This window comes from Ochotona curzoniae, unplaced genomic scaffold (genome assembly GCF_017591425.1).
Source record: "Ochotona curzoniae isolate NIBS_2020 unplaced genomic scaffold, NIBS_Ocur_1.0 contig_4797, whole genome shotgun sequence".
In the NCBI taxonomy this organism is placed as follows: domain Eukaryota; kingdom Metazoa; phylum Chordata; class Mammalia; order Lagomorpha; family Ochotonidae; genus Ochotona; species Ochotona curzoniae.
Window position 1 is genome coordinate 17928 of NW_024466390.1, and position 288358 is coordinate 306285.

The 288358-nt window shown below is 43.3% G+C and overlaps 6 protein-coding genes, 1 long non-coding RNA gene and 1 pseudogene across 16 annotated transcripts in view; 4 read left to right on the forward strand and 4 right to left on the reverse strand.

Moving 5' to 3' along the window:
• Nucleotides 1–5037, forward strand: part of LOC121161596 — a 5668-nt gene extending 631 nt beyond the window's left edge. The window contains exons 2-3 of the long non-coding RNA XR_005884698.1: nucleotides 4586–4588; nucleotides 5008–5037. This is a non-coding gene — a long non-coding RNA (uncharacterized LOC121161596). The remainder of the gene's footprint in view (nucleotides 1–4585; nucleotides 4589–5007) is intronic.
• A 24519-nt stretch (nucleotides 5038–29556) lies between these two features.
• Nucleotides 29557–32285, reverse strand: ACTA1 (actin alpha 1, skeletal muscle). Its single transcript, XM_040988060.1, has 7 exons — nucleotides 32226–32285; nucleotides 31366–31506; nucleotides 30947–31271; nucleotides 30637–30798; nucleotides 30326–30517; nucleotides 30035–30216; nucleotides 29557–29950 (listed from the first exon to the last, which is right to left on the reverse strand). Exons 2-7 carry the CDS (start codon nucleotides 31492–31494, stop codon nucleotides 29807–29809), a joined length of 1134 nt encoding a protein of 377 aa, XP_040843994.1. The 5' UTR covers nucleotides 31495–31506; nucleotides 32226–32285; the 3' UTR covers nucleotides 29557–29806.
• An 8990-nt stretch (nucleotides 32286–41275) lies between these two features.
• On the reverse strand, nucleotides 41276–96196 carry NUP133 (nucleoporin 133). Of its 2 annotated transcripts, XM_040988061.1 has the most exons (26): nucleotides 95956–96196; nucleotides 93067–93185; nucleotides 89967–90070; nucleotides 88377–88484; nucleotides 87574–87708; nucleotides 86820–86990; nucleotides 85009–85164; nucleotides 84696–84766; nucleotides 80445–80592; nucleotides 77089–77236; nucleotides 75706–75863; nucleotides 75015–75106; nucleotides 69706–69869; nucleotides 68611–68705; nucleotides 66148–66372; nucleotides 62380–62502; nucleotides 61758–61857; nucleotides 61028–61279; nucleotides 60281–60414; nucleotides 58803–58961; nucleotides 56825–56960; nucleotides 52497–52615; nucleotides 51352–51432; nucleotides 50685–50749; nucleotides 47251–47339; nucleotides 41276–41773 (listed from the first exon to the last, which is right to left on the reverse strand). In XM_040988061.1, the coding sequence occupies exons 1-26, from the start codon at nucleotides 96138–96140 to the stop codon at nucleotides 41637–41639; spliced, it is 3474 nt and encodes a 1157-aa protein (XP_040843995.1). In that variant the 5' UTR covers nucleotides 96141–96196; the 3' UTR covers nucleotides 41276–41636. The 2 variants fall into 2 exon arrangements, with proteins under 2 accessions (XP_040843995.1, XP_040843996.1); XM_040988062.1 differs by lacking the exons at nucleotides 41276–41773; nucleotides 47251–47339; nucleotides 50685–50749; nucleotides 51352–51432; nucleotides 52497–52615 and adding an exon at nucleotides 52655–53091.
• On the forward strand, nucleotides 43059–47129 carry LOC121161585 (60S ribosomal protein L29-like). The gene is made up of 3 exons (XM_040988053.1): nucleotides 43059–43066; nucleotides 46606–47054; nucleotides 47110–47129. Exons 1-3 carry the CDS (start codon nucleotides 43059–43061, stop codon nucleotides 47127–47129), a joined length of 477 nt encoding a protein of 158 aa, XP_040843987.1.
• A 6444-nt stretch (nucleotides 96197–102640) lies between the features above and the next one.
• On the reverse strand, nucleotides 102641–138814 carry ABCB10 (ATP binding cassette subfamily B member 10). 9 transcript variants are annotated; one of them, XM_040988065.1, is made up of 13 exons: nucleotides 138247–138797; nucleotides 130533–130733; nucleotides 129544–129746; nucleotides 127046–127180; nucleotides 124850–124903; nucleotides 123747–123882; nucleotides 121373–121468; nucleotides 119701–119910; nucleotides 115264–115343; nucleotides 111814–111994; nucleotides 107450–107493; nucleotides 104865–104899; nucleotides 102641–104110 (listed from the first exon to the last, which is right to left on the reverse strand). In XM_040988065.1, the coding sequence occupies exons 1-13, from the start codon at nucleotides 138746–138748 to the stop codon at nucleotides 103879–103881; spliced, it is 2109 nt and encodes a 702-aa protein (XP_040843999.1). In that variant the 5' UTR covers nucleotides 138749–138797; the 3' UTR covers nucleotides 102641–103878. The 9 variants fall into 9 exon arrangements, 8 of the variants coding, with proteins under 8 accessions (XP_040843999.1, XP_040843997.1, XP_040843998.1 ...); XM_040988063.1 differs by having other exon boundaries at nucleotides 124757–124903; nucleotides 138247–138795; XM_040988064.1 differs by having other exon boundaries at nucleotides 119701–119838; nucleotides 124757–124903; nucleotides 138247–138794.
• Nucleotides 138815–141009: 2195 nt separating this feature from the next.
• On the reverse strand, nucleotides 141010–164098 carry LOC121161589 (annotated as a pseudogene).
• Nucleotides 164099–198047: 33949 nt separating this feature from the next.
• Nucleotides 198048–219110, forward strand: LOC121161590. The gene is made up of 14 exons (XM_040988055.1): nucleotides 198048–198053; nucleotides 198991–199027; nucleotides 199158–199222; nucleotides 199636–199765; nucleotides 200023–200081; nucleotides 204443–204524; nucleotides 204845–204903; nucleotides 206779–206905; nucleotides 207152–207210; nucleotides 210532–210658; nucleotides 210932–210990; nucleotides 213039–213123; nucleotides 214798–214985; nucleotides 219096–219110. The coding sequence occupies exons 1-14, from the start codon at nucleotides 198048–198050 to the stop codon at nucleotides 219108–219110; spliced, it is 1098 nt and encodes a 365-aa protein (XP_040843989.1).
• A 3042-nt stretch (nucleotides 219111–222152) lies between these two features.
• On the forward strand, nucleotides 222153–245257 carry LOC121161591 (ankyrin repeat domain-containing protein 26-like). Its single transcript, XM_040988056.1, has 9 exons — nucleotides 222153–222176; nucleotides 225150–225322; nucleotides 227183–227297; nucleotides 228477–228597; nucleotides 228877–228935; nucleotides 238182–238268; nucleotides 241492–241562; nucleotides 241870–241972; nucleotides 245039–245257. The coding sequence occupies exons 1-9, from the start codon at nucleotides 222153–222155 to the stop codon at nucleotides 245255–245257; spliced, it is 972 nt and encodes a 323-aa protein (XP_040843990.1).
• Nucleotides 245258–288358: the final 43101 nt, after the last annotated feature.

A 288358-nucleotide genomic window follows, 5' to 3' on the forward strand; every position in this document is an offset into this window, starting at 1 on the left:
GATAACAACGACAACGCTGAGTCTCGAGCCCAGGGGTCAGTTCCAGATTCATCCCTTGGGCCATGTGTTTCCAGGCCCAGCTCTCCCGGGGAACCTCATCCGGTAATGAGATAGAGACAGAGAGAGAGACAGAGAGAGAGAGAGAGACTGCCTCACAAAAATCAGAAACCCAGTTCAGTCCATCTCAATGCTCCCAACCGCGTTGGGACAGCACAGATTTCCCTATACACATAGCTAAAACCCAGTCAGCGCCTCACCCCAAGTCCGTTCTTAGTCTCTCGCGGGCCTTGGCCGCTAGGTGTCGCTGTTAACGTGTTTGCCCTGTGTCCTTGGTCTTCCTGACACCGCCCCCGCCCCCGCACTCCTGCTGTTCATCTCTGCACTCTCCCTCCCCCCTCCTGCCCATCTCTCTCTGCCACCGGTTCTCGCTCACCCGCCCGCCCGCCCCGTGTGGAGACAGTCAGTCAATAGTAACTGACTTTTTCGTCTCTTTTCTTTCTGCGTCGCCCGTTTCTCTTCTTGCCCCTCCTTGCCAGGTGTCCTCCACTTTCTCTTTCTTTCTTTTTTTCAGATATATGTATTTTTATCGATTTATTTCTTGTGAGTTTTTGAATGACGTGTTATGTTACAATTTCGCCGAGATCAGGATTTCCCCTCCCCCATGGCTCTCACCCTAACCCTTTCTTCTTCGAGGAAGGAGGTCGACCAGATGCTCGGTGGCAATTGCCGCGAAATATTTACCACCAGGTGTTGCTCTTTATGTATTTGTTTTCTGTGCCTTGGCCACTGGTCGACCAGGTGCCCCGTGGACCAGGTGCTCCCAGGCCCAAGGTCGCGCTCCATCCCAATCCCTTCCGCCGCCCAATGAGAGCGGCGGGTGGGCCTGCCTACCCAGGCTCCAGAGACCGCCCCCTCGGTTGGTGTACTCGCCCCGAAGGAAGCAGCCCTGGAACTCCGGCAGGCCCAAGCCCGGTTCACCATGTGCCCATGATGGCGGGCGTATGGGATCCCTCTTTTTTTTTCTAAGAGTTTTTTGTTTTTTTTTTTTAAGATTTATTTTATTTTTATTACAAAGTCAGATATATAGAGAAGAGGAGAGATAGAAGTGGAGCTGCTGGGATTAGAACCGGTAACCATATGGGATCCTGGCTTATTCAAGGCAAGGACTTTAGCTGCTAGGCCACAGCACTGGGCCCTCGCATATCTTTTGTCTCCTGTCCCTTAGCCATTCCGGAGCCCACCTGACTGTAGATGCAGCTTTGTGGGTTCTGCTTGAGACAAAGCTCAGGCTTGGAGTTGCATTTTCTTATTCCTTGAAGACTTTCTCTTCCTCCCTACAGCCACCCATCATATGAGATGTCCTCCTGGAGCAGCCTACCTGTCCTTCTACCCAACTGTGGCAGTAGGGTGGGACAGAGATTCTATGCTCTCTGGATGCTCTCTGGCCAGGTCAAGCTGTCCTCAGGAGGCAGGTTGCTCTAATAGTTAACAATCTGAAGTGAATAGCAGTCACTAGCACTCAGGAGTCATGACCTTCATCTCCCAAATACCTTGGGCACCGAAGCTGTATTGGCCCAAGGGCTGCCCCTTCCTGCCTGAGAAATAGAGATGGGGTGGAAGAAAGGCCCAGAAAGACAAAGGCTAAGGGAGCCATCCCTGGGCTGCCCCTCACTTCCAGGGCTGAGAATGAACCTCCTTTCCTCCCACTGTGAGGGAAACTGAACTCTTCTTACTGGTGAAGCAGTCAGACCCAAGGTCACACGTAGGTGGATGGCAGGTTCACGGCCAAGGCCTGGCAGGGCAGCTGACACTCTGATTTGGATTCTCTTCTTACGTTGGGGTAGGACTTGTGTCTACACAAGCTTAGGGGAGGGCTCGTGTCTGCCCTGAGCCAGCCGGAAGCAGCCGAGGCGTCCCCTTACCTAGCAGATGCTGTTCTCCATAGCGAGCTTTGATATTATGTGTGCCAACCCGGGGTGGTGCTCAAGCCATTGGTGTCAGTGTCCCCAGAGGTGCCGGTGCCAGTCAGAGCCTAGGAGAGGCCAGCTGAACTCTGCAACGTAACAGGGTCCCAGGTGCCTGTCCCAGGGACAGACACACCATCCGACAACCCTTCTCCAGGCTGCTGTAGCACTGGTTGGGGTCCATGCTGAGTTCTCCATCAGCATGTGGGGATGTGCTCAATGGCTTGGCTGCAGCAATAGCACTTCATGTCTCTTGTAGTAAGAAGTGCTGGAGGCCATGGCTGCCTAGAGGGAAAACAACCCAGAAAGACAAGGTGGCTGCATGGAAAGTCAGCATCTTGAGGAACACCCATTGCTCTGCCAGTACTCAAACAGGAGTCACCTTACAGAACGAGGCCAGGGTCTCCTATAAAGCTGGCAGGTAGGACCCTGGATTATTCATCCAGGATGCAATGCCATCAGTCTCCTTGGCAGTGTCAGTAGATGCTGCAGGTAGATCCACCTCTGCTCCTGCCTGGTCCCTGCAGGTCATTGTTGCTGTGCTACTTCCACGGTGTGTGCTAGGTCCTGTGCCTGACAAATGTAGGCAAGAGATTACATTCAGAAACCCAATTGCAGGCTGCATGGTGAATTATCAGGCTGGAGGAGTGGTCCCCCTGACATTCATACCTGGTACTTGTAGAAACCCAAGAAAGAAAGGTTATTAGAAGCAAACCACTCTGGCTTGGCACAGCCATTTCTGCTGACAAGTGAGACACGTCCCCTTGAAGGGCATCTTTTGTGCTGTGAGAGAGGTTTGTCAGCTCCTTTCAGCCCTAATAACCACATCAGCAACCACGATGCCTTCAGGCGTCCCTGACCTTTGTCTCACACAGCACTTTCCCATAACATATGGTCTAGAGACACGAAGTAATCCTTCCTTCTCCTCCTGTTGTCTTTCTTTATGCAATTTTGCACTGTGGGCATTCCAGAGAGAAGAGATGCAGCTTGGCATCACACTGGCATAGGCAATGAGCCAACACCTAGAACCGCCATGCTGCAGGCAGCGAAGCTGCTAGGTGTGAATGTGTGGCTGTATGGGAGGAGGGAGCAATGGCTCCCACGAGAGGGTGCCGGTGAGCCCTGGAGGAGGAGCAGCAGCTTCACCAGGAAATACATCACACAGGTGTTACCTTTCTTGCTCTGGGAACTGTCAGATGTGCAGCATTGCCAGGGCTTAGGGCAAGCAGCGGCAGGAGGGAGCTGGGCCTGCAGAGCCAGGCAAGACGCCATCAGGAAAGTCTTGCAGGTGGTGCCAATGGGTGTGGCTCTTACTGCCCGAGTTCTGTGCAGAGAAGGGCTTGAGGGATCAAGTGTGACTGCTGAGGATCTGAGCTGGAATAATGTGCAGCCAACCGCCTGCAAGGAGAGATCTGTTAAGTCAGGCATGGATTTGAAGAAGAGATTTCTGTAAACTAAGTGGCTGTCCTGGATTGGTTCTCCTACTGCCCCTTCATAGCCAGTCTGGAGAAAGATGTTGCTGCTGGGATAAATCTACACAATGAAGATACAGTGGTGGCAGGATCACTGGAATCTACTCGTGAAATTCACTTGATATTAACATATTCCTACCTAGGGAAAACATAAAACTGGCCTTTAAGTGACCTGCCATGCTTTGAATGTCGCTCCAAATATGTATGTTGATTGTATCAGGAGTGGGAGGTCATAGAGTGGAGCTCCCGTGATGGCACTGGTGGCCTTATGGGAAGAGCAAGGGAGGCCTGAGCTGCCATGTGCTTGCTCTGTCTTGCCATGTGATGCCTTCTGCCACATGGTATTACAGCAAGGCAGTCCTCACCAGAAGCTGCATAGATGCTGGAGCCTTGTTCCTGGTTCTCCCAGGCTCTCACAGCACTAGGACCATCTGACCCACAGGCCACATAAGGCCCATGAAATCATTTGATCTGACCTTGCTAAGGCATCTGCAGGCTGAGCTTGCAACTCTATAAATTTATTTAGTGGACTGTTTTCTAAGTGGAGGCTTTTGTATGGTCTGTGAATGATGTTATGAACATCCAACTGATACTTGGTAGACACAAGGTTCCCCATCCCTGCTGTAGAACCCTGATCCAAATAGCTTCCATTCTTTGGAAATTGTGTTTTGTTAGCAACAGAAAAGGACTAAGACAATATCCAAATAGAGAAGTAGAGCAAAGAACATGTATAAAGCTAAGTAACATATTGAAGCACAAGAAATACAAAATTAGAGCCAGAGCAGGTGTTTGGCACTGTGGTTAAGTTGCCCCTCAGGATGCCCATTTCACACATTGAAGTAACTGATCCGCATCCTGACTCAGCTTCCTGCCCATGGCACCCTGAGTGACAGCAGATGTTCACTCAAGCACTTTGCTTGCTTCCACCCACGTGGGAGACACAGATTGAGTTCTGGCTTTCTGGGTTTGGCCTAGGGGCGTACCATTGGGGGCAGGGTGGGTCCTTTTGGCCGCGACGGCAGCGGGGGTGGGGGCAGGGCCGCAACAGCAGGGAAGACGACACGTCCTCTTCATCCAACTCTTGTTCCCAGTGAGGTGCTCCCTCCCTCTTCATCCACCTAAGTGCAAAACAAAACAAAAACTGAGCAGTGAGTGCCAGCCAGAGTTGTTAGCTTCCGACTGATCATCGCGTCCATTCATCCCACGTGTGCCCAGTCGGCTACTGTTCCGTCCCAGCACCTCTATTATTTTTCCTGCGTGTGCGTGTGTGATAAAGCACAGGTCGCTGAATCATTCCTCTCCGGCCCCGCCGCGCTCCCGGTTTCGCCTGGATACCTTTTGTAGCCTGGGATGCGACGCGGCACACCTGAGCACCGTCTTGGTGGGTTAGTGTTGGGCTAATTAGCAAGCAGGTGGGGAAGCAGAGGCCGCTCATCCCTCAACGTTGAGCCCAGCTTCCCCTGGTAGAACGAGCGCTCCTTTCTTTCTGAAGCAATGGAAAAAAATAAGTGCATCAGTCAATGAAAAAATGAAATTTAAAGTTTAAACAGTTTTTGGAAAGACGCCCCAAGAACACAGAAAGAAAGAAAGAAAGAAAGAAAGAAAGAAAGAAAGAAAGAAAGAAAGAAAGAAAGAAGGAAGGAAGGAAGGAAGGAAGGAAGGAAGGAAGGAAGGAAGGAAGGAAGGAAGGAAAGAAAGAAAGAAAGAAAGAAAGAAAGAAAGAAAGAAAGAAAGAAAGAAAGAAAGAAAGAAAGAAAGAAAGAAGAAAAAGAGAAATTTTATAGCACTGTAGTAAAATGTGGAAAATCTGTCGGGGTCGGGGGAGAAAGAAGACATGGAAGTCAGTTAACATTGAACATCTGAACGGGAGGGGGGAGGGAGAAGGGAAGGTGTAGTTGGAGGAAGACTGAGAGGACACAGGAAACAAATACGTAAACAGCGACACCTGGTGGTGAATATTTCACGGCCATTGCCACCGAGCATCTGGTCGACCTCCTTCCTCGGAGAAGAAAGGGTTAGGGTGGGAGCTGTCTGAGAGGGGAGAGGGGGAATCCTGATCTCGGCGAAATTGTAACATAACACGTCATTGAAAAACTCACAAGAAATAAATCGATAAAAATACATATATATATCTGAAAAAAAGAAAGAGAAAGTGGAGGACACCTGGCAAGGAGGGGCAAGAAGAGAAACGGGCGACACAGAAAGAAAAGAGACGAAAAATTCAGTTACTATTGACTGTCTCCACAAGGGGTGGGCGGGCGGGTGAGCGAGAACCGGTGGCAGAGAGAGATGGGCAGGAGGGGGGAGGGAGAGTGCAGAGATGAAGAGCAGGAGTGCGGGGGCGGGGGCGGGGCAGTGTCAGGAAGACCAAGGACACAGGGCAAACAGGTTAACAGCGACACCTAGCGGCCAAGGCCCGCGAGAGACTAAGTGCCAGGGAGCAGCTGGTCGACCGGCGGCCAAGGCCCGCGAGAGACTAAGTACCAGGCGGCAGCTGGTCGACCGGCGGCCAAGAGCCCGCGAGAGACTAAGTGCCAGGCGGCACCTGGTCGACCGCCTCCTTCGAAAAAAAAGGAGGGTAGGGAGCAGACCGGCCATGGGGGGCCTCCAACCCACGCATGCGCCCCACCCCGGGAAAGGGACGCACATGGGGCCAGGGGCCCCGGCATCCTCCAACCCACCCGAGGCGATCGCGGGTGTGGCGTGGATGAAGCCCTCCTCTCCCCCTCCGCCCCGTGACGCCCCTCCCACCCGAGGCCACGTGCGCGACCCTCGGGGTCCGCCGGGAGGGGGCCGCCCTGCGAGGCAGCAGGTGGCTCCCGGGACAGGGCGTCTCATGCCCGGATCCCATACACCCGCCATCATGGGCACATGGTGAACCGGGCTTGGGCCTGCCGGGGCACCATTTGGTGCCAGGCTTTGCCTGCTGGCCGCCTGACAGGGGAGCTCTGTGATTTTGGTGGTTTGAATTGCTGCTTATGTGGCTCCACGTTGAACCCGATGTGTTTCTGCAAGGTGAATACATCCTAAAGTTTCCCAATGACAGTTACTCTTCCTTTAAAGAATGTGTTACCACTTAGCAATGCTGACCACCAAATACCAGTTCATGCTAAAGCTTTGGCATGCGTCTTGTCCAGTAGACACACTAACTGGATTAAGGCTACCGCCAAGGAGCACGTGGGCTGGAATGGGGGCTGCGTTCTGATCAGGTTACAGTGAAATCCCCCTTGGCACAAGTGTGGACTGGGACTGGACGCACCAGGCTGGACCAGACCCCAGCACTGTCTGGTGCTCCTGGAGGACCAGGATAGAAGTGGGATGGATTATGCTAGGTCGCAAACCCTACTGAACCATGTATGAGCCGTATGTGGGAATGGACTGGACGAGCCATGGCTGGGCTGAAATATCCAACAAGAATCATCTTGGGTCAAAAGCTAGTCAGGAACTGGGCTAGGGCTGGCTCATGGACCCACTGGCATGCGCAAAACCCGGCACTGGGAGAGGTTCTGATGGAGGAGCCTGGGCAACTCCTCTGGCAGGACACAGACCCCACGGGTAAGCGCAAGAAGCATGAATGGAAACAGCCCAGAGCAGGCCACAAGAAGTTTCCCACTGGCATACATTAGGCATGGATTGGGGGCCGACCAGGCTAATCAGTTAATGTCATCACTGGCAAATCCAAGCACCAGAACAGAGTAAGGGTCGAGCCAGGTTTGGTTGCGATAAAAACCAGTCCACACTACAGAATGCCACGAGGAGGTTGACTGTGCCGGATGTGACTGCAGTGCCCATCCAGCACACGTGAGAAACAGGAGGGGAAGGGACAGAGCCAGCGGGGGAATAAGGGGAGGTTCCCCTGCTGGACAGCTACTCCCACTGGAGAGCATGAACTGGGATGGGGGCAGACCAGACTAAGCAGGGCTACAACACCTGTGCGCCTCATGTGGACTAGACCAGGGAAAAGCCAGGATGGGTTGATTGTTCCTATGGGTGCAACCTACAATCAGAATGGGAGAGGGCTGTTTGGGCATAGCCATAGCATCAGCTGGCAGAAACTGGCACTGGGGGCTAATCCTGTCAAGTTAAACTGCAGAACCACCTGGAAAGTGCACAATCCGGGAGTGAGAGACCTGGGAGGGAAATAGTGGGTTCCCCCCTCTTGGGCTACCACTGCCACGGGAAGGCACGAGAACTAGGTCAGGGGCTGGGGTAGCTAGACAGAGAGGCACTCAACCACACCCGTGAAGGCTTGACTGTTGAGCTGGGTAGATGGGTCCAAGCTTCAATGCCATTTGCCATGTACGAGAACCAGGGGGGATGTGGGTCAGATTGGACTGGTCTGCCACACATACTGGCAAACCAGGGTAGGGGGTTGGCCTGGTGGGGGTTATTGTGGGCCACTCTCATCAGGATGCAGCTCCCACTGGTTTAGGTGAAGACCGAGTATGTGCTGTGCAGAACCAGGCTGGACTGCAACACCCATTGGTTCCAGTAGAAGATGGGGCTGAAAACAGAACCAACCCAGCAATTGCAACTACCAGCTGACTGGGTGATGGACTGTGCTGGGCCCTGTGCTTGCTGGTGCATATGAGTATCTGGCCTGGGAACACCTCAGACAAAGTTTCTTTGGTGATCTCCCCAATTGAAATGCCAGACTCAGAACCCTAACCATGAAGGGACAGAAGATGGAACGAATTAATCAACCACCTCAGCAACAAAATACCGGGCAAATAGAGACGCTATGATGGACAATGTCAATTAATGGATTTTTCAACAACCTCATGGTGTTTGGAGAGGCAAGATTGGCAGCAATTTCAAAGCTGGTGACTGCTGGACTTTATGCTAGGTATGTGTTTGCAAGGAACGAATCTCAACTGAACTTGAACTGTGGTTATGCAACAAGGTGGAGGAATCCACCATGAGGGGAGGGGTATGGGAGGGGTGGGGGGAACCCCCAGTGCCTATAAAACTGTATCACACAATACAATGTAAACAACAATAAATTAAAAAAAAAAACTGGTGACCTATTGAAACCACTTCAACGAGTATCTCGGAGCATGTCCCACATGCGGGACTTGGGGTGGGTGGGAAACTGGGTGGGGCTTCTCCCTCAATATCCCCCTCTACCTCAGATATATGAAGGAAACAATATGGAAATAACAGTCTTACCCACTTTCCTGTAGCCCTTGACCCTTTATGCACAAATTAACCATGTAAAGATTGTTAAAATTAAAAATATTAAAAAAAGAAGAATCTTTTAGGAAAAAAGGATATTTCAAAAGAAAAACATTTATTTACAAAAAGAAGTGAGAGCGCCAAACTTGGACAACACAAGTTCATCCAGTTGAAAAAATATCCAGCAGTGAAGAACGTGTTTAGATGTCATTTAAGGAACCAGGACTGTGACATGTTTGTGAATGGGCAGATAGGAGACATATCTCTGTGTCTCTCCTTTTTCTATAATCTGTGCCTTCAAATAAAAAAAACAATTTTTTTAGTCCTTAAAAAAAATATCAGTTAAGATGCTATAGTCTCAGGTCCCGGCACAATGGCTCAGTGGCTAAATTCTCACCTTGCAAGCTCCAGAATCCTATATGGGCACCAGTTAGTGTCCCAACTGCTCCACTTCCCATCCAACTTCCTGCTTGTGGCCTGGAAAAGCAATCGAGGATGGCCCAAAACCTTGGGATCCTGCACCCACATGGGAGACTGGGAAGAAACTCCTGGCTCCTGGCTTTGGATCAGTTCAGCACCAGCCTTCTTGTGGCCACGTGGGGAATAAATGAATGGATGGAATATCTTTGTCTCTCCTTCTCTCTGTAAATCTGAGTTTCCAATGTCTCATACTGGAATGCCTAAGTTTGAATCCAGCTTTCTGTCAGTGCAAATCCTGGGAGGCAGTGAGTGGGCCCCTGTCACCCACATGGGAGATGCAAATTGAGTCCTCAGCTTTCTATCTTCGGCCTGCCTGTTACAGGCTTTCAGGGAGTGAATAGCTGATGGCAGATCTGTCTTCCTGTGTTTCAGTTTTAAAAACAGCCAATTATATTTCATTAGAATAGACAAGATTATCACGCTGATACCTACCACTTCATGGTGGAAAGTCAGCGATTCCTCACATCATTGTCATTCACAACACTTGTCACTTCCTACGGGTGGCAGTCAGGGCTGGGGTCGTCCTTGCCACTCAAAATGCCATCCAGCGGCCACTCCCAGGCACAATGACTGCATTTTTATTTTATCCAAAGGAACAAAATGGGTTTTTTTCCTCGCTTGTGTGGAAAATCATCTACCACCACATCAATGATAGGGGTCGAGCCAAGCACTGGTTTCCTTGTGATCAATCAGCCACATACGTTTTTACCTGGTTCTCTCATTACAATTTCATTTAGAGACAGCAAAAACAATCAGCATCACCCTGATGGCACAGTCTTCTGCCTACAGACACCAGGAAGTTCATGGAGTCAGTGGGGAGTGTAGGGAAGGCTTGATGGAAATGACACATAATTTCATGTAAGAGAAGCAAGCAGAGAGCAGCGCCAAGGCTGCTGCATTCCTGCTCTTTCAGCTTCTTGCTTATTCCCCGGACACCCTCTGAGACACGTGCATCATCACTACATCTGTTCATCTTTGCAAAGCAGTAGAAGCTCTCAAAATATCATTATTTTTGTTACTTTCTTTCCATTCAGTGACTCTTCATTTAAAAGGCTGAGCTTTGACTGCTAGACAGGAGGATTTAACCCATAACAGGGACTGGGTGGTGGCTCAACAGGCCAATCCTCTACCAGCAAGTGCTGGCATCCCATACAGACACCATTTTGTGTCCTGGCTGCTTCACTTCTGATCCAGCTCCCAGTTTATGGCCTGGGAAAGCAGTGGAGGATGGCTCAAGAGTTTGGGATGCTGTACCCACATGGGATACCTGGAAGCAGCTCCTGACTCCTGGTTTCAGATAGGATTAGGTCTGATCATTGTGGCCACTTGGGGAATGGGCCAGCAGAAGGAAAATCTTGCTCTCTGTCTCTCCTTCTGTTTGTAAATGTGCCTTTTGAAAAAGAATAAATAAATCTAAAAAAAGAAAAAAACATGATAAAGACACTTGTAAAAATCAAGGCTTCTATTTTATTTGTAAATACTTGATGCTCTGAGAATAATAGTAGGGCATTTTGTTCTAAAGACTCAGAGCAGGGCCTGGCCTGATGACTCAATGGCTAGATCCTCACCTTGCATGAGCCAGGATACCATGTGGGTACCAGTTTGTGCTCCAGCTGCTCCACTTGCTATCCAGCTCCCTGCCTGTGGCCTGGGAAAGTAGTTGAGACTGCCCAAAGCCTTGGAACCCTGCACCCACCTTGGAGTCCCAGAAGAAGCTCCTGGCTCTTGGCTTCAGATCATCTCAGCTCCGGCCATTGCAGCCATCTGAGGAGCAAATTAGTGGATGGAAGATCTTCTGTCTGTCTCTCCTTCTCTTTGTAAATCTGATTTTCCAATTAAAAATAAATAAACCTTTTAAAAAAAAGCAAAAGGATCACACATGCATGCATGCACACAAGCATATGAACACACAGTTAGACTGTTCCCCGACCTTTCCAGGTGAAGACAAGTAGCTGATGGACCAAGGAGACCCCCACATTTGCCATCATCTCTGCCCTAGTCCTTCTGCAGCCTTTGTGAATCTCCTTGCCTGTGCCATGGATCCTTCATACCCATAACACAGTAAAGAGCAAAATCTGGGGCCAGGATGGTGATTCCACAGGTTAATCCTCTGCCTCTGACATCAGCATCCTATATGGCTGCTAGTTCAAGTCCTGGCCACTCTACTTCTGATCCAGCTCTCTGCTTATGGACTGGGAAAGCAGCAGAGGATGGCTCAAGTCTTTGGGTCCCTGCATCCTCATGGGAGACATGGAGAAGATCCTGGCTCCCAGGATAGGATCTGCCCAATTTTGACCATAGTAGTTGTTTGGGGAATGAATCAGTGGATGGAAGGTCTCTTCCTCTCTTTCTCTCTAGAATTCTGACTTTCAAGTAATATGTATTAATCTTTTTGGGTTCAACACAATGGCTCAACCCTCATCTTGCAAGCGCCAGGATTCCATATATGTGCCAGTTTGTGTCCCAGCTACTCCAGGCATAACCTAGCTCTATGGTGGCAGCCTGGGAAAGCCGTAAAGGATGGCCCAAGACCCTGGGATCCTGTGTCTGCATGAGAGACCTGGAAGAATCTGCTGGCTCCTGCCATCAGGCTGGCTCAGCTCCAGCCATTGCAGTCCTTTGGGAAGAGAACCAACCAGCAGATGGAAGACCTTTCTGTGTCTCTCCTTCTTTGCATAATTCTGATCTGCCTTTCCAATAAAAATAGATCCTTTAAAATTAATCTTTTTTTTAAAATAGTCTGTGTGATCCCTGTAGATGCTTGTTTCCACACCAGAAAAGGAAAATCGGCCAGAAGGATCATTTCCCATAAGATAGTTGTATCAGTTTCCTGTGACTGCTACAAGTGACCACACACTTATCCACTTAAATAACACAAATTTGGAACTGGGTATTGTGGCACAGCAGGTTAAGTCATTGCCCAAGACATCAGTCGCCCGTATGAACACCAACTTGAGCCCTTGCTGCTCTACTTCCTTGTGATTGCATTGGACTCATCTGGGTAACCCAGAATACTCTCCCATCTTCAGAATCCCCTACCCTACTCAGATCAGGACTTTTGTTCCTTTATTTGTCATACAGGGCTCTCACATGAACATTTTGAGGGGCCATTATTCTAGCTACCAAACATGGCAGCCTTTTGTACTCCCAAGGGGAGGCTCCCAAGTAAGGAGCCTAACTTGCCTGGCCTTCTCTGACTTGAGGCCAGAGAGGAAGGCACAGGGTCACACTTGTGTTTTATGGGAGCTGGAATTTCCTGTCCAACCTGGGCTGGGCAGCAGCTATAGGCATGCATGCATCCCAGTAAGTAAGGCCCTATATCATGAAAGATGAAAGGAAAATGTGTGTGTGTGTGGTGGGGGGTCTGGGATGGTGACAGCAGTTAGAGCAGGGGCATTGGACTTGGAAGAAGCCACTGCCTTACTTCTTGCCATACTCTTGCAAATATCTTCCTCATTTTAATAATAGAAGAAAGTGAAGGCTTAGTGGAACAAAGAGGACCCTCAAGCTGGGGTTGGCGCTAAGATTCGATGATCCATCAGACTCTGGTCACGCACCACTTGCTCACCACTCTCCTTCCCTGGACTCTGGGAAGCCTCTGCCATGATATACCAGCCAGGGGTCTCATAGGCCCTAACACAATGTATTTGGCTATGGGAACCTCTCTCAGGGCAAACGTGACATCACCCCTTTCCATGCTGCCTTCCCCAGGGGGCAGCAAAGTGCAGCGTACTGTGGAAGCCCAGTAAGTTTCTCTTCTTTTAACTTAGCTGCCTGGGATTGAGGTTCCAGAATGGAGTTCGCATTAAGTGCTATGCCTCGGTGCTTTCATAGAGTCACATCTGTGAAAGGTCTGGATGTTCGTGCACCTGAGCGCCTTAGTAACTTCAGTGTCAGTACCAGCACCTTTTGCCAGACAGTGCTCTTACCTTGCAGCCTGGGGCTGCCCCTGCTGACTTGTCAGAGCCTAAGGGGGTTCTTTTTCCTGAGTAGGGTAGTGCCCACGAGTGTTGCCTTGGCTACAGGAGAGTGAGTCTGGCCTTGGCTCCTACAAGAAAAGACCGTTCTGGTGCTCCTCAAATGTAGCACTGTCCTCCCACTGGCAGGTGATATTGGCTTCCTGCACTCACCTTCAGATGGGAGAAAACAGAAAGCCAACTCACATGACCTAATGAGACCAGAGTGAGACAGGCTTGGGCCTGTAGCCACAGGAAATCCAACATCCTCACCTCCAAACGCAAAAAATAAATAAATGTGTGTGCGCGTGCGCACATGTTTTATGTATATCTGAAAGGCAGGGTTACAGAGAAATATTCTAGCTGCTGCCTCATTCCCCAGTCGGCCACAAAGGCTAGAGCTGGACCTGGCTGAAGCCCAGAGCCAGAAGCTTTATTTGGGTCTCCCACATGGATACAGGGTGCAAGCACTTGGGCCATTGTCAATTGCTTTCACAGGTACATCACCAGCGAGTTGAACTGGAAGTAAGCAGTATCAATTCATATTAGCACCCAAGGGAATCCAGCACTGTGCCAATGGCACAACCCCAGGGCTGAGAATCTCGTTTCCATGTTCACATTTACCCTGAGTTAGCACAACCAGTTGCATTTGCTTCGTGTTCACAAGTCCATTCAAAAAAGTATGGGAAGGGGCCCAGCACGGTAGGATAGTGGCTAAGGTCCTTGCCTTGAATGCCTGGGTTCCCAAATAGGCACTGGTTCATATCCCAGCTGCTCCATTTCCCTTCCTCCTTCATGCTGGTGGCCTAGGAAAGCAGTAGAGGACAGTCCAAGGCCTTGGGCCTCTGCATCCACATAGGAGACCCAGAAGAAGCTCCTGGTTCCTGGCTTTGGATCAGTGTAGCACTGGCCGTTGTGGCTACTTGTAGAATAAGCCAGCAGGTGGAAGGGCCTTCTCTCTGTCTCTCCTCTTCTCTGTAAATCTGACTTTCTAATAAAAGTAAACAACTCTTTTTAAAAATGTATGGGTGGGGATGAGGAAGGCCAGTGTGGCGGCAAACAGGTTAATCCTCCAGCAGGGGTGCTGTCATCCCATATGGTCTCTGGATGTCCTGGCTGCTCCATTTCGGATGTAGTGCCATGCTAATGGCCTGCAAAAGTGGCTGAGGATGGCCCAAGCCCTGGGGTCCCTGAACCCATGTGGGAGACCCTGAAGAAGCCCCAGATCCCAGCTTCAGACCAGCCCAGCTCTGGCCATGGTGGTCATTTGGAGACTGGACCAATGGGTGCTCTCTCGCTCTCTCTCTCTCTCTCCCCCCAGCTCTCCCAGTAATTCTAACTTTCAAGTAAGAGAAACAAGTTTTTAAAATATTTTTATAAATAAATTTTTGAAATATATTTTTAAAACGTATCTGGGGCTTGTGTCATGCAGTAGTAGGTTAAGCCGCTGCCTTTGATGCTCACATCCCATAGCGGTGCCGGTTCTTAACACAGCAGATGCATTTCTGATCCAGTCCCAGGTACCAAATACTTGGCCCGTGCCACTCATGTGGGAGACCTCAGTAGAGCTCGGGCCCCTTAGCCTGACCTAGCCCGGCTGTTGCACCATTTGAGGAGTGGTCCTGCAGATAAAAGATATCTCTGTCTCCATTCTGCCTAATTTTTTAAGTTCTCCCCTTGCGTTTCATATACATATAAATGAACCATTCAACTCACACACTTAGTGCTTCCTCCCGCCGAGGTGTTACCCTAGGGGCAGCACATACACCAAGTTCCCCTTTTCACATTGATGTTATTCGACCATCTCAACCTGCCAGGCTCTCAGGAAGGCATGACCCCTGGTCAGGACCCTCCTCTCAGCTCAGCCTCACTATCCCACTGCATCCTACATTAACCAAACTTTGTCTCAGCACCTTCCACCCTAGAGGTGGAAATGAGCACCCCAACAGCCCAGAACCCAAATCCATAGAGGGAGAATCAGGTGTGCCCGGGGCACCTCGGCTGGGCTCAGCTGGCTTAGGGGCCTCTCTGCCTGTCTGCTCCCCCACCCTCCTCAGTGCAGAGTCGGGCCTCAGCTGAAGTGAGCAGCTGTTACTTTCCTCCTTCTCCTCCTTCTTTTAAAGATTTACTTATTTTTATTCGAAAGGCAGAGTTACAAAAAAAGGAGAGAAAATCTTCCATCCATTGGTTCACTCTCCAAATAACTGTAATGGCTAGAACTGGGCCAAGCTGAAGCCAGGAGCTTCTTTCGGGTCTCCCACGTGGAGACAGGGGCCCAAGGACATGAGCTATCCTCAGCTGTTTTTCCGAGTCACAAGAAGGGGGCCCTGTTGGAAGGGGAGCAGCAAGGACACAACAGGCAACCATATGCACGCAGGTGGAGGTTTATTGTGCTACGCAACAGCACCAGCCCCACTCACCTCTTCTACCCAAGTCATGAGAAGGGGGAAACATTTTTCACAATTTTTTGTCTTGCAGAGATTGGGTCTGAAACTGGCAAAGCGCGATGGGCACAGCTCCGGCCACAGTGAAGGCACCCCCACAGGAGTCCTTGCATGCTGAGTTCCCACAGGGTGATTCTGTCAGCGCCTCCGCTCAGGTGTCAGGAGCTCGGAGCAGAGAGACCCTGGACTTAACTGCTACGCCCACTTGCTTTGCAGCCCCGGAGCCAGCCACGGAGTCACAGAGCCCTTGCCCTAGCCACGCAAGGATCAGAGGTACACCGAGGGCGTGAGGGGATGCGCATGAGCTTGGCCAGTGGGGTGCTTGCTTTAAGGGGAGCTTGCTTTGAGGAGATTGCAGCAGTGCGCTGGGGTCTGCCCAGCTGTGGTGCTGTGGGACAGGCGTCCTGCGCCAAATCTGCCGAGATCTTCAAGGCTCCATGTCCTTAAGCGCACACAGCTTTGTAGGAATTCACCGGTGGCTTAGTTCGCAGCCATATTCAAATCAGAGTGAGAGGCGTGAAATCCAGCCAATTCCAGCCGTCCACTTGGAAACGAGGGCAGGTGGGTCGACCCTTGGCAGCAGCCCCACCCACCCAGGAGGGCCAGCTCTGGTCCCCAGTTCCAGGGGTGGAACCAGGGTTGCTCTAGTTCCCCTCTTCTCCCTTCAGGAAAGCCTTCATCCTTATCAAACAGAGAGGAGGGAGACAGTTCAGAACCAGGACCCTGTGTGTGCCTGACAAGGTAGCCAGAGAGCCCTGGCTGCAGCTCCCACAGTACTGCCTTGGAGTTGCAGTATTAACCACCTGGGTGAAAAGTCCCGCTATGTTGGCCAGGGGAGAAAGCAATTAAACCCTTGTCAGTTACAAATTAGGTTCAGATACAGCAGGCTCCTGTATGGAACCTACTTCACTTGCCTGGAGGCAGCACCGCGTCTGCGGTTTGGAAGGCCCCTGGCAAAGCTCTGGCTCAGGCTGGGGTACACCTCTGACCCACCCTCTGAGGTTCACCCAGGCAACAGGAGTCCCTGGAGCCTAATAATACACGCAAATCAGAAGGCAGGCTGCAGGCTCTGGCCATGCAAGGAGAGAAGCAAGCTGACGCCTGTCCCAGCTCGTCCCTGCTGGCCTTGCCCTAAAGCAGCAGGGCAGCGGGAGGCCTCACTGCTTGCACATGCCAGCAGCATCCTATATTGAGAAGATGAGCCTGCTGGGGGGAATGGCAGGCATGTGGCCCAGCTGTCACAGCCAGCCCAGCCCAGGCTGGCCCGGCAAAGATTGCCATCTCCTTACAGCCTCCTTTCTGCCTCAGGAAATGGAGCCAGCAGAGGAGCTTCAGACAGTGCCAGCTGTGGGCCTGTGGGCCTGAATAGAAGGTTTGTGGGGGCAGAGTAGGGGTTGGCGGGAGGGCACGTGCATACCCGGACAGGGAGGACCCATGTGAAATAGAACGCACCTGCTTAAGGAACATGTCTGGCATTGTCCTCAGCTGACTCTGAGCGCGACTGGTACAGAGTACCCAAGAACTCCGAGTTCCCAGGGCTACACCAGACTTGCCCATCTTCCGTCCCTCTCCACTCCCTGACCCCCAAAAGAAACAGCGTAGAATTGCAGGCTTCTTGATTCCACAATAGCTGTTCACTTCATCACCAACACTTAGCCCTGGTTTGCACATCAGCTCAACAGGCCTGTTTGTGGTTTTCCTCCAGAGTTAACAGCCGTTCAAGTCCTCGGCCAGAGAGGAACGTTCCCCTCACAATGTGAAGGGAAGCCGTGAACTTGTTGCACAGCCGTAGGCCCACGGGGGACACAGCCCTGGATGTTGGAATTGTGTGGATACCTGAGAAACGCACTGTGAGGGAAACTTGGTCACAAGATCCAAGTCAGGAGAGAGAGTGTTCCGGCAGCTCAGGGCGAGTCTCCCATCTCCCCACGGCAGGCATGCTGTCATCTGTCCAGGGACAGGTTCACCAGAGGCCAGTGTTTGGGACGGGAGAGGGGAGGAGCACCATGAGGAGGGAGCCTGAACCTGCTGCAGCCAGCACCCGAGGCACTGAGAGGCAATGTCCAGGCTAAGGGACCAGGGACTGCTACTGTGGATCCGAGGAGAGGTGTGGGGAATTGGAGGTGGGTGCTGAGAGAGGGTAGCCTGTGCTTTGAGTGCTGCTAGCCCTGCAGGCCTCCAGAGGAGCTCTGGGTACTCTGGTGTTCTACCACGGGAGGGACTTCCAGCTTCCAAGTTGGAGTTTAAAGCGGTGTTTACTCATCCAAGGAGAGCAGGGGAGAAAAGAACTAACGCCATTTGTGAGTGTCCCTCTACTTCCTTCTAGGGTCACATGGAACATGTGATGGACAGCTGCCACCTAGGAGTCTCCAGAGAGCAGCGATCTGTACCAGCAGTGATGCCCACTCCTGCAGGTGTGGCCTTGGATGCCATCAGAGCTGTGCCAGGGGAGGTGGTTCCTGCATGCTGGCTCAGCATGCAGGCAGACCCTGGGGTAGCCTTGTTCTGAACATGAGGCAGTCTTCCTGAGAATAGATGGACTAACATCCATCCCAGGACTCCAGGGGTGCCCATTAGCCCTGGCGGTCCATCTCCTCAGAGTGTGACAGAAAGGGTAGTTCATGGCTCCCCACTGCTCACCCTCAGCACCTCCCACTAAAGGAAGCTACAGGAGAAAGTCCAAGACCATAGAATTCACGCTTGCATATCTGCCTTGGGATTTGATCCAAGCAAGTTAACATCAGGAAGGAGCCAGGTCCTTCCCCATATCCCAATATCCTACTTGCTTAACTGCTGGTCCTGGCAGGAGGGATGAATGCCATCTTGGAGATGCCCCCAAGGCCCTTAATCAAGTAGAGACACTGAACCCCAGAGAGGCACCCTAAAATTTTCCCTAAGAGACACAGCAGAGCATCCCTTGGCTTCTGTCCGTGACCTTGGAGAGATTTCTGTCTCCATCACAGACCACTGCAAGCACTAACTCCTAGAAGACATGTCAGGATCCCTTCCAACACAGCTGCAGGGACACTGGGTACCCTCTGGCCCCTTGGCTGTGAGCCCCCAAACCTCCCCAAGCTGCAAAGCTGGGTGTATTACCCCCTTGCCATCAAGAAAACCAGAGCTCAAAGGCCACTTGCAAAATGGCAGACCTGTGGCATCTGACTACCACTGCACTCCAACTAACAAAGGCACCACGCACAGCCCCAAGTCCCACTGTTGAGCCCTGTTACACAGGTGAGCCATCTAAGCACCTATTAGCACAGCCTGCCTGGCCCCCCAGCCCTGCCGCCTCTGGTGCTGGAGCCTTGGCTGCTCTTCTGGTTGATTCTCTGCTTTCCTTTTCCCACTGACGATGGTTGCCAACGCCTCTTAAGCCCCGCAGCAGCAGCTTAACAGAAAGGCAACGAGCTCCTGAGAAGAGGGGTCGCTGTTATAATTCCTATATAGGCTTCTAAATTAGCCCCTGGATCCTCGTCCCCTGCCATCAGACTCCCCTCTGCCAGTTGGAAACTTATTTAACGAGTCAGATAGGAGCAGGCGCTGATATAAAAATAGAGGCAGGCAGTGGGAGCTGGCACGGTGACTCACCGTGTGGCAGGCGGCAGGCTCTGCAGACAGCTGCAGGCTCCCTCTCTCCCCCTCCCTCCCTTCCGCCCCCTTCCCTTCCTCTCAGCTCTCAGTCCGCTGGGCACCTGGCTTCCCAAGCACTGGCGGATAAAGCTGGCCGATATTCCCTTTGTTATTTCCCCTTGTCCCGCCGAGTGCCTGAGCTAGGAGCAAACACCCACAGCCACCATATCCAGCCCAGCTCTGCTGCGGGCTTGGAGGTCTCTACTCAAAAAGCCATACAGGTCTCAGGATGCTCCCTGCAGTCCCTAGATGCGGAGGAACTGAAAATCCCAGGGCTGAGACCGGGACACGCCCTGTCGTCTAGGGCCTGGCCTGCCTCCTCCCCTTCCCCCTAGCCGCACCTTCTTCAGCACGACCGGTCCGCCTGCTTCTCCCCGTTACCAGCCGTCCACGGGAAGGCTGGCCCCTGCAAACCTGCAAGGCAGACCTGAGAGGTGTCGCTGAGTACTCTTACTGGAAACTCTCGAAAACATTTTAGTGACTATGCATGGCTCTCGGAATGCAGAGAAACTAGTTGTGGAGCGTTGAGATGTCGGCGGAAGGCGCTGGGTCTCCCCACACAGCCTTCTCGCGCCTCGCTTTCCAGCCACAGCCACGCTGCTGACACCCCTTCCAGGGCTCAGAGATCCACCTCCAAGCTCTGCCGGAGCCTTCCCGAGCTGCCGCCATTCTCCTCCTGCTGTCTCCCACCCAGCTCGCAGCCTGTGCATCCCTGCCCTTTGCAGCCTGTGTCAGCTCACGGATGTTTAACATTTGTCTCCCAGCAGCAGACTGTGGGCTCCCTTTCCTAGCAAGAGTCTGACACATAGAAAGGGTTTATTTTTTTGGGTTCAGAGTCAGGAAAAGAGGGAGAGAGAGAAGCTTTCAATTCAGACAAAGAGTTTTGTTAGTCAAGGGAGAGAGGCTGAAGGACAGCTCCCTGGCAGGAGACAGCACGGGGCCACTTCCCCATGGCGGGATGATATCCCGTTGTCTTTAGATGGCAGTTCGCCTCTTGTCTGCTCTAACTACTACTCTAACCTGAGCTGCCAAATCACCTGGACTAGCTTGTGAAGAAAGCTTTCACTGTTGCTGACTCCAAGTGTGACAACAGTCAGATTAACAGTGGCCTGCCACCTGTTACAGGTGATGGGCAAGTGCAGCCTGTCTGTGTGGCGCTCTCTTTACGCTTTGGCTCTCAAGCTTTGCCCTCTACAAAAGTCCCTGGGACCAGGCGGAGGGACTCCGAGGAGCCTTACTGCTTGCAGGCCCTGGACTGCAGTGGGTGGTTCCCTCAAAACCATGCCCCCTCAGCCTGCTCTCCCTCCCTTCACGCAGGACAGTGGAGAGGTCCCTTGCTCTCCCCAACCCTTCTGAGGTTATGCAAATCTGCATCACTCTGAGCTCTGGCGGTTCCAGCCAGCCAAGAGAGTTCAAGCTCCCTAGAGACTCGCCACTTGGGTGCCTCCTTAAACAACAACATCATCAACAACAACAACAAAACTCTCAAAAATCCTACGGCTCTCAGACCTCTGACCACGCCAACTAATTTTCTTCTGCAACACAGCTTACACTCAATCTATTTTTTTGTTTGTTTGTTTTTCTGCAACGTAGTTTGGGCTTGACACAAATTACACAAAAGCTTGGGTTGGCCAAAAAAAAAAAAAAAGATGGAACATTTGACCTCCTTTATCCCAACTGTTTACGACGCTGTTATGTGTCAAATCACACGGACAGTTGCACGGACAATTCCCTCAATCACCCATCATGTGAGAGTGGTCCTGGGTTGTTCACTGCCAGGAAACAGTCAACTCCTCTGACTAATAAAGCTCTTTGCCCGAACTAAAGAGCTTTTTTTTTTTTTTCACTCCCAATTGCCCCTGAATCTAGCACAGTCAATGTTAAACTGTGAATTGATTGCACACTGGAGGGTATGTCAATAAGCAGGGCGGTAGAGGAGAGACAGGGTTCTGGGTCCATTAGGAAAATGAACTAAAGGATTCTCAAGACTCCAGTGCTGACTTCTCAGGCCAAGGAGGACTGTAGCTCCCACCCTGTACTGGAACAACCAGGAAGCTGCATGAAAGAAAAGGGAGAGAGACCCTTTCCCCCCCCCGCCCCCCCCCCGAGCCATGGCACCTGTGTCCTGTGGGCGGGCATGAATCCAGGAAAAGATAAGGGCTAGAGCCCAGTGCAGTATGTAGGGTGCAGCCTCTAGGCTGGTGATGGAAGCACAGGGAGGACCTCCTCTCTCGTCTCAGCCTTACCTGGACCCAACCTTGCAAGAGACCCCATACCATTTCAGAGGTCACGTAGTCCCCCTGAGGAGGATGTTCTCCATCTGAGCATCTGTCTGCTTGGGCCTCCATGTCCTTGTGGGCTTGCCTTCCATCTGCCTGTCCTGCACAGAGCACCAAAGATTGAAACCGAAGTTAGAGGAAAATGCACATCCCAGAGACACATGCAATGGGCACAGGTTACCCTTTTAAAGCATTTTTCTTGGGTAAAAGTTCAAGTCCGATCAAGTTAGTCCATGTACCATCTCTTGGCAGCAACATTCCTACCTGTTGGGATGGGAGGAGGGAAGAATTTTGAGTGCTCTGGCTTGGAAAGGGGAAGCAGCCCTCTATGGGACTTCTGTGGGATCTTGACATGAGTCTCCCTCTCTCCCAGGTCACTCTCCTGAACAGGCTCTCCTCCCAGGCCCATAGGACCCTTCTGGTTCAGAGAGCAAGGGTAGATGTGTAAAAGATGACAGAACTGGGTGTGGAGACTGGAGCCCAACTCTTGAACCCAAAGTAGCCTCCCATTGCTGTCAGCCAAGGCACCAGGATGCTCCACAGGGAGTCCAGAACAGGGACATGAAAGCAGCAGGTGTCACTTGAGTCATCCATGACCCACTGTCCTTGATCACTGCCTAGCTCAGTCCCTAAGCTCTGGCTTCTGTACCAGGAACCAGCAGGTGAATAATCTGCCCAAAGTTGCCCCTACTACTGCAAGTCAAATTCAGGGTCACTGGGCTAGTGGAGCTTCTTCTTTCCTGTTTATTTACTCTTTTTTTTTTCTAAACTTAAACATTTTGATATTAATGTAAGCATAGTTATTGGCTACATCAAGTTGGAAGAAATGATGAATAAAAAAGATAGGAAAACTCATTGTTTTATTCCCTGATGCAAGTGGGCATGGTGATACATCACTCTGGCCTATTTCCTGTCCCTTTGCCCTTCATTCATTTTTTTTTTTTCTTTTCATGATTGAGCTGATCTGTGTCAACACATGGTACATTAGCTTCAGGCTACAAGGACTCCAGGCGCCTCAGCCTCCCAGCTGGCGCCCTAACGTTCTGGGGAGCTTTCCAAACTCAGTTCATTTTTAGGCCCAGGGAAATAACAACAGTTTTCAAATAAAGAAGCAGCATTTAGAAGACAATTCCTTAAGTCTACCCATGAGATCTGAGCTTTCCTTCAGGGGTACATAAAGATAAACCTGAGAAGCAAGGCATGTTGAGCTCTGCAGCAGCTTCTATCCACCAAAAAGTAGCAGTACTGTGGGTGGTGTTTTAAAAATCTTCTCACAAGATTTGAAAAAGGGTAGTTCACTAGACCGCAGTCCAAGGGACATGGCAAGTGCAGAGGTCCTGGAGACAGCTCTGGCCCTGTGGGGCTTGGCCTCTCCCAACAACCTTGCACTTGGAGGTTAACACCTTCCAAAGCTTGGGCCTCCCTACAGGAAGTGAGGCCTTGGAAGGGCAGCAGCAGGCCACACTGACACTCAAGGCCTGTGGGAAGGCAGTGATGTTAATTAAGAGAAGACCTTGGAGAAATTGTGAGCACAGCTTGGTCCTTGTGTGTATTTGCAACCCAAATCATATCTGTGTGACTCTATTGTGGTCTCAGCTTAGAAGTGAGCATTCAGGGCCTGGCGGCGTGGCCTAGCAGCTAAAGTCCTCACCTTGAACCCGCTGGGATCCCATATGGGCGCCGGTTCTAATCCCGGCAGCTCCACTTCCCATCCAGCTCCTTGCTTGTGGCCTGGGAAAGCAGTCGAGGACGGCCCAATGCTTTAGGCCCCTGCACCCGTGTGGGAGACCTGGAAGAAGTTCTTGGCTCCTGGCTTTGGATCGGCACAGCCACAGCTCTTGTGCTCACTTTGGGAGTGAATCATCAGGCGGAAGATCTGTCTCTCCTCCTCTCTGTATATCTGACTTTGCAATAAAAATAAATAAATCTTAAAAAAAAAAAAGAAAAGAAAAAGAAGAAGATGGCATTCAGGGAGATCTTTGGCAGAAGCAAATGCAAATCCTCTCCAGAGAGTCACCTTTATTTTGGAGGAAAACACAAGTAATTGTTCCAGGACAGGGAATGTGACGCTACCAAATACACCAAGAAATAAGACAGTGTGAATAGAATCCTAGGCAGATGATAGAAGCAAGCCCTGCATATTGCAAAGCCATGTAAATTCACTGTCACAGCTGTGTGAGTCTTTTGTTGAGCACTCTTTGAGATCTGTACAAGTCATGGTGTGTATTCATGGTGTGTTCTTTCTTATGCTGAGTACTATCCCTTATGTGGCCATTCGTAGTCTATCAATCCCTTTTCCTACTGAAGAATACTTAAGCTATTGCCTTTTTATATTTTTATGAGTAAAGTTGCTCTTAGTATCCTGTCTCATGTAGTTGGGTCCCTGACACCTGAGTGTGAGCCCTTGACTGCATTTCTAGCTCCTGGTCTTGGTCTCCCTAGCCACTGCAGGGAGCTGAGGAGTGCTTCAGAGACTGGACGCCCTCCCTCTCTGTCTCATAAATAAATACATATCATATTTAAATGGTCAAGTGTTTATCCACAATGGAATGTACTATTTTATATTTCCACTCACACAGTGTGAGAGCTCTGCTTGCTCCACATGCTTGCCAACATCTGATTTCATAGTCCTTTTCTGTCAGCCATAGTAGCATACTCTGGGTGGTAGGTGATTAACCTTCTATTTTGCATCTCTATGGGGACAAATCATTGAGCATCCCAAATGGGTGCCAGTTCGAATCCCAGTGGCTCCACTTTCTTTTTTTGTTTGTTTGTTGATTGAACTTTTTAATTGTATTTTTTAACATTGTAAACATAATTGAGAGGGGTACACGCCCATGTGGCTCTATGGTTAAGGAGGGGAGGGTTGAGGTATGGCAGAAGGTGAATGAAGCAAATGTTTCCATTTTTTTCTCCTGTACCCCCAGGAAGGAAAGAGGAGGGGGCCACTCCTTGCTGTCAAACTACATCAGCACCCAAGGATGGGGGACAATCCCTTGATGACGCTATACAGACCCCAATGTGGGATGTGGGGAAGTGTGTTCTGAGAGTGCTACATGAGTGGTTTTGCTAGTTCTGAGACATTGTCTACTTTGCTGCACCAGGGCTAAGAAAATCTTTCCAAAGTTCTTCGGTTGTTCAAGTCCACCTTAGCACATGCACTGGGTACAGGGACATGTTACAAAGCTTGGCCAGTTGAATTGTCCAACCTGGTCTGTTTTTCACCCTCTGGCAAGGCACTCAACATCCTCTGCTAACCTAGATGAGCCATCTGTCTAGTCACCCATGTGCATCATGACATAGGCATCTGCAGCTGAGGAGACCCCGTCCTGAAACGTGCACTCCAAGGTCTGACTACATATATTGTGATTTTCCCTATGTCAAGAAACCTCACCTGGGGTGTCCTTAGACTTGACTCTGCGTGCACCAGCTAATGTAAGGCCAGAAACTAGTGGATGCAGCTGCCCAGTCAGTTCTGCTCCCAGCCCCATCACTCACTGTGAACTGATGGGTATTGCAGTCCAGCTCAGCCCAGCCTACCACAGGCCCAATTTTTCACACACACCAGCAGGAACTGTAGCCCAGTTGGGGTAACCCCAATACTCCCCAGTAGATCTACTCCTAACCCCAGTTTTTCATGTGCTAGCATGTGTTGCAGCCTAGCCCAGTCCATCCCACACCCCATCTGGCTCTCCTGCACAGCTGTGGGCATTGCAGCTTAGTCAAGCTTAATCTGCCCCAGACCCAGCCCACATGCATGCTGACAGGTGCTGCTGCCATGCCCAGCCCAGTCTGCCACCAGCCCTGGCTCTTGTGCTTCCCAGAAGGAGCTGCAGCCTAGCAGAGAAGTGCCCATAGTTTCCGTACCAAGCCTGCGCTCAGCCCTGAATCTTGAGCCTGCCGCAGTGTACTGTGGTTCAGACTGACGTAGCTACACTCAGTCCTGGCACTTGCCAATGGGTGTTGCAGCATAGCCTGGCTGGCCCACATCCATTCTGGTTCACACTCATGCCGGCATGTGGGTGAGTTAACCTAACTCAGCCAGGCCTGTCCTCAGATTGGCTGGCTCTCCCCCATCCCAGCTCCTGAACAATGATGGAAGCAGTGGCCAACCAGGGGAGTCCCAAAGTTTCCCTACCAGGCCTGCTCTTAGCTGTGACTCTTGTGCATGCCAGTGGGTACTCCAGCCCTGTCTGAAATGCCCCATCCCCCAGTCTCAGCATAAATCAACAGGTACTGCAGCTTGGCTCAGCCTAGTCAGCTCCCAATCCCAGTTCTCACTGTTGGATGAAACATCCCAACCCAGCATGGCCCAACCCCAACTGTCATGTGAACTGGTGGGTATTGCAGCCCAACCCTGGCCTGCCTGCACCCCATCCTGGCTCTTTGTCATGCCAGTGTGTGCTACAGACCGGCCGGCCGGCCTGCCCCCAGACGCAGGCAACAGACACACCAACGAGAACTGCAGCCTATCTCACATCTATCTATCCCTGTCTGTCTGTCTGTCTCTCTACCTTTCCATCTCTCTATAGTTAGATAGATAGATAGATAGATAGATAGACCTTGCTCAGCTTTTAAATCAAAGAAGAGAAACAGAAACGATAGAGAAGGGAGACGTTCTGGCAGCAGGTGAGCAGGTGTTCCACGTGGGCAGCTCAGGCCTTTGACATGTTTCCATTTCCCTCTAGTCCTGGAGCAGAGGCGACATGGGGTGAAGTTGTACAACTCCCTCCCTGTGTCTCCGAGGACAGGGGCTCAGTCAGGCCTCCTGGGCACAGAGTGGAGCTGCTGTCATTCCTAGGAGCCCATCCCCGCCTTTCATCAGCCTTACGGGAAAGCACCGCGGCACAGAAGGCCAGCCGGCCTTGTGGCAGTCACACCACAGGATCTGAATGGCTCCTTGTCCGGCATATGTCCTTGCTTCCTGCGCAGCCAGTTTCCTACAGGTTCTATGGTATCACAGCAGTGAACTAAGCATAGCTCACTTAATATTCTCTGTACCGTAGCTCATGCTTGCAGTAGGCAGATACAGTTCACTGATCCATTCCAGGTTCTCCACACCTGAGAGGTGTGTACCCCGTTTCTGTAATACTCCATTCTTCCCACTCAGCTCTAATTCTTCCTTTTAATCCTGATACACTCTATTCCATTTTTCTCTCTGTTCCTGTTTTCTTCCCCCTGGATACTGGTGATGTAGAAGTAGGTGTGGGGGCAGTGCAGTGGCAATGTAATGAGCTTTTGTGAAAAGGAAATAACTCCCCAGTAAAGGTCATTACCTTCCCAGTAAGCCCAGTGGCTGGGGACAGATTTGTATTGCGGCTTTAACAGTTCTAAATATGGTCTCACTCTGTGTATCCATGGCTTTCTATATTCAGATTCAACCAACAGTGGACACAAAATGTAGTGAGCTACCATGGCTACGTCTGCACTTTCCTGTACAGTTCCTTTTCTTCTTGATGTTATTACTTGAGCAGTACACTATAACAACTATTGGCATAGTGATTACATTGCATTAGGAATTATCATCCAGAGATGCAGGAAGATGTGTGCAGGATTTGAGTATTTGAGCATTCTGGTATTCCTGCGTTGGGGGTGATTGGCTGGGAATGATCACTGGCAGAGAACAACCATACTGATTGTCTGAAACAGCTTTCAAGGGAGAGTCTGCCGTCCCATTATTTTTCCTGAGGTGCCCAGCCTGCTGTGCAGGGACTTCTGTGTCTCACTACTACAAACATTCACATGCCTGCTAGAATCCTCATGTAGCAGAAATATTTGTGCATGTTCTAGAATGTCTTTTTTTTTTAAAAAAAAGCTCATTCTTTTTCAAGTAATATGACACCAAAAAATTTCACTCACTTGTAATACAGGAAACAGTTTACCAAGTACCTGTAATTGTAGCCCAATGCAAAAGCAGGGCAGATAGACAACATGTCACAAAATGCATGATGCTCATTCTTTTTAGAGAAATATTGGAAAAGAAAAGTTTTTACATTGTGTACATTTTCAGGGAACCAAATAAGTCAGTATTTTTTTTCCAGTGGAAGGGTACTGAAAAGGTAGGTTGGTTGTTTTTTTTTTTTTTTTTTTTTTAAGATTTACTTATTTTTATTGGAAAGTCAGATAAACAGAGAGGAGGAGAGAAAGGAAGATCTGATGATTCATTCCCCCAAGCAGCTGCGGTGGCTGGAACTGTGCCAATTCAAAGCCAGGAGCCTGGAGCTCTTCTGGGTCTCTCACGCGGGTGCAGGGTCCCAAGGCTTTGGGCTGTCCTTAACTGCTTTCCCAGTCCACAAGCAGGGAGCTGAATGGGAAGCAGGGACACTGGGGTTAGAATCTAGAACGAGTGCCCATATGGGATCGCGGGGTTTGCAAGGCAAGGATCTTAGCCCTAGGTTACCGTGCTGGGCCCCAAAGGTAGGTTTTTAAAAACAGATTGGTATCCATGAAACATAGATCGGTGATCCAAGAAATAATACCAGATTATATTAAAAAATGGTCATTTCTGAAATATCAGAGTTATTTACTGATTATGATCACAGGAGAAATGGATCATTACCTCCTCTCATTTCTTTCCATGAAGTGATGGGATTTGGTAAATAAGTGTTTCACAGGACAGTTAGCCAACATGAGTAATGCTGATGTCCGTCCAGACTGCTTGCTCCCTGAGCTATAGAGGCTGTGTACATGTGTGCGCTGTGTTTGTGTAGACAAACCTACTATCAACGCTTAGCAGGATTACTGTGCTTGCATACTGTCCTATCAGATACCTGTTCATGTTTGAAAATATCAGTAAAAGACTCCTCTGGAAGACCAAAAGTTATCCGTCCTGGGTGGGACCATATCCAGGATCCCACAAACAAGGCATTACACATGCACTCCTTTTATTTAAACCTTAGACTTTGAATGATTGAATATCTTGATACTTGGGTTTGATAGTGTCACTACTTTGGAGTAATCAAAGATTTCAAAAAGCCGGAAAAGGAGGGAATGGACAGAGGCCGGTGTGGCCTATAATGGTGCTTCCTATCAGCTTTACTTATCAGCTTTCAAACAAATTTGTTTGTTGAGTCTCAGTTAAGGAACGCTTCTCTTGAGAGCTTTGACTAGGACACAATAAGCTGCTTGCCAAAGTAGATGATGTTCTTCCGCAGGGATGTAAAGCATGCAAACTCTTGCTCTTTTAAGCCTCTGGGTCCCTGGCGTTGGGGCCATGTTCCCCAGCCCCCCACCACCCAGTTCTCAAGTAACCCTGTAGTTACTTGGCCGGCCTCCTTCAGTGTCTGAACCCTGCCAAACTCTGTTCTCAGTGCAAGGCTACCTGGGACCTCCTGCCTTTTCTTTTCTTTCCTTTTCTTTCCTTTTCTTTTCTTTCCCTTTCTTTTCTTTTAAAATAATGTCTTTTTTAAAAAAAGAGATTTATTTATTTTTATAAATAAATCAGATATGCAGAGAGAAGGAGAGACTGGGAGGAAGATCTTCCGTCCGATGACTCACTTCCCAAGTGAGCACAACGGCCAATGCTGATCCAAAGCCAGGAGCTCTTCTGGGTCTACCACGTGGGTGCAGGGTCCCAAGGCTTTGGGCCGTCCTCTACTGCTTTCCCAGGCCACAAGCAGAGAGCAGGATGAGAAACGGGGCTGCCGGGATTAGAATCATATGGGATTCCCTGCGTGTTCAAGGCGAGGACTTTAGCCGGGCCCCTCCTGCCCCTCTTGCCGCCTCCGGGGCAGGGGGCTCTTGAGGACACCGCTAGAGACTGGCACTACGCCAAGAACTTCCCAGTTTGGAAGAGCCGGTGTCTGCGTTTCCCTACAAATGAAAGCTGGCACGAGGGAATGCAGAATACAATCTTTTTTCGTTAGCTCTGGAAATTCAACTCGGAAGGCTTAGGTGGAGCGGGAGGGAAGCGCGCTCTGAGGTGCGCTCTGGGGCCAGCACCCTGGTCAGCGCCCGCTGCCTGCCCGCGCCAGGGAAATAACCTGGTAGAGCAAAGCTGAGACGCCTGGCAGACGGGGGATGGACCTGAGCCCGAGCGGACACCCGCGAGGGAGTGCGGGAAGACAGCGTTTGTCTTCAAAGCAGCACGCTCCTTTGAAGGAGACCCTGCTCCCCGTCCCCTGCCCCGGAAATTAACACAACAAACAACTTTATGCAGCATGACAGAATGCCTGAGTTTAATGCTTCTTCAAGTTTTCCATTTCCTTCCACAGGGCTTTGTTCCAAAAATAACAAAATGAGGTAAGGTGAGTGAATGTGTGTACCCGACACGAACAGTGTGTCAGTTTGCCGTGGCAGCAATGGAAGTTGTTACAGAGAAAGTTACTGCGCGGCGCCCTAGGTCAGCCACCGGTGCGTGAGTGGTCTGTCGTCCTGAGGAGAATTCGCGCGGCAGGTGTAGCGCGTTTAGAAGCATTTGCGGTGCACGATGGAGGGCCCGGCCTCGTCGTACTCCTGCTTGGTGATCCACATCTGCTGGAAGGTGGACAGCGAGGCCAGGATGGAGCCGCCGATCCACACGGAGTACTTGCGCTCAGGGGGGGCGATGATCTGCAAGACAACGGGTCAGGTGGGTGGAGGCCCCAGCCCCGAGCCCGCCCAGCCCCGCGGGCACCGGCGCAGGCCACTGCCCACCTTAATCTTCATGGTGCTGGGGGCCAGCGCGGTGATTTCCTTCTGCATCCGGTCAGCGATCCCAGGGTACATGGTGGTGCCCCCAGACATGACGTTGTTAGCGTACAGATCCTTCCTGATGTCGATGTCACACTTCATGATGCTGTTGTAGGTGGTCTCATGGATGCCTGCCGACTCCATGCCTGGGGGACGCGGAACGGAACAGCTGTGAGCAGGCTTGCAGAGTCGGGGGTCGTGGGCCCTGGCGTGGGGGAAGGAGGGGGACGAGGCAGACCCCGGGCCAGCGCTCACCGATGAAGGAGGGCTGGAAGAGGGTCTCCGGGCAGCGGAAACGCTCGTTGCCAATGGTGATGACCTGCCCATCAGGCAGCTCATAGCTCTTCTCCAGGGAGGAGGAGGAGGCGGCCGTGGCCATCTCATTCTCGAAGTCCAAGGCCACATAGCACAGCTTCTCCTTGATGTCGCGCACGATCTCGCGCTCAGCTGCGGGGGGCAGGGGCAGGAGGAAGAGAATCCTTAGCGCAAAGAGAATCTTTAACGCAGGGTCCTAGGGGCAGGCGCCCGCTGCCCCTCCCGCCCCGGGTTCCTGGGGCGCCGCGCACCTGTGGTCACGAAGGAGTAGCCACGCTCGGTGAGGATCTTCATCAGGTAGTCAGTGAGGTCGCGACCAGCCAGGTCCAGGCGCATGATGGCGTGAGGCAGCGCGTAGCCCTCATAGATGGGCACGTTGTGGGTGACGCCATCCCCGGAGTCCAACACGATACCTGCGCGTGGAGTCGGAGAGGCTAAGTGGGCAGCCACGGCGGCCCACGGGAGCTAGTGGCTGGGGACGCGGGGGTCCAGGCGGGGCACCGGGGAGCGGGGAGAGGCCTCAACCGCGCCCAGACCCTGCGCGGCTGGGCTGGCACTCACCAGTTGTCCGGCCGGAGGCGTACAGGGACAGCACGGCCTGGATGGCCACGTACATAGCCGGCACGTTGAAGGTCTCAAACATGATCTGGGTCATCTTCTCGCGGTTGGCCTTAGGGTTAAGGGGTGCCTCGGTGAGCAGGGTGGGGTGCTCCTCGGGGGCCACGCGGAGCTCGTTGTAAAAGGTGTGGTGCCAGATCTTCTCCATGTCGTCCCAGTTGGTGATGATGCCGTGCTCGATGGGGTATTTCAGGGTCAGGATACCTCTCTTGCTCTGAGCCTCGTCTCCCACGTAGGAATCTTTCTGACCCATACCCACCATGACGCCCTGGGAACCGGAGGAGACATCACACACACGTTAGTGCGGTGCCGCGGGGCGCTGGGATTCCGGCCCGGCTCCCTCCCGGAAGGGACAGCCTGACCTGGTGACGGGGGCGGCCCACGATGGATGGGAACACGGCCCTAGGGGCGTCGTCGCCGGCGAAGCCGGCTTTCACCAGGCCAGAGCCATTGTCGCACACAAGAGCGGTGGTCTCGTCTTCGTCGCACATGCTGTTTGGTTTCTGCAATCACGGATAAAGTGGGGACGCAGGCGCGTCGGTGAAGGTGCCCAGCCAGCGGCGGCCCCGGCGGGACCCTGACGCCGTCCCCCTCAGTGCCCTAGTCACTTTTCCAGTTGCTTGCATCCCGCTAGGGCAGCGGTTACAGGGCTTTGCCCAACCTTGGCCGGGGCTCAAGGCTGTGGTGCCTAGCTCAGAGGAGCTTAGGGTCTCAAGCCCTTACTGAGACCACGACCGGTGGTACCCGGAGACTTTGCCCTGCACGCTTTAAGAGTAGGTTCTAGTTTCCACCCCCTGTATGCTTCAGTGCCTCATCTGTTAAGGAGAGGGCTGAGGCTGGGAAACTGCCCACTGGCCAGGAGCTGCCCATGGAAAGGACTTGGGCGCCCCAATCTAAGGTGGGACTCTTGCACCTGTTATGGTCCAGTGAGCAGTGGCTCTTGCTCACTCTCCTCCCTAGGGAAGAGAATCAATCTAGGAGAACTAACACACAGCCACACCTCAGTAAACGTAATCTTCCTAGGCACACCCGCAGTGCCAGACACAACAGTGCAAAGAGGCTGGAAATAAATTCAGACAGGTTTCCAGAGGCCAGTTGTCTCCTTGACTCCCCTTTAAAGTGCTTTGCCTCTGGGGACCGAACCACCTGCTCAGCGCACGTGCTTCAGGCTGCTCTAGGTCCTCTCGGGTCCCCTCGCCCCACTCCCCAACTCCTGCCCTACCTGAGTGAGCGGCTACACCTGCTGTGCTCCGGCTCAGACTTCACTCAGCGCTGTCCGCTGCAGTGGCCGAGTGTCCCCCTGCCCAGGTTTTATATAACCCACGGGCACTCCCTCCGCGCCGCCCCGCAGGAATGTCGCTGCCCTTCTCGAGCCATATTTGGGTGTTGGGCACTAGAGCCCCCTCCCTAGGCGGGTTAGTGCCCCATGCCCCCGCCCGGGTGTCCTGTGCTGACCATAGAAGGAAAGGGCTGGCCTGAGCCCAGGTAACGCAGGCCGAGCCGTATATGGAGTGTCTCACCAGCGCCTCTGCCCCTCCTGACCCGGTTCAGTTGTCAGCCAGAGGGGTGGGGTGGGGCAAGGGTCACCGCGTGTGCCTCTGGGTGCATTGTATGAGCCTGCTCTCCCAGAGCTGCACCTGTCCCAAAGGATTCTCCATCCCGACCCACTCTGTGCACAGGGCATTTGGAAAGGTGCCTGACCCATGGTCTCTCATACTAGTATTTTATCCCACTTGGGGTTCTTTATTCAGACTGGGAGACAGAGCAGTCTGCAGTGGTGGGCTTGGGACGACTGGAAAAGTCACTTCTGGCACCAAAGGCTTTAAGAAAGCTAGGCAAGCTTGGAGTAGCCAGTCCATTCCATTTCCCCCTCCCTGGTATTCAGATGGCTGACCAAAGTGGGTCCCCTCCCCCACCACGGAGAGAGCCCCGGCTGGCCCTAGGGGTGCAGCTGTCGCAGGGCAGACAACTGGCAGCCCGACGCTGAGGTAGGCGGTGTGGGCAGGCGGTGTGGGCAGGCGGTGTGGGGGCTCCCGAGGACAGGCCAGCCAGCCGCTCAGACAGGCTCAGGAGCTGTCCGCCTCAACGGGGCAGTCAGCTCTCCAGGCTTTCCAAAGCCCGTGAGGGTGAGATGGGTCTCTTTCTCCAGGACGGACAGGGCCACTATAGGATGTGCTGAGTCCTCTTCCTGCCTGACCCCACCCCCAGTCCCTGGTGGCACTGACAACCTGAGTTCCTCAAGGGTGACTGGCAGGACTAGTTGGAGGTGGAGGCAGGTGAAGGGCTGCTCCTTTCTCCCAACAGAGAGGACAGGGGCGATACCCTCAAGAAAGGTAATCGCTTTTCCTTATGCAAAAGCTGAACAAACTCATCTTTATATTTAGAGGATGATGTCGGCCAAGGCCGATCTGCTTCCCAGTCCACCTGGGGGAGTCACCACCTACCACAGCCTGCAGCATATTCTATTTATATCATTGGGAAATGGGGATATGGCTTTCAGATTTTCTAGAAGAATCTGGATCTCCTTATGGTAAGGTGGAGTGGAAGGGGAGGGTCAATAGAGATTACTCGGCTGGTATCTGTCTCAATTTGGTGAGGGTGTTGGCGGCGGGGTTGGGGGTGCTGGGGGTGGAGGGGATGCAGAGCTGTAAGGACAGCTCCAAGCTTGTCAAGGAAACTGCAACTATAGACGGGCTTCTGTGAGGAATTCCGCAACATGCTTTAAGTGGGATATCAGTGATAGCGTACAAGCCAGGATGGGCTCATTCATTTTCCTGACGTGCTTAAGAATTCCCCAAAATAGCTGCGATTTTAATTTGGCAGTGAACTTGGCAACTGGGACAGGTGTGGATTCTCTACAAGGGGGAAACAGACACCCCAGTGACTCTCCTCAAGGCTGGCATCAGGGCCGCTCCCCCCGGCCCGTCCGGCCCCCAAGTGATCAGAGCGTTAATGAGGAGTTTGTAACGAGGCCTAGGTGGTGAGTATAAAGCCCCAGTTAGTTAAAAGCTCCTCTAGCTTGGGTGTGGGAGGCTGGGTATGGCCTCTCCCCTTATCTCCTGATTTCCCCCAGATATAGGAAAAAGAAATAGAAAATTTGGAAACAACGATCACACCCACCCGTCCCTAACCCTCGTTCCTTCCCACCCTGATCAACTATGCAAACATCATCTAAAATAAAAAGTTTAAAAAGACCTTAAAAATTAAAAAAAATTTTTTAAAAAGCTCCTGTAGTTTTATACTTAGTTTTTCCAATTATTTGGAGGATGAATGAATAATTGATAGAACTACATTCCAATTACAATATCCTATGCCCGGGCCCGGTGCTGTAGTCTAGTGGCTGAAGTCCTCACCTTGCACACTCTGGGATTCCATATGGGCACTGGTTCTAATCCCGGCAGTCCCACTTCCCATCCAACTCCCTTTTTGTTGCCTGGGAAAGCAGTGGGACCCTACGCCTGCTTGGCAGAACCCAGAAGAAGCTCCTGGCTTTGGATCGACTCAGCTCCAGCTGTTGTGGCCACTTGGAGAGTTAACCAGCAGACAAAAGATCTTTCTCCCTATCTCTTCTTCTCTCTGTAAATCTGACTTTCCAATAAAAATAACAAATCTTTAAAAAGTATCCTATGCCTTCCTGTTATTAGAGGCACTTGATAAAGCTGGCAAATGCACTGTACATAGGACAATTGAAGAGGAAAAATTTAAGTTCTGAGAGTTAGAAGAAATGGGATTCACTAAATATCATGAAACGTATCGGCATTATTCCTGCTCCTGTTCTTTTTCTGATCCATTTTTCTCAGTCTGTCACATTCCAACATAAATTACAAGCTGATTGTGAAAAAGCATCCACAGGCTGAGATTCGCTGCAACAGCAAACCGTGGGCAGATGGGCAACATGCAGGCCAGACCAGACATCTGCTGTGTTACCACATGACAGCAGCTGGTTTAAATAGTCCCTGCGGGGTCACCACAGGCCACTGCCAGCCCCTTTCTGCTTTTATTCAACCTCTGTTGGCTTAGGGATCGGATAGAGTAAGTGGGAGAGCCATGTCTCCCTACAGATGCCCTTTTGGGAGCATCGTAGCACCCTGCTCCCGCCTGCAGAGCCTTTTGCGGACTGACACTGTGCAAAGGTCAGCCATGTAGGGTATGTCTGACAGGGCTCCGGCTTCTAAGTTATCAAGTGCAGCCTCAGCTCTTCCTGTCCCAGCAGGCCCTGCTGCTCCCTGAGTGCGCTGTTGCCATTTCCCTCCCTCTGCACACACCTTCAGTCCCCCATCGGGCAGTCTCAGCTTTCTGTGTATCGCTCTCTTCAATTTGAACATGAGTTTGTAAAAATAGTTTGTGCTTCCATATCTCAGTAATCCTCTTAACATTCCTTACAAATAATACAGATCCTACTCACTCCACTTATTAATTTTTTTCTTGAAGAGTTATTCTTATTTGAAACTCAGATATACAGAGAGGAAGAGAAACAGAGAGATCTGTTTGCTGGTTGACTCCCCAAGTGACTGCAACAGTTGGGGCTGAGCTGATCTGAAGCCAGGAGCCAGGAGCCTCCCAGGTGGGTGCAGGGTCCCAAGGCTTTGGGCCGTCCTCGACTGCTTTCCCAGGCCACAAGCAGGGAGCTGGGTGGGAAGTGTGGCTGCCGGAGTTAAAACCAGCTCCATTACGGGATCCTGGTGCAAGCAAGGCGAGGACTTCAGCCACTAGGCTACTGTGCTGGGGTTACACACATTTTAAAATTAGATGTCTTAATGCTACATGGGGGATATAGGAATGGGTACAAAACTGTGCATACATATATAGTTAATGAGATTTAACTAGTTTCTCTCTTTTTTTAAAGATTTATTTTTATTGGAAAGGCAGATATACAGAAAGGAGAGAGAGAGAGGAAGATCTTCCATCCAATGATTCGCTCCCCAAGTGAGCGCAACGGCCGATGCTATGCCGATCCCAAGCCAGGAGACTCTTCCGGGTCTCCCACGTGGGTGCAGGGTCCCAAAGCTTTGGGCTGTCCTTGACTGCTTTCCCAGGACACAGGCAGGGAACTGGATGGGAAGCAGGGCTGCTGGGATTAGAACCGGCGCCCATATGGGATCCCGGGCGTGCAAGGCGAGGACCTTAACCACTGCGCCACCGCGTCGGGCCCAACTAGTTTCTCTTAATACACCTAATATTCTTTCCACATATACACTGAGCTGTAGGCTGCTCGCGACTGGCTAACACCATCACACCGCTAACAAGAGGAAAGTTAGAAGTTACATAAAAACACAAGGACAAGGGTCAGCTTTTCTCTTTGGACATTGGGCAGGCTCCTACCACACTCAAGCCAATCAAAGGAAAAAGCCTCTCTCTTCACAAGTCACACATCTGAAACTGCCAAGGTGACATGGGCAGTGCAGAGGGCTTGCGTTTCCCACTCGGCCTTCTTTGGAAGCAGGTGGTTTTCTCATGGTGGCCATCTCTAAGAGGCAACAACTGAAATGGGAGAGCGCCCTCTCCTCCCCTGGCTAGGTTAGCCTTTGGATCAAGCCGATCTGGATTTATCTGGTAGCCCATGTGGCCCTGCGGAAGTCACTTTCAGATTCAGCATTCACATCATGTCATAGACTTCTGTTCCCCCCCACCAGCCCTGGATTTGAGGAGTAAAACTAGTTCTTTGGGCGTAACAGACATTTAGGACATGGTACGATGTCTTTCTCCCATTGACTGTGGGTATGAAGAAGGTATGCAGAGTGAAGTCACACGAGAGGAGTAGAGTTTAGGGTGAACAGCACAGCGGTTACTGCTTGAAGCTCATGTTGAAGTAGCTGAATTCAAGCCCTTACTTTATTAAAAAAAAAATTTTTATTTTTATTGAAAAGGCAGATCTACAAAGAGGAGAGACAGAAGAATCCTACCGCCATGGCCAGAGCCGAGCTGATCCAAAGCCTTCTCTTGGTCTCCCATGCAGGCAACAAGGTCCCAAGGCTTTGGACCATCTACTGCTTCCCCAGGCCATAAGCAGGGAGTGGAGGGAAGGGGAGCAGTGGGGACACGAAGCAGCGCCCATACGGGATCTCAGTACCCATATGGGATCCTGGGGCATACAAAGGGAGGACTTCAGCCACTAGGCTACAACACCAGACCCCAGCTTCATTCTCGATCCTAGGTTCCTATGAATGTATTTCCTGGGTGGCTGCAGACGATGGCTCCAACAGTTAGCTCCCACCAGTAACGGAGGAGACCTGAACTGAGTGCTGGGTTCCTGGGTTTGGCTTCACTTAGCCGGGTTCACACGTGGTAAGCATTTGGGTCTGAGTCAGTGGACAGGGGGACACCTCTGCTCTACAAATTAAAAATAGTTACTGGAACTGCCCACTATACTTACACCAACATTACAACTGGACAGGGCAAGTTAATGTAGGTTTGAATGTACCTGGAGTACCTAAAGATTTATTCTAGCTCTATTTCTTTATTTTACTTAACTAAATTTATTTGATCCTTTTCTAAACTTTGATTCATATCCCTCCCAAAGAAGTTAAGGAAATCCATCTATCAGTGCTTGCTGAAAACACGGACTACACTCTGTGGTGTTAGGCATGATTTCCTGCGTGCAATACCTACACATGGAGGATTCCAGTCACATGCTGCAAGCACAGGCCACATATTTCAGATTTTAAAAAGTTTTTAAGGATTATTGGGAAGGTTAGGTATTTCTAAGTTTGTTTCATTTCTATTACTGCCTTGAGTGTTCATCCAGAACTCATGTTTGCTCCTTTGTTCGTGCCTTTACATCCCATAGAAAGCCTCCCAGTACACTGCAGGGTAATTGAACACTATTTAACATAGAAGCTTTACAGAAGGCTGCAGGAGGAGCTGAATCGGGCATTCGAGGGAAGCAAAAGACATCTACTTAACCACTGTGGTCTCTAGGCCGTGCGCAGATTCACTGTCACAGACAATGCAGTTCTAGTTCTATTTAAAACGAGAAATTCAACAAGCCATGTTTTAATTCTTCAAAAGATGTCTTTATTTAAAAGGCGAAGTAACAGGGCATGGGGGAAGAGGGAGGGAGAGAGCGAGCGAGCGAGCGAGCGCAAGACAGATATATCCCATCCACTCCCCAAACAGATGTACCAGTTGGGGCTGGGTGAAACTAGCCAGGAGCCAGAATCTCCTTTAGGGTCTCCCACATGGCCCATACTCTGCTACTTTTCCAGGCACCTCAGTAGTGAGTTGGATCAGAAATGAAACAACAGCAACCCGAACTGGTGTTCATTTGGAATGCAACTGTTGCGGGCAGAAGCTTAATCCACTGCACTACAATGACAGCACCTACCCTGCCATGTTTTAATTTTTGACACAAAGACAGTGAAATAAATGTTGGAACAGCCATAAAGTATCATGCAGTTATTTTAAAAATCATAACTTGCACATAGAAAGATATACAGTAAATCAGTAGTATTAAGCTTTAATTGGGACGGGAGGTGATTAAAACTTGAAAAATCCTAAGGAGCAGTGAGGAAAGAAAGCATGAGAAACATGGATATGGAAAATGCACACACACACACACACACACACACACACACACACACACACACACACACAGTATGTACAGTCTGAAATAGTGTAAGATAGGTTTTGAACAGCAACTGAAATTATTTCTATAAGGAAGAGTAATTGGGTATAATTTTCTTCTAATGATTTTTTATAGGCTTCAACAGTATTTTGAAGACAAATTTAGAATTACACAATCTTTATTTTGGTATTATTTAATGAACGGCTATTTGAGAGTTCATGGGTAATGGAACTGCATGTATACTTTAGTGCAAAACAATTGGAACTACTGAATAGCTTTTTTCCTAACACACATTTTCTAAGAATTTCTGAAGCAACCCTGTGTAAAGTTATTACTATTATTTTAAGGCTTTCTCAGTACACAGTGTATAGGAACATGTGGCTGCAGTCACATGTTTGCAGGTAGCCCCGACATGTCCAGGGGTGCTGGATCACAGCAGTGAAGAAGTGATAGCACGACCTGAGTCAGAGGAGAATGGGCCCACACACAGGCCTAGCTCCCTGGTATGCAGCACATGATGTGTTGGGAAAACAAGGATTCTGCTTTAAAAATGTTTTAAAGTTATCTATAAAGGAAAGGCAAGCCTCCCTAACAGAGGTATAAGCAGCCTTGCTGTTCCCGTTGAAGACCCAGCAAGTCCATTACTTGTCGTTTCCAGGGCGACCAGCATTCCGGACATTTTCACAAACGCTCAAGACCCAAGTCCACAGGCTGCTGCATATGCCCTCTCTGAGCAGGACTCAAGAGACAGCGAGGACACCAATATTTCCCAAGTCCGTAGGATGTCCCTTCTGTAGAAAGTATGTCATGGGGCCAGAGGAGCAGGAAAGACTGCCACCTACGACACGGGCCTCACACATGAACACTAGTTTGTGTCCCAGCTAACCCACTTCCCACCCGGCTCCCTGCTGGTGACCTGGGAGCAGCAGAGACACATGGCCCAAGTACTTGGGCTCCTGCCACCCATGTGGGAGACCTGAGGAGGCTCTTGATTTAGGCCTGCTGTTGTGTGGCCACCTGGAGAGTGAGACAGTGGATGGAAGATTTCTCTCCATCTCTTTATGTAGTTTTGACTTTTAAATAAATCTTTTATTTTATATCTATCTGTATATCTATTTATACAAAGAATCGGTTGGGATCAGTATAGTAGCCTAGTGGCCAAAGTCCTTTCCATGCACTGGGATCTCATATGGGTGCCTGTTTGTATCCCGGCTGCTCCTCTTCCCATCCAGCTCCCTGCTTGTAGCCTGGGAAAGCAGTAAAGGACGGCTCAAAGCCTTGGGACCCTGCACTCAGGTAGGAGACCCGGAGAAAGCTCTTGGTTTCAGATCAGTTCAGCTTTGGCTCAGCTCTGGACATTGTGGTCACTTGAGGAGTGAACCAGCAGATGGAAGATCTTCCCCTCTGTCTCTCCTCCTTTCTGTATATCTGACTTTCTAATTAAAAAAAAAAAAATTCTTACAAACAAAAAAATAATTGATCACAGAACACTTATGAAGTCATTATCAATTACTTATTTTATACAAAAACTGAACAATTCTTTAATGAACATAGAAATTTAAAAATATATTCAAAATTACAGCTCTGATTTTCATTTTCACTACTAGTTTTTAAAATTCAGCTACTGTATTCACTGATTTACATGAGGTAGAGCTAGAAGACCAACACGGAACCAGCACAATCCACAGCGCAAGAGCTGACCTTCCACACCCAGGAAATCACCCACTGGCTCCTCTGTAGCATTCTGTTGAAGCAGGGATAACTGGGCTTTAATTAATTCCACCCATCAAATAATGCCAAAGTACTTCCGTGGCAACAGGAAAGTGGCAGGAGTCTGTGTCCCCAAAGCACATTACTACCTCCTACGGTCATCAAGTATCAAAGTGAATATCTATAGTTAGGGTCTATGTAAAACCAAGTACATGGTGGTAGTTTTGGCAGTTTCCTATTGGTCGCCTGACAAGATGTTCTTCCTTAAATACCCTTTTTAGTACCTTTGAATATATTCCTAACCTGAACCCTGATGCTTGCTGTCCTAACCTGCAAACAGGAAAATGCCAGGCTGCTAATTTCTTCCCTTGGATTACCATAAACAGCTCATTAGCTCCACTCAGCTGAGTCCAGCCTGCAGGGAGAGGCGGCAACGCTGGACTCTGGACTCTGTCCACCATGTTTAACTTCTGACCTTTTCAGCTGTTGCAGCAATCCGGTAGTGAGCAATCAACTGAGCCAAAACGCTCGTCCAGTCCCTGATCTTTATTTAAGCCAGATAAACAGGGTGGTGACATCGGTCGAGAAAGCTTGGGGGCTGAGTCACCTCAGGACCATATTAGGTAAAATCATAATGGCTTTCAACATCACAGATGCTTCTTGACAAGACGGGCAGACTGTTGGAGCTGGAACTCACTGAAAAACGTTCTGCCCACATGGAAGCCTGGTAATCCCCACACTGAAAGATTATAACTAACATTAATATTAGGAACTTACTGTCAATGAGAGCTTATATACAAGTTACTTTTCCCATTAAAACACTTATTAATACTCATTACTTTCGCAGAAAAGTTCAAACTATTCCCAATCAATTAATTGGGCATCAAATTCACATGAATTCCGGTACACTCTGCTTTATTTTCAGTTGGCAATATTTGCGATTTATCTTACTAATACTTCCCATTCACTTTAAACAAGACGGATAGCAAGCACCCCGGTTTCTCCTCAGGGCATCAGATGCAGTCACAGCCCCTGCAGACGACCTAACGAACCAGAGAGAACTGAGACCCAGAAGTCACATGCAGACACATGGAGCCTCTGGACCAAGTCAGGTGAAAAAGAAAGGGGAAGGACAGAGACAACAACAGATACATCTCAGGTGAAAAGGGAGGGAAAAATTATGTAATTGAAACCAAAACTTGTAGTTATAAAATTTTTTTATATTAAACTTCCAAATAAAGCACAAAAAAATTCCAGGCATATATATATAAAATAGTAAAAACATCTACTTGCTTAGTACCTGAACTTCTATGTTACACACTTACATAAATTTTAGAAACAGTGACCAGTCTAAAAAAATTATCCTTGTCCCTGCACATAATATTCATAATTTGCTTTCAAAACAAACTCAAAGTAAGGATTGGACTTGAGGCTTCCGAGCTGGTCTGCCTGCAGGAGATCCTTCACCTCCGGTAAGTATTCACGCAGCTGAATGCCTAGCAACAAAAAGAAGAAAGTCAGTTTTTATTTTTGTATAACTCTCAGATGAGTTAAGATGATTGATGACAAAAACACCTGTGCTTCTATTTAAACTATAATGTCACTTTGCTCTTGAGAAATGCTCCCTACTAAATTCCTTCCATCTGTCAAACATACTTTTAGTTCTAACAATATGACATTCTTCAAAGACTACTTGAGGGATTTCCCTCCCCCATGGGGTCAAAATAGCCATTCTATTTAAAGTCTCTAATGAGATCTGAAAGATTTTGGTTTTCTCACAGCTTAAGACACATCTTCAATCGGGAAGTTTAAAACTAATTATCACTCGACAGTAAGTTTTTCAGATAGTTACATGGTCCCCCTTTTGGGAAATCATCTAGGAACACTGTGATGAAAACTGGTGACAGGATCCCAGAATGCAGTACAGTTTAAAATTAGATTGGCAAACGCAGCCTTTCCTCGTTAAGTCATATTCCGAGCTGGAAAGTTATTGAACACTGATCAAATGGAAGCTGAGATATGTACACAACAAAAAGTATACATAGCTTTCCTACTTGACAAATGAAGGAAATTGGAGGAACTTTCAAATCACAACAGTATTTTATAATTGGTTACATTACTCCAGGATTCTCAAAATCAGATATTATTTAAAAAAAAAAATCTGGGCTTAGCATGTGGTAGCCTAGTGACTAAAGTCCTCACCTTGCACAGACAGGGCTGCCAAGGCCTGTGAAATCTAACACAAGGCTCTCTGCTCAGATTTCGTCTTTTAACACACTGTACATGTGATCTAATAAAAGCTTCCAAAGTAATCTTTGGCCTATTGTTACAATATGCATTATTCACATACTTTCTTCATTTATTAAAAATATCTAATACTTTTTTTTTGTCAAATTGTGACTTTTCATTTCTGTTTCTCATCTGTTAGTTACCTATTAAGAGTAGCCAAAACTGTAAGGGCATTAGAAGTACCAGTGCCAGACACTTAATTAGACACAATTCACTTCTACAGTACTTTTACAAGAATTCACTTTATGAAAAGCATCAGATTTGGGTCCAAATGCTTTCTAATAATTTATCTGGCTCAACTGGAGAACAATAGATTCAGACAGGCTAATCATATCCAGTGATTTAAAATTCTAAAAACAGAAAGAGGTCAGGACAATTGACTGGATCTGCAGGAAGCTGAGTGTTTAACAGAGGACACTGGGAAGCCTCGCCAGTGTGGAGCCATGGCTGCCACAATCCTGTCAGAACGTTCCAGGAGTGGTTGATACGGAAATGCACAGGTCAGGAACTCCCCAATCCTCAGGTTTACATAACAGATCAAGGCAGAGGTGCTGGAACTCCTATAGCCTCAAGTCAACTCCTTCTTGCTGCTGATTGGTAAATTCCTCAAACCCTCCCTGCTTATGCTTATGCAACCCTCAGTCTTTAAAAGTCTGATGTTGCTACTGAGCATCAGTCCACGTGTACGAATACTGGCTTTGTGCACCAAGTCCACCAGTGTCGGACAGTGAAGAAAGAACAAAGTGTTGTATAATATATTTTTGTTCTAAATGTCAAGTATTTCCAAAAAAGATTATTCTTTTTGCTATATTTATTTATTCCTTTAATTATACATTTCTATTTTTCAAGATTTATCTATTTGAAAAGCTGAGTGAGACCGACAAAAAGGGATGAAGAATAGACAAAGTTTCCATCTGCTGACTCACACTCCAAAATCACACAAAGGTCAGAGCTGGGCTGAGCCACCCAGGAGCTCAGAATTCTGTCAGGGTGTCTCACATAGGTGGTAAGGACCCAAGTATTGGAGCCACCATCTGCTGCTTCCCAATGGGCATTATCAGAAAGCTGGATTGAATTCAATCCTGGCCACCAATACAGGGTGTGGACATCTTCAAGTGATGGCTTAATTTGACAAAACTTCCATCGATATTTATTTTTTGACAGTCAAAATGTCTATCTTTGCTGTTACATACTCAGCTTGAAAGCAGAAGTGCTCATGCAATACCCTGACACTGTGGGATGAACAAGAACGCCTTTTCACAAATCAAAGTACAGACCAACTGTGAGCAAGTTGCAATCAGCTGTAGAATTACATTTACATTTTATCAGGTATAAAATAGGAGGCCAGGGGCTGGCATGCTGGAACAGCATGCTAATCTTGTGCCTTCAAGTACAGGCATTCAATATGGGTGGTTGCTTCAGGTCCTGGCTGCTCAACTTCCCATCCAGCTCCCTGCTTGTGGCCTGGGAAAGCAGTCAAGGGTGTCCCAAAGCCTTGGGACCCTGCACCTATATGGAAGACTCGGAGGAAGCTTTTGGCTCCTGGCTTTGGGCTGGTTCAGCTCCAGCCGTTGTGGCCATTTGGAGAGTGAACCAGTGAAAGGAAGACCTCTCTCTCCTCTCTCTGTAAAATTTGCCTTTCAAATAAAAATAAGTAAACACACACACACACACACACACACACATATATTTTTTTTTTTCTAAAGGAGGCTAAATATCAGAAAAGCAGGGACAGCAGGTCCAGGTGGCCTGGCTCTGAGAGCTTCTGGAGAAGAGAATCAAGCACTTGCGCTCTTCATGTCAGAACACTGGTTGGTGTGGTCAGCCGTACGACATTTCTGAGTCCTCCTCACCTCACCTGGTGAAGTCAGGGACTCTCAGTACTGCCATGGCAGGGCCGAGCTGGGGGCAGAAGCTGGTCAGCAGAAGGGCGCTGTGGATGTGCAAATAATTCTGTATACTCAAGAACAAATGTTTGCCACACAACTGACTGCTATGCTATGCCAGGCACCCGGCTTGGTATACTTCATGAAGATTAAATATGTCTTGCAGATATATGTATAGAAAATGTATAGAACATGTTCAGATGCACATAACTGTCAAAACTATGAGTAAAATTCACATTCACTTAGAAGGATTACCGAAATTATAACCACTTTTTTCACTATGTTTCTTTCAATTGATATTAAACATCGTGTTGCTGGGCCAGCCATTGTGCCTGCATGCTCGTTAAGATGTTCGTATCACAGGCCCAGTGTTGTAGCCTAGTGGCTAAAGTCCTCGCCTTGCACATGCTGGGATTTCTTTTGCACTGGTTCGTGGGGTTCGTGTCCTGACGGCCCCGCTTGCCATCCAGCTCCCTGCCTGTGGCCTGGGAAAGTAGTGGAGGACGGCCCAAAGCCTCGGGACCCTGTACCTGCATGGGAGACTTGGAGGATGCACCAGGCTCCTGGCTTCAGATTAGCTCAGCTCTGGCCGTTGTGGACACTTGGGGAGTGAATCAGCGGACAGACGATTTCCCATCTGTCTTCTCCTCTCTATATTTGACTTTCCAATAAAAATAAATAAATCTTTTTTTTTTTAATATTTACTTATTTATTGGAAAGTCAGATATACAGAGTAGGAGAGACAGAGAGGAAGATCTTCCGTCCAATGATTCACTCCCCAAGTGAGTGCAACGGCCAATGCTATGCCAATATGAAGCCAGGAGCCAGGAACTTTTTCCGGGTATCCCACACGGGTGCAGGGTCCCAAGGTTTTGGGCCGTCCTTGACTGCTTTCCCAGGCCACAAGCAGGGAGCTGGATGGGACGTGGAGCTGCCGGGATTAGAACCGGCGCCCATATGGGATCCTGGCGCATTCAAGGTGAGGACTTTAGCCACTAGGCCACGCCGCCGGGCCCAAAATAAATAAATCTTAAAAACAAACAAACAAACAAAAAAACCAAACTTAAATCAAAAAGCTCCCACATCAGTATCAGAGTGCCTGGTCTCACAGCCACCTCCAGCTCCTGATCCCAGCTCTGTACTATTATAGACTCTGAGGAGCAACTCGGATGGGTTCCTGCCACATGGCAAACCTGGACTAACTTCCTGGGTTCTGGTGTCAGCCTCATGCGGGCAGTAGCTGAGCATGCTTGCTCAGGCTCCGTGCACTCTACCTCACGCCCCCAACCCCCACCTCAGGAAGACAAAGGGACTGACGCTGAGATTCCGCGGACTTATGAAAGATGAGCGAACTTTAGGTTAGCCTATTTTGCACTGTCTGAATTTTGGAATAAAATATTTTGGTCTAATAATTCTATAACAAATATGAATGCTATTTTACATAAAACTAAACTCATCACTTGTCTACCGCTCTCCGTATTTTAAGCTCCCATTAACATCAAAGGAAGTCTTTCACATTCCTATCTGTCTTAAGAACAAGGACTCTATTTACTTAAAAAAAAAATCACTTCTTAAGAGACAGGAAGCCTCAGCCAGGGTTAAGCCAATGAAGCCAGGGACTCAATCCAGGTCTGCCACATGGGTGGCAGGGACCTAAGTAACGGAGTCATCACCAGTTGCTTCCCAGGGTCTGCAATGGTGGGAAGCTGGGACAGGAAACAAACAAACCCAGGCTTTCCACTAACCGACAGGTGCATCTTAACCACTGGCCAAGCCTCTGCCCCAGGGACAAGAACTTGTCTGTAAAAGTCTCTTTACCTACCTGTGTCTTTATCATCAGATGGATTCTAACAATGTCTGTCCCAGGTGTCCTGGGTGTCATTCCTTACTCATGCTGACTCAGCAAGGCAATCTGCCTGCTTCAGTCACCCAGCGAACTAGCAGGAGAAAGACCCCGCTTCTACATGTGCAGAGGTGGCAAAGGGATTCCTCTCTGTTACAAACACATCTCTTTGACTGTTTAATCTTAAATCTCTTCGTCATTTCAAGTCTTAGCAAATCCCTTTTACTCTAGGAGTTTTAAAACGAAAAGTGTCCCTTTTCCGATCCTGGAGGCTTCAGCAGCCACGCGTTTCGGTGAAGATATGGCCTAGTCCAAGAACCACAAGTCCCAAAAAGTGGCACAAAAATGGCATCATGAAGCCCCGATCACAAAGATATGAATCTCTTAAAGGGGTGGTCCCTAAGTTCCTGAGGAACATGCACTTTGCCAAGAAGCACAGCAAGAAGGGCCTGAAGAAGATGCAAGCCAACAACGCCAAGGCCATGATTGCACAGGCCGAGGCCATCAAGGCCATCGTCAAACCCAAGGACGTGAAGCCCACCATCTCCAAGGCAGTCAGCCACAAGCACGATCGACTTGCTTACATCGCCCACCCCAAGCTCGGGAAGCGTGCTCGTGCCCCCATGGCCAACAGTGTCAGGCTGGCCCGGGCAAAGGCCAAGGCTGAAGTCAAGGGCAAGGCCAAGGCCCAGATCAAGCCCAAAGCCCCAGCCCAGGCTGCACCCGCAGCAGCCACTCCAGCTCAACCATCTCCCAAAGGTGGGGGGCTTCCCCACGAAGGCTCAGTAGTGACAGCCTCTGCTGGCCAATGCAGGGACAGAAGGCCTGGTGTGACCCCGGGGCTGCTGTCCTCCTGTGCTGTTTGTACAAATAAACCTGAGACAGGAAAAAAAAAAAGAAAATGAAAAAGAAAAGTGTCACTGTAATCTGTAATTTCCAGTAACAAACCACTTACCATCTTTTAGAAGCTTCTGTAAAATTTTCACAAAAATACTTTCTTTGGATACTTCAATTGGATCATCTTTACCATCGGAACTGGACCAGCTAGAACACAAAATCACCATGAGGTAAAAATGAAATCATTGCCATAGTTGAAATAAATGACTTTATGGTTTTGTTTCAGTGGCTGTGAGGAGAGAGTCAATTCTGTGAATCTGTTTAAAATCATAAGGCTAAAGGAGGCTCCGAATGCTGCAGACACAGTTTTTATAACAGGCACAAATCACTGACATAGCTGAAAAAAATGACCAGCCAAAACAGCGAGGTTTTTGTACATGACAAATCCAGCATGGGTCCTCAAGTGTTCTTCTGCACAGCACAGGCAATGGTTAGAATGTGATGCGAAATATTCCGCTTCAAATAAAAGTAAAATGCAAGCTATTGTCTAGCATAAAAAGAGGAGCTTTAATTCATCTATGTTGTCCTATTTTCTACTGAAAGACCAATGCGTAAAACCACCGCCGAATCTACGTAAATATCCATTATACACCTTCTTGATTTGTCATTGATACTGTCTCAACACAGATGTTTTGAAGAATTGAACTTGTATTATTTTTAACATATTGTTTACTCAATACTATGTCAATTAATTCCATAACGTTGTATATTGATGCTGATGTTTTGTTGGGGCTTTTAACTGACCGGAACTTTACTTTGTTAGCTCTACCTTCAGAAGAGAAGGTCTCCCCAAGAGGCCACTGAACTTATCTGGACAATAAGATGCTGGACTTTATGCTAGGTATATGCTTGCAATGAAGAAATCTCAACTGAACTTGAATTGTGGTTATGCAGCAAGGTGGAGGAATCCACTATGGGGGGAGGGATGAGGGGAATCCCCAGTGCCTATAAAACTGTATCACAATGTTAATAAGAATTAAAAAAAAAAAGACTTAATCATTTTTATAGCAAAGGCAGATATACAGAGAGGAGGAGAGACAGAGAAGAAGATCTTCCATTTGATGGTTCACTCCCCAAGTGACTACAACGGCTGGAGCTGAGCCAATCCGAAAGCAGGAGCCAGGAGCTCTTCCGGGTGTCCCACGCAGGTGCAGGGTCCCAAAGCTTTGGGCCATCCTCGACTGCTTTCCCAGGCCACAGGCAGGGAGCTGGATGGGAAGCAGGGCTGTCGGGATTAAAACTGGTGCCCATATGGGATCCTGGCGCGTTCAAGGCCAAGACCTTAATTGCTATGGTATCACGCCGGGCCCACCTTCACGAAGTTTAAACAAGAAGCCAGGACAGGGAATTTGTAGGCAAAGGGAAACATTTTTCTGATTAAATGAGAAAGAATCAAGCAGGCACACAGATCTGCGAAAGAGGACCTCTGTGATCAAATTAAACAACCTTTTTTTTTAAACTGTCTGGGAGTGACCAGAGGAAGGAAGAAAGAAATGCTTTAGTAAAAACAGCTCCGCCCTAAATTCTCACCATCATGGCAAAGAGGAAAGTATGTCAGGGGGTGGGGTGGTGAGGAGGAGGCTGCTTTTAGCTTTCTCTTTAAAATTCTTTTCCTGGAAAGAATCCATTCCTACAACTGATTATTCTTAGTGTCTCTGCCACTGAATCTTTTTTTTTTTTTTTAAACATTTATTTTTATTATTTTTTCATTGGAAAGGCGGATATACAGAGAGGAGAGACAGAGAGGAAGATCTTCCATCCGATGATTCACTCCCCAAGTGAGCGCAACGGGCCGATACTATGCCGATCCGAAGCCAGGAGCCTCTTCCGGGTCTCCCACGCGGGTGCAGGGTCCCAAAGCTTTGGGCAGTCCTCGACTGCTTTCCCAGGCCACAAGCAGGGAGCTGGAAGGGAAGCGGGGCTGCCAGGATTAGAACCGGCGCCCATATGGGATCCCGGGCGTGCAAGGCGAGGACCTTTTAACCACTTGCGCCACTGCGCCGGGCCCATCTGCCACTGAATCTTAACACAATCATTTCCCTAGATGGAAATCCTCCTCTGCAGAGGGGAAATGAGTCTAACAAAGAAGCTGAGACTTGACAACTAGAAAAAGAATGCAACTGGGCCCGGCGGCGTGGCCTAGCAGCTAAAGTCCTCACCTTGAATGCGCCTGGGATCCCATATGGGCGCCGGTTCTAATCCCGGCAGCTCCACGTCCCACCCAGCTCCCTGCCTGTGGCCTGGGAAAGCAGTGGAGGACAGCCCAAAGCCTTGGGACCCTGCACCCATGTGGGAGACCCGGAAGAGGCTCCTGGCTTCGGATTGGCACAGCATCGGCCGTTGCGCTCACTTGGGGAGTGAATCATTGGACAGAAGATCTTCCTCTGTCTCTCCTCCTCTCTGTGTATCTGGCTTTCCAATAAATAAACAAATCTTAAAAAATAAATAAATAAAAAATAAAAAGAATGCAATGGCCCTTAAATGATATAACAACCTTTTGTTTAGAAAGAAAGTGTCTTTTGGGCCCGGCGCGGTGGCGCAGTGGTTAAAGTCCTCGCCTTGCTCACCCTGGGATCCCATATGGGCGCCGGTTCTATTCCCGGCAGCCCCGCTTCCCTTCCAGCTCCCTGCCTGTGGCCCGGGAAAGCAGTGGAGGACAGCCCAAAGCTTTGGGACCCTGCACCCACGTGGGAGACCCAGAAGAGGCTCCTGGCTTCGGATCGGCATAGCATCGGCCGTTGCGCTCACTTGGGGAGTGAATCATTGGACGGAAGCCCTTCCTCTCTGTATATCTGCCTTTCCAATAAAAATAAAATAAATCTTAAAAAAAAAAAGAAAGAAAGAAAGAAAGTGTCTTTCAGTAATGTAAGTTATAATGGGCCTGACATCTGTGAAAAAAGGAACATGTGGGCCCAGCACGGTAGTGTGACAGCTAAAGCCCTGGCCTTCGCTGATTCTAATCCTGACAGCTGCACTTCCCATTCAGCTCCCTGCTTGTGGCCTGAGAAAACAGTTGAGCATAGGCCAAAGCTTTGGGATCCTGTACTTGTGTGGGAGACCCAGAAGAAGCTCCCCATCTCCTAGCTTCAGATTGGTTCAGCTCCAGCCCTTATGGCCACTTGCGGAGTGAATCACTGGACAGAAGATCTTCCTCTCTGTATATCTGACTTTCCAATAAAAAAATTTTTTTTTACAAAGAAAAAGGGAACATGTGCATTTCTGTGCAAGCTGACAGTCTAACTTTTAAAACTGAAAATTGTGATTGAATATTATATTAGTTCCAAAATTATCACTGAATAATATACCAGTGGTTCCAAGTCTTTAAGTTACTTCTTTAACTACTGAAAATGTTTTTTAATTACTAAGAGAATCAAGTGACATTTCATAATGTATGTTGCAATACAATTAGAAGCTTATAAAACCATTTAAAATATCTTCTTTAAGAGGAATGTCTTCTTGAAACTGCCACGGGTCCATGCTGTGAGAACTTACTTATCTCTCTGAAGAGCTTTGCAAAGGATTTCCAGTTTTAGATCGTTTATATTTACATCTTCCTCCTTTATAGCAAAATAAATAGAAAAAATTTCAACTCTAAATAACAGAGGCATGATTAAATTTTAGCTACATGAACTTCTGATCACACAAATTACTCTTACTCACAAATCAAAAATTTCTCTTTAAGATAGCATTACTTATAAGATAAACTACCAGCATCTGCATGAGTCAGTTTCAGATCTGTGATAAGAGTTAAGTTTTTAAATCCACACATTATGTTTCTACAAACTATTGAAATACTCGCAACTGCATGGCCAGTTCAACGCAGCTCTCCTACAGAATATTCACAGCAGGCTTTGGAAAGCCGAGAGCACCTTCTCTTAAGGTTCTATGCTATGAAGACTAACCTGATGAAAAACGCAACACATCAGATTCAAAGCTAATGATTATAAATGAAACAGGAAAAAATACATCAAAACTTTAAAAAGCAATATTTGGGCACAGAAAAAGTCATGTGGGAATTCTCAGGAAGCAACAGCTCTCCAGAACTTTTCTGTTGCCTCTAAAAGGTTGCTGGTGCTCAGGGCAGACAGAGGTAAACCGGACTGACTGCAGTCCTTTGTGCATTCAGTTGCCTGAGATCCTGTCACACGATGCTACTCACCTCATCAATGTATTCCAGCAAGTCCAAAGCTTTCTTGAAATCGTATTCATTAGCTCTTCTGTTTTCTTCACAGATATACAGCTACAACAAACAAAAAAATAAAGCACTTTAAACAATCAAATAACTAACACTGGAGAAGTTCTTGACGAAGTAATGTCTCTTAAATAAACTGCAGGCATTTTGATAGGATAGCATAGTGCTACATTTGGAAACTATACCTCATTTATCTCAATAAATTGTCTTTAGATGGAAGATCTGTTTATTTCTTTCAGGAAAAATAAAAACACATTAAAGAAAAACAAAAAAAGCCAGTCCATTAGTTCACTGTTTGTGAACATCCTTTTTTTCTGCAAGATCTCTGAAATTGGAAATTCTCTCCAATCTCTGAAACTGGAATATAACATTAAAATGGATGGTCTTTCAGAGTAAAACCGACACTATTTTTTTTCCTCTCTTAGTGATATGTAAAATAGTGGCTTATAACCCAAAGTATATTACCTCACTAAATTAGATGTGCTTCATTAGCATAAGCTGTTGTGAGCTTAGTGTAGTAAAACTATTACCAATAAAACCTGAAATATTTGAACTTTCAACTGTTTGCTTTCTTTTTATTTAAGTAGAACAATTCTAGATGATTCTATACCACTTTTACATTTGAAACGCCTTCTAAATGGTAGGGTGAAGGTTACATGCGGACACAACACCGCATCTGTGCGAAGCTGCAGTCTACACCCTAGGTATGCCCTCGGGAATATGCTACACTGCAGACGAAAGAAGCAGGCACAGCACTTACAGGCCATGCAGATCCACTTCCTTTCAACATTTTTGTTACAGAGAGCCTGAAAGACACTTTTCTGAAGAAATAGATTTAAAGGTATAGATATATATGTCTGATAATTTGAAAAAAAAAGTTTCCCTTGATCACGCAGATGAACACATTTAGGAATAGGCGGAGAGGCAGAGGTGTCCCACTGCTTCCTACAATTTGCTTCCTAATCCCAAGCAGCTTCCAACAACTTTTCCTAGGGGAAAGCTTTCAGGAGTAGGGTTGAAGGATGACTCCCAGGAACTGCACTACACAGGACAACAAACACTGACACACTCTGCTGTCGAAGCACTGCTGGTAAGGATCTAAGCGCACTTACACCTATGAGCTGTGGCGCAGTCAGCACGGGCATGGCACTGAGGCTCAGCTGTTTCTCTGCCAGCAGCTGCTCAGGCAGGGTCTCCTGGTGCAGTAGAAAGCGCTCCTGCTCAGCCATTTCTAGTGTTTAAGATGAGAGAACGGAATGAAAGATTTAACTTCTATTTTTATATTATCATAAAACAAATCTGAATAAAAATAAAATTAGCTGTACAGCTAATCTCATTCTAGTCATTGATCTAAAAATGTTATTCTACTTATCACTGATTGCTGAGTATATTAACATATTCATTATCTGTTCTAAATCATATGAACTATTGCATTAACCCAAAGTGGGTAAAGAAAGGATACAGATTCTTCTGAAGACGTTATAGAACATCTGGTTACTGTGTAAAGGATACGTCTCCTAGCTGTGGGATGTCTCAGTCTCATTTTATTTAATTCAGTGATGCTATTCTCATTACATTAAACCCTACAATATGCGCCAGATCCACCAACTAGTTAGGGTTCCTTCCATTAGAGGTAATGAGCTTTGGTTTGCTGTGACTTCTGTAGGCCGCAGTCCATTTCCATTAGCAGTAGCCGATAAGGCACTACTAACACAGAAAAATGAACAGCTTAAATAAAGATTCTCAAACAATAAAAACGATTTTAATAATAAAAGGGAAATGCAGGTATCTGATTTACTGAGTCCTTGATATATAAAAGCCACTTTTCCCAAGGATTACACTGTATTTTCAATTCTTTTAAATACTCATTTTACAAACAAAAAAAATCCAGGCTCATGATAGCAAATCACAAGGCCACAAAGGCATTTAAGTTCTGGAGAAAACATCTGAAACCCTGTCTGTCCAGATTCTTTCTGCTACACCCATTCCCTCACAACAACAAAAATGGCAGCAGTTAAATCTGAACACTGACTTCAGAGCCTAAACTCCTTGTAACACGCAACCAAATATCCACATTTATATTTACTTCACTACACATCTGCATACACACACACACTTTTTGCCCTTTAGGTTGCAGAATTTTAACACTTCATTTTAAAATAGCTTATTTTTAAATAAATAAATGAATTTCTTAAAAACAAGGACATTCAACCACAATACATTATCAAACCTATCAAAATACAACATAAACCTAATCATAAACACAATCAAATTTTCCCAGTTATCCCCCAAATAGTCATCATTGTTCCCTTGGTAATTCGGGGATGATCCAGGACCCAGTCAAGAATCTTGCACTGCATTTGGTTGTCCCGGCTCTTAGATCTCCTTAACCTAAAGTTGGCCTTACACGTTAGCACAGGCTGACTGTGCAGTCCATTGTCCCAGGTGATGGAAGTAGGACCTGCATGTCTGTCTTCTCAGTGCCTGTGGGTGTTTGTTAGATCTAAGTCCCACTACAAGCACTGACACTCTACATGTGGCATGGGGTGCAGCCGGTTAAGCCACTGCAGCATCCCATACCTAGGACTGTGATCCAACTTCCTGCGGGTGTGCCTTGAAAGGTAGCAGAGGGTGACCTTAGTGCTTGGGTTCCTAGCTTTGGACTGGTCCAGCCCTGGCCGGAATGGCCATCAGGGCATGAACGAGTGGATGGAGGTCATTCTCTGGCACTGTCAAATACAGAGATCTTTAAAATGTTGCCTTTCCTTCCCTTCTCCCTATCTTCCCCTGCTCTCTCCCCTCACCATCCCCTTCCTTGGCCCTTTTTCTCCTCTATGTGAAAGGCAGAAAGAGATCTTCCATTCACTGATTCACTCCCCAAACGCCAGCAGCAATTAGTACTAGGACAGGTACACCAGGAGCCTGGAATTCAGTCTGGGTCTCCCACATGGATTTCAGAAACCAAACCTATTTTTTTTTTTTTTTTTTTGCTCAACTTATCCCTGAACTGGGTAATGACGGCTATTCAAAAATTTGATATTGTCACTGCCTCCCGCCTTTTCTTAAAAAAAAAAAAGGCACAATAGTAGCTTAAAGTATGGAATTAGCTATATGCTATTGGGGCATCACTGCTTTCAGGCCCTTTCAGTGGAGAGAAATACACTTAAAATAATCAAGGGCAGGTCTAGCACAGTGGCTCAATGGGCTAATCCAACAAGCACTGGCATCCCATAAGGACACCAGATCATGTCCTGGCTGCTCCACTTCCCAGCCAGCTCCCTGTTCACGGCCTAGGAAAGCAGCAGAAGATGGCTCTAGTCCTTTAGGACTCTGCACCCATGTGGGAGACCCAGAGGAGGCTCCTGGCTTTGGATCAGCTCAGCTACAGTGGTTGTATCACTTTGGGGAGTAAACTAGTAGATGGAAGATCTTTCTCGCTCTGTCCTCTCTGTAAATCTGCCTTTCCAATAAAAACAAAATAAATAAATAAATAAATAAAAAATCAGGGACACAGAAATCAAACTGTTATCTGGATGACTGACATGTGGTATAGCAACCTAATCTTTCACCAGTGTTGCTGGCATGTAGGAGGACATTGTGACCCTGGAAGGTCAGCGAGCACAGGATTGCAGTTCATTGGACAGTATATGCACGAGAACAACCAAATGGCTACCTCTGTATAAACAGCATGTAAATGAGAACACCTGGTGCAATATACAAAAGGAATTCCAATCAAGAGTAGGGAAACAGTTGATGGGTTTGTTGATGAGCTCAATACTTCCTCCCTTATCCCATATGGACTCTCAGTGTATAAAGTCTGATGCCACTAATAAACTTCAGCTTTGACCATCAGTCAGGGTCCATACGTGTTATCATCGGCTCTGTGCACCAAGTCCATCGCTGCGGGACAGAGACACTGGCATCCCTTATGGGCACCAATTTGTGTCCTGGTTGCTCTGCTTCAGATCAAGCTCCCTGCTTATGGCCAGAGAAAGCAGTGGAGAATGATGTAAATCCTTAGGCCTCTGCACCCATAGGGATGACAATGAAGAAGCTGCTGGCTCCCAGCTTCAGCCAGGCTCAACTCTGGCCATGAAGGACATTTGGGGAGTGCAGGAGTGGATGGGAGATCTCTTTCTCTATTTTCCTCTTTTTCTCTGTAATTCTGACTTGAGTAAGAATAAATCTCTCTCTCTCTCTCTTTTTTTTTTTTTTTTGCTATGTTTTGTTTTTTTCAAAAAAAATTGCTGCTTGGGATGCCTATAATCTCATATCTGAAGGCTGTTTGGAGTCTTAGTTTTTGGCTTCAAATCGAACTTCCTCATAATGGGTAGCCTGGGAAGTACTATAGCTCAAGTACTTGGGGCCCTGCCAATCTCATGGGAGCCTGGTCTGAATTCCAGGCTCCTGCCTTCAGCCTACCCAAGCAGTGCCTGCGGGAAGGGAAGCAGCAGACAGCAGCTCTCTTCAACTCTGCCCCTCTATCTCCACCGTTCAAATAAAATGAAAATTAGGCTTGGGCCATCCTCCATTGCTTTCCCAGACACATCAGTAGGGAGCTGGATCAGAAGTAGAGGACCAGGATGCAAACCAGCATCATATGGGATGCTGGCACTCTAGATGGAGGCTATCCCTGCTACACCACAGTGACAGCCGTCAAACAAACTCAAGTCATTCTATCCCACAAGGTTCTTCCTCACCTTCCTTCTATACTAGTATTAAAAAAAATTGTTTTTTAATTTATTATTTTTATTGGAAAGGCAGATATAAAGAGAGAAGGAGATAGAGAGGGAGATCTTCTGTCTGCTGATTCACTCCCCAAGAGGCCATAATGGCCCGGGCTGCACTGATCTGAAGCCAGGAGCCAGGAGCCTCTTCCAGGTCTCCCACGTGGGTGCAGGATCCCAAGGCTTTGGGCCATCCTCGACTGCTTTTCCAGGCCACAAGCAGGGAGCTGGATGGGAAGCGGGGCTGTTGGGATTAGAACCGGCACCCATAAAGGATCCTGGAGCGTTCAAGGACTTTAGCTGCTAGGCTACTGCTCCAGGTCCTATACTAGTATTTGTATCTCCATTTAATCTTTTTTTTTTTTTTTTTAAATCTACAGGGTATAGAGAAAGGTACATAGAACAGCTTCAGAATTATTGCAATATACTACTCTACAACAAATTCACTATACAAAGGTCAGGATATTCTTGCAGATCTTTCCCCCCATACACTATGTATTACTAAAAGTACAAACTCAGAGGTAAAATCAAATCATTTTAATGTATTCTTTGTCATAATTTAGACCCTGAAAAAAGATTTCTTACTAAAGCAGAGATGGAAAAGTCCTGGTTTAACGGGTCCTCCTAAATGTTAATAGGAAAACATCTCAAAGAGTTCACTGAAGAATGACCAATATTAACTAACATAAGCCTTTTTGCTCAAATTCTTTTACCTTCAATTTTTTCTTGTAGTACATCCTCTGAAAAGTCAGAAGCTAGTGCAGCCAATTTACTCAAGCCAAGAAGAGTTTTTTTCTTTGCAAAGTAACGAGTTTCCATATTTGCCAAACCCAGAAGTGTTGTATGAGCCTACAATAAAAAAACAAAAAACAAACAAAAACCATGAAAACCATGGTAAGATCCTGGCTAACAATCTAACCTTGAAATAAAGGCTGTGTATAGGCCAAACTCCTTTTTTATTCAGCTTTATCAATGATAGGCAAGTTGACTATTAGCAGACCTAAAACGTGATCAGTGACATACTGAGAGTAATTACACAATACTCATAAAATATCTACCAACCATACCAATTATTAAATACACACCAAACATGTTATATAACAATTATATATTCACTTGAATAGCATGTTTAGATCAAATTTTAAAAATTAACTTGTGTGTGGCTCATGCTGTGGTGTGCCAGTTAAGTCTTAACCTATGGGGCCAGCACCCCATATAAGCACCAGTGCATCTGATCTAGCTCCCTACTTATGTGCCTTGGAAAGCAAATGGAGGACGGCCCAAGTCTGTGGGTCTGTGTACCCCCATGGAAGACGGGCAAGAAGCTCCTGGATCCTGGCTTTGGACTGGTCCAGTTCTGGATGCTGTGGCCATTTGGGGAGGATGGAAGATCAACCTCTCTGTAACTCTGCCTTTCAAGTAGATAAAAAAACCTTTAAAAACAATTCATGTATAGGTTGTTCTTATTCTAAATACAACTTTATTAGAAGCACATGTCATTATAGTAAAGGGTCCAATGACCATTATATACATTTTTTGTGCTTTGTTTTGCTGTAACAGACAAAGCATTACCTACTACATGTATTTGAGATATTAGGGATAATGCCAACATCACCTTAAGTCAAGAAGAGTCCTTTGTTAAAATTACATCAAAGAATAGGAAAGGATACACATTTAAAAAACTGAAAGTAGAATTTCCATTTTTTAAAAGTACATTTATTTCTATTGGAAAGACAGATATACAAAGAGAAAGATCTTTCGTCCACTGCTTTAGTCCCCAAGTGGCCACAATAGCCAGAGCCAAGCCCATCCGAAGCAGGAGCCACTTCCAGGTCTCCCACATGGGTACAGGGTCCCAAGGCTTTGTGCTGTCCTCTACTGCTATCCCAGACCACAAGCAGGGAGCTGGATAGGAAGTGGAGCAGCTGGGATACAAATCAGCACCCTATGGGATCCTGGCATATGAATGGCAAGAGTTTAGCCACTAAGCTATTTGACTGGGCCCAGGAATGAGATTATAATTGTATATAATTATGGAGTAAAAGTGATGTTATGATATCTATATAAAATGTGAAATGATTAAATCAAGCATATTAACCATCATTTCAAATGCTTATCATCTTTCTGCTAAGAACATCTGGTATTTACTCTCAGCAATGTTGAAATATACAACACCACAGTATGTAACACGTATCGCTCTTCTTCCATTAGTTGTATCCTTGTAGCCTTTGACACACTTCTCCCCAGTTCCCCCATCCCTCAGCCTTTAATGCTCACCATTCCACGCTTTCTGAATGTCCAGATATCTTACACTGCACATACAAGTAAGACAATGTAGTATTTATCTTTCTGTGCCTGGATTATTTCACTTAAAATATTATTCTCCAGGTTTGTCCATGTCATTGTAATGACACGATTTCCCTCTTTTTAAAGGGTGAATATTACTTTATTATGTACATTCATACCACACATCTTCCTTAGTCATGAACTTGCTAATGGACTCTATACCTTGACTACTGTCAACAATGCTGCGATGAACACGAGAATGCAGGAACCTCTGCAAACACTGACTTGAAATCTTTTACGTGCGGGCCAACACTGTGGTGTGCTGGTTAAGCTGCAGCCTGTGACGCCAGCAACTGGCTGGCATCAAGTGCTGCTTTATGTCCCACATAATTAATCTCTTTTTACCTTTTCTAATTCTTGACTATTAATTTCATGTAGCCAGCTGAGATGTTCATGAGCTTGCAAAAAATTCGCCAACTGTCCATGCTGAGAAACGGGCTGAGACAGCAACTTGCCTCGTTTGCCTTTCTCCAGATACCAGCGGAAGAGGAAATCTGAAAAATTCTACAAATGACAAAGGCGATGTTTAGTAACACAATTCAATAAACTGTTATTTCTGATGTCAAAAGGCTAAGTTTCTTCCAAAAGTGAAATCAATACATTCATACATCAGAGAATCACGAACACAGTCACCTCTTCTTAACAAATACAGAATCATGCATCTTGTTAACATCACCAATGCAGTTTATCCCCAGGTGGAGGCTGGCCAATCAGCAGCCGCTGACTACATGCTATTGTGTCATCTGAATTGAAATTAGACATTAAGTTCCTCAGGTCCACCAGCCACACTCCCGTTGTTCGACAGCCACACATGGCCAGGGCTCCTCACTGACAGCTGTACTGGACAGAACTCGGGCTATACTATCCCCAAACAGGAGAATTATGGCAGAATTCCGTGCCAGATGGCCACACGGCTTGCCATGATAATCTGAATCTCGGGAGGTACAAAGCCCCACTCAGTTTCTCCCCACAAGCTACTGGCTATACGCTGGGGTGGTGTGGAGGCTGTGGTGGAAGGAGACTAAAATGCCTAACTGTGTTTAAGAGACACTGCCCCTACAGTTGTGGACCCTGTACCCATATGGGAGACCCGAAAGAAGCTGCTGGTTTCAGATTAGCTCAGCTCCAGCCACGGCAGCCACTTGGGGAGTGAATTAACACATGAAAAATCTCTCTCTGTCCCTCCTCCTCTCTGTAAATCTGACTTTGTAATACAAACAAATAAATCTTTAAAAAAAATTAAATAAAAGCTGCTGACAAAACATGCTTGCTTTGTGAGCCCGGCGTGGTAGCCTAGCAGCTGAAGACCTCGCCTTGCACATGCCGGGATCTCACATAGGTGCCGGGTCATATCCCGGCTGCCCCACTTCACATCCAGCTCCCTGCTTGTGGCCTGAGAAAGCAATCAAGGATGGCCCAAAGCTCTGGACCCTGCATCTACATGGGAGACCCAGAAAAAGCTCCAGGCTCCTGGCTTCAGATTGGCTCAGCTTCAGCCATCATGGCCACTTGGGGAGTGAATCAGTAGACAGAAGATCTTCCTTTCTGTCTCTCCTCTCTGTATATCTGCCTTACCAGTAGAAAAACTGAAAAAACATCAAGTCATATTTAAAAGGTTTTTTTTGAAGATAGGGAAATTACTAATTTTTACCCGTTTTTGTTTATAGAGGCTTTTTAGTTACCGCAAGAAACAACACATGAACTAGTATCTTCCTATCCAGCTTAACCACAAAAACAGCATGCTCTATTCCGAAGTCCCCATGAGAGTTTGGAAGCAGAGCCTTACTCCAGGACCCGTTCCCCACGCAGCCCACAGCCCGCACCTGATCAGCAAACTGGGTCATGTAGCGCTGGAGTCTGGCCTGGTTGTCAGTCTGCTCGCACATCTGCACCAAGATATCAAAGTCACAGTACTTCTCTGCAAGAGAAGCAGCCCACGGGTACTGGCCTAGTGCAACTGCGGAAATGAGAACAGATGCAAAAACATCCTGGCATGAGAAATTTCAGATACAGAATAAAATGATTTCTTGAAACTTTTCTAAAATTCTTATTGCATGCTAAGAATAATTAGTGGAGTGGGAAACCTTGCCAGTTATTGTCATTCGGTTTCACAACCAACAGCAACTTGAAGATACAAATTCAATCCAGTACTTCGTCACTGCTTCCCTAAATGCTAACTCCGTCCTTCACGCAGCGGTAAGACAAGTCGCTCCGAACCTTACAGAGGACATGTTGTTTGCTCACCCTCTATCAGCCCTTTATGAGGCACTACTTTGTAATGTCACTACTACGTTAAGTCTTCACGGATACTCTCTACATGTTAACTCGTTCATCTTTAGGTTGTTTCCACGATCATTTACGGTACATACTTGGTTAAGTACAAAAAAAAAAAAAAAAAGAGTTTGAATAATTGAACACAGAATGATGTATATGTTTGTAACTGCGTCACTTACGTTCTTGGTTACAGCTTTAGTGTTACTACACTGAAGGGATCGCTTTAACTACATGACCCCTTCACGCATTCTGCAAGTTCAAAGACCCACAGCACTGTCTAAATAGTATACACTTACGAAGAGGTGATAGGAGATCTGATCTTTTCTGCAGATATTCCATTTCCAGATTAGAATATCTTTCTTGATCACTAGACTTCTCCAGAGACTTGAGCTGAGAAACGTAGCCATCTAGGAAGCAATCAATCAGCGCCACCAGCTGCTCCGTCACCACGTTTCGGAGGTTGCTGTCCGCCTGGGGATACACCATCTTGAGGACGATCCCATGTTGGCGCATTATGACTGTCCGGATGCCAGTGGGGCCACTGGTTGCTGTGAAGTCACACAACATTACTGGGTAAGTAGGAGCTCTAGAATGGGGAGGGGGAGTCCAGCCGCCTGACACGTGTCCCTTTATCACTGCTAGAAAATAAAACAAATGAGTTCCAAGTGGTATTTCTCTATGTCCTGCTTGATTTCCAGATTTTCAATGGGAATTTCCTCAGCAAAGCCAGGTAAAACACATTCCTCCCTCTCTACTCCACAGAGTTTCATGTCTTAAACCAACATACAGTATTATCTATATTTCCAGGGCCAGCTCTTGATTATAAATGCTAAAACTGAGTAGACACATAATAAGTGCCAGTTAAATAAATCACTGTGGGTTTTTCTGGACAAGAACTGCTAATTTTGGAGATGGCACTTTTTTTTATGTGGAACACCTGCAGTACAGCAGTAACAGAGCTCCTGAGAATGGTGGATAATTGCAAACATATTTTAAATGACTGTTATTATTAAATCGGTGTATTACCTGTCCAAGGAACATATTCGGGTTCTTTTTCTAGCGTTCCTTCTTTCTTATACAAGGAATTTCTATTTTGACGATAATGATTAGCAGCTTGTAGCATATCCTGGCAGAGAAACGAAATGTGATAGCACATGTGCAAAGTGATGGATCACACATTTCCGAAAATAATTTACAACACACAAGGCTGGGCAGCTACTTTTGCAATTTCTTTACTTTTGAAATGCTTTACTCTAAAACTTAAATTTTGGAAAGCTATGCTAATTTGAGAAAATAATTAATATAAAGTCTGTTAGCTGAAATAACATGGAATATTTTGATAATATAAGCAAGCTGCCGAGTGATGAGAAAATAGAAATGAGAACTATTTAGATAGTTACATTAATATTAATACATGTACAAGGATAAAAGTTCATTCTACCAAAGAGAAACTCACGTTTTGTAAAAAGGCATGAATATACACAGGCAAAGATTCAAAATACGTGAAGTGATTGATATTTTTTTCCTTGAAAGGTAAATGGCTAAAGCCTCAGATATGATTGATAACGCAGATTAGGAATATGGAAATCACTTTGTACATCTGTCCTCTTAGCTTTGATCTGCTAGAACATTCACTATACTTCTCTACCTTGAGGATATTGTTCACATTGATCACCACTTCAGCCCATTCAACAGATTCCAATGACGAGTCCTTCAAGACTTGCTCCTCGTGCTCCAGTAAACACTCACAGATAGTATCCACCTGGGACACCTGAGGAAAGAACACAAGTCAATCACTTCCACCAGCTACAGCTACTTCTGGGTTGCACTCTTCTCATCCTTTACTGAGTTATTGGTGCAAATACATTTCAAGATCAAATCAAATTACAATCTCCCAACTTTTAAAAGAGTGCTCAAATAACCAAGTCAAACAAGCAGATTCTGCATTGCTTCTGAGTAGATTAGAAAAACTATTCTTTTTTAAACTTGAGGCAGACACAGACACACATGCTCCTCCCATCCACTGTTCCACTCCCCAATGCTTGCAGATGCCACGAAGACTGAAGCTCAAAGCCAGAACTCCAGCCATGCAGGTGGCAGGAACTCAATTATCTGAGCCATCCCTTTGTCTCCCAGGGTCAGGATGGGCAGGAAGCTGGAATTGGGGCCCAGAGCTGGAAACTGAACCCAAGGACCCCAAGCCTCCTTCTTTCCTATTCTTTCCTTTCTTCCTCTTCTTTCCTTTCTTCCTCCCATTTCTTTTCTTTCTTTTTTTAAATAGCAGATTTACTTATTTGGATTTGAAAGGTAGATTTTACAAGGAGGACAGAGAGGTCTCCCTGAATGGCATCAATGGCTGTAGCTGAGCGGATCTGAAACCAGGAGCCTCCTCTGGGTCTTCTACCTGGCTGAAGGGACCAAGGACGTGAGTCACCTTCTGCTATTTTCCCAGAGAGTGGTATGGAAAGTAAAATAATGGGGACACACACTGGCACCCAAATGGAATGCCAGTGCTGCGGGTAGAGGATTGGTCCACTAGGTTGTTGTGCCGGCCCCACCCTAAGACTTCTTAACCAGCGCCTTAATCACCAAGCAAACTTTAAAATTTAAATTCTAAGTAACTGAAATATCTGTTTATGACAGCTGTTAGTGCTCAGTGTAATCTTCTATCACTTTACTGAAATGACATTTTATTAGGTGAGACCCCAAACAAATTAATGAATTACAATAATGACCTAAATTAAAACTTGCCAATTTTTCTTCAAAGTATTCTCTGGCTTTTTTGTATTACAGAAATATGTTGGGGCCAGTACAGTGACAGTCGGGGAAGCTGCTGTCTGCAGCACCAGCATTCCAACAGGATGAATGCCAACAGGAGTCCTTGTTGCTCCACTTGAATCTAACTCCCTGCTAATGTGTCTGAGAAAGCACCAGATGTGAAAAATGCTTTGACCCCTGGAAGAAGCTCTCGGCTTCAAAACAGCTCAGCTCTGGTTGCTGTGGCCATTTGGGGAGTGAACCAGAGGCTGCAACATCAGTCTCTCCCTCCCTCTATAAGTTTATCTTCAAATACACAAATAAGTATTTTTTTTTTTTTAAAAAATCAATCTAAAAATACTAAGCAAATCATAAATCACTATATTTTCTAGCTCTTCTATTTTTTGTCATTAACACACAAAAATGTTAAGAAAACTCTCATTTCTAGTTTCAGCCCACAGTTAAATAGCATTGGGTACAGACGGGAGGAAAACTAAAGGTGAGTTAAGCTGCTGCCTATAGTGCCAGCATCCCATGTGAGCACTGGTTTTAGTCCCTGCTTTTTCACTTATGTGCTTCTCCTTCCTAATGTACTTGGAAAGCAGTGGAAGACGACCCTCTGCGCTCATTCTGGGCCCCTGGATGGAGTTCCAGGCTCTTGGCCTTGGGTTGCCTGGGCCCTGGTAGTTAGGCTCTTGGGGAGTGAACCAGCGGGTGGAAGAGCTCACTCTGTGACTCTGCCTTTCAAGTAAACAAAGTAAGTCTTAAAAAATCATTCTCTTCCAAGCATCGTTCTTCTTTTTGTATTTTTTATTATAGCTCAGATCATTCTAATAGAAGATAAAAACCTCCAGCACATGTAGTTTCTAAAGATGAGGTGTAAGAACTCTTTATATTGTTAAAATCAAAAATATAATGAAAGCAATATGGGATGATAAAGGCAAAAAAAATATCAGAACAAAAATATCACAACATTTGCTGTTTCAACATGTTCTATCCCTTAAGCAGTTAGCCCTGCTTTCATAAAGCCTTGGGAAGCACCAATCTCCTTCCCAAACCAGACAGAGTGGAGAGCAGACACTGAAGCTGATTCTGTATTGCTTTACAGCTGTGTGCCACATGGTTTAACCACCGGCAAATCACATTTATGATGGTGCTTCCACAAGCTCACTCTGTCCAGCGAGACTGCAGTTGTTGAACACAGTATAATGTCTTTATAACAGTGAAATTATCTAACAACAACTTTATTAAAATATTATCAGGTGATGTGCAACTATTTTTTTTTATCAGGGCTGCCAAATAAAAACTATCTCCTTATAAGATTCACCAATTATAAGCTGATTTGAGTTAAACAGTTCTTTTTTTTTAAATTTGAAGTAATTTTTATTATTTTGGTTGCTTTTTATTATTATTTCATTTTTAATTTACGGTACAATACCACAGGTTCTGGGATTTCTCTCTCCTGCCCAGTTCCCTCTCCCCAACTGATATCCCCTGTATTATTACAACAGTATAGTCCTTCATAAGCAGTCATAAGTTACTTTTCTGCTATTTAGGTGCGTTGTGACATTGCTGCTACAGACAATGGCAGGAAGTCCAGCATCCTATTATTAAGATATATCTAACAGTTTATTAACCAGTTCTTTCTAAAATGCTAGCACACTTTAGAAATATAATTTGCTAGGGCCAGAGCTGTGGTGTAGCAAGCAAAGCCGCAGCATGTGACACCGGCATTTACATCAGCCCTACAGCCTGGCAAGCCTCACTTGAGCACTGCCCAAGTGGACTTCTGTGGAAATCCAAAATCTAGTTGCCACACACGGACTAGCGCCTTCACGCTCTCTGACTCACAAGTTTACAGTGGATTTTTTTCTCCTCCTAATTCGAATCATACATTTTCTAAGGAATGTGTATGTACCAGGATCATAAGAGGTAGCTAAGGACAGAGTTCAGTGAAGGGACAGTTCACAAAGATGCTGGCAAAATCAAGCAGTAATGAGACAGCAATGCTGGGAGGGCCATTACCCGTCCTACACTGAGGCCCAAGGGGGCAGTTGATGCAGATGCAGAAAGAGCAAGCAGACAGAAGTCAGCATAACATAGCACTTCTCAGCCAACTATGATAAAGTTGCTTGCATAGGATAAGCAATAGGCAAGTGGTATCTGAGTAACACTTTATTCAGAAAATATGATAAAGTTTAATTAAAAATTTCACTGAGATTTTTTTTTTGTAAAGGCAACACGGAGCCCAGCGTGGTAAAGGCAAAGACCCAAAGGCAGAGTCAGAGAAAGAGAGATCTCCCATCTGCTGGTTTACTCCCTATATACCTGCAAAAGCCAGTATGGGGCCAGGGCCAAGTCAGCAGCCAGTAACTGCAGTTGGCTCTCCCACCTGAGCGGCAGGGCCCCCAGCCCTTGAGGCACCATCTGTTGCCTTCCTGGGTGCCTATGCAACAAGCTGGCAGCCTCTGCGGAGACAGGAGTCAGAGCAGCACTCCGATACGGGATGCCAGTGTCCCAAACGGCAGCTTCACCAGCTGCACCAAAGCCCATCCTCAGTGAGATCTCTTGGTGAGTTGATTTGTCCTTACTCTTTGAACTGCTTTAAATGTGAACTGCACATCTCTGAAGCCTGTAAAGGGGAAGAGAGCCACCTTACCTCTCTAAAAAAGATGTCTGCAGGAGTCAGGCTGGGTGGGATTTCCTGTTCCCTTTTGTTCAAAGCAATGGAAATGGCTGTGTTCACAAGGTCGGAAAGCCGAGAGTGGTGGTTCTTGAGCACAATGGCGGCTGACAGCTTCTCTGCGTGCTCACAAAGTAACAGTCGCGTTGCCATCGGCATCCCTCTGACTGGAAAAGTGCCTAAACGTTCAAATAAACCAACCTGGTGAAACACAAACACATCTTCTTAGAAAGCATTATAGAAACACATACAATCTTGCAGTCCTATTCCCACCAGAAGCACTCTGGCCTGCAAATGTCACCAGACAGCGCGCACACACTCTCTCTCTGTTCAGTCAGGGCCACTAACATAAATAAAATAAGTACAGCTATTCCTGCTGGAAGATTAGGGCTACTTCAAAGTTTCTGTCTGAGGCTGTTGTCTCTACTTATGGCATACACTAAATTACTATTCATGATTATCAAAATGGTCAATTTACTCTTATCCATCTATTTTAATAAACTTTTCCAAACTTTTCAGAGTCAGAAACTCCGCATTCCAGGTGAGCACCGGTTTGAATCCTGGATGCTCTACTCCCAACCCAGCTCCCTGTAATTATGCCTGAGAAAGCAGTGGTGGAAGACAGCTCTAGTGCTTGGGCCCTTGCCACCAACATGGGAGGCTCATCTGAGCTCCAGGCTCCTGGCAATAGCCTGGTCCAGGCCTGGCCATTTAGGAAGTAAGCCAGCAGAAGGAAGACTTCTCTCAGTAACTGTGCCTTTCAAAAAAAAAAAAAAATGCTGCCAGCATCCTGCATGGGTATCAACTGAAGCCCTAACTAATTCTTTGATTTAGCTGACAGTGTGCCTGGGAAAGCTGCCACCAACGTGGGAGACCTGGAAGAAGCTATTGGCTTCTGCCTTTGGATTGCTCAGTTCTAGCTGCTGCAATTATCTGGGGAGAGAATCAGTGGATGGAAGATCTCTCTTTGTCTTTATAAACTCTGCCTCTCAAATAAATAAATAAAAAATTTTAAAAGGTAGCCATTATTTATACCAGTTATTTATCAGAAACTCTATGCCCAGCACCCAGCTGTGGCTGGTAGCTACCATACCAGACTACACAGATTCAGGGTAGTCCAGGCATCTCCAGGATTTCTTTAACACTGAGGCACTGATGAGCTTGAAAAAAATGCCAAAACAGGAATAAAGGGGTGAGAATTTGGTGCAAAGACTTTTCTTGGGACACCCACATTCTGTATCAGAATGCCTGGGTCAAATCCTAGCCCTGCTCCTGATTCTAGTACTGATTCTAGCAGTGTGTTAGCTCAGATGGTTGGCCCCTGTGAACCACAGATGACCCAGCTGAAGTTCCAGGTTCTCAACTTTGGCCTGGATTAGCTCCAGATGTTCCAGGTCTGGTTCCCTTTTCTTTTTAAATAAACAAATAATACAAACTCTTAAAAGGTAGAAATTTCTTCATTTGGATTTTAAATATGCTTAGAAACCACTGTTTACTGAAAAAGAAAAGATGGACAACAGTGGGGATACTTCTCTTCAAATAAGCAGCTTTCAATGAGGATTTGATCCTGACAAAAATTTTAAATCCATGAGTCCAGTACTATGTCACCAGTTAAGCTGCTACCAGCAGTGCCAGCATCCCAATATGGGCACCATTCATATCCCAGCTGCTCCACTTTTGATTTAGCTCCCTGGCAATGTGCCTGGGAAAGCAGTGGAGGCTGAGCCAAATCCCTGGGCCTTTGCACCTCTTTGGGAGACCCATAACCTCCTGACTCCAGGTGTGAGACCAGTTCAGACCCAGCCACTGTGGCCATCCGATAAGTGAAACAATGGATGTTAAGATATCTCTCTTCACTTCCACCTCCTCTAAATTGGCCTTTCAAATAAGTAACATAAACCTTCTAAAACTTTAAATCCACATATAATAATCTATCATGGTCTTAACAATTCTTCATGATCTAACAATACAAAATCAACTTATAAAAATTCAAGCTTTTAAATAAAGCCATATAGAAATTGAGTGAAATCTTGTTAAAAGATCTGGACTCAAAATACTGTGTTACAAAAAACAAAAACAAAAACACAACATTTCTTTCTCCTTAAATCTACAACTACTTCTTTCAAATTGAATTTTCAATACAGTAAATCTACCATTTCTTTTTTTCTTGAATTTCCAGTGCAGCTTTTATTCTTGGAGTAATAGGTCTCCACAGTTCTGGAATTATTTACTTTTCAGTCAGTACAGAAAGTAGAAAACACCAGTCTCTCTACATATCTGTCTTTCCAATAAAAATAAGTAAATCTTAAACAACAACAAAAGCTTTCTTCATGCAGACAGAAGGACTTCCTGTTACTCTGGAGCAGGAGACAGCTGACAAAGGCAGAGCAGCCACACTAGCAGTCCCGTATCCCCGTGCTCGGCCACCCCGCTCCTTACGTGGTGAATAAAGTCCATGAGGAAAGAGTGGGCTTTCATCTTATCTTCCAGTTGGTGGAGAATAATCAGTGACGTATTGCTGAACCCAGGTGCTTCTGTAAAAATCACAGTAACAAAGCTGAAACATTCAGTTATTGATCCTGCAACAATTCCTGCTAGAAAACAAAACGTAAAAAGAGACAGACGATTGCCACAGTGGTGAAGAGGCTTGGGAGGCCTGCACCTCATACTTGACCCCTAGCTCCGCTTCTAACTCTAACTTCCTGCTAGTGCACAACTTGGAAGGCAGCAAGTGATGCCTCCAGCACGTGGTCCGTCACCCACGGAGGAGACCCAGACTGAATTCCTGGCTTCAGCCTGGTCAAGTCCAGGTTCTTGCAGCCAATGTGGCGAGTTATTCAGAGTGAGAACTCTGTGCCTGGCTCTCCACCTTCCACATAAATAAGGGTATTTAAAAAGAAAATCTAAAGAAAGGAAGGCAACAACTCTTCAACTAAATTATTTTGCAAGGTAATCCAAGATTTTGAAAAATTTGGAGGAAAATTTGGGGGAATATAATTCACATGTACCAATTCCCAAGGAAGAACACGCTATTACTGGCTTAATCATTTATGTTATCTCCAAGGTACTCCAAGGAAATAAATGGAGGAGAACACTGATGTTTTATTCCTCAGTCTCCAAACAAGGCTGAGAAAACTAAGAAGTAGGATATTGGGAATGTATGACAGAGTCCTGTTCTTGGGAACTGCCAGAGTGAATGCACAAGTGCATGGGTAGTCATCTGGGAGACCGGTCTAACTTGCTACGCTACAATGTCATACACTTCAATTTCCTTTTAGAAATAAAAACCTCGAAAAAGTCTAGTGATCTGCCTCAGACAGAATATAAGGATATGCTCCAATGTTCCCTCATTTTCCATTACCTAGATCTGATCTGAGGCCTTTTCAAAATCTCTTATAAGTGGTACTTAAAAAAACATTTAATTAAGAAATTTAGAAACATCCTCAGATGTTTTTAATACCAATATTACTATATACTATAAAACTGCTTTTTACATAAGTAGGATATCCTTTTCATTAAACTTAAAAATCTTACCTTCGGGGACAGACTCAGCCCAGCGTGGGTCAGAAGCTGGATAGTCATCCACCAGGTCTACACTGATTTGGGTAACAGCCCTGTCTAGTTCACAATCAGATTCCAGATCAGAGTGGGAGGAAAACAGTTCATCAACCATCATCTGAGCGTGACCTACATCCTTCCTGAAATCAAATTGATAAACAAAAACATTCAGGGAGGTAAAACATTTTCAAAATTCACCATGAGAGGCAGGCACTGGGGTACACCCGGTTAAGCTGCTGCCCAGAATGCCTGCACCCCAAGTTGGGGGTGCCAGTTTGAGTCTTGCCTACTCTGCTTCCCATCCAGGTCCCTGCTAATGCTCCTGGGAAACAGCAGATCACAGCTGGAGTACTTGAGCTCCTGTCACTCCAGTGGGAGACTTGCATGGAGGCTCTTGTGCCTTCTGCCTGGCTTGGCCTGGCTATTGCAGACAGTGAATTTTGGGAATGAACCAGTAGCTAGATGATCTTTCATTCACTGTCACCTTTGTTTCAAATAAATAAGCAAATCTCTGAAGAAAAAAACTCATGAACCACACACAAAAAAATTAGCTGTGAAATTAAAGTCCTATGCATACATTTTAGCCTGAAGAGCTTCTATTACAAGTTTTTAAATAAAAGGGAAAAACATTATGCATAAATTGGTTCAACATATACTGAAATCTTACAACATGCTAAACATTAAACACAGAGTGATAAACCTGACATTAAAAACAGTCCCAAATGCTGGAATGTATGCATGAGTCACAAAGCTAAACAAACAAGTAGATACACAGTAAGACAAACACTGCGATGGGGGAAAAAACAACAAGCGGACAATAGACCACTTGCTGGAGGAAGAGATGGTGCATCCCAGCCCTGATAGAAAAGGAAGAGGCTACACAACTAGGAGGGAATACAGTGAGGACTACAGAGTTGCACACACACCATATGGCCATGTCTATCCACAAATAAGCTTGAATCTCTGCAGAGACCTGACACGATGGGAGAGGTCAAGATCCTGCAGGGAGGGCCCGGCGCGGTGGCGCAAGTGGTTAAAGGTCCTCGCCTTGCACCCCCGGGATCCCATATGGGCGCCGGTTCTAATCCCGGCAGCCCCGCTTCCCTTCCAGCTCCCTGCCTGTGGCCTGGGAAGGCAGTCGAGGACAGCCCAAAGATTTGGGAACCTGCACCCGTGTGGGAGACCCGGAAGAGGCTCCTGGCTTCGGATCGGCATAGTATCGGCCCGTTGCGCTCACTTGGGGAGTGAATCATCGGACGGAAGATCTTCCTCTCTGTCTCTCCTCTCTGTATATCCGCCTTTCCAATGAAAAAATAATAAAAATAAATCTTTAATAAAAAAAAAAAAAAAAAAAAAAAAAGATCCTGCAGGGAGAAAAGTATCTAGAAAAACAGGTTCCGGAGCAACCAATGAATGGACAGCTGCGACCTTATGAGAAGCCAAATCTTCTCTATTAGTTGGACATATCAGAGGACAACCAGATGTCCAAGAATCCAAGCAGGATTAAACAGTCTCCATGAAGGAATGAGAGAAACTCACAAGGATGAACGATAAAATCAAAGGACACAAAGCCCTGTCCACCATATTAAGGAATTTGAACTTAACCCTACAATGAAGAGTGTCATGATCTGTTCCAGTTTTCTAGATTATGTTAATTGTGATACACACAGGCTGATCATACAAAAGTGCTCCTGTTTCAAAACAAGGCCCCTGTAAATGTCATTACTTAAGATAAGGTCTAGGATGGGTCCTAATTTCAACATCAGGTACCCTTCTAAGAGGTCACATGAATGCTGCTACACTGGGCAGAGGCCACAGGACAATGGAGACAGAAACTGCAAAGAGTCCTCTCCAACCCAAGGACAGAAAAGAGTGACAGCAAGCAGCAGCAGCTGGAAGAGGGCATGAAACAGTCCTTCCTCAGATCCTGGGAGGAACACTGCCCCACTCAAGTCTCCATTTTGAACTTCTGACCTACACATTGTGACAGACATTCTGTTGTTTGAAGCTACCCTTTTTGGGGTGGTTTGTTAGAATAGCTATTTATTTACACTGTCATTAACATTCTGAGATGTCACAAATCTGACAGAATTGTAATGAAAGAATAAACATGTAAAATAAAGTAAAATAAAATAATTTCAAATCTGAATTAAGACCGAACCATGCAACACAACAAGACTGTTACTTAACAGGTGTATTCTGGGCCTGGTGCGATGGCTCAGTGGCTAAACCCTTGCCTTGCATGCACTGGGATCCCATTTGGGTGAGGGTTCGTCTTCTGGATGCTCCACTTCCCATCCAGCTCCCTGCTTGTGGCCTAAGAAAGCAGGTGAGGATGGCCCAAAGCCTTGGGACCCTGCACTCACGTGAGAGACCTGAAGAAGCTCCTGGCTTTGGGTCTGCTTATCTCTGGCCATTGTGGCCATTTGGGGAATGAATCAGCGGATGGACAATCTTTCCTTTTCTCCTTCTTTCTATAAGTTTCTTTCCGATAAAAATAAATACATCCTTTTTAAAAAAGATTTTTTTGAAGATGTATTTAATTTTTGAAGATGTATGTATGTATTTATTCATTTTTTTGGAAAAGCAGATTTTATAGAGAGAGAGAGAGAGGGAGTGAGAGAGGTCTTCTATCTGCTGGTCCATTCCCAAAATGACTCTAACGGTCAGAGTTGAACTGACCTGAAGCCAGGAACCATGAGCTCCCTCTGAGACCCTCACGTGGTACAGTGACCCAAGACTTGGGCCATTCTCTGTTGCCTATTCTGGATATTCAGGATGCTAGTGCCACAGCATTAGCCTGGAGGATTAGCCTGTTATCCCACCAGCCTGGCTCCAACAAAACCAGATTATATAATACTAAGTAAGATGAAACAAAAACCCCATTAGCAGTGTCCTCTCCAGAAAAGAGATAAAACTATCCTCAGAGGATTGCAATTTTTTAAAAATGTTTATTTCATGCATACATATTCCATTTGTTGCTTCACTACTCAAATGGTTGTAATGGCCATGAGCAGGCCAAGAAAAGCCAATAGACTGGAGCTCAGAATTCCACATGGGTCTCTCAAGTAGCTGGCAGGCATCCAAGCCATTTTCCAATGCCTCCTAGGACACATCACCAGACAGCTGCTAGGGCTCGAACCAGTTGGGGGGGGGGGGGGGGGGGGGGGGGGGGGGGGGGGGGGGGGGGGGGGGGCGGGGGGGGGGGGGGGGGGGGGGGGGCCCAGTACTGCAATAAAGGATGCATCTGTCTCAAATAGAGGCTTAATGCTCCTGTGGCACAGTTCTCACTATTTAAAAAGCACTTTATGTTTAACTGTTGCCCCTGCTAAAAGAGCCATGGGGCATCTGACATCACAGAATGAGATGCTGAAATCAAGAGCTGAGAACTTGTGAAACAGAGGAAGCAAAGAGAATAGTCTTCAAACCAAGTACTTGTCAGATTCACTAAGGATTTTTCAACTGTTCCAACTGCTGCCTCACTCAGCACCGAGCAAAGGAAGAAACAGAATGCCAGCAATATTCAGCAAATTGTTCAAAGTCTTATTCAGTTCAGAAGCAGGGGCTAACAAGAGCTGGATTCAATTTTCCCAAGTGTTCATTCAAATATGAATTTATTACATCTTGTAGAAACTATTTCAGAAACAGTAATATATACAATATATGCTAGGATAAACAAATGTGAATCAATCCCATTCAATTCTCCCCCTGACCCTGGTGGGCTCAGCTTTTCAACTTGCTCTGGCCAACTGCATACTAACAAATATTACCCAAGCAGAGACCTGAAGTGTGCCTGGGGGCTGAGGCTTGCCTCCATGCCTCGTCTGAAATCTGCATCTCTAAACAAGTCCAAGACAGATGGCTAAATGATGGAATATGTTTCTAGATGGTACAAGTTCAGGAACTCTCACCTAACTTGTCTAAACTCTGAGATACAGGAAACTAAGTTATTTGCTAACTGTGAGGGAGGTAGAAAAAAAACCAGAAACTGGAAAAGATTAGAAAAGGGCTGAAATGATTTTTCGGAAGAACAGGAGTTAGTGCTGACTAGAGAAATGCAGAAAAAGTGCCTGAAGTGAAAGACTTGGCTATTCTATAGATTTTTGGGAACACAAGAGTGACTATGGCGAAGATCTAATAAGTAATTACAGATGCAGTTTCCAAGCACTAGTATTTTTTGAGCTAAATAAAGTGAAAAGTCAATAAAAAATAACTTAGAAACAATTGTATGGTAAAAATTCTCTGGTAAAATCAATTTAGTAGGAAAAAAAATGAACAGCAAAATTATGTTCCAATGCTGACTCTGGCAATGTGTGAGGATAACTCTGGCTGTCCCAAGTGAAGAGGAAGGGTGCTGCTGGCATCTAGTTGTTAGGAGCTAGGCATGCTACTAGACCAGCAATAGGACAGTAGCTACAACTTAAAGCTACCTGTTATCAAGTAGCAATATGCTGAGGAGAGGCCACATAAAGCAGGCAGAGTGGCCAGGACAGGCTCCAGCTATGTGAGTAGGCATAACCACGAGCAGCCAGCCTGGACACTGAATACAATGAGTGAGCCCAGCTGGGACCAGTCAAATTGCCACCTGTCCCCACTCCTAATAGTTCCACTGTAGAATCATAAGCTATTATCAAATAAGCATTCAGTTTTGTGGTGAGATTCCGGGAAGCAAAGCCTAACTGACAGGCCAGGTTTAACCCTTTTACAATTCCAGTAAAATTATGTATGTAACTTTTTTGCATTAAAATTACATATAAAATACTACTGTACGCTATCATTAAGAATGTACATTTTGGGCCACTGGGCATGATGTGACCATCCTACATGTAAGTTAGTAAACTGGCTGCTCCATTTCTGTCTAATGGCTGGGAAAAGCAGAATATGGTTTAAGTATTTGGCTCCTTTCCACTCAAAGGAGAAACCTCAACGAAGCTCCTGGTTGACGGCTGCAGCCAAATGGGGAGTGAACCAGGAAGATCTCTCTGACTCTGCCTCTCCCTCTATAACCCTTTCAAAATAAATAAATACACCTTAAAAAAAAAGAAAGAAAGATTGCACATTTTTTAGCGGTACCGTTTCCCTTAAATAAAGAGGTTATATGGGACCAGACTCTCTTTATTAGCACTGCTTTATCTTGTAGCAACAAGACTGTGCTAAAGTACCACAACTCAGGAAAACACTTTTCTTCCTGACTGCATCATTTCCACAACTTGCTTTCACCAGTAGCAACTGTTACTAAAACATGCTCAAGGACACAAAGACATAGTTTTAAAAGCATGTTATACCTGCAATACTGCAGAAAAGCAGCTTTCAGCAACTTGGTTTTGTCTTCCTGTGCTATGGTTTCATTCTTTGTAGTGTTGTCAAAAACCATGCTCTAATAAAACAACAAATGTTACAGGTGTGAGATGAAGGTATTAGAACACTCTTAACTGCTAACTAACGACTGGACCCATTCTATGACAGAAAGCACACACACATGCGCACATTTGTTGTTTAAAGATGCGGCAAATCATTGTCCGAAGTTCTATAGAAAAGGTAGATAATTCAGGCATTATATTATGAACAAAATCTAGGAATTTCATAATAATCAATGTAAGTTTTTAACAGATTTGTTTATATAACTCATCACAGTGTATTCTACTAAAGATAAGTAGAGTAAGCTACTGAGTAAGCAACTACTCAGAAAAATTATTAAAGAAATGGAGTATTTCATGATAGTTTCAGAAATATGACAGCACCATAATGATTATAAAGTATCAAAATAAAGTATTATCATTGTTTGAAACTCTGCCAAGTCACTTTAATTTTGAATTATAGAAATACTCTACGCTTTCATATACTATTCAAATGAACAACACCCCAACAGTATTATTTTTTTTGCTTCCTATAAAATAAATGATACAAATCTTTTTCATGTGTATAATCTGCATGAAATATTTTGGTAAAAATAAAATTTAACAATTCTAACACGACCTCATTGCTTGGTGCAGCAACTGAAGAAGCCAAGGAGTCTTCCAGATCTTCTGCCAACATGGACACATTTTCCCTTGAAGTAATAGACACCAGACCACTGTTTCTAGAAAAAATGATAGGAACTCCACCACAGGAACCAGCACCTAAAATATTATCTCCTGAAATACAAAATGCATGTAACAATGACAAAAATGCTCTCCAACATCTACTGCCCTCCGCAGAAAATCATCTTGATGATATATTAAGAATATTATTCCTTTACAACTTTACTCCTGTGAATTTGGCTTTTTCATATCAGAATCACATGTCAAGAACTTGCTACTAATTTGCAGCAGGTTCTGTATTAACAGCAGTAAAAACTAGCCTTGCAAGAGAGCAGTAAATAGATAGAAAGTCCTTCTGCAAACTCACAGTTCTTCGATCCCATGACATCCTCTTGCCCTAATCTGTCTTGACATAGTGGGTCAGCCAATGGATAGAAGACTTGGTTCCTTAATACAGGCCACCGACTATTACCAAGGCTATCATATTCGGATTAGAAGGCCCCCATGCCACTCTGTGGTTTCGTTTGTTTCTGTCAACTGCCCAGAGGTTTCAGGTAAGTATCCTGGTTAGAAAATCTATTTGGCCTTTTCCCACTCCTGGCCAGCCCCTGCCCAACTCCTGCACTTCATTCTAGTCTTGTTGCCAGAACTAGCCATCTGGGATTCTTCCTACCCAGGGATCGAGGCACACCAATTTACAGACATCAACTCAGAATTAGTCACTCTTACAAAGAAGTAAAAAGCAATACGCCTCTTAGCATCAGTTCCTTTTTTTCTTGATCTCTATCACTGAGGAAAAAAATGTTTACTTTTTTTCTTTTTCTAAGATTTATTCTATTCTTATTGGAAAGTCAGACATATAGAGGAGGAGAGACAGAGAAGAATAATTTCTGTCTGATGATTCACTCCCCAAGTGGCCGCAATGGCCCGGGCTGCACTGATCTGAAGCCAGGAGCCAGGAGCCTCTTCTGGGTCTCCCATGTGGGTTCAGGGTTCCAAGGCTTTGGGCTCCTGGCTCCTGGACTGTTTTCCCAGACCACAAGTGGGGAGCTGATGTGAAGCGGAGCCACTGGGATTAGAACCAGCACCCACAAGTTAGAACCAGCGCCCACAAGAGTTCCCAGCACATGCAAAGCAAGGACTTTAGCTGCTAGGCTACCACGATGGGCCCAAAATGCCAACTTTCTTCAGTAGGGTGCTGACCTGTGCTGCAACAGATGTGGTATAATGTCTCAGCAGCACTTAGAAGTACCATGTTTGAAGCAACACTTAGAAAACAGAAACCACTAAGAGTGACTAATAAGCTCACAGATCATGCTTTCTTCAACTGTTACTATACCTTGTGCATTAAAGGCAATTTTCTCCCGAGGAAGAGAGAATTTCCCAGTTCCTGTGGAGCACACATAGACAGCGTTTTCAGTGTACAGATACGCAGTCTGGTTTGAAAAGTTTGGAACTACCAATCGACACATAATCAGGTCTTCAGACTGAAAGTCAAATTTAAAGATTAGATTGAATGAGAATGGAAACAAAAAATACTTGCAAGATTTACAACTGCATTTTACATGACATTATCTCATAAAAATAAAATGCCTCATCACTGATTCTCCTTATAAAACCTTAAGTACTATCCATAAATTTACAAAATGTAGCAGAATACCAGAGTAAATTTATAAACATTTGTATGGCTTGAAATTTCTGTTGTTTAAAAATTACCCAGTTTAAATCACTTAGCATTAGCAGCCCAGACAAATAGCAATTTGAGAAATCATTTGAGTTGAAAATAACAACTAGAACTCTATGTGTTTTATTAAAAAATAAATAAAAAAATAAATAAATAAAAGAACTCTATGTAACAAATATCAAGAGAGAAAATAAACGCATTAATCCATCACGCTATGTTACATTAATTCATTATATATATTTACTTTAAAACTGGAAAATCTGGCGTCAGTGCAGTGGTATGGCAGCCTAGTATCCACCTGCAGTGCTGGCATGCCACATGGGCACCATTTCGAGTCCAGCCAGGCTACTGGACCTCTGATCCAGCTCCCTCATGCATCTGGGAAAGCAGAAGAGGAGGCCCAAGTCCTTGGGCCTCTGTATACATCTGTTGAGTCTGGAAGAAGCTTCTGCCTCCCAGCACTGGACCAGCCAAACTCTGATTATCGTGGCACTGGCTCAGGTCCCAGCTGTTTCACTTTCAATCCAGCTCTCTGCTATTGAGTGGCTTCAAAGCAGTGGAAGGTGGCTCCAGTTGCTGGAGCTCTGTAATTATATGGGAAACCCAGAGAAGCTCCTGGCTTCAGATGGGCTCGGCTCCAGTCACTGAGGCAGTAAGGGAGGTGAACCAACAGATGGAAGATTTCTTGCTCTGTGTAACTACCTTTCAAATAAATTAAAAAAAAAAAATTAAAGGATAGATTTTAAAAATTTTTAAGGCTTATTTTATTTTTAATGGAAAGGCAGATACACAGAGAGGAGGCAAGACAAAGACCTTCCATCCACTGACTCACTCCCCCAGTGGCTCCAACAGCTGGAGCTAAGCCAATCCAAAGCCAGGAGCCAGGAGCTCCCTCTGGGTCTCCCACATAGATGCAGAGTCCCAAGGCTTTGGACCATCCCCGACAGCTTTCCCAGGCTACAAGTATACAGCTGGATACAAACTGGCACCCATATGCAATCCTGGCACATGCAAGGTGAGAACTTTAGCTGCTAGACTACCAAGCTGGGCCCTTAAATAAATAAAATATCTTAAGAAAAAATAGAAACTGGCTTAGTTTGCTTACAGAAACAGAATTATGAAAGATTCAACTGAATAGGAACAATGCTTAAAATGATAAACCATTTGTTATGAAGCAAATAATTTTTAAATGAAAGCATGACAAGGTTTACTCCCATCCGAAGTGAAAGAAAAAATTAGGACACTTTTCAACAGGACATAGTTTAAAAAAAAAGTCCTATTAAGACTGGCATGATAACTTTTAAAGAAAAAGTCCTAATAAGAATTTGAAAAGATTAGATAATACTTTATGGCTATAGGCCTTTTCTCATCAACTTAACAGTATATTTACAGTACAGTTATCAAACAGTATTTCACTGTTACTGCTAAGTTTAAATTAGAAAGTCTGTCTTCTCACACGGGGTAGAGAACGTCTGGGCTGTACAAGTCCTGGAAACCATTGGGTCTAGCCCTGCTAAGATACCTGCAAGCAGGACTCAAGACTCAAGCTATAGCAGGCTTGTCTTTAAGCTAGTAACTTTGTCTTAAAAAGACTATTTATTTTAAAAGTTTTTAAATTTTTATTGGAGAGTCAGACATACAGTGAGGAGGAGAGACAGAGAGGAAGATCTTCCATCTGCTGATTCATTCCCCAAGTGGCAGCAAAGGCCAGAAATGAGCAAATCTGAAGCCAGGAGCTTCTTCAAGGTCTCCTAAGGTTTTGGGTCATTCCCCAGGCCACAAGCAAGGAGTGGATGGGAAATGGAACAGCCAGGACACAAACCAGCATCCACAAGGGATCCTTGTGCGTGCAAAGTGAGGATTTAGCAACTAAACCATCATGCTAGGCCAAGACTTACTTATTTGAAAGGCAGAGTTATAGAGAGAGAGCCAGATCTCCAATCTGCCCGTTCACTCTCCAAATGGATACAACGATCTATTTGATTTAATTGTGGGCTGGGCTGGGCCTGGTCAAAGTCAGGAAGCAAGGAATTCCATTAGGGTCTCCACATGGGTGGCAGGGTCTCCACATGGGTGGCGGGGTCCCAAGAACTCAGGGCATCTTTCCTTGCTATGCCAGGGGTGTCAGTAGGGAACTAGACTGTAAGAGCAGCAGTTAGGACTCAATTGGCACATACATGAGATGCTGGCACTACAGGTGGCAGCTGAAGTTGGTAGCTATGTCCCTGAAATTGAAAATTTTGTATGGTCCACAAATGATGCTATAAATAACCAAACGACCCATGGCAGAAAAATAAGTTCTGCACTCTTGGACAACTATACAATACCTTCACCTGAAAATATAATCGTTTTCTGGGCACAACATATTCTGTTGTTTGGTTTTTGTATTACAAAGGTATTTCAAAAGTTTGTGGAAAATGAAATTAAAAATGACATTTTATTGTGCTGGAAAAATGTTTTGAAATGTATGCACACTCACAGGCCCCCAAACTGAACTCCAATTCTAACCAGGTTCCTCTCTTTCACCTTGTAATCTACCATCAGTTTTCTTTCCACTGAATTATAAAGAAATGGGACCAGTTGTGTGGCACAGGATCCTAAGCTGCTGCTGGGGAACTCGGTTTAACCACTTAGGCTCCTGTCACTCACATGGGAGATTCAGATCTAGTTCTGGGTTTCTCACTTTGGTTTAGCCAATCCTGGTTATCTGACTGTACGCTTATTTTCCAAATTTTCACAAACACACATACACAGACACATTTTAAAATAAGGAAACGAGAACCCCCGGAGATTTGGGGTACAAGACAAACTATCTGCTGCTGATTTCTTCCATCCTCATTTCTCTACAGCTAAGGCTGAGCAAAGAAGATAGGAAAAAAAGTCTAAAATTAAAGTATTTCAAAATTTTTCCAACCCGTATAAATAAATCTTTTAAAGACTGTGATTTGTAATGGTTAGAAAAACACTCATTGTGTTATGGCTACTGCATGACTTAACCGACAGCCTCTTACCTCGAAAGGTGGATTGTACTGAGTGACTTCCACGTTAACCACATCTGACATGTGGTAGCCATTATCTTCTATGGTTACGAGAGAGTAATAAATGAGACATGGGCTGTCTGATGGGTGCCACGCTGCTGCCAAAATCACGAGCCCGTCACTAATTCACAGAAAAAAAAAAATTATAGACACTTTGAAAAACAGCTTTCTCTATTGTTTCTTACAAAGCCAAACCATACACACACAGGCCAGCCTCACTTCTAGCTATCGGCCAGGAGAAAAGCACATATTCACACAAAACCCACTGTGTAATGTTTATAGTGGATGTATCTGCAATTTCTAAAACTAACAAGAGTCCAGGATCTTTCCAATGCTGAAAAAATAAACAAACTGGAATTTCATTCGCTGGAATACTATGCAGGTGTAGTGAAAATGAAGAAATTACTTGAATCAATGTAACATGCCTACACGAAGAGGAAGCAGCCGGACTCCTTTCATACGGTATCCTGAAAAGGGTAAAGCTATCAGGACAGAAAACAGACCAAATGTTACTAAGTGCACAAGGCAATTTCTGAGGGTAATGCAATTACTCAGTATTTTATTTTTATATTTATTTTTATATGAAAGATTCACAAAAAGGAGAGACAGAAAGTAAGTTCTTCCATTGTTAGTTCATACCCCAAGTGGCCACAAGGGCTGGAACTGGGCCAGTCCGAATCCAGGAGCTTCTTCCAGAGCTTCCACACGGGTGCAGGACCCCAAGGCTGTGAGCCATCCTCTACAGCTTTCCCAGGCCACAGGCAGGGAGATGGATGGGAAGTGGAGCAGCCAGGACATGAACCAGTGCCCATATAGGATCTGAGCTGATGTAAGGTGAGGATTTAGCCATTAGGGTATTGTATCAGGCTCCAATCTGTGTGTGTGTGTGTATGTGTGTGTGTGTTTTAATTTTCCTACTTGGAAGAATTATAGTTCACTTCCCAAATGGCTGCAACGGCTAGAGCTGGGCTGATCTGCAGTCAGGAACTGGAAGCTTCTTCTGGGTCTCCTATGTGGGTGCAGAGTCCTAAGCCTTTGCACCACTCTGCTGCTTTCCCAGGCCACAAGCAGGGAGCTGGAGCAGAAGTGGAACAGCTTGAAGACTAGTTGGTGCCCACATGGGATGCTGGTACCACTGGCAGAGAATCAGCCAGCTAAGCCAGCTTGCCAGCCCCTATTCTCTATCATGGTTGTAGTGAAACAACTGGATGCACTTGTGAAAACTCCGATAATTTTACGCTAAAGTGAATAAAGATTACTGTATGTAAATCATGACTCAATGACGACTAAAATATCTGGGCCACTGTTACCCACATGGTTTAGACAGAGGCAGATAGAGTACCTGGCCCTCGGTTTTGCAGGGCCCAGCCCTGGCTGTTATAGTTACCTGGGGAGTGAGTCAGTAGATCTAGCTCTGTTGTTATGCCTTTCAAATAAGTAAAATTCAAATAAATAAATCTTTAAAAAAGCTTTTATCATACAATCGTCAAAATATAGCCCTCAAGTCAAATCAAACGCAGGCCAGCTTTTGTCAATGAAGCCCGGTGCTGGAAGGCAGCCAGGGCAACTCCTCATGTAAGATACAGGCTGCTTCTTGCTACCCTGGAAGACTACACAGCCTCCCAAAGCTGAATTACTCACTTTCGAAGCCTTCTCAGGAAAGATTTGCCAACCCAAGTTACATAATCAACGTCTTAAAGTTTCCCTCATTTCAGGGTATAAACATTTGGTTTTGACTTTAACTGTTAAGTTACAGAAACTTTAAGCTGTTGTACCTATGAAAACAAACCTTTCTTCACTTTAAAGCCTGTATATTCCTGAAGGTTGTTGCCCTGAACAAATAATTAAATCTCCAATCTCTATTGTTCCAAACATCTAGTTGCTTCATTAGACAACTTTCTTTCATGTTTCAGAAACACTAAAGGGGCAGCCAGCACCCTCTACTGACAAAACTAAGAAACAGCGTAAGTTACTAAATGATAGGACATTTCAAACCTACAGCCCTAACACGGCTCATCTTCTTTCTGAATGGGCCTCGTCCCTCAGCTGTCCATCCCTATCACTTCCACTTACTTTTCAAAGGAATTCAAAAATTTTTGGCTCAAACTTCTTGTCATGTACTGACAATGTTCTGCAGAGCTTACAGATGACATATAAAACTTTATATACGAAAAAGGCTTGAGTGAGGTCTCAAGGAAATGTAGTCTTGTCAGTTCTGTCTCCATACCAAGTAGGGTTGTTACATATGAGACGTAACAACCTTCTAGAAGCTTCTGGATCCCTGGTTCAGATCAGTTCAGCTCTGGCTTTTGCAGCCATTTGGGGAGTGAAACAGTAGAAAGAAGACATTCTCTATCTCTCCCTCTCTCTGTAAATCTGCCTTTCAAATAAAAATAAGTACACCTTAAAAAAATAAACAAGTTGGGTGGTGAACAGTTAGTTCTATCTACAGTGAAGCTCCACACTGAAGTTACTCCAAAGAATCTAATACTGCATCACTATGCTACTTTGCAGGGATATGCGTTTATCACATAAGATTATTTAGGGAGTGCTGCTAAGGCCTGGTTACTTCACAAGCTGTTTAAAATTAAGGAAAAATAAACCTTATATTTGAGAAAACACAAAACTATTTTATATGGTACATAGAACAGAAAGATAATCGGCATATTTACTGAAGATGTAAACCCAGGTTGTAGTTCTAGACAAAAACAGCAACAGTGGCCCAGTTTGCTAATCCTCCCCTGCAAGGGCCAGGTTCCCACATGGATGCTGGTTCACGACTCAGCTGCTCCACTTCCCTGGGAAAAGCAGCAGAGGATGGGCCAAAGCCTTGGGATCCTGCAGCCATGCGGGGACCTGGAAGAAACTCCTGGCTTTCAATCAGTTCAGCTCTAACTATTGCAACTACTTGGGCAGTGAATCTGAGGATGGAAGATCTTTCTCTCAGTCTCTCCTTCTCTCTGTGAATCTGCCTTTCCAATAAAAATTAAAAATATACAAATAAATAAATACATCTTCTAATAATAACTTAAATGCTATCACTTTAACTTCTATTATGTCTTTTAAAAGATATTCTGAGCTTGTAAGGAAGAAACTAACATAGAGAGAAGTCTGAGAGAGAAATTATGCAGTATTTTAGCAGCTGCAGTATCTTTCCAAGGAAGCAGAATTTGTTATACTAAACCAAAACAGGTAAAAAAGAACATAGTAAGAAACTACACTAAAATATATGTACATAATTCTTATTTCTGAAACCTCAGGTTTCTAAGGATTACTATGCATATAATTGGACTCATGGGTTTTCTTAGAGAAGCTATGCCACAGTTTCTAGGTTTTTCCATGAATATTAAACTCAGCAACATAGGAACAGCTTTAGCAGACTAACTTGGGGATTTAGCTGTCCATTTGAGCACTGTTTTTTTTTTTTAAAGATTTGTTTATTTTTTATTGGAAAGATAGATATACAGAGAGGAGGAGAGACAGGAAGATCTTTCGTTCAATGATGGTACACTCCCCAAGTGTCCACAATGGCTGGAGCTGAGCCAATCCGAAGCCAGGAGCCAGGAGCTCTTCCAAGTCTCCCATGCAGGTGTAGGGTCCCAAATCTTTGGGCTGTCCTCAACTGCTTTTCCAGGCCACAAGCAGGCAGCTGGATGGAAAGCAGGGTTGCCGGAATTAGAACCGGAACCCATATGGGATCCTGAGCATGCAAGGCGAGGACTTTAACCACTACACTATCACGCTGGGCCCTGAGCACTGTTTCTAAAAAGAAATTCACTCTGAAAATAAACCATGACAGAGTTCAAACTTGTACTCTGAGACAAACCCTTACAGCATCCTTCCTGTACTCGGAGGAGCCACCAATGGCTCTTGAGCAACAGAAAAGAGGGCTGGGAGAAGTGTACAGCTACCACCAGTGAGAGAAGATCCCTGCATGAGTTGACCATGAAAGCCACAGCCAAGACTGAGAAGCTCCAGGTGTGACAGCAGAAAGACTGCATGTCTAAGGAGACAAGTAAGATATGAACATGCCATCAAAGGTGGAAGAATGCTTCATTTTCCCAAAGTAACCTGCACTACTACACAGAGAACAGCAAGACCACTTTGGAAGGCTTAACAGCAAAACATGGGCTTTAGTGTAGCCAGCAAGACTGCCCATCAGTTTGCAATAAATACCAACTTCTTTCCCCAAACTGTTACCTATATTATCTATTATTTGCTTACCAGTTTTGCTTCAAGTCCAAGTACTGAATGTTGACCCCTTCTTTAATAGCTTCATAGTTACTTTCAGAGCCCTAAATGAAAATATCAAGAACTTAAGTTTCTTGAGTATAGGAGTCATTTTTCCCCTTTGTATTCCCAGCACCTAATAAAGTGTTGCATCCAGGGTAAAGATGTTGAATGAATAATGAGAACATTTTAAAAAGTACTAAGCAAGTCAATCAGGGGGTTCTAATATGTCTAGAGATTATATAGGACACATCATTATTATACAACCATAAATGTCAGTACAGAGATGAATATTATCGTTCCTTACCCAAATAGCATCAGTTATATTCTCCTTCAGGGTTCTATTTATATCCCAGCTGTGTGCTTGTTTTTCTGAAAAATCATCTAATTCCCACTTACAGATATTTGAACTTGTCAGGCTATAAAGGCTTGATCTTTCTTTATCCCAAAGAACACTTGAAAGCTGTATGGAGAGAAGAAAGAATTTTCAATGGTAAATTCTAAAATCAATGAACAATTGTTCTGAAAATGCAAATTTCCTATATACTATACTATTTGTTTAATAACCCAGCAGAACAAGTATCCAAAGGAAGAAGTAACGCTAAATTAGACCTTGAAAGCAAGGGAGAATTAAAAAGTATAAAGGCAAAAAAAGGCCCAGGGAAGAGCAGAGGTGGGAGATGGGTCAGTAATACTCCTCAGGGGAGAAGCAGCAGTTCTGCTGAACTGGAACGCAGATTATCAATAGAAAAAAAAATGGGACTGGTGCAGTGACAGACCAGGTAAAGCTGCAGCCTGTGGTCCCTCCACCCCATTTGGACTCTGGTTTGAGAGTAACTTGGGGCCAGGAGCTATTCTGGGTGTGCCAAGTGGTACAGGGTCCTAAGGCTTTGGGCCATCCTTGACTATTTTCCCAGGCCATAGGCAGGAAACTAGAAGGGAAGTGGAGCAGCCAGAACACAAACCAGTGCCCACAGAGGATCCTGGTGCACGCAAGGCAAGAACTTTAGCCACTACACCATTGAGCTGCGTTCTAAGGTATATAATTTGCCTTCTAATTATGTAGTTATGAAGTTCAAAATGTGTGTGTGTGTGTGCATTTTAAGCATAGAATGCATGATTTTTAGTTAAACTCCCAACTGTCTCCTATCACCATGATCCATGACTACAGCCACTGATGGGTGAGGAAAGCTAACAGTGAGAAACCTGGACTGGACTCAAGACTAGGTGAAATTTACCAAGAGTATTAATTAGGGCCTTAACAGGATCAGAAAAAGAAGGGTATTAATAAGGCCAAGTTAGATTTAAATTTAAGTTTACAGTATTTGGTAAAAATAGAGGGAAGCATAAAAACAATCAAGGTCTTATATCCGTGTCATGGAAAAAGTGATGGTGCCATAGGTCCAAGGAGTGTTTTGTAGGTGGGATGTGTGGTCAACAGAAGAGAAGAAAACAATGATACACATTAAGTTTTAGGTGCAAAGAACATTCAATTAAGCAGGCAACCATAAGCTACTTAAATAAATAAAAGCATACTCATTCAATTCAGGCAGGGTAATTACAGCTGCCAGCAGCTCTGCCACTCAACAGCTGCACAACCATAGCTTTACCAAAGCTGTCTGACCTCTCCTGCGCTGGAAAGAGCACTATACTTGATCATCATGATTACATAGCAGATACAGAGTGGCTAGCAGTAAGCAGATACTCCATCAGTGTTACTCCCATCATCCTCCCCTCACTGTACTGGAAGATGAGGCAGAAGTCCAGCCCACAGGGCTAGCCTGAAGTCACACTAGGAATCTGGAAGCAGAGACACACTTCTGGTTTAAGAGGTCAAATTTATCCTTAAGAAACATGAAAAATTTACAGTCATTTTAATTAAACAGTTATTTAGAAGATGATCTAGGGCACTAATGTTCCAGGGTATGAGAAGGATTAGTGTGACCTCACTTGTCCATCACTATAAAAAATGGTTCACTGAAAAAAAAAAATCGTTAAGTTTTTGTGTGCCAATACCAACTTAACAAGAATCTTACAATAGTAACTTACCATGATTCTTTCAAGTTAACCAGTTACATGAAAAAGGAAGTATGCAATGCAGTTACTTTGTAAACTTACTATGAGATCACTGGAGGGAGACAAAATTCCAAAGAGAGAAGAGACCCTCCGACCAATGCCGGAGAGCATGCCTTGTCCCTGAGGCAGAACACGCTGATGAATCTTGCCGGAGCTCTCTGGGGTCAACCGAATCAGCTGGCCTCCCAAAGAGGACAAAATAAAACTCCCTCCCTGTGAACAACATCACGAGATTAGTTCCCTTAAGCCTCCTCTAATGGGAAAGAGTAGCAAAAAGGCTTCAATACAGAGAAAAGCACTTTTACCTCAAATAAATACAAAACGGAATGGTATTTTAATTAATTCTACTCAGGGGAGTTCAGTCATTAAAAATGAAAGTTTCTGTAGCAGAAAAAAAGGTCACATTTAAAAATTTCACCTTTTTTATTATGGGCTCACAATATTATAGGTTCAATTCATTAAGTGTGAATTTTATTTCTTTGGTAAACCTACAGAGCAAATATAGAAAACCATTGATCATAGCTTCTGAGTTTTAAAAACTATTCTCAAAGTTTTAAAAACTACTCTCAAAGAATTGAACTCCACGAACTACCATCCAATCCTGGTAACTTAGTCCTGCGAGAAGAACCCCTGTGGTTTCGGTGTTAATATCCTTATGTTCTTTTTGAGTAGCGTTTTTTGCTGCTCTATGGTATGGTCAGTTCAAAACCCTCTACTTGTACTCATTCACGCTTCACTTTCAAATCAAACTATAATATGGTTTGGAGTATAAATATAAACAATATCCACCATCTACCTGCACGGCTGTTAGGAAATTGTATGTCTTATCACTTCCCAAGTCTACAAAGGTCTCTGTGTAGGTGTCTTCCCCAGCAAGGCTTGGCCAATAGCGGACGGTTCCTTCTCTGCTGGCAACCATGACAGCAACAGCCTCAAAACAAGATTGGAACACAGTCAGTGATCTTACTCAGACTCAAGACCAGGTGTACAATGACTCTCACAGAAAGAAATCAGGATAATTTACTATTTGATTAAAAAAAAAACTATTTAGAAGGTTTGCTTTTACAGTTAGCAGACTAAATTTGTATAAAGAAAACTCATAATGTGACCACTGGCGATGGCTTATCTCAATCATTTCTGAAATGCATCCTGGGTGTTGAATCAAGGAGCAGTACATTTTATTTCACTATTTAGTGGTATTCTATTAGATGATGAATGAACCACAATTTTAATTATCTAGTCATTTGCTCAAGGACATGTCAATTCTTGCCAGCTTTGGCTGACATGAAAAAGCTGCTACAATATACCTTTTTGTGTATATGTGTACACATAAATTTTTATTTCCCTAAATTAAATATCAGAGACTGGAATGACTGAGTTGTACTGAAAGTTAGTGTTGCGCCTTTGTCAAGGAGCAAACAGCCACCTTTGTATGGGTTTGTAACTGTATTCTCTTTCTGTTTATTCTCTGCCAATACCAGAGTCAACATTTCTGCAGCTTTTTGCCTCTGCTTTAAAGTCATGCTGGATGATTCCTCCACCTTTAGAATGTCATTATTTTAAGGCATTTTTTATTTCAGTACGCTTTCAGTCACCTACCTGGGTAGAATGTGTTTCACCTGGGGCAGCAGAGTAAGAGAGAGCCACCAAGTCAGCATTCCAGTGGAAATCACTAGGCGGCAGCTGAAGTTCTTTGCAAATAGATAACTGCGGAAAAAAAAGAGAGAGAGAGAAACCCACATCAACCTAAACTTTAAAATATCTAAGGAAGATCCCAAAGACCAATTTTAAAAATATTTATTTATTTAAGAAACAGAGGCAGAGAGATAGTTCCCGTCCGCCAGTTCATATCCCAAATCCCACCAACAGCAGGAGCTGGGCCAGGCCAGGCCAGGCCAAAGTGAACTCCACCCAGCTCTCCCTCCTGGACAGGACAACCACCTGCTTCATCATTTGCTACCTGCCAGGAAGCTGGAGCCGTGGGCCTGCCTGGCACGCAGACCTCGCTATGGTGACATGGGCTGTGAGCATCCCACCTACCGTGTACAATTCCCAGCCCAAATAAAATTTATCTGAACATGTATTTGACTTCTCTATATCCTTTCTTGGTCTACTATATACATTCTCACTCGTTGGAAACGAGTTATTTTTATTTACTTATTTATTAAGATTCATTTTTATTTGAAAGGCAGATTTCACAGCAAGGAGACAGAAAGGTCTTCCACCTGTTGGTTCACGCTCAAAACCATCAAAACACCATTTCATATTCTATCTCCTCACATCTCTATTTGATCAGGCTTACATTAATTTCACAACAAAACATCTAAGATATAGAATGAGGAGCTACAACAGAACTTGAATGTCAGTTAGCCCAATCTGCTCCTGAGCTAAAATGTCAACAGGTTAAGAGAAGTATTAAGGCTTCTTATGGAATTTTCCTGGCCTACTCTAGATTTGTCTGATATTTAAAATCAGCGTGACCGGGGACTACCCGTATTAAGCTGTCAGGAAATTATCTTAGATTCTCAGTCACATATCAGGACACTCCTGCTAACACAGCATGTCTTCCAGGGTATTGCTGTCACTTGCTGCTCCTAACTACAAATCCCATTTCGTAGGCAGTGGGAGCACCAAGGCCAGCTCATGAGTTTAGGTAAGCAGGAATCCCAAGTCCCAAAGCAAAAACACCCCAGCAAGTAATGGTGCTACAAGAGAACATGCCCAGGCTGTGACAAAAAGAAATGAGGCTCCCCCCAGCCAAAAAAACCACACAAATGATAATCCTGCTTGAAGTTTACAACTATAAATTAAGCTTACAATTGATATAAATTTTCCCAGTTTGTTTAAGTATTATTCAGTACAACTGACAAAACAGTTTTTTCTTCCCCAAAAGCAAGCAAACTTGTGGCTTATATTTAGTCTATGATTCCATTCAGCAGACTGCTCAGTATTAGGCTAATTAAAATGTCAATGTCTCCAATTCTATTCAATGTAAACAATGTGGATCATGTTTAAAAATTACCAAAGGGAAGAATTTTTTTCCCTTAACACACAAGCACGTATGCATGCCCAGCATTTCACACTATGAAATGTCAATCCATGACTATCGTCATGAGCAGACAATGAAGGCAAAGCAGCAGCTGATAGCCCTGTCTTCCATCTCCTTGAAGCACTTTCCAGAGTCATTACCTTGGTAATAGGTAACAGAGAAATCTTCCAAATAATCAGTTTGTCCTTGCAGACCAGACATGCCCATCCACCTTCATCTATATGAACACTCAGCTGATCATCAACTAAAGAAAAACAAGAGGTGTTTAAAGTGGGAATGGAACAAGCTGTTAAAACTTTTACATCAAAAAAAAAAAAAACTATTTATTTATTTGAAAGGCATAATTACAGGGAGAGATTTTTCCATCTGATGACTCATTCTCAAAATGGCTACAATAATCAGGGCTGGGCCAGAGCCAAGAACCCAGAGTTTCTTTTGGGTCTTCTATGCGGTTGGCAAGGGCCTAGGGACTTGAGTCACCTGCCATTGCTTTCGCAGGTGCATAAGCAAGGAGTCAGATTAAAAATGGAGCAGCCAGGGGCCCGGCAGGGTGGCGCAAGTGGTTAAGGTCCTCGCCTTGCACACCCGGGATCCCATATGGGTGCCGGTTCTATCCCCGGCAGCCCCACTTCCCTTCCAGCTCCCCGCCTGTGGCCCGGGAAAGCAGTCGAGGACGGCCCAAAGCTTTGGGACCCTGCACCCACGTGGGAGACCCGGAAGAGTCTCCTGGCTTCGGATCGGCATAGCATCAGCCATTGAGCTCACTTGGGGAGTGAATCATCAGACAGAAGATCTTCCTCTCTGTCTCTCCTCTCTGTATATCCACCTTTCCAATAAAAAAATAATAATAAAAATAAATCTTTAAAAAAAAAAATGGAGCAGCCAGGACTTAACCAAGATGCCTAGGCTGCAGGCCACAGCTTAAAGCCAGAGTGCCGATCCCATAGGCTGAAATCTATTATTATCACATGCTTCACCAAAATGTAAATGTCAGATACAAGAAATGTTAATATACAAAAAAACCTACTTTGGAATATCTAAGAATTATCAACATCCCAAACAGATAACAGTTATCTATTTAACTTCAATAATTACTTTAGACACACATCTGAAGGCAAAAAGGTTTATCTTGGGTTTAGGTTGAATAGTCATTAATTTGACATAAACACAGCCTCTGTGCAGGATCACATGATAAGGCCTAGCCTCTTTCTTTTACATGCGAGCTCTACCACACTTTTCGTTTAACTTATTTTCCCTCTTAGTAAGTACTCAGGAGCTTGACAGGAAACCAGGAACTCTAGATCCTTGTCAGGTGAGTCCTTGGGGTCTGACTGTACACAGCACTTGGTAGTTTTCCATGCAGCAAAGAATTCTTCCGCTTGACACCTATTCTGTTCACAGATCCTAATACTGTTGTTTTTTTTTTTTTGTATTTATTTTATTTTTATTGGAAAATCAGATATACAGAGAGGAGGAGAACACAGAGAAAGATTTTCTGTCCGTCGATTCACTCCTCAAGCGGCCACAATGGCTGGAGCTGCTGCCAATCCGAAGCCAGGAGCCCAGTGCCTCTTCCAGGTCTCCCATGCGGGTGCAGGGTCCCAAGGTTTTGGGCTGTCCTTCACCACTTTCCCAGGCCTCAAATGGGGAGCTGGATGGGAAGTGGGACCATCGGGATTAGAACTGGTGCCCACATGGGATCCTGTCGCATGCAAGGTAAGGGCCCAGATCCTAATGCTTTTAAGCTTTTACATATATATAATTTTTCTATAATATATGTGTATATATATATTTTCCCATTTGAAAGGCAGAGTTACAGAGAAATCTGCCTTTTAAATGGGAATACAGAGAGGATACAATAATAACACAGAGGGAATGACAGGATCAAGAGGAAAAAGACTGATTTCCATCCTCTGGTTTCTCCCCAGATGGCTGCAACAGGGCTGGTCCAGGCTGAAGCCAGGAGCTCAGAGCTTCGCCCTGGTATCCCACGTGGGTGCAGAGGCACAAGCACTTGTGCCGTTCTCAACTGCTTTCCCAGGTCACAGCAGGGAGCTAGATGGGAACTGGAGCAACCAGTACACAAACCAGCAGCCACATGGGATCCTGGCACATGCAAGGTGAGGATTTAGCCTTTGGGCCATCACGCCAGATCCCTTTCTTCCTTTCTTTTCCTTTTTCTCTTCCTTTCCTCCTTCATCCCTTTTTTGCAGTGTCAGAGCAAAATGAAAACACAGAGAAATATTCCATCTACAGGTTCACTCCCCAAATGGCTACAATAGTGAGTCAGCTGAGTCTTCCACACGTATAGCAGGGATCCAAGCACTTGGGTCCTCTTTCATGCAGCTGGGGTACATTAATAGGAAGTGGGATAGCCAGGACTTACTCTGATATGAGATGTCAGTGGCTCAAGTGGTAGCTAAACACAGTGTGTTACTCCTCGCTCCTTAAAGTTGCTTTTTAATTCAATTTAATTTGATTTTTTTAATTAGAAAGGCAGATTTACAGAGAAGAGACAGAAATATTTTCTATCAATTGGTTCACTGTACAAATGGCTGCAACAAATGGAGCTGGGCCGATCTGAAGTCAGGAGCCTCGTCTGGGTCTCCCATGTCATTGCAGGGTTCCAAGGTTTTGGGCCATCCTCTGCTGCTTCCCTAGGGCTAAGCAGGGAGCTAAATAGGAAGTGGAGCAGCTGGGACACGCACTGGCGCCCATAAAGAATACTGACACTTGACGTGGGTTAGCCTGTAAAGCCATGGCACCAGCCCCTTAATGCTGCCTTTCTAAACTTATATTCTTACATCTCCTAGCTGCTACATTCTCTGCCAACAGAATCTTTAAAGGCACAGCAGACTGGTCACATCATGAAAATGTGCAGAGAGCCCTTGGGGTAGACACAGCACCATAGGACCAGAAATGGAGGTACGCATCAATTTTACTGCCAAATAATGCACGATACTACTTTTTTTTTCTAAGTTAAACTTCATATATTTGACCCATTTTCGATATTTGGCTGACTACTGCATATACAAAACTTCTAAAGACCTAATTTGTCTGTGTTGGAGAAGGGACTCGCACTGCTTCCTTCTTGAATGATATATCTCAATCACACGTGAATGCCTAGACAGGCTGCTGGTCTCTATCTACAGAAGTACAAGTATACCAGGAGGACAGGAACGTCCATCTCCATGCCAGACCCTGCTTGCTGATGCAGACAAGCACACAGATGCCGCCTACCTTCAGCCACGGTGAGTGCTTCCATGACTTTAACAGGCAGTGAGGATCCAAACGCCTTCACATCATAGTTCACGGTCTCAGAGATGGAATGGTGGGACAATATTCGGGTAGGTGTTCCTCTAGAGAAAAAAAAACCACAATATTCCACTTATATCAAATTCCGCATTTAAAAAAATTCCAATTTTAGTATATACACAACCAGCTGTTATAAACTTTTTTTTCCCAAGCTAACATGTTTTTTAATTTAACCTAAATCAGAGTGGCACAGGAACAGTGGAAGGATCAACATTAACATTCATCATATATAACACCTGAGTACAAACTTAACATCAAAGTTTCTATGCAGGGCCCGGCGCGATAGTGTAGTGGCTAAGGTCCTCACCTTGCATGCCCAGGATCCCATATGGGCACCAGTTCTAATCCCAACAGCCCTACTTCCCATCCAGCTCCCTGCTTGTGGCCTGGGAAAGTGGTGAAGGACAGCCCAAAACCTTGGGACCCTGCACCCGCATGGGAGACCCGAAAGAAGCTTCTGGCTCCTGGCTTCGGATTGGCTCAGTCCCAACCGTTGTGGTCACTTGGGGGAGTGTACCATCAGACGAAAGATCTTCCTCTCTGTATATCTGACTTTCCAATAAAAATAAATAAATCTTTAAAAAATAAATAAATAAAATTTATTTAAAAAGTTTCTATGTAGTTACACCTTATTTAGCATTAACAGCCATTAACTGATACAGCATTTTGGAGGGAAAACTAAGCCACAATTTAAACTTTGCAGTATATACTGGTTAAGCATGCTGTTAATTTCGATGTTTCTTCCTATTGCTGAAGTTGTGTAGTGACATCTCATTGGAGGAGGTGATATTCTACCAGCTCTACTTTCACATCAAGGATGAAAGTAGGTCTCCCAATGAAACTGTTGAATTTATCTGGACAGTAAGATGCTGGACTCTGCATGGTCCATACCCGCAATGAAGGAATCATGACTGGTTATGAACTGTACTACTTAACAATATGGAGGAATTCAATATGGGGGGAGGGTTTGGGGAGGAGGTGGGGAAATCCCAGAGCCTATGAAACTGTGTCATAAAATGATATAAAATTTTTTTTAAAAAGAGAAGAAAAAAATTATTTTTTAAAAATGCCAATTTTAATGTGTATATTTACACAATAAAGAGATGTGTGGTAAACAGTATGAGGTGCAAAAAAGAAAAAAAAAACTGGCTTATGGTGTGGTGGGTAAAGCCACCACCAGTATCCCACATGTGTGGTTGGGCCTCTGCATCCTAATGAAGCCCCGACAGAAACTCCTGGCTCCCAGCTTTGGACTGGTTCAGCTATGGCTGTTGAAATCTGAGGAGTGAACCAGTGGGTAGAAGATCCCTGTCTCCCTCTCTGTAACTACAACTTAAAAAATGTACTGTATCCTTGAGTTGCATTCTTTAAAAATGCTTATCTGGAACTGGTGCGGTAGCCTAGCGGCTGAAGTCCTCCCCTTCCATGCTCTAGGATCCTGTATTAGCACCAGTATGTATCCCAGAGGCCCCACTTCCCATCCAGCTCCCTGCTTGTGGCCTGGGAAAGCTGTAGAGGACAGCCCAAAGCCTTGGGACCCTGCACTCGCATGGGAAACTCAGAAGAAGCCCCAGGTTCCCAGCTTCAGATCAGCATCAGCTCCAGTCGTTGGAGCTGCTTGGGGAATGAATCAATGGACAGAAGAACAACTTCTCTGTCTCTCTTCCTTCCTCTTTGTATATCTGACTTTCCAATAAAAAGTTTTAATGCTTTTCTAAGTGCTTATCTTGATGGGAATGCAAAGGAAGATGGTGCAAGCGCTTAGGCCTTTGCACCTTAGTGAGGAATGCACAAGGAGCTCCTGATTCCTGGCTTCAGCTCGGGCCATCGCAGTTATTTGGCACGTGAACCAAGGATGGAAAACCTCTTCCTTTGTCTCGCCCGAACTCTGCTTTTAAAGTAGATAAAATCTTAAAAAAAAAAAAAAAAACCACAAAAAACAAAAAAAACACCAAGAAACCTAACTCCTGTGGACAGCTGTGGGCAACTTTCCCGGAGATTCTAGAAGACTCCACACTGTGACTCTGGCGTCTCCCGATGTTTGAGTTTTCCTTGCCTATGCCTGTATCTTCTCTGCTTGGCAGGAAAATGCTGTTTTTAGCGTCAGCAGCTTCTGTGGATAACTCGAAGGATCCCTGGCAACCCTAGCAACATCCCTATTTCTACTACTGTTCCTGTTAGGATGAGACCGCTGGGCTGGGGTCACAGGGACCCTGCCTGAGGGGCAAACCCCAAATTCTGTGTTTTTATCCTCTGCAAGTCACAACGCTCATAGCAGTCTTGCAGCCTCGCTGCATTCTCTCCAAAATTTCATATGCTTACATGCATGCAGTCATCCAGAAATGTCAGACGGAATGACAGAAACAATTTTTTTGGTAAAGTGTACTTTTGAGAATATTGAAACTTAAAAGCCCTCATGATGTATTAAGACTGGAAAGCCTCATTTAGACTAACTGGGAGTCTTACTAACCCTAAATTGTAAGAGACTAATGCTTTGGACGTACCTGCTGCGCTGGCCCTCAACACAGAGACCCTTCCGAAACGGAATTATTCCTGGTAAATGTCATCTAATCAAACGGAAACTTTTATGGAACCGAACAAGCCCCAGTTTCTCCTGAACGTATAAGTTAATCACGGGGAGCTGAAACAACCAACAGTACGGAAGCTCTGTTCCCCGCTACTCCGCGTCTCCCCTCCACTCCCCCGGACCCCTGGCTGCTCCCAGTCCCCAGGTTTCCAGAAACCCGACCGCAGGGGGCCTCCTGCCACCCCGAGAACCCAGCAGCCCAGCAGCCCAGCAGGGCGATCACTCACCGCGAGCTGAGCGAGCTCCGCCGGCCGACGGGGGAGAAGAGCGCGGGCGAGCTGACGGCGGAGCCCAGCGCTGCCAGGCCCCGCCGGCTGGCCGCCCGCGGCGTGGAGCCCAGCCCAGCTGCAGGCAACGGGCCCCTTCGGGACCCCGCAGCCGGGGTCCGCGGAGAAGCACCGGCCGAGAACATGGCACGAGTTAGTGCCAGCCGCGAAACACTAGTGCAACTACCGCCCGAATCTTGAACACCCAAGAGGCGGGAGGAGTCGCCTGGTGATGGCGTCAACACACCGCGCCGCGGCGCGCGCCGATGACGTCAGGCACAAGTCCGGGGCTTTCGGGCGGCCTTGTTCCGCTGTCCCGAGAGAGTCGCCGTTGGGCTATGGAGACCTCGATTCCAAGCGTGTGGGGTTTCGAGCTTCACAGGAGCGTGGAGGTGGACGGCCAAGCGCCTTCCTGACTGCTCTCGGTGGCACTGACCTTCGTGCACCTTGAACGAGGTGGTTCCTGAGCGTCTTGGGAAACGGAACGCGTTAAGCAGTCCAGGAGAAATTCCGCGACTCTGGTTTCACATTCAGGGTTATATCGTTCTCCAGATTTGCCATTTCTCAAATCCAGATCCAAATTCTAGTCCCCCGTGATCTCCCTCGTGGCCATCCCCTATCGCCCTGCCTATGTCTGCGAGCTCTTCACAATCCTCTTTATAAAGGCTAAATTCATGATTTCCTTTCCCCTAACCCACTACCGCCTGTCCGGTTTGGATAAGGTTGGTCAAACTGCCGAGAGTGAAAAGTAGCCCGGCCCTAGCTAGAGTTGTGCCCTGTGACCCTGTGGCTCCTGTACATTAAAGGTCTGCCCTCCTTCCTTACTGGGTCAACTGTATAACCCCTTTGGGGTGGAGGTGGGGAGACAGCGTTTTGCGGTGTCAACACAGTGAAGCCAGGCCGACTTGCTCGTAGCCATGTACATTGATCACAGGTTATATGCTAAATTCCTTTTTAAAAAATTTATTCACAGAGAGAAAAAGATTCGGAGAGAAAGATCTTCCATCTGTTGATTCACTCCCAAAGTGGCTCCAACAGCCGGAACTGAGCTGATCCAAAGCCAGGATCCAGGAGCCTCTTCCAGGTTTCCCACGCAAGTGCAGGGTCCTAAGGCCTTGGGCTGACCTCCACTGCTTTCCCAGGCCACAAGCAGGGAGCTAGATGGAAAGTGGGGCCCCTGGGACACAAACTGGCACCCCTGTGGGATCCTGCCACACGCAAAGCGAGGATTTAGTCACTAGGCTATCAGGCTGGGCCCTAAATTTCCTTTTCCAAATAGGTGGTTATTTAATCCTGGATGGCTAGGGCATGTGCAGTGGATTAATCCTCCAGGTTGCAACACTGGCATCCCATAGGGGAGTGACAGTTAAGGCCCAGCTACTCCTGATCTAGCTCCCTGCCAATGTTCGTGGTAAGGCAATAGGAGATGGCCCAAGTACTCAGGCCTCTGTCACTCATGTGGGAGACCAGGAAGGAGTTCCTGGCTCCTGATCTCCCTGGTGTGTGTGTGTTGGGGGTGGGGGATAGGTGCCTGCCCTAGCTATTGGAGAGTAAACTAGCAAACGGAAGATTGCCAGAGTCCAGCTCCAGCTGAGTTCGGAACTCGCGAAGGGTGCGTGCATGAGGCGCAAAGAGGAAAGAAAGAGATGGACCACTAGGACTTGATGATCATAATGGACGATGCACAAAAGCTGTCCGCTTTATTTATACAAAATCAGTCAAACTCTGGCTCAGACTTTTTACGTCATGAACAAATGGATATTTCTAAGGATAATTCTGCCATTAGTTTTACTTAGAAACAATAGAAGTTCCTGCTAGGATTCTTATCCTACAACTCAATCTTGTATCACAAAGAAAAGGAGAACTTAAAGGTCAAGGAAAGAATAAAAGCCTAAATACAGGTCCCTTGATTAGCATAGGTTCAATGGAGACAGTTAAGATAATAGGAATGACAAAAGGGCCCCATTTGCAAGACATTGACCTCCAAGTTCAGGCTGAGTGAAAGGTTAACCTCGCAGTAGCAAATGCCAGGATGGATTAGAATTCTTCCGCAGGGTGGTCCAGTGTCCATGCAAAAGAAGGTGGAGTTGCATTCAGGTGGTTGTAGAGACATCCGCCGGGTGGGCCCTGCGGGAAATTCCTTGCGGCCCTGCCTGCAATGGAACACTCTTCACCTCCTCATGTCCCCCACAACTACTGCACGGACCCCAGCAGAAGATTCTTCTATCTTTCCTCTATTTCGCTTTCCCTTTGAAATATGTGAGTAAATCTTTAGCTTTTCTGGACTTGTATTGTTCCCAGCAGTACACTGAACATTGGAAGTATTATAAAACCCCACTCTAGTACCCTTGCACAAATCACCTAAAGTACCCTTTCTTCCCCCTTGGCCCTCACACATCCAGTTCTAGTTCATTGCTGCCTTCTCAGTGAAAAGCTTCTATAGGAGTAGATATCCCATTATCCTTTTGTGCCCCTAGTCTTTTATCGTTGGGGTCCGTGCAGTGGATGTGGGGGACACGAAGGTGTGAAGAGTATTGTTCCATTGCAGGCAGGGCCCCAGGGAACTTCCCGCTGTTTGGCAGGGCCCCACGGACGTCTCTACAACCACCTGAATGCAGCTCCACCTTCTTTTGCATGGACACCGGACCACCCTGCGGAAGAATTCTAATCCATCCAGGCATTGTTTGCTACTGTGAGGCTGGCCTTTTACTCAAAGTGAGCTTGGAGGTTAGTGTCAATAATAATGTCTTACAAAAGGGCCTTCTAGGGGTCCCGGCACAGTGGCGCAAGTGGTTAAGGTTCTCGCCTTGCACGCCCTGTATCCCATATGGCAGAATTATCTTTAGAAATACCTACTTGACCATGACGTAAAGTAAAAAGTCTGAGCCAGAGTTTGACTGATTTTGTGTAAATAAAGCGGACAGCTTTCGTGCATTGTCCATTATGATCATGAAATCCTAGTGGTCTGTCTTTCTTTCCTCTTTGCGCCTCATGCACGCACCCTTCGCAAGTTCCGAACCCAGCTGGAGCTGGACTCTGGCATTTTATTTTAAAGCTTTTTTATTTGAAAGGCAGATTTTTTTTTTTTTTTAACAGAAGTAGAGAGAGAAGGTCTCCTGTTGGAATACACCCAGTGGAGGAGCTGGGACAGCAGAGGCCTGTGGGATCCTGTTGAAAAGAGGCTCCAGGAAAGAGGAGGCAAGCTGGGGTCCGTGCAGTAGGTGTGGATGACACGAAGGTGTGAAGAGAACAGCTCCCCTGTTGGCAGGGCCTAGAGGAGCTTCCAGCTATATGGCAAGGCCCAGCGGATGTCTCTCCACTCACGTCAATGCAGTCTTATCCCCTTTTGTATGGACACTAAAGCACACCGCTAAGAATCCTATAATCTATTGAGGCATTGTTATTTGCCCCCTGTGAGATGGTTTTTGCAATTGATGTGAGTTTGGGAGTTGATGTTACTGATAATGTTTTGGCGAGTGGGTCTTTATACACAAGAGTACAATTAAGCCCATGCTCTTTCTGGACACCTTATTGTGTGCCTACCCATTGCCCTGGAATCTGGCCCAGACATGTAGCATGTCTTCTGGGAAATGGCTTGATAAGAATCTTACAAATTAATGGATGTGATGGGAGTATAAACTGAAACTGCTATGACAAAAAATATAGTTATTGTGACCCTAAAGGTCAGTCTGTCCTTGCAACTCTTTAGAGCATGGAAAATATAGCTGTTTTGGTCACTTTTATAATTTTGTGAATAGAGGAGTTATAGGGTAATTTTATTAATATTAGTGATACGCTTTTAATTATTATTTGTTTATGAGGTTGCAGAGACTGTGGTTGTAGGGGATTTAATGTTTGAAACTTTTTGTTTTGCATCTTTGTTTTTTCCCTTTTGAAATGTGCTCATCATGCCCTGGGAGGCAGCAGGTGCTGGCTCACGTGCTTGGGTCCCTGCCTCCCATGTGGGAGATCTGCATGGAGTTCCTGCTTTTGGCCTGGCCAGCCCCAGCTGTTGTGAGCATTTGGGGAGTGAACCAACAGAAGATAGTGCTCTTGCTCTCTCAAGGAAACCTAAGTAAATAAATAAAATGCCTTACCCATGTGGGAGACCCAGAAGGGGCTCCTGATTGGCTCATTACTAGCCATTGTGGCCGCTTAGGGAATGAACCATTGGGTGGAAGATCTTCCTCTCTTTCTCTCCTCCTTTCTGTATATCTGCCTTTCCAATAAAAATCAATATAAATCTTAAAAAAAAAATAAAATGCCTTGACCTCACAAATGGTGATGTTTTACTTTTATGCTGCCATAACATTGGCACATATGTGAAAGCTCAATCCCCCAGTTATAGCCAACTGCCTAGGTTGCCTTTTACTTAGGCAAGTATTACACTCCTGGGACAAAAGCAGCCAATAGTTGGTGGGCGTGCCTGGTTAATGCCAGATTTGTGTTAACTATACCAGTGTGTCAACATGGTTGCCTGTTTTTTTAGATACATGGGAAGGGGCTGATGTGCTCTGCTGGAAGACAACCCTGGGAGTATGTGCTAGAGGGGGAGTGGGGTAGATGGGGCTCTGGATTACCCAAGGAAAGGGTATATGGGGGTTGACAGAATATTTTCCAGGTGAGGAATAACTAACGGGGGCTTCCTTGGGCAGGGCCTCTGCACTCTCAGGTAAAGCTTCCCGAATTATTCCTTGCAGATGTAGCATTGTTTGAATCCCATTCTCAGCAAGGTGATGATTAAGATATTAGGGTGGAAAAGCAGAAAATGAAGAACAGCATGGAAATTATCCACAACCATGTATTTTCAGGGTATTCTTCTAATCCTCATTTAATTGACAATGAAGCTTTTTGAAAAGGCTATAAATATGTGGTTTAGAAGCCCTTCAATCTTTACAAACTGCACTTTTCATTTATTTGCTTTTTTAGTAGCTCTTGGTTCACCAAACTTTGTCAGATGCCTCAGTTTGAAGGTCAGATGATCTGTCATAACCTCCTCTCCTTGAACTGGTTAGGGCAAGAGCAGCCATTGACAATTCCTAGTTTACTTGTGGACACTGAAATTTAAACTTCATAGTTTTCTTAAATATATTGTGAAACATTCTGTACATTTTCCCCTCCAACCATTAGTTTAGCTTGCAGGCTACACAGAAATGGGCAGCAGGTGGTAGCTTACTGACTCTGCACTAGCTTTCTGGAGAAGGTTCAGCTAGCACCTAACATAGGCTCTAACTCAACAAGGGCTCAGTAACTGTTGAATGAACTCAATGGACAGAAATGGACAGACACAGCCGGGAAAACTCCATGATGCCTCATGCAGAAAAACACTGACAACGTAGTTTTGATAAATGTTTTTCATTTGTAGCACTTAATGTTTTGGAAGGTTTATATGTTTCGTTTATTTTTCAATTGACTATTCCCCCCCCCCCCCCTTTTTTAAAGTTTCCCAAAATGGAGCCCTACTTTATAAAAGTCTACTGACAGGGGTTTGACCTACAATGGTTTCAACATGGGTTTATTTCTTGGAAACCTGCCAGATCCAAGATCAGGGAGACTTTGCATACAAACATGAACCTGTGAGGCATACTGCAAAGTGGCGCCTTGCAAAGTGGAACTTTACTCTCACACATAGCATGGCACAGATGTACATGTCCCCTTGTGCTTATTTCCTAAATGCTTACAAGAACACACATTTTCTCCAGTGACTCCCCATGCATGTCTGATACAAGCTGAGATGATCAACCCAGTACTGAAGGCTTGCCCCTTTCTATTTCTAACATCTCCTTTTCCTACTCCTTGCCTGAAATTGTGTATGTCATCAATGCTGAAGTAACTTCAACCTTGCCTAAATGTATTTCTTCACTGGAGTAATGATGATGGCAGGTATTTGCATAATTTATAGGATTGCCCAAGTATCAAATGTGGTCACATGAACAAATACTCTGGAAATGAATACAATACCAGAATACAGTGTTAGCAGCAATATTCTGTATAATACTTAGATGCTTTCTTGTTATTAATTTTACCTGTTTTGCTGCTGCTTCTGAAGTAGAAGCTCCTTGAGGGCAGACAACTATCTTACTCATTCATTATCAGCTTCATAACACAGTTCCTGGGCCATGATAGGGGCCGGGATACTTATTTCTTGTTCTAAAGTAATTAACAATGTTTATTTGTAAATAAGAAAAGACATTAATAAGAAGGTAAGAAGTGAAATTTATGCAATTACTACTAGGTTTCTATATTCACACTGTTAGTTTTTTCTTTATTACCGATTCTCTATAGCCACAATCTAGTAAGACACTGAATGTAATAAAAAGTTTTACAAGAAATGACAGATAATGTGTACTACAAATTTTAAGGCACAGTTACACATATTAAAAATGCAATATAATCAGATTCAATTTTGCAAATATTTCTAGGGAATAGAGCTTTTTCTCAGATTCACCCTTGGACTTGTGCTTTGCTTGCTTTTTGACAACCACAATGTAATGGCAAACTCTACCAAAAAGTGCATGGAAAGCTTGTTCAAATCGTTGTGACAGGTGTGCTGCAAGCCAAAGGACACTACATTTAGCAGAGTCCATGTCATTCATTCATACGCTCCATGTGCAGAATAAAATGCAACTCCATGCTTTTCATGAAGTAGGTTTAAGCCAATTTATTCAGGGAACTAGTGAATACTCCACACATGGAAAAGCTTCAACATAATTGCTTTATAGTTTGGGTATCATCAATGTAGAAACAGCACTTTTTTTCCCCCTAATTGAGGCAACAGCAAATTAACAATCTGAAGAATGGCAAATTCAATGGTTGTCATATTGCCTTAAGAGTCTCAAGACACTTAAGTGACCAAAATTCTAACCATAAGTCAAAGAAAAACAGTTCCTAATGTCTTCTTTTCAGGAAGACATTTAAGACACATTCTTAAATTCTTAAGACTTATTATTTCATGGAGTAACAAGAACTTCTAAGATTTCTTCAAATGTTTGATGATGAAAAATATTACTACCATCAACAAAGTTGCAGAAGTTTTACCAAAATATCTATACATTTTAGTTTGAGAAGTTGAAATTTTCAAGATAACTGTCAAAATACATGCTTTCAAACTAAAATGTAAAATTAATTTTGGCTATTTTTCTTGATAATACAAGGCACTTCAAGCCTTGTTTCCCAAAAGCACTCACAGAAACAAACATGTGAAAATAGAAATTTTCCTGTGCGTGGCAACATACATCCTTCTGCTTATAAAACTCATCAGGCTTTCATATCCCAAAATGCTGAGGCTTTCAAATCTTGTCACATCCCTTTGGAACACATATTCCTAAACAATCACACATCTGAGGACGTGGAGTACAGGCAACATAAACATTGTCCTTTCTCCAAATGAAAATGATGACTTCTGTCTATGTGTGAGGAGAACATCAGCATAACACATCAGGATAAAAGGTCTTCATTTCCTTTTACTGTACCAACCCCAAGCAGTGGGTCACAGTGAATGGTAAAATGGCCTAAAAGAAGTAGGCTTTTTATTGATAATTCCCTTTCAAGTTGTCATTTGACAGTAGCTTTAACACATAACAGCAGGGAAAAGGAAGTAGGGTGCCATGCTATATTAATTATGATATCCAAGATAAAAGAAAGTACCAAACCTGAAAATAACTTCAGTGCTATAGACATTTAGAAAATTATGATTAAAACTCTGAACAAAAAGGTCTTGAGAACAAAATACATTTGAAAATATTTTACATACTTTGGAAAAAATATTTCAAATAATTTGAAGTACAATTCACAGATTACTTAGTTTCTAAGTATTTTCTTTCCACAATACTGTTTTACTCTTACATTCAGTCTCTTACATTCAGTTTACCAGTAATGGCTTCTTTATGTAGAAATAAAGCTTTGTTTGTTCATTAGTTTTTTGTATATCCCATCTGGTTTTAAAAGCAGTTCCTCATGTTTCCCATATTCAATGATCTTCCCTTGGTCAAGAACAGCAACCATGTTAGCGTTCTTAATGGTAGACAGACGGTGGGCAATAATCAACACTGTCCTCCCTTCCATCAGTCGGTCTAGAGCTTCTTGAACAAGGTGTTCATTTTCAGCATCCAGGGCACTGGGGCAGACACACAAGGAAGGAAGCGAAGATGTCAGTGCCCTGCAGACCATGGATTCCTATGCTTCTTGGAATAGGCATGATGGCCCTTCATCAGCAGTGAACTTTGGCTGTGATCACAGCACAGTGAGCTCAGCTGCCCGCCTTGCAGGCATACCAAATCCCATGAATGACTGGAGCCCTGGCTGCTCTGCTGCTGATTCAGCTTCCTGCTAACACACCTAGGAGAGCAGTGGCTCCAGTGCTGGTCCTGCACCAAATGGGAGACCCAAAGGGAATCCCAGGCTGAAGCCTGACCCAGCGCTAGCCGCTATAGCCATCTGGGCAGTGAACCAGGGGATGGAAAATACATTTCTGTCTGTCTTTCTCTCTGTAATTCTCTTTTCAAACAAACCAACCTAAAACAAATTTCCACTGTTTGGGCTAAAAGATACTATAAGAAAGACACCTGGCACTTAATCAATATAAAATTCAGTGATGTAGATGAACAGGCATTCTACCCAGCAGCTGCTAACAGGGTGATTAGGGACTGGGATCCTGGACCCACAACTCACTCTGCACATGTCACTATTTATTCAGTCTCCACCACTTAAAGCACAACAGGGAAAAGCATTTTGTATTACCTTGAAGTGATACAAACAGAGTAAAACTTTTTTAAAGATTTATTTTTTTTATTGGAAAGATAAAGAGAAGAGAAACAGAGAGGAAGATCTTCTGTCTACAGAATAAAACATTTTAATTAAGATATTCTCACCTGGTTGCTTCATCTAGTAGAAGGATCTTGGGGTTCTGAAAGAAGAAAAGAAGAATAAATTTATTAGAAAACATAAAATTTCAGTAAAAAGGAATGAAATTCTACAGATGCTACAATGCGCATGAACATTGGAATTAAGCTAAGTGAAAAAAGGCAGATCCAGGGAACCACATATTACTTGATTTCATTGTACATGAAATGTCTGCAATAGGCAAGACAGTATGTGTGGCTGCTGAGGGCAGAGGATCTCTAAGGGCAATTAAAATATATTAAAATGTTGCCTGGCACAGTAGCCTAGTGGCTAAAGTCCTTGCCTTGCACACGCTGGGATCCCATATGGGTGCAGGTTGTAATCCCTGTGGCCCCGCTTCCCATCCAGCTCCCTGTTTGTGACGTGGAAAGCAGTCAAGGATAGTCCAAGGGTTTGGGACCCTGTACCTATGTGGGAGACCTGGAAGAGCTCCTGGCTCCAGAACAGCTCAGCTCCAGTCGTTGCGGTCACTTTGGGAGTGAACCATCAGATGGAAGATCTTCCTCTCTGTCTCCCTTCCTCTCTGTCTCCCTTTCTCTCTGTATAGCTAACTTTCCAATAAAAATAAATAAATCTTAAAAAAAAAGAGGGGGCAGACATTGTGGCACAGCCAGTTAGGGTGCTGCTCAGAAAGCCAGCTGAAACTCAGCTACTCTGCTTCCAACCCAGCTCCTCGCTAATGTGCTGGGGAATCGGTAGACGATGGCGCAAATACTTCAGTTCCCGCCACCCATGTGGGAGGTCAGGGTGGATCTGATCCTGGCCCAATCCTGACTGTTGTAGTCATTTGGGGAGTGAGCCATGGGATGGGAGAGTTAAAAGTAAACTGGTATATGTAATACCTTAAATTCTCATTTTGCCTAGCCTAGCCATGTGCCCACAAGAAATTAAAATACACATCTCCCCACAAAGGTAATTTCTATATTATTCCTAAGATCCTAAAGCTGGAAACAACCCAAATGGTAAGGACACATTTAATCAGAGAATCATTAGCCATGGTGAAGAAGAGAGGGAATATTAAAAACAGGAAAGGGCAGCCGATGGCAGAGGGACACCTGGAGACTGACAGACACGGAAAAGCAGTGGAGACAACAGTGTGGTGTTGCAGTGACCAGATACGCAAGTGTCGGTCGGTGAGCGGAGAACTGAGCTCCACCAGCAGCCAGGTAGGAAAGGGAGTTCACCGAACTTAGGAGGTGAATCCAAAGAACTGCGCATTCTGCTCATTTGTTTCATTCAACCAGGAGTAGAGACAGAGCAGCAGATCCCAAACAGGCAGTGCAGGAATAAGGTGAATCTCACAGCTGAGACAATCACCAGAGCTGCATTGGGTGCCATTTTGTGTAGGGAGGCAAAGCTTGTGGGGACAGGACTGCACATGCACGAAGCTTGGAGCAAATTCATTTCTGTCTCAGCGCATTGTTCTGACATGGCAGCCTACAGGTTCCACATCTGGATGTGAGTCTCTATTACACAGTTACTATACATCCCCTTAAATGAAAAGCCATGAAACAAAATCAACCTTAGGAAAAACATAGAAAACTATCATGAAGTTAAATAACATGCTACTGAATGACCAATGTGTTGCTGAAGAAATGAAAAAAAATTTAAAATGTTCTTGAAGCAAATGATGCTACTGTGTGATGTATGAGTCAGGGAGGAAATTAATAAGGAAAAAAAGACACTTTGACCAAGAGAGACCAGGGAAAGCTAGGGTGGCTAGTTTCAGGGGAAGATTGGGCACACCTTGAAATTAATAAGGGAAAAAAATGAATAAAAATAAAAGCAAAAATTTCAAAACCCATGAGATGTAGCACAAACAGCATTTAAAGGGCTACTGATTTTGTATTTGCACGAATGTTGCCTTATATCAGAAGGAACAAATGGTGTTTGTCCTTTTGGGATTAAGTTATTTCACTGAGCATAATGGTCTCTAGTTAGGACCATCTGGTTGCAAATGGCAGAATTTCATTCTTGGTAATGGCTGAGTAGTATTCTATGGAATAGCTATACCACTGTTTCTTTATCCACTCCTCTTTTTATGGACATCTGGGTTGTTTCTATGTCTTTGCTTTGGTAGACTGTGCTGCTGTACATATAGGATTACAGTTTCCTTCCTCATATGCAGATGTCTGAACCTCTTTGTAAATCCTGTATATTAGTCCCCTATCCATTGTGTAATGGGCTGGTGTAAGCTTGGGAACCCAGATCTTCTTCTGGGTCTCCTACGTGAGTCCAGTGTGCAAGGACTTCGGCCATTCTCATTGCTTTCCCAGGCCATTAGATGGGGCTGGATTGGAAGTGGAGCAACTGGGATCAGAACGAGTGCCTATACGGGATGCTGGCACCACAATAAGTTTTTACTATGCTACAGTGCTGGCTCCCCAATTTGTTTTATCACAACTGCCAATCATATCTTTACTCTCCCTGTCCAAAGAAAGAGAGAAACTAGCAATTTACAAATTACAAGGCTCCTAATTTAACACAACACAGAAAAACATGCATACCCACACACAAAAAAACACAAAAGCCCATCTACATGGCTTAGGCTTACCTTCAGCAGAGCACGGGCAATTGCAATCCGCTGCTTCTGCCCACCTGATAAAGACAAAAGGGAAAAAAAGGCCTTAATAGAAATGATTGATAATAGACCACGTGGTAACTTAGCGGGAATGGTAAAACAGAAGCCTAGATTCTAAGCCCTTTCCTAGGACACCCCCACTTGGTCAATCAAATGTATCTCACTCAGTTTTTTCCAGAGATACCTGCCTGGCCGATCAGGTGCACTTTGTATTGGTTACATTTGGCTAACCTGGTGATCACTACTCTGCCTCAGGTCTGAATTCTTTCTTACCTGAAAACAAGATCATATTCCAATGGTCTCTGCGAATATGTTTTGTAGAACTATCTAGGAGAAAATAGGCCCAGAACTGAGTTCTGAGCAACCTCGCCCTGAGGAATGCTCCATGTCCCTTTTACTTCCACCTTCTCTCTTGCCTTGTCTGGCTCAGCGGAAGCCACACTCAGGCAGGTACAGGTTGAGCAGTTAAAGCCGCTAGGGTACTGCTCACTGCTGTATAACACCCACGGCGGGAAGAGCTGCTGTTGTACAGGACTCTGCCAGTCCAAAACAAATCCACAGTCCAGGAACGTGGTGAAAGGGCGTGTTCAGTCCTTGCAGCCCTCCTCTTGGGAGAAATACTTCATGGAAACTGAGGTGTGCCTCTCTTCCCCTGAAACTAGACACCCTGGCTTTCCCTGGTCTCTCTTGGCCAAAGTGTCTTTTTGTGCACCCAATGAATCTATGCAGGAACTGTTAGGAACAACTGGCAAGAAATGGGGACTCTCCCTTTTTCTTGTTACTCTCTGATTAAAATTCAGGACAGGAAATGGGTGTGGGCTACAGCTGGCCCGACTGGTTTCTTAACAAAGGAGAGGCCTTAATCCATTAACCCTTTCCAACTCTCTCCCTTCTCTACAATTTATGATGATTTTTTTTCCTTTATCCATTGACAACAGAAATATGTGATTTCATGATTTTTAACTAAGTAATGGGTTCATATTGATGTCATGTCCTAATCCTTTTCAATCAAAGTTTTTCTGTGTTGTTGTATCTGACTTAGGCAATGCGAATTTTAGGCATCTGGGGAAGTTTTATATGTTCTCTGTTGTGGTTATGAACTTTAATTACTTAGAGCTTAGTAGTCTTAAAGTAGTCAATATAAAAATATTCATTTGATAGGCAGAATTATAGAGAGGATGAAGAAGGGAGGGAAAGAGGAGGGGAGGGAGAGAAAAAAAAAGGAAGGGAGGAGGATGGAGAGAGGGAGAAAGAATGATTGATTTTCTATCTGCTGGTTCAATTCTCCCATGGATGAATAGCCAGGATGGGCAGGCCAGAGTCAGGAGCCAGGAATTCCTTTCAGGTCTCCCATGTGCCGAAAACACTTCAGCCATCTTCTGCTGTTTTCCAGGCACATTAGCAGCGAGTTGGATTCAAAGTGGAATAGCCAGGACTTGAACCAGTGTCCACACTGAAAGTCTGCAATGCAGGCAGCAGCTTAACCAGCTGTGTCACAGTGCCAGACCCTCTGCCTACTTTTAATAACGGAAAGATTACAGTGACTTTGATTAGATCTGGTCTACAGCTTTGGTTAAAATACTCATTTTAATAAAATACTTATTAATCTTGCAATGATCTAAGATACTATTTATAGCTGTCTTAGTTAATTTGGATTCTGTGAAACGCATTGCAAGGTTATCAAATGAGGTCTCCGGCTTTGGAAAAACCATGGAGAATGATGGAAACCTTTTCCTGGTCTTTGTTCACACAGTGACTTGCAGCTTGTTGATTCCCACCCATCTGCCTGGTGGGAGGAGGGAGGAGCAAAACCAGTTATCTCCCAGCCCAAGGCAGGGCCCTTATCTCAAACACAAGTCTCAGCAGTTCCCTCCCCAGGTCTCTAAAGTCTGGATGTAAGTTCTTATGCAACATTTGATGACTCTTAAATTCTATAAAGAGGAGTATCTGGGTTTGTTAACATTTTTTTTTTCATCTTTGTTCCTGTATGACAAATAATCCAAGACTGCCTGAAAACTAACTAAAGTAATTTACAAAAAATAGGTCACAGAGGTTTGAAAGGAATAAATCTTGGGCCCAGCACAGTGAGCCTTGAATGCGCTCGGATATGGGCCCTGGTTCAAATCCCGGTGGCCCTGCTTCCCATCCAGCTCCCTGCTTGTGGCCTGGGAAAGCAGTCAAGGATGCCCCAAAGCCTTGGTACTCTGTACCCACGTGGGCAACCTGGAAGAACTCCTGGCTCCTGGCTTCAGATTGGCACAGCTCCAGCCGTTGCGATCACTTGGAGAATGAATCATCAGATGGAAGCACTTCCTCTCTGTCTCTCTTCCTCTCTATATATCTGACTTTGCAATAAAAATAAATAAATAAAAATTAATAAAAAAATATATATATAAAAAAGAAAGGAATAAATCTTGAAAGAAAAATCTATGTATGATAAAACTTACTATCACTTTTAAAAATATTGCTTACCGTGTTTTCTAAAAAGTAACACTAACATAAGATTAAAATCTGATTTGCTAAAGCAACAAGGTTTTTGAAATATATCATTAGTAAGTATTTAGAAATAGTCTTTTTAAAAAGATGTATTTATTGCTATTGGAAAGTCAGATTTACAAAGAGGAGAGAGAGAGAGAGAGAAATATCTTCCATCTGCTGGCTCACTCATGGTCCCAAGGATGGCTTTGGACCATGCTCCACTGTTTTCCCCAGGCCACAAGCAGGGAGCTGGAAGGGAAGTAGAGTAGCTGGAACAGGAACTGGCACACATGTGGGATCCTGGTGAATGCAAGGTAAGGACTTTAGCCACTAAGCTACCACGTCAGGCCCTGGAAATAGACTTGATCTTGAATTTTAAAATGCCTTTGCAAAAAATCCTCACCTTACAATATTTCCTTTTAATAGTTTCTGTTTAATTGGTTACTTCCTGTCAATTTTCTAACCAGGTCTGATAAGCTCTTTTTTTTTTTTCGTTCTGTTAAATTGTTCCAAATTATGGAATGATTTCATGTATTAACTCTTCTATTTAAGGCTTTTAGTTCTCATTTCGGTTGAGACAACTGAATGGGCCATGTGGTGGATGTGAGGATAGCTGGGTTCTAGGAGTTGAAGAAAACTAGTATCCACAGCCACCTAGTGACAATCTGGAAGCCCAAGGAATTTAATAGGTAAACCCAAAAACATAATTTTGAGCTACATGGTATAAATGTATGGGTGATGCAGTGGCACAGTCCACTGGCTACACAGTGACAGATCAGAGGTACAGGATGAGCAGGAGTTCCTACCTCTGGATGGCAGGGATGTCTGCAACTACGTCTCCTCCGTTCAGGAGAAGGAAGGGGAAGGAGAACTGGCAGCAGAAACAGGACCCCATTCCTTAATAAGACCCAGTTTTGTTTTTGCTTTTTTTAAAACAAGTTGTTACTTCTAGCAAATATAGGAAAATCAGTAGGGGTTAACAACAGAATGAACAAATACTGGGCAAATTACAGCATCGCAAAAGAAATAAAAAAGCACTAGGGAGTCTTTTTCCTGGTCAACATTGTTACATCTAGAGCTTGGCTTGCCTTCTCCTGTCCCCTTCCCTGTGTTCTGTGGTGTGGTTTACTGGGATGCCCTGCCCAGTCCTGTCTGTGTGGGGTGATGGCCCAGGCTGCTACATTAGCACGCGGTAGATTCAAGTGGCACCACTGATGAGTCTGAATACCAGGATGCCCCAGTATGCTTTGCATTTGCCCTTCAGCCGTAACCTGGGTGAGAAGGCACTTTCCTGTCTGGCCTGTGATGTTTCTCCTTTTGGCTTCAGTATAAGCCCCCGTTTGAACACGCACTGCACTGTCAGTCTTTCCTGAGAGGCTCGCCTGGCCTGTCAGGTGTACTGAACTATGTAACCATGCTTACCCCAGCCTGAACGGCTGGGTCCTTTTTCTCAGATTCTGTCTGAGATGCCTTACCTTGCTTACCACTGCTCCTGTATCTCACGCCTTAAGTCTTTCTTGCAATTAGACAAGAAACTCTGTTCCACCCATCTTGGTTAACAGAGGTACGTTCATATTTCTCCCTCTCCACTTATTAAATATATAAACTAATATTTTGAATAAAGGAAAGGAGAAAAGGGATGGGTGACGTTGAGTACTATTCAGTGGGATTTTTGGGAATACCTTCAAAGTAGGAAATAAAAAGTGAAATTAGCCACATGTGAGATTTTTTGGAAAGTAGTGAGGCTGTTTCCATAAAATTATATGGACAAATCCTAATTAGAAAATATTAATGCAATCTGGAAAATTGTGGCGGGTTCCTTGGAGCACTCTTTGCTACAGGACAGTAAGAAAACCTACCTGAGAGGAGAACACCCTTTTCTCCGACCACAGTGTCAAAGCCTTGGGGGAAGTTCTGAATGAAAGAAGCCGCGTTGGCCACTGCAGCCACTCTCTCCACCTGGGCAGCAGTCACTGAGGCTGGGTTGTCGGCACCATAAGCAATGTTCTCCGCGATAGAACAAGAAAACAAAATCGGCTCCTGCAAATTGGAAAAAATCACATTTATCACAAATTTCAGGGTTGAGCGTTTGGCCTACAGTAACACCACTTGGGATGAGACCCAAATCCCATGTCAGAGTGCCTTGGTTTCAAGATCCGGCTCTGCTCTCAATCTAAGGGTCCTGCTCACACACTTCACAGACAGGAGCAGGTGACTGCCCCAAGTACTTGGATCCCCGACACCCACGTGTACTGTGTTCCTAGGTCCCGGCTTTGGCCTTGACCAGCCCTAGCTGTTGTAGGAATTTGAGGGAGTGAAATAGCATAAGGGATCTTTCTATGTTTCCAATAAATAAAAATTAAAACAAAACAGACTTTAGGTGTGCCTAGTAGGGGCTAGCCTTGTGGCACAGCACACTTAGCTACCAACACCAACACTTGCAACACCAACATGTTACTTGAAACATCCCATGTCATGGTGCTGGTTTGAGTCCTGGAAACTTCACTTCTAGGCCAGCTTTCTGCTATTGTTCCTGGAAGACAGAGGATGATGGTCCAAGTGCTTGGGCCCCTGCTACCCATATGCACCACCCAGATGGGAGCTTCTGGCTTTGGCCTGGCATGGATCAAGTATTGTGGGCAGTTGCAGAACAAACAGTGGAAGAACCATTGGACGGAATATCTGTTTCTCTGTGTCTCTTTGTTGCTTTGCTTTGTTTGTTAAACAAACAAAAAAATCAAACATGCCTAGTAAAATGTGAGACTTAATCTGTGAAATTACTGAAGAGCTCTCAGACACTCTTTTCCTTATCATAAATTCACCCAATATACTCTAAAAAATTAATTTTGAAAGGCAAAGTTATACAGACAGGAGGAGAGGCAGAGAGGTAGAGCATCTTCCATCTTCTGGTTCACTTTGCAAATGGCTGCACTGGCCAGGGTTGGGCCATGCCAAAGCAAGGAACTCGGTATTCTTCTTGGTTCCCCACATGGTTGCAGGGGCCTGCACACTTGACTTATCTTTTGCTGCTTTCTCATAAGCATTAGAAAGGATATGGATTAGAACTAAACTGGCCAGTACTTGAGCCAGCAATCATATGGGATGCCAGCTTTTTAGGCAGAGGCTTACCGTACTATACCATAATGCTGGCCCCTAGAATGATTTATTTTTGTTTGAAAGACTGATTTTAAACAGAGAGAAGAACTGAGAGAGGTTTTCATCCACTGGCTCACTCCCTAAATGGCTACAGGGCTTGAGCTATCTTTTGCTGTTCTCTCAGGCCATAAGTGGAAAGCACGATTGGAAGAAGAGCAGCCAGTACTTGAACTGGCATTCATATGATTTGCTGGTGCTAGCAGGCAGAGGATTAATCAGATATGCCACCATGCCAGCTCCTAGAATATTTTTTTTTCAAAGCCCTATCTATTGCTCCTGGAAAGTTAGAACCACAGGGAGAAGGAGAGACAGAAAGATCTTCCATCTGTTGGCTCACTCCCCAAGTAGCTGCAATAGGTGAAGCTGAGCTGATCCAAAAACAGGAGCCAGGAGCCTCCTCTGGGTCTCCCACAAAGGTGCAGGGTCCCAAGGCTTTGGGCCATCCTCCACTGCTGTCCTAGGCCACAAGCAGGGAGCTGGAAGGAAAGAGGTGGATGAACTGGGGCCCATATGGGATCCTGGTGCATGCAAGGCAAGGACCTCAGTCACTAGGCTATCATACTAGGCCCACCTAAATTTTTTTTTTTAATTTATTTACTTTTATTGGAAAGTCTTATTTACAGAGAGAAGGAGAGACAGAGAGAAAGATCTTCCATGCATTGGTTCACTCCTCAGGTGGCCACAACAGCTGTAGCTGAGCCCATCCGAATCCAGGAGCCAGGAGCTTCTTCTGAGTCTCCCATGCAGATGCAGGGTCCCAAAGCTTTCGGCCATCCTCAACTGCTTTCCCAGTCCACAAGTGGGAAGTGGAGCAGCTGGGACATGAACTGAGGCCTAAATGGGATCCCGGTGCAGGCAAGGGGAGGGTCCTAGAATACTCTTGAAAAACTCAAGTTGGGGGCCAGATTTGTGATACAGCAAATTAAGCCACCACTGTGACACTAGCATTAGCATATGTGCACAGGTCCTGGTCACTCCACTTCTAATTCAGTTCCCTGCTAATGTGCTTGGGCAAGCAGCAGCAGGTGACTTAAGTACCCAGGGTCCTGCCAGCCATGTGGGAGGCCTGGATGGAGTTTTGGAGTTCTGGGTTCCTGGCTTCAGCCTGGCTCCACCCTATCCATATGATCATTTGTGGAGGAAACTATCAAATGGAAAATCTCTCTCTCTTCCTCTAATTATACCTTTCAAATAAATAATAAATATTTTAGGAAAAAAAAAATCCTCAATTTTTACCATAAACAGAATTAATTTTTTATCATCTGTAGTGCTCACCATATTGTCAAAAATAAGACCCTGTGCCAGGGACCCCCACACATGGTACATGACACACAGACATCACCATAAATCTGAGTCTTGTCTTCCACTAAGGACACAGGAAGAATGCCTATTTATCCATTATTTTTGAAACACACAAACCAGATAAGAGTACTATTTTTTTTAGGTCCCTGTGGAGTAGTTCTCAAACAAAGGCAAACTGCCACTTCTTTTCCCCATCCATTAAAGTGCAACATGCAGATTTCCTTAGAAGGCTAAGTACCCTATCACCACCTGACCTGCCCCTGATCCAGTGGCCTGAGGGGCAGGGGAGGGTATGGAATGGGACATTAGTGGTGGGCTGTGCTCATTACAGGAAAGGCTTGTGATGGAGGCAGGGTCTGCTGTGCTTGGTGATAACAAAAGAGACACAGTGAAGGTCATGCTCCAAATATTCTTATGAAAACAGTGCATCAGTGAGACCACATGACCTCCATATTCTACTTTGAAATCTGCAACTTCTTTGAAGGCAGACTCTGACTCTGGTTTCAGCCACAGACTTTGCTACCATTACGCAGAATGGTACAGTGGGTTTGGTGATAAAAATGAGAACTGAGGAGGAGTCAATCAAAGCTTCTGTCATTTTCTCTGCATCACAAGGTACCGTCAATCCCAGGCTTTAGACACAAAGGCAATGCTTCAGCTGGTTAAAGTGCTTCAGGTTTTCAGGAAACCACACCATTACAAGCCCAAGCAACCTGCCATGTGCAACTAAAGCAATACATCTGAAACGTTTCTGCTGCTTTTTTCTGAAGAAGTTCAAGGCCAAGAAAATAGAAAATGACAAAAGTAATTTCTTAAAAATGTAAAGCAAAAATAAAAGCCCCTATTGTTACCTGACTCACGGTCCCAATCTTGGATCTCAGCCATGCTGGGTTTAGCTGTCGGATGTCTTGGCCATCAAGATTGATAGTTCCTTGTAGAAAGGAAGAGTCATTGAGTGTCAGACAGTTGGTGATTGATGTGAACACAGAAATAATCCAGTGGGGGAAACTCTGGACTCGGCTTTTAAAGATCAAACAAAAACATACTCAAAATCTCCAAATGGAGATCTGACACCACTGGACTGACCAAGCCTGTTGCCTCACTGTCATGGTTAGATGATTATCCCACCTAGTTCATTCATCCAGCTCATCTCCTTGTATGCCAAGAGGTTGGAGAATGCGTCTCAAGAACCTCCAGAGTAACTTAACATTTCACAAATCAGATGCACTTGGTTAATCCTCAATTCAGAAGAGTATCACATGGGAGAGAAGCAAGCCATGTGGTGCTTGCTGCTGGCATGAATGCCTGCAGTTAGCAATTGTGATGCTGGCACTCATGACCGTGGTTGCCAAATTCTGCAGCTTCCTGACCATGCCAATGTTAGCAGCTACCCTGAAGGTTTTGTTTAGTGATGAATTTCTGAGATGTGTCCTAGAAGCTCAACCCTCAACCAATTTTTATCAGCCCTGTTAGTGATTTTTAAAGCTTCTTGTTATTCCTTATAATATCTCTGTGGGGTCAGCATAGTGGCATAGCAAGCTAGTCCTCCACCTGCAGCACAGGCATCCCATATGGGAGCCAGTTTATATCCTGGCTGCTCCATTTCTCATCCAGCTCCCTGCTTATTGCCTTGGGAGAGCAGCAGAGGACAACCCAAAGCCTTGGGACCCTGCACCCCTGTGGGAGACGCAGAGGAGGCTCCTGCTCCTGGTTTCAGGCTGACCTAACTTTGCCCTTTGTGGCCCTTTGGGCAGTGAACAAGCAGATGCAGGACCTCTCTGTCTCTCTTTCTGTGTCTGTAAAATCTGCCTTTCAAATAAAAATAAGTCTTTTGAAGAGACTCTGTTATTTGGTACTAACAGTCTGACTGATACCATGCAGAGCTTCTAAATAGGCAAGTGCTAATTCTATGAGCTTCATTAACAGAAATAGTCCTATATATTGAAGTTATTCAACAATACTTGGTGATGACAGCAACAGTGGCAATGTTAAGAAATGCCATTTCTTCACAGTTGCTGTTGTGGCATTCTACAAGCCAGCTGGACATTTTTGTCAACTGGCAAAAATGTGAAGTCCTTGACTAAAAAGTACAAGTGCTCTACAGACCATATATAGCAGAAATACAAGTATAATTTTCATTTTTGATTTATTTAACATAATGAATGAACTAAAGATTAAATATTTTGATTTTATTTGCATCCACCTGACTAGGATATATATTTTTTTATATATATACTATATCTAGGATATATATATATAAGAGAGTGATTCCAGAGGCAAATATTATAGTAAATTTTATTTTAAGATAGGAGATGATTTCATGGGTATGGATTTGCAAGTCAAATATTAACTTGACACTTAAGCAGCCCTCACACGGTTTTAATCGAGTACAAACACAGAAGATGTCTTTTTAAATTCAAAGTTTGACTTTAAAAAAAAAATACTAATTTCTTTGAAAGGTGGAGTTGTAGAGAGAAGCAAAGACAGCAACAAAGAGATCTTGCATCTATTAGTTCAGTCCCTAATGGCCCCAGGGCTAGGGCTGAGACAGGGTGAGCAGGAGCTTCTGGGTCTCCACACAGGTAGCAGAGGCCCAACCAGTTCCCAGGCACACTAGCAATGAGCTGGATCAGAAAATCACATGGCACATGCTGGCTTAACTCTATGCCACAAAACTGGCTCCCATGATTTGATTTTTAACTCTTATTTGATTTCTGGTAAACTCTGTTATTTTTTCAATCCAAAGACAAATTGATATATATCTATTGATTATAAACTTCAGGTAGACTATGAGCTAAAAGTACTCTTAAAGATGCCTTTAAGGCAGCTAAATATAAAGCGAGATTGAAAAAATAACAGAGTTTACACTGCTGAGAGAAAAAACAGCCAATAGCTGGTGGGCATTCTGGATCCGGTTAATGCCAAACCTGTGCTGACTATACCAGTGTGCCAGCATAGAAGCCCTGGGGTCGTGCTGGTGGCAAGGTTGTGGATTGCTCAGAGAAGGGGATCTGGGGACACATTGGAGTGGGGACCACCAAGGGAGTACTTTATAAGTATGGAATGACTTCTGGGGGCTTCTGTGGACTGAGTCACTGTACTTGCGGGTAAATGAGGGAGTTGAGACTGGGTGTCTTAAAAGATGGGAAAACAGAGGGCATGTCTGGATCAGATCAATGCCACTACACACATGGGCAACCTGGGCTGGCTAGTTGGCAATACCCACTGCCCGCACACAAAAGCTAAAGCTTGGGGGTCTACCTGGCAGGCCACAATACCCGTCAGTGAGTGTCAGAATAGGGATGGCCATGCAATTCTGGGCATTGACACCAACTGGCACACAAATGAACCAGGCCAAGGGACAGATTCTGTAGGAGATATGCAGTACCTACTGGTTTGTGTGAGTTGGGGGTGGTGACGGGGCAAACTAGGCATGACCACAGAACTCACCAACACTCATGGGAATTACCACAAGTCCTGGCCTTGGCATGTGCTGGTGAATGCTGCAGCACCAGTAGATCTACCCAAGGATCAGGTCTTAGGGTGAGCCAGGCTACAGCATTCACCAGCACACGCCAAGGCCAGGACTTGTGGTAGACCATGCCAGGCAGGGGCCTAGCAGCCACCATCACAAGTGAGACAGGGTGACAACATCCATCAGCATATGTTTGTGCTGGGCCTAGGGGTAGGTTGGGCTGAGCTAAGCCACAGCACCCATGGGTGTATACAAGAGCTGGATGGATTGTGGGATGTGCCAGATTAGACTGTTGCACAGTACAAATGCCAGGGCTGGGAATGGGTATGGTGGGAATTATTCAGGGTTGCTCCAACTGGGCTGCAGTTCCTGTTGGTGTGTGCTAGGGCTGGGTGTGTGGCAGGCTGAATTGGATTAAACCACAGCATGCATCGGTTTGTGTGGGAGATGGGGTTGGGGGCAGAATTGACCAAGCAACTACATTCACCAGTATGTATGTGTAGGCCGATGCGGGCGATGGGCCGAACTGGACCCCGTACTAGCTGGTGCATATGACAGCCAGGTCTGGGGTCACCTCAGGCAAAGTTTCTTAGGTAACTCCCCAACCAGACTGCTGGACACACTCAGGCCACAGGGAAAAGGACAGGATATGTGGTTAGACCTTGGAGTACGTGTACTGGGACTGGGCCTCCTCAGTTGCTGATGCCTGTTCAGTGGACAGCATGCCCGATGCACATGGGGGACACAACAGCCAGCTCATCTAGGCCAGCAGAGAACATCAAGTGCCTTGTCAGAGGACAGAAAGCAGAACAAGTTGGACAACTTTCTTGGCCAAGCTTTGTAGGAAGTATCTGGGTGTGTAAATGCACTAAAGTGGACTTTGTCAACCAACAGACCTTGGGAAGATTTTCTTAACCCTAGAGTAATGAAAGCAACAACACCTCAGAATGATAAAAACCACTGAATTAACACCCCAGAGCTTTCTTCCCCACATCGGGGTCTCTAAGATGACATCAAATGACCTAGCCTGAACCTTGAAGTGCTGATGTAGTTTGGCAGCAAGGAGCAGCTCTTTTCCCCAAACCCTCTCTGCCAAAAGATACAGGAGAAAAAGAAAACAAAAGGGAAACATTTGTCCCAGCCTCCTGTCTTCATACCTTGACTCTTCTCACTATAATCAGGGGCCCGCATGGGCATACATCCTTCTCAACTATGTAAACAAAGTTAAAAATAAAATTATATATATGCAAATTTAAAAAATGAAAATCCCTACTAGTTCTCAATGTCTTCAGTGGAGCTGTCATAGAAGCGAATCACTGTTTTCCAAGTAAACTGTCTACATAATCATCACTGAATGTCACAGGCAGAAGGTATCACAGTTCCCCTGGAACACTTCTCAGGTCAGGGCTCCTGTTCCCAGCACATGACAGACATACAGTGTGGCTCCACAGTTTCGCAGGGCGGGTAGGGACGCTCTGCAACCACCAGGTCCCTTCTCTGGGCTGCTGAGTGTGCCTCACCTCCCTGCTCCCAGGGAGGGAGGAGGCACCAGCATGAGCAATGAAGAGGTGCAATTCAGGAAGTCACAACCGACTTGCAGAGGTAGGTCATGAAACGTACGGTTCCCTAGCAGATGCCTGTGGGAGCTGTCATCACTACCAATGAGATCCTCCGGCTAAGGGATTTTGTCTCTAGGCACTTAGAACTCTCACACTGGAGGGTCTCTGCATAATCTGAGTGTACCCCAAGGACACAGGGGTAAGAGACATGCTCAGGAGAGTGCCTCTGCACCACAGCAGGGGAGACCACTTACCAGAAACAGGATCATACAACCGCAGGAGGAGGGAGACCACTGTAGATTTGCCAGAGCCACTCGGGCCAACCAGTGCTGTGACAGATCCTGCTGGAATGGACAGGCTGAAATCCTGAAAGATGAGTGCCTCTGGCCGAGCTGGATAGGCAAAATGTACATTCTTAAACTCCAAAGCACCTTGGAAGCTCCTTTCATTTAAAATGATGCCCTCTGAAACACAAGACAGAATATCAATTACCTAAAGCAAAAATCAAACTCAGTGGAACTCGGTTCTCCCATGCATCTGAAAAGATGAAGGACCCACCAGAGTGAGTCTCAGCATTGAAGCACTCAGTGGGTATGCCAGGCAGCAGGCCCATTCCTGAGTGCTGTGTGTCTCTTTGCAGCTGCTGTGTATGAGACACCACACACACCTTGTCTCTCTTGATGCTTGCAGCCCTGAGAGGTGGAAATCATGACTCCATTTTACTGAGGAGGACACCAAGGGTCACAGACAACTCACCCCCAGTTCCCATGTGGTGGAGTTAAGATCCACCCTTGGAGCAAAGCAAACCCAAAAGTCTCATTTCCATCATAATACCTCTGCCTCTACATAGTTCACTTTGTCTGGAATTTATCTTTTCTATGCTAAGTGTTTTGGAAGAATGTGATGAATAGGAAAGTGTTTCACAACAGAGATGGGACCAGATGGGCAGCACAGAGCTGTTATGCTGATATTAACTTGTAGCTGATTTGGGGGATGCTGCCTACCCTCTCTCCGCTGGGCTTATTCGCTATGATCCATTGGGCTCTCACTGACTTAGGGGGGAGTCAAGGAGTGATTGGGAGGGATTGGTACTCAAGAGTCACTTCTAAGTTTGTTAGTTTGTTAGATGGGCCCATCACTCAGGGAAGTTGTTGATAAGAAAGAATATGGCTCTAGTCATTTACCGTCACCATCCTTCACCTTCTCCCAAATTGCCAAGAAGGTTGGAGACTTTACATTTTTTTAAATGATTTATTTATTCTCATTGGAAAGGCAGATACACAGAGCAGAGCAGAGACAGAGAGGAAAATCTTCCATCCATTGATTCTCTGTCCAAGCAGCTGCAACAGCCAGAGCTGTGCCGATCCAAAGCCACGGGCGGGGAGTCTCTTCTGGGTCTCCCACATGGGTGAGACCACGGGTCTTAACGCTTTGTGCCCTCTGCTGCTTTCCAAGGCCACAAGCAGAGAGCTGGATGGGAAGCAGGGCTGCTGGGTTAGGAACCAGCGACCATATGGGATCCTGGTGCATGCCAGGCGAGGACTTTAACCCCTAGGCTACAGCACCAGGCCTAAGACTACTTTTGTATGCATGATTTTCTCCTTCCTTCTTTCCATCCTGGCACCTCAAGTGAGTGTGAGATGCTAAAGAATCACTCTGGAGGATTGGCCAAGGCTCCTGGCTATACTTGTTGCTATCATACTATTGGTAGAAGTCAACTTTGAAGATATGCCCAACTGACAGCATACAACATGGTCTGCCTCCATGCTCCCATGGACATCCCCAGCCTGTAGTACAACCCTGGACACTGTCCTGTTTTCCCTCACTGCTTTCCCATAGTCAGCCTGACACAAGTAGTTGGTCTTGCTATGCACAGAGCCAGAGTTACTTGGTCCTCATCAAGAATAGCATTCCCATCAGACTCACCATTAAAAGGCAACTTGGGCTCTCTCTCTATGAGCTGCCAGAGGCGTCCCCCTGCGCCCAATCCTTTCATCAGCTCCGAGTAGAAAGAGCTCAGACCTGAGGAGGAGAAGCAGAGTCACACACAGACCCACCTGCTCCAGGGAACAGCTGCCAGCCCCTCCCACTTCTCCCGGAACAGTGACAATAATATCAATGTAATGGAAAATCTGTTACCGCCAAAAAGCATTTTAGACAGCACTGGGAATTTATTTTCACAAGTTCTTCTAGTACCCTATTTTCTTTTGGCACTTTCTATTCCAAATCATTTGACTGCTAATGATTGGATACCTGATCAAGGAGTTTACAAATATATACTCATACTAATTAGTCACTGAATGAAAATTACAATGCTAGAGAAAATCTTCCTAGTAAGAAAAAAAAAGCAGTATTATTGAAATATAATGCTTATCCCATAATTAAAAGGAACAGAAAATACATCAGTTTTATTTAAAAGGGAAACCTACAAATTTCAATCTTCCTTTTAGGCACTCAGTAAATACAATCCTCACATAGGCTAAAAACTAAAAAGGAATTTGCTTTAATGCTAATTATTCTAGCAGAATCATTTTTTCTTTAAAGATTTATTAATTTTCATTGGAAAGGTGATTTACAGAGAGGAGACACAGAAAGAAAGATCTTCCATCTGCTAGTTCACTCGCCAAATGGCTGCAACAAGTAGGGTTGGACCAGGCCAGGAGGTAGGGACTTCATCTAGGTCTCTCCTAAATGGGTGAAGGAACTTAACGACATGAGCCATCATCCTTTCCTCTCAGAGTCTGCGTTATCAGGAAGCCGGAGTCGGGAGAAGAGCCAGGTACAGAACCTAGACACTCCATCATAGCACAAAGGCCTGAACCAGCATCTCAGACACAGGGAAAATGCTTGTGTTATAAATCGCTGTTTAAAAATAAAATATGTGCAAGGTAGAGCTAGAGGGGGATGGGAGGGAGAGGGCTTCCATCTGCTGGTTCACCCACCAGATGGCTAATGGCCAAATGGCAGGGGCTGTGACAGGAGCCTGGAGCCTTCTGTGTGGGTGGAAGCCCAAGCACTTGGGTCATCCTCTGCTGCCTTCCCAGATGCATTAGCAGGGAGCTGAACTGCAAGTGGAGCAGCTAGGTCTTAAACCCAAGAACTGGCACCCATGTGGGATGCTAGTACCACAAAGCCAGCCCTATCATGACTCACTTTTAAACTTTGACTTAATTAACAACTGAAACTCCAAGTATGATAGTCCATGTCAATAGGAGAATCAATATTTGTAGCATTTATTCCAATTAAGGTGGCTGAAAGAATGTGATTCAAATAATCTCCCTATGGTATATGGATAGTTATGTAAGATATACCAGGCTAAAATCTCAGCTTTGAATTAAATATTGGGCAACAATAGGCCTACATCAATATAGTTAATGATATTTGACAAAGAAGCAAAGACAAGGCAAAGAAGATTCAATGACAACACACTGGCTATCTTTTCAACAAACGTTTCTGGAATAACCAATATCCACAGGCAAAAAAAAATAAATGTAGACATAGACTTTATACCTTTCACAAGAACTAACTGCCCTGATTCAGACCTAAATGGAAAATGGAAAACTAAGAAATGTGAAAAGGTGCTCAATATCATGTGTCATGAGAGAAATACAAGCTAATGTAACACGAGGTGCCTCTGCACACACAGCCATTAGGCTGCAAGGCTGGGCAGCAACAGAAACTGCCACTCATTGCTGGTGCGAATGCATAACGACACAGCCAGTGTGGAAGACAGTTTGGCAGTTTCTTACAAAATCAAACCATACTGTTGCCATCTGATCCAACAACTGTACTTTCAACAACTAAGCTGAAAGTTTATGTCCAGATAAAAGTTTGCACATGTCTCTGATAGCTTTATTCATACTTGCCCACAGTTTGAAGTATTCAGAATGTTCTTAGTAGGAGGCGAACTATAGTTATAACCATATAACAAAATATTACTCAATATTAAAAAGAAATCATTTATCCAGCCATGAAAAGATATGGAGGGCCTTTCATGTGTGTTACTAGACACACTAGGGCAACAGGAAAGGCTACATACAAAACACACCCTGGAAGGTAGCAGGTGACGGTTAGCTGGATTCCTGCTACCCACGTGGGAGACCTGGACTGAATTCCCAGCTCCTGGCTTCAGCCTGGTCCAGTCCCAGATGCCAGCAGGCATTCAAGGAGGGAGCCAATAGATGACAGCTCTTTGGCTATCTGTCTCTTTCTTTGTCTCAAGTAAATACATTCTTTAAAAATAGAAAAACAAAAGCCTAGCTGTAGTAGTAATCCCCCAAAGCCTTTTAAAATCATATACCTCCAATGCTTAATCCAACCCAGAAAGCATACATTAGGAAGGAAGAGAGTTCACCCACTGTCATGTGGGCACTGCCCATCAGCAGCCCTCCTTTGTACAGGACGGAAAGTACAATCAGGTTCCCAGAGAGCCCAGTCTGTAGAAGGAAGGACACACAGGGATCAGGTGAGAACAAAAGACCCGCAATGCAAAACACATTAGCATGACCTAGGTTTTTCTTGCTGCACGTAACCATCACCGCTAGACTTTTTTTTTTTTCCAAATGTTAAGTATCGAATAAAGCAGGTGTTTGGAATATTTTCAATGCTGAAAATAATTTCTCTACCATGAAAATCTAGACGTTAAGTCACTCATCATATTCCTATTCTATTCAATTTACTTGCTTTGCAAATGAGAAAGAAAGAAATATCATTCTATGTGTTTGAATATGCTAAGGAGGTGCTCCTGGCCAGGACACTGCATTTACGGGATGGCACCCAGCATCTGTGCCCTGCTTGGACCTCTGTGGGGAATGTGGTCTTTGGGAAGGGCAGCTCACCTTCTGTTTTATGCCTCCAGCAGAGTGACACCTAAAGTTCTCGCCACTTTGAACAGAGCAGGAATTTGTCTTTGGGATAACTACGTATTTTATGCCCTTGCTTCAGTTCATGATGATCAATTTTTGACCCTTCTTTCTTGCAACCCACTGGACTTATTCAGTCTCCAACTTTCCTGGCTTTAGGATGACTGCAATGGCCGGTTAGGATTGCTGCTCCTACCTCCTTATACTCTAACATGGTGGGGCTGAGAATGGCAGGGCTAAGCAGCTCTGTTCTGACCTCACCACGCACAGCTTTTCTCTCATAACATTTACTTGTCCCCTCTTTCTGTCACAACCCATCTTAATGATGAACTCAGTCTTTGAACTAAACCAGGATTATTTTCTGCTGATGGCAAGACCCACAGCTTAAAAAAAATCTCTCCCAACCCTCACATCTGCCCTGTTGACTCCTTTACAGTGATCTGCTTACTGCGCCAAAGAAGCCAGCCCGAGCAAACGCCTCCTTTCTTGACAACTGCATCAGGTGGTCCATTTGGCCAGCATATTTCTCCATTTCAGTCACCTCTTTTCCAAAAGCCCGAACAGTTCTTATATTTCCAATACGTTCCTCAGCTAGCTGGGAAAATAATAAGACACATTTTAAGAGTTTCTGGAAGAAAAATTAAAATGTGATTCTCATTTAAGCTACTACCAAGGGAAAGCCGACTGTGGCACATAACTGAAGAACATTTTTTTAAAAGGTTACATAGCTGAGTATAGAGAATAAATTTATCATTGGAAAAATAAACCAATACCTATACAAAATAGACAGACAGACTTGGTAGATTTGAGAGAAAAGAGCAAAGTAGTAGGTACTTTTGTCTCTATGCAGACAAAAATATGAATGGAAAAGCCACACTCCAAAATGCTTATGTTATTAATTCTGAGACTATGTGTGCTTTGTTTTTATATTTTTCAAAGTTTTCAATGATAACATTATATGTCTTATAACAAGGAAATATATTTTAGTGTTCTTAAAAAATGCTGCACATTACAGAAAAGTTAGTTTTATTAAATTAACAAAGGATGCAACATTATCCAGAAACTGTTTTCTTAAGATTTATTTATTTCAGGCCCAGCGGCATGGCCTAGTGGCTAAAGTCTTCGCCTTGTACATGCCAGGATCCTATATGGGTGCCGGTTGTAATCCCTTCCGTTCCACTTCCCATCCAGCTCCCTGCTTATGGCCTGGGAAAGCAGTAGAGGATGGCCCAAAGCTTTGAGACCATGCACCCACATGGGCGACCCAGAAGAGTTCCTGGCTCCTGGCTTTGGATCAGCATAGCACCGGCCGTTGCAGTCACTTGGGGAGTGAATCATCGGACAGAAGATCTTTCTCTCTGTCTCTCCTCTTTTCTGCATATCTGACTTTCCAATAAAAATAAAATAAATCTTTTGAAAAGATTTATTTACTTATCTGTTTAAAAAGGCAGAATGAGAAGTATGAGAGGGAAAAAAAGAGATTTCTTCCACCCAGTGTTTCACTGTTTAAATGGTCACCACAACCAGGTCTGAACCAGGCTGAAACCATGAGCCAGGCACTCCATCAGGGTCTCCCACATGGTGGCAGAGGCCCAAACACTTGGGCCATCATCTGTTGCCTTACCAGGTGTATCAGCAGGTTCATAGTATTAACAGCATATTAGCCCTGCCAGGTGAATCAGCAAGGTGCCATATCCAAAGAAGAGGAGCCAGGATTTGAACTGGTTGCCAATGTCACAAGCAGTAGCTTAAGCCACTTTGCCACAACACTATCCCCAGAAGCTATTTTTATAAAATGATAGGCTTTTTTTAAAAAAAAGATTTATTTTTATTATTTTTTTTTATTGGAAAGGTGGATATACAGAGAGGAGAGACAGAGAGGAAGATCTTCCGTCCGGTGATGCACTCCCCAAATGAGCACAACGGTTGGGACTGAGCCAATCCGAAGCCAGGAGCCTCTTCCGGGTCTCCCACGCGGGTGCAGGGTCCCAAAGCTTTGGGCTGTCCTCGACTGCTTTCCCGGGCCACAGGCAGGGAGCTGGAAGGGAAGTGGGGATGCCAGGATAGAACCGGCGCCCATATGGGATCCCGGGCGTGCAAGGCAAGGACCTTAATCACTGCGCCACCGCGCCGGGCCCCAAAATGATAGGCTTTTGTGTTGTTGATATTGTTGTCACAAGAAGTACTAAGAAATTACAAGTTCAAGACTGGCATGGTGTCACAGCAAGGCAATTCTCTGCCTTGTGGGGACTTAGATCCCATATAGGTGCCAGCTTATGTTCTGGCTGCTTCACTTCTGATCTAGCTCTCTGCTTATGGCCTGGGAAAACAGCAGAGTACATATGGTTCTGCAACCACGTGGGAAACCCTGAAGAAGCTCCTGGCTCACAACTTCAGGTCAGTTCAGCTTTGGCTGTTGAGCAGCCATCTGGGGATGGAAGACATTCTCTCCTTCTCCCTTTGTAAAATCTGCTTTTTCAAGTAAAATAAATAGATACTTTAAAAAGTTAGAAGTTTATAAGGTTTAGTCAGATTGGAGACCATCTGAGACATGGGTAGAGATCTACTCTAGAAGCCAGAGTCCTCTAGATTTCAAATCTTAGGCTTGAAAGTAGTGAAAGCAAAATATATTTTTTTAAAAAACATAAGCACATCCCATTGGGCCTGCCTTTGAACTTGAGAGCCATGGCTCTGAGCTCACCCTACTGGACATACAGGGGTGAGAAGGGGCCTTTACCTGAGTGGCTTGTGCCAGTGAATCCTGCCTGACTTTGGTCAGTTTCCGCAGATATCGTCCATAAATCACTGCAAGAATAGATATTGGAGGCACCACACTCAAAACAAAGGTGGCCAGACTGGGTGAGATGAAAAACTGCCAAAACAGAAGTCGAGAGGTACTCATTACACAGGACAGCGAGACATTCTCCTTTCCTTTCAAGAAATAGGCATGTCTGCTTCAGGAACAGCCAGTTTGAAGGCGCTACCTCCAAATTGTTATTTCTTGTTTCAGCGGAATTCTCCACATCACTTTAGTCTTCAAAAAGCCCCGTGAGTATTCAGTTTACCATACAGAAGTAATGTGACAGGAAGCTGCTAATGAAAGATTGTAAATATTTTATCTTCACACTGATACTATTATATTAGAGCATGTCTTTCAACAGGGAGGAAAGAGTAGATGGGAGTCCAGGGGGGCAGACTCTTTCTGCTTAACACTGAGTAAGCCTCACAGGAGTTTGGTGTTCAAGTCTGGATCACCTCAAGGCACTCAACAAATAAAATAACGTGCTAGTGAAATGATCAAGGTGGCAAAGGCACTAAAAACACACAAAAATAAAACCAACCCTCTATCTTCCGAGCAAGGAGTCAGAGAAGACCTAGGAGACACAGCTAACAAGTGGAGTTAAGACTTGGAGCTATTTCTGCAGTCAGTGACCTGAAACCACCTGGAAGTGCTGAAATAACCAACTTCTAGAAGTAGTAAGTTTTCTTGTCAACCCTATAATATGGTGGTAATTATAAATGATACATCATTAAAACCTACTAAACCTCATTTGTACAGAAAATAGAATAACCAGTACAAAGATCTCAACACACCGAGGAAACAACGCAGACTGGAATATAAAGCAATGGTCACGTCTACTCATTCAGTAAATTACCTCTGTCTACTATTGCAGGCACTCGGTAGATAATTGACTCTCACAGGGAAGACAGCAAGTTGGGAGCTACAAAACAACCAAGTAAGCGAGGCATATGGGATTTAAATCCAGGTGCTAACACGAATGAGCACTCTGAGCAGCCAAGGCCATGAGGACACTCGGGCCGAGCCTCAGGGAGCACAGCCACGCCTCTGATGCCAAGACTTGTGAAGGAACTGGGGTGGAGTCAGGAACAAAGTTCTGGACCCTGAATGCAACTGATCTCAAGCGAACTGTTCAAATGTGTATCAGCTCTCCGTGGTGGTGTAGGTACAATCCATCAGGATTCTCCGTGACCCAAGGTAACTAATCCCACATCCTCCTCCATGTGTGATGGTATCACGGCACCTGCAAGGGAACTTTGAATAGAAGAACTATGTGGCTGGTGATGGAAGACTGGTGATGGCAACTAATAATCTGGCAGTGTGGTACAGACAATATCAGATTCTTGTTGCTTAGCTCATCTTAAGTCAGGTTCAGGGAGCTTGTGTGGAAGAAATACAGTCCCAGATCCCGGGTGGTGGAGGCCCTAGATGGATTCAGTGTTTGTCTCCCTCAGATTCACGCAGCCCTAACCCCTGGGACAGCTGTATTTGCACAAGTATCTGGTGTCTCTCCGAAGGTAACTAAGATGAAATGAGTTCATAAGGATGTAAGTGTAGGATTAGTGTTCCTGTAGGGCAACCAGATCGCTCATTCTCTGTCCACCATTTGCACATAGAACAAGATTACTGCCTCCAAGTCAAGAGAAGAGGCCTCAGAATGAACCTCTTTCTTCCACTTTGAGCTTAGACTTCAGCCTCCAGAACTGTGAAAAATACATTCCTATTGCTCAACTGCCCCAGTCTGTGGTATCTGGCTACATATGGCATTCCAAACAAAGATTAAGATGGGCCTGTCTGAATTGGCCAAGTGACTTATACTGAATTCACAGTATATGGCAGAGAGAGAGGTTCCCCAGGTGGTTCTGCCAACCCCCGCCCACCGTTTGAACTCTTCCTGAACTACAGGACCATTTATATTTGGAAAATGGCACTAGGCTGCTGACACGTAAGGCTTCTTCATTAAAGTTACACACACGGCTTCCGCTGCAGTTCTGTGGCCAACAGTGCCGGCCTGAATAGAAATACTGTTTGAAGAAGTAAAGCAAGCAGAAGCGACCGTCTCTAGCTGCCTGGCTAAGGGAGGAAAATCCTTCACAAGAAATGCGGGAGGCTCTCTTGAGAGGAGCACAGATACACATGGGCATGCAGAGGAATGGCGACCTCTCTCCTCTCAGCATCCACAGGGCTCCTTCTGCCTCACGTTCATTTCTGCCCTTTACACCCTTGGTTCACCTGCTTTCAGAAACACCCAGCAACACTCCCCACAGTCCGTGCTCCAGATGAGCCTTCATCTGAAGAAGAGGTGATCCCTAAAACCTGCAGCCTCCGGGAGGGTGCTCCCATCCCCACACTCCCTGAGCTCAAGGTCATCTTGCATCTAAAATGCTAGGTCCAGCCCTAACTAGAGGGCACTAAAAGGAGCCGGGCCAACATACCATCATGCCAATGCCGAAAGAAGCCTGGGCCACGGCCCTCAGCCCGTCTGAGAGGTTCTCGGTAACCGAGTGCCCCAGGAGCGCCGTGTCTGAGGAGAGGCGGTTAATCAGCTCTCCGGTGCGAGTCTTGTCGAAGAAGGCCACCTCCTGCTTCAGAATGGAGGAAAACAGCGAAGTTCTCAGCCTGTTCACAATGCGCTGGCCTGCAAAAGCAAGCATCGGGTACGGCCACCGCTCCCTCGAAGGCGCAGCCCCCCAGCAGACAGCAGTCCTCCGAGTGCCGCGGCCGCTGAGCAGGCCTGCTGCGCTGCATCTCAGAGCCGGCCAGCCCCTGGAGAAGTGACAGTCACGCATTCACAGTGCACACGCATGTTCTCTGCACACCTACAGACTGGGCACTCGGGGGAGGATACAGCGATCAAATAAACATTGTGTGACTGGTGAGTGTTTAAAGGCTAATTTACAACAAAGTTTTATCATGTTCATATGCCTATGCTAATTCGGTTTCTTTCTGGAAACCAACTTTAGTTATGAGCCTCCAAATGGCAAGAACTGGTTACCTACTGCAGGGTATTTTAATTAGCTGAGAGGCAACCAACGGATTCTGACTCTCTGCCCTTGAGTCGCTCAGTAACAACTAAATCTCTTGGAAAATACCCAAAACAATGTTATTATCAAGGCTGCTACCAAATAAAAATACGCAGGCATGTGACACATACAGGTTTCTGCAGCCCCTCAAAGGAGACCCAGAACTCCCACTTCACAGCTGAGGGCCTTCATCTCAAACCTCCCAGGCGGTAAGTGTGGCTACTTCGCACACTGCTCAACTCCAGCACGTCAGAGAAGAGTTGAGAGAACTCGGCCTCCAGCCACCTGCTACTTCCACACAAGCCCTGACATGAGGGTCTGCCCTCATGAATCAAGCCCCAGACCAACCTGCAGATGGCCCTGCGTCTTCCTTAGGGTGACCTGCAGAGGGCGACACCTACCTGAGGTCTGCATGAGGTAGACGCGAATGGCATTGGCAGTAGCACCGCACAGAAACACACAGCCGAGCCCGAGGCAGAGGCGGGTCAGATTGTCGCCGTAGTCCACAGTGGGATTGGTGTAGATGATATCAATGATCTTCCCCAGGAAGAACGGGGCAGACATGGTGATGACACTGGACACAGCCAGAAAGCCAACTGCAGCTGGAAAACACAAGGGCGCGCTTCAGCAAAAAGGGGTGGGCTGCAGAGTTCAAGGGGCTTCCCTCCCGGACACAGTCTCCAGAGCAGGGCTGGCTGTCAATGCCAGCAGTTTCTTCCCTTTCCTCCTTGAAGGTCTGACTGAAGGAAGAACCACATGCTTCCAGAGTGAGAATCAATGTGACTGTCAGGAGGTGTGTGGTCAGCCCCAAGCCAGGAACAGACAACTTTCTGGCTCAGCCATCCCTTCCTCACCAGGAATAATCAAAAGCCAATCTAGGCTGGACTCCTTCACTGCCTAATTTTTTTTTTTTAAGATTCATTTATTTTTATTGGAAAGTCAGATATACAGAGAGGGGGAGAGAGATTGAGAGGAAGATCCTCTGTCTGATGATTCACTCCCCAAGCAGCCGCAGTGGCTGGAGCTGAGGAGATCTGAAGCCAGGAGCCATGAGTCCCTTCCGGGTCTTCCATGTGTATCCCAAGGTTTTGGGCCATCTTCGACTGCTTTTCCAGCCACAGGAAGGGAGCTGGATGGGAAGTGGAGCCTCCAGGATTAGAACTGGTACTCATATGGGATTCTGGCATGTGCAAGGCGAGGAGTTTAGCTGTTAGGCTACTGCAGCGGGCCCTCTTCACTACCTCTCAACCTTTATATTCACTTCAGATCATGTTTTCCCTACATATATTGTTATTCCTGGGTATAAGTGCACATAAAGGTCAAAATACTCAGGTGAAACTTCTGATTATGTCTGATATTTCAAAACACTACATTTGGGGCAGGCTTTTGTCTCCATGGAGAACACGCCCCATTCCCCATCTGAGTGCCTGACTCAGCGCTGGCTCTGGACTGCAGTTTTCTGCTGAGGTAGACCCTGGAAGGTAGTGGTGGTGGCGGCCCAAGTACTTGTGTCCCCACTTGCCCATGTGGCAGATCCTGACCGAGTACCTAACTCAGCTTCAGCCCTAGTCCAGCACCCGTGTTATATTTGGGGCAGTGAGCCTGTGAATGGGAGCAAGCCTGCAAATGAAGCGCTCTCTTTCTAACAAAACTAAACAGCCGGACAGACAGACAGACAGACAGACAGACAGACACACACACACACACACACACACACACACACTTTGATGCACTAAACAATCTTCCAAAAGCAGTTGCAGGGATCCATAACAAACATGATACATTCTTTCTTAAGAACTTGGGTGAATGAAATTCTAGAGACTGTGACACACAAATAAGTAAAAAACAAAATTGTTCATTATTTGAAAAACAGAGCCTGATCAGAAAATATGAACAAAATTCATTAAGAATCACATGTCACAAATGGGCGTACTTGCAACAAGAGCAATGTACAGTTAAACTACAAAGACATTTTTTTTAAGGTATCGGTTAGCAGATGATTTCCGCTACCAGTTCAATTGCCCACTCCGTTGCAGATGTCAGCAAGGAGGGACTTAACACTGCTACTGGAAGTACACACTGGCATAGTCTTGTTGAAGAGATTTGATCATAAATAAGTCACAATGTAAATCCTTATTTCCTTAGTTGTAGCAATTGCTCTCTGAGATTTTACCTGAGAGATTCCCCCATAGGTGTACGAGGAAAAACGTAGATTCAAGAAAGCTCATTACAGCAATGCTTATACCAGAAAAAAGAATCAAAATGCCTAAAACACCCACCGATAGGAGACAAATCAAATATGAAGCATTTTTTTGCAAACATGTAATCACTGAAAGCAGAGGGTGATACAGAATAATCTTACAAGACACACAATGTCACTGGAAAAAGCAAAAAGGCAAACACCCAGGATGCAAAAATACTAATGTGTGGCACTTTTTTGCTTGCCAGTTTTTAAAGTTTAGACACACAGACAACATTCTACAGGATAAATCATGAGCACGTAGAATACTTATATGAATAGAATACTTCTATGGGGTGACTAGGGTCTTCTTTTTTCCTTGCGTCACTTTTGAGTGTGGTACTCTGTGCATCCCTTACCCTCAGAAGCCCACAACGAGCCTGCCTGGTGCGGCTCTCAGAGGGACATTCCACAGACTGAACCCCAGCAGACAGGCATCCCCAACGCTCTTCACTTGGGTTATGGTTAATGTCTATGTTCCCGCTGGCTTTTATTATACAATGTTTCAGTCACTTTACATAACCTTAATACAGGCTGTAGAGAAAACTCAGGGTCAACTGGTTATTTAGTTGGCAAACAGCTCTGGAGAAACGTGAGCCTATTAAGCAGTGAACATTTTGTACACATTACCTCACCCCTCCTTGAGGTCATTCTTCTAATATCCCCTCTCCAAAGCAGCTGCTCTGACAGTCTTGTTTGAAAGACACCTGCCACCGTGTGTCTCTCTCCTGCTTCACGTGTTTCCTAGCAATTCCTACCTTCTGGAATTCTAGATGTTTCACTTAATAAAATCTATCTCTTCACTAGAACATAAAGGGTTTTATCTGCTTCATTCACTGCCTACAGTGGCAGGCACACAAGAAAAGCTCAATCAGCATTTGTTGAATGAATATATCAGTGCAACTTTGGCAAAGCATGCAATACAATCTATTAGGCCAAAGTACTGTAATAGCCTAGGGTAGAAAGATAAAGTCTGGCAGGTCACAGTGCCCACAAGCCTAGTTTAAAAGTCCACAATCCAACTGATTAATGTGAACCTGGACTAGGGCCGTTTCAGTTTGCTGGTCCAGATTCTTGTTTCAAAGTATTCCAGTCCTGGAGACAGTCCCCAAGAGGAACCTGCAGTGCAAAGGGCAGGAGCCTCTAACTCAGGCTCTGTACAACTCAGTCCCGGTGAGGCAAACCGGCAGCTCAGGAAGCAGGCATCCTGCTGAGAGAGGGTTCAGTGCAAAATTCCTTGCTTGTTTTATACCAGCAATTAATCCTTCCGATCATTCCACAGCGGCAAATACTCCCCAAAGTACAAGGGATTTCCTGGGGATTCAGGAAGGCAGGCAGGATGGAGCTGCGGCAAAGACCTCATGCGGACACAGGAAGCAGTACTGAGAAATGAAGGTGGGCTCTAGATTATAAAACAGGATATGGATTCTGTGGCAATACAGGTCAATAGGGGCTTTATGTTGGGAAGGGGTTCCAGTTTTAAATGATCCACTCTATCTATGGAATGAAAGGAGAGGCTGGTACAAGGAGACGGTTAGAACCCTGCTCTGGTACCCTAGGCAAAGGCAAGCAGGGATGAGCCAGAGGGGAGCAGAGTAATAAAGGACAGTGAGACAGAGCGAGGATATTTTAAGAACTGGATGCTTCCGAACATAATGACTGGTGGGATATGGGCAGCAGGTCAGAACAGTCAGTTCTGGTGGGCTGGCACTGTGGTGCACTGCATTAAACTGCCATGTGTAATGCCAGCATCCCCTACAGTGCTGGTTCCAGTCCTGGCTGCTTCACTTCAGTCCAGATCCCTGCTAATGTTCCTGGGAAAGCAGCAGAGGATGGCACACGTACTTGTGGTCCTGTCACACATATGGCAACCTGGATGAAGCTCTTGACTCTGGACTTAAGCCTTGTCCAAGCCCAGTCGTTGCAGCCGTTTAGGGGAATGGATGGAAGATCTCCCTCTAATTCCTAACTGTATCTTAAAAACAAATAAGCTTTTAAAGGGCCAGTTTTTAAAAATTTTATTTTGAGAGGCAAAGTTAGAGGAAGAGATCTTCCATTCACTGGTTCACCGCCCCCACCATGGCTACAACAGTAGGGGCTGTCAGACTGAAAGCAGACATCAGAAGCTTCATCTGGGCCTCGTCCATGAGCAGAGGGGTCCAAGCACTGGGGGGTGATCATCCACTGCTTTCCCAGACATATTAGCAGGGAACTCAACAGTAAGTACAACAGCCAGGAACTGAACCAGCACCTATATGGGATGTTGGCATTGGAGGCAGCAAATTAAGCTGCCATGCCACAGTAAGTTCTGTCTAACAGATAAATAAGTAAGTAACAGGGCCAGTTGTCAAGGTGAAACAGACAGGTTCAGAACCAGAGCTCTGCCATGTAGCAGTGTAACTTGGCATGAGTCACTCAACTTCTCTATGCTTCAGACTCCTTATCTATAAGAGGAAATAAAAATAACTGTTCCCTCATGGAAGTGTTGTGAGAGATAAATGAGATTTATACCTAAATCATCTGGCACACAGCCCGCTCACTAGTAAATAAGAAACAAAAGCTATTGCCTCATTACTACTGTTGCCATGACAGTAACCACCCACATCTTTGGCTGAGGCCCAGGGATTCCCACAGCAGTCCACACCCAGACAAGGGGCTGCTTGGGAGCGAGAAGGTAACTGTGGTCTTTAGATATGCTGGGTCTTCAGGAGTCTAGAAGACACTTCCCCCAGATGCAGGGCATCTTAAGTGAAGGCATCCGCCTTCTCTAGCTGTGTCGGGATCTGGGCTCTATGAGACGAACTGAAGTATAAAATACATGTCAGGTTCTAAAAGCGGAGTGGCAAAAAGCATCTTATTAAGTTTTTTTATGTTGGTATGATTGGAAGCAAGGAAAGCGAGCAAAGCCAGGAAGCACTGACAGATGGGAAGGAAGCAGAGGGCTTGGAGATTCCTTGGTACATTTCATAAAGTGACCCACAGTCAGGGATCTGAGCCCCAGTGTGTCCTCCAAAGCTGAGGACATCTTCCCACCTTCACAGGAGCACCTGCCCACTAACACAGGGGGCTCACCTTGGACCAACACCCTCCAACAGACACAAGATGTAAACCACCTATGTAACTTTTTTCTAGTTGCTACATTACAAAATACAGGCAAGATTTAATTTTAATACTTTATAGGACCCAGTATATCCCAAATATTATTTACATATAACCAACATAATATTTAAGAAGATAATTTTACATTCTTTTTCCTTCTGTGCTTTTAGCAGCTCACATGTATTGACACCTCAGCCAATCCCAGTCAGCCACAGGTCACAACACAGCTACAGCAGGTTTTCCTTGAAGCAAGGTGTTTCGGTGTACAGCAATACCTGCTACTTCTGCAACAGCTCCATTGTCAAAGGCTTGTCCTCCCCACCCACACTGCCCTGTTCTTGGCAGGACACTGTCCAGACTGTGTTCAGAGGGCAGTCACTCTGAGCATTCCTCAGCCCCATGGCTGTGACCTGCATGGACAACTTCACGAGCCATCTCCATCAACTAAAACTACAAACCCCCAAAGCTGCCAGCAGGTGCTAGCTTTCAGGAATGGCTCTAATCTCCAACCACAGCCTCTCTATCCATAATTGGAGGGGCAGGCAGGGAAGAAGTGTGCAGTCCCTGGTCGTCTGCCTTGCTGACCGAGGCCCACCACACACACACAAGCTCCCAAGGACACCTGAGGGCCAGAGCCTCAGGCCCCACCACGCTGGGGAGGCTCTGAGTCCTCAGCATGGCCTCTATCTGCCCAGCTCAGCAAGCAGGCTCTGACAAAACACTTCTTATCTCACCAGACCAAATGCTGTTCCTGGCAACTTTGAGGACTCCTTCTGATCATTGATAAGATGAAGAATTATCCCTCTCAAAGGACTTGGGCACAAGGTCAGGAAAATAGCTAGACATTCCTACACAGAGTGAGGGGGGCAGCGGGACTAAGGAGCAGGTTAGAGAAGAGGCACGGAAGCCATGCTGCGGAGCCACGGGAAGCATGTCCACTGGGACGATCCTCCAAAGCTTCTGATACAAATCGCTTCCCATCCAAGTTCTCTTACTGCACTTCATACACTGCTCAAGACACATCAAAGTATCAGGATGCAAACCTAAAGCTGAACTTTTGCTTTTGAACTTTTGAATTGATTTTTGTGTTTGTTTTCCTAAATATTAACATTAAGATAACTTCTCTTCAATGCAGTATTTTTTTTTTTTTGGTCTTTTGATCTTAAAAAGTACACTTTTAAGAAACTTTAATCTCCAGCATTACGAAGACATGTTCCCTACTTCCTCTTATTTCTATAAATACCAGCATCCAGATAGACTTTAATATATATAAGAGCCTCTGAAGGAAAATCCTAACAAGGATTTTTCAGTAGAAATGTTTATAATAAAAAAATCTGTATTATTTATTTTGAAAATAAAAATAACTGGGGCAGATGTTGTGACACAGTGGCCTAAGCCATTTAGATCTGGTGTCAAGTTCTGCTTTTGCTTCAGATCTAGCTTCCTGCTAATGCACACCCCAGATGGCCAGCAGATGATGTCTTAAACTCCGGGGTAACTGCCACCCTCAGGGAAGACTCAGATAGAATTCCTGAGCTCCTGGTTCCTAGTTGACCCAGGTCCTGCTGTTACAAGCAAGTGGAGAGAGTGAACCAGGGATTTTATCCACGTCTCCCATGTGAGGCCCAGAAACTCGGGCCTCCTTTGCTGCTTTCCCAGGCACGTTAGCAGGGAGCCGGGCAAAAGAGGAAGAGCTGGGACTCCAGGTGGCAGCTAATCTCATTGCACAACCAGGGTTGGTCGTTTCAATTTATCAAAACAAAACAGAAAACCCAGACTGTAACCTGAGCTTGAGCTGTTGCCTGCAATGAACACAGGTTTGAGCCTTGGCTGCTCCACTTCCGGCACTGCAGCCATCCGAGGAGTGAAGCAAGCGCCTCTCCTTCTCTGTGTGGAACTCTACCTTTGAAACACATCAATAAATGCTTAAACATTTTAAATTTGGGGGCTGGCATTGTACATAGCAGGTTAAACCGCCAGCTGCAATGCTGGCATCTCATGGGCGCTGGTTCGTATCCCAGCTGCTGCACTTACCCAGCTCCCTGCTAATGGTCTGGGAAAGCATTGGAGCTCAGCACTTAGGTGGGCTACCTGGAAGAAGCTCCTGGCTGCAACGGCTATTTGTAGATGGAAGCTCTCTCTCTTCCTCTCTCTGTAACTCTCCCTTTCAAACAAGTAAATCATTATTTAAAACATAAATTAATAATCTAGCTGTGTTATCATCTACAATACTGTGGCCAAGGTTTATTATTCTGAACACAGCGCAGTAATCTTCCCTGTCCCGCTCAGGGAGGCGAAAGCCCAAAGCTCTTGAGAGTTCATACCGATTTCTTCACATTGTACAAACAGCGTCGACTGGCTTGATTAATGGGTCTAACACAACTGACTTAAAAAAAAAAAAAAAACAGCATAATACAAAATAAGCATTCTTAGCTCCTTGCTAATCTAGCTGGGAAAGCAGGAAAAGAGGTCCAAGTGTCAGGGCCCATGCACTCACATGGAGATGTAACAGATCCAAAGCCTCCCCCCACGCGAGCCACTAGCCAGTTTGCGTAACGTGCACCAAGAAACTAAACAACATTCTGGGAAGAAGTCCTCAGCATCCGAAATCTTCACAAGGCCATTCAGAGGTGTGCTGGCCGGCCAGAACTTGGCGGCACCAGCCGTAGGTGAAACCTCCGCCTCCCTCCAGCAAGGGCAGCGGAGAGGAGCTCTCTGACGCCCTGGGATCTGCGCGAGGAGCAATAGCTGCGCGGCGGGTTGGGGGCACCCCCTACCTGCCAGTCTCCCGCGTTCGGGATACGCCAGCCCCAGGAGCTTCCGGGCATCGGATCGCTGGACCTCTGCCGGCCGCAGGCGCGAGTCGTCCCCAGCAGTGGCCGCCGACCCGCGCCGCCAGGCCTCGCCTCCCGCCCGGGCAGCGGCTGCGGGGCCGCCAGGGGGCCCGGCGCTCAGGAGCCGGCGAGTCCCCGGCCCGAGGAGCGCTCCGCACCTGCAGGCGTCCCGAGGCCGAGCCCACAGCCCCAAGAGCCGCACGACGGTCGCACCGCGCCCGGGGCCCTCGGGACCCCCAGCCAGGCAGCGCGCGCCTCCAGTACCCACGACGAGCCCCGGCCCTGCGCCCCAGGGCCGCGCCGCTCTCAGGCCCGTGAGCAGGGGCAGAGACCCTGGGGCGCGAGTGACCGGGGTCCACAGGCAGGCAGCCGGCAGGAGACGCCCCGGTACCGCCGGGCAGTGCCGCGCGAGCAGCAGAAGCGGCCAGGCGCCGGAGCCGCGCATGGCGCCGCCAGTGAGCCGTGCGCCTCAGCCGGCTGGCGCGGCACCCGCCAAGCCCAGGACCCTCCTGGCCCGGCCCCGAGCGTAAGGCGTGGACGCGGCACTGCCCGCCCCTCCGGGCCCCGCTGTCACCCGCCTTATCGGGTCCGCGCCCCGGGGTAGCGCCCCGAGCCGCGGCCGCCCTATCCCCATCCCGCTCCGGGGCACTCCCAGGCCAGCACAGGCCCCACCTCTGCGGCGGCCACCCGGCCCGCACTCCCCTCTCGGGAGCAGCCCACCCAACACCTTCCCGTGGCGCTCTCCCGCAGCGCCCCCCATCGGGGACCAGAGCACCAACAGGGCCGCGCCGGGGCAGGGACAAGCGCCCTGGCGCGCCTGCGTACTGCTACCGCGCCGGAGGCTTTTTCCTGGTTTTCTGTCAGAGGTCGCCTCCTCCAGCGAGCAGTGCCAGCTCTTTCTCACGCCAGCCCATAGGGCGGAGTGCGCAGACCTGGGTCCGGGGCTGGGGGGTGGGAGCACGGTACCTTGGCCTGATGGGGTGCAGCTTGGCAGGGGTGACCCTGTTACCCCACATCCGGCTGTAGAGCGCTGGGCTGAGATGCGGAAGGGCCGCGAAGGTCCTCGGCTGCGGGTCTGCACAGCTCTGGAAGGCGTTGCGGAGAGGGTCTTAGGTGAACGGTGAAACGGAATCACCTCGAGAAGGCGAAGGTGGACGTGGTGGAGGCTCCGAGGCAGCTCGGCGTGGAGCAGGCCAGTGAGCACGCAATGGTTTGTAACGCACGTGCAAAAAGGACAGCGGGACTGGAAGCCCGCAAGACGCTTCTGCGGGAGAGGGAGTAACTCGGACGCAACACTTGGGACTGAACTAGCCCATTGGGGTTAGTCTAGTTGACTTTAGTTTTGTCTTCTACTGAGTGAGGCAGGTGGGACAGTTGCTCCTGGGGCAGAATTCATGAACTCACCCAACAGAAACAAGAGCCGCAAATCAGGTAAATAAGGGCAGAATTGTTGCAAGTCGGAATTGGGGCAAAAAAAAAAAATTAAACTTCTTGTTATAGCTTTGAACTACATAAAACCTATGCTCTTTATGTTAAAAAAAAAGAAAGTCCCTGACCATCTGGGGTTCTTAATGTAAGAATCAGGCCCAGCAATACAAGTGCCTGGGGTATAAATCCTGGTTTTGAACTGTGACCCTGTACTGATGCATGCCTCAGTTCGCTCATTTAAAAATGGGTTCCACAGTAGTATCTGCCTCATAGGGTAGTTCCAAGGCTTCAATGTGTTATCAACTGCAACGTGCATCAGTCGTGTTTGGCACATTTTGTTTTTCGAAAAAGCACGTTGAAATGTATTAGAACCTGTACAATATATATATCCTGAAACTGTTCAAGTTCAGCAAGTCTGGTCCAGTCCTGTTCTCTTGCCAGGAGAGTGCCATCATCAGGGGCTCAGGGTCACCGGCCAGGGACGGGTGGAAAGGAAGAAACAGACAGCCCAGGCCTTCACCAAAGGGCCCAGCTGCAACCCCGCTGCAGCGCAGCCCAGAGGCGGCAGCAGAGCCTGGAGGGCCGGAGGAGCAGCCGGCCAGCAGGAGGAGCGTCCAGTGAAAGCCCCAGGCTGGGAGAACCTTCTGCCCTCATCCCCCACAGCTCCTCTGCATGTGCTCGGATTCCATCACTCCCAGCGAGTGGAAACCAGACCTGGGTTTAGAGCGCTGAAAACCCACAGGTTTAGTAAACACAGCACAGTGTCACATCCCTCCGTGGCCTGAACTGGGAGCCGCCAACAGGGAAAGGCAGGGAGGAAAGAGACTTGGGGCCTGCCTCCGGACGGCCTGCACCACAGTGGGAGCCATAGGGTTATGGCTGCAGGTGGTGTGCCTTCCCCATGCGGAGGGGCCTCCTCCGCAGCCATCCTGTGGGCGGGTTAAAACCGTAGCCAGCCTGACAAAACAACAGGAGCAAAAGAAAAGTTGCAGAGATCAGAACCTCCTGCAGGGAGTCAGGAACCCCTTAATCGGAGGGAAGAGGCAGGCACAGGAGTCCCCCGGTTTTTCTGGAACAGTAACGACGGGGTGGGGAGGGGCTGGTGAGGACCTGCACACACACACACACACACACACACACACACACACACACACACACACACACACACACACACACACACACACTGGGACTCACTGCAGGTAGGGAGGGGAGGAGCAGACCCTCAGTGTCCCAGCCCGCCTGACCAGGCCTGGTGAGTGCCAGCTGCCCCAGCCAGCCCTAGTGGCAGCTGGAGACCAGGCCTTTCACGTTGGACATCTTCTTGGTGGGCTGCTTCTGCTCGGCATGAGGAGGACTCTCCCGCTCGGGCAGCTGCTGCTCTGTCTCCTGGGCCGAGAAGGGTGCAGTGGCTTTTAGAGTCTTCTTGATGTTGGTAACCATTCGTGTAAGGTCTTAACAATGTTATTGATGTCCTTTCGGTGTCACGCCCAATGCAGAAATCCACTTCTAGCAGCGGGTTTCGCTGGTCCAGCTTGCCCTGGATGATGTCACTGTAGACAGCATCTCCAGGTCTTTCAGCAGCACAGAGTAGGGAATACAGTTTATACAGTATATATTTTCTGTATACCAAGACATTTTGAAATGTTTGTAGAAAAGTGGGACAGTCGGTGTTGAGGTCTTGGGATGCCTGGGCCTGAGTCCCAGTTCTTCTGACTTCAGTTTCCTGCCAAGGCACACCCAGGGAGGCAGCAGGGGACAGCCTCAGTAATGATGTCCCTGTGCCTCATGGGAGAGCCCTGGAGTTCCTGGCTGCTCCTGCCTTTGCTCGAGGCCTGCCCTAGCCACTGAGAACATTGGAGGAGTCATGAGAGATTGTGTGTGTGTGTGTGTGTGTGTGTGTGTTGCCTCCCTTCCCTGTGCCTCTCTCATTTTCAAACAAATTCATTTCCATTGCAGTGCCCAATCCTGAACCTGTAACAATCCTGCCTGTCCCCCTGCCTTTTTTTTTTTTTTAAAGCACTGTGCCTTACAATAAGTTTTCCAGTATTGATCCTGATTCTTAAGACATTTTGTCACCTTCTTAATTCTTGCCACGAGGACAATGCTTGACATTGCTGGTCTGACTGAGGTCCTGCACGTAATTTATGTGCGGGATGCAAACATCACGTGGGTGCAGTGCTGCCTTTGCTGTGTCTGTGAAGTGAGCAGCAAACACCTTGGCCTCTAAAATCCAACCTTTTGGCCTCAGGGTGACCTGGAGTACCCCGCAGATAGCCACAGTTAAGGGCAGCCTCTCACAGGTGCAGACGTTCTAGAATTCAGGATTTAGTGTGGCGTCAACTCCACTAATTTACTAGGAGGTGTGTTTCTTTTGGGGGCAAATTTTGTGAAATGACTCATGAAAAAAAGTGCTATAGTTCTTCATACAGCATGCTACCTCCCCTCTGAATCCAACTGGAGCAGCCAAAGAATGAACTCCTGCTAGTTGGCGAAAGAAGGGGATGGTTTCCACCCACACCTATCCTTCCCTTTATTTCTTCTAACCCACCTTCCAGAAAACACTTGCTGCTCGAAGAGGCAGGAATTCCAGACTGACTTTGCTTCCTGCCTTCCGCGGCTTGGAGCCTGCTCAGCTTTTCCAGATAGCACTCTGACCCAGAGTCAGCAGAAAAATAACTGAAGTGTTGTTGATTAAAAAACCAAATCTCTATATTGTTTACATTTCTAAAACTTGGGGAAATAATCTGATAATAGTGATCACCAACAAAAAATGTTTGGCTTGGGCCTGGCGCGGTAGCCTAGTGGCTGAAGTCCTCGCCTTGAATGTGCAGGGATCCCCTTTGAGCACCGGTTCTAATCCTGGTGGCCCCACTTCCCATCCAGCTCCCTGCTTGTGGCCTGGGAAAGCAGTCAAGGACGGCCCAAAGCTTTGGGACCCTGCACCCGCGTGGGAGACCCGCAGGAAGATCCTGGCTCCTGGCTTCTGATTGGCACAGCACCAGCCATTGCAATCAGTTGGAGAGTGAATCATCGGATGGAAGTTCTTCCTCTCTGTCTCCTCCTCTCTGCATATTTGACTTTGCAATAAAAATAAATAAATCTTTTTTAAAAATGTTAGGTTTAAAATGAATGCCAAGATGGGGCCCGGCGCGGTGGCGCAAGTGGTTAAGTCCTCGCCTTGCACGCCCGGGATCCCATATGGGCGCCGGTTCTAATCCCGGCAGCCCCGCTTCCCTTCCAGCTCCCTGCCTGTGGCCTGGGAAAGCAGTCGAGGACGGCCCAGAGCTTTGGGACCCTGCACCCGCGTGGGAGACCCGGAAGAGGCTCCTGGCTTCGGATCGGCATAGTATCGGCCCGTTGCGGCTCACTTGGGGAGTGAATCATCGGATGGAAGATCTTCCTCTCTGTCTCTCCTCTCTGTATATCCGCCTTTCCAATAAAAAATAATAAAAATAAATCTTTAAAAAAAAAAAAAAATGAATGCCAAGAGGAATTCTTCAGCAGTGTGAAATCTGAAGCTGTTCAGCAGCCACTGTTGCACAGGTTAAATTGAAACAATACCAGTCTGAGTCCTGGCTGTATGATTTCCCGTTCACCTCCCTGCTACTGCATCTGCACGCTGCTGCCTTGTGGGGAGCTTTTTCATGCTTCTCTGCCCTGGGTAATCTCCCTTTGAGCAATGTGAGTCCTTTTTTACGCCAGCTGTCTGGACAGAATGTGTAGATGCTAACGCACAGTTCCTGGATGATGGCCCAAGTGCTTGGGTCCCTGCCTGGTTCGAGTTACTGGCTCTTAGAATTAATGGCTCCTGGTTTTGGCCTGACCAACCTTGGTAATTACAAGCATTAGGGAAGTGAGCCAGCAGATGAAAGATTTTTCTGACTCCTTTCTCCCTGTCACCACTCCTCCCCTGCCCACCAGCACCACTTCTCTGTCACTCTGTCTTTGGAATAAGTAAATACATACTTTTTCCATTTATTATTATTTTATGATATAGTTACATATGCTATGAGATGTCCCTTACCCCCTCCCCAAACACTCTCCGTCTACACACTGATTTCCCTTACATTAGTATAATAGTATAGTTCTTCACTGACTGTGGGAAATCGCCCCTGGATCTCCACCTGCCTGGCCCATATGGGAAGCCATAGGCACAAGGCATGCTGTAACCTTGACTTATAGACCCCAACATGGCCTATTCACTGGGCATGCAACAAGAGTGATGGGTTGCACCCCAGTCTCTCTTCCCTACCCTGCTAGGACTTCCTTTGCAAACACCTCTAGGAAGTCAAATGTTGCATTCATCCTGCTTTTCCTGCCCCCTTCTCCTATATAAGCTTGTGACTTTTCTCAGACAAATGGACATGCTTCACAACCAGTTTGTCTCCAGTGTATCTGCTGAAGAAGAGCACTGTCGCCTCTCCCCTTGGTGGTCTTGAGACCCTGAAGAATTAGCAGTCATAAATCCATCGTTGTGGACATGGACAGTGACAGAGAGTCCAGCATCCTGTTTTCAAGATACATTTAACAATTTAGTTGGAAGTCCATCTTTGATCTGGAAGTAGAGATGCATACTGTATTTTATCCTCACATATGGACATGATAGTCTCCATTACACAGTTACTATACATCCCCTTAGATGAAAAGCCACAAAACAAAATCAACAACAGGAAGAAAGAAATTTATAATGCCATGAAGTTAAATAACGTGCTACTGAAAGACTAATGTGTTGCTGAATAAATGAAAAAGAAAATCAAGAACCTTCTTAAAGAAAATGATGTTATTGTATGACCTGTGAGTCAATGAAGAATTTAATGAGAAAAAAATGTTTTAAAAAAATGAAAATAAGAACCAAAACATCAAAATACATGATTTGGTTTCTGCTTATCTTTGTTGATGAGAAGTGTCTCCTATAGGCAACAAATAGATTTTTTAAAATCCAGTCTACTAACCTATGACATTTGACTGATGGGTTTAAGCCATTTACATTCAGGGTTAATATGAGTAAGTGGTGATTTGGTCCTGTCATTTTAACAATGGGTTGCTCATTGTATGTTTTAACTTCCGTTGGCCTTTTACTGGGATGGTCTTCGCATTTACTTTTGGGTTTGGTAGGTGTTACTACTTTTCTCTGTCAAGAAAACATCTTCATGTATGAGTTGTAGGGCATGTTTGGAAGAGGTGTATTTGAGCTTTTCTTTACTGTGGAAGAATTTTAATTCATTTTCAAAGAGAAAAGAAAGCTTTGAGTTTCCTCTGGTAGATCAGCTGTGAGTCTGACTGGGGTTCCTATATAGGTCAATTGATTTTTTTTTTTTATGTGCGAATTTAAGCATCGTTTCCTTATGTTAGATTGAAAAGAGCTTGATTATCATGGATTATCATGTGTCCTGGTGAAGATCGCTTTTGATCAACTCTGTTGGGGGTTTTGTGCCCCTCCTGGATGTTGTCTCCCAATTGTTTCTCCAGACTTTTTTTTTTCCCTTTAGTATTTCATTGAATTCATTTTAAAACCCAGCTTCTCTTTCTGCACTTTCTGGAACTCCCATAACTCTTGTATTTGGCCTCTTAATAGTGTCTTTTAATTTTTGAATATTTTTTTTGTTTGACCAGCTCTGCTTCCAGCTTTTTGATTATTTCCTCTTTGTGACAAGAAGTATCTTGCAATTCTGAGATTCTTTCTTCTTCCTCCATTCTATTATTGAGACTTTTAAAAAATGGTTTATTTATTTTTATTGGAAAGTCAGATATACAAACAGGAGACGAGACAGAGAGGACGATCTCCCATCTGTTGATTCACTCCCCAAGTGACCGTGATGGCTGCAGCTGAGCCAATCCAAAGCCAGGAACCCGAATCCTCCTTTGGGTATTCCACATGACCCAAGGCTTTGAGTCATGTTCAACTGCTTTCCCAGGCCACAAACAGGGAGCTGGATGGGAAGTGGGGCCACCAGGGTTAGATTTGGTGCTCTTATGGGATCTCAGCGCATCTAAGGTGAAGACTTTAGCCACTAGGCTGCTGTGTTGGGCCCAACTGACTTTTTAGGTTGCTATATTGTGTCCTTCGTTTTCAATAGTTCTGCTTGATTTTGTTTCAGTGTTGCTATTTCCTGTGTGATATATTTCTTAAATGCTTTGAACTCCTGTATGTGCTTCTTGCTATTGATAAGAAACTTTATAACGAGTTTTCTGAATTCTGCATCCCTCATTTTCTTGATGTGTTCCCCAGTTCACTCTGAGGTTGGCAAAGGCTTTTGCTTCTTTGCAGGGGAGTCTTCAGTAATATTCATTGTACCTCTGTCTCTTCTTTTGCTCTTGATCATTGTACTTCTGATTAGCAGAATCTTCTCCTTCGGGCAGGTTTCTAAGCTGTGTCACCCACAGATCTACAGCTGAGTTTTGCTTATTGCAGTTGGTACCCGGTTCTTTGCAGTCACTTGTGCCACTCCCTCCAGCAAGTTTCAGATCTGGGCTCTTGCGTTAGATTTCCAGCATGGTCTCTGTGGCCCCAGCTCCTGGCTCACCACTCTCTACCTCCTGTGATTCTGTGCTGAGGCTGCACCATTGTCTGTGCAGCCTTTCTCCCACTTCCGGATGAGCAGTTCCCAGGATTAGGGAGACACCAGGTGTCCTAAATAAGTAGGTTGTTGTTGGTGCTGATCTTGCTGGAACCTGCTGGCTGTTTGCTCCCAGCTCAATGCTTGCGCAGCTCACTGTTGTCCTACAGTCTTTGCCACACTGTACAAAATGGCACCTGATGTGCCACTCACGGAGTTCTGGATCTCTTGCCCATTAGATCTGGGGGCTACCCAGATTTATTTTGGGTGGAACCTGTAGGCTTCCACATCAGTGCAATGTATTGAGCCAGAAATGAGTTCGCTTCCAGCTTAGTGTATGCACAGTCCTGTCCCGTTGCCTCCCTATACAAAATGGTACTTAATGTGGTTCTAATAGAGATCTGGGCTAAGGAGAGGTTTCTTGGAGGATTTCCCAATTAGTCTGCCAGATTCAAACTTGGGCCACAGGGAAAATGACAGGACAAGTGGTCATACCTTGGAGTGCATGTGTTGGGACTGGACCTCCTCAGTTGCTGATGCCTGTTCATTAGACAGCATGCCCAGATGCACATGGGGGACATGATAGGTAGCTCATCTAGGCTAGTAGATGACATTGAATGCCTCATTAGAAGATGGAAAGCAGAACAGGTTGGACAATTCTTCCAGCCAAGCTTTGCAGCATGTGCCTGTGCCTGTGGATGCACTAAGGTGGACTTAGATTTTCTCAATCCTGGTGCAGTGATGCCGGTGGTGTCTCAGAACTATCAACACCACTGAAGTAACACTCTTGGAACACCTTCTTCCCCACATCGGGGTCTCTAAGGTGTCATCAAACAACTGTCCCTCATCCCCGGGTGCTGATGTAATTTGACAGCGAGCTGTGGTTCCCTGTCGTTCTCTCTCTGAGGACACAGGGGGAAAAATGGAAATATTTTCCTCACCCTTCTTCCTCCACACCTCGACACTCCCCACCTTAACTGGAGACCGACATGGATGTGCATCCCTCTTATATGTAAGCAATGTTAAAAATTAAAAAATAGGAGAAAAAATTGGCTTAGTGGCCAACAGATACTGAAATGAAAAGGTGCTTCTTCAGGTGACACTTGAGAATAATTGGGATTTCTTAAAGGATGGTTCTTCTTTAAGGTGTTTTTCCCTTTCAGAAGTCAGCAAGGGAGGAACCTCATGTGGACATTAGGGGTGCACTTGTGGAGCATAGCAGCAGAGAGGCAAGGTAAGGTGTTAGTTGATCTTTTATATATATTTCCCTTACCTCAAGCGTACAGCTTGTGGCAGTGGCAGGACTGTGGCTGATATACGAGGCTGGCATGGCAGGCAACACCCTAATCCCCTGCACTGCAATGTGGGCTCCTGCTCCCAAGTTCTGGTACTTTTGAGTAAAGTTATTGTAAACATCCTCTTCAAGTTGTTGCTAGGGGCCCTTCAAACTTGAACTGAGGTCAAGTACCACTTGAACAGGGCTTGGGCAGAGCAGCAGGCCTATCATGAGAATCCAGCCCCACAGAAGGTCACCTGGTCCCAGGTCATGGGAAAGCACTGCGACCAGGGTCATTCACATGGAATGTTTACAGAGGGTGCCCACTTAGGTGTGGCTTCATGCATCTTGGCAAGGCTGTTTCTGGGAAGTAAATAAGTGGGTACAGTACAAACAGAACTTGTAGTAACACAAGCATGCACAGAAATACAGCATGGGTTGCTGCCACAAGAAAGTACACTTTGGGGATTGGTGTGATCACTCAACTGGCTAATCCTCCTCCTCCAAGCACCAGCATCCTATATGGGTTCTGCTTTGAGTCATGGATGCTCTACTTCTGATACAGCTCCCTGCATGCGACTTGGGAAAGCAGTGGAGGATGACCCAGGTGTTTGGACTTCTGCACCCATATAGGAGATCCTGGCTTTGAATCAGCTCAGCTCTTGCTGTTGTAGCCATTTAGAGAATGAACCAACAGATGGAAAATCCCTCTCTCTTTCTCTCTGTCCCTACTTCTGTCTGTAAATCTGCCTTTCCAATTAAAATGAATGGAGAAAGGAAGGAAGGAAGGAAGGAAGGAAGGAAGGAAGGAAGGAAGGAAGGAAGGAAGGAAGGAAGGAAGGAAAGAAAAAAGAAAGAAGGGAGGAAGAAAGAGAAAGAAATGAAAAGTTGAACTGACAACTTTGAGATAACTATCAAGAAGCCCCTTTGCCTTGGTGGACAAGATAACAAACTTAAGAATCACTGCATGTGTCAGCGCCTGTGGCCACATAGGAGGTTGAGACCTGTGTGGCATACCAGCAGACTCCCTAAGATGTAAGCAGGGCCTAAGTAGTAGATAATTACAAGCATCTGGATGATTGGGTACCAGGGCCTTGACTAGGCACATTGTTGCCAATAGCTGGAGACAAGTGATGGCTGTGGGCAGCTGAGCTCTTCCTGGATGTGGATGACTGGGATGCCTGGGGGCTTCTGCACATGCCTGTCTCCTGGGGACAGATGCAGATGGCAGGGCAATTGAGGGTCTCTTGAAGCCAGTCCATGGGTGAGATGCCAGGTCTTGCTGCTGGAGATCTACCGCAATGTGATCATGAGTCACAGCTGAGGCAGAGATAATCTTTGAAAACAGTGTCTTACATGGAGAAGGTAGTGCTTCAAGCCAGCCTGTAGACAGGCCCAATCTATCTGGAGGGAGCGTGAGGGAGAAGCTGTACTGTCAGTTGCAGCACACAACTGAGGTTCAGCAGCCTTTGACCTGAAGTGGGACTGGAGGGTATCATGGTGCCTAGAGGATGAGTGTCTGAATCCCAGGCTATAGAACACTATGCTGATCTCCAAATTTTATGTCAATATCTCCTAGGGTAAATTGTATAGATGTGTTGAAAATGGCTTTTAGGTGCTGGTTAGCATCTCTTAGTATGCACTATGCAACAGGAATGTCTGGAAGATTCATTAGGTTGCTGGATATAGCACAGTGCATGAATGCCCTGGCATGGATGATGTCACCCCACCTGGAATGTCTACGATGAGAAGAGCTCCCAGATTCTCTAGGAGCTAAAGTGGCAGCAGGTGGCAGGCATACTGCTTAGTCACCCTGCCTGAACAGGGTGTTTACCTGTGCAATGGCATGGCCAGTACAGGGAGAATATCTGCAAAAGCAAAGCCTGCTTCATCAGAGGCAGAACTTCACAGAGAGGTGATGGGGCCTGTCATCAGGTGAGTTAATTTCTGAAAACGTCAGGAAAACAGTAACAGAACCTTGGCTGACCTTTGTGAATAGTGAGGCTTTCAGTTTGGCCCATCTCATCCAGCCTTCTTCAGGCTGAGCTATCCCAAAGTGCCTTCAGGGGTCACCCGTGCCACACCTTTCCTACCTTTCATAAGTCATATGCACAGGGTGAATGCTTGATAACTCAGGTGCTTCTTTGATTTTTCTAGATGCTTGGCGAGACAAGTCTGTCAGTTGTCTGCACTTCTTGCCTAACCCAGAATTCCAGCTTGCTCGTGCCAGAATGGTGAGGCCCTTTTTATATTCTGATATATATTAATAAAAGTGTTTCAGTACAGGCTGGGGTAGGTCTTAGCATCTACTGACCACATGCGAGAGCTGTGTCCAGGCATGGGCCAGGTGTGGCTGGACTGTAGCACCCAACAGTAAGAACCAGAATGGATGTAGGCTGGTTGAGCAAGACCCCCATACCTGCCAGGTATGTACCCGCCAGAGATCCACTGGTGTGGGCAAGATCTGCGATTGAGGGGTGACCTGATGGAGGAGATTGAGGAACTTCTCTGTTGGGATGTAGTTCCTGCAAATGAGTGCAAGAACCAAGACAGACAGCAGCAGTTAACCAGGCCAGGCATACATGTAGATCAAGTCTGGGGGTTGGCCAGACACTGGCAATTTGAGAACCAGGGTGGGGTGCAGGACAGGCCAGGTTGCACCACAACACTAACCAGTTCACATTAGGGCTGGACTAGGGGCTGTCTAGGTTGAGCTGAGCTGAGCTGCAGTACTTACCAGCATGAGCTAGGACTAGGGGCAGACCAGGCCAAGCCAGACTGTAGCACCCACTGGGAAATGCCAAGGTGAGGCAGGCCTTGCCAGACTGGGCTGCAGCTTTCATCAGCACATTTGGAACTCTGGGAGGGTGGTGCAAGCCCAGTAGGGGATTGCAGGGACTCCCCTAGAAACGGGAAGAATAGAAAGGAAGATTGGAAGAAATTGTCTCATCCACTTTCCCCCATTCCTAGATCCTTTCCGTCCTAATCACTGGTTCATATGGGCATGTGCTGGGGTCCATGAGGTGGATGTGGATGACAGGAAGGTGTGAAGAGAATCGCTCCCCTGCTGGCAAGGTTGGGAGGAACTTCCTGCTGCAAGGCAAGACCTGGGGATGTCTCTCCCACCACCTCAAAGGCAGTTTCACACCCCTTGACAGGGATACCCGACCACTCACCCAGCTGAGAATTCTGTAATCTATTGAGGCATTAATGTTTCTTAATGTTTTTCTTAATGTTTGCTCCTGCGGAGTTGGTTTTTAGGACCAGTGTGAGCTTAGGAGTTGATGTTGCTAATAATGTCTTGGTAAATGGGCCTTTAGCAATTCATTCTGCCTCGGCCACCTGCCCCCCTCCCGACCATTTGGCTGGAAGAGCTCAATAATGTTTGCACTAATATTGTAAAACACGCTTTTGGACTAATCTTGAGTTGTTAAGCCCATTGGCCTCAAGTAGGGAGCTGGATGGGAAGTGGAACAGTCGGAACATGAAACAGTGCCTGTATGGGTTCCCCGTGTGTGTGAAGTGAGGCTTTAGCCACTGAACCATTGCCCCGGGCTGTCCTGAGACATCTTTCTGGTCACTGTATGAGAGGAGAGAGTTCTAGAACTAAAGTGACAAACAGAGAAAGTTGCTCTCTTGCGTCCTGAAGGAATTTCTAAGCTTGCCTTCCACTATGATAGCCACAGGAGGACTATCAGGTGCTGCTAGGATTCTTCACCAGAGCCTATAAGCAGAACCCTAGACCCCTTCAGTACCATGGTTTAAAACACATAATCACAGAGTTCTCGACCTCTGGGGTAGTCAAATAGCCAGTTACCTCTGCAGATAGGACATGGTTCTGCGGTTATTTCTGATAATCCTTGGTGCAGTGTCCAATGCCTGTGTGGCAGAAGTGCTTGGCAGTTCCTGGGGTAGTCTCACTGGCACTGAGACACCACCAGGAGTGTATTCCTCTTATCATTTTGCTCTGCTGTTGGGGCCCCTCCTGATTTTTGTTATAAAAAACCATGGTTTCCACCTTGAATAGGTTGTCCAGGATGTTCTCAGATGCTACTACACATCTTTGGAACTTTTTCTTAATGTTTTGAAATTACCTTTCTAGAGAGTCAGAATCCAGTGGAATATATTTATGTCTGCCTCAAATGTAAGAAGGTGGGGAATTTCCCCATGACCCCTGATCTACCAGGGATAGTTAAGCACCAATAAAATCTGGACATAAAGGACCTCATGCCCTCAGGCTTTCTCCATCTTTTTGTTTGTAACCAAGGCATGTGGCAATGCAGAAAACAATCAGGTATTTTTCTTTAAGTTCTAGAGTCAAAGAGACCTAGGATATGTATTTGTCAGCGCAGCATGTTCAAGGAATAATTTGTTTCCTTTACTGACAACATGGTAGAAATCAACTTTTGCCTGGTCAAATATGTGCTATTGCTTTGCTCCCTACATAATCACCAGGTATAAGGGTGTATCGTCGGAGAATGCCCATCGTACACCTGTCTGGAATGAGAGGATAAAACAGAAGCAGCCCCCGGTTTTCTCTAGAGTTTGAGACATTTCTCAATTTCAAATCCTCTCACTGCCTGTGGTATCCAGATACATAGTGAAGTCCACAGGGTAGGTGAGAGTCAGATTAGCACAGATAACCCCTGTTTGCTCAGTCGTCTTTGCCTGTAACCTAGAATATATATTTGTTTAAACAGCAAACAAAAGCAGTGATCAGTTTTCTTGTGAGCTATTATGCTAGAACTAAGCCTCTGTCTGGTGAAACATAACACCATCACTTTGCTGCCTTGTAGCAAGAGAAATAGTTGTATAGATATAACCTTGAGCCCTGATGTTGGCAATGAACTTTCATGGCAAGAGTCTTAGCAAAGATGAATTGAGCTAGTTTGGAGGGAGAGTCCTGGCCACTGCTTAATTTAGTGAAGGAATTAAGAAGCAAGGTGAGACAATACAAATTCCTCCCAGTAAGCTTCCTCTGAGACATGGGCTGCATAGAAAGGACTTGACAGAGAGGACCCCAAAAAGGGACACCTAAGGAAGGAAAGAAAGGGGTACCAAGAAATATGCTGGAGGACCTGTCTCCACCATCTAGGTAACACAGGGCTCTTTAGCTAATGAGTCTAGGTAGAAAAGCTGCCTGCCTCTGAAAATATTATCAAAGTTCCGACCCAGACCTAGCAAGGAAAATGTTGGTTTTTGGGATCAGGAGAGGCACAACTGAGATGTAGCAAGGTAAGAAGAACATCTGCAGTGGTGACGCAACCAGGAAAAGATGGAGATTGTGGGTCTGGGTTAAATAAAGGAGAAGCATGCAGTATGGACTTCATGACTTGCCCCAAACTGTGGCCAGATTCATTGACAAACAGATCACCAAGAGAAGAAGAAGGGAATGCAGTTTTCAGCCCAATACCCTAATGGGGTTGATGTTTGGTTAAGGAACATTTTGGCCCCAGGAATTTGGCTCAGTACTTGGGTGTGTATGCTGCTTCTGGGCACGTGGTGGCTTTGGCCAGAGAGTGACTGGCAGCATGGGTGAGTTACGCATGTTGAAGAACTGAAGCTGTTAAAAAGTGAAGTCGTGAGACTCAAAAGTGACTGAATAATGGATAGCCACACAATATTAGGATGCTCTGAGATATGAGAATAATGAAGGAAGGACTGCATTTCCAGAAGCCTGACAGAATTTTTATGGTAAAAAAGCAAAAGAAAATAGTGGAATCTCTAGGACAAGAGGCCTGAGCCCACAACTGCTGCTTGCAGGCAGGTATGGGGACAGCCAGGAGTCTGTAGTTATTGCCAGCTCAGTACTACCTCAAGTAAGAGACATTGAGCTGGGGATTGAGAGCAAATCATGGTGTTCAGAGCCACAGGAACCATGATCTGGCACCACACTGAACCACACTGACTCAAGATCCACATCAGAGGCAGAGTAGGGGAAGGGTTCTTTCTGGTGGGTCATGATGCGAGAGGAGTACAGTCCTTTCTCCCATTATCCAAAAAAGTACCTGGAACAGCAGGGAGAAATCACCATTTTTAAGGTGACCTGGACTTGCCAGGAATGACCGCTGGCATGAGATAAACAAAGGTGATATGGTTGTGGTGGCTGTGGTGTGTGCATGGCTCTACACAGGTACATGTGATTAGGTGATTCTGTTGAAAGAATAAATCTGTGTTTCCCATTTAAATTGGGACTGGTAGTCCTGCAGTGGACAAACAAGCATCTGGGACTGTGAAGTAGGTAAACAACTCACACTTCTGTAAGCCCTGAGGGGAGCTGCAGCAGTGCAAGCAGCTCAAGTGGAGCACTCAGAGGCAGCTGGTGTTGGGAATGCCTCTGGTGTCAGAGGTTGTTGCAGACTACCTGGGCCGAGGGGAAATCCAGCACCCTGTGATTGAGGGAATCTTCTGCACAAAGACTGCACTGTGATCATTCTGTGACATCAAAATTGTGTGGTGTGTAGCTGGGTCTATGCACACACAGATCTGTACCAATCTTTTTTTTTTTTAGGATTTATTTTTATTATTATTATTTTTTTTTACTGGAAAGGCGGATATACAGAGAGGAGAGACAGAGAGGAAGATCTTCTGTCTGATGATTCACTCCCCAAGTGAGCGCAACGGCCGATGCTATGCCGATCCGAAGCCAGGAGCCTCTTCCGGGTCTCCCACACGGGTGCAGGTTCCCAAAGCTTTGGGCCGTCCTCGACTGCTTTCCCAGGCCACAAGCAGGGAGCTGGAAGGGAAGCGGGGCTGTTGGGATAGAACCGGCGCCCACATGGGATCCCAGGCGTGCAAGGCGAGGACCTTAACCACTGCGCCTCTGCGCCGGGCCGATCTGTACCAATCTTTAGTCCAGTACGTGTTGTGATGTGGGTGGGGATTGCCGTTGTCTTGGGCTAACCTCAGGTTAGAAAGAGAGGAGGTGAAGCTGTGATTCTACAATAGTGATCATCGCTTCTCCTATGCTTACAAAGAAAATGGGTGATATAGAATTCAAAACACTTGTTATAAAGCTTCTTATCAACAATGAGAAGCACCTGCATGAATTTAAGGAATATGTCACAGGAAATAGTAATACTGAAACAATTGTTGGAAATGAAGGACACAATGGAGCAAATTAAAATTCAGTGAAAGTTTCAGTAATAGACTGAATGAAGCAGAAGAATCTCAGAACTGGAAGATATTTCTTGTCACAATGGGGAAACAACCAAAAATCTGGAAGCAGAGTTGAGTCAAGCAAAAAAAAAAAAAAAAGGACTTAAGAATTAAATGACATGATTAAAAGACCAATATAAGAGTTACGGGAGTCCCAGAAGGTGCAGAAAGAGAAGCTGAGTTTAAAAATGTATCCAATGAAATAATAAAGCTTCCCTAATCTGGAGAAAGAATTGGGAAACAATATGCAGGAAGGGCACAGAACTCCCAACAGGGTTGACCAAAAGCGATCTTCACCAGGACACATGATAATCAAGCTCTTTTCAATCAAACATAAGGAAAAGATCCTTAAATGTGCACATGAAAAAAATAAAGTGACCTATAGAGGAACCCTAATCAAACTCACAGCTGACCCCTCAGAGGTAACCCTACATGCTACAAGAGAATGGAGTGATATATTCCAGATTCTAAAAGAAAATAATTTTCATCCCAGAATAACATATCCAGCAAAGCTCTTCTTTGTCTTTGAAAATGAAATGAAATTCTTCCACAGCAAAGAAAAACTCCAAGAATCCATCTCTTTCAAACCTGCCCTACAAATGATACTCAAAGATGTTCTTTTGACAGAGAAAAGGAAAAGCAACTAACAAAACCGAAGGCAAACGTGGAGAGCATGCCAGTAAAAGGCCAACAGAAGACTCAGTCAAAGAATAACAAATTGTTTAAATGACAGGACCAAACTGCCACCTGTCTATATTAACCCTCGATGTAAATGTCTTAAACTCATCAATCAAATAGATTAGTAGAACGGATTGAAAAATAAAGCCCATTCATCTGCTGTCTTCAGGAGACACATCTTACCATTAAGGATCAGGGGAAACTGAAAGGATGGAAAAAGATATCCCAACAGTAAAGAAAAACTTTAGCCATTCTTATATCAGATGATATAAACTTTGACGCGAAAAACATTAAAAAGGATGAAGAAGTATACCACATAATGATCAAAGGATCCATTCAGCAAGAAGAGATCACCAAATAACTGTATATGCACCAAATGACAAGCCACCTTGTTACATAAAACAAATATTAATGGATTTAAAGGGAGAAATAGATTCCAATACTAGGGGACCTTAATACCCTATTAACATCAATGGCAGGTCGGTGAGACAGAAACTCAGCAAAGAAACAACAGAGCTCATCCAGACACTAGAGCAAATGCACTTAGTAGATATCTACAGAACCATTCAGCCTATGCACAAAGAATATACTTTTCAAATTAAAAAAAAATTAAAATCATACGACACATCTTCTCAGTCCATCAAGGAGTGAAACTAGAGACCAATCAGTCAAAACCATCCAGAAAGACATGCAGATACAGTGAAACTGAATAATATGCTACTAAATGAGCAATGCATTAGAGAGAAAATCAAAAGGGAAATTAAAAATTGCTTGAAATAAGTGAAGGCATCAACACAACATAGCAAAACTTATGCAACATGATCAAGGCAGTAATAAGAGGAAAGTTCATCTCAATCAATGTTTATGTTAAGAAATTAGGGGCCCAGCATGGTAGCCAAGTGGCTAAGGTCCTTGCCTTGAATGTGCCAGGATTCCGTATGGGCGCTGGTTCTAATACCAGCAAGGCCGCTTCCCATCCAGCTCCTTGCTTGTAGCCTGGGAAAGCAGTCAAGGACAGCCCAGATCCTTGGGACCCTACACTCACATGCAAGACCTGGAAAGAAGCTCATGGCTCCTGGCTTCTGATAGGCTCAGCTGTGACTTTTGTGGCCACTTGAAGAGTGAATCATTGGATGGAGATCTTTTACTATCTCTCTTCCTCTCTGTATATCTGACTTTCCAATAAAAATGAATAAATCTTAAAAAAAAAAGAAATTAGAAAAGCACCAAGTAAATGAGCGAAACACAATTGAAGGAGCTATAAAAATAACAGCAAAGCAATCCCAAGACTAGTAGGAAAAAAGAAATAGCCAAGATAAGGGAGGAAATAAACCAAATAGAGACCAAAAGAACCATACATACGACCAATAAATTGAAGATCTGGTTCTTTAAGAAAATCAACAAAATTGATTCCACACTATCCCAGCTAATCAAAAAAAAGGAGGGAGAAGATATGCATCAATAGCATCAGAGATGAAAAACGAAATATAACAACAGGGCCCGGCGCGGTGGCGCAGTGGTTAAGGTCCTCGCCTTGCACGCCTGGGATCCCATATGGGCGCCCGTTCTAATCCCAGCAGCCCCGCTTCCCTTCCAGCTCCCTGCCTGTGGCCTGGGAAAGCAGTCGAGGACAGTCCAAAGCTTTGGGACCCTGCACCCACGTGGGAGACCCGGAAGAGGCTCCTGGCTTTGGATCGGCATAGCATCAGCCCGTTGCGCTCACTTGGGGAGTGAATCATCGGACGGAAGATCTTCCTCTCTGTCTCTCCTCTCTGTATATCTGCCTTTCCAATGAAAAAATAATAAAAATAAATCTTTAAAAAAAATATAACAACAGATGCCTCACACATACAGAGAATCACTAGGAACTATTACAAGCAACTACATGTGAACAAATGGGAAGACCTAGAAGAAATGATAGAATTTTGGGCACATGTAATCCACCAAAATTCAATCACGAGACAATCAATAATCTGAACAGATCTTTAACATGGACTGAGATTGAATCAGTAATTAAAGTCCTCCCAACCAAGAAAAGCCCTGGACCAGATGGCTTCACTGCTGAATTCTATCAAACATTTCAAGAACTTACCAGAATTTTCCACAAGTTTTTCCAAACAACAGAAAGAGAGGTAATCCTTTCAAACTTTCTGTGAAGCCAGTATCACCTTAATACCAAAGCCAAAATAGAGACACAACAGAAAAAAGAAAACTACAGACCAATATCCGTAATGAATGTAGATGCAAAGATTCTCAATAAAATACCAACCAACAAAATCCAACAGTACATCAGGTAGATCATTCACCTGAACCAGGTGGGATTCACCCCAGGCATGCAGGTTTGGTCCAACATGTGCAAATCAATTAATGTGATGTAATCATCAACAAGTTGAAAAATAAAAAAACATATGATCCTATCAATAGATGCAGAGAAGCCATTTGATAAAATCCAACACCACTTCATGCTAAAAGCCCTAAGCGAGATAGGCATAGAAGGAACATTCTACAACACAATCAAAGTGACATATGAAAAATGCAACGCCAGTATCATATTAAATGGGGAAAGCCTGGGAGCTTTTCTACTCAGATCTGGAATGCCATTAACAGAGTGAACCAGAGGATGGAAGATCCATCTTTACCTCTGTAACTCTGATTTTCTAGTAATTGAAAAATGAATGTAGTTTGATGAAAATTACTGGAATGAGTTTTTACTTTCTACTATTACGTATAGTCTTCTCCAAACAAGAGTTTGAAAAGGTCCCACAGTGGATCATATACCAGAAGCTCTTCAGCACGGTGGTGTCAGAGGTGCTGTAACTCTTAACAGGCAGAACCCACTGGCTGCAGATTCATCCTTGTGATATACTGTAGCTAAAATAATTCAAACATTAGCTGTTAAGTCATTTTATATACCAGAAAGCTATAGTAAGGTAGAGTCATGGAAAGTGTCTCTATGACATTTTTTTATTTTCTAAAGTATTATAAATAAAACTATGGTTAGCTTTCTATGATATCTCAGTAAAAATAGTTTTTAAAAGTATATATATTTGTTTGAAAGGTGGTTACAGAGAGGGAGACATTGAGAGAACCTCTATCTGCTGGTTCACTTCCCAGTTGAGTACAATGACCAGAGTAGAGCCAGGCCAAAGCCGGAGCCAGGAGCTTCTCTCAGGTCTCCCATTTAGGTGTGCATGAGTCCAGGCACGTATGTCATTTCCCACTGCTTTACAAGGCACATTGTCAGGGAGCTGAATCAGAAGTGCAATAACTGGGGTTTGAACCAACATCTGCATGAGATTCTGACACTGTAGGTGACAGCTTTACCTAACATACCACATTGCCAACCTCATAAATTTTACATAAAAAATTCACCATATTAAAATTTCTAACTTGCTGATTTTTAGTGAATTTACAAGATTGTATCTGTGTCATCATTGTTTAATTTCAGAATATTTCTATCATTTCTTATAGGCAAATAATAATGGGCATTTTTACTGATTAGCTATTATGCTAATAAATTTATGAATTCTTATATAATATTAAGAGAAGTACATAGGCAAAATAGTGTATCTTTTCTTGTAAATGAAGAGACTAAAATTAAGTGAAGCTGATAGTTTGCATATTTTTGGAAATGCTTGATTATCATTCTTACCTTTCAGATATGCCTTCAATATAACTGCATTTCTTTTCTTTTTCCAAAGTCAAAAATCGACTTAAAGTGTTGTCTTCTTTATATAGACAAAAAGAGGGGTAGTAGAGATAGAGAGGTCTTCCATCCAGTGATGCATTCCTCAAATGGCCAAATCTGCCAGGTCTGGGCTGGGATGAAGTTAAGAACCAATAATTCTATTGAAACTTCCCACATGGATGACTGGGACCCAAACTGTTGCTCTTTTACAAAGTTCATCGGCAGGAAGCTGTATCAGAAATGAAGCAACTAGGATCCTACCAGACACTCCAATATGAGATATCCATGCTTAAAGTGGTGACTTAACATGGTAGGCCACTGTGGCCCCCATTTTTCAGTTTCTAGCAATAAATGATTTCAAAATATTGAGTATAACAAGCATTGTATCATAATTTGTTTTATTTTGCTTGGAAATGTTTACATCATAGTAATTCAGTGGTCATCAAAACGTAGTACTGTGGCCTAAGTTTGAACACTTTTGCAGGTCAAAGATCACAGTCTTAGTATTCCTTAAAGTGGGAATTGTTGTAAGCTTTTATGCATATTAACTCATTTAATCCCTTAACCAGAGTCATTTTGTAGATGGGTGCATTTGTGCATAAAATTCCACTTAAACTGAATAGTAGAGCAGAGACTTGAAATCAGATAAAGTAAAATTTCATTATCACAGGGAAAATTGTAATAAATTGTGTTTCTATTTTTATTTATAATTACTGATACACAACAAAGAACAGTATTTAAAGCGCTTTCAATGTGTACAAGTGACTTGTTCAACATAGTTTGCATAGTTGGCAGACTCCTGTATGCTTAATGCATTTTACATTCACCCTCACAGTCATCAAGGACTTCTACACTTACCTAAATAAGTAAATAAAGATCACAGCATTAGTAGTGGTGTTTAAGCTCATAACAGAAGGAAAGGAACAGATACTTGGAGCTAGGAATGTATCCTAACTGAAATGGATTAATTTCTTACTTCATGCTATAGTTTGAGCCACCACAGTAAATACTGATCTGAAGGGTAATCAAATTTTTCTCTTAGGAATGATTAGAATGGCTGACAAGAGATGCTGCTTGGCTTGTACCACTTTGGACAAATTCTGAGAAACTGTGGAAGAGTAATCTCTTACATGCTTATAGAATTGATGTTAGCTCAGCCATATTCTGTTATTGTATTGAGACCGCATGTGTCTAATAAAGCATAGAATCTTTTTATACAAATGATGTACAAGCATTAGGGCTTTTTCAGACTTGCCACCATGATATGCATCCCCCTTTCAAATTGTTAAGTGCATCCAATAAGTTAAATAATCTATTACAGGTTTTTAGATAACATAAATTTTTTTCTGCTATGTTTCCAATTGTTTTGTAAATATTGAATTGAATTTGTCATATAGAAATCAAACTAGATGAATGCTGACTGCTTCATATGTAGGATTTTCCTCTTCTCTTCCTGTTTAGTATCACCTCATATTAGGTGTTAATTCATCATGTTGTTCTGAAATGTCTTTGAAAAGCATTAATGATTACTGATGGCCAATGGCTTCAGTCCATTTTTTCCCATTTAAGGAGTAATTTCTGAGTAAATGGCAGGACTCTGTGTGTTTTTGGCATTAGAGAGTTTTGTGTTATATGGGAGTAAAATGAGTTGGGTCAAAGGAGAGAAATCAGTTTATGGCTGCAATAAAGCAGATTATATTATACAACTTGATGGTTTAGATACTGATCAACAAAACCGAGAATGATCAGACGAGAGAGTTACTATATCAGATGAAACACAGAAGCAGGGTGCAATGGCATTCTTAATCACCTGACATGGGTATGGTGTCTCAGCAGTCTTGACCAATGCACATCTGGTCACTTGACAAGGAAAAGTAGATGTCCATGCTACCAGCTAGCTTTCTGGCTCCAGTGCCAGGAAGCAAATCATGGCCACAGACACTGAGAACTTAGCTAAGCAAAGTCCTTATCTGAAGAACCACAGAAAAGACACAGCCCATTGGAGTGCTCTGGGACACTTTGTGTTCCCTCTTTCCCCCTGCCCCCTTCACTTTCAAATTCCAAGTTCTTGTTCCATAGCTTTGTCTCCAATGACCTGTGTTGAGAACTCCCATTCTGATCTCTTCCATTCTTCACACTGGTGAAATGAGTATTTTTGGTCTCACATTTGTGCAGAGATGTTTTAAACATATCAAATGCATCTTCCTTTCTTTTTCATATTATGATGAACAAGCTAGTTACTGGAACCATGACTAATCAGAGTGCCTGTTCAAACAGATAAATAATGCTTGCTAATGAATTACAGAAACAGATCTTGGATAAAAACAGCTCGAGTTGCAAAATAACATGTCCCTCCCTGGGCATCTTGACCAAAAGCTTGAATGTGTATTGACACCATGTAAATGGGTACAGCAACTAAGGGCATAACAAAGATAGGTGCTGAGTGGACTTTGTCTGGGTTGATACCATCTTGGACTTTCATCATTTAATATCTCATGCTAACGACTTTCTATCTTCTTGTACAGAACAACCTGCTATGCCTTCTTTTTGTAAAGTCAAGGCAATGATCCTGTTTCTCAAGAAACTGCACTGATTCTGATAGTGATGAATATTGACTAAGGTTTCTCTTCCCTTTATCCTCACACTTTGGCCTTATTGTTCTGACTTGGCCCCAATTTGAGGACTTATTTTCAACAATAATATGAATTATTAGGAAGGGCCTTGAGTAATGTAGAGTGCAGCCCTCACTTCATCCCACAGTTTCTAATCAAGTCCTCTCTCCTGAGCTTCAGCCCTGTGTCCATGCTATTTCACCACGCATTGACTGAGTGATGAAAATGTCTCTCATCCAAGGGAAAGGTCCACGATTATAGAAACATTCTCGATCCTCTTTCCTACAATCACTCTAGAAGCTACACCAATTTTTTTTTTTCTGACAGGTGATGCATACTCAGTGTCCAGAGTGAGAGGGATATCTATGCATTATAATGAATGTTACATCATGAAGTGGTATGTGATATAAAAGCTGCAGTAGGTCTGGGAACATGCTAAGTACTAATTTTGACAAAAGAACTCAAATGGCAGGTAAGCCATGTAATTTTCACTTTTGTCTGCATCTTCTCCTTTCTTACTCTTTACCATAATCTATTTCACTTCCCTTCTAATCTTCCACCCAGATCCCAATCTTCTTCCGATTTTCCTTTTAAGCCTCACAGTCATCCTGGTCCTTCACCCCATTGTTGTCCTTCTTCTGGTTCTTCAAACCAACCTCAAATTCCTTCTGACCCTACATTATGAGTCTCCCCGTTTTGTTCATCTCAGACTCGTCCTCATCCTGGTCTTCACTCTTTTTTCCCATACACTCACCCTCCCTCTAGTTCTAAACAGCAGAAATCTCTGCCCTCGTTGTGGCCTTTGGCACCAACCGTATTAAACCTCAGCCTTATTCCTCACCCCCAAATTGGTGCTAAACAAAAGTCTCACATCTCTTTATTCCCAAACAAGTTTCACCCCCTTAGTCTCCACTCTGTCTCAACTTCACTTAGCATTTCATTTTTTCTTTTTCTACACGAATCTCATCCTATTGTTGTTTCTCTATCCAAACACCCCCCTCCTTTTGGTCCTCTATTTTGGAGTCTATTTTTCCATTTCATTTATCAATCTTATCATCCTTCTGCCTCCCTCCCCCCCCCCAACTCAGAGGTACTGTCTGGTCATGTACAGTAGACATCCTCATCCTGGTCCTTTACCGAAATCTCAGCCTTCTTATGCTTCATATTGGCATACTTCTTCTGGTCCTCAATTCTAGCCTCACCTTACTTATAATCATTCTTCTCTTGATCCTGTATCTCAGCCTAACCTTCCTTATAGTTTTCTATCAGCAGGACCACACTCCTCTTGGTTATACACCCCCCGCCCCCCATCTTATCCACTGGAACTTCAAACTCCTCCTGGTCCTCCAGCCCAGTTTCAGCATTCTGATCCTACAGGAAAGCTCAAACTCCTCATGGTCCTATATGACCATTCTCACTCAATCTCACATTCTTCTTGGTTCTCCACCCTAGCCTCAGACTCTATTTGATCTTCCACTCCGGCCATCACCCTCACTCAGGTCCTCCATACTCAATCTCCAGGTCCTTCATCCTGACCTCTTGCTTTCAATCTCTACACTGATCTCATTTTACTTCAGACTATCTATGTCAGCTTCACCCACTTAGGCCTACATACATGCTGGCCTTGCCTTCTGTTTCTCAACTCCAGCCTCACTTTTTTTGTGGTCTCCCATTACATGTCATACTTTCCTGTACTATGATATCACTGACCTTCCTTTGACCCTCTCTTAAGCCTCATCCTCCATCTCTTCCTCCAAACAATCCTTGCCCTCCTCCTGGTCTTCCTCTGTCTTGTTATCCTCTACATTTGGTATCCACTCACACTGCTTCTGATGTTCTGTGTCAACTCCATCAACTTCATCCTTCATGCCAGTCTGCAGTTGACCCCCTAATTCAGCCTCATCCCTTTTTTGTGTGTCCTCTCCGAGATGACCAACATATTCCTCGATACTGACTTGATCATCCTCAGATGCTGCACATACTAGCCTAATGCTTCAAATATTGCACACTGGCCTCACCTTCCTTCTGACCATCAATGTCAACCTCATCCTCTTCATTTTCTTTGCCAGCCTCATGCTCTGTGACACTGTCCTCACTCTTCTTATGGTGCTGTCTCCCCACCTAACCTTGCTTGTGATCTACCATCCAAAAGAAGCTTAATAACTTCTATCTGGTCCTCTAATCCAGCCTCCCCCTCACTTTCAATTACCCATGGTTCTCCACCCTAGCCTCATTTTCCTTCTGTTTTTCTACTGCAACTTCACCCTTTTTCTAGTTGCTTACAAGCACCTCATTCTCCCAAACTTTGCCATTACCTCTCAACCTCTCCACTACTAACTTATTTAAGCTTCAACCTACTTGTGGGCTTATATCCTTTTTCTCATACCTTGTACTCCATGTTTCCTCACATTCACCTAGCCCACCACATTTGACTCACTTCCCTTCCTACCTCCAGTCCCAGGCTCACCATCTAGGTTGGTCCTGTACACTCCCTCTTGTCAATGTCAACCTCTTCCTCTCCATTTTTTGTGAAACTCTTAACTGTTCCTTAATATAATGCTGTCATCACTTTTTTTTTTCTGGTGCTCCTCTCTCACCTAATACTTTTTGTGGCTTGCTACAAAAGATTCACACTGTGTCTGGTCCTCCAACCCATCCTCATTCTCCTTTTGATCCTTCATCCCAGTCTCAGTCTCCAACTGGTCTTTAACACAGCCTCCCCCAGCCTCTCAGCCTCAACAACCTCACCTTATCCATGGGCCTCCACCCAAGTCTAATTCTCCTTGTTTTTTCCACAGTAGCTTTATCCTGCTTCTAGTCATCTACTGGAACTTCACTGACACAAATGTCCATACATTGCCTCACAATCCCTACACTACTCTATATCAGCTTCAACCTACATGTAGGCCCTACATCCTGGTAAGTCAAACCTTGTATTTCATATTTCCTCATAGTCATCTGTTCCATCACAGCACATTGGCCTCATTTTCTTGCCTAGCTCCAGGTCAACTGCACTATCTAAGTTGGTACTGCATAGCCTTTATGTCCTTGTGGTATTTTACACCAGCTCCAACCTTTCTGTGGACTTATATCCTGGCTTCCAGCTACTTAACCCTCTTCTGGGACTTCAAATTTCTTATCCTCAGTGACAACCTTAAACTCCTTATTTTCCATGCCAACCTCACCTTTGTTCTATTCCTTACTATTGCCCTCATCCTCCTTACGATGCTCACCCCCAGAAAAATTCAGAGGCTAACTTTATCTCTGGAACTTCCTCCAGTTTCCGCCCTCCCTGTGGTCATACACCCAAGCCTAACCTTTTCTCTGGCTCTCAGCACCATGATACCCTCCCTCTAGGCCTCAGTAATAACCTCATGTTCCTTCCCAGGATCCCAATCCCAGTCTCGCCCTCCTTCTGTTCCTCTGTTGCAGTCTTACCCTACATCCAGCCCTTGTGCCTGTTCTGACATTCCTTATACTCCATATTGACATAATCTTCATTGTGGCACACTACATTAGACTTACATTCCTTTTGACCCTCCAGCCCACCTCTCTCTTCTGTTCTAGAACCATCGATTCATGCTCTGTGTTCTTAACACCCAGTCAGATCCTACACACCAGGGTCATTCTCCTGTTTGTCCACTGCAGCCTCACCTTGGGCCTCTGCCTCCTGATCTTCCATCACGGGTTCACCCTTCCTGTAGTGCTCCACACCAGCCTCAACCTCCTTGTGGCTCCACAGCCTGTCATCCCCATCATTGTACTCTATATTGGCATAACTTTCCATCTGAGTACATTAACTCATTCATTTTTATGGTGGCACACCATTTGTACGGGAGCCTCCCCTTTCTCCTACTCCTCAATATATGCCTCACCTGCCATTAGGTCCTCAACATTACCTCATGACATCACCCCAGTGTCATTTGCCTCCTGTTTCTCCCTTGCAATGTTACTCTTCTCATCCTCCATTGGAGCCTCATCTAGACAATCTACCATGGTCTCACTTGCCTGTGACAACCTACCTGGGCCTCACAACCTTGCATACCTATCTCTTGGCCTCCCACTTCTGATAGTCACCCTAACTTTTTGTCATTGTATTCCTTTTAGTCCTCTGGTCCAGTCTCATGCTCTTGCTGCTACACACCAGACTCAACACCAGCCTCCCTTTCCCCTGATCTGTCATCCCAAACTCATTCCATTTCTCCATTGCAGAATTACTTCTCCTCATTGGCTTCATATAACCCAGTCTTAGACCATGCCGACTTTATTCTCATGCCACATTTCTTTCTGTGCCTTTACACTCTTCCTCTAATAGAACCTCACCCCTTTGTGGTACTTTATGGAAGCCTGACTCACTTGTCATTTTGTACCACAGTCTCATGATGCTTTAAGTTTTCCACCATTGTCTTACTGATGTCTGTTATCTTCTAATACAGTCTCACAAACTCCAGCATTTCCTATACACCAGCTTCATCCGCATCCTCTTCTATTATCCTAGCTTCACCCTCTGCCTCCTCTACCCGTGTTTAATTTTGCCCCTGGTCCTGCATACTAACCTTCACCCCATTATTTCTTCTTATCCTTGTATTCAACTCTGAGTTCTCCACACTCATATTACTCTCCATCTGGTATTCTAGCACCTGATTTAAGTGACTTTCAATACTTCACAACAGCCTCAAACTACCCTTAGTCCTGTACTCAAGTCACTCTCTGTCTTCTTCTCCTAAGCTCATTCTCCTTTTGACCTAATCAATCCAGCTTCATCATTCCTCTGGTGCTCCACACCAACCTCACTATTCTTCTGACCCTCCGGTTCATCTTCAAGTTAATTTTATATCATGGCCTTACCCTTTCTGCTTTTTTATCACGTGCATCACCCCCTATTTAGTCTTCCACACCAGAATTAATCTTCCTGGTTATACTAAATGCCTCACCCTTGAATTCCTCCTTTCTGGCTTTATTCTCACTCTGGTCCTTACTCTCAACCTTGCCTTTTTCTCCGCCCACTTTCTTTTGTTGCTTCATCTGAACATCACCATTCTGGCTCTACAGCTAAGTGACCCCCTAATTAGGGCCCTGAATCTAAGCTGCATCCTTTCTTCCTTTAACAGGATCCTATGTACCAGCAGCAGCCTCCTTCTCTGACCACATTCTGGCATCTACGTCTTGCCCTCCACATCAGTCTGAACCTTCACACTGTCCTCAATGCTCCTTTTTGATTCGTTCACCCAGCCTGGCCCTTTTCAAAGGCTATTTTTGCATTGAGGTTACTCCCCAGTGCAAACAAATTCTTCGAGATTTTCTTGTTGCACCTTTGCCTGATTCTAATAAAATTCCTTTGCATCTGTTGATCTTTATATAGTTAATATCCTAAAGTCCAGCAGTTCACTGTGCTGTGTTATCTTACCATTTTCTTATCATTTCAAATTCCTCCTCTTTCTTATCCCAACCTCCTAATTAACAGTTGCTTTTACTCCAACCCAAATGTACTCATTTATATTCCAGTCACCCCCTCCATACCTCAAAGTTCACAAATCTCAGAAAGAAGTTTCTCTCTTCCTGGGACAGTTCTTGTGCAGGTCATTATTAATAGGACTTTGGATTGCTGGTGACATGACCTTTTAGCTATATTGAATGGGGACAATGGCAAATCAGCTCTTAGCCTAAAATGTTACATCATTACAGTACCCCTTTCCTTGAACATATCTTGGTTACGTGATTATTGTCTGCATTTGCCTTCAGCTCCATCTTCTTTACCCTCTTCAGAAGAAGGAATTCATTTGATTCATATGGGCTGATGTATTGGATGCTCTCCTACATGTGCATCAGCCTCCACAATAATTAAACCTTCCTGTGTGGAACTCAGTCTTTAACCATGGAGCAAGCTCTAGGACCAGTGTTAAAAAATTGAGGCAATGGGGAGGGGAAATCATCTACTCTGTTAAGCTCTGTTGATGCCTTTAAAAAATGATGAGCCTGGAGAATCTACACAAGGCATAAGAACCCTGCTAAAGGTTTGTATTTTTTTTTTTTTTCAAGTTCCACCGTCTTCTCAGCGCTTGGCCAGGGCCATAGGCCAACCCTGGTGGGGCCAATCTGAGGGCCTCACTAAACCATCCAATCAGTAGTAGCGACGGGCAGTGTGTACAAACGACAGGGACTTAATCAACGCAAGCTTATGACCTGCACTTACTGGGAATTCCTCAGTCATGGGAATAATTGCAATCCCCGATCCCCATCACGAATGGGGTTCAACGGGTTACCCGCGCCTGCCGGGGTAGGGTAGGCACACGCTGAGCCAGTCAGTGTAGCACGCGTGCAGCCCCGGACATCTAAGGGCATCACAGACCTGTTATTGCTCAATCTCGGGTGGCTGAACGCCACTTGTCCCTCTAACAAGTCTTTCGTTGTTTTAAATTGGGGCCTTGATTGTAGTTGGTGATTCGGTTGTACTCAAAACTCCATACCAAGAAATTTATTTCTTTAGAAATGGGGCCGGTATCTAGTATTCTTCTCAAGGCTGAACCTCCCTTTTCCTTTGAATCCTGAATGTAAGGTAGAAGAGTCTATAAGGATATGTGTGGACCACCCTTAAAAGGCAATACCAATTAAAGCATTCAGTACAGTGTTAATCAGGATTTCAAAAAATTTAGGGGCCTCCACAAGCTGATATCAGAATGCTCTAGTTCCTCCCAGGATTGCTGCCATGTGCGTGTTTGTTGATCAGATAACAGATGACTGTGGCAGACGTGTTTTTAGCTGCTTGAGGAACTGATGAAACATTTGGGCAAGATGATTCAGAAGCATGGAGCCGTGCTAACGAATTCTCATTAATTTCTAAATTCTGTATCTGGTGATGCCACATATAACTCAGGCTGTGAAAAGGACACAGAAATGATTATGAGTGCAATCATAAAACCCTAAAATATTCTATGACAAATTGACTAAGCACCTTGAAAAGGTGAAACATATGTTCTTTGTCATATCCCAGAATACTTTTATTTCATTGCCACACACTGCACATTGATCTAGTGTAAAAGGAAATAACAAAATTTAACTCCAGAATGTTAGTCAAAAACACTGATTTTTGCTCTCAGTGTTAAGAGTTTACTAGCTGCTGAGCGCAAGATAGAACATACTCAAAACTAGCAAGACTTGGAAGTGGCTGTGCAAAAAATCTTGAAAGCTGAAATTAAATAACATTATAAAGTACTACTGATGATAGCTGTCTTGTCAGGAAAGCTTAAAATCAAAACTGACCAGCTGACTTTAGAAGATCCGGTGTCCGAGTTCATGAACAGCTGGTTGTAGGTCAAAGTGGGACAATTTCCTCTCAGTATTTTACAAGGTTCCACATGTAGCTCATTTGAAAAATTGGAGAAAGAAAATCAACGTTGTTTCATCAGACAGCTCTCACACAAGTAGAAGGATTCAATTATTTACTGATCCATGAGCAGCGATAACAATTTTGTGCTCTTGACAATTGAGCTGATCGTGGTTGTTGTATCAGAAAGTAACTTTTTCAGCCTATGAAGGTTAAGGAATAGAGGCTATAATACTGTCAAAACACTTGAGGGATCCCATAGGGGCATTGGTTCTAATCCCGGTGGTCCTGCTTCCAATCCAGCTCTCTGCTTGTGGTCTGGGAAAGCAGTTGAGCATAGGCCAAAGCCTTGGGATCCTGCACCTGGGTGGGAGACCCAGAGGAGGTTCCAGGCTCCCGGCTTGGGATTGGCGCAGCTCCAAACATTGGGGTCACTTGGGGAGTGAATCATCGAATGGAAGATCTTCCTCTCTGTCTCTTCTCCTCTCTGTATATCTAACCTTCCAATAAAAATAAAATAAATCTTTTAAAAATATGGTAAATATACTAACAAGGACGGCATGATGGATTTCCTTTGATTTTTTTTTTAAACCTAAGAAAAGGTCTGTTTGCAGATAAGGGGTGGGGGGAAATCTGTGGAGACACCGGTTTTTCAAAGTCCAGATTAACTGTAAAGTAGAGAATTCTGGGTTCTTGGCTTCCCTGGGCTGAGCCGGCAGGGAGTGGGGGAAGCTTACCTGGCATCCACCGGAGCTGAGCAGGACCACAGCCTGGGTGGAGGACATGCTTTCGTTGTGGGAGACCCACAGACCTAATCACCGGGGGCGAGGCGGGCCAAGCGCAGCGGACCAAGTCTGTGATGCACAGGCCCAGGTACAAAACCTGCACCCAGAGGTGATCACCAGCCTCCAGTCCACCAGCAGGTCTGGGTTGAAGGCCCAGAAAAGAAAGAAGACCCTGTAGGTGCAGAAGAGCTGGTTTCCCAGCTCCGTGCTAAAGCGGAAGGAGTAGCAGAACGGTTAGCGGTCCTCAACAGTCAGCACCGGCTTCTCGCGTGCTCCCGCGCCGCCACGACTGTCTTCGCCGCCCGCGCGCGCGTTCAGCTCGCTCTTGGGAGCGCCCTGGTGTCCACCTGGGTGGCAGCAGTGGCTATTAGCATCTGGTCCACCTCCGGTGCTAGGATTGATGGTGGCCCCTGCCAGCTTGCCACTAGCAGCTGCCCCCTGGTTCAGCAGCAGTGGCTGTGCTCACTGTTAACAACAGGTCTACCTCAAGTCCCTAGGTTGCTTATGGCAGGCAGCTTTTGTCACTGGGCCTACAAACAGACCTTGGTGTAGTGGCGATTTCTCTGCTTAGTTCCATTCCCCAGTCCCTAGAGCACCAGTGTACCCTAACAATCCGCTTCTGGTCCTGTGCTCACTAATGATCCTGCTAGCAAGGGAACCAACTTGGGCTGCCCAAGCCTGTAGCAACAGTTTCCTGTCTAAGCTTGCTAGCGGTAACAGTAGCTACTAGTTCCCTGGAACCAACAGGAACCACAGCCATGGTTGCTACTAGAGGTGGTACAACCATTTGCACCCCGCCCCAGCAGTGGCTACTCCTGCTGCTGGCAGCAACTCCCTTAGGGATTTCTGGCTGCTGATAGCAGCTGCTGTTGGCTCCATTGTACTGCCTGCTGCCAGTCTTTCCGATGCTCACCCAGCAGCGAGAGTTGCAAATGATTGCTAGCAGGGGCTCTGTTCCAGTCTCCACCCACGAGAGCTTCCATTCCCCTCCCATGCCCTCTGGCGTGGGGGCTGCTCAGACATCAGGTTCCCCTTGGAGATACTAGCCTGGCAGCATTGCACTTGCCATAAGCTGCCATTCCGGTCCCTGGGCCTGATGGCAGTGGGAGCTCAGTTATTGCTAGTTGGGGAATGCTATTCTCGCCCTGGGAGTCATTGACAATGATCCGGACACAGAAAAGTTCAGCTACCTCAGCACCGCTGACCAGCTTGTGTCTGCCTTGGACTTGGGAAGGTTGGTCCATTTCTAGTTCAATCCGGCCAGCTGTGATTTTTTCCTGGGCATGGAAACAGGTGGGAGTAACTGTATGTAAGCTTCTCAACTCATTAAGGCCTATGCTGAGCATAACTGCTGGATTAAAAAGCAGTATTTATTGCCTGAGGGCCTGGGGTCCCGGAGAAGGAGAATCCGAGAGGAAGGGGCGGGGCCCGGTCAAGAGGGAGGGGTTGCTCAGCTACCGTTATTTCGTTATGCTGAGTGGAACTCGGGAATGGCGGGGCTACATTTTGCCAAGCGGTTGCTGGATTTCGTAACACTGGGCTCCAGAGATGGATAAAAGCTACTGGTGGCCTTAAATATGAAGAGACTATTTACTTGGGCAACTAAGCGTCCACGCCACTTGAGGTCCTCTGTTGGGTTTGAAAAACCCTTAGGCATGCGACCGCATTTCGGATACCACATCCGAGACCCTGGAGACCTCGGCAAAATCCATGAAGCTGCCCGCTGGGGGGACGTGGCTGGAGTGCAGCAGCTCCTTTTTAGTGGCTACTGCAGTGTCAATGATAAAGATTACGAGGACAGGTAATAGGGTCTGGGGACAGGGGGCAGGGTGCGAGGGCTGCGCCCTAGTGCCAGGGGGGACTCATCTCCTGAACTCCCCTGTGGGGCAGAGGCTCTGCTGGCTTCCTTTAGAGCACCTGAAGCGCCCCCGCAGTCTTTTTCTTTTTTTTTAAGTTCCATGTATTTTTTGAATGTCAGAGTTACAGAGAAGAAGAGATCTTCCATCCGCTGGTTCACTCCTCAGATGAGCAGAGTGCGTGCTGAATTCTCGGCCGCTGTGTTTCCGACGCAGCTTCCCAGCTCCGACTGGGCCCATCCTCGCCGCTTGCGGACGTGAGGGCAGGAACCAATGGGTGCCAGGAGCTGTACATCGCCGTGCTCTGTCATTGTTAAATAACCTTTAAAATGAAACGCTCTGAAGATTTCTTTGTCAGAATAAAGAATCCCTCTTAGGGAAAAATAACCAAAGGCAAAAATGCCTTAAAATGGTCTTCCAGTGCCAAAACTAATCCATTTGGCACCATTATATATATAATTATGTATTTATTATATATAGTATACACATATATTTATTATATATAATATACATATATGTAAAGTATATATTCTGAAAAACATTTCTTCACTTTACAGAGGATTCTTTGAAATGAAAAAGAAAAAATTTGTGGAAAAATAACTTATTCAGAAGTATAAATGACTCATGGAGATAGGAAACATCTGATGAGAGAATGAATTTAAGTTACATGATGGTTGAAACACTAATTTTATCACAGAATTTATGAGGATGAACAGTATTCTGTTACCTGAGGACTAAATTGATTTGACTATTGACTCTCTTTACCAAATGATTTATTTATTTTGATTGGGAAGTTGTATTTACAGAGAGGAGGGGAGACAGAAAGCTCTTCCAAATGTTGACTCACTCTCCAAGTGGCCACAACAGCTGGTGCAATGCCAAGAGCCAGGAGCTTTTTTTGGGTCTCCCACGCGGGTGCAGGGTCCCAGGGCTTTGGACCGTCCTCGACTGCTTTCCCAGGTCACAAGCAGGGAGCTGGATGGGTGGGATGAGGGGCAGCCTGACATGAACCAGCTCCCATATGGGATCCTGGTGCATGCAAGGCAAGGACTTTAGCTACTAGGCTACTGTGCCAGGACCAAAGTGATTTAGCTTTTGAAATAAGTACTGTGCACATTTAAAAACTGCGTATGATCTCCACCCTTCAGTTCTGTTGTACTAAAATAATTTTTCATAAGTAGGATAAAATTTCTTTTCCTTATTACTGCTTAAGTGGCAGAGCATCAAGAAGCACCTATTTGATTCAGTTTTCTTCATTTGAATATCTGGCATTAATTCCTCCTTTAGTTTTTAAATTCATAAACAGATTTCATGTGTTTGACAGGTACCATTCTCAGAGGAAATGCCGTGTATCCCCTTTCCTCTCTCCCCTGCCTCAGTCTCCCTCCTTCCCTTTTTTTGCTTTTTTCACTTAACTCTCATGATAATGTGATTTCATTTCAATTTATTTTAGAAAATTGCAGCCTTAATGCATTTTGTAAATATGATGTACCCACAGGATACACTGATAACATGAGATCCATGCAAACATGCAATGTGACATATTAAGTGAGAATAAGAGTCTCTTCGACTATATGAACCCATGGACTACAAACTTGTATTATCCAAAAGAGAAAAAGAGGATATTGATTGCTTTTCAGCAAATTTTATGTGACTTTTTAAACCTTATTTGTGATTTCCAAATCACATATGGATATAAAGTTTATTATTAATGAGATAATATTTGAGAATATAAAATTATAAATATTGCAAAAATAAAAATAATTTCTCACTATTTGTGTTTATGCATGTGGATAGGTATCTCCTAGAAGCAATTAATCTCTTACAAATTAAGGGGAACTTATTTGTGTGTGTGCATTATGTATACCTTTTATCACATAAATGTTTCTATCATATATGCCGACAATCATAAATTAATCATTGCTGTTCATTGTATCCTTCTGTACATAAAAAATGAACATACACTGTAAGTTGTTATCACTAACAAAAATATTGTTCTATACTCTTTTTAAAAATACTAAAGCACCACCGTGTATTTTGCCATGGTTTTGATGTTTTCATTCAATGTTACCCAAATGTGTGCTGTGAAGATTCTGTTAGGACCCTTGCGTCTTTCACAGCCTTAGTGGTGTACCTGCTCTAGTGGAGCCAGTGGAGGAATTCAGAATTGAAGTAACAAGACTCAGTTTAGATGAACTTTTCCTTCTGCCACTCGAAGGAAAGCATTTGTAGGGTTAGGCAGCTGTGAAAGATAGCAACTAACATCCATTCTGAAAATGAGTAGGTGTATTAAATATTGATATGAATGATTGAATCTTATTTTCATTCATTTTATAAGTCTACATTGAATACATATTCATTTGAATCCCAAAGATCCTTTGGCTTAAAAGAGTTATTTTCTTTGTAGGCATGTTTGTTAACTCGGTGCTCTTGTGTGTAAGGCTCCCCAGAGATTAAATTTACTTTACTGCCAATCATATGGATAGAACTGCCACATACCTATTTTAATATACTAAATTCCACTTAATACTAGGCACACTGTGATTGTAGTTTATGTATCAATGAACTAGTTGTTCAAATGCTTCCAGTTTTACTGGGAATAGTCATGAGTCATGGTCATGTACATGCCAGAAATGTACATAAGAGAAGAAATAAGCATCTTAAGTGTTATTACCTCATATCACTTAAACTTCGAAGAACAGTCAAGATGATTGTTTTATTTTGCTCAATCAAAATTGTGCCTTTGTCAAGTAGCAGTATCAGTAATAAGTATATTGAACAATTATTCTTAGTTGTACCTGTGGCTATTGTAAACACTTTGCATAGATTCTCATCTTCAACATCACAATGGGGCCTGTCGGGATAAGCTAGTGGCTAAATCCTCATCTTGCAACCTCCAAGATCCCAGCTGCTCTGCTTCCCATCCAGCTCCCTACTTGTGGGAAAGCAGTCGAAGATGACCCAAGGTCTGGGGACCCTGCACCGCGTGGGAGACCTGGAGAAAGCTCCTGGTTCCTGGCTTCCAATTGGCTTGGCTCTGGTTTTTGTGTCCATTTTGGGAAGCTCTTTCTCCCTGTCTATCCTCTTTGTAAAACTGTAAAGAGACAGATTCTACAATTGGAGTCAACAAAGTTGCCACTAGTGTAATGATTATGTGTTTTTCTTCAAATAGGCTTCTCTTTCATCACCATGGGATAATAAGGGCTCATTAATATCATGATTCCTTTTGAGAACAGGCAGCTATCACTCTATTTTATGCTTGGATTACATGTATAATGTTTGAAACTGTGCACTATAATTTCCTAAAAAGCCCTTTCACTTTTTCAGGACTGCTCTGCACTGGGCCTGCGCAAATGGCCATACAGATGTGGTCCGTCTGTTAATAGAGAGAAATTGCCTGATTGATCCTGTTGATAGAAGAAATGCAACTCCTCTGATGAAGGTATACAGTATCCAATCATTCTAGCATAGGAAGAAACTTGTTTCGATGTTTAGAATAAAAATTAGAATAAAAATGAATTTATCTTCATTTAAATGCAGCTAGCTGGTTAGACGGTTACAATAATTAGTTTTAACTCTTAGAGTTTATAATCTATCATTTGTGTATTACTGATAGGCCATACAATGCCTTGATGAAGAGTGTGTTTCTCTCTTACTGGATCATGGTGCTGAGCCAAACTGTATGGACAACACTGGCAACACCGCACTCCACTATGTTGCCTATGGTGAGAATATAAGAATGGCAAAAAAATTGCTTTCCCACAAGGCAGATATTGAAAGAAGAAACAAGGTGGGGATCAGCCAACTTCATTTTCAAACTATGCAAAAATGCCTTTGTTTTAATATTGCCAAATATAGTGGTAATTTTTCATGTTTAAAAGCCAGGCTTCATTAAGTGAAGGTGCTTTATAGTAATTGGCTAATATTTGAGTTTAATATTTTCTATCAAGAAACATTAGAAAGTACAAACATAAGCTTTTGTGCCATATACTTGTGGAAACAACGGATCAGTTAAAGGAAAATTATTTTTCAGTGATATTATCTTTTACTTTTTCTTAGCATAAGACGACACAAGAAGGCAAACACTAGTGAAGGCCTCTGCTCTTGTATGAACATGAGGGAAAACAGTGTGGGGGAGGGTGGAAGGGGAATTCCCTGAGCCCGTGGAAGTATATCATAAAAATTTAAAATGAAAAAAATTTAAATGCTGAAAAATGGTATATTGTGGTTTATTAGCACTTTTCTTTACAAGTCCAGGTTGATCTTTCTTTTTGCAAAGTCGGTGATGCAGAAGAAACTGAAGCTCTTACATGCCGATACCCTCTTTATCAAAATCATCTGGAAACACATCTCTGGCTGACACAGAGCAGAGGGGTAGATTGATTGTGGCACAGGAATGTGTGTAGTTCACCTGCATAATTGTGGAAACATGGATGTCTGCTAGAACATTCAGATTAGGGATCCTTGAGCTTCGTTGCTGAGTGGTGTGCTGTGTAGAGGCTGCGTTTATAGAAAGCCCTCATCTACAGTTTACCCCTGGGCACATGACTCATTGTTTTATAAAACTTTTCAAATGTGGATGGCGATGAAATTGTATTTTGAGGCACAGTACAGGAATTGTGCAAAAGTAAATATTCTTGAAAAAGATCATTGAGAAACACTGTTCAACAGTAATAATTTATCAACCCAGTAAAAATACTTAGTGTTTAGAATTGTGCCTTATGGTATGAATTGCAGAAATAAAATACATAGCTTTTATTTCCAAGAGGTTCTTGGTTTCACAGGACCAAAAGTAATTACAATATGATGAATGCCCTGTTAGAAGCAAAAAATCCTGGAATAAGTAAGTATTTGAAGCCAGTGCTGGAGATGACCAGGTTCCATGAAATGAGGAAAGTGAGAGGGATGTTTTAAAAGAAAGATATAGGACACGCGAAGGCACAGGGCTAGGAAGAAAGAGCTTCCTTTACTTACCTTCTACGGTGTATGTTTGTAGAGTCATTTGAAACTCTTTCAGTTCAGTTGCCAAATATGCAATACGATGAATTAATTGTTTTACAGAATCACCTCACACCACTTTTAATTGCTATCCTTGAAAATCGAGAGAACATGGTGAAATTCTTAATAACTGAAAAAGCAAATATTTATGCAGCTGATAATATGAATAGGTATGGTATTTTTTTCATTTTTTCTAGTGTTAGTAATCATTTAAATCAGAAATATGAAACTAGCAAAGAATACTGTATTATTTAAGTAGAGTGAAACATCGCAACACAAATCATCTGTTAGGAGAAAAGCAACTATTCAGACAACCCAATACAACATATAATGGTAACCATATCACCTTTAATAGTGGCTTAGATATTTTGCTTGTGATCTGATTTTTGTGTTTGTGTGATCCCATATCAGCTAAAGAGAACCGATTTGATAAAACATGGTATTTTATTAATGACTCACCTTTTAATGTCCTTAACTCTTCTGAAACATTTTTAGTATTTTACATATACTACTTTTGAAACTGCCAGTATTTTGTATTTAAGACAGTTTAAAACAATTTGGAAATCATATTTACATATATTACTTTTTAAACTGCTTTTTAACTTTTTAATTTTGTGGTACAATTCCATAGTTTCTGGGATTTCCCTACCCCCTTCCCAAATTCCCACCTCCAGACTAATTTTCCCTATATTATTACAATAGTTTAGTCCTTCATAAGCAGTTGTAAGACCATCAGTCTGTTATCTAACTGTGCCCTGACATTGCTGGTACAGATGATGTTGGACAGTCCAGCAGCCCATTGTCCAGATATGTCCACAGTCGCATTGGGAGTCCATCTTTGATTTGGAGTTACCAATGCCTGTTGCATTATATCTTCATGTCTGAATATGATAGTCTTTATTATGCCATCACTAACTGTCTGAAATACAGAAGGGAATTACACATCATTTTATGTTTTGGATGACTTTTTGCTTTAAATGGCCTTCTTTTCAAAGAAGTATGTTTTTGCACAGGGAATTTAGATTGTTGTAACCAGAGACTGTGGTTTTATTGTTTTTTTGCTTTCACGTCTAATTTATTTTGATGTATTTATTTTGCTTATTTTTAAAGGCATGCTCTTAAAATTTTTATTAGAAAGAGAGAGAAATTAGAAAAATACTTCCGTCCAGTTTCACTGCTCAGATGCCTGCAGCTGCTTCTCTGTTGCTTTCCCAGTCACAGCAGTAGGAAGCTGGATCAGAAATGGAGCAGTTATACAGCAGGGCATGGGGAGGGGTTGGGGGAATCCCAGAGCCTATGAAACAGTGTCATAAAACGAAATTAAAAAAAAAAAAGAAGAAATGGAGCAGCCAGGAGTCAAATCAGCACCTGCACGGGATGGCAGTGCTGCTGGTGGCACCACAGCAGTGGCTATGAATAGGGTTCTTGGTCTGTGTTTTGCTATCCACAGTAAATGCCTTCCCCATAGCATCAGGAAGAAAAGTCACTTTAATCCAATGAAGACAGTAATGAGAGATAAAAAAGAAAAGACATACATCGGGTTTAATTACCCCTGTTTCTTCTATTTAGTGTGTAACCTTGGAAACACTACCGGTTATCAAATCTTACCTGATATGAAAGAGAAATAATAATGTCTCCTATACTTCAAGTGTGATTTTGTATCTCTATTTCTAATCAATATTATTTATGTCTACTTATCTTTATGTGTGTTTAATACATTTATATTAACAATATAAATATACTTTATATAATTGACTTATAAATATAATTATATATAATTTATAAAAAATTTAATCCAGTGCCTGGCACATGCTTATCAACGTTGCTAAGGAACCACTATACTAGTTATTACCACTACATTATTAGAGTTTGACGCCTGCAAGCAACTTTTGTTCCCCTGATCTCTTGCTGACAGATATATAATGTATGAAACTGGAAGATAAGGAAAATTTTTTCCTTAAATGTTTAATTTAGATAAATCATCTCAAACAGAATTACTATCCATTAAAGTTATTCAGTTTGGTAACTTCTATAGAGTCTTCCTCTTGGGCTAAAAGCATCCTTTTGTTCTTTTCCCTTTAGTCCTGAAATTATAGAGAAAAACATTTGTGCAAGATGCTTATGCTTGTTTTAATATAGATGAGCAATCAAGTATACATAGGCCAGATATGAAATTGGCAAAATATATTAAATATGCTGTCTGGGTAACTTTATTAAAATTTTAATGAAGTTCTTTCTGTTTTTTTTTAGAACTGCCCTCATGTTTGCTGCGCAATATAGTTCAGCAAACACAGTAAGCTTTCTTCTTGAAAGAGGTGTTGATGTGTTTTCTGAAGATATCTTTGGCCGTTCCGCAAAGGCGTATGCTCTTCATAATCGCAATATGTGAGTTTTTAAACCTGTAGTTCTACTCAACATTAAATTGAAGTTGAAAGTAATTATATCACCTGTTTTGGATGATTTGGTTTAGGAGTTTTTGAAATGGAAGTGAGTCACTACACTTTATGAATGAGCAACCAAACAGGTTGTCTGGTAGGAAGTACACATGGATATCAGATTCTTCACATCAGAAGGTGTTCATCCTTCAGGATGTACTCATTGTTCACACTATTGCAAGTATAGCCCTTGTGTTTGCAGTCCGAATTGTGTCATACCTTGACTTAATTAGTTAATTTCAATGCTCACATTAGCAGAGAATTTTGTACTTTTTTCTGAAGCTAGCTCCTGAATCCTTCTCTTTGAATTTTGCAAGAAGCTAAGTGGTTCTATAAGTTTGGCCCAGGCAGTTCTTCATCCTTGAAATGAGGAGAGGGATGTTCTAATGGTTCTGTTTTTTTTTTTTTTTCTGTTTCTCTAATGTTTCTATGGAAACTTTGCTTGGAGTATAGTAATTATTGACCTCTGCTACCAGGATTTCTTTATTAATCCAAATCCCAATCTCCCTGAGGATTTACCTACATACTTAGCTATTGTCCCAAAGCATTAGAACCATATCCTGGTCTCTTGACTTTCTAGCTTTAGCCATGCATACACCTCTAAATTGATGAATCATGAGAACTTTGCATGGGGTCCATATCTCAGCCCAAACCTTCGTGTTGAGATTCTTGCTTTTGCTACCAGATACTGTTTGGTATCATTCCCGTCTGTCAGAGGAGTTCAAATAAGAAATGAAAAAAAAAATAAAGCCCATTTATAGCCTGTGTGTTTATTTCTTGGGTTGTGGAATGTCCTGTGTCACTGTTTGCCAGAGTGTATGTCGATTTGTGTAGCGTCACAGGTAATTGGTCTATTTTCAAAATTAATGAAAAAATTTCCATATGATGACTATTTAATCTGCATTTCATATTTTCAAAACAGTCTCATTTTTTTGGCTTGCAAGAAAGACATTCTTCAGAATTCTCAGAATCTAAACCGGGTTTAAGTGTTTTAAGCCCTATCTGTAACTTATCAGTATCCATGTAAAAAACTAGTGTATGGTCTTCCATTGGATCATTTGGAGTTGAAGAGAGAAGTCAGTTGGAGTTGAACAGAAAACTTAGGCATAATTCTAAGAAAGAGCAACTGACTGACAGTTTGAGTAGTTCAAGGGAATATTAGTAGTCAACAGCAGTGACTTAGTTTACTCATTCACTTAGTGTGAATGACTAAATCAATGTGTTAATTGTGCTAATTTAATGAGTTGATATATTCATAGATGCATGTTGCTACAAATTATTAAATGTCTAAGATATCCAGAAATACAAGTCATATGGAACATATAAGATTTAGAAACCAATAGCATTTGCTAAACACTTCAACATTTGATTTGTTGAATGAAGAAAAAAATAAACACCTGGGTTTTTTTGGGGGGATTCCAAAAACAGTTTTAGTAACCAATTTGAATGAATTGTTCCCTTGTTTAACCATTTTATTGAGCATTTACTTATTTTACATTAACTCATTAAATCTTCATAGCATTTAGGGAAAATGTAGAAACATCTTAATTTTTGAGAAGACTTTAAGATTAAAACAAATGACTTATTTTTAGTTAACATGACTATAATACAATAGTTAACTACAGAATCAGGATTTCTGAAATTAGGAGCCATTTATTATGTCATACTAACTCAATTTAATTTACTGAGTGACATTATCCTTAGTTAATGATTACTTCATGTTGCTGTTTTTTTTAACTAGAAGCTTAAGATAAAATTACAGAACATAATTATGAAGTATCTTGCTACAACAAAAGTTCTATTAGTTTTGATATTTCCTAGTAATGATGTATTTCGTATCTTTTATAAGTGTTGCTTTTTGATATTCAAGCAAAAGTTATGTTTATTAATTTTGTATATAGGGAAAATTATCAGCTGATTCTGTATTGTGAAGGAGAACATAAACGTGAAATTCGTGAAAATCACAATCCAGGTAAAATTTGTGGCTGTGAATTACCCTTAGCAGCCCTACCAGAGGCAAAATGATGTAAGAGTAATAAAGATTTGATTAGTAATTGAATTCTTGATCATTACTGATAAAATTTTTTTTAATTGTTATTAACATTGTATTATGTGATACAGTTTTATAGGCACTGGCGATTCCCCCCACCCCTCCCACATTCCTCCCCCCATAGTGGGTTCCTCCACCTTGCTGCATAACCACAGTTCAAGTTCAGTTGAGATTCCTTCATTGCAAGCATATACCTAGCATAAAGTCCAGCGTCTTATTGTCCAGATAAGTTCAGTGGCCTCTTGGGGAGACCTTCTCTGGTCTGAAGGTAGAGCTAACAGAGTAAAGTTCCAGTCAGTTAAAAGCCCCAACAAAACCTCAGTATCAATATACAACATTATGGAATTAATTGACATAGTATTGAGTAAACAATATGTTAAAAATAATGCAAGTTCCATTCTTCAAAACATCTGGGTTGAGACAGTATCAATGACAGGTTCAAAAAATAACAAACAACCAAACAAAAATTACAGGTTAAATCAAGGCAAACATGTGGTATCTAACCTTTTGGGATTCGCTCATTTCCCTTAGCATTATAGTTTCCAGTCTGGAGAACACTCAAACAACTCAAAATCTGCATACCATATGATCCAGCAATAGCACTCCTAGGAATATATCCAAAACACCTGTTCCACGACAAACCAACATGCATCCCTATGTTCATAGCAGCACAATCAGTAATTGCAAAAACATGGAAGCAACCGAAATGCCCATCAGCAGAAGATTGGATAATCTTTGGTTCATCTACTCCATGGAATACTACTCAGCTATTAAAAAAAACAAAATGCAGTTCTTTGATAAAATTCTTAATTTAAAATTGAGAGTTACTTGAAATATTTTTATAGAAAAACAATGAGCTGGAACATTACCATTTTGAAAACCCAGTCACCAGTTATAGCTGTTTTTCTGTTTTCTGACATGTGTTTAATTGAGAAAAAGATATATTTATATCTACACCTATAATTATATTTGAGAGGTAAAGAGACAAACAGTCAAATAAAGAAACATCTCCTATTCTACTGATCTGTCATCCAGAGGCTCACAGTGAGTTGGAGGGAATTCATAGCCAGGAATTCAGGCCCTTTCTCTAGCTCTTCCTTCCATATGCTTGAGAACAACTTGGTAATTTAGCCATCACCATCACCGCTGCCTCTTCGGTAGGCAGGAAACTGCAGCCAGGAGGCAAGGTTGGGAATCAAATTCAGGTATTGCGAAGTGGAACATAGGTATCCAATCATACTTGGCGTCTTAGTCATTGTATCAAATGTTTGCCCTGGGGAAATTTTTTAAAACTTTTGTTTATTTCTTCTATAGTCACATTTTAACAAACTTCACTTGTTAAAATAAATTAATGTTTCTTTTGATCTTGGCAATGAATAATGCTTAGTAAAAATCCTATTGATTTCAGATGAATGTATGTCAATTCAAGTACCTTTGGTTCTAAAATAACATAAGATTAAGTTATCAGTTATTTTTCATCTATGTCTGCTACTAGGATTAAAATAATGGGACCAATAGATGATGTAGTTGTGAGGATGGTGCCTGGCTGCCCACATCCACAGTGCAGTGCTGGTTTGAGCCTGATTCCTGCTAATGCTCAATAAGTTTGATTTTTATCACCCAATTGGGAGCCATGGGCTGTGTTTCTGGTCCTGTGTACAATTTCAAAATATTTATTTAACACATTATATATTATATACTTTAGAACATAGCTGTTTACTAATTTTTTTTTTTGGTATCAAGCAGTCAACCTACCATCTGCTTGTTCATCCCCCAGTTGCCTAATCCAGGTCAAATACAGAGTCAGTAACTTAATCATGGTCTCCTACCTGTGTGATAGGCACTAACTTGTGTGATCCAACACCTGTTGCCATTTACCAGATGCACTAGCAGGAAGCTAAAGTTGGAAGTGTAAAGGGAATGTGATGTGAGTTATAGGTATTATATTAAATTTGAATATGGTGGCTCCCAATTGGTTGATATGCTATGGTGGTCTTAGCCACCATAGCAAACACTGGCCCTGGAACTTAGATGATAATAACCATATTTTATTATTCTCTCCTTTAATGATCTCCAATTTTAGCTGATTATGCATTGCTGTAATAGGTCATGATATGTGGGTTCAGTAAATATTTTTTATTCATAGCTGTATTTTAGGAAAATTTTAGATTCACAATAACATGGAACATAGGGATTTCTGATGTATTCCTACCTACCCAGTCCCAGCTTTGCCCATTATCAATGTACTCCAGCAGAGCAGTATGTTTTAAAATAAATGAACTCAAACTCACACATGGCTGTCTCTCAAACTCCCTAGCTTACCTGAGTGTTCAGTCTTGATGTTGCATGTTGTGGAGATTTGGAAACATACCATAATAATGCGCATCTACTATGTAATGTCAGATAGAGGATTGCTTCACTGTCGCAGGAATGCTCCTTACTATGCCTGTTTATTCCTCTCGCCCCCTCATCAACTGTCGATTGTTTATCTTTGTTAGTGTTTCCATTTCTCCAAATACAGTCATGTATTTGGAATAATACAGTGGATGATTCCTTGGATGTTTAAAAATTCAAATTCTAAAATAGTTGCATGTAGTCATTTAAGAGGTTTTTTGCTTTTATGCATCAGCGTAGGCTCTTGTCCCATATGCTGTGCATGCTGTAAAAGCATTCTTTCTTTAACCATTTTGTACATGCTAAGTGAAAGTTATAAGAAAATACATCACATTCTGCTATGCTGCTGAGCAATTTAGCATCTGCTCAACGAGGTGGGGACACATAAACTGTCAAGCAAGTCCCATGGGGGTTGCATTTTATAAAATCACTCTCACAAAGCCATTCCTTGCAGTTGGGAAGAAGACAAATGAGACATTCCCAGGGAAGACTTACTTATGTGAAGCAGAATAATTGTTTTCTCATTTTAAAAAGTATTTATTGGAAAGGTAGATATACAGAGAAGAGAAGAGACAGAGAGAAACATCTTCTGTCCGTTGATTCACTCCCCAAGTGGCCGCAATAGCCGGAGCTGTGCCAATATGAAGCCAGGAGCCAGGAGTTTCTTCTAGTTCTTCCGCACAGTTGCAGAATCCCAAAGCTTTGGGTCATCCCTGACTGCCTTCCCGGGCTACACGCAGGGAGTTGGATGGGAAGCAGGGCTGCCGGGATTAGAACCAGCTCCCATATGGGATCCCAGTGCATGCAAAGTGAGTACTTTAGCTGCTAAGCTACCATGCCAGGCCCTGTTTTCTCATTTTCAGGAGAGTAAGAACTGTTGATGCATTTTACAGATTGAGGTAGGAAGCAGTGTTTTATTACTTACTTTCTTCCTTAATTAATTAATTTAGAAAGATAAACAGAGGTGAATGCAGAGATTTCCCAAGTGCTGATCCTACCCCCAAATGCCTGCAACATACACTGCTGAGTCAGGTTGAATCCAGGGGTGGAGAAGCTCTATCTGAGCTTCCCACGCGTACAACAAAGAACTTCAGTAGTTTGCTGCCACCTTCTGGCATGTACATTAGCAGGAAGCTTATATCAGAAACAAAGCCAGAATTGAAATTCAGGCATCTCCATATGGAATGCCGTTACCTCAAACAGTATCTTATCAGTTATATCGAATGTTTACCATGTATGTATTTTTGTATATTAGGTAGTTGTCTTTGCTACTACTGCTTGAGAACTTCTTAAACTTTTCTCTAGATAGATGATATGATTCCATAAGTAAACTCTTAAGAGTGAACATTTCAATAATTCTTTCCGAAGCAAGTTGTAATGTGGTAAGTGAATTTGAGCTTTGTTTGGAAGAAACATTAAATAGAGAAAACGCATATGAACTAAATTGACCTAGCATTACCTTCCCCAGGGAAAGATCAACAGATGTCCATCCGCTGGTCTCAAGAATGTCTCTCCCGACACTTGGGTAGTATTTATTTTTAGGATCCTTATTATTTGTCCATTTCCCGTGTTTTGTTGTGATGTGCAGTACAGTGGACACAGGCCTAGCCTGCAATGAGATGCAGTCAATTGATTAGTTTCACCCGAAAGGCTGGAAAAACTGTGGTTTGTCAAAATGAAATAAAAACACGTTTTTTTTTTCAGCTACCTCAAGTGTCCTTAGTCTTGAAAAATGCAATTTAAGTTTGATACTGTTACATTTTGTTACTGATTCTGCTAATGATGCAATTTTCTGTCAGTGTCACAGATTGTCAGGAAAATGTTGGTCCTTGTGCACAGCGTCAGTTTTCCATATCAAATTTAATTGTATTCTGCATTTTACATCCATAAATATAAAGAGCAGGAGTAGACATTCATTATGTGGTAACTGTCTACCAGTAGTGTCATTAGCCTTATGCTATAATTTGGAAGTATGATACCAAATGTATGATTTTTTTTCCTCTTTAGAATTTTCTACATACAAAATTTCTTTGGAATATAGAGACAAATATAGAGATTTCCAGAAGAGATAAATCTTCCCCTCTTTATTCCATAAATGCTGCAACATCTGGGGCTGGACAAGACCAAAGCTGGAACCCTACCAGTCAAGCTGGGCTTAGTTGTGTGGCTGGGACCAAATTATCTGAATCATCATGTCCTGTCTCCTGGGGTGTGCATCAGCAGGAAGCCCTACTTAGATGCAAACCTAAGATTCAAACCCAACTACTCCAATAGGGAGTATAGGCATCCTGGGAGGTACCTTAACTTCTGTGCCAAACTCCTGCCTTCAAAGGTGCAGGTTTATACCAAAGCATCACGTGTTACATTTTGGCATTCTACATTATTACTATATTCAGTAGTAGATCCTGTCTCCAAAGTGTAGTTTTTTTTAAAACTAAGTATCAGCATATTATGCGTTGACATATCATTATTACATTAAGGTACATTTTATTTTTCTTTAACAGATGGTGGGAGTTCTAAAGAGAATACAACCAGGTAAGATTTATGTTTCAAAAATTATTTGTTAATGGATATAAAGAAAATATTGCGTCTTATACTCTGGGGCAGAATGATATTGTAACCTAATGTCTTTTTAGTAGTTGTGCAAACAATTTTGTAATAGATGTGGTAAAACATAGACAATTCCTTACTAATTGTGAACAGTTCCTTACTACTTAAAAATTATGCTGCAAGGATTTGCATTAACTGCCTTATGACTCTATGCTTAAACGTCACTGGCCATCAGCTGGATTTACTTTCATATGTAATTTCTGCCTATTAAAATATATTGAAAGAGATTTGTGCAACAGTGAAAGGTACAGATCCAATTCAGGTAAGTTTCTGAACTTATTACCACCAACTTTATTGGAGCTCAGTTCACAATATCTAAAATATGGAATCAACCAAGACTTCAGTAAGATGTTGACAGATAAAGATAATGTGGCATATATACATGATCAAAACTAAGTCATAAAATAATGAAATTCTTTTTACAACAAAATGGATGCACATAAGCCTTAGTGAAATAATCCAGTATCAAAAATTATCATAGGCTGTCTTTGATACATGGTAACTAATATAAAGAGCACAAAAATTAGTGTATATGACTGAAATTGTCATCTTTTGACTTGATTATTGCTTATACCCATTGTTTATATTCCTGATGAACAAAGGTTTTTTTAATTCAGTTTTTATTGAATGAGATCTTTGTTTATTGGAGCATTAAGCCTCTGTAAATTAAGTAAGAAATATGTTACCACAAAATCAAAAAAATAAATAAAGGAAGGAGGGAAGTATCATTATTTTCTCTTTTTAAAAAGATCTATTTTGTTTTTGTAAAGTCAGATATATACAGAAAGGAGGAGAGACAGAGAGGAAGATCTTCTGTCCAATGATTCACTCCCCAAGTGTCCGCAACGGCCGGAGCTGCACCGATCCACAGGATCCAGGAGTTCTTCCAGGTCTCCCACACGGGTGCAGGGTCCCAAGGCTTTGGACCGTCCTCAACTGCTTTCCCAGGCCACAGGCAGGGAGCTGGATGGGAAGTGGAGCTGCTGGGATTAGAACCGGCGCCCATATGGTATGCCAGCGCTTTCAAGGCAAGGACTTCAGCTGCTAGGCCACCATGCCAGGTCCAGAAATATTATTATTTTCTTACAAATATATCTATAAGCTACCCAAAATGTTTTACTCCTATATTGATAAACGCAGATGTCTAGTTTATAGTGAGAAAGAATGAAGGCATCTCTGTAAATGAGGGTTGGTAGAGTTAGGAGAACTTTCCAGTATCATAAGCACAGCAGAGCCATTAGTGCTGTGGGCCAGTTCCTACTCCAAGGCATTTTACACAAGTCTGAAGTTTATATTGTAAAAATAAAGAGCTGTGGGATATTCAAAAGCAAGAAGAAAGTTAAACAGGATTGTATGCTAACTGTGCTTTGTAGAATTCCTATGAAACTTGGTTACTCCTAGGGATCCCCTTACGTATTTGATTTGTTTTCACCATCAATGATTTTCGGAGTAGCTGTGGCCAGAGGACCGCAGCTCATGAGCAGGATTAAACAAGTGCTAATTTCATCACCCATCCGAATATTTCTACAAAACATTAATTGTATTTAGCACCTATTTAGAAGATAGTTCTGATATCTCTACTTGATAATTTTTCAGTGTAATTGATTCCTTAGGACAGTAACCACTGCCTTAACTCCTTATTGTTTTCATATTTTGCAAGAGTTGTTTTATTCTTCCATGATATTCCCTTTTTCCTTGTATTTACTGCTTTTCTTAATTTTTTTGGTTCCATTTTTAATCTACCTAGTCTCCATTTTTCTAGAGACAGTAAAAAGTACATACAATTTCAGATTTTTAAGGAATCTTCAAAAATAATCAAAATACTCTTTGATAGTTAAGCTTATGCTTAAAACCCTAATAAAGTAGTTGTTCAGATGGGGGATCTAAAATGTTTCTTGGAACTGTATCTGTGAGGCTGGCATTGTGGCATAGCAGGTTAAGATGCTGCTGCTTCCAGTAGTCCAAGCTGGTGGTGGTTCTAGTCCTGGCTTTCCACTTTTGATCCATCCCTCTGCTAATGTGTCTGGGGAATCAATGTAGCATAGTCCAAATGCTTTCACATGGAGGACCCAGAGGGAACGATCTGCTTCCTGACTGTGGACTGGGCAAGCCTTGGCTATAGCAACCATTTGAGACGTGAACCAGATGGAAGACATCTCTCTCACTTTCTCAAACTCTGCCTTTCAAATTAAATAAAAATAGTAAAAATTGAAAAGAACTGTACCTATGTAGTCTATTTACTTTATACTAATAAAAAGATATTAATGTGATTTGTCTTGATCCAGTAAGTGGCAGAAATGGGATTTTAAACATAAGTTCCTGAGTTATAGGATCAACACACTGCTTTTATTACTCTGTTGTGGGTGAATATTTTAATTATTAAGAGGAAATGGGTCTTGCATGCCTACTAGAAGAGTAAGGAATTAAAAGATGGATCTAATTGAAGAAGATATGCACAGAATGAACTGGAGATAGTCAGGGTTGAGGGAAAACAACCCTGGAGTATGCAAGAATAAGAGTTTTATAAAGGAGACCAGAAGATTTGAATTTATTACTTTATTTTATTAGCACACCATATTTATATATTTGTCAAAATAATGAGCCACACCTAACAATCTGTTGTCTTTAACTCTGAACTCCCTATATGCCTCCCACTGCTCATCTTCTCTTCTGAATACAATGGTGCTTTCCTACTGAGTTGTTTGCTCATTATTTTTAGCTCCCACACACAAGGCAGAAGATGCAGTATTTGTCTTTCTGTATCTGATTTATTTCATATCTAGTCCTCCATTTCCATCACCTTAATTTAGCTACAAATTATAAGGATTCCATTCTTTTATATCTGATAATATTTCATTATTTTTATGTGCATTTAGTATATATAAACATGTATGAAAGCTAAATATGTTATTCTGTTATATATGTGCATATATAAACACATATGCCTACATATGTATATATTACTTTACATAGATAAAAAAAAGTCCATCCCATGATGAACAATTTGATTCTATATATTGGCTCTTATGAATGATGCTGCAATTAATGTGTAATCTATTTGATGCGATGATTTTATATCTCAACTACACAGTAATGACACTAACTGTATAGTATGGCAAGTCTATACATGATTTTTAAATAGATTTTCATACTGTTTTCCATATGGTTGTACTAAATTGCCACCAACAATGCGTGAGTTGTTGTATCTCACTTCCTCACAGCATTTGGAATTTTATTTTATTTATTTATTTTTTTTTAAAAGATTTATTTTTATTATTTTTTCATTGGAAAGGCGGATATACAGAGAGGAGAGACAGAGAGGAAGATCTTCCGTCCGATGATTCACTCCCCAAGTGAGCGCAATGGCCGATACTATGCTAATCCGAAGCCAGGAGCCTCTTCCAGGTCTTCCACACGGGTGCAGGGTCCCAAAGCTTTGGGCTGTCCTCGACTGCTTTCCCAGGCCACAAGCAGGGAGCTGGAAGGGAAGCGGGGCTGCCGGGATTAGAACCGGCGCCCATATGGGATCCCGGGCGTGCAAGGCGAGGACCTTTAACCACTTGCGCCACCGCGCCGGGCCCTGGAATTTTATTTTTTAAGATTGACATTCTACAAGGAATAATGTCATTATGTTTTTTAATTTGCATATATGATAGCTACAGTTACTGAGACATTTTCATCTATTTGAAATCCAGTATTTTTACGGCTCTACTCCAATTTTTTTTCACTCTATGTAACTATATAACTATGGCACAGGAAGTGGATTTATATTGGCATATACCTTGAGGTTCACCGTCTAAGACTAGGTGGTGAGGGAGATGCCACACTGAGGCAGGAAGCACAGACACGGAAGAGAAGCACTTCTCAACGCAGTTAGGAGAACTTCCGTCAGAGTACAAGCTTCCCTGACCTAATGAACTTCCCTTACTAGACCTGCCGTCTGTGCGTCAAAGTTCTATTGTTTGCATCCTTAATCGATTGCATCCTTAATCCTTAACCAAATGTTAATACATAAAATAAGACTTTGGGACTCTTTGTTGATATCCAATTATTCAAACCACATCACTGCCATTGACCTATACGGAACAGGTATTTGAGGTAGAAGAGTTGTAGGAAGGAAGCTAGGGCAGTACGGACAGAAGTATGCGTGCCTTGGCTCTTGTTTTTCCAGTAGTATATCTACTGTGCGTATGAACACATATAATGGGATTTAAGAACTTGCTATTGTATGTGTACTGGAGTTAGGAAAGTGCAATGAGTTTTTTGGGGGAAAGCACCGGACTTTAGTATATCTAACTTTTAAAAATACATTTAGTTTACTTGAAATTCAGTTACACACACACACACACAGTAAGAGATAGAGAGATTCTACTTGCTAATTAACTCCCAAAACAGCCACAACAGCCTGGGCTGGCAGGAGCCAGGAGCCAGGAGCTTCTTTTAGGTCTCCCATATGGGCACAGGGCCCCAAGGCCCTGGATCATCCCCTGTTGCTTTCCTAGGCCATCAGCAAGGAGTTGGATTAACTTGCTAAGTCACTGTGCTAGCTTCTACAACTAACCTTTTAATGTCTGGAAAAGCATATTTTTTCATTAAAATCTCCGTATTTACTCATTGGCTTTTTTTTTATACCTTTACATTCAAAGGTTTAAAATGGTTCTAAGGGGCCTGGCATAGTAGCCTAGTGGCTAAAGTCCTCTCCTTGTATGTGATCCCATATGGGTGCAGGTTTTTGTTCTGGTTAATCCACTTCCCATCCAGCTCCCTGCTTATGGCCTGGAGAAGCAGTCAAGCAACAGCCTAAAGCCTTGGGACCCTATACCTGTGTGGGAGACCAGGAGGAAGCTTCTGGCTGCTTGGCTTCAGATTCAGCTCGCTCTGGGCATTGCGGTCACTCAGGAAGTGAACCAGCAGATGGAGGATCTTTTTCTCTCTCCTTCTCTCTGTGGATCTGACCTTCCAATAAAAACAAATAAATCTTAAAAAAAAAATAAACTGTTTTTAGTGATTCTTGATATTTTTTAGGGTATAGGGAAGCCAACAGGGCTTTCTTAGTAAGTAATTTCCATGTTGAAGAATGAAGATTGCCTTTTTTTTTGACATTATAGAAAATTGACTATAAAAGGTAGGCTATGGTGTAAGGAACCATGCATCTTTCTACTCTATTAGAAATAGTGATGTTTGCTTCATTCGGGCAACAAAAGTGACACTGATGATTGGATTTTAACTTGTACGCTCATGGTGAACATCTTGAGAAGTCTAGCTCCTCTCAGGTATTACAAGAGCATTACCTTTCACATATTCTTATGGAATGTATTTTCCTCAACGATAATTTCAGTATGACCTATTAAGTGTAGGCCAAAATAGGCAATTGAGTGTTTTTCTAGAACAAATGCCAAGCTTTCATTATTTGAAAGCTAACATTTATTAGAAATACAACTGAGCTTTCAGTAGATTGTTTAATGGAAAAATTTTTACCATTTTAATGTATTCTTGCTCTCAAGGTTTTCAGAAAAACACGGTTTTGATCATCAGTTGGCCACGGTTCGTGATGAAGGCGTCACCTTGTTTGTCAAGGTAAAATGCTGTGTTATTAAATTAATTTGTTTCGTTTGTTATTGGTCTATTCCCACGTGGAAATAGTGTGATGTGCGCCTTCTGTAAGCACTGCCATCTTTCTTTAGGATAGTGCTATTGTATGATTAAAACAGTAAATGTCTTAGTGAGTGTGTACCACGGGGGAACACTGAGTGAATATGTTTGCTGAGTTTGTGTTTTTTTTTTCTTTTTAAAAAAATAGGTATTTGATTATTTTTCTACAGTACATATTTCTAAGCACAGCAGACCAGCTATCCCTCCCTCTCCCTTCTCACTACACCCCTCTCCTATGATTTGTCCTCAAATTATTACAGTGGCATACACGCAAAAATCCATGAACTCTACAAAGGAGGATCAGCATCCTGGGGAACGATGGTCGAATACAGCATATAATCATAATAGTTCCTATTAGTATTTTCAAGTATTCTTTCATGTTACATTATTTTCTTCTTTTCCGATTGCCATGCCGTGATAGCTTTATAAATCAGAAAGTTAAGCTTGTAATCATGAGGTGTGTTTTATCTTTTTATAGGAGAACTCATCAAAACCAGTAAGTGTAAAGGGAGAAAATGAGTCTGCTGTTCCTCAAAATATTCCAAAAGAGCAACCAAATAAAGATGGAACAGATTGTGCTCACAGAGTCCAGAGCGAAAATAACGGTGGTGAGTCCATATTGATCAAAACTTGATATAACGCCTTTTAAACAGAGATTTACCTTTTATGTACATTATATATGTATGTATATATATATAAACATAGAAAAAAGCAAATTCTGATGAAAAAGGAATCTTCATATGATGAAATTCAACATTCATGACAATGCTAATAGAGTGAGCGAAAGGTTATGTTGGCATAATTCGTTGCAAATAATACAGCTATATACTAAATGATATAGCATCCACTGAATTTTATACTCTCATTGCATTACTTTACACATATAAAACATGATATTTGTTTTTCTTTGCCTGTAGAATGACTTCCAGTTACACCTGTTTTGTAAAATACTCTGTTTGAATGCTATGGAATGAAAGTTAAATGTTGTATCAGTGTTGTTGAGTTACTGTGTAACTTACAATAATAATTATTATTAGTGGATCTGTGACTACCTATTATAGATATATTTTCTACCTTAGGAGTAGAAGATGAAACTGAAGAATCAACTTTAGATCCTAAGGTACTACTTCTCCTTATTTTTTAAAGATCTATTTGTTTTTATTGGTAAGTCAGATTTACAGAGAGAAGGAAATACAGAGAGTTTGTCCATCCAATGATTCATTCCCCAAGTAGCTGCAAGGACCAGAGCTGAGCTGATCCAAGAACAGGAGCCAGGAGTTTCTTCCGGGTCTCTGATGCGGGTGTAGGCTCTTAAGGACTTGGCTGTCCTCCGCTGCTTTCCCAGGCCACAAGTAGGGAGCTGGATGGGAAGTGGAGCAGCGGGGACATGAACTGGCATCCATATAGGACTGGAGCACATGCAAGGTGAGGATTAAGCCACTAGGCTATCACTCTGAGCCCTCTCATTATTTTTAAATACAAGCAATGATGGTAGAAATCTTAGAGCATTTAACTACCTCCCCCAGCTAGAAAAGAAGCAAGAGAAACAGCTGCAACACATTTATTCTTTGCTCATTTCATGCTGGATTTCTGAGCATCCGTAGGTATTGTTTCATATTGTTGACATTTTCCTTCAGTCTTCTAGACCCCTGGTCATTGCTCTGATATTTTTGGTGGAGGTGAATGCAGGGCTTCTGTATTCACTCCTTTTTCTTCCTCCTCTCTCCGGGGTCTCATTATGTGATTAGTCTTTGGGAATGAGCAGGGAAACAAAGGGATGGACAGCGAGCATCACAGTGCTCTGTATTGTCACTTGTAGAAAATATTTTGTGAAAATAAGTGCCTGAAACAATTAAAAATCTTAATAAATAGCTTCTTACCTTACATAGGTGTTTCTCAGTCGGGGAAGCGTTGCATACTTGTATTTGGTTACTGTTATTTCAACATTGCACAAAGGAAATGTTTCCTGACTTCTTTGTCATTTGACTCAATCAATGTTTTCATCAATAAAATGTAGAAGCTATGATTGGGGGAGAACCTTTGGGTACAGCGTGTAACATGCTGGTTGGATGCCTGCACCTCGCTTTGGAATGCCTGGGTGTGCCCGTCTCTGCAGTCAGGCTTTCTGCTTTACCTGGAATGCGTAGATTCGCAAAGTTGAATCTATACACATCTCTCCCATTTTTCAATTTTCCCTGTTTCATTTCTTTTTTTTTTTCATGCACTGAGGTAACTTATTAAAAATCTTAAAGTTAAAAAAGATTTGTCTATTTTTAAATAATGTCAATTTATGCATCATCTGATACCTTCAACAAATTTCACATTTTGTTATTATATTATCACACAATACTTTCTACTATTCAAAGCAATCAAAACTTCTTAAATAGCACTTATCCTGTAGCATTTTCAAAACTTTTTGTAGAACAAAATTTTCCCAGAACATAAATAATGGCTATTATCACAAATTCCAGAAGCAAATATTCTCCCCAAAGTAGTAAAAAAAAATTAGTAGCAATTAAGTTATATTTTATATCTTGGAAGCAAATGTTGAAATTTGTAACTGAAAATAACCCCAAACTCAATATATTTGCCGTCTTTTTTTTGATCTTCCAAATTTCAGAATTAAATTTGGATTTATATTAATTATAATATCTTAATGTGTTACAAAATATTTATTATCTTTTCTTAAAGATTTATTTATATTTATTGGAAAGTCAGATAAACAGAGAGGAGGAGAGACAGAGAGAAAGATCTGTTCATTGATTCACTCCCCAAGTGGCCGCAACAGCCAAAGCTGAGCCGATCTGAAGTCAGGAGTCCTGAGCCTCTTTGGGGTCTCCCATGCTGGTGCAGGGTCCCAACACCTCAGGCCATCCTCAACTGCCTTCCCAGGCCACAAGCAGGGAGCTGGATGGGAAGCGGGGCTGCTGGATTAGAACCGGTGCTCATATAGGATCCTGGAGCATGCAAGGCGAGGACTTTAGCCACTAGGCTACTGCCCTGGATCCTATTATCTTTTTTTTTAAACTGCTTTATTTTGACAATCTTTACATAGTTGATTAGGGCACAAAGGGTCAAGGCCTACAGGAAAGTGGGTTTCCACATTATTGCTCCCCCCCCCACCTGTATCTGGGGTAAAGAGGGAGATAAAGGTAGAAGCCCCACCCAGCCTCCCACCTATCACAGGTCCCCAGTGTGGGGCATGCTCTGAGGGTCCTGCTCAAGTGGTTTTGATAATTCAACAGTTCTGAATTGCTGCCATTCTCACCATTCTAAGCATGATGAAATCACTGCAAAATCCACTGGTTGACATAGTCCACTTTAAAGTCTCCATTTGCCTAGATTTTTCACTGCCAACACATGGCTGGGATAGTTGATTGATTTGCTCTGTCCTCTGTTCTCTGTTGTGGTACCAAGTGTCTGCCACAGGCTCTGATGGACCACCATATCCTCCATGTGCACTTGGATATGCTGTCCTCTGCTCCTTCTGAGCCTCTGAGGAAGCTCAGCTTTGGCCCGTGCACTCCTTGGTCAGACCGTGAAATCTGCTCTTCTCTTCATGGTTGGGGTTCTGAGCCCGGCAGTTCGATTGGGGAGATTCCCCAAAGAAACTTTGAGGTGATCCCAGGCCGGATTCTTGTGTGTGCTTTGCTACTACAAGGTCTGGCACAGTCTGTCATCCCAAAGAGCTGGTGATTGCAATCGCTGGGTCAGTTCTGTCTCCAGCCCTGTCTTCCACACGAACCAGTGACTGTTGCAGTCCAGCCTGATTCTGCCCAGCACACACTCAGCCCTCACACAAACCAGTGGGAACTGCAGCCTAGTCAGAGCAACTCGCAATAACCCCCACCAGGTCCGCCCCCTCCCGTGGTTCCCCTGCTTGCTTGTGCTGCAGACTTGTCCAGTCTGTCCCACATCCCATTCAGCTCTCCTACATGTCAATGAGCATTGAAGCCTAGTTCAATGCCCAACCAAGCCACTATCCAGCCCATGCACATGCTGTTTTGTGCCGTTCTGTCTAGCCAGGTCTCCACCAGTCCTGGTTTTCATTCTCTCCAGTGGGAGTGATAACCCAAGAGGGAGGTGCTCATTATTTCCTTGCTGGGCCCACTCCTGGATCATGCACTTTCAAGGTGGTTCTGCAGTTTAACTTGACAGAATTAGCTCCTAGTGCCAGCATCTGCCAGCTGATGCTGTGGCAAAGCCCAACCAACCATCACCCATTCTGATTTTTATTTGCACCGGTAGGGACAGTCAACCAAGCCTGGCTATTCCCTGATCTGGCTCACATGTGTTGTAGGTTCTGTCTGGTCCGGTCTGCCCCTATCCCAACTCATGCTCTCCAGTGGGAGTGGTGTTCTAGCAGAGGGGCCCTCCACATTCCCCCTACCAGCTTACCTTCTCCCTCCCTGCTTCCTACATGTGCCAGTTGGGTGCTGCAGCCCAGTCTGGCATGGCCCACCTTGCCTTGGCATTTGCCAGTGGGTGCTGTAGCCTGACTGGGCCTGGTCCACCCCTAATTTGAGCTGATACTGGTGAGGGTTTTAGTCTAGCTCAGCCCAGCAGGCACCCAATCCTAGCTGCAGTGTGTACTGGTATGTGTTGCGACAGAACCTGGCCCGACCCACACTGTTATGGTGCTCAGATTCGCCAGTGGGTGATGTGAACTGGTTCAGCCTGGTCTGCCCCCGACCTGTATCAAATGTATGCTAGTGGGTACCTCTCTCTTGCCTGGCCTGGGTTGCTCCTTATGGTTCTTGCACTCACCTGCAGGAACTGTGTCCTGCCAGAAGAGTTGCCCAGGCTTCTGCATCAGAACCTCTCCCTATGCCAGATCTCGCGCATACTAGTGTGTCCATGAACCAGCCCTACTTAGTCCATCTCCTGTCCTAGCAGAAAGTGGCCTTTCATGACTGGCTTTCAACCCATTCTGGCTTTTGCTGTTGGATGTTTCAACCCAGCCAAGGCTCGTCCAGACCCAGACACAGGTCACACATGGCTCAGTAGTGGCAGAGACCTAGCCTAGTCTGTCCTACATCTACCCTGGTCCTCCAGAGCACCAAATGGTGTTGGAGTCTAGCCCAGCTTGGTGGATCCAGTCCACACTTAAGCCAAGGGAGACTGCAGCCATATTCTGACCAGAACGCAGCCCCCACTTTGGCCCCCGCAATCACCAGTGGCAACCCCAAACCAGCTAGGGTGTCCTCTTAGCTCCCGATTCGGGCCTGTTCCCAGCCGTAGATAACGTGCATGCCACGTGATTGCCCTGACCCAGCTTGGCATAACTCCTCACCTGTCTTGGCCTTTGCCTTCAATGCTGTGGCCTAGCATCTCTGGCTCATGCAGACCAGTAGGTGTAAGAGCCTAGCTTGGCATGACCTGTGCTCTATCCTAATTTCTATTCTTGTTTGTGAGCTAAGGTTTGCTAGGCCCTGCCAGGTCTGCCCCCTTCATAACAAACCCACCCATTAGCCAGCCATTGGACCTACTTTGCCCAGCTTGTCCGACCCCAAGGCCTGGACCGTGTGATCACCAGGAAGAGTTGTAACTTACTAGGGGCGTTTCCAAAGTTCCCCTACTTGACCCACTCCCAGACCCAATTCTCATACATGTCAGTGGGTGTTAGGCCAGTGCTTGGCATACTCTGGCCTTCCATTTTGGCGTTGTATAAGCTTGTGAACGTTGCAGCTTGGCCCACCCCACACCCTATTTTACAATGCACATTCAGGTGCTGTTGCCTTGACCAACCCAGACTGTTGTTAGTTCCTTTATCCGTGAGTGATGGCAGGTATCATGGTCACACCTAGCTCAGCCCATTACTACCACAACTCTTGAGCTAACCATAGGGACTAGTATTTCCACAGGATTTAACCCAAACATCCCCCACAGAATGTCTCCCCCATCCCCCGGCCTGATTCTCTTACATGCTGGTTAGTATCGTGGCCCTGCCTAATATGACCCGTTCCCTGATCTAACATTCTGTCAGGCGCTAGGATCTGGCCCTGCTAGACAAGCCCCCAGCCTTAGCTTTTGCATGGATTGGTGTGTGGTGGTAAACATTGTTCAGTGATTACATGTTCTACACAGGACTCATAAGTAGGCTGGGATATCAGTCTGACCCTTAAAGATCATCCGGTCTCTCTCCTCCAAACCACCAGGTCTCAGTACCCTTGCTTACCTTCAACCCTGTCGTTGGGAGTCCTTCAGGATTGATTCACAACCCACAAGCATAGTGGGCTCAACATGGAGGTACCTAGGCAGCAATTCCATATCCCCAAGACCCCAGAGTTCTCCGCCGGGTGGCCAGCAGGTGGAGCTTGGTGCCAAATGGCACACTGGCCACCAGGGCCCATCCAGCTCACCGTGTGTTCAGGATGGCTGGAGCCAGGGCCCCAAACATGAAATCTGACCCAATCAGGGACCTCCCAGCGGGTCTTAGTATCTTAATGCCATATGTTTTTCATGAGTGAGTTTCTTCATTTACATTTCTTTTAAAATATTTACTGACAACGTGACATATGTATTGCTTACATTATGGCATTTCAATGCATGCACATAATGTGTGCTGACCAGAACACGATAATTAAGATTTTCCCTCATTTATGTTATTGTTGGAAGAGATTCTCCTTTTGGCTCATGCGGTGTGTACTGTAACTGGGAAGTATAATTGCCCAACAATGCTGTGTAACACTAGGAACTTAGCCCTTCAAAAGGACTGTACAGTACCCCATTTAAAAATTCCATCTAATGGTCTCCACTCTTTAAACCTTTTGCATTTTGTGTTCAAATTTAGTTTTCCTATTCTGGAATAGGGCTTCTACCAGCATACTAAATCTGATATTTAGCTAACTGGACATTGTTACCATTGCCCTTTGTAAACATATTTGGGACAAGGTCATTCAACTGTTTACTCAGTGGGTTCCCATTCTGGAGAAAGGAGATCTGACATTCCAGCATGACCTTTAGTTTTGTAGTTAGAGCTACATCCCCATGCATTTCTTGACCTTATTCCCAATAAATATGTTCTAATTGTATCTCCATTTCCTGTGACTTCTAACTGGCCTTGTTTATTCCTATACCATACTTTAGCTCATGTCACCCTGTCTATATTCTCTCCATTCTTGTTCATTTGAACTGCTACTTCAAAATCTGGCTCTGCGTTATCAATTTTTCCTAATCTTCCTAGATTGACCTAGACCGTGGAGTCTGTTTTGACTTCAGAGGTAGGAATAAGAATAGTGAATTGTGCTTTTCTGTTCTATGTTTTCTGCTGTGGTCAGGCCAGAGGAACTCTCCCAGCTTGTTGAAAGAGAAGACCGTTCTGCTTTTTGCCTGACCAGCTTATATTCTTAGCGAAGAGAGTCATCAGCGTTATTGCTGATGTGTCTTCAGAGCCATCAGGAGATCACTGTGAACCAGTAGGATGGAAAGGTGTAGGATGTGTCTCCAGGTATGCAAGCTCTTTGGACTTGCTATCTTGAGAACCTTGTGTTGCATGGTGGCCACAGACTACTACAAGAGGTTGTAGGACATGGCTTTGCTCAGCACGGACTTTGCCATGTGGCGTCATCCCAGGAAGTTTCCTCGTGAGACTCCCAGCTCACCCTATCCTCATTTCTCCTCATGGTGCAGAAGTCTTGTCCTGATGGCCTCCAGAAGCTTTCCCATGGATGTGCTTGCACTTAAATATAGGACAGATCCTACCTTTTCAAATTGTTTTCAGCTTCTGCAAAGATTGTGCCTAGGACATGGTGTAATAAATGCTGTCTCAGTGAGTGAGTGGTTTCGAAACTGAATGCTTCCTGAATTTCTATTTTTCTTCTTATTACAGGAGGGTGTGTCATTGTCAGCAGGTGAGAAGAGTGGAAAATGTATTGTCATCACTCAGCTTGCTTCTGATAAGCCTACTCTTAGACATGAATTAAATTCTGATCAGGAATCGGATGACAATAAGAAAAATGGTGAGTATATCCATGAAAACTGTATATTTAGGTGTTGTAGACAGAAATGAGTACATCTGAAGTTGATATCTATTTTTAGGGTTGCTTTTGCCATTAAAAAAAATATGACTTACTTCTTGAAGCTGCTTTAATTATTTGAACTTTTTCTTTTTTTTTACTAACTGTTCTTCTTATTGAAATATTTATGAATGGAAAATACATGTCTATGTGTAGATATCCCATAATAATGAATGTGGATCTATTACTATATTTTGTAGGTAAGGAGTTGGCCTCTGAATCAGATTCTGAAGAGATACAATCCGCATGGAATTCTGAGGTACTGTTTCTTATTGTTATGATTTGAAAATGTAAGGTTTAGGTGATGTCGAAACAAGATTTGTGGTTATTTCTTCTTCATTCTAAAAGTTATTTGAGGTGATGGGAGAAATAGAAATATCAAAGATACACAGACAAATATCCAGTGCTCTGGTTCACTCCCCTAATATTTGCAGTGGCCGGGGTATGGACATGCCAGAAGCTTACCCACAGCCTTTCTTGTAGGTGGTGGAGATGCAACTGCTTGGTCCATTACATGTGGTTGAGTACACAATAGTAAGATGTTGTAAAGAAGATCTGGGGCCAGAAATGGAACCCAGGCACTATCACGTTGAATGCGATCTTACTGGCAGGTGAGACTCTAGGAAGAGTACTCGCCAAAGGGAATGTTTACTTCTCCAATAAACACAATGCATGCCAATCAGGAATTGTATTGTGGAGCTAGCATTATGAAATAGTGGGTAAAGCCACTACCTGCAACATTGACATCCCATATCAGTGCCAGTCCATGTTCTGGCCACTCCACTTTTGGTGCAGCTCCATATTAATGATCTGAAAAATGGAGCAGAAGATGGCCTGTGTTTGGGGAACCTGCCATCCACATGCGAGACTGAAAGGAAATTGCGTGTACCTGGATTTAGTCTGGCCTGGATGTGACCCTTGAAACAATCTGGGGATGAACCAGCAGGTAGAAGACTTCTCTCTGTCTTTCACAGTCTCTTTCTATAATTATGAATTTCAAATAAGTAATTAAATATTTTAAACAGATCATATCCTTACAGTTTTTATCATGTAATTAGTAATGAATTATGGTCTGTTGTACTGCTGAATTAGTATAACAGATACGCATTGCATTTGATGAGGTCAATATAGAACATTGAAAATAGTAAGGTGTAGATGCCATTAAGCTTACCAAAAAGAGTAACAGATTATTCCACTTCAAGCAATTTCAAATGCACTATTTGTTAAATATATGGTCACATTACAAGTGGCATTAATATAAAGCAAGGTAAGCATAATGAAAACATTTGAAAATATGATTTTAAATAGCAAGATGTATGTGCAAATCTAAGATGAGATTATCACAGTGATAATCATTCACTGAGCTAAACTAGGAAGCATTTGTTTTTAAATTGAAGCACAGTCTATGGTAAGCAGTATCAAGGAAAGGATGAGAATAGAGCAGGTGAGTGGTAACTAATTGTTTTAAAGATCTTTTCATTTGGAAGGCACATTTACAGAAAGAAAGAGCGACAGAGAGATATGCCATCCATTGGTTCACTCCCCAGTGGGCCATTATAGCCAGAACAGAGCCAATCTGAAGCCAGGAGCCAGGAGCCAGGAGCCAGGAACTTCTTCCAGGTTTCTCATATGGGTGTAGGGACCCAAGGACTTGATCCATCCTCTGCTGCTGTAAGTAGCAAGCTGGGACATGAACTGGAGTAGCTGGGACATGAACTGGTGCCCACAAGGAATGCTGGTACTAGCAGGTAGAGGATTAGCCAGTTGAGCCACTATGTTGGCCCAATGATTGCATTTTTGTGAGAGGAATAAAATAATTTGTCATTGGAGTCCTCAAAATGGTGTTTTAAACGTTTTCACTTTGAAATGCACCTATAGTTTGAAACAAGTTATGTTTGCAGGCATGTGGTCACTAAATCTACAAGATGAGGAATACTGCTATTGCAACTGGAACAGAACAACAAATAAACAACATGAAGTGCCAGGTCAAAAGAAGTCCTTCATATAAATATACAGATAGAGAAAAATTTAGATTAGAGACTACTAAAGCAATTTTTTTCTTAGGATGCATAATGAGGTGGTGTAATAATCTGTAGACACAGAAAATATTTGGGAATTTTGACTGTCATGTTGCCAATTGAAGGAAGAAATTAAGCTGTTTTTTGTGAAATTCTAAGAGGAGGACATCCGGGAGAGAGACACAGTGAATCGTTTCACCTCTTCATTATATTGTTGAAAGTGGAAATGGACAGGGCCTACAAAGTGGGACAGCTTTTACAATCATTTTATGAAATTGTTGTATGTAAAAGCTGCAAAAAATGGATACTTATCAACTAAATAAATAAACTAAATAACCATTGTTATACATACCTTTTTTTTTTTTCCCTTGGGCTGCGCAAAGTATTTCTTAGCTGGGTAAATGTGGCATGCATATGTAATCTAAACTTTTCCTTGCTCTCGTTTTAAAATTATATAAATTGTCTGAAGTCAAAGTTCTGTGATTGTATTGCCTTTTACATCAACCGTGTCTCCTGTCAACAAATATTTCAGGAAGATGATTTAAATGTAAGCTCTTGGCCAAATGGCTAGCAGGTCAGGTGAGTTATCTGTATCTTACATCGTAGAATTTCTGTGATCTTTTTGATCCTAATTCTATCTCTTTGCCACAGAGCCCCCAGGATGCAGTGGGCGGTGGCTCAGTGGTTCAGGAGATATGCACTGAAACACCACAGCCTTGACCTATGCAGGCATATGGGTACCAAAGCCGTCAGTGCTACTCTGGCTAGATGTCTCTCTCTCTCTTTGTTACTATCTCCCCATTTTCTAGGCATCTATTCTTTATTTTGCTGACCCTAAAATATAAGAACAATAAACATCTGGAAACTATGTGGAAATCAAAGGAAAGTAGTTTCCCATGTCTTTTTGACATCATAGTAAAAAAAAAAAATCTTCTCATCATGGGCTCTTCTAACATTGAAAAACTTTGAATTTGTTTTTAACAAGTCTCATTTTTCAGCATCTCTGATTGGTCTCATTGGCTTAAAACTTTTCATGAAGTTTAAAACTGCATGTTGCTGTAATGTTGCAAGTTAGATGAATAATTTTTTTGTTTTATATCCTTGATACAAATGCTGATAATGATAATTAAAATGAAATCATGACTATCATGATTTTTTGTTTTCACTTTCCAGCTACCCAAAATTTAAGTATGCTATTGTAGCTTATTGTGTGCATGTTTGTCATTTTCATAACATCCCTTCTTGGAGTGAGTTTTCCTTTTTCATTTTTGTAGTAAATTTTTTATTGAGGTGCTGCTCCTAAGTTTCTCAAATCTGTGAGGTGCTAAAGTGGCCATATTTCCTTGCCTTTGTACATTGTGTAAGTCTGACCTTTGTAAATCACATTTATGAATAGAATACGCAGTCATTATTCAGAAAGGAGAGAGTTCAGATTCTAGTTTGCCACCTGTTTGTTGAGGCTTGGTCCCGATTTACTTCTGTAACAAGCCGAGCATGGTGCAGTTTTACCTCCTGACTTTGGTGCTCTCATTTGCCGTGTTCTTTGCTTTTCATCCCATTCTTTTGCTCGTGCTAACTTTACTGAGAGGTCCCTACACACGTGCTCCCCATGAACTTTGTCTACTCTGAGCTCACATCCTTTTTTGATGTTTGGAGGCCAAGCAGAGGCTTGGATAATTTCAGACTGTTTTCTTCATGACGGCAGAGCTGGTGAATCACACCTTTCATTGTTATCCTACATGTTTACTCTAACATGAGCATTTAGTAGACTGTATCATTTTAAAAAACATGTTTATCTTTCCTAGGAGAGTGCCTGTGACTTGGTAGGTAAGGCAGATTTTTTTTTTTTAATTTTGTTTCGTTTTATGGCACAACTTCATAGGCTCTGGGATTTCCCCAACCCCTCCCAGTACCCTCCCCCCATGGTGGGTTCCTCCACTTTGTTGCAGTATTACAGTTCAAATCCAGTTATGATTCCTTCACTGCAAGCATGTACCATGCATAGAGTCTGGCATCTTATTGTTCAGATAAATTCAGCAGTTTCTTGGGGAGACCATCTCTGCTCTGAGAGCAGAGCTGTCAGAATATCATCCCGTCCAATGAAAAGCCACAACAAAATGTCCACAGCAATGTATAACATTATGGAATTATTTGACATGGTAATGAGTAACCAATATGTAAAAAAAAAATGCAAGTTCTTAACCACATCCTGTGATTACTTCATTGACATTTATTTCAATTTCAGTTTATACATAACTGGCTTCTATTTGCTTTAAAATGGTTATATGGTACTATTCAGCTGTCTCATGTCTATTTTCATTTTTATGTTTAGCAATTTATAGTATTGAAACATTATTTTTACTGGACTTAGCACATTTTAGGCTAGTCCAAACTTGCTAATAACTCTAATAAGGTACATGTCAACAGATGAGGTGCAGAATAGTTTTAGGGGGGTGTGTAGAGAAATCTTCCATACCTTAGTGAGGAGTAACTAATCTTTGTGTCTTAGTAAGGCATATGGCATGGTAGATTTTGTCTTAGTGAGTAGTTAAATCAACTGAATAAATAAGTATGCTAAATTCATTGCTTCTTTTTGTTACAGGAAGAATTATTTCCGGAACCTAAAACGAATGAAAACAATGCACAATTTATTTCTTTCATTAAACAATTTGTGAGAATGCAAGGTAATAGGGATGGATACTATAAGGATAATATAATAGATAAATTAATGGAGATTTGTCAGAAATTTTGAAATGCCTAAATCCATTCTGTTTTTTTATTTCTCAGTCTTTTCTTTATATGTATATTCTTTATATAAAAGATATGCATTTATATATAAAAGTTGGATGGATAGATATCTTTTCCTGAAAGTGCTCAATCCATTAAAATGATTCATCAATATTATATTTGTTTTATTGAACTGTTTATGAGTGGAGATATGTTTTTATCTTTATACACACACACCTTATATTGTTACTCATGAATATTTTACCGTATTTTGTAGGTATAGCGCCTAATCCCAGATCAGATGCTGAGGCTGTAGAATCACCATGGGATTCTGAGGTACGTCTTACGTGATGAGAAAGCATAAGTGGTATTTATTTTTGTAGACTTTTCAAAGATTTTTAAATTCAAATTTTTGTTTGAAGGTTTGACATTTCCCCATGATCTCATCTTATTTGTAATATCATGCGCATACATCCACTTTTACTATTAGTATTAATGTTCCCAAATAAGAAATTGACAATTACCATACGGGGAAAGGATAATATATTGTCACGCTCATGGAATAATTCAGTGAATCTATATTTATAGTTATATATCAAAGCATGTGACAAGCACACATTTTTTGCACTTTTCCTTAAATAAGAGAAAACAGGTTATTTGTGTTTCTGCAAAAGTAATTTGAATATTCTGAAAGCTAAATTAATATCTGTTGTTATCCATATCCTCTTATCAAGGATATTTCTCAACTGGGAACTAACGACATGCATAGGTAATTCAATTATATAAATGCACGATTTATTGACTATCTCCTCATTTGACTTGACCATCTTCTATCCTGTTAGTAAAAATTTCCAGGAAAGAATATTTAGTGGAAAAGCTCCTGGCTCAATGGTTAAGAGGTCCAGTGAGTTATCAGCATTTCACATTGGAGTGCCTAGATTTCCATCCTCTTTCTGCCCCTAATTCTTCACTTTCTGACAGAGAGCACCCTGAGATGCAGTAGGTAATGGTTCAAGTGTTTCAGTCTTTGTGACCCACTTGTGTATCCTGCCATGAGTTTCAAGTTTCCAGTTTTTGCAAAGATTAGCCCTGGCCTTTGCAGGCAAAAACCACTCTCTGGCTAACTGGTTTTCTCTTTCCTGTTTTCTTTGCATATATTTCACTATGTTTTCTCCAGCGTCTCAAGTTATTAAATCTGAAACTAAAAAGTGGAATTTAAAGGAGGATGGTTTCAACTGTCTTTCTTACAACATCATAGTAGAGAAATAATTATTCTGATCGTCACTGGGCACTGCTCTTCAACATCTAACTGCTCGAAAATCATCTTTAGAAGTGACTCATCTTTTGGCATCTACAATTGGTGTTATTGACCTGAATATTTGCGTTAAATTAAAAAAAGAATGTTATTATATTATTAAAATATATATTCTAAATGGCAACAATAAAGTTATGATTTATGTTTTTGATACAAATGTTGATAGATATAATTTAAAAATAGAACATTGTGATTTTTGCTCCTTTTTTCATTTAACAAGTATCAGAGTTTAGCTGAGTTTTGAAAATTTGATTGTAACATTTTAGTGAACTGTATCCATTGGTTTTATTTTGACACCATATTGTTTTTCATGGTGATTTTTTTTCTGCTCAAATATCAAAATTCTTCATCTACATTGGCTCCTAAATATGCTAAACTAACAAAGCTGATCAGTGCCAAAATGCATTCATTTTCATGAACTTCCAGATTGGCCTTTCTGAAGTATACTTGTGATTATATTATTCAGTCATTGGTAAGTGAAGTAGAAAGCTCAGATTCTATTAAGCCACATGTCTACTGCGGTTGGGTCTGAGACTCTCTTGCGTTTCTCTGTCCTGTTCCCCACGAGTTTCCTGCAGTTTTCCCCATGGTGTTGCATTTCCGAAGGTGACCCCCATCTTGCAGCCTTTCCTGAGCTTTCAGGGTCAAACTGAGTGTAATGTTATTTCATCCTTTACTATACTTTATTTACTTCAGAGCAGATTAATTATGCTCTTCTGTTTTTTCCTGCATTATCTGCTCCCTCTTAGTGTGGGGTATAATGTACCTCTTATTACATATTTAGTTTACCTTGTGAAAGTATTTATGTCTTGTTAGGCAAAGTGACCTGAGTATTGAGTAGTTCAGCAACTGAATGAATGTGTGTTGGATTTGTGATTTCTTTTTTCCTCCCACAGGAAGAAACAACAACGCCAGCAAGTGGGAAGAGTGAAAATGAGATTTCTGTCATCCGAGATACTCCAGAAGAAGAAGGAAATTGCAAATTGTTTTGTAATGGGGAGTTGGACAAAGACCATATCAGTGGTCAGTATATATTAATGAGAAACTGTATGACTGCTACTGTTTAAACTAAAACATGTAGCCCCATTATGATATTTATTGTATTTTCTGTTTTGCTGTGTTTGCATGAACACTGCCTTTTTCCTGAAATAGCTTCAACGTTCTAAACATCTTAATTGCTATTAAGGATATTTTTATTGAAACACTCATGAGTGGTGATAGATTATTTATAGTGATACATTTTCTCATCCGTGCATGTGCATTTTGTAGATATGGTGTGTACCTTAAGATCAGAAGATGAACCTGTAAGATCAACTTCAAAGCCAAAGGTATGCTATGTTATTTTCTCGTGATTTTGAAATGTGAGCATTAATTGATGTTAAGATGTAGAATGATGTGGTTGTTTCCCTTTTAAAATTAAGGAAGAGGCAGAGTGAAAAATAACAGTTCATCCATCAAATGATGCAGCGCCTGAAACCTCTCCCTATTGTGTGTACTGGTGGTTCCATGGGCCAGCCCTCATTGCTGGCCTTCAATTCATTCCATTTTTTGGTGTTGGCTGTTTCATCCCAGCCAAGGCTTGTCCACACCCAGACACTGGTCACACATGGCTCAGTAGTGGCAGAGACCCAGTCTAGTCTGTCCTACATCTACCCAGGTTCTCCAGAGCACCAAATGGTGCTGGTGTCTAGCCCAACTTGGTGCACCCAACCGCAGTCCACACTTGTGCCAAGGGAGATTGCAGCCATATCCAGACAAGAACGCAGCCCCCACTTTGGCCCCCACACCCTCCCATGGGATTCCCAACCCAGCAAGTGTGTACTCTCAATGCTCCTCAACTGAGTCTATTCCCAGCCCTAGATTATACGTGTGCCAGTTGGTGCTCTGACCCAGTTTGCTTAGCCCCTCACCTGTCTCAGCCTTTGCCTTTGATGTTGTGGCATAGTATCCCTGCCTCATGAAGACCAGTTGGTGTAAGAGCCAAGGTCAGAATGACATGTGCTCCATCCTGATTTCTGTTCTTTTTTGTGAGTTGAAGTTTGCTTGTCCCTGCCCAGTCTGCCCCCTTCCAGTTGCAGTTCGGCCTACTCCACGTCCTATTTTAGGATGCACCTTCGGGTGCTGCTGCCTTGACCTGCCCAGATTGCCATTGGTTCCTTTACCCGTAAGTGATGGCAGGTGCCATGGTCACTCCTAGCTTAGCCCATCGCCACCCCAGCTTGCAAACTAACCTGCAGGACTTCTATTTCTACAGGGTTGGGCCCACACTTCCCCCACCGAGTTTGCCCCCGGACCAAGTTCTCTCACATACTGGTTAGTGTCTTGACCTTGCCAGATGTGACCAGTCCACTATCCCACAACCCAGTCAAGTAATGGTACCTAGCCCTGCCAGACAGGCCCCCATCCATAGCTTTGGTGTGGACTGGTGTGTGGCAGTCAGTGATGCTCTATGCTAACAGCTCACCTCATGATTCCCATGTGGGTTGGTGAATCAGTCTGACCCAAATAGATCTTATGAATACTCCCCTCCAAACCACCAGGTCTCAGTCCCCAGACTTGCTCGAAAATTTCATGACCCTGTTACTGGGAATCACCCAGAATTCATCTCTCGCCTACACTAAAACTGGCCTTATTCATGGGTGTCCCTAGTCAGCAAATATGTATCCAAAAAACCCCAGAGCTTGCCCAAAGCCAAGAACTCAGTCGCTGCCTTTCAGCAGTGGCTTTGGCCTGAGTTCTCAGCCTTGAATCCGGCCCAGCAGGGGCACCCCCCACAACTGCCACACTGCAGGGAGCTGCAAGCTGCCGCCAACCCCAAGGCCTGAGCCCCTGTCTTTCACAGCTTTAGGATTACTTTCCCCCAGCTCCTGTCACATTCTTAACTGGAGTATTTTTGCTTTTTGATTTGTGTATTAATAGCCATTCTATCTAGGTGGGGCCATTGTGTTTTCTGCATTTACTTGGTGGTTATTGATTTTTAAAAATTTCATGTCTTTCAGCCATTGAATTTTGTTCTTTGAAAAGTGCACATTCATACCTTTTTTTCCAGTTTTAATTGTATTTTTTTTGTTATTATTTTGAGTTTCTTGAACTCATATAAATTCATGATATAAATCCTCCAGCAGTTACATAGTTTGCACAGATGCTTCTCTTCAGTTTGTTGAGGGTTTCCTTTGCTCTGCAAATTGCCATGCTTCTGGACTTTTCTCCAATACTTCTTTGCTTATGCAATGCCATACAGGATTTACTCAATATTTTCCTCTAGTACTTTGATGTTATCAGTGCATGGGATTAGATCCTTGATTTTTGTATGCATAAAGTGGGGGTATTATTTCACAAACTCACATATCCAATTTTCCCAGCAGAACTTGTTAAAAATACTGTCATCTATCCTGGCACTTGCTTTAGCTTATTCATCAAAACCTAATTGATTATAAATGCATGAATTCATTTCTAGTATTTCTGTTAAGGGACATTGGGATGATTCTATTTTTGCAGCATGGAGATTGGAAATCAAAAACATGGAATTTCAATCACTTATGATTCCAAGAAAATAATAATAAATTCAAATGCCCCATATATCTAGAGGACATGACATTTAAGAAAAGGCCAAGTGTGGAAAATAGTAAATTTTGGAGAGAGAGAGAGAGAGAGAGAGAGAGAGTGTATAATATGTATATAATATGTATATCCTATTTTGGTAAATATGAAATCAATATATTTATGGTAAACATATTAGTATTAATGCAGTTACAGAGTATTTGTCTATGGTGATAAAATAGTGAATGAGATAGGATGGATCCCATCACAGAGAATTCCTATTCCAATGTGCCATATGTTTACTGCTCTTTGGTCTTGAATTGCTCTTGTATCTCTCTGTTCCTAATCTCAAGTTTTTGGCCATTTTGTCCTTCAGTTGGTATGTTTTCCATTTGTGTGTGTGTTTTTTTTTTTTTGGAAACATTTGTTTTATTTGAAAAAATTAGAGACAGAAGGAGAGAGAGAGTGAGAGAGAGAGAGAGAGTGAGAGAAAGAGAGAGAGAGAGAGAGAGAGAGAGAGAGAGAGAGAGAGAGAGAGAGAGAATCTCTCACTGGTTCACGCTCCATATGGCCACTAGACTAATCCTAAACCTAGAGCCTGAAGCTTCTTCTGGGTCTCCCATATGGGGGCAGGGACCCAAGTACTTGAGCCATCCTCTTTTGCTTTCCCAGTCCATTAAGGAAGTTGGATCAGAAATGCAGCAGCTGAGCCTCACAGCAGGACCCATGTGGGATGCTGGTGCTGCAGGTGAAGGATTAACCTGTAAACCCGGAACACTGCCCCCTCCGCTTCATTATGTTGTTCTGTTTCAAAGACTCTTTGTGGTCAACACCGCCTTCCTTCTACTTTGGTTTACATTGGGTCCTAACGTTCTAACATATCCCAAGTTTTCAAGACCAAACTTGAGGATTCATATCTACCCTTATGGTAAGGGTATGCAGTTATGTTCTCTGGTTTCCTCTATGTGTAGCCTCCCCCAAGTCCTAGAATGGAATCTGCCTTATTTCTGTGTTATGTAACTATTTGTATGAGAGTGCACATGACTTGAAAACTACAGGAAATACTTTCTATGGTTGCTTAGTTTGTGGTATTTGTTTTTCTTCCACAGGAAGAAACATCAATTCCAACCACTGGAAAAAATGAAAAGAATATGGATATTGTTCTAACTGTTTCAGGAGAGCATACTAAAGACAAATCGCCTGATGCTAATGGGTCACCAAAAGATAACACAATGGGTTGGTATCTATCAAAGCTGTCTTTTTGGATGCTGTTGTTTCCTTTCAAATGGGTTAGTGTAACTATGATTTCCATTGTTTTGATGTTTACATTTTGCTGTTGGTTTATATGCTCAATATCTTCATGTTAAATGTAATTTTACAAGCTGGAACTCTTTATTGCTTTTACTTTTGAGTATAATATTTTTGGAATTAGATGCATATTTACATTTATTTTTTAAAAGAAACGGTCACGCATGTTCTCATTAATGAATCTCTGCCAATACTTCCTAGATACCACATCTTCCTTAAGATCTGATGATGAGCCTGTGATATCCACATTAAAGTCGGAGGTACTGTCTCTTGTTCTTGGAAGTTTTATGTACAGCTTCTTGTTTCTTTTTCCATGATTTAAAAACTATGTAAGAGACAAAGAACTAAGAAACATATACATCCACACACACTGAGACTCAGACACTGGTTATGCAAGCGGAGGGTTATTGCTGTGGTGATTGGAAGATTAACGATCACTAGTAACTATATTTGAATGTTTGTAAAGATGAATGAAAGAAGTATTGGTTAAAACATTGTAGGAGTTTATGCTAAGGATGGGAGTGATATTGGGAGTGGAATTCTGTTTTCATAAACAGTTTCATGATATTGATTTTGATGAGGCTCGGCACCAGAATGAGCAGGAATGATTCCCATGATTATCAAGGAGGAAATTCTGGGATGAAACTAGATCACTTTTTTATCTTTTTTGGGTTTTTTTTGTTAGTAGAAATGAATAAGATGCATAAGATGCATTACCATCATTGTTAGCCTTTTTCATATTATTGTACAGAAAATACAATGTGTAAATGAGTGCCTGACATATATTAAAAGTAGATATCATTATAATCTGCTGTATACTTTCACACTATTTCTTTTTTTCAAGGGAGTTGTACAGGTATTTGGCTATTGTTCTTTTGGCACAATGTAAAGGAAAGTTTTACTTATTATCCTTCCATTTCATCTTTTCTTGTGATTAAACATTAAGTAATAATAAGCCAGTTAAGACTACCCTAAAATGTGCCAAGTTCAGTAAAAATTATGTTTCAACACTATGAACTGCTAAATACTAAAATGAAAATAGACACAAGACAGTTGAATAGTACCATGTAATCGCTTTAAGGTTTACAGCAGTTGGTTGTATATAAACTAAAATTGAAATATCAATGAAGTAGTCACAGGATGTGGTTAAGAACCTGCATTTTTTTAATGTATTGGTTACTCAATACCATGTCAATTAACTCCATAATGTTATAAATTGTTGATGTTATGTTGGGGCTTTAAATTGGTTGGGACGATATTCTGCTAGGTCAGCCTTCAGACCAGAGATGGTCTCCTCAAGAAACCATTGAATGTATCTGGACAATTAGATGCTGGACTCTATGCATGGCATATGTTTGCAAAGAAAGAATCTTGACTGAATTTGAACTGTAATACTCTAACAAGGTGGAGGAATCCACCATAGGGGAGGGTACGGGGAGGGGTTGGGGGAATCCCAGAGCCTATGAAACTCTGTCACAAAATGAAATATAATCAATAGAAAAAAAATTAAGCAATAATTAGATGAAAAGGCATTTGATCTGCATGTAAGAGATCAGTCAGTATATCAGCAATCCGTATTATAGCATTTGGGTTGATATCCTGGCTGTATGCCTAATTATAGCTTCCTGTTAGGTACGTCAGGGTAGGAATCAGGTATATGCTGATGTAACTGTGTTCTTTCTACAACTTCAGGGACTATCATTGATTTCCTATCTCCCAGCTTTGGTGTTAGCCTATGTCTGGAAATTAGTGGCACTTGAAGAGTAAACCAGTGACTGAATTCATATGTACATTCTCTTCCCCGTATTTTACTCTCACATAAAGAAAAAAAGAAGGAACTAAGTGTTTCTCAGTGTGTACATAAATGTATAACATCCATGATATCCTGTTTATACTCAGTGTGACATATTTTGAAGTTTCTCATCATGCTAATATTTTATCATAAAAACCCAGCCTTCAAGTATCTTAATTATTATATATTTTAACTAGTGCCCTGACTGTAGTTAAAAAATTTTTTTTAAATTATATCTTCTTGTTTTATTGAGTATAAAAATAAGTTACTAAAATATATGCGTTACTAGTTTGTTAATGATACTGCTCTCTCTGGCCTCCCATATTGAGTTAAGGATAAGCTCTCACCTGAAGATAAAGGTGAAGCTTGGTCCTATAAATTCTTAGAAATGTTCAGTGGGAATGTTGTGCTTTTTAATACATGCTTTATTTTTGTTTAACCCTTTCAAAATGGATTTTTTTCCTTAAACATAGAAGGGAATTTTATGCTAATCATTGTTGATATTAAATTTAACAGTGTATTTCCAGAAAATCTTTGAAGAAAGATGCTGATGGACCTATGGGGGCGGGGAAAAGAGAAGATAAACATGAACAGTTGGAAGGTAAGGACTATTTAAAAAAATCATCTGACAGAATGTTTACATAAGAAATTGATGCTGATATTTACTATTATTCAAAAACTGTTCTTTATTAAATGCATAATAAGGAAAAAGATAGTTTAGGGGGTGCTAAACTGATTATCTTATCAACGTATTGCATTATTGTTGCCCTGAAGGAAGTGAAGTATCAGTTCCATTTCAAGATAATCTATGATCAGGAAAAATAAGAAATGAGTATTAAGAAAGAAACGAGAAATAAAAGCCATTCTGACGTGGATGAAGTGACATCTCATTGTGGTTTTGATTTACATTTCCCTGGTATCTAGTGATACTGTAAATTTCCATACATCTGTTGGTCGTTTGTGGTCTTTTGAGAACTACCTATCCATGTAATATTGCCTGTTTCTAGCTGGATTGGATGTTTTTGTTGAGTTTTGGGGAGTAACTTTTACTATTTGATCATTTCTTCAATTGAGCACACCAAGAACTGTAGGGATTGTCAGATCACAATTTAAAATAACCACTTTAAACACTAAAGTGACCAATTGGTGTCAGAATGGCCTTTAAAGTTATATTTTTGGATTTGTTTTTCTGAATTTTTCATATGTCTTACAGTGTTTAAATCTTACAGTTTTATTGATACAGAATGAAAATTTCAGTCTCTGTGCATGAGAATGCATGTATATGTGTGTATTTTATTTTAGATGCCAGTTAACAGAGTGTTATGATTCATATGGTCATATTTATAGAAACAGGCCATAAAATATCACTACTCTTTTTCTTTGTTACCTAGAGAATGACATTATATTTCACAGAAGTTATACATTTTTTTAAACTAGTGATGATAAGTGACAAAGCCATTATTGATCAGTCCCAGTGACTTTTTTGCTTTTGTTCTTTATGAGCTTGGTAGGTTCAATCAGCATGCATTTTAAAACACCTAAATTGGTTCCTTCAACACAGAAACATATTTAATGTCTCTCCAAGTACTTTGTTAAAAATTTGGATAGTCAGAGGTTTTTCTTAAATAAGTAAATGTTCAGTGAAAGAGTAAGCTTAAAATATCAGTTGTTGGGCCCAGCACCATGGCCATTGCCTAGTGGCTAAAGTCCTCACCTTGAACACACCGAGATCCCATGTGGGCACTGGTTGTAATCCTGGCAGCTCCACTTCCCATCCAGCTCCCTGCTTGTGGCCTAGAAAAGCAGTCGAGGATGGCACAAAGCCTTGGGACCCTGCACCCAGTGTGGGAGACCCGCAGGAAGTTCCTGGTTCCTGGCTTCGGATTGGCACAGCACCAGCGTTGCAGTCACTTGGGGAGTGAATCATGGGACCAAAGATCTTCCTCTCTGTCTCTCCTCCTCTCTGTATATCTGACTTTGTAATAAAAAAATAAATAACTCTTTAAAAAAATTAGTTGTTAAAGTAAGTCTTTTCTATTTTATGAGGATTATAGCTTTCTTTCGACTAGTAAGTGATGTGTTTAAATATCTGTTTATCTAGGGCACTATACTTACCAATGCAAATGATTAACTAAAGTAACATTAGCTGAATTAGGCATTGGACATATGACCCACTAAAGTGGTACAATGAACATTTTGTATTTCAGGTTTACCCAAATTGAAGAATTGAAGCATTTGATTCAAGTAATAAAATCTCATATCTCTTTTGTTACAGGCAAATACAAAGAAAAAACAATACAGGAAAGGATCAGCAAGAATTTTGTTGGTCATTACAATGACATTGAATATAAACTCAGTGAACCTGAATTAGAAAATGCCAATTTTTCAATACATAATGACATAAACACGATACTCATGGAAGTGGAGGAAAACCCTGCTATAAGTGAAAGTGATCAACAACAGGTGAGTCAAACCTCAAATATCTGGGTTTATATTGTTTTGTTTGCTTTAATAACATGGTATAAGTAAAATTATTTACCATAGTAAACTTCTATTATCAATAGATCATAGTTTAATACTTCTTTCAAAATATTTAATTACTTATAAAAATGTAAATGTTAGATCTGTACTAAGGAATATTTAATCAATATTTGAAATAGAGGCAAGAGGAGAGAAAAGATGGTAGAGTAGGGTAAAGACAGGTTTAAGCAGATGGAGACTCATTTGCCAGGGTGAAGCAGAGAGGACACGATCCCAGGAAATAGTAGAGGACAGCTTGAGGGCAGAGAGACACCAGGGACTATAGACCCAGGAAAGCAGCAGAGAGAGTGGAGTGGTGTTGCAGTGACCACAAACCCCAGCAATGACTGGCGATTGGCCTTCCATCAATGGCCAGATGGGGGGGAATACACCAGGAATTAGGGAGACGAACCCAAACAGAACTGCCCATCTTACTGATTTTCTTAATCTGACCATGAGCAGAAGCAGGTTGGCAGAGCTAAATCAGGCAGGTACAAACATTGGGTAGATTTCATGGCCCAGACCCCCAGCAGTGTTAAATTGAATATAACGAATAGGTTGTGGGGGCTGGAGGGACAACAGTGAGCTAAGCCAGGAGCAAAATCATTCCAAGCTTAATACATTGTACACATCCAACCGGTAAAACAATATTGAGTTGGCATCCTACAGGTCCCCACAAAATAGTTCTGAGTGGCCCCCACTCCTAATGGCCAGCAGGCCCAGACCCATACCAGTGCCATGGCAGATGCCATTTTGTGTACTAAGAAAAAGGCTGTGGGCCAGGAGGAACAACAGTGAGCTGCACATGTTCTAAGCCAGAGAATCATTCTGGCTCAATACATTGAATTTGTCCCATAAAGAAAACAGTACTGACTTGCATCGTACAGGTTCCACTCAAAATAGGTCCTTGTGGTTCTCAGATCTATGGCCAGCATGTTTCAGCAGGACCAGCACCACTAAAACCCATGTGATTTAGGAAGGCTGGCATCTTCCAGGCACTGCTTGAACTGGGAGTGGGAGAAAGACTACTGACAATGGTAAGCCACAGCAAAAGATAACAGGTGAAGGAGAGTGGTGATCCAGAAGCTGGGGTTACAGATATTGGTGTGGAAGCCAACCACGAGAGCTCAGGATTGAAACTCACTGGAGAGAGTTTTACAAATGACTGCAAATGAAGAACAGGGTATGAAATGCAATCAGTTAAATTGACCCATAGATCAGAAGTGTGACGAAGACGTGAAATATAGCCTATCAGGATCAAATCTGGTAACTCATAGACAACAGACTCGAGTTGGCACTAGACAATAGTAAAGTTACACAGGTATAAGGGGGGGAATTGGGAGCGACCCTGAAAGCCTCTTAACAGGAGGTCCTGCATATGGAGCAGGGGGGAGACCCCAGGGTGGAGCAGGTGGAGAGGAGGAGGCTCGTATTCCAACCCTGAAGACTCCCAGATCCTCACCAAGGACTATCAGTACGGACACCAAGGACTACATCCCAACTGCTAAGGAGACCACGGGGAATAGGAGTGCCTTTGGAGGCTGAGAACTCTAAGGTCACTCACCCCCATCTGGAGCCTCCACAGGGGATGTAAGAAGTCCAAACTCTGCCATGCAAAAACCAGCGTCATCAGAACGACAACCAGGAGCCCTGGATGGTCTGCAGAAACAGAAGAATAATAAACTTCCTTCGGGATTAGGGGGGCGAGCTTTCTCTGGTCCTTGCCTAGCTCTGGCTCTAGGTTCCCACCCTCTCTCGCGATGACCATTAGGATCGTTACAGAAACCCCTCAAAACAAATGAACAAACATACAAACGAACAAAAAAACCTAGAATAGACGGACAACAACAAGGAAAGCTTAGAATCAGACAGGAAATGGACAGCATGGATTCACTCATACCTCACTAGGTGGGACACAAAGATTAGTTATGCCTCACTGGAATATTGGGGATTTCTCTGCACACCCCTCCTAAAAAAATACCTGAACTGATGACACATGTCTTGCTAGAGTTATAAGCTAGTTCAGACCATCCGAAAAACAACCAAGTTCAGCAAAATCATGCTTCAACACTATAAACAGCTAAATACTAAAATGAAAATAGACATGAGACAGCTGAATAGTAATCTATAGCCATTTTGAGGTGTATAGAACTCGGTTGAATATAAACTAAAATTAAAATGTCTAAGAAGAAGTCACAGGATGTAGTTGAGAACCTGCATTTTACTATTAGCATATTGGTTAATCAATACCATGTCAATTAATGCCATAATGTTGTGTAAATGGTTGTTGATGCTATGTTGGGGCTTTTAATTGATTGGGATGATACTTTGCTGGCTTTACCTTCAGACCAGAGATGGTCTCACCAAGAAATCGTTGAACTCACTAGGATAGTAAGATGCTGGACTTTATGCTTGGTAAATACTTCCAATGAAAGAATGTTAACTGAATTTGAACTGTGGTAATGCAACAAGGTGGAAAAAATCCACCATGGGAGGGAGGGCTCAGGGAGGTGTGTGGGGGAATCCCAGAGCCTATAACACTGTGTCACATAATGCAATGCAATTAAAAAAAATTGACCCATAGATCAATGGGTGACATAGCATATAAACCTGCCCCAAAGAGAAGAATCTGCTAACCAGAATATCAATGACCAGGAGTAAAAGAAGAGACCAAGGCATAATGAATATCATGAATGCCTCTACTGCAAAGGAGCCTTTGTCAACCTCAGAGTTAACTGAAGAAGACATGGAAGAAATGGGGGATAAATAGTTTTTAAAAACTTGGTGTAAAGCTTCTTAACAATAGTGAGAAGTACATACAGGAATCCAAGGAATTGAGGGAATATGTTGTGAGAAATAGCAGCAGTGACTCAAATGAAAGTTGATACGTTGGAAATGAAGAACACAATGAAGCAAAATACAAATTCAGTGGAAAGCCTCAGTAATAGAATGAGTGATGCAGAAGAAAGAATCTCAGAATTGCAAGACATTTCTTTCAACACTGGGGAAAAAATGAAAAAGCTGGACAAGGAACTCAGTCAAGCTACTGTTAATTCCAGCATTCTACAAATTTACATCATGGGAGGCAGTGGACAATAGATCAAGGAACCTGCATTGAATTTGTTATCCCTCATTCGCCACGTTGTTTTCTACTTACTTTTTCTCATATAGCCATGTGTGGAAGGCAGTTATGTCCTATTGCTGAAATGTTCTGCTCTTCAAAATGTGGCCCTAGCCTTGCAGCATTTCCTAAGTTATCCTGATCAAACTGAGAGTTCTCCGATTTCTATCCCTGTTTTGCTTGATTTATTAAATGAAGTGGTGGAACAGATTAAGTATGCATTGTGTTCTTTTTTTTTTTCTATGTGTAGACATCTCCTCTCAATTATAGGACAGAAACCTGCAGTCTGTTTATGCTGGGGTCCGTGCAGTAAGTGTGGATGACATGAAGGTGTGAAGAGATCAGCTTCCTTGTTTGGCAGGGCTCAGGGGAGCTTCCAGGTGTTTGGCAGGGCCAGGAAGATTCCTCTCTGACCACCTTGATGCAGTCTCACCCCCATTTTGCATGGACACTCAACCACCCCACTAAGAATTCTATAACCTATTTAGGCGTTGTTATTTGCCCCTGTGAGGTGGCTTCTGTAACTGATGTGAGCCTGAGAGTTACTGCTATTGATAATGTCTTGGTGGATGGGTCTTTAACTGCACACAGGAGTACAATTAAGCCCATGCTGTTTCTGGACACCTTATTGTGTGCCTACCCATTGCCCTGGAATCTGGCCCAGACATGTAGCATGGCTTCTGGGAAATGGCTTGATAAGAACCATACAAACTAATGGAAGTGATGGGAGTATGAGCGGAAACTGCTATGACAAAAAATATAGCTTACTGTGACCTTAAAGGTCAGCCTGTTCTTGCAACTGTTTGGAGCATAGAAAATGTAGCTGTTTTAGCTGCTTTCATAATTTTTTAACTAGAGGAATTATAGGGCAATTTTATTAACATCATAGAGATATGCTTTTAGTTATTGTTTGACTGTTTCTGAGGTTGCAGAGCCTGCAGTTGTAGGGGGATTTAATGTTTGAAACTTTTTGTCTTAGATTTTTATGTTTTTTTCCTCTCTTGATGTATTTCTCCCATTAAGTGATAGATAAGTTGTGAAAATAAAATGTAGTTGGAATGTTTTACTAATTAGTAGGCAACCATCTGTGCTTTGGCCTTGGAGTTCTGGCTGTCACCTAATGGCTAGTACTGAAGAATGAATAACGGCTTGCCTTGAAGAAACTGATTATAGAAACTTACAGAATTATATTTCAGAACATCCGGTTGACCATGAAGTAAAAATTCATTAAATCAACATCTATGCATGCTGGTTTAATTCTGAAGTTAAAGATAGTAAAAAAAAGTTTGTGTTGTGTCTAAGTAAATAGAAAGGACAGCTTCTTCTTGAGCTGTTTCAAGAGGCCACCACGTGACCGTGTCCGTGTCTTTTCTTATTGCTGACTCCACACACCCTACTTGAGCTCCAAACTCAGGGGAGCTGGACTCCGGCATGTTTATATATTAATCTTGTGGTGGGAGACTGCATATGATTCGACCCAGTAAATTTTGTCTTAATGAGTGGATATGTGACTGAGTGTTTGTTGAATGAGTGTTTTCACTTGAATGTGTGTTTGTTGAATCTGTACCCTTATTTCTTTCTTTAGGAAAACACATCAGCAACAAAAAATGGAAAAATGGCTAAGGATGTAGCTATCATTTATAGTACCCTGCAAATATCCCCTGTTGCTGAGGTGAAGAACAAAAGCAGTGGTCAGTATCTTTCAATGAAAAGCTCTGTTAAATGTTGTTGCTTCAACTGACATGGTGTCTATCCATGCTCTCTATTTTTTAGTGTCTTATTTTCTTAAAAGGATCAATTCCTCCCTGCTAACACCCACGGAGATTATTTATTACTGTTTCTTTTACTTCTTAGAAATAATCGTAATTGTGTGTAAGTGTGAGTGAACATATAATCCAGTAAAAGGTGCCTAAATTATTGGATTTTTGGATCTGTTTTGCAGATGTAATGTTAACTTTTGGTTCAGAAGACAGAAGTGCAGAGTCAACTTCAGATCCTCAGGTACTGTCTCTTGTTTTCTGGTAGTTTTGAATATGAATGTAAGTGGTGTTAAAGCATGGAGATTGTTTTTAAGTAATCTATGTCTTCATAAAATTACTTGTGATGAGAGAGAAGATAAACAGAACTGACAACACATATATAGATGTCCTGAGGTACTTCACTCCCACCTCACAAGGCACTTCACTCCCCCATGTCTGTAAGGTCTACACAGCATGGCTAACCTCATCAGCACTTTTTTCTTTCTTTTTCCTTTTTTATTATATTTATTTTGATAATCTTTACATAGTTGATTAGGGTACAAAGGGTCAATCGCTAGAAAAGTAGGGAAGATTGTTGTTTCCACATTCTCTCTTTCCTTTTTCCCCCTGCACCTGGGAGAAGAGGTAAGATAAAGAGAGAAGCCTCACCCAGCATCCCACCCATCCCAGGGTCTCTGACGTGGGCATGCTCCAAGGGCATTGCTCAAGTTGTTTTGATAGATCGGCAGTTCTGAATTGCTGCTGATCTCAGCACTCGAAGCACAATGAAATCTCTACAGAATCCACTGACTGACATAGTCCACCTCTGAGTCTCCATTTGTCTAGATTTTCACTGCCAGCACTTGGCTGTGGCAATTGAATGATTTGTTCTGTCTTCCATTCTCTGTTCTGGTATCAGGTGTCCCCAGCAGGTTCTAATGTATGGTTGTATCATCCATGTGCAACTGGCCATGCTGTGGACAGCATCAGGAATTTTAAATACAGGTCCAGAGCTAGAATTGGAACCCAAATATTTCCATGTTATTTATATGTGTCCTACACATTGTCCAAGGCACTATGGCAAAAGCTTATGCATGGAATAATTTGATTTTATTTCTCACCTCTGCAAATGGCCATTAGGAATTGTTCTGCTATATTTTTTCATATAATTAGTGTATTACTGATTCATTTGTGCACTGTTACAAATCTACATGATGCAAATATTGTATTCATTGTAGTAAACATTTCTAAAAATATGACCTTGATGACACAATAAACCAAGTGTGGATTCTACAATTGTTCATCTAAAGGTTGATTATTTATTTAATCTCAGCTTACGCCAGATGTCTTGCTCTGTGTTACCTATATGGATAACTAATCTTTCATTTGTGATTTTTTAAAGTTTGGCTTGTATGTTTTCGTTTGTTGGCACCTGAATCAAACACCTGGCGTTTCAAGGGTTATTATTAAATGTGGGTTGTGATTTATTGTTACATAAGGAACATTTAAAGAATGAAGAATATTGGAGAATGTGAAAATAGATTTTAGCAAGAGGGGTTTGGTTTTGTGTAGCACTTTAATAGAAAACATTGTGAGCGTAAAATGCATTGCCTACCTTTGTGGTAGCCATGTCAGTAGTCACATACGTGGAGAATGGTGATGTATCCTGTGGTGATAGTAGGGCAGTGAGGTGGTGCAGGTAGGAATCCTTGGATGGGCGCAACACCTGCATGGTGGTTTTGGCAACATCTTTGTAGTTACAACCACATGACTATGCTACTCTAGCACAAGTTCTGAGGTCTTGACAGTAAATGTATGAACAATTTGTGAATGACTTCACACAGAAAGATGGTATCAACAGAAAATAATTAGGTCTGTGTAATGTGAAAATTTGTTAAAAATGAAAAAAAAGAATTGTTAACTGTATAGTATGTATATAGAAAAAAGGAAAGAAAAGAAAGTTTGAGAACAGACCTTTGAAAATCTGAAGGTCGGGAGGCATCTACAAAAAAAATGCAGGATGTCTTGAATATGCATGTTGAATACTGAAATGGAACACACAAGTTTCATTATGCTATAGTTACCAAGATTATCAATAATAAAGAGATTTGAGTCTTGCTGTTTGCGTTGGGAAGAGTTTGTATGTGTTGACTTCAAAATTTGGTTGTTGAGAATGTGTTACATGCTGGAACAGTTAGACAAAATATACACAAGGATGTTACTGCTGTGGTGGTTGGAACAGAATTAGACATGAACAAGTACCAATCAGCTGGCGTAAGTGCTTCATGAAACAACATAAGAGAATGTTGTGGGATATAACACTGAAGTTTTTCCTTAACATGGACTACAAGTGGAATTAAGTTCACTTAAAAAATCTTTTGGAACGTAACTGTAATTCTTCCCACTAAATGATGAGATGGAGCCATCCCTTTGAAATCCTAGGAATAGGACATTCCAGACGGAGAAAATTTGGTCTTGCTTGCTTATTGTTTTTCAATGAGCAATCTTATGAAATGGGAAACTATCATCAAGGATATTATGATCAATTTTAGTAAGAAATTTTAATAATGAATGCCTAACATTTTAATATCTATTTATTTCGATTTACTCAAGTGGCAGTTCAACAGAGGTTTCTTCCATCCACTGATTTACTCCACAAATACTTGAAGCAATCAGGAGTAGGCCAGGCTCTAGCTCCGAGGTTGGAATTTGATTGGCACACCATAAGGATGGTACAGATTCATACAATGAAGTGACCATCTTCCTCTTAGGATGAACGTTGCCAGGAAGCTGGAACAGAAGCAGAATAGGATAAGGCACTTCTACATGTAGCGCCTGTGTCCCAAGCTGCAGTTAATGCTTACCCTAGCCTGGCACAGTTTAGATGCTAAAACATTATTGCAGTCTGTCTCTTCTTTCTAAGACATCCTGTGCTTGGCTGAAGGTATTAAGGACATAGAGGAAAAAAACTGAGATATATACATATGTGTCTCTTCAGACATGGAGAGCTTCTCTGGATCCTATGGGTCAATTCCTATAAGTCTGTAATTCTTGTAACATGGCCAGCTTGAAGTGGAGAGTCAATCCAGAAATTCAATTCAAGTGTCCCTTACACGCTTCTGAGACTATACTACTCATATCACAAGCTGCAGCCTCCCTGGGTTCAGATTTGTAGGAAACACCATTCTGAGTGGGAGTGTAGGATTAAACCAAAGCATGCCATAGGTCTTTGTCAAGTGTTGTAACCACCTGAAAAACCTCTTGGAAATAGCTTTTTCCTCCTCTTTCATTCTCCCTTTAGTTTATGACTGTAAGAAACTAATTATTTACATTTCATCCTATAAGCAATTCAATTACTTGCTAAGTACCTTACTAATGCATACTACAGATGCCTAATTTTAGGCTTTCTTTTGTAAAACTAGTATCACAGAGTGAAAAAGTAAAACTTTGACATAAAGAATTAGTTGAATTTTAAGCAGAATCTCTAAATAGTGTAGATCCTTTCCACTCAAGCAGTGGCACAATGTGTGATCATGAGGTATACATGGGTGCCTTCTAATGACATTAAGAGTCATTTTATTCTCTACATTTTATTTTACCACCTTGGTTTTCAGAAAATAATGTCTAGGACATTATTATATATATTATATGTAATGATACATATTGCTCTATATCATTATAATAAAACATATAACATGTAATATAATTACATATTGTAAAAATGTATATATTATATGTGTTATATATAACATATAATTATACATGTATAATATATACATATATACATATGTATATATACATATATATGTATATACATATATGTATATATATTATATTTATATATATATGTTTCTCTTCTTTCTGTCAAACAAATAAATTACAGAATTGGATTGTGAATAGCTGATAGAAAATAAAATAATAAAGTTAAGAAATTATGGATTTTTGGGTCCGGCGGCATGGCCTAGCGGCTAAAGTCCTCACCTTGAACGCCCCGGGATCCCATATGGGCACCGGTTCTAATGCCAGCGGCTCCACTTCCCATCCAGCTCCCTGCCTGTGGCCAGGGAAAGCAGTCGAAGATGGCCCAAATCCTTGGGACCCTGCACCCTTGTGGGAGACCCGGAAGAAGTTCCTGGATCCTGGCTTTGGATCTGCATAGCACTAGCCGTTGTGGTCACTTTGGGGAGTGAATCATGGGATGGAAGATCTTCCTCTCTATCTCTCCTCTTCTCTGTATATCTGACTTTCCAATAAACAAATATTTTTTAAAAAGAAGTTATGGATTTTTTATAATGAAGTAAAAAATGAAGTAGAAAATACAAAAACACTGATGATATTTGTAATAATCGAATTTAAGTAACAAAAATATCTTTACTGATTGGCCTTGATGGCAATTTTAAAGAAGCAATATTCACCATGTACTTGCATAAAATCTATCAACAACAATAATTCTTGGAGAAAGTGTATGTTGGTTGATGCATTCCATGTATTATGAACATTTATCAGCAATCAGTACTGAGATGTGAGAAGCTAAATCCTTTTGTAATTTAAAGAATTCTGCTAATTAAAAAAAAATGAAATACCTGAATCGCCAAATCAGGATGACTGCTCACATATCAGTCATTTGTGAACTTGACTGTTCTTTCAATTTTCATACATTCTCCAGTTATATCAGACTCTGGAGGCTGGTATTGGATGTTACAGAATTGCCAGACACTTTCTTCATAAAGCTTTTCATTATAGTTACTCATGAACACAATATCATCACAGGAAAATACCTAGAATTTGAAATATTTGTATTTCTATATTTTTGAAACTGAGGTTTTCCATAACATTTTGAGTCTATTTAGCAACTGAAATATAGGCTTGTATTAACCCATACTATCTTGTTCATTAATATTAGGCATCTATAATAGTTTATTTTAAAAGACCGGAGTGGGACTCTAGCATTTTGTATATTTTTTGAGATGAAATGCTCTCCATTTGTTCTTCAATTTCCATTGTTGGCTTTTTACACATTGTTAACCTGTTTGAAATGTAAGAAATTATCAACACAACATTTTAAGTAGCAACAAAAGTTCCCCTTTTTTTCCTGTCACCATAACAGAAAAAAAAAATAGCATGTGCATAATACGTACATGGGGGGAAAAAAGTGCAGTTTAGAAATAAGATAAGTAAATGAAAGCAAAAAAATTCTTTTTTTATGAAGTACTAACATAAACCTGTAATATGAAACATCTATTAAAGGTTGAAGAAGAAAGAAAACTTCTCCAAAGTAGTGAGCTGCAAGTGTCAGGGAACATGTCTGGACGTGCTGCTTCTTCAGATGACAGTGATGATTCCGGATTAATTCAGCAGAGACTGAGTAGAAATCTTGATAACAAGCAATTTCGTATTAAGAAACCTGAACAATCTTCCCAGTGAGTATACAGCTATATATATATATATAAAATATATATATAAAATATAGTTTTATTCTTCTGTGAAAATTATTTCTAATTTTGGTGACTATGCATGATCAAGTAATTTGTTCACAGAGGATTTTAAAAATGGCTTGTAATTAGGAATGCATAAATCAGCAAAATAATTTTTTTCTAATCATACTGATAAGTATTTGTTTCAAAATGAACAATCATAATAAATAATGAAGAATCAGATATTTGAAGGATGTCTTGGAAGCACGTGTCAAAATTTGGAATATACAATTTTTTAACCTTGTAATGACTTTATTCTGGAACTAGACCCTAAAAGAAGACTTGATCTAATGTGCACATCCATGTGTACATATACTTAATGACCTTTATGATGCATTGTTATCATGCTACATAAGATACAGTGTGGAGTGAAAGTACAAGGTGACAAATTTATATTGTAGATTTCTAGTATTTACGGTAGAGGGAGGGGTTGTTCATGTTTGTTGGTGTAAGGTCAAACTCATCTCTCTTCCAAGGTCATCAGTAGCTATCTTACAGTGGCTAAAAATCCCCACCCATGCAGGGAGGAGAGCCAAAAGGAGTTATGTGTCCTCACTTTGAGCAAAGAACTCCTGCAATGACCTACCCTAGACAATCAGGAGTCCCTAAGCCTAGAATGAATGATACGGTGTTTTCCCAGAAACCCTGTTACATGTCATGTCCTCTTACTCAGTTTGAAAATTCTGCTAGGCTAGCTCCTACATTCAGTGGTTGCCAGATACTCACTTAGGCCCAGGAGCCTGTTTTGTTTTGTCCACAGAGAGAGCAGAAGGTTTGAAGAATCAGTTACTTCTGGGTACTCAGCTTTGTGAGTCTGAGTCCCCAAAACTGAAACAAGATGAGGAGATGGGGTAACCTCAGAGTCTCAAGTGAGTGCTTAGCTCCCTGCCAACCCCCCAGGCATGACTGAAAATTAGTGGAGAATGTGGGTTTATCCTTCTGATAATAATTCCCTGGTCACATGTGCAGGAGAGACATCACAGCCACTTTGGCAGATGTATTTGTGCTATTTCTGTGCTTGTCACTGGGCCCCCTTATGGGGTGTCATGTGCTTTTCCTTCACAAGGTTAGGTCAGTGTTCTGCTTCTCACGAGGGCTCCATCTCGGACTACAAAGGCCACTAGTTCCTCCATGCTGCATTATCACCAGTCACTCAGCTGGCTGCAGCTGGCTGTGACCTTGCTCTCAGAAGCTGGCATCTTCTCAGTCCCTGTCTATGAGGTTGCAGGGTGACATTCCTGCTCTTGTTGCATGTCTGTGTAGTCCACACTGCTTCATGGCGTCTGTCTCCTGTATGTATAATTTCCATGGCGAACCCCTCTCCAGCTCTCCCCTTGGAATGTCTTTATTGCACTTTTCTTCTGTTATTTACCCCTGATCTAAATCAGCATGTCCTCTCACCATTTGGTCATCTTAGAAGTTCTATCCTATTTTTTTTAAAAAAGATGCATTATTTAAATGAAAGGCAGAATTGCTGAGAGAGTGGGGAGGGCACGGAAGGAGGGTTTTCAGGTTCATTTTTAATAACTTTAATCAGACCAAGAGCAGAAGCTTATCAACGATCAGAATGTTCATTCTCTTATGACTACTTCTCATGTTTCTGTCTTTAAAGAAGAGATTAAATTGCATTTTAAAACCGATAACAAGGGGAGTATTTGAGAACATCATTTTTCGAACATTAGTTACAGAGTAGGAACGTGACTGCTCGCTGGGTTTTTCCTTTCCTGATTAATGAATTTTAAAGCAAGATTTAGTTTTTCTTAAGAAGAAACCAGTAAATCCTACTATGCTGTGTGACACAATTAGGAAGCAGTTAAGAAAAGAACAGTGTCAAAAAGAAGTTGATGTGAAACTACGACTTGCACTGACATGCAAAACATTAAGAATGGATTTGAAGACTTCAAAAAATAATTTGAACCAGGTAAATTACTGTTTGATAAAATTTGTACATCAGAATTGAATCATGTTTCATATAATGCCCTTTTATTTAGGAAACCAAAATATTATTTCAAAATAATGAATTATGACACATGTTGGTAGTACAATGGTCATAAATACTGGTACTTAGTGACATTTACCAAGTTGTAAGACTAAAGCAATGAAAGTTCAGTTGTGTTTAATCATTCACTGAAAGATTAAATTAGATATTTTTATATTAAGCAGTTTTGAAAATACAGCAACTATATAAAGCATTTTGTAATGCATTCTTATTTTAAATTGTTATTTCCATGCATTTCAGCATTGTTTCTGTCCTATTTACTGAAAATGAATTTACATGGCGTCCATTTGAGAATAAGGTCTTGATACGTTAATATGTTCTTTTAACAGGTTTTTTTAAGGGGGTAAGTTTCTGTTTTAAGTCTTAAAGATTCTGTTTTTCAATGGCTTGTATCTGAAAGCCAAGTGAAATGTAGGTTAGGTAGGAGAAAAGGAGACTGCAGAGTCATCATTCTGGACAAGAGTGTAAAAAATATTGACAAGATCATATGCGGATCAATCACCTTTCCCCCAAAAGAGGGAAAGAGAAAGGGGATTAGGAGGCATTTTTCTTGAGGAGTTTTCATGCTTGAAAGTGTTTGTTATATAGATTTGTATGAGTAAGGGATAATGAAAGTATAGAGCGTTTATACACCACATGCATTTGTATAGATGATCTTCCCAGAATCTCAAAACTCTAGAAAGAACAATGGGGATCTTAGCATGGGCAGTGATTTTCCTCAATTAGATATGCTATTGGACAAGAACATTTATGACCTTTATGCAACCCTGTTTATAGGACACACATGTCCTACCTGTGCAATTCTGCTATTATCTATAACACATCCCTCATCTTGCATCGTTTCCTGAATTTTCATAATCAAGGATTGTCTCACATCTACCGTCAAGGCAAGTTATTAAGTGTAGTGAATTACACTTTTCTGTTCTTCATTTTCCTATATGGATACTCCTGCTCCAGAGCACAGAATAGAATGGTACTTATAGCCTAATCTTGCTGCAGGAGAGTGTATATGACTTGAATGTGATTTTACTGCATAGATAAATGAGTGGTTTTTAGTTGAGCAGATGGTTGCTGAATTTGCGGCATCATGTCTTTCTGTAGGAAAGCACACTAGCGCAGTCTGGAAGTAGTGCAATGGTTTTGCCTGCATTCCACAGTGATCAACAAGAGCATACAAATGACAAGCTATCTGATGTCGGGGAGCAAAAAGGAAAATCTACTGGTCAGTATATCTCAATGAAATACTCTGTTGAAATACTGCTCTTTGAGTAACTCTGTCCAGTTGTTAATTCTATTTTTTATTTTCATTCATTCTTTCTTTATATAACAAACTCTTCACTGCTGAAACTGCATCATACCATTGAAATTAAGTCTTACTGATGTTTTGCTTCATGGAAAAATTAGTATTGGACATAACTATAGATATGTATACATATACATATGTATCTAAAATTCCCATTGTAAATGTTCTAAAAATTGGATCTGTGATTCTATTTTGTAGAGGCAATATTCACCTTAAGATCAGAAGATAAAACTGCAGCGTCAACTTCAGATTCTCAGGTATTGTTTCTTGTGATGTTAAAAACAACACCAAGTATTATAAAGCACATAAAGTGCTACCATTTCTTTTCACATCTTTTAAAATTTTTGTGAGAAGAGAGAGAAAATGGGAAAATGGACATGCAGACAAACAAGATGAATTTCTGTAATGCTTGGAACATATCCAAGGAAAATCCAGACACAGGATTGAGAAACAATCTATGTCTGCTTCATGGGTGGCATCCAGCTTCTTCATCCATCCCCTGTGTCACTCTGTAGTAGGAGGATGCTAGGATCAGCATGTAGGTACTGTCTGCAGGTGGGATGAGGGTATATTCAGAGACCTTTTAAAATGTTGCTATGATGACTCCAGTTATTGAAAGGAGGAAGGGAGGGAGGCAGGAATGAAGAGAGAGAGAGAGAGAAAGAGAGAGAGAAGAAAAATTTTAAAAGGTGGAGTTACAGAGAGAGTGGTAGAGACAGAAAGGAGCTATGGTGGTTTAAATACAGGAGCCAGGAGATTTTTCTGAGTCTCTCATGTAAGTGCAGGTGCTGAAGTACCAGGACCATTGTCAGCTGATTTCCCAGACAGATTAGCAGGGAGATGGATCACTAGTGCCATAAGCAGGACTCAAACTAGCACCCATGTGAGAAATCAGCATTGTAGACTGTGGCTTTAACCACTCTGCCACAATGCCAGTCCTAACTCTCACTAAATTCAAAATGACAGAAATTATGCCATGCATCTTCTCAGAGTACAAAGAATAAAACTAGAAGTCAGCCAAAAAAAAAAAAAAAAGCAGAACATTCATAAAGATACAGGATTTTTTTAATGCTATTGATGGGTCATTTGAAGAACTCACTAATTTTTCTTGTAATAAACGAAAATGACAATACAACGTATAAAAGCCTGTGGGTTACAGAAAATTAGTATCAAGTGGGAGGTTGATACCATTTTGTTTATTGCAAAATACTGAACTTGTGGACCTGTGGCAAACAGTTTTGATAGGGCCAGCACCACTCTGATACCAGGATGTGGATCAAAGATGCAACACAATAAGAACACTACAGACTGATATTCTTGATAAACACAAGTGCAAAAAATATCAACACAATCATAGCCAAATCCAAAATCATATCAGAGGGATCATCCACTGGGACTGGTGCTGTGGAAGTCAGCTAAGCCAGTATCCATGTGGGCACTGATCCACTTACTGTCTGCTCCATTTCCAATCCAAGTCGCTGCTTATGCCCTGGGAAAGCAGCAGAGGATGGCTCAGGAGCTTGGGCCCTTTCATTCATGTGGGAGGCCAGAAGATGTTCCTGGATCCTGGCTTCGGATCAGACGAGCTCTGGCCATTTCAGCCGTTTGGACTACAAAACAAATCTTTCTTTCATTGTGTAGCCCAGGTCTGGACATTTTGCTATTTTAAGGCCATTGCAGGAGTGAACCAGTGAATAAACACTCTCTTTCTTTCTTCTTAAGATAAATGAATAATTTTTTTTTAAAAAAGATATTGTGTTACCTTTCATTTAGAGATTAAACATTTTGAATACTCAAAGGTTAATATACTAAAAATATTTAAATACTGCTTTTAATGTCACTTTCTGACTTTCAAATAAATATTTTGTATTTTAGAATGCCTGCAGATAGACATATGCCAAAGAAAACTAGGTACAGAGTACCTATTTATCTTACATCCATCTTCTTGTATTTTTAACATCTTACAAAAACAGTATACTTAGGACACTTGATCACATTCTGCTATTCCTATTAACCACCCATATTAATATTTTAGTCATACCCACCATCCCCTATTTTTATACTCAGATGTCTTCTTTCCACAACCCTCCCAGCCTGTTAATCACAGTCTATTAATGAACAGTCAATGCTCATACTGAAGGTCTTATTTTATTTTAACTGCCACATGCTGGGAAAAATACACGTCTGTGTCTGCATCATTGCCCTTACCTCTATAGCCTCCAGTTTCCAACAATGATAGAATAGCAACTGTTTTCATAGCTGAATGGCATCTTACTGTATTGTATAAATCAGATTTTCTTCATCAATTCACAGTATAGATAACTTTAGTTGATTCTACATCTTAGCTACTGTGGGCAGTGATGATATAAGCACGGTAGAGAAAGTACCTTTTATTCAAAAATATCATGCATGTTGAATATCATCTCCAGCAGTGGCATTGCCAGATATTATGGCAATTCTGTGTCCCTTTTTTTTTTTTTTTAAGAAATGCTTTAGAGTTTTCCTTTGTGGTTGCACTGATTTACCTTCCCCAGAACAGCACAACACAGTTACTTTCTCCACATCACCATCAGTGTTTATCACTGTCTGTATTTTGATCACAGCTATTCTGACAGGACTCTGTTTTTCACATGCACTGCATTGATGGTTCGTGACACTGAACATTGGTTCCTACATCTCTTGGCCATTTGCTTTTCTATTTTGTAGTAATGTATTTCGTTTCCTTCCCCTTCACATATTAACTGGTTTCATTTTGTTAGTGTTGATTTTTTTTTCAGCCCCTAATATATTCTGGGTAGTTATATTTTATTTGAAAAGTATTTACAAATATTTTCTTGTATTCTGCTGAATATTTCTTTACTACTTTTTTTTCCCCTTTGTGGTGAAGAAGCTTATATGTTTGTTACAGTGTCCATTTGTCCTGTTCCCTTTTGCTTCCTGTGCATCTGGAGTCTTCCTCTATCCAAAAGCCGCATTTCACATCCATTATAAGGGCAACAAAATTCTCAAAGCTAAATAATATCAATATTTTGAAATTAACACTTAATTCAGTGGGGGTAACATTGTCAATTTACTCCACATATGCCACATGTGTGACAATATAAATCCTATACCTCTTAATACTTTTGCTCAGTAATGTTTTTTTGAAATACATTTTGGTAGGTATAATTTTATTTTTATCCATGCCAATTCCACTTAAATGTAGAAATAGTCTCAATTTATATATTTTCATGATGGCTCAATTCTTAAAAACAGCATCTCCTTCTTATTAACTATTTGTGACAAATTGTTTACCAAATTTATATTTGATTTAAATTTCTTATTGGAATTTATAATTTACTTGAGCATTTTTTACAAATAATTTACATACAATTTTCATTTCAAGCCAAAATTGTTATCTCTTGGGTACGACTTTATCCATTACGAAGATTATCGTAGCTGCTTGTAATTTTTGGCATTGGATTTCCAGTCTCACATTCATGAGACCCTTCAGGACTTGTGAATGGCCACTGTGGAGTGAGTAGGGGAGGAAGGCTATAGGAATTGCGATCAGAAATGATGGTGGAAACCAGATTCTATAAGGCCTTGAAGTCAGTGAGACTTCACTCTTGTGCTGAAACAGGAATCTATTGGAAGCATTTGAAAAAAGATTACATTTTTAATAATTCTGATGTTAATTTATGCTTCTATCAAACACAGAAAATTATTCAACACTGTAGAATTCACCAGTTACAATCCTATACCCAACTGTTTCAGATACTTCAGTTTCTGCGTGTTGCAATTTCACCAAGGAAGTAATGGATAGTGAGCTGAATCTACTGAACAAGTCTGATTCTGCTTAGTTAACAAGATAACCCCAGGGTCGGCAGTGTGATATAGTGGTTATGCAGCGTCTTGTACTTCTGACGTCCCGCATGGGTGCCGGCACAAGTCTCTCTGTTCCACTCCCAATACAGATCCTTGCTGATGAGCCTGGGAATTGAGTGGAAGATGACCTAAGTCCCTGGGTCCCTGTCACACATTTGGGAGACCTGGAGGGAGATCCTTGCCCTCATTTCACCCTGTCATATCCCTAGCATTACTGCAGTCATGTGGGGGTCATTAACCAGGAGATGGAACATATGTCTATTAATTTCACCTTATATTTATGGAACTTTGTCTTTCAAATAACTCAACAAATAAATCTTCTAAATAGCAGAAGAGAATGCTCTCTGTGCTAAGTTCAGTAATAAACAGAAATGTCTATGCATGAGGCAAGAAGAATGATAATGTGATATTTTTCAAATCACAAATTTGCCTTAACATTTTTCAGAATTATATCCCAATAAGCCTATTGTTGAGGTGAAAATACAATGAAGACAAAAAATGTCGTAAAATACCTAACAACACTGTCCCATACAGCGTTGGTCCCTACCTTTGTGATTGTGTGGTTAACTATAACCTGTGATTCACTGTTGCTAGGAAGAATCAACAGAGTGTTTTATGAGATATTACTCCTTTAGGAAAACATAAAAATTCAAATTATGCTTACTGATGAATGTGTATATCAATTTTACACCATTGTAATTTTCAAAGTATGAGTTGTGTATGCCTTATAATTTAGTATAAATAATATGATTTAAGAATGAATTGATTTCAGAAATAGTAACTGAAATGTCATATAGGTGAAAGGTTAGTTACCTTCAAAATATACTGGCTGATATGCAAAAAAATGTATTGTAGGTTTTGACAGAGGTTATTACCAGTTATTACGTTAACATATACAACGAAATACAGGACTTGAAGAAGAAAGTGAGTGACATCAGGAGACAAGTATGTATGAAATTTATCATATCAGTGAAAATTCAAAGTCAGCTGAACACAAGTGTTTTAGAATACAGACTTCATCTTAAAATTATATATTCATAATTATTACAGCATAATTTTTTATTTACAATGTATATATTCCTCAAGCACATATTTCCATTTTCTTAATTTTTTTGAATAACCACATGTATACCTAAGAAATTTGAGAATTATGCAGTATGCTTCCCGAGTTCAGAGATTTCATTTTATTTCAAGCAATAGTTACAGTGATAGCTCTACTATTATACTTTATCGGTTGAGGGAAGAGTGTTTATTGGAATGCTCCAGAGCTTGCTTTTATTTCTGTCATTCACTCTTTTGAACTGATACACAGCTTACATATATTTATTTATAGACTTAAGTATGACTTTCATGGAAAGGACATTATACTCTCCTCTAAAATATTTTGAGTTATTTTGAGTTTTTTGAGTTTTTTGAGTTATTTTGAGTTTTTTGAGTTATTTTGAGTTTTAGGTCTATATGAAATTGTAGGCATTTGTTTAATTTTCCTTTAATTTCCTATAATGGAAGAGTAGTCATATTCAAATTAAATACAGCGTACACTGCTAGGAAAACTATCTAGGGGAGGAGAGAAAGATGGCAGAATAGAGTGAGAAGATGTTAAAGGAACAGAGACAGGATTAGGGGACTAGAAACAGAGAAGGCATGATGCCAGGCAATGGGAGTGGGCAGGCTGACGGCAGAACCACCTGGAGACCATGGGCAAGAGGAAGCAGTGGAGATAGCAAGGTAGAGCTGCAGGGAGCAGATAGCACAGCAGTGACAGGAGCTGCACAGGCAGGCAGTTGGGAAGGAAATATCACCAGGAATACAGAAGCAAAGCAAGCTTTAGATTTGTGATTTTTAAATTTCGTCATGAAATGAACAATGGAGCACCCGCAGACAGGTACGAGAATGGGGTGGAGCTCATATTGCAGCTCCCAGCAGTGCCAAAGGTGGCACATTGGGCACCATATGCAGTATTGTGGTAAAGCTCCTGGCAGGAGGATAATGTGAGATGTGCATGCTCTAAGCTAAGGAGGAACTCTGCCACCTCAGGCATCTTGCTGGTCTCACCAGGAAAATAATATCGACTTGTTATCTCCTGGGTTCCATACAATACAGGTCCAGCTTGCCCCCCAGACCTAGATACCAGAAGGTTCCAGCAATAAAAGTCTGAGTGCTGCCAACAGGGATTGGTGGTGTTGACAAACCTGTGAGCCAGTTTAAAGTCACAGCTGGTGTCTGCCTAACCCTGGGCACTGCTGGAACCATAGTGAGAGAAAGGCTGAGCAGACAATGACACAGCATCATTGAGGGTGGAGAAAGAAGACCGAGGTACCCTAGCCGCAGAGGTCACAGCAGGAGCGCAGCAGGAGTGGAGTGAATGACATAAAATCAGAACTGGGCAGTGAACAAGATCAGTAAGCTCAACCTGTGTACTGTATGACACAGCATAAAGATTAGTTCTGAGAAGAAGTATTGCTAATCTGAAATGCAGTGGCCACATGCAAAGAAGAAGCACATGGAAGAGGTGACTGATTCCACTCCTCAAAAAAGCAGCCAAAGACTATTTCAATCTCAAAGTGGAAATTAATAAAGATTTTGAGGAACTGCCTGATAAATTAAAAACATCATTATAATGCACTTAAAAAACAGTGAGAAGCACATACAGGAGTTGAAGGAATATAAGGAATACATTTCACCGGAAATAGCAACACTGAAACAAAACCAAACTAAGAAGTGAAGGAAATCAAAATCAAAATAAGAAACGCAGCATGTAATACAACAAATTAAAAACACAATGGAATGTTTTTTTTTTATTTTTTTTAAAGATTTATTTTTATTATTTTTTCATTGGAAAGGCGGATATACAGAGAGGAGAGACAGAGAGGAAGATCTTCCATCCGATGATTCACTCCCCAAGTGAGCGCAACGGGCCGATACTATGCCGATCCAAAGCCAGGAGCCTCTTCCGGGTCTCCCACGCGGGTGCAGGTTCCCAAGGCTTTGGGCCGTCCTCGACTGCTTTCCCAGGCCACAGGCAGGGAGCTGGAAGGGAAGCGGGGCTGCCGGGATTAGAACCGGCGCCCATATGGGATCCTGGGCGTTCAAGGCGAGGACCCTTAACCACTTGCGCCACCGCGCCGGGCCCAACAATGGAATGTTTTAACAGCACAATGAATGAGGCAGAAGCATTTCAGAATATGAAAACCCCACATGAGAAAATGCTGAAACAGCCAGAAATATGCAGGAGGAACTGAGGAACACGAGGAAAATCATTCCGTGATAAAGTGATACTATCAAAAGGTTAACCAAAGAGTCAGGGGATTCCTGAAAGAAGAGTTGGATTAAAAGATGTCTTCAAAGAAACAATAAATGAACATCTTCCCAACCCGCAGAAAGAAAGGGGAATTGAAGTACAGGAAAGGAGGAGAACACAAATGGAATTAACCTGAAGCCATCTTCACGATGGCACATCATAATCAAAATCTCTTTAGTTGAACGTAAAGAAAAGATATTTAATTATGTACACAAGTAACATCAGATAGCAAATCAAGGAATACCCATCAGACTCTCAGATGACATCTCAGAGAAAGCCTTACAGACAAGAAGAGAATGGAGTGACATATTCCATTTCCTAAAGGAAGAAAAAAAGTCAGCCCAGAATAACATTGTTGGAAAAGCTCTCATTTGTATTTGAAAATAAAGTATTTCAAAAGCAAGCGAAACAGGAAAGACTTTGGCTGTACCAGTGCTGCACTACAAATGGTGCTTAAAAGAAAGAATATGACTCATCAAATCCAAAAGCAAAAGGGGATAATATCCCAATAAAACTTGAAGAGTTAAAATGGCAGGACCAAATCACTACCTGATGATGTTAGCCCAGAGCATGACTGGCTTAAATTCATCTAACTCGCCAATCAAAGGACATAGATTACTGCACTGAGTAAAAAATATAATAATAATAATATTAACAAAAGCTTATTAGCGTTTCACCCCATGACTTTTAACCATGTCAATTTGCCCAAGATAGCACAAGCGTGGTACAAAACCAATTCTGGCATCCTGACTTTTCCACAGACATTTTTTCTCAAAAATTCCATTATAAGCATGTTTGCCATCTAAAATAGTATATTAATGTAATTCTTGAGATAGCCATGATAATTAACATATGAGTGATATTACAATCTATGTGAAGTGCTTGGATTTCCAAATTAAAACTACCATAAAGCCATGTTCTAGCTTTTGCTATTTGGACAAGATTTGAAACACCAAGTCTATCGGTATATCTCATTGTTAGAATAGGTTTTAAAAGCTTTGGGGTAACCAATCGGATGTTGTGGATTTAGACTTGATAACAGAAATACCATATTTTCAAACTCAAGTCTGCAGGCCCAAAGTAGCCATGAACAATATGCAAATGAAGTGAAGATGCTGTGTTCCAATAAAGTTTAAATCGCAAATTCAGGTAATAAGCAGATTTGTGCCAAGTCCTGCTGAATGTTGCTTTGTTTTGTTTGTTTTTTTAGTTCCAAGATGCACAGGATCACCAAAAAGATGTGATACATAACGCTGAGAAAATGCAAGATCAACTTAAAAAGTACAATACAAATTACAATACAAAATAATATGTCTTTGTAAATTGTGATAGTTGCATCAGAATTACCTGTTATGACAATAAGTATATCTATTATACCTAGGGAAAAGTCTGCGTTTCAAGCTATTTCTGTTTTGAAATGAGTATTTTTGCACAATACCCCTGTATTTTGCTAATTAGCTACCAGTAATATATAAAACTTTCATATATTTGCCAAATCATTTACTATTTAAAAAATTTAAATATATACAAACACCTTAAATATTTTTAAAATGTTGCATTTTCTTATGTCAATGACAATATTCTATTTGAATCATGCATTTTAGGCTTAATTGTGAAAATTCTGAATTGAAAGATTCAATCAGGGAAAAAGACAGAAAAATTGAACATCTTAAGAATAATCTGTTGAATCCGCATTTAGTAAGTGCAACCTTGGATTTCTGTTAAACCACAAGGGGCTACATATTTCTCCAGTAGAAAATTATAAAAAAATTATAAAATACAGCCTCTAGCAGAGCTTCACTTGATCTGATAACACATGATTACACTATGTTGGAGATAAAACAAAAGATTTAAAGAAGGAATTAAGTGAAATCAGTGGACATGTGCGTATGAAATTTATGGAAGAGAAATTGTGTATCTAGTTAGATAACACTAATTAATTTATTTACGTGAAAATCAGACTTATAAAGCAGGAGACAAAGGCTTACATTCACACATTTATACTTTTATGTTCACAGTGACCAGCAGTGAGCCATGTCAAAGCCAGGAGTCAGGGTCTTCGTACAGGTCTCCCACGTGGGTGGCGGGACCCAAACTCTTGGGTAATCCACTGCTGCTTTCCTACAACATTCACAGGAATCGCACTGGCCATGAAATGGCCAGAACATGAACCAGTGCCCACAGGGAAGCCTGCATCACAAGAGGTGTTTTGACTAATATGACACGATGCAGGACTTGTACTCCACATTCCTTTTAAAGATAATACCTACCATTAGGGAAGTTGAGGATCGCATATCATTCCTCACGTGAGCTACTTCTTTGTCTTTATACTTAGAATCCCTTACTGGACCAATATCACTTCATTCGGTATGTGGAATCTCGGGCCCCACCTCTGCAGTCAGAATCTACAAGATCGCCAAGGGTGGGCATTTGTGGAATGCCAGGGCTCCAATCTTGGTTTTGCTTCTAATTCCAGTCTCTAGCTGAAGTGCATCCAGGGATGAAGCAGGTGGCATTTTAAGTCTTCAGTCTTTGTCACTCACATGAGATCCAGATGAGCCCCCAGCTGTCAGATTTACCTGGGTGCATCTCTGTTTGCTGAAAACATTTGGGGGAACAAACCAGTGTTATCAAAGATCTACTTGTCTTGGGCCCGGCGCGGTGGCGCAGTGGTTAAGGTCCTCGCCTTGCACGCCCGGGATCCCATATGGGCGCTGGTTCTATCCCGGCAGCCCCGCTTCCCTTCCAGCTCCCTGCTTGTGGCCCGGGAAAGCAGTCGAGGACAGCCCAAAGCTTTGGGGCCCTGTACCCGCATGGGAGACCCGGAAGAGGCTCCTGGCTTTGGACCGGCATAGCATCAGTGGTTGCGCTCACTTGGGGAGTGAATCATCGGATGGAAGGTCTTCCTCTCTGTCTCTCCTCTCTGTATATCCGCCTTTCCAATAAAAATAAAATAAATCTTAAAAAAAAAAAAAAAGATCTACCTGTCTCTATCTACCAAAATAATTAAAGATCCAAAAAATCTTAGATGATTTGGGCCCAGTGTGGTAGCATACTGGCTAAAATCTTTGCCTTGAACACTCCCAAATCTCATTTGGTCACTGGTTCTTCTCCCAGTGGCCGCACTTCCCATCCAGCTCCCTGTATGAGGCTTGGGAAAGCAGTCGAGGATGGCCCAAAGCCTAGGGACCCTGCACCCCATGTAGGAGACCTGGAAGAGGCTCCTGGTTCCCGGCTCCTGGCTCCTGAATTCAGATCGGCACAGCTTGGATGGAAGATCTTTTCTAACCTCTTGAGAAATTCTTGGTGTTGTAAATTTCTATTTTTCTTCCTGTTGTTGATTTTGTATTGTGCCTTTTCATGTAAGAGGGATGTGTGGTGACTGTGTAATGGGGACTTTCATGTCCAGATGTGAGGATGCAGTGCAGAGTTCATCTCTACTTCCAGATGGACTACTAATGAAACTATTAGCTGTATCTTGACAATGGGGTGCTGGACTCTCTGCCACTGTCCATGCCCACAATGATGAACATGTGGCTGTTTATGAAGAGCTATGCTATAGTAATAATATAGGGGAATTTGGAAGGGGTAGAGGAGATTTGGGGAAGGGGCATGGGAAATCCCTGGGTCTGTGGAACTGTATCATAGATTCATGATAATAATTTAAAGAGAAGTTAAAATTAAATTAAATTAAAAGATCTTAGATGATTCGTTGCTCTTTCAATTTTGAGAAACTTGATCTTAAACAACTATTTATTTTTTTTAAAAAATACACATTTTAAAATATTTGTTACCTATATGAGGAGATTGCAAAGTCATGCAGATCTCTGGGTAAGATGGAAAGGAATGGGTTGGAGGAGGTAAAGGTGTGAAGGAAAGGACCTTGCCGTCTGTCCTGTGACTGTGGGTGCTAGGTGGTAAGGCTGTACTGCTCTTTTGTCCATATCACATCAGTGTCAGGAGACAGAGGTGATTCCCTGATTTCTTTCTAGGAATCCTGATTAAGGGAAGAATGTTCTGAGGTCATTACTTGTGTAGTCTCACCCTGAGATGGTGCTGGTTTTGTTGCGCCAAATGTATTATAAGTTTTCATACTTACTGGCTATTTATGTCTGCTTTGGTATGTCCATAGCCTTAGATGCTGGGTGGAGAATTTGACCTGTAGCATTGTTCAACCTGATCTTTCCTTCTTTTGGTGTGACACTCAAGGTCCTCTATTGAATTAGAGAGGTTGACTGTCCTGTCTTTCACGCACATCCCAGTATATTGTCTTTTATTACACAAAGTCAGCAATAGGAATGACCCAGTTCCACAAGTGCTCCAAGACCAGATGTCCCTGTGGTTTTCCTTAAGGTTGCAGATTGTTTGGAGTGGTCCCATTGTTCTGATTCCTAAGAGCCCCTACTGAGTTGGGCCCTAGATTCATCTTTTACGTGCACCAGTGGACCTTATAGCTCAACCTAGGTTGTTCTAGACCTAGGCTCATGTGCACCAGCAGATGCTGCAGGCTGGTTGGAGCAATCACGAAGAACTCCAACCAGGACCATGCCCAGATCCAGCTAGTGGGTGCTGCAGACTAGGAGGGAGAACCCTGAGGATCCCTTCCAGGCCCACCCCCAAACTGGCTTTCAAGTGTGTTGGCAGTTGCTGCAGCCCAGCCCAGCCCAGCCCAGCTTGGCCAGCCCCAAGCTTCACTTTCTGTGTGAAATGGTGGGTTCTCTGTACTGGCCCAGGCTGCCCCAAGGCCGGCACTTACTTGTACTGGTGGGTGCTGTAGCCATGTTGGGAAGACCTCAGGACCCCTTCCAGAGCTGCCCCCATACTAAGCATCACATGTACCAGTGGGTGCTGCAGCCTGGCCTGGCCCACCCCCAAACCTGGCTTCTACCTGTAACCAGTGGGTGCTATAGACAAAGTCACAGAGTACCCTCGGGACCCATTCCAGGTCTGCCCCCAGACCTGGCCCTCATGTCGCAGGGAGATTCTATATCCTAGCCTGTTCCAGTCTGCCCGTAGACCTGGCTCCTGGATTCTGGCTTGGCACCAGTAAGAGCTGCAATCTGGCCTGGACTGTCCCCAGATCCAGCTCTTACTTGTATTGGTGTATGCTGCAGCTTAGTTGAGGGAACCCTTGATGACCCCTGCTGGGTGCTGCGGCTTAGCACAGCTGACCCGGGCTGTGATGTAGTATGTTTCTCATGGGCATGTTAGAGATATGCTGCTCAGTATGGAATTCCTGCTGCAGTGCAACATATGACAACTTCCTATTGAATAGCACAGAGAAATAGTCTACAATTTATACATGGAGAAAGACTCTTGGATAAAATTTCATGCAGTGCTTGGGGTGTGTTCTGTCCCTTATGCTTCCCATGTGATGCCATTTTCAAAGGTGTGAGCAAATACAACTTGTGTGGGAGACCACACGCATTGAAACATCTCCAGTTGAAATTGTTGAAGTTTATGCAGTCATGAATGATATTTTGGACCAGGTGACCCATATTTCAATAACTCAACTTTGCAATTTTGTCACAGATATCACCATTGACCTTATGTAGGTTAAGAGGTGTAGTTGTGTGCCAATATCCAGGTATTGGCATATTTGGATCAAATATTGAAAAACTTTGTTTTATTCTTTCACTTTTTAGTTCCTCAAAGCCAGAGATAAATATCAAGAAGCTGTGCAAAATACTGAGATGTCACAAGATCATCTGGAAAGGTACAGTTCAAAGTAAAATGCAGAATTCCTTCAGTCTTCATAAAGCGTATAAGACATGGACTATGACAAATTGACCAGTTAACACAGCTACCTGAAGTCAGATAAAATTTTCAACTTTAAACTATTTTGAGACTTATACTTTTTGCACGTTATCCATCAATGTTGAATTTTACTGAGAAAATACACATAGAAACACAGTTGTCAAATATTTACTCTTAGAGATTTACACAATTATATTTTCTTGCATGTTTGCAGAAATCATGTGCATTTTAGATGTATATGTGAGTGTGGTTATTTTGAATTTAAGTTATAGGCTTGAATGTGCAAATTCTGACCTGAAAAATACAATAAAAAGGCAAGCAATCTTAACTGAAGAGCTTCGGAAAATCCTGATTTCAACACAAGGTTTGGTAAGTTAAAATCTTGATTTCTGTTATACCTGTAAAAAGTCTCATTGATAAGTATGTTTACTTTCTTCCTATGGATACTAATTGCTATGAGCAGGCAAATCCACTGCTCATAGTTAGTTTTATATAGAACAAATAGAATAAGTTCACAAAGTTAATAATGTTGATATTATACTCTAATTAAAAAGAGTGATAATTAAAAACAATACTTTGGAGACTGGCATGGTGATGCCGCAGGCTAATCCTCTGCCACGTGGTGCTGCCATCCCATAGGGGCACCAGTTCATATCCCAGCTGCTTCACTTCCAATCTAGCTGTCTGCTTATGGCTCAGGAAAACAGCGGAAGATGGCCAAAGTTCTTGGGCCTCTTTGCTTTTGGGTGAGATCCAGAGGTGGTTCCTGGTTCTCAGCTTTGGATCAACTCAGCTCTGGCTGTTGCAGCCATTTGGGGGATGAAACAGCAGACAGAATACCTTTTCTGTCTTTCCTTCTCTCTCTCTAAAATCTGCCTTTCAAATAATAAAAAAAGAATCTTCAAAAACAATACTTTACGTAGCCTACATTTTGTATAATTATGCATGGTAGATACATTTAACCTTTTGGGTACACCAAGTAAGTGTCACCATCAACATGCATTTACTGCTGTCACTTAAAGTCCCTGCTTATATTGTAAGACTTTTTAAACTACAGGAAAGTTGAATGATGACTTCAGCTAGATGTCTTGAATAATACTTATTTTCATGAATCGATACCAGGTCATTATCCAGGCTCTGTTTCTCACCATTGAAGGTTTTTCCAAAGAGTTGTTAAGAACAAAAATGGGAATGAACGCACCATGAGAGCCGTACAGGGTAACACTGCTCTTGGAACTGGAGGTTCAGGACCAAAACTCTTCTCTTTCTCATTTATTATCACTTCAAAGGCTTTAATATCAGAAAAGAAAATAATGACAATATATTATGTGTAGTGATTGCTTTGTTAACTGTTTACAAAGGAAAATGGGACTCTCCTGTCATATATGCTTCACTTCAAGGTAATTAAGAAGATAAGATTCTTGTAAACACTAATCTGAAGAAATTAGGTAATTGCTCCTACTGGATAGTTTCTTTAAGTCACCATGCTGAAGTGCATTTGCATGATACAATAAATGTCTAGGGCTATAGAATACTTATGTTGATTAATTTTACTCATAAGTCAGCAACCACTAAAATACTTATTGTAGGCCTGAAATAAATAAGAACTAATTTATTAATATACCTTCTGTACTTGAGCCTTGAATGCATGTTGACAAGTTTTACAAATGGTGCATTTATTTTTTCAAAAATCAGAGTTAGAGACAGATTCTCTGTTTCTCTTGCTATTGGTTTATTTTCCAAATAACTGTAACATCCAGGGCTGGGCCAGGATAAAGTAAGGGGTTAGGAACTTCAACTAGGCCTTGCACATGAATGCAAGGACTCAAGTAATTGGATTATTATTATTTTTTTTTTTTTGCTGCTTTCCCAAGTGCATTAGAAGGGAGCTGGATCATAAATGAACCAGCCAGGATGGGAACACATGTCCAGATGTAATATTGATGTCACAGTGGCAGGTTTTCCCATGACACTACAGTGCCAGCCTCTGAGATGTAAGGGGTGTCTATGGATTGGAGTGCCAGGAGACATCCTTTTATTCCACAAACTTTTACAGCAATATGTTAAGGATGAGTTTGAAATGTGGTATAGAAATACTAGTCATTTGTACATCTGCCCTACGAATCAAATTTTAATAAGAAATGGCTTTCAACAATTCAATCAAGAACCCCTAACTTTCCCAGAAGATTACCTCTTGAATCCTTTGAGTGTATCTGAGTTGAGATATTCAATGGAACCAATTTTGAAGTGATGAACTTAAGCAGGGAAGTGGAGATAGCTCCCCACCACCGAAGTGTCCCAGTGATGTAGTTGAATGTGCATCTGAAAGGAATTTGAGAAGTGTTTCCTCAAGTCACATCTTGTGGCAGAAGTGATTGCAGAGAAAATGGAGGTAAGTCATAATTTGAAGTTTGGAAAAGCTCTACATTAGAAAAGAAAGTAGATAAGAAAATAGAAAAGAAAGGTCAGAATCCTTAAACACCCAATTCCCGGATTAGAAAAATCACTCTAGGCTCAAATAAGCACCTGCAGCAATCAACATTAAAAGTACAGTATTAGCTATTTACAAAAGTAACCATTGCAAGCAATTATCTTGGGAAGTTTGGCTAAAGATGTAATCTATGCCAAGTGAGCTAGAAGGTGATAAAAAGAAAATAAAATAAATTACCTGAACAGTGAGATCAGGGTTATAAATATAGATTTGGGAAGAATAAAAGACTTGTATAAAAATCTCTGGTTGCTGCATTTAGAAGTGGAGTAGGCATATAGGAGACATGAAGAGGGTATGGGCACCCATTGCCCATTTTGCTGAGAAACGATGCAGAGTAAGGAGTAAAACTGGATCCTGTATGAATCTAAAACAAAATTTTATTGGTTTATAAGAGGGTAAATCATAATTTAGTGTGAAGGTGTACCAGACTGTACATTAACAATTACTAAGGAAGGGTAGAATTAAGGCATGGTTGGAAAAACCACAGGAATCAAATGTTATGTTTTTTATTTCATGGAAAGTAATTAAACTTCATTTAAAGACAGCACAAAAGAAGAAATGCAAATACTCTTAATTTATCTCATTTTAAATCATGTGAATATGAGAATTATGCATGGCAATAACCTTTTTACTAGGAGATATAATTGCTTTAACTCAAAGGAAAAATTGCATTGAAAATGTTACACCTTGCTCAATTTTAAATTATTAAATTGAATCCATTTTCATACCTATATTAGTATAACATACAATTAATTCTATTTAATCAAGTAAAATTCACATTTACTCTAATGTATGTTGGTGATAAATATTTTAATCTTCAATTTCCTTTTCACATCTTTAAAATTTTCTTTGATTCACTAACTCAAAGCTAACAGACAGAAATATATAATAATCAGTGGTTAGAGGTTGCATTTCTTTTAAAGTATGTTTGAAAATTGCCATAGGTGCAAATGTCATCTCAAGGGAGTTCAGAGTTCTTAAGAGATAATGATAATACTTCATTAAGGAGTCGTGTGGGTCCAGAAATCAAAAAGGTGGAATCAGGGCTGTTTGAAATTTCAGAACCAAAGGAAGAATTCTTTATCAAATTGGAGAAGTATAATCAACTCCACAGAAAAGAAGTCGAAGTTGGAGAAACCTTTGCAAATAAAGCATATGAGTAAGTAAAACCACAGAACCATAAACAATAAATTACAGTTATTTATTTACTTTTTGGTACAGTTTTCAGTTAATTTCCTGATATTGGTAAGAAATTTAAATTGAACAAAATAATTTTTGAAAGTTTTTTATTTATATACAAGTAATAACTTTCAGCTCTTTCATGTATACTGTTTCAAGCCTATTGAAGCCCCCATCATACCGTCCTCCCGCCCACCCTTTCTACTCCTTCCCATCTTTTCTTCTTCCAAATACTACAACAAAATTCTTTTAATTAATTTCATAAACCCCAGCTCATCTCTCCACTAAACAATGGATTCGACAAGCAGTAAGTAGAAAAGTTACTATTACTGAATATTTTAGACAAGGGCTATAACAGTATTCAAATCTAATGGATACTTTTGGAAAATACATGAAATTAGCATTAATTTTATTTATTTATTTATTTGTTTGTTTGTTTATTTATTATATAATTTAGTTGGTGGTGGGCTCTCCCTCTCCCTACCTCAAATTCCCTCCCCTCTCTTCTGTTCTACCCTTTAGGATCATAATGTGTGTCCATCATGAATTTTCCCAAGTCCATCATGCTTCCGCTGGAGTATCTTCCAGCCATGTAGGAGAATAACTTTTCGTTGTAGGTTAATTCTTGTATCCTGGGGCCCTAATGTAGGTACAGTGAGGATTAGGCCTTCATTGTTTATGGACAGTACTGATAACAGTTATAAGTGGACACTGACAATCTCAGGTGGTTATAAACAATCCACCTCTTGTGGATGGTTAATTAATGAATTACGTCACAAGTTCTTGTTACATTAGGTACAAGTAAGTATGAAGTAACATTGATTAACATAGAGTAAGATTCACATATGATATCTCTAGGTTTGGCATTATATTATATTGCATTATAGCAAATATATGAAATCTGACCTTTCGGGGTTGGCTAATTTCCCTTAGCATTATGGTCTCTAGTTTGGCCCATTTGGCCACAAAACAATGCATTTCATTTTTTTTTTAATTGCCAAGTAGTATTCCATAGTGTAGATGAACCACAGTTTTGTTTTTTTGTTTTTTACCCAATTCTCTGTTGGTGGGCATTTAGGTTGCTTCCAAGTTCTTGTGATTGTTGACTGTGCTGCAAGCAACATTGCATTTTGCTTTGTCATATAACAAGTCTTTTGAATATATTCCTAGAAGTGGTATTGCTGGGTCATATGGTAGGTGAATTTTTAATTGCCTAAGCGTTCTCCATACTGACTTCCATAGTGGCTGTACTAGCCTGTATTTCCACCAGCAGTGGAATAGGGTTCCCTTTTTTCTGCAACCGTGCCAGCAGGTGTTGTTGGTAGTTTTCTGCATATGGGCGATTCTTTCAGGCATTAGGTGGAACTTCAGTGTTGTTTTTAATTGAGTTTCCCTTATTTCCAGAGAGCTTGAGCATTTTTTCATGCGTTTGTTAGCCATTTGAATTTGTTCCTTTGGAAAGTGTCTGTCCATTTCCTGTGCCCATTCCTTGACTGGTTTGTTTGTTTTTATGTTATTATTGTTCTGGAGCTCTCTGTATATTCTGGAAATTAGCCCTTTATCTTCTGTGTAGTGTACAAAAATCTTTTCCCATTCTGTTGATTTATTATTTATTTTGTTGATTGTTTCCTTTGCTGTGCAGAAACTTAGCATGAGTTCTTAGTACAGAAGTTAGTAACTGCACCTGTTTGTGGGGAAGACTGCAAGGTAAACACTCTGGACCACCTGCTGTTACCACTGTAGCTACTACTGTTGCCATCACAATTCTTGGCTGTGATCATTATGACCACTAGGTGGTGCCTTGAGATCAACTATTCTTTTTGACTTTTCCCAACTTTTGATGCTTAGCAAGACTACCACGAAGAGAAGGGGAAGTGTAATCCACACCCTGGTTAGAATAAAATCTCATGCATGCTGAGGGCCCCTGAGGAACAGCAACAGCGAGTCCCACCTCTGATGTGTTATTGTTGGGAGACACCTCAGTGATGGTGTGATGGGCTTCTGAGAGTTCTCAGAAGATATCTATTCAAAGACTGCTGAGGAGAAAAATGGGTGGGGGAGGTGGGGATGGGGAGGGGGAACCCCAATGCCTATTAAAATGTGTCACATAATAAAGAATTTTTTAAAGTATTATATAATTTGAAGCTGTACAACATGATGTTTTTATACACATGCACATTGTGAAATGGCTGTTATCATCAAGAGTTTCATTCAATCCATCATGGCACATAGCTGTTATTTGCATTCAAGTTTTTCTAATGATTTTTTCAAGAATATCTCTCATTTTTAAAATTATTATTTTATGACACAGTTGCATAGCCCTTGAGATTTCCTCTGTCCCTTACCCTAATCCCTCACTCCAGGAGTTTCCCCATATCATTATAACAGCATAGTTACTCATAAACAGTAATAAGTTCATCATGGTTTTTCATAATTTGCTTTGATTGTGTTGTAGAATGTTCCTTCTATGCCTATCTTGTATAGGGTTTTCAGCACAAAGTGTTGTTGGTTTTTATCAAATGCCTTTTCTGCATCTATTGAGAGGATCACATGGTTTTTAGTTTTCATTTTGTTGATGTGATGTATCACATTTATTGATTTGCGGATGTTGAACCATCCCTGCATGCCTGGGATGAATCCCACCTGGTCCGGGTGAATGATCTGCCTGATGTGTTGTTGGATCCTGTTGGCTAGTATTTTATTGAGGATCTTAGCATCTATGTTCATCGAGGATATCAGTCTGTACTTCTCTTTTTCTGTTGTTTCTCTCTCTGGCTTTGGTATTAAGGTGATATTAGCTTCATAGAACGTTTGGAATGATTGTCTCCCTTTCTGTTGTTTGGAAAAGCTTGCGTAGGATTGGGGTAATTTCCTCTTGATACGTTTGGTAGAATTCAGCGATGAAGCCATCTGGTCCAGGACTTTTCTTGGTTGCGAAGGCTTTAATTACCAATTCAATCTCTGTGTATGTTATTTGTCTATCTAGATTGTTAATTGCTTCTTGATTCAATTTTGGTGGACTGTATGTGTCCAAAAATCTATCCATCTCCTCTGGGTTTTCTGATTTGTTCACATATAATTGCTTGTAATAGTTCCTGATGATTCTTTGTATGTCTGAGGTATCAGTTGTTATATCTCCTTTCTCATCTCTGATGCTATTGATGTGTATTTTCTCCCTCCTTTTTTTGATTAGTTAGGCTAGTAGGGAGTCAATTTTGTTGATTTTCTCAAAGAAGCAGCTCTTTGAGTGATTGATCATATGTGTAGTTCTCTTGGTCTCTATTTGGTTTATTTCCTCCCTTATTTTGATTATTTCTTTTTTCCTACTAATCTTGGGGTTGCTTTGCTGTTGCTTTTCTAGTTCCTTCAGCTGTAGGGTTAGCTGATTTACTTGATACTTTTCTAGATTCTTGACATAAGCACTGATTGAAATGAATTTTCCTCTTAGCACTGCCTTGTTTGTGTCCCATAAGTTGAAATGTTGTGTCGATGCCTTCATTTGTCTCAAGCAATTTTTAAATTTCCCCTTTGATTTCCTCTCTAACCCAGTGCTCATTTAGTAATGTATTGTTCAGTCTCCATGTATTTGCAAGTTGCCCTGGGTGTTTTGACTTCTTGGTCTCTAGCTTCACTCCTTGATGGTGTGAGAATATTCATGGTATGGTTTTGACTTTTTAAAATTTGCTGAGGCTCATTTTGTGGTCTATAACATGGTCAATTCTGGAGAAGGATCCATGTACTGATGAAAAAAAGTGTATTCTCTGTAGCATGAAAGGTTCAATAGATGTCAACTAAGTCCATTTGCTCTAGAGTTTGGGTGACTTCTATTGTTTCTTTGCTGAGTTTCTGGTTTTTTGATCTGTCCATTGATGTTAATGGGGTATTAATGTCTCCCACTATGATCATATTGGAGTCGATTTCTCCCTTTAAACTCATTAATATTTGTTTCACACAGCTAGATGCTTTGGCGTTTGGCGTGAAAACATTTATTATGCTGATCTCTTCTTGCTGAATGCATCTTTTGATCATAATGTGGTATCCTTCTTCATCTCTTTTGATGCTCTTCACATCAAAGTCTATGTCATCTGATATAAGAATGGCTACTCCTGCTCGTCTTTCCTTACCATTTGCTTGGAATATGTTTTTCCATCCTTTCACTTTCAGTTTCCTCTGATCTTTGTTGGTGAGATGTGTCTCCTGTAAGCAGCAGATAGCTGGGTTTTATTTTTTGATCCAGTCTTCTAATCTATGGTGTTTGATTGATGAGTTTAAGACATTTACATTCAGAGTCATTATGAATAAGGGGCAGTTTGGTTCTGTCATTTTAGTGATGTGTTGTTCTATGATTGAGTCTCCTGTTGGCCTTTTAGTGGGATGTTCTCCACATTTGCTGTTGTTTTTGGTAGTTGCTATTCCTTTTTTTCTTTCCTGGGGATATCCTTGAGTATATTTTGTAGGGCAGGTTTAGATGAGACAAAATCTTGAAGTTTTTCTTTATTGTGGCAGAATTTTATTTCATTTTCAAAGACAAAGGAGAGCTTTGCAGGGTAAGTTATTCTGGGCTGAAAATTTTTCTCTTTTAGAATCTGAACTATGTCACTTCATTCTCTTCTGGCCTGCAGTGTTTCCTCTGAGAGGTCGGCCGTGAGTTTGATTAGGGTTCCTCTATATGTCACTTGATTTTGTTACATGCACATTTAAGGATTTTTTTTTCCTTTTTGTTCAACTGAAGAGAGCTTGATTATCATGTGTTGTGGTGAAGTTTGTTTTTGATCAACTCTGTTGGGAATTCTGTGGCCCTCCTGAATATTATTTTCCAATTCTTTCCCCAGATTAGGAAAGTTTTCATTATTTCATTGAATACAACTTTAATCCCAGTTTCTCTTTCTCTACCTTCTGGAACTCCCATTACTTTTGTGTTGGGCCTTTTAATCATATCTTTTAATTCTTGGATACTTTTTTTAGCTTGACCCAGCTCTGCTTCCAGCTTTTCATTTGTTTCTTCATGGTGACAGGAAATATCTTCTAATTCTGAAATTCTTTCTTCTGCTTGCTTCATTCTACTTTTGAGACTCTCCACTGTACTTTTAATTTGCTCTACTGTGTTCTTAATTTCTGATATATCAGCCTTGATTTGATTTATTACTGCTATTTCTTGTGTAAAATATTCCTTAAATTCTTTGAACTTTTGTATGTGCTTTCATTGTTGATCAGAAGCTTTATAATGAGTTTTCCGAGTTTTGTGTCCCCAATTTTCTCAATATCTTATCTTCCTCAGTTAACTGTGAGGGTAGACGAAGCTTTTGCTCCTTTGCTGGAGAGTCTTTAGTAACATTCATAATGCCTTTGTCTTTTCTTTTACCTTTTGTAGTTGCTATTCTGGTTGATGGAATCTTCTTTAGATATATTACCTGTAGGTCTACAAATTGATTTTTTATGTTCAATCAGTGCCCTGGATTTGGAAAGCACAACTGTCCTGAATAATTGTTCTGTCTGCAGCCCTGATTTTGTAGGCATCCCTGATTTTGTCAACCCCTGCTGGCTAAGTCTCAGTGCCTCCTAGAGTTATTTTGGGTGGAGTTGGTGGCAGGCCTTGCTACGGGTGTTTTTTTTTTTTTTTTTTCCTGTGGAGCCTCTGCACTGAGGTCAGTGGGTTCACACCCTGCTCAGTCATACACAGGTCACTGTTGTCCCTGTAGCCTCAAAGCCTTTGCCACAATGTACAAAATGGTGCTTGATGCGGCACTCGTGGAGTTCTCGATCTACTGGCCATTAGATCTGGGTCTTCCAGGACCTATTTTGGGTAGAACCTGTAGGATGCCATGTTGTTGCAGTTCACTAAGCAGAAATGAGTTCACTCTCAGCTTAGTTCATGCGTAGTCCTGTCCTATATAACCTTTGCCTTCCTACACAAGATGGCATGCAATTTGGCTCTGCTGGGAGTCTGGGCTGTGAAATGCCCCTGTTCCTGCCCCACCTGTTTGGAATCTGCTACTCTGTCTCTATTCCTGGTCAAATCAAATAAACCAGCAGGATGGGCTGTTCTTTGTCTAGTTTCACCTTCTGAGCTCCCAGTGAACTCCGTTCACACCTGTTTGCTGGTGGAGTTCCAACCACTGGTGGAGCTCAAATCGCCACTGGCTGAATGCTGCTGGGTTGTCTTGTCACCAAAGCACCATACCATTGTGTCCACTGCTTTCTTGTGTCCATCAGTCTGCAGGTGCCCCTCAGTCATTTGCCCATCCTCTCCTACTTGCTGGAATGTGTCTTCTCTGCTTCACCCTGGCTAATGTTGCTCTGTCTATTTAAACATATCCTCACCCTATTACACCATCTTGATTCTCCCTCTTCAAGAATTTCTTATGTGTAGCCACGCCAGAAGACAATAGGTATTATCCAATATAATATGTATCATTAGTAGCCATTTCTCACTCTCATTCTTTGTTTGAATCATTTGTTTACCAGTAACTCTCTACAAATGTGCACACTAATTTGGAATAATTTAAAACCATTAATTGTGTGCAGCAGATATGTTCTAGCACATTTTCAGTATTAAAATAACTTTAAAATGAGTCTAATTATTCTTACAGAAATTAAGCAAAAAATGAATAATAAGCGTCTGTGTTCTTGTAATCTTCACAGGACTGATAATCAGCTAACAGTGATCAGAACTAAATTTCCTCAAGAGAAACAATGGAATGAATGTTTACCCAGAACTAATGCTATGAGGCGTGCTCTAGAGTCATCTAGTGTCACAAGACTAAGTAGTAGTTTAATATGCGATAGAGCTTTTGTCCCGCACAAATGCTTGGGAATTCCTGCCTCACAGCCTTCGTATCACAGCACACTGGGATCTTTGGACACGGTTAGACATGCTGCCTTTTCTGCTTTGTATGTCACATGGTTGATACAATTATTTTTGACTTGGTGAAGTGATGGTGCTGATTTTGAATCAACTTGTTTGTAATTGTCACAATCATTTTGATTAATATGTAATTGGAAGCAAATTTTGTGGCTATTTAATAACTTCATACAATAATTTTCAGCAAGTGGATACATTTTAAATTTACTTTAGAACTGTATGTTGCCTCTTAGAAATCAAATGTTTTTAAGACAGAATATATTTTGGAATGTTTATTTATTTCCTTCAAAAATTACATGAAGCAAATAAGAGACACTCGTAAGATTGCTGCAACTTTTGGGGCTGGTTCGGACCACAGCTAGGACCAGAGTTTCTTTTCAATATCCCAAGGTGGGTGTAGAGGCTCAAGTACTTGGACCATTTTTTGTTCCTTTTGCAGGGAGCTGGATTAGAAGTGGAGCAACCGAAACTTGAATTAGTACTCAAATGAGATGCTGTCACCACAGCCCATGTCTTTACCTCTCTATGCCAAAATTCAGATCCAAGGCACATTAGCCTATTTTCTGAGTTTGGATTGACTGTGTTTCAAAATATATTTAAAGTTTTGTGGCACCTTCCCAATGATCAGTCAGTGGCAACACACATTTTACCACAGGGAGACATGATTTCAAGAAATGCAATGCAAGAGTTTTTTTTTTTAATGAATTAAGCAAAATCATCACCCTTAAAAGGATTATATTTCAATGTTTATTCTCATTTTTACTCATAAAAAACTTGACTCAAAAACTAGTGGTATTGATATTTCAATGTTTTAAAGCAATTCTCTTTCTGGGAAATTCCTTAGCAGTTTTAACTAACTAAGTTGAATATGTATTTCAGTATTACTCATATTTACATAGCCATCGCTTGAATGCATGATGATGAATGTGGCAATGAAGTCATGTCTTTGAAAAACAAATACCATCCAACAGAATCTGCTATTTTCTTCCTAATAGCCTCCACATTATTAGACAGTTCCAATTTTTATTCCACTGAAATAAAGATTTTTTTTAAAAAAATTGATAGAATTTATTCCAGTAAAAATCTTGGCTTTAAATAAAACGTTTTCACACTAAGGGGACATTTTTTAATCCTCATTCATCTTAAACCATGATTCATGACCTAAAGCCAAGCAATATGTAATTCCTGACCACTAGGAACTGCTAGAAGACCAGAGACTAGAATCATTCAAAGTTTTGCTCAGTATTATGTCTGATTGTTGATACTGGTCAATGGCTATGTTTTTGTTTAGAGCATGGTTTGAACACCATCTTTGGAAAACCTAGGTTGTGTTGATGATCTGAGTCTGTTTACAGTATGGGTCCTGGTTTCCACGAATAGTAACTGTGAGATAGCCAACCTTTGTAACCTGGTGTTGAAGTTGCACAGCATCACAATTTTGATATTCCATTTATTTTCTTGAATTCACTATGCTAGGCCCCAAATCCACATCGGCAGATAACAATTTAGAAGGTTGTACAAGCTTGTTTTAAAACCAGCACAATTTGGCCCTCAGTACCTTTTTTTACGACTTCAAAGAAATTACCTGGGTATTCAGCTTAGTGAGTTTCTTAATTTGCTTATTCCATGTAGAATTTCCTAGGCTCAGGAGATTCCATTAATTCTTAGCTATCACCTTTTAAATAAAACCTAGAAACTGTTGTGTTTGCTAAAGCAATTCTCTGAAAAAAAAATGAAATCTACTATTTTATTGGGGTTAATTCCATTACACAATCCATTTTAACAAACGCTGTCTTTGTAAAATTTGATTTTACTTAAGACAGAAGTTGTTAGGAAGTGACAATGGACACACACACACAGAGAAACAGAGAGAGAGAGAGAGAGAGAGAGAGAGAGAGAGAGAGAGAAACAACATTCTCATTTATTATGTCTTTCCTCAAATGACCATAGCAATCAGACCTGAGCTGAGAGCTATGAGCTCAAACCAGGTGTCCCTTATGAGTGGCAGAAAACCAATTATGTCAGCAAACAACAATGCATTTTATGGTCTATATTTGCAGAAAGCTACTCTTAGAAAACAGAACCAAGTGTTGAACTTAACCATGATTGTGCCCAATACCATTCATTTCTGTTTTGACTGGTTCTTCATTTTGGGTTTCCTATAAATCCAGGCTAGAATAATAATACCTTGATATTCTTTAAATCTTAATATCATTAAGGTTATTTTAAGTACCTCCTTAAGTGTTTTTTTGAAGCCTTATAAATTTTAGAATCACATCCTTGGCTTCATCTTTAGACAATGTTTTTTCTAGAAGCACCTTGCATTTGAATTTTATCTCATAAACCACTTATTTTAGAATTATGAATTGACATGAACAGATAGTATAATTGAAATATAGGTATTTGAACCCAGTAAGATATAGGATCTTTGTATTAGATAGTCTTCCTTTTAGTTTATATCTCACATCTAATATACTTTCAGCTACTGGGTAGCAAGAGGTCCCTACCAGGCCTGCTGTGACCTGCACAGCTGTGTGCACAGTTGCATGGACAGCACACAATTAAGAAAAGAAAGGATCTGAGACAAGACACTAGCTTTAAAGCAGGAGGCCAAAGGGGGAATGCTCACAGAAAGCTGAAGGAGAGAACACTTCTCAGCTTTGCCTGGCAGCTTTTATCCTTGGAGAAAGCATCATCAGCATTACCACCAAGGTGTCTTCAGAGTCACCAGCCCATCACTGTGGAACATGAGTAAGAAGAGCTGTAGAATGATACCTCTGGGTGTGCAAACTCTGAGCATGCTGTCAGGAATGACTACTTCCTTACATCCTGAATTTGTCAACCATGGACTTTGTCACATGCACGACCTGTGGTTTTGGTTTTGCCAACTACAGACTGTCTCATGTGGTATCACCCTGAGAAGTTTCTGTTCCAATACTCTCCATCCACATCTTCCTCATTCCATCTTAAGATGCATAATTTGTTTTCTGACAGCCTTCAGCATAGGACTTTATATTTTTATACTCACTAGCCTTGAAGATTGTCCTGTCTGTATGCTCAACCAGGCTTCCACTCACAGTCTCTGAAGTTACGTGGTTTCATTCTTACCCTTCTCTAGTTTCTTTCAGTTTCCAATGACCTCGGTACTGAAGGTTTCTGACATATTTAGGCCTTCCTGTAAAATCTGAATAGCAAATCCCTGTGTTTTGTATTGGCATCTTGGTTAGGTTTCTGTTAATGTTTAGCAAACTAGAGCAAACTTCGGTGTCTTTGGTGTAGCTATGTTTCCCATATCTCATATGGGAGAAACTGGGTTTGATTTCTGGCATTTATTTCCACTCTCCTGCCACTGCAGACACTGGGAGGTACAGGGAATTACTTTAAGTCACATAAAATGCCACCTGTTTCGGACAGTTTAAATAACTCTCCAGTTCTTGCCCACCCCTGAGTTTTACAGCCGTTTGGGGAGTGAGTTAGTGGGTGTTCATTATTTCTATGCCATATACTGCCTGTCTCTGCCCTTCTCAAAAAAAGAAGTATTTATCTCAGTGCAACATTGCAACATTTTATTCATATCCTACAATAGTGGCAGGAATGAACAATCCATTTATTTCTTATCTGCTTAACATCAGAGTGATTAACTTTAATCTGAAAGCTATAATTATCTAAATAATTCTTCACTGACATGTTTAATAGGATATTTTTAAGACTTATTAACTTGTTTGACAGTAACAGGAAGAGGGAGAGAAACAGAAGGGAAAATCCCCATTTATTATTTTATTCTCAAAATAGCTGCAATGACCAGGACTGGTCTAGGGTGACGCCAAGAGCCTAGGTCTCCATCTAGACCTCCCAAATAGGTGACGAAGGCCCATGCACTTACATCATCCTCCACTAATTTCTGAACACGTTACCAGAGAGCTAGATCGAAAGCAGAACATCCGGGGCTTCCATCAGGGGTCCCCAGTTCAAATTTCTGTGTCTGTATTTGGTATTCGTGCTCACATAAGGTTGAATTGCCAAGAACAGTTCGGTTATGTCAGGTTTTCCAAACCAGCAGAGTCGGTCAGGACCTGTGCCATATTCTCTTTACTACAAAACTGTTATTATGGGGGCCAGAACCACATGTTAAGCCTCCACTTGTGGTGCCAGCACCCCCTATGGGCACTAGTTCAAGTCTGGGTTGCAGCAATGCCAGCTTGACCCCCCTGTTAATGTGCCTGAAGAAGGCAGCAGCAAATGGTCCAGGTTCTTGGGTTCTTGCATACATGTGGGAAATCTGGGAGAATCTCCTGGCTCCTGGCTTCAGACCGACCCGACACCAGTTTTTGTGGCCTTTTGATGAGTGACCATCATGGAAGCTCTGTCTCTCTCCCTTTCTGTAACTCTGCCTTTCAAACAGAAAGAATCTTACAAGCAAAAAACAAAAACAAAAGCCTGAAGAAAATGAATTCTACCCATTTTAGTAATTTTTTGCTGCAGCTATTGTTGTCAAATATTCTTATTTTGTGAAAAGAATCAGTGGATGATAGAGAACTTTATTGATTGATACAGTATCATTTAGAAAAATATACAGATTAGGGCTGGGTGTGGTGACCCAGTGTCTAAAGTCCTCACCTTACTACATGCACCAGGATCTCATGTGGGTGGCCATTTGTAATCCGACTGCTCCACTTCCTATCCAGCTCCCTGCTTGTGGCCTGGGGAAGCAGTCGAGGATGGCCCAAGGCCTTGCTACCCTGCACCCATGTGGGAGACCTGGAAGAAGATCCTGGCTCCTGGCTTCTGATTGGCACAGTACCAGCCATTGCGATCATTTGGGAAGTGAATCATCGATGGAAGATCTTTCTCTTTGTCTCTCCTCTCTGTAGATTTGACTTTCCAGGAAAAATAAATAAATCAAAGAAAAATATACAGAGAAATTCATAGATATGTGATTCCTTTTAAATCCAAAGAGAATGTAGTTTCACAGTCATAGTATGTTCTTGTCTGTTTTTAAGCACTGTTCAATTTAAAAAGTCTAAATTAACTATGACATTCTTTTATAATCATGTAGTGTAAGAGTGATTCGGTTATCATTCTAAAATAGATTTTATTCAAGGAACATTTTTAAAATTTTCATCTGAATTACCAATTAAAACTTAAAGAAATAAATCTTAAATGTTTTTTAGGCTGTAATAATTTTTAAAATGTGTTTTTAAACTTTGCTTTAGATACAAATATCATCTCATAAAAACCCAGAGTATTTAGTACTGAGTACTAATTCTTCAATAAGGAGTGAGAAGGAACACGGAATCAAAGACCAGGAATCCAAGGCTGCCGAAGAAATAGAGAAATACAGACAACTCTACCGAGAAGAAGCACAAGTTAGAGCATCTTTGCTAAAGAAATTAGATGAGTAAGTCAAAACAAGGAATCACAGAAAATAAGTTCCTTTACCCAGCTGGCTTCTAAGACGTCCGCAGAGAAACAGGCGTGTGATAGAATCAAGAAATGAAGCCTAAATAGACAAAATAATTTGGAAGAATAATGTTAGCAAATGTGCTGACCATAACATTTTTAGCACAGAACAATGTTTGTGAATGTTAACAACTACATATTTGGGTACAAGATTACAATAGAAGTCCAGAGGATCAGCTCCTACTCCAATTCCTCCTCCTCATCCTATCCTCTTGTCAAAATCCAGCATTTTCTTTCAATTACGTTTCATTGATTGTGATAATTGATAATACTATTATAGAATGCCTTGAGAGATGTTAGCATAGAAAGGGCAGGAAGTATAACTTACAAGCAGTTAAATGAGATCTTGATCAGCCTAAGTAAGTGTGCAGGAGACACAAGGAACAAGTCCCACCTTTGATGTCTTTTTACTAACTCTATGTATTGGTGCCTGTGGAATTCCTCTAGCTCCAACTGAATACTTACTGGGCTATCTCATTTTCCAGAGTCATTATTTCCCTGAATTATCTCAGTGCCAAGTGCTTAATTTCTTCCAGGGAGTGAGTGAAATAGGCAAAGCTGTGAAAGTGTTTAAAAAACCTTTGATTGTGTCTTAAGTCTATAAATTAACTTTTAAATATAATTGTTTCTACCTTTAAAAATACTATTCTGGATATTTAGGGGCTATGACATGATGTTTTCAGGTGTTTCTACATTGTTTATTTATCGTCACATAAATACATTTTGAATACAGATATTGCTAATGAAATCCTCAATAATATGGGGAAGAGAGCTTTCCTGAAGGTAGTGTTACTTGGTCAACCACACAGCACTGATAACCATTCCTCTCCCTTTCATTGTGCTCCAGTCATATTTTGAAAACGTTTAAATCTAAAAAAGTTAAAACTCAATTGTGTACATTAAGTATGCTCTAATATAACTTCAATATTAATATGAATATCCACTGACGCTTTAAGATCACTATTTTAAATGAAACCAATTTATGAATCATTAATGGAAAATGAAATACTAGGTATTTTTTTTCTAATCTTCACAGAACTAATGAAAAGCTAGCAGGAGCCAGAATTAAATATCTTCAGCATAAGCAAAGAGCATGCTCAATAACCAAGTCTCTCACCACAAGGTCTCTTGTGGAGTCACATAATGTTGGCAATTGCACTAAGAGTTTACTGCTCAGTAGTAATATTACCTCCCAAGATAACTTGAGGAACGCTGCCTTACGACCACACTCTTCACAGCCCAGCATGCCAGACTGCTTGGACATGGTAAGATAATTTTTATGTTTCTTTTTTTTTTTTTTTTAGCTTGGTGAAGTACTTAGTTCAACTATATATTTGACAAAATTGTTCTATCACCAACATAGAAAGGAAACGTATTTTGTATTTACTTAAAAACTTCATTCATAAATCTAACTCATCATTGTGATGACAATGATATCAAATGCAGAAACGCACTTACCATCAAACATAATCAGTTGTACTCTTCCTGTATACAAAAGAACCATACACCATAGCACACATTATTATTCCCCTGCAGCGGTAACAGGAACATTCAGTTCCAGCCTTGTGGTTTTCTTCATGGTATGGATCCATTGCTGAGGATCTAGAAATGCATGCAATGATGGTTGATTGTATAATTTGTAAGGCTGCTGAACTCAATTGAATACATTGCTCAGCCTTGACCTTTTTTTTTTTTTTTTTTGCTTAGGATAAATTGCAAAATTTTTTAACATTTGTTTTTTAAACAAAAATTATGATACAAACTGGATTTTATTTATCATTGCCAATTAAAATATTATAGTCAATGCATATAGATTTATATTTTGAATACTAATTTTTGCCTCTTCAATTCAGAGAAAAAAGCAAAAGCTCAGGTTAAAATGAAGGCTTAGCCTTGCTTCATTTCATTTTAATATGTATGTATGTACATGAAAACCAAGGAGACAGAGTGATGGAAAGTCAGAGAAAAGTGCATACGATCTCTCTCGAGTTACTCTCCAAAGAGCTGTAACAGGTCTGGGCCAGGCTACAGCCAGAAAATACAAACTCCAGGTTCATCTTTCAACTTGGTGGGAAGGGCCAGGGACATCCTCAGTAGTTTTTCCACACAGGCAGGGAGTTGGATCACAAGCAGAACAGTCAGGATCCAAAGTGGTACTTATTTGGTTTGCCAGCATTACAAGCTGTGGATTAACACGTGTGTCATCATTTCGTCCTCTCATGATAAATCATAGAGCAAACATATCCAAAATGCCAGACACAATTTCAGCTACATTAAACATACTAAATAAAATGGCTGCTTATTATTAAGCCATTAAGATTGTAGCTGTTTTCACCATTTTACCTTAATTTTCTTTCGATCTGAAAAAGTGAGAGGGTCTGGATGCAAGTGATGATAATTAACTACTGAATATAAAATATAAATAGATGTTAAACATTTCTTCAAAGTGTTGATCATGGTTCGACTATAGAAGATTATCAGTAGTCACTACCAGGAAGTTCAGGTAATGTGTGACTTCACAAAAAAAAAATGTTGAATACATGTGTATAATTTGCTTCAAGGGAAGGAAAGATTTTGAGGAAATATACTTTGCTAATTTTCTGGGGAAAGGAATTCTCTTTGGAATTTCTATATAAGTTTAAAAGAGTTTAGCATAATAGTGTAACGTAATGGTTCCATCATATTTGTAGTAAATTTATTGGACATTGGTTTTCAAAATCATGCTAGAATTATATTATATTAAATAATTATTAATATAATCAACATATTATTATATTATATTAATTATATTATATTTATATTATTATATTATATATTATATTAAATAAATATTCTGTCACAATACAAAGACATGTCTTAACTATTGCAAAATTTCTTGAAAGAGCTTATATGCAGGTGTCCACTTGTAACAGAATTCCCAGTTAGAGAAACAAATATTCCTTGTATATGGACCACAGTTTGGATTATTCCTGCTTAGAAAATATAGAGGGATATCACATTCAGAGACGTGCCAACATTGTTTCTAAGATGATAGAAAAGCATGGACCTGTGGGTGGGACATTATGAACAATAGCCTTAACATTTTTATCTTTGATTCCATAAAGTAAAAATGTTTAAAAAAAGCATGAATATTGAATTATTTAACGCATCTCCTTTGCTTTCAAAATTTTAGCATTTGACACTCTTCATTTTGAGAGTTATATATATATCTATTTATTTATATATATTTATTTACATTTTTATTTGTTATTTATTTATTTATTTATTATATTTGAAAGAATTGCATTTCATTGTTATTCTTCATTTGTTCATGAGGTGTAACACATTGATTGATTTGTGTATGTTGAATCAGCCTTGCATGCCAGGGATAAACACAACGTGGTCTGGGTGAATGAATTCAATTGACTAATATTTTGTTGTTGAGGATTTTTGTATTTATGTTCATCCTGGATATTGGTCCATGTTTTTCTTTCTCTGCTGTATCTTTTTCTGGTTTTGAAATTAAGTTGATTTTGGCCTCATGGAAGGATTTGGGGAGATTGCCTTCCTTTCTAATAATTTGAATCGATTGTGAAGGATTGGGATTAGCTCTTGAAAATTTGAGGGAAATTCAGCACTGAGGCCATCCAGTTCTGGACTTTCTTTGTTGGGAGGGATTTAATAACTGAATTAATCTCCTTCCTGGTTACAGATCCACTTAGGTTTAACATGACCTCACATTTCTGTTTAGAAACATTTTATGTGTCTAAAAATCTATAAATTTCTTCTGGGTCTTCTTGCTTGTTTACACAGAGTTGTCATAGTTCTGAATAGTTCTTTGCATGTCTCTGGTATTCATTGTTTTATTTCCCTTTTCATCTTTGATTTTATTAACTTGGGTCTTTTCCCTCTGTATTTTTTCTGTCAGTTGGGTGCATTTATCTTGTGAAAATTTTCAAAGAGCCCGTTCTTCAATTCATTGTCTGCTTTTGCCTTGAAGGATGTGTCACTAACGTTTTCCTGTATTAATTTTATGGTTTCAGTTCACAGATCTATATCCTTCCTCCATTTGGAGTTGGACCTTTTTATGAAAGGCATAATGTAGAGGTTGTGTTTCATTCTTCTGCACACAGGATCAAATTTTTCCACTACTAATTGTGTAAGAGGCTGTCATTTATTCCTGGCTTAATTTACATTTGCTTGTAAAAACAAATTAGTTGGATTTAGATGCGTGGAGTTCATATTTTGGGTTTCTACTCTATTGATCTTCATGTGTGTTTTTGTGGAACAGCTAGGGTGTAGAACAGCAGTGTAGAACATCTTAAACCCTGGTATTGTGATGCCTCCAGATTTATTTTCCTTATTTAATTTTGCTTTAGCTATTTTAAGACTCATGTTTCCACGTGAATTTTGTCATTTTTTCCTAGATCTCAGAAGAATGTCATATGTATGCTGATTGGTATTGCACTGACTATGTAAGTTGCTTTGAATAGTATGATCATTTTGATGACATTAATTCTAATCCATTAACATGAAGATTTTTCCATGCCTGGGTGTCTTCTTCCATTTATTTCTTCAATGTCTTGTAAATTCCATTGTGGAAATCTCTCACATCCTGAGTGAAGTTTTTCAAGGTATTTAACTTTTGAAGATATTGTGAATGACACTTTTCTTACAAGTTCTTTTTCAGCCATAGAATTATTTGTGTATAAAAGGCTTTTGATTTTTGTGCATTTCTTTTATATTCTGCAACTTAACCAAACTCTCCTGTGAGTGTCATTAGCCTCTTAGTATAGAGTCTTTTGGTTCCCCAATATAGAGGATCATGTAACAAACAAAGAGCTTGATTTCCTCATTTCTAAGTTGTATTCCTTTGATTCCTTTTTTCTTGCCTAATGGCTCTGGCCAGAACTTTGAGAACTTTATTGAATAACAATGGTACTACTTGGTGGGCCTTGTTGTCTGGTTCTAGATCGTAGTAGAAGTGCCTCCAAATTTCCCCCTTTTTAATATGGTTCTAGATGTGAGTTTGTTGTATCTTGTCCTGATTGTGTAAGGTTCCTTTTATATACAAAATTCTTAAAGTTTTTTTTATGAAATGATGTAATTTTTATCAAAGGCTTTCTCTGTCTACTGGGATAGTCGTGCTTTTGATTCATCTGCGTGTATCATGTGTTTTAATTTGTATATGTTGAACCATTGCTGCATGTCAGGGGGAAATTCCACTTGGTCTGAAAGAAGATGTTTTCTGTTACATTATTGGATTTGATTAGCTAGTATCTTGTTATGGATTTTTGCAGCTATGCTTACTATAGACAATGGTCCATAATTCTCTTTTTTTGTTATGTCTTTTGGTTTTGCGATTTAAGTGGTGCTGGCCTTGTAGAAGGAGTTTGAGGGCATTCCCCTCCTTTCAATTGTTTTTGAATAGTTTGAGAACAATTGAAATCAGTTTTTCTTGCAAAGTTTGGAGGAATTCAAAACCCTTGTAGGCCTGGGTTTTGCTTTGCTTGTAGTGTCTTTATTACTCATTCATGCTCTTAGTCATAGGTGTATTTAGGTTTTCTGTGTCATCATAATTCAATTTAGGTACATTGCAGGTGTCCAGTAATCCATTCATTTCTTCTCAATTTTCCAATTTGCTGGTAAATAGCTGTCTTTAATTTTTGGTTTGTTCATATTAGTATAAAGAGAAAAAATTCTATGTATTCCTTAGACACACAACCAGGAAGACAACCAGTCATTCCATGTTCCCCTGCTTCCTCCTTATACTCGTCCTTTCTCTCTCTTCAATGTTATTAGCACAGTCATGCATTTATTCAACTCTATATTCATAGGCCTAGTTTGCCAAAAACCTAATATTCAACTAATTAAAAAGCCACAAGATCACATTCCACTGCAGCATAAACTTGGGCTAAAAGTATCACTCTGATCCCAGAGTGACAATTGTTTTGTAGTAGTTGCCATATATCAGAAAAAAACAACATGTATTCATCTCTTTGAGACCACTTTATTTCACTAGGCATTTTTCTTATTGCATTGCTCATGTTGCAAAACGCAGGATTTCATGACCCACTGAGCCAGATGTCTTCCCTAAAGCTTTTAAAAGGTAATATCATATTCACCAGTATTCACCATATATGAAACAAGCCACAATAACTTCATAAAAATTAAGGTGAAATCACAATATTTAACACTCAATGCACTTTGACTAATTGTCTGATCTTTAGATAACCGCGTTCTGAGTCTGTAATTTTAGCCTATGAGACTTAATATATTACCAGGTATAAATAAGCTGTTGTCCTTAGCTGTCATTCATGTAAAATATTGAAAAATAAGAGAGCCTATAAAGTTAGAGATAATAACTAATACTACCATGTATTCTATTATTTATTTAATTTATTTATTTATGAGAGCAGCAGAGAATGTAAAGTCTTCCATCTCCTGGTTCAATCTCCAAATATGCAAAAAAAAAATTCCAGGACTTGACTAGATTGAAACCACGTGTGTATCTCTAACTGTGTTGACTTAAATACATGAACTCATGCTATCATGTGAGCCCACTCAGACATTCCAGAAAGAAGCTGGAATGGAATAAAGGATTTGAGTTGATCTCAGACATGCTGATCCCATCATGCTGTGCCACAATCTTCATGCTCCATATGCTGTTGCTGAAAATCTAAGAGACAAAATGATCTTGGTAACATTGGTTTACAAAGGTGACCTTGTCTGAGTATGATTTGCTCAATATGAAAATAGAGATTCATTCAAGGTGGATATTTCATTTTATCTATGCAATGCATGTATGTGTGTGAGATGTAAAGACATTAATATCCATTATGCATAAGAAGTAAATATTTAGGAGAACTTTTAAGGGAACTATTATTAAATCTGTAGTTTGCTAATGGAAGTCATATAAAACGTTAATTATGCATATGCCATTTTATGATATGATTTTTACACTATTTACTTCTAACCTACACACAGTATTGAGGTTTTGTTCCAATGATCTGCTAGGCAATGTTATTTATACATTTTTCAATTTCTAAATCTTACCTCTCAGAGTACAGAAAATGAAAGATTATGGAAAAAAGCTTTTGAGATTATTGAAGGATTTAGTGGTCAACAAAAGTTGACTTCAATGCAGAGCAAGCAAAGGTATTTATATTACATCACCATTATCTCCATGAAGTGTTTATAATATTCTGTTTAAGATTATTCTAGGACATGTTAGTGACACTTTGTAATAGGATAAATATTTAAGGAAGGATAGTTTAGATGGGCAGTTGTAATGCATGTTGCATGTTGCAAGTCTGAGGGCCACAGGATCTTTTCTGGATTGATCCAAGACACTCTGATCCCATCCTGCTATACAGCAATCTCCACCTTCCATGTGCTGCTACTGAAGAGTTAAGAGATAAAATGATGATGATAAATTAGTTTACCAAAGTGACCTCTGACAGAACAAACTGATCAACTATCCCAGCCAAGTGTTGGCAGTGAAAATCTGGGCAAATGGAGATGCTAAGGTAGACTATGTCAGCAAGCGGATTCTGAAGAGATTGCAGCAATTCGGAAGAGCTGAACTATTGAAACAACTTGAGCAGTGCCCTCTAAGCATGCCCCACGTCGGGGACCCTGGGATGGTTGGGAGGGTGGGTTTGGCTTCTCCCTTTGTCTCTCCCCTTTCCCCAGATACAGGAAGGAAAAAAGAGAATGTGAAAACAGTAGTTTTACTCACTTTCCTGTAGCCCTTGACAATTTGAGCCCTAATCAACTATGTAGATCATCAAAATTTTAAAAAATGAAAAAAAAAGAAAAAAACCCAAAGAATTAACTATGACCTCTGCCTATAGAGTGACCCTCAGACCAAATGGCTAGCAGGTCCAGCAAGATAAGCAAAGCTAACAATCTAGGTATTCAGGACACCTGTTGTCTCCCTAATCCTAGGAACTGCACAAATTGGAAGTGGGAAAAAGGTTGTACAGACAGTGCAGCCCCAGCATGGGATCACATGAGGGGGGGAGCATGCTGAGCCAGGAGTTGGGACTACAGAGACCATGGTGGAAGTCTAACATAAGAGCTCGGATCTGGAACTTTTGGAGGAAGTGGTACAATTGACTGAAAACAAAGAATTGAAACTTGCTGGAGGAAGTGACACAATTGACTGCAAACAAAAAACCTGGTACTATCCACAGTGAGTAAAATTGAATTGTAAATCTGTGGAATACACAGGTTAGAAATCTGCCCCAAGGAGAAGAATCTGATAACTAGAAGTATAACGGCCAAAAGCAAAAGAAGAGACACAGGCACAATGAAGATTATTGAAAACTCCCATGCAAAGGAGCAAAAGCTTTTGCCAACCTCAGAGTTAACTGAGAAAGACATCAGAAAATGGGGGATACAGAACTCAAAACATTTGTTACAAAGTTTCTGATCATCAAGGAGAAGCACATGCAGGAATTTAAGCAATATGTCAAAAAGGAAATAGCAACACTGAAACAAAATCAAGCTGAATTATTGGAAATAAAGGATGCAGTCGGGCAAATTAAAAATTCAGTGGAAAGTCTCAATAATAGAGTGAGAGGGTAGAAGAAAGAATCTCAGAACTGGAAGATATTTCTTGTCACAATGGGGAAACAATCAAAAAGCTGGAAGCAGAGCTGGGTCAAGCTAAAAAAAACTACTCAAGAATTAAGAAACACTATTAAAGGGCCAAATATAAGAGTTATGAGAGTTCAGAAGATACAGAAAGAGAAGCTGGGTTTAAAAAAACATATTTAATGAAATAATAAAGGAAATTTTTTTGTCATCTGGAGAAACAATTGGAAAACAACATCTAGGAGGGGCACAAATCTCCCAACAGGGTTGGCCGAGGATCTTCACCACGACACATGATAATCAAACTCTCTTTAATCAAACATAAGGAAAAGATCCTTAAATGTGCTTGTGAAAAAAGTTAATTGACATGTAGAGAAATTAAAATTAAACTCATAGGAGACCTCTACACACCAAAAAGGAATGGAACAACACTTTCCAGATTCTAAAAGCAATAAATAAATAAATAAATAAATAAATAAATAAATAAATAAATAAATAAAATTCTTCCACAGTGAAGAAAGCTCAAAGAATACACCTCTTCCAGACTTGCCCTAGTAATGATACTTACAGATGTTCTCCATAGTTGCCTATGGCACATTTAATATAAAAGTGGAATTCTTCTTTTTCATTCTAGATATGGCTGAATTTACCAAGCTATCCAACAATAAGCCAAATCTGTCAACACATACTTCTGAAAACCTTACCAAGTATATGTACATATTCCAAATAAAAGTTATATTGTAAACTTTATTGACCACTGTTTATGTAACAATTTTTACTATATGCTCTCTATTGTAAAATTTTAGTTACCACTGCTTATAGAACACAGTCACTATTTTGTGTTAAATATATAATATGGGGAAAAAAACTCCCATTAAATGAAAAAAAAAGTATCAAGTGGTGACAATTAAAATGTACTATCTAGTTTTTTTTTTTAATTTTGGAAAGCCAAAGACTGGGAGACATGATAGTGAAAAGGAAAGAAAAAGATACAGAACAAGTGAGAGGAGAAAGAAGAGCTGTTACATTGCAGCCACTTAGGGAGTGAAACAGTGGATGGAAGATTTTTCTTTCTGTGTTTTCTTCTCTCTATAAATCCGACTTTCCAATAAAAATAAACAAATCTTTTTGAATAAGAGTTGGCACATTCATGATTGCTAGCCAACTTTCCAGTCAGGAAGCACCATCTTAAGGTGAAAATTTCCTAAACCCCATAGATTATATGTGGAGTCTTCTCCGTACATGTTTATCTTGATGCCTTCATGAGAAACACAGCTTCAAGCTACCAGAATCCATTGGTGAGCACACCAAAGAAGGCACTGGTGGAAGCCACAAATAGAAATGCATACTGACTCCATTCCTGGAGTTAATTTCAGGGACAGTTCAATTCCCAACCAGATTTCAGGAGAATTGTTTTGGACAAGTGCAGTTTGCAGTTCTCTTAAGACAAATCAGTGTGAAAATAAGCATGTTTGTTGCATCAGGCAACACAATGTTGCAGGCATTTGGTAAACACGCCAGAAACTCCATATCCAGAGACGGCTTCAGAGCACCAATTTAGGTTACTTGTCGTAACCTCCCATATAATTGCTCTTCCACAAGCTACTGCTGAATGCCTACTGCACGTCACACAGAGAACTCAGAATGTTAGTGATGTAGCGTTCCAGATGATACAGAATTATTTTTGTCACTGCAGAACAATTCTGTTTTCAGAAAAAAAACTTCAGGCACAAATAGGTTTTCAAACAGCTCTCAAATAAACTGCATTTGCTATTTCGTGGAATGTGGAATTGTTCTCAGGCACAAATCTCCATTTTCAGAGTTGCTGTAGATTTCTACTGGAAACAGGATTTCTGTGGAAATGAAATCTTTTTTTTTTTAACTTCAGGTGGAGAGAACTTCATAAACCCCACAGATTACATGTGGAGTCGTTGCCCTGCAAATGTTTATTTTGACATTTTCACAAGAAATACCGCTCCAAGCTACCAGAGTCCACTGATGAGCACACCAAAGAAAGAGAAAGTGCGAACCATAAATGCAATTGCAAACTCTATTTCTGTAGTTCATGTTAGGGATAACTAATTTTCCAACCAGGTTTCAGGGGGATCATATGGAGATGTATTTATTTTTATTGGAAAGGATAATTAGATTTATGGAAAGAGGGATGGAAGAAAAGACAGAGAGAAAGACTTTCCATTTACTTGTTCACTCCCCAAATGGCTAGTAATGGTCAGAGCTGAGTCGATTTGAAGCTAACAGCCAGAAGCTTTAGCCAGAGTCTTCCACACAGGTGCAGGGTCCCAAGGCTTTGGGTCATCCTCCATTGCTTTCCCAGACCACAAACACAGAGCTGAGGTATGAACTGGCACCCATATGGAACCCTGGCTATTGCAAAGTGAAGATGTAACCATTGAGCCATCATGCCGAACCTTCAGGGGAATCATTGTATTAATGCAGGTTGAATTGTTCTCTAAGGCAAAGCAGTGTGAAAATAATACAGGACTCTGTGAGTAGTGCCCTCTCCCAGAGCCTTTCCTTCCAGACCTGCATTTAACACACCCAGCAATCCCACACCCACGTGAATGTTTTAACTTCATTGGAACTGCACCAGCACTGGGCCTGAAAGCAGCTCTGGGGCACTTCTATGGGTGAGCAGGTGCTGCTGACCCATCAGCAAGGTTTCCCATCTCAATTTCTTTAGAGTAGGCAATCCCAAAAGGCAGTTTGTAAAAATCAAAAAATAACAGCATGACTTGATAAAGAAGAGCAGGGAAAACTGTTTCTGGAATCTTGAGTCCACAGACTACTGGTGCTGGAGACCAAGGTCAAATTCTGCAGGCAATGGACTGTGAGTGGCCCCAAGAATGAGATGGAGGTCAAGGCCTGTAGGCAAGGGTTTGCAGGTGGGCAATTGTCCAAGGCCACAGGACTGTGTGCTTTAGGATACCCTTTAGACAATCACGTAGACTTCTGTACATGGGTCACATTGTTGCTTTCTGGTCCTCAAGCATTGGATGGCTAACATCAATGTGGGATATAGTTCTCAATGTTCATGCCATATCAATTCAAATCTGACTCCCCAAGCAATTCAATGAAAGATTGAGGCAGATAGCTTTCTAGGGTGACCTCCTTCCGTAGAGAAGGGGGCTTCCCTTTGGCTACTCATTTTCACAGTATTTATCTTGTGTCTCTTGTTTTTATTTTTTCAATTCACATCACCCCATCTCCAGCTCAGTTCATGCTATTGCTGGCAATAGTACCAACTACCCTGCCTACAGGATTCCTGACAAGGACCCGGCAGAAAGCTCTTTGAAAACCATCCAGTGCCAGGCACCTGCTGGGGTCAACACCACTGTAATAGTGGCTGAGAATCTTGAGATCCAAGATTTAAAAAGATGACTAATAAACACCTACAGATTGCAGGTGAGACCAATATCAGAAGACAAATGAGAGAGAGAAGGGGTGGGGTATACAGGGTATATCCCAAAGGTGATAATCCAGGAGAATTAGAGACAACGAAATCACCTGGAGGTCAGTGTTGTGCAGGTTACGCCTTCACACGGAATGCTGGTATCCCACATCTGAGTGCTAACAGAGTCCTGGCTGCTCTGCTTTCCATCCAGCTCCCTGTGCCTGGGGAAGTCAATGGTGATGGTTCAAGTGCTTGGGCTCCTGCCATTCACAGGGGGTACACCCGAATGGCATTCCAGCTCAGAATGTTACACCAGTTAGGTCTCTCTCTCTCTCTCTCTCTCTCTCTCTCTCTCTCTCTCTCTCTCTCTCCCTTTCTCTCTCAGATAAAAGGAAATAATTTTTTAATTGCCTGGATCCTTGTGTCCATGGTTAGTGTGTGAGTCTGTGTTCCCCCTCACAGGACGTTGAGAGAGAGGCCTCCTAGGGGAGGCAGCTCACAGGGTTACAGGGGAGTCCTAGGGCAGTGTCATCTTTGGGCTGGAGATACAGGGACACCGTAATTGGGGTTCAAGTCCAAATCTGGAGGCTGAGGAAGTGGGGTGTTGAAGGGAGCTGTGGGGCCAAGCCCCAGGGTCTGGAGGGCCGATAGTGCTGATGTCCCAGGCAAGAGAAGAACAGTGCACTTGACTCCAGGAAGGGCAAGGTGAACCCACCCTCCATAGTTGACCTTTTTTTAATTTGCCCAGGCCACCAGCCCAGTGCATGGATGCCACCACACTGAAGGCATGTCTTCCCCCACTCAGTCCAAACTCACACACACTTTTCCCCCAAGAACCTACAGAAAGTAGACATTTCTGGTTACCTAGGTATCCTTAACAATGATTGACATCTAAGATGAACCATCATGGTGAATGTCTTGGGTTGCTATGAGAATCTCCAGTGGAGAATCCGCTGTATCAACAACCTCCATTGCCACTAGGTGCCCCTTCATGCTTTCACATCCTGTCCGTTGGGCTAAGATGTTCAAGATGGCTGCATCCCACAGCACGCTGCCTGGTTTGGTAAGTGGAAACTCCTGATTCCAGCTTCCTTCCATTGCACACCCTGGGAGGCACAGAGATGGCTCAAGGAGCCAAGTGTCTGGTACCTGCGTAGAGACTGGGGAGCTCATCTCACAGCTTGCAGCTCCCAGCATCAGCTCAACCAGTCCTGGCCATTATGGGCACTTGAGGAGTGAGACAGTGGGTGGAGATACTCTCTCTCTTTATCTTCCCAGCCCCTCTCCACTTCTAAATAAATGAGTAAATGTGTGTGTACCTCCTGGTACTACAGATTGTCTCCCAGTGATAAGATGTGAGCACCAGCTCTCCGGGATGGTGTGGCAAAGTCTTTCGCAGTGGTTCATCAGAATGGGTTGGAAGTGTCTGGAGGAAAAAAAAAGTCTCTAGAATGCTCTAAGCAGAGTATCTTGGGATATTTCAGTGGTGGCCAGGGTTGTGACACAGCAGGTTGAGCCACCTTCTGCAGTGCTGGCATTCCATTTGGGTGCTGAGTCAAGTCCCAGCTGTTCCACTTCTGATTTACAAGATGTTTCACTCCCAGACTGTTCTATTGACAGGGGATCTGGGCTAATGGTTGTTGTATTATGTGTGAAGGCTGGATTGGATTTAGTAAGTTGGGAGGGCGGAGTGAGGCTGGTGGGAGCTCTTCAGTTCATGGGGATAAGGGCTAAGGGCAGGGTGTGGGTCCCATGCCCCTCTTCTTTCTGGCTGGCTCACCGTGTGACACCCCTGCCTCCGCGCATACTTGGATACCAAACTCATGGGCCTGTCATTCTGCACTGTGAACCCCTAAATCCATCAGCCTCACAAAGCTTTCTTTCCCGCAGACCTGACAGAATGTCACACAGTAGGTTAAGCAGCTACCTGTGATCCTGGCGTCCCATATGAATGCATGTTTGAGTCCCAGCTGCTCCAGTTCCTATCCAGCTCCCTGCTAATACACCTGCAAAATACAACAAAGGATGGTTTACGTGAAACAGACCGCGACAGGCACACACGGAGGGGAAGGCAGTGCAGACGGAAGAGAGGGACAGGTGCAGTAAATTCAGGCGTGGCTTGAGACTCCTGAATCAGGCGACCTGACAGCCAGTCCCAGCCCCTTTCCCACTGCAGTTTCCTGCTAATTCACGCCCTGGAAGAGGGACTTGCTGGTTGAGTTTGTGTCACTCACTTGGGAGACCCGAATGGAGCTCGTGCGTCTGAGCCCAGCCCCACCTGCTGCAGGCATTTGAGGAGTAAGCAGCAGATGAGAAATCTCTGTCTCACTCTACCTTCCAAATCAAAAAGAGAAAATGATAAAGACAGGTCTTCTATAAGCCAAAGAGACCTCGGAAGAAAGGAACTCTGTTAACTCCTGGATTTTGAACTTCTGACTCCCAGGGCTGACAGGCAACAGCTTTTGTGCCGGCTAAACCGCCAACTGCTGGGGCAGCTCTAGAGAAGCGATACCACCTGCAGCCTCTGGGAACAGAGCTGGACCTCCAACCATAGGGAATATAAGCATGCTGAGCCAGAGTTAACCCCTGTGCCAAATGCCCTAATCCAGCAAGCACAGAATCAGACCCTAGTGTTTGCTGTTTATGCAAATGGCCCTCGAACAGGTGTTTGGGATTTTTGAGTAACCCATAGGTCTCATTCGCCCTCCAGGAGAAAATTGGACTGGCTAAGGAAACAGGAGAAAAGAAGGAGGGGGTGGGGGGGGCGGGAAGCCAGGCCTTAACAGGCCGCCAGCAGGTGCCGCTGCCCCTCTAGGCTCAGGCCTCTGCTGCGCCTTGGACCTGAGTCAGCATCCTTGATTTCCCTTGGAGCGACAGCGTGGTGCTAGGGTTACCACTGGACCCTTGTCGGGCCCCAGCTGCACTCGGGTCTGCAGAACCTGAGCCTGCTGCCTTCTCTTTGATCTGTCTTTGCCCAGAGCACTCTCGGAGGTGGGAGAAGCTGTGCTGGAGCAGCGATCAGCTACGCGGTTCCAGGCGCTGCCGGGACCCCATGGGGTTCTGCGGGCGAAGTTCAGCACGCACTGCACTCTCGTGAACCCACCGAGGGCACGTATTAAAACTGCTTTCCTCACCAGGTTTGTCATCATCCCTCTAGCTGGCCAACACAGCCTTTCTCTGGCTCCGATTGTTAATGTCAGGAAAGCTCTCTGGGCAGATGAAAAGCGCTAAATTCTGTTCATCAGATATTTACTCAGCCGCCGTTGGGGGCTGGTGCAGGCATAGTCATCTCCTCAGCCTGCTGAAATAGCCAAGCAGAGATGAAAAGATGCAGAGACAGGACTATGCCTTTGAATGTAGGTTTGCATTGAGGGTGTTCCTGCACAAATTTACCTGGAAGAAATGAACAGGACCCCTTCCCAATGGACCCGCTCCAACCTCCTGCTTAGATAGGACAGCCTCTCTCACTCTCAGAGGGGTAATCTGTAGGCATAGAATTCCCATCTCCCTTCACTGGGTATGAAATAGAGAACCATTTCTGCTGCTTTTATTTTTTAAGGCTGTTTATTCAAAGAATAATGAAGAGAGAGGAAAACAGGAGAAAGATAGAGAAGGGGATCTCCCACTTATAAGTTCACTTTCTAGATAGATGTAACAGCCAGGTCTGGCCCAGACTGAAGCCAGGAGCCAAGAGCTCCAGCCAGGTCTCCCCACATGGGTGCAGGAATCCAAGCACTTTAATTTGCTTTCCCAGGTGCATTAGTAGAGAGCTGGATCAGAAGCAGAGCAGCTAGAACTCAAGCTTGCAGTCCAATGTGGAATGTCCTCGTCACAATCAGTGGCTTAACCCATTGTACCACGATGCTAGCTCCTGCCTCCTGGTGTTTGGACTCTGTGTGGGGCCCCAGGAGCTAGAGTAGCAATCTGGATTCCACCGTGATCCAGGTGAGACAAACAGGCTATCACACACAGATATGGGCTTTGAGAGCCAAAAGGTGCAGTTCTTCAAAGCTGGCCTTGCACCTGTGGTGGCAGGACAGATACAGACACACTTTGAGTCATGCGAGACTTCAGGGAGCTGAATATTCTCACAAAACGGCATGGCAAGGACGACTTCCCTGCTTAGCCTGGGATGAACCAGGGAGTCACACAGCAGAGGCTACAGGAGCCCACCTGTTCAGCCAGCAAACATCTGTGAGACAAGCCAGGCAAGTGTGTGTGGAGTCAGCCAGCCTGGACAGCTTCATGCCCCTCCTTCTAGTGGCTACATGCCACTGACCAAGGCACCGGTCACATACTAGTTGTCTATCTTTATAATGTGAACATTATTGTGATATGCTCCCTTCCACAGATGCTTTGAGGGCCATAGCCACTTGGTGTCACTGGGTAGCAAAAGCTGGCAGGGTGCCAGCCTGCAATGAAGGACACACAGAGGACTCGGTGGAATGAATGAAGTCATGTGTGGCAGGTGCCCATCCCTGTGTCTGATACATCACAAAGGACCAATCTGTTGCCAGCAATATTTGTCCAGGAGACTTCAGGGCATACAAGGGTTAAACCACATCCTCCTCACCTGTGGGGTGATAAACCTAACCCCAGGAAACAGTTAAGCAGCAGCAGCAGGCAGTGGGTGACTCAACACCAAAGCACTGGGAGGCAAGCAGCAGCGCTATTTATAAGAGCAGCAGCATGCTGGAAGCCACCCAAATGCCCAGCCAATCCTTGGTGACTAAGCAAACAGTGCACCGTGCATGCCATGCTGCCAATGCCTATACATGGAAATGTGCCTCCGAAATAAACGCATCTATAAGGAGACCACAGGACTGCAAGTGCACGCCATTCCCAAGATGCTCTCACCAATGGATGCAAATAGCTCACCGAGGCCAACCAAAAATGTGGAGGGATGGAAGTCATCCCTGCCTGAATGCTCATTACATTATTTTTTCCCTGACAAGATGCTTAAAGAACCTAGTGTCTGAAAGATAATTGTATGATGAGAAAGTTGTCACAGGATTAAAAGATGGGAGGGAAGTGAGGGACAAGGGGACAGTGTGGAAGCAGGAACTGGGGCACTGGTGGGTTGGACTCCAAGTCTTGGAGTTACCTGCGTATGACTATTTGTGTCTTCTCCTCCAACAATCTCTTCAGCTAGAGAAACTTTGCTTGGTGCTCTTTAGGATAAGAAATGGATGTCGGGGAAAACTGGGTGGCCCAGCATTCACCTAAGGGAGAAAGGAAGTTGGAGTAAACTCGTAGGTCTACACTAGCTGCCAGGTCTCCTGCCAGGTTCTTGCTCCCAGAGACCTCCCAAATACTTTCACGTGAAGGGCTGGTGGGGGATGAGGGCAGGTGAGATCCTAAATGGCTGCAGCTTCAGGAGGCTAGCTGGCCCTCTCTCTGTTGGACAATTCTCATTCATGCTGACAGGAGCGAAGCTCCAAGGTACAGTGAGCACCACAGTGAGTACTTGAAGAGCTGAGAAAATCCACCTCCAGATCAAAGCAGAGTGCTCTCTCCACGCAAATAGTTGTAATCATGAACTGATTCTTTCATGGTGGGTAGGTACTGTCACGGTTCAATTCATAGGTAAGTCAACCAGTTGTAGTTCAGTTAAAGGGTAAGGCGAGCAGCTCTTCCTTAGTACATGGGTAAGTCAACCAGCAATGGCTTAGTTCATGGGTAAGTCAGTTAGCCATGGTTAAGTTCATGGGTAAGTCAGCTAGCCATGGTTTAGTTCAGGGGGAAGTTACCTGGCCATGGTTTAATTCAGGCAGAAGCCAACTGGCCATGGTTTAGTCCATGAGTAAGTCAGCTGGCCATGGTTTGGTTAAAAGGTAAGCCAGCCAACCATGGTTTATTTCATGGATAAGTTAACAGTTGTTTGGGACCAGCTGGCCTCTAGGGACCAGCTCTTGGTTTCTGGACTATAAAGTGGATATACCTTACCCAAAAGTAGAGCATCAGCAGAAATGAGTGTGCACATTTGGCTCAGAGCAGAAGCTCAATGTGTAGTGAGCAGTGGCCTTATTCTTCCTGTTGGAACCCAGGGGCCTGTGGAGGAAGAGGTTCTACTTTTGTGAGACAGTTATTTCTCACACACACACACACACACACACACACACACACACACACACGCACAGAGCTTCTGACCATAACCTCCTGCCATCCCACACTGCCCTCTCACACACCCTGCACTGCCTGAATCCAGGGCTTTCTTCCCCAGCCAATGGCTATGGACAGACACCGAGGAAAACTGGTGAGGTTGAGGATCAGCCATGTGCCTATGGTGCTGATGGGAAACTATGCTTTTCGTGAGACTAGAGGAGCTGTAAGATTCCCATGGGAGTGCCCACCCAGGGAGTACTTCCTGAGTGGGCCAGCCCCTGGGCTATCACAAGCAATAGAAATTTCCCTCTCTGCCATCAGTTCTGGATGCTGTGTTGCTAAAACCCTTGGGATGTCTAGAGTGGCCAGGAGCTTCTCTGTTTCAAGGTTCCCTATTCTTCCTGCTGTTCTTAAAAGAATAAGCAACTCTGTAATTCCATTCAGGAGCTCCCTGTTCTCTCCCACACTGCCACACGGGCCTCCTTCCATTCCGCTCTTGCTCAGCTGCCATCCCAAGCAGGCCCTTACACACACTGTCCTGCCATCCAGAGCCACAGAGAATGCCAGCACATTATTCCTGCATCCGGCTCACCCTGGTTTGAACCTGGGGTCTGGTGGCAAGACTTATCTCATCGAAAGTCTTCTCTGACTTCTCAGTCTAGGCTGTTTTTCATCCAGAATGTCTTCCCTTAGCATGTTCTTTGCCTTTCTCAGAGCATGTTTTCCAGTTAGCGTGGATATATTAATTACCAATGGTCTCCACCCATGCTTGTAATCCAGCTCCCATTCTGCCTAATTAGTCCTGCATTGGTGGCCACTGTCAATTGAATGAGTGAATAAGTAAATGAGTGAGTTATAGCAGAGAGCCTTGACCCAACCAGTGACTCAGCCAAAGATGGATAGTACCCCAGAATTCATGAGTCCACCAGTCCCAGACACACACCGGAAAAGGCTCTCAGGGACTGTGGAGTATTGGAAAACTAGAGATTCCATGTGGGGAAACTGCAGTGCAAACGTGTGGGTGCCCACAGTCACTCTCTGGCTCCCGGAGGAGGAGGCTCCACTTGAACACGAGCCAAGGGCCAAGGCTGTGAACCCAGAAGTCTTGTGGGTCCATTGGATCCCATGTGGATACCACTGTCCCATTTCAGCATGGTTCTTGGGTAGCTGTAGAGACATTCAGGTTTGCCTCCACTGGCATCATTTGGAGGGTCTGAGAAGAGGAAAGTCTACAGATGTCAGGGTGTCCCTGCTGCAGTGGCGGAAACCCACCAGGAGGAAAAATTCCAAGGGCTTTGGCACAGTGAAGGCACAAAACATCACTCACCCCCCTAAGCAATGCCCATGTTACTAAAAACTAGACACTTCCTACCATGAAAAGACAGAGGCATGCTCTAAAGATTGATTGATTGATCAGTCGCTTGATTGATTATTGATTGGACTGGCAGTGTTATGGGGAGGGCGGTGTCAGAAAAAGAAAAGTCTTCCACCTGCTGATTCACTCTCCAAATGGCAGTAACAGTCAGGTTTGGTCAAGCTGAAGCCAGGAGCCAGGAGTTTCTTCCAGGCCTTATCATGTGGATACAGGAGCCCAAACACCTGGGCCATCCTTTGCTGATTTTCCCAGGGCGTTACAAAGAACATGGATCAGAAATGCAGTGGCTGGGACCAGAACCATTGTCCATATTGGATATAAGCACTGAAGGCTGTGGCTTAACTTCCTGTGCCACAGCTTTAGGTGCAAAGATTATGATGCCGTTTAGGACACCTCAAGGCCCAGTTCTACCCTCAATTCAAACTTTCTGTTCATATGCCTGCGAGGCAGCAGGGCACAGTTCAAGTCATGGAGTCTCTACCACACATAGGGGAGACCTGAGTAGAATTCATTCACCATTTCCAACTTTGGCTGGGCATTTGGGAAATGAAACAGCAGGTGAAAGATTTCCATCTATTTTTTTCTTTCAAATAGATAACAAATCAACACACTTTAAAAAAAATAAATCTTTTAGGGCCCAACATGGTAGCCCAGTGGCTAAAGTCCTCACCTTGCACAAGACGGGATCACTTATGGGCGCCGGTTTGTGCCCTGGCAGCCAAACTTCCCATCCAGCTCCCTGCCTGTGGCCTGGGAAAGCAGTCGAGGACAGCCCAAAGTCTTGGGACCCTGCACTCATGTGGGAGACTCAAAAGAAGTTCCTGGCTCCTGGCTTTGGATCAGCACAACTTCGGCTGCTGCGGCTGCTTGGGGAGCAAATCAGCAGATAGAAGATCTTCCTCTCTATCTCTCCACCTCTCTGAATATCTGACTTTCCAATAAAAATAGATAAATATTTTAAAAAATAAATCTTTTAAAGTGGGGGAAATCACTAAGGCACAAGGAATGCAGCTGTGTTCTTGTCACTGTTTTCTTCTGGTAACAAACCTAGTTCCTGTTGACCACAGGACATTCAGAAAACCACCCCTTATCTCACGCCCCAGAAGTATTTTATTGTTGGTGTTTTGCTGACTTTCCCTGGAGCCTACATGCTCTGTTCCTTCCTAGGTCAAATGCAGATCCCACTGAGTGTACTTTTGTGAGATCTGTCACTCGGACATAGACAGTCCTGATGACTGGGCACAACTGCCTCTCAGGGACATCCCAGCTCACACCTCTCCCTCCCCTTAGGCTAGACATGGGTTTTGTGTCTGATTCTGGATCGGGCGGCTAGGACTGCCCTTGAGCGAGCCTTTGCTTACCATTTTTGTCCTTAGGATATGTTCCTAGGAGTCAGATGGCTGGACCCGAGGACTCAGATTGTGGTGCTCATTTCCAGTGGTCTTTCCCTGGAGCTGTATTTTGACTGTCTCAACCCCAATTAACACTGAGACGGCTGAGACGTGTGGGCTCTGTCCTTGGGAACAGATCAAGGCCACTACCAAAGAATGTTTGAGTCCAGCTCAACCTTCTTTTTCTGTCTCAGTTGTCACTTATTTTGCACCATGTTATGACACAACTGCCTGGAACTCTGTCTTAGTTTCCCACATGAGTAGCAGGCATCCAAGTACTTGGGTTTCCCAAGTACATTAGTAGGGAGCTGAATTGGACGTGGAACAGCTGGGACTTGAACTGGAGCTCATACAGAATGGAGGCATTGCAAGCAGTAGCTTTACCAGCTGTGCCACAGCATCAGTGCAGGATGTCAACCATTTTACACCAAGATGAACCTAATTTTCCACTACAATTTTCCAGAAAAGTATTTTAATTAATATATTTGAGAAGGGCAGAAATGATAGATGTGGAGATAGGTGATGTGATATTTAGACAGAAAAGATGATGTATTGATAGATAAGATAACAGATGATGGTAGATGGATGATAGATAATGCAGGTACTGATTACTTGAGCCATTACCTGTTGCCTCCCAAGGTGCACAATAACAGGAAGCTGGAGTCTGGGGAGCAGAACCAGGAATCAAATTCACACCCTCTGCTGTGGAACTCGGGCATCTTCATTGTTAGGCTCATGCATACTCCCTGCCAACCTTTTGAAGTACTTCTCATTTAAAATAGCCTTCTGGGGGACCACATGCCCAGCACATGTGACTTGGTTTCTGGTAGTACACTATTCGTGTTACTGAGGATTATGTTTTCAGGAGTGATTCCTGCTTCTTGTACAAGCTTCTACACACCCTCATACAGTGTATCCAAGCTGGAAAGGAAGGGCAGGGTCCTGCTTGAGATCCTCAGGGAAGGGCGGTTATGAGACTCAGCCAGCTGGTGGGGGTGGAGGGTTCCCCCCACCACCAGCAAATGCTCCTCCTCTCACCCCCGAGATGCTGAGTGGACTTGGAGAACAGCCACGGCATTTGGATGCAGGAAAGTAGTGGTGATGGATCTGCTCTGGAAGGCAGAAGTGTGGCTCTCTCGAAGGTGAAGGTGCCTCCTGGGACGCTCACCCAAGGCTTCCTGCAGTTTGGAAATGTCACTAAGCATTGCTGGCAATCTGTAAGGTTCAGCTCTGGAATTTAATCACCAGAGAGAACAACTGGTTTCCAAGTTGGGCTTGTGAACACACCTGTTTCCTTGCTCTGTAAATCAGAGGTTCTTTACAAGATGGCGCTAGGGCAGTCACAGGCCAGCACGGGCCTGTGCAGAAAGTCGGCACTTGGTGAGTGCTTGATAAATGATCCATCATTCCTGGGCAGAAGAAAAATGTATGTGGCCCATTTTAGTTACTGCAGGAATGGTAATATATTATCTGCTTATTGGGTTGATGTTTTTTTTTTCTTTTTGTACCAGCAGAGTTATTCTAAAAGGATTATTTAGTGTCTAGGGTACAGCAATGCCCTCAGCAAGTTTCAGAAAAATTCTCAGAAGACTTCTCCCCAGACACTGCCAGATTCCTTAACTACTTCCCAAATGGACAACGATAGAGGAAATGAGGAACGGCTCTGGGCAGCACTCTGCAAAGCTGGCCGAAGGACCGAGCTTCCTGTGGCTTTGTAGATGACGGGTTGGGCCAGACAGGGAGCTTGGCAATTGCCTCACATGGAGGTCAGTGTTGGTTTTTTTTCCCCCTTGTGGAGTACATGGCTCTGCTGCAGGATGTGGCTACTCCCAGTCTGTACCTGCTGCTGCACCTGACACTGGAAGGTGAGTGTCCCTGCAGGCCCTGGTGCTCTGGTCACGTGAGCCCTGTACACAGGGAGTGTGCAGGGTCCACATGTCCTTTGAGAGCTGCGATTATACTGGCCATGGGCTGAGGGGTGTTAGGCTCCTTGAGGGGAGGGGGGACTACTAAGAGGTCCCCCTTCCATTTCTTGATCTTGTTGACTTGACTCACAGTTTGCACTTTGGCCTACAGTGACTCAGTATGGTCACTCCTAGACAGCATATTGTCCAGGCCTGGGTCACAGTGTCCACGAGCATGCCCAACTCCACACTATAGGGAGGAGAGGGCACCAGACAGTCACAGGTACAGAAGGGAGGCCACCTTTGCATCAAGTTGACACACTCCCAAGTAAGTTTGCAGACACTGGGCGGCAGGGTCAGCACCAGAAAAGTATCAGATGAGCACACTCAGTGCTGCCACCCGCGGACCGCACCTCCACCACCCCTCCCGTCCTCTACTTCTAATCCAGCTCTCTGCTTATGGCCTGGGAAATAAGCCAAGGATGGCCCAAGGCCTTAAGACCCTGCCACTCACAGGGAAGACCCAGAGGAAGCTCCTTGCTCCTGAGGCTTCAGCCTGGTCCAGCTCTGGCTATTGCACCCATTCTGGGAGTAAACCAGCAGATGGACAATCTCTTTCTTTCTGTCTCTCTGTAAGTCTTTCAAGCAAAATAAATAAATCTTCCAAAATAATAGGTTGTGGCCAGTGACAGCGGCAGCCCATGTCCTGGCCCCAGGAGCCTTCTGAAGACAACATGCCGAAGGCCTCATCCGGGTGCGGATGCAGGGGTGACTGCTGTCCCCACACCCTGGGGAGCCAGGATTTCCTGAGCCCAGTAGTGAAGGCTCACAGCTCACTGCTCACACACTCTTCTTCCTCAGGAAATCCGGTCTGAGGCATGCCCCATTCTCCCCTCAAAAAATGCAGCAGGCAGGCAGGTTCCTGGTGTATTTTTAGCCTCAATAGCCTGGACGGCACTTCCAGGGAGGATCTGAACACAGGAAGATGCTGTTACTGAGGGAGGTGAGGAACAGGGGAGGCAGCAGGAAGAGCAGAGGGCAGTACCAGGCGTGTGGTGTGAGGTCCCAGGCTGCGCCTCTTTGGACACAGAGAGGTGACAGAGCTGGCGGGCTGCTAGACAACACCCCCTGTGCAAGCTGTTGTAAACGTGGGTCTTTCCCCACATGTCTGTGTGTTTCAGAAACAGTCACAGCTGTGGGTGCTGGGCTTCATGCCCCACGCTGGATTCCCACCAGAGCTGTGTGCGGAAAGGCAGATCCACACCCAGAAAATCCCCCATGGCTGCCAAACGCCCTGGTACGGGGTAGGGACAGGTGTCGCCGGGGAAGCAGAGGCAGGTACCTCCTCCTTGCCACGGAAATACTCAGAATAGGAGTGAGCAGGGTGTGGGCAGTGAAACTTCCGGAGGAGGCCAATGCCCACATACCTGACCTGAAATTTCCATCCCCGGTCACTTCTGGGAGCTGAGAAATAAAAAAGCGTCTAATACTACAAAGGGAAGCATTCCTCAATTCTCGCGGGATGGCAAATGGTGCAGGGAACCACTGACAGCACAATTAGCTGTCTTTTAAAACTCATTATATGAGGACATCAGGTGCCTAGCCGCTAACTCCTTGCCTTTCATGTGCTGGGATCCCACACGGGTAACAGTTAAAAGTTCAAATACTAGCTGCTCCACTTTGTACCATGCTCTGGGAGAGCAGCGGATACAGACCCATGTCCTTAGGCTCTAATATCCATGCGGGAGACCCAGAAGAATCTCCTGGGTCCTGGCATTAGATTGGTTCAGTCTCGGCTGCTGTGACCATTTGGAGAGTAAATCAGAGGATGGAGGATCTTTCTCTGTCTCTCTGCCCTCTCTTTCTCTTTCTGTGGTTTTGTCTTTCAAATAAAATAAGTTAATTTTTTGATTGTTGTGTTTAGCTATGTTTTAAAGAGGCTGTCACCCGCATTTGGAGCATCCCACTCAGCTTGTGCGACAGCCCCTGGCCGCCAGCAGAGGGGGCCACAGGCTCATGGGTTAGAGGGCTGCAGGGACCGCCCCGTGTTCTTACACACCCCTAGTGTGTGGGGGTGGCAGGACAGCACTGGGAATGTCAGACCACAGAACTGACTTCCTGACAAAACCAGGGCAGCCAGGGCACACTGCTGTCCCATAATACATCCCCAGACAGTGCCAAGTCAGGTTCCTCTGAGAGAACCTATCCTAGGGCCCCTGACTCGGCATATCCAGATACACGCTGATGACCACGGAGAGGAAAGTGTGAATGAAAGGAGTGGGCTGGCAGGGCTGGCTCAGACTTCATCCTGCAAACTGACGGCTCTGGCAGGGGACAGCAGGTGGCCAGAGCCGTTTGGCAGGCAGACAGGGTCCTGCGCAGGCGAGGCTGAGACCATCCCTGGGGAGTGGCGTCTTCCACATGCGGGGGGCCCTCCGTGACTTGACAGCTTAAGAAAAGCAAGCGTGACTGGCACGCTATGCAGACCCAGTGGGCAGCCAGCGACTCCCTCTGCCTTTGGGTCTAATATGGCCTGGGAGGGACGGCAGGACAGGAAGATGCTGTGACAGAAGTGCACCTGCAGGGAGCCTCTGGGATGGGACACACACCTGCTTCCTCAGGAGGATTTCTTTTCCTCCCAGAAAAGCTACCTTCGTGGAGCCCAAGCCCAGAGCGAGACCACTGCCCACATGTCCACGATACACATCTTCACTGCCCACTTTCCAAACCCACCCTGCCTGCAGTCGCAACAGTCCCAGAAGCTGACTGCACCAGGCAGCCCTACAATGACCATGGAACACAAAACAGCTGCTGTACTCTCCCGTATCATCTCTCTTTCCAGTCCTTTGCAACACAGGGCTAACGTCAACACAGGCTGGGCCTTACTGATGTTTTGCTCCCAAAGTAGTAACGTGAACATAATGACCGTGCACCAAAATGACAGGTGGCCTGGAAGGAGGCCTTCTGGGGAGTGAGGGGGTGAGGGGTGGGGCGTGGCTCTGTACAGAGCCGGCTCTCTTCCTGGGATGCAGCTGCTTCCTGTGTCCCGTGGGTCACAGCATCATCTTTGTTACCAGAGATGATCTCCCTGGCCCAGGCTGTCGGTGATACCCACCTACCTTCTGTGCCCCATCCCCCCACCTGCAACCGATCTCTCCTTGATCTCTCCTGGCTGGGGCAAGGGGTAGGTACACAAGCTGATGCTGGACTGCCTAGAGACATTGGGGCTCACTGATTCTTTCAGTTCTCATCTTACACAGCCATGTTCCCCAAAGAAAAGTCTAGAAACTCCCCTCCCCAACAAGAAAGAGACCCCCCACTCTGTCAGTGACTTGGCTGTTTTCTCTCTAATCCTCAGCATCCCGGTCTCAGAGCCAGGTTCAGAGTGTCGCATGGGCAGTCCACACCCCCGTCGGGACCACTGAGATAGCAGCCTTGGGTCTCTTGGCTGGACACAGCATCCACTGAAGGAACTCTGGGATGTTCAGGAATGTAGAACCCGGTCCCTTCACTTTGTAAACCCCATTCACAACTCCTTGGACCAAGGATCATGACCAAAAATCCCAGGAGGCTTCAGGAAGTTCATGGCCAGGGGGTGGGCAGTGTGGGAAACGATGGAATTCTCAGCTAAGGGAATTTGAGCAGGAAACATTTTTTTTAAATCCATGCAGATAAGGAATCCTCATAAAGTTTCCAAAAGATACGTGTCGTGAAAACAGTTATTCAGCTTTGTGTGAATTTAATATTGTTTGATTTTCATTTTCATTTGAAAAGCATAGAGTCAGGCAAAGATCACCCTTCTGCTGGTTCACTCCCCAAATGTCCAGCACAGCCAGGCCTGGGCCGGGCTGAAGCCAGGAGCCTGGAACTTTCTCTACTTGCCTGTCCCAAGTCCTTGAGCCTTTCCTTGCTGCCTGCCAGGCAGCTGGATGGGAAACTGAGAACCCAGGACTCCAACCAGGCACTCCCACACGGGAGTCCCCAGGGGTATTTCACCAACTGTCTCAAATACCTACTCCTACAATTTTTTTTTTCATCAAAGTAAGCGTACCTTTCGATTCCAATTTTCCCTGAGCTTCTTAAAGCACCTGGTGTATACCTTGCCAGGAGCTTTAGTTAGGGAATTTTTTTCCAGATGCCGAAGATCTTTCATGAGTGGAGAAACCGATGCTGACCACACCCTCAGCTGTGGCCACCACTGGACTAGGGGCCTCCCTGTGCTGGCTCCCACTTTACACACAGAGTGACCCTGGAGCTAGGCTGAAGTCTGTCCACCACATAAAGCAACCTTCTGCACAGCCCAAATAGCCCCAGTGCCTGCACCACAGACAAGAACCATTAAATAATAACAATACTAATAATTGTGCTTTGGATATAGGATACCCCTACTCCTGGAATCAAAGCGTCAACATGGAGTCCCGGGACTGGGCAGGAATGAGGCAGAGGAGGATCCTACCTAGGGCTGCTCAAGTTCTGCCACCACTTCCCAGGGGTCCTGTGCTAGAAGTCAAATCCCAGGCCTTGGCTTGACTAGACCAGAATGGAGATCTTCTCCAGACAAGTCAAGAGCACAGCCCATGTAACAGCAGTGTGGGGACAGACAGTTGGCTCGCATCACAAGAGGGAACTAGCTTCACCAAGGGTTGGGCATGCTCTGCCCAGGCTCTCCTAGAATGAGTCCTGGCTCATCCACAGGGCTCCTGCTCGCACTGGGAGAATGGCCTTCTGGGAAACAGGTATAGAGAGCAGGTGGGCGCACCCCCGATGCAGAAGTCAGATCATGTGTGCCCTGAGACCACAGCCACCTTGAGGGCCCCTTGGAAGAAGACAATAGACAAAGCCAATGTTGCCAAAGAGCAGACAGGCCCTGCAGGTGTGTGAACAGGCCAGCCTCAGGCCTCATGCTGTTTAGTTCCCAGGGCCCTTGTCCAGAGGCAGCACCGATGCTGTTGCTGTCGCTCAATCACTGAGTTCTAACCCACAGTGAGCCCATCCCCAGCCCAAAGCAACCTTAGTCTCACCAAAACCCTTGGGTCTAGTTATGGAGTGGAGGCTGGGGGCATATCCTTCAAGATCCCTTTATTTACTTTACTTTTTTTTTTTTTTAAGATTTTATTATTATTATTGGAAAGTCAGATAACAGAGAGGAAGATCTTCCATCCGCTGTTTCACTCCTCAAGCGGCTGCAACAGCTGGAGCTGAGTCAGTCCAAAGCCAGGAACCCAGAGCTTTCTTTGGGTCTCCCATATGGGTGCAGGGTCTCAAGGCTTTGGGTCATCCTTGACCGCTTTCCCAGCCTACAAGCAGGGAGCTGAATGGGAAGCAGGGCCATTGGGATTAGAACTGGTGCCCATATGGGATCCTGGCACATGCAGGGCAAGGACGTTAGCTGCTAGGCTACTGTGCTGGGCCCCTTCAAGATTCCTTAAAAAATAGCTCATTCTGAATCTCTGCTTAATTAGCAAAGATGCATTTAGTCCATAAGCAGGTGTCTAGGGAGATGTGTTAAAGGAAAAACCTTACCTTCAGGCAGTCCTGGACTTGCTTTCCTCCCCGCTTGAACCAACCATGGCTCACCCTATGAGCACCTGAGTGAGCAAATGTGTGTTCAAAACCGGTGGCATTTCATTTGGATCGTCTCTAAGCCATGCTGCTATAGTCACAGCCACAGCTGAAGCAGGCTGGCCTGAGTTTCCACCCAGATGTCCAAGCCAGGGCCAGGGCTTGGTCACTCTGCTGAAGGTGCTGAGCTACAAGAAAGTGAGAGAGCCTGTCCTATCCCGAGTCAGCACAACCGGATCTCAGGCAGCAAACCCACCCTGGAATGAGTCACTGATCAGAGCAGTGGGCTCTGATCTTGAGCTTTGGGCTCAAGATCTTTGGGCTCCCTGATCTTGAGCAGGAGACTAAGGAGCCTCTCCTGCTTACCTCAAAACTAGACACTGCGGTGCAGAGGGCAAAGCTGCTGCCTGGGACACCAGCATCACCATCATCATTAGAGACAAGGAAAGCGCTCCTATTCATTGGTTTACTCCCCCCAACTGCCCATAACATCAGCTGGATTTGGAACTGGAGCAGGCAGGACCAGAACTGGCACGCATATGGGATGCTGGCACCACAGGCAGAGGATTAGAGTGCTATGCCAGCACACCAGCCCCAATATACGACTATTTTTGCCTAGAAGAATGCATCGTTGAAAAGTGATCACTCACTTTTGAGTGAGGTTGATGTGGAAGAGAGAAAAGAATGGTGGTGAGAAGTCAGCACCCTTTCACACTGTGACCTTGGACATGCCCTTCGGGGTTGCAGAGCAAAAGAGAATGAGAGATGTGGACAGAGTCCCCAGTGAGTTCCATATTATCTCCAAACTGTGTGCATGGACCTCAACCACCCAGCAGGGGAGCCAGATGTCCAGCGTGTGACCCAGCTAGCGTGGGAGCAGGCATGCCTTCAGCATGTGGAAGCCCTGTCACAGTGGACCTGGGCCATCCTCAACCTCAAAGTGCCAGTGTGAAAGTTGCCTTTTGGGATGTAGATAACTTCACAACCAGCTCCTCCTCCTGCTTTCACGCAGGTCCATTTGTCCGCCTTTTCCTTGGTTCTTGAAAAAAGTAAAACTTTTCATAAGTTTTTTTAGGCATTTCTGGCAAAATTCCTTTGGCCAAGGGGGCTGCTGGATCTGAGAAGACCAGGAAAACAGGGGTGAGGTGAGGTGGGGTGGGATGGGGTGGGGTGGGGTGGGGTGGGGCGATGCCTGGGTGTCTAGGGCTTCCCACCCATGATGCTATGAACCAGCAGGTTGGCTACCGCTGGGTGGGCATGCCCGGTCAGCAGAATCAACCACACCAGATGAGGTTTGTGTTGGCGGGGGGCCCTCGGAAACCCTTATGATGGCACAAAAGGACGCTACCCTGGGAGGAAGGGAGTTCTCTTCCTCCCCTCTAATTACAAAGCTGAAAAAGGCACTGAAGGGAGGAAAGCCAACACTCAGTGGGTGTTCACAGAAGGGTCGCATAGCCGCTGTAGTCACCGCCTGGGGGTTTGAAGGCAAAGTGCGGAAGGAGGCATTTTCCAGCAGGAACTCCACTTGTAGGGCATTTGATGTGGACACACTGCCCTGCAGAAGTCTCCTGCAAACTTGGGTGGCGCCCCGTCCAAACAAGCTAGACATTTGCCAGCCCCCTGCCACCCAGATGGGAAACCAGGCCAGGACAGGGCTCTAGGCTCTTGGTCTCAAACTGACCTATTGCTGGGCTGTTCTCAGCATTTGGGGAACTACACTGGCATCTGAAAGACTCTCGTGTCTGACACGAGGAGGGGTGGAGCGCCAGCCACCCATGGTCTCGGCCCTAACACTGATTAGCAGGACAGGAGCAGTAACGGGTGGGGCTGAGACCAATCCAGACTGTGTCCACCATGGAGAAGGTGGCACTTAGTGGAAATGAAGGGGTCTGAAAAGCTTTCTTTAAAATGCAACCATGGAGGAGCAAACTGCGCTGCCTTACAATTACAGTTCCTGCTGAAACACGACCTGCCACTCAGCTGCTGGTTTCAGGTGCCAACACCAGGGTCAAGGCCTGCACAGGGCTACCAGTGGCTGGGTGGAGACCCCTACCCCCTGCTCCTGACCCAGATACCTGCTCTCTGCTCTGCTCTCACACCTTCCACTCCCCATCCTGCCCCCCCCAAGTTATGCCCTGTTGGAGAGCCAGCAGCCTCAAAAGGTCAGGGCTTAAGGGCCCCTGGACACCATCCAGGTTTGCAAAAGCTGCTCAAGGGAGAGCCCCAGACTGGACAATCCAGGACAGCCTCAAGTTCCCCAATCTGCAACAGTCACCACCTGGGATTATCTGATTCCCTGAAAGGTGAGTCAGAATACGTGTTTTAAAACTCAGAGACCCTGTTCTCTGGCTGTGAAGGTTGTTTTTGGGAAAACTGGCTCACACTGTGTCCACTCGCTCTACGGACCACCAAGCATCTGTGCCTCTGACATCTG

Coding starts and splice junctions, on each gene's coding strand:
- LOC121161590 (XM_040988055.1), top strand. Junction 199,223..199,635: donor CAGGAGATCACTGTGAACCA/GTAGGATGGAAA, acceptor TTCTTATTACAG/GAGGGTGTGTCATTGTCAGC. Junction 200,082..204,442: donor AATCCGCATGGAATTCTGAG/GTACTGTTTCTT, acceptor TTTTTGTTACAG/GAAGAATTATTTCCGGAACC.
- LOC121161591 (XM_040988056.1), top strand. CDS start 222,153: ATGAACAAGTACCAATCAGCTGGC. Junction 228,936..238,181: donor CGTCAACTTCAGATTCTCAG/GTATTGTTTCTT, acceptor CTTTATACTTAG/AATCCCTTACTGGACCAATA. Junction 241,973..245,038: donor TGATTTCAACACAAGGTTTG/GTAAGTTAAAAT, acceptor AAATTGCCATAG/GTGCAAATGTCATCTCAAGG.
- ACTA1 (XM_040988060.1), bottom strand. CDS start 31,494: ATGTGCGACGAAGACGAGACCACCGCTCTTGTGTGCGACAATGGCTCT. Junction 30,799..30,946: donor CGCCTCCGGCCGGACAACTG/GTGAGTGCCAGC, acceptor CTCCACGCGCAG/GTATCGTGTTGGACTCCGGG. Junction 30,518..30,636: donor CTACTCCTTCGTGACCACAG/GTGCGCGGCGCC, acceptor TGCCCCCCGCAG/CTGAGCGCGAGATCGTGCGC.
- LOC121161585 (XM_040988053.1), top strand. Junction 47,055..47,109: donor AGCTCAACCATCTCCCAAAG/GTGGGGGGCTTC, acceptor TGGCCAATGCAG/GGACAGAAGGCCTGGTGTGA.
- NUP133 (XM_040988061.1), bottom strand. CDS start 96,140: ATGTTCTCGGCCGGTGCTTCTCCGCGGACCCCGGCTGCGGGGTCCCGA. Junction 90,071..93,066: donor AGCACTCACCGTGGCTGAAG/GTAGGCGGCATC, acceptor GTTTTTCTTTAG/TTGATGATCAGCTGAGTGTT. Junction 88,485..89,966: donor CTCTGTTACCTATTACCAAG/GTAATGACTCTG, acceptor TTTTTTCCGCAG/TTATCTATTTGCAAAGAACT.
- ABCB10 (XM_040988063.1), bottom strand. CDS start 138,748: ATGCGCGGCTCCGGCGCCTGGCCGCTTCTGCTGCTCGCGCGGCACTGC. Junction 127,181..129,543: donor CTTTCGGCATTGGCATGATG/GTATGTTGGCCC, acceptor CTGTTTTGGCAG/TTTTTCATCTCACCCAGTCT. Junction 121,469..123,746: donor GGTTGGATTAAGCATTGGAG/GTATATGATTTT, acceptor TCTCCTCCTCAG/GTCTGAGCTCTTTCTACTCG.